Source organism: Lycorma delicatula, chromosome 1 (assembly GCF_047948215.1).
Source record: "Lycorma delicatula isolate Av1 chromosome 1, ASM4794821v1, whole genome shotgun sequence".
NCBI lineage: Eukaryota > Metazoa > Arthropoda > Insecta > Hemiptera > Fulgoridae > Lycorma > Lycorma delicatula.
The window spans coordinates 295,210,653-295,460,600 of NC_134455.1; the positions used below are offsets into that span (position 1 = coordinate 295,210,653).

General features: G+C 31.9%; 2 protein-coding genes across 8 annotated transcripts; both read right to left on the minus strand.

Annotated features, from left to right (window-relative positions):
- Nucleotides 1–17,592: 17,592 nt before the first annotated feature.
- On the minus strand, nt 17,593–171,247 carry capt (adenylyl cyclase-associated protein 1). Of its 7 annotated transcripts, none has more exons than XM_075379934.1 (11): nt 171,043–171,247; nt 82,100–82,172; nt 66,546–66,671; nt 57,671–57,824; nt 37,847–38,045; nt 33,082–33,167; nt 32,476–32,735; nt 29,853–30,022; nt 27,638–27,844; nt 20,778–20,921; nt 17,593–19,387 (listed from the first exon to the last, which is right to left on the minus strand). In XM_075379934.1, exons 4-11 carry the CDS (start codon nt 57,787–57,789, stop codon nt 19,304–19,306), a joined length of 1,269 nt encoding a protein of 422 aa, XP_075236049.1. In that variant the 5' UTR covers nt 57,790–57,824; nt 66,546–66,671; nt 82,100–82,172; nt 171,043–171,247; the 3' UTR covers nt 17,593–19,303. The 7 variants fall into 7 exon arrangements, with proteins under 7 accessions (XP_075236049.1, XP_075236039.1, XP_075236056.1 ...); XM_075379924.1 differs by lacking the exon at nt 171,043–171,247 and adding an exon at nt 86,611–86,760; XM_075379941.1 differs by lacking the exon at nt 82,100–82,172.
- A 6,600-nt stretch (nt 171,248–177,847) lies between these two features.
- Nucleotides 177,848–241,480, minus strand: LOC142333098 (alkaline phosphatase-like). Its single transcript, XM_075379989.1, has 9 exons — nt 241,354–241,480; nt 214,067–214,269; nt 209,175–209,367; nt 190,000–190,160; nt 185,016–185,226; nt 183,884–184,017; nt 180,882–181,092; nt 179,132–179,350; nt 177,848–178,047 (listed from the first exon to the last, which is right to left on the minus strand). Exons 1-9 carry the CDS (start codon nt 241,415–241,417, stop codon nt 177,863–177,865), a joined length of 1,581 nt encoding a protein of 526 aa, XP_075236104.1. The 5' UTR covers nt 241,418–241,480; the 3' UTR covers nt 177,848–177,862.
- Between the last annotated feature and the right edge of the window lie 8,468 nt (nt 241,481–249,948).

The window sequence follows — 249,948 nt, forward strand, 5'->3', positions numbered from 1 at the left end:
AAAAACATATCAAATTTCTGATAACCATAAAAAAGTAACACTAGTTGTTTTCACCTGATCAGTAGAAAATCTATGTGCTTTTTAATGCAAAATAGATTTGAATAACTGAGTGTAAGTGTAAAATTAAATTTTATACTACACGTAATGATATGGAGTGTTGAGTAACATGGGGCAACCGTACAATGAAAAGCACCTTACTCATTAAAACTTATCGTAAGTTAATTTCCAACGAAATAACATCATAAAGATAACATCTTTGTGAAATGATGTTATGCCCTTGTGTTTGTAAATTTAGTCAAGATGCAGGTATTGTGGGGTTGCCCAAAGTTAGTAATTAAGCTGTGGGTTTAACAAAACTAATTAGAAAAGAATTTAGAAGTACTTAACTTATCTTTCTCTCCAAATTCTTCCTGGTTTCCTACCCTTATGGCATTAATAATAACTTAATTTTATATGTGATAGTTTTTTAAAGTTTTGCTTATGTGTATGAAGTAACGAGTAGCGAATGTTATGTATTATTATAACTGTTCATTAGAGGTAGATTGATTAAGTGAAATTAAATTTCTACTTCTGTGTTATTTGGTTTATTTCTTCACTTGTGTTAATTAATTTAAGAAAGAAAGTTCTTAATCTCATCCATAAACTGTTGCCCAGTTGAAATGAAGCTTTTTACATATTCAAATTACAGTGTTCATATTGTACATATTGATTGCATATCCATATTACAGAATTTATAAGCACAGGTTCTTGGTAAAATTGTTTTGAGTAATATTTTACCTGTAATTGTGAGGATACATTTATAGAATATCTTTCACTTGCCAAAATTGGATGTTTTTCTATAGCTGTGGTTTTTGAATTTTTTATTTTTATTTTGCCTATGGAATATTTTAGTGAAATATATCTTGTTTATTCACCCACACCATATGCTGTATGCAAGTATATGGCCATCTAATTTAAAATTTTTGGGAAACTGTCATCAAGCATCACCTTAATTTATAATTTATTTCAAAACATACCTCTATGTACCTCATGTCGAATAATTTGGTTTAATACCTGGGTTGTGTTTAAATTATTCTAAATATTTGTTGTTTGCTGGTTCGTACAAATAAATAAAAGTCTTACCTTCAAATATAATATAAATTATTTTTATTATAATCTTGAACTTGTAAATCATACATATAAAACATTATTACACTAACAAACACAAGCTGACTCTTTGGATCGTGGAACAAGATTGAACTATTCTAGTGCGGAGCCAGCTTTTGTAGCATCGATAGAGCTGAGTGAATTGTTAGGAGCTGTGTGAATCATATGTAGTTGAGTGCAGTTGTCTGAAGGACTTTTAAAAATTAAAAACCATTCTTTAAATAAAATTTAAAGTACTTCATTTAAAAATGAGTCACAAAAAGTGAACATTTGGCAGGGATGTTATCCTGAGCTAATGAGTAACAAAAAAGAAATTTAGCACGGATACCAACCTTCATTTATATATTTAGTATGCCGAATGCAATCTTACTAATTGATTTTACACACCTGTGTGAAATAGTGTTTTCTGCAATGCCAACAATTAAAACCAAATATGGAAATAAATTTAGGTTGGAACCAGATTTTTGAATTACATTATCATCAGATAGCATCAAAGCAAATTTTTTAAATAATTTGATTTTTGACTGCACATGCATGCATGTGTACGCGTGCATATACACACACACACATCTAAAATTTCACTTGAAACCATTAAATATTGCTATTTATTTTATTTCCTATATTTCTTTGTAGCATTTGTTTTTTGTATAACGAATTGCTCTAAGTATCATGTTATATGTATTAACTTTTTGTAACCATGGGTGGTTAAACTGAAAATGCAGAATCCTGTGAAAATCAATTCTTTGAATTAATAATGATACGATTAACTTATCTAATTAATGTGTTACAGTGGTTTATATTTAATATTAAGATATATTAACACATTGGTCAGTATGTTAATGAATTATTTGAATCTTCAAAAAATTATATACATGTATGTTCGTAAAATAATATTGGGGTTTTAAATGGTTATAGCTTTGAAACAAAGCATTGTGGAGAGATGAACTGTATGGTAAATGAAGGAGAAACACTCTTAACTTTGTGTGCGAATGCACACAAACTTTAGAGGTTCCATTACACACATGTGCATTAGTCACCATGTTTGCGGTGCAGAGGAAGGTTCAATGTGTGTTGTAGTTTGAGTCAGTTGCACATGTTAGGTGTGAATACAATCAATCATATGTACAATGAAGACCCCCCTGCATGAAAATAAAATTTGGTGATGGGACACAAACAACTCAAAGAAACAGGCAGCCACCTGAAACAAATACGTACAGGACAGCCATCAGTGTCTCTGATGAAACTATTAAAACAGTGCGAATAAGTCTCTTGCGTAGCCTGAAGAAATCTGTGTGGAAGTTTTCTAGACATTTGGGCATATATATATATATATATTTTTTCAGATTATCTCCAACAATAACATTAAATAAAATTAATTTTAATTGTTAAAGTTTTTCAGGTACAAGGTGAAGTACCAACAATATAAACAATTAATAGTTTTATTACCTTATTCTTGAAAATATGTAATTTGAAATATACGATGTGAAAATACATCATGTATCATGATAGATATGGGGCAGAGATCTGATTTCTATTACTTTAAGTATTTATGGTGCATCATACGTGAATAGTCCAGTGGGAATTGAAGAAAGCTAATTTATAGAAACCATGTATGTGGTACATCCCATTTAATTTCAAAGAACACATGGTCGCTCCTACGTGATTTCTTCAGCAAGAAACTCAAAGAGGTGGAAAGGAACCAAATGAAAGAGAAAAAAAAAGGTTGCAGAAATGTTAAGATAGATTTAATTTGAATTTTTTTAATTTTATTCTCTTAATTCTGCCTTTATTTTTTGATACTGCTCTGAAAATCATCCTTTTATCACTTGTATGAGTCACACCTACTCAATTTTTCTTTTCATGGCATTACTTTACAACTCCTTATTATTTTTTATGCTAGTACTTTGAAAATTACCTTTCATATGTGTGTATTTAATTTCTTTATTTTGTTTCTGATATAATATTTGTGTATCCCAGTCTCTGTAGTGACAGTGATCTTTTTGGAAAATGGACAATTATCTTTTTGATTGTTAACTTAAAAAAAAGATAGTTAGCCAGATCAACCAGGTACAAATTGTTTCTAAACATTTCGGTTGTCTTCTTTAATGATAATGATTATTTGAATATTGTTAAGATCTTTACATTTCAATCTTAAACTTTTTCCATTGTAAATAAATGTGAAGTATGCTCAAATCACTAAATTTGAGCATATTTGTAAATTTACAATTTCTACTATTTGTAAATTTTACTACCTTTCTATTTGTAAATTTTACTACCTTTCAATTTCTCAAAACTACAAGCAACTTTCATGTAATATTAATTAATAAATGTATGCACAACATTTTTTTCAAGGTGTTCAGTAGATATTTTATTTTCTGATACCCTTGATTAGTTTTTTGTATAGAATTTTATAATTTTAGAATTATACTTACTTTATGAAATTTACATAATTTTGTTGAAATTTATATAGTTTGATGTGGATGGTTTATATTTTTATGGTGTGATTGATAAACTGGGTATCTCACAAAGAAACGGAAAAGATTTCAGGACATGTTCAGAAAGTAAAAATAAAGAAAAAAATATTCATACTAACACAGGCCTGGAAACACTTCAATTTCAAGATATAGCTTGTGAAAATTGAATTTCTCCTTGAAGGCTAAAATGAAGTCATTCTGAAAATATTGGAACTTTGTAAAGTCAGCCATCAAACTCTTTGATAAATTTGATGATTTCATATGATTTTTTACCTAAAGAATTGAATAAAACAGGTCCCCCAATTGGTATTATTGTTAAAAAAAATTTGTGTTGCAAGCACAATATTACTGGTTTCAAAGTGCAATAACTAGAATTAAATGTTTGATAAAAACACTGAAGTATTTAACAATGTCTCTGTTATTCAAATCTACCTTGCATTAAAAAGCATATAGATTTTCCGCCGATCAGATGGAAAGAAGTAGTATTACTTTTTTGTCATTATCAGTGATTTGATCTGTTCTTTTTTGTAACTTTCTGTTGTTTGTTATTCTTTTAACTTCAACGTATCTACTATATTACATTTTTGATAATCTGTTTTACATAACTACAATAGGAACATTAAAGAGGAAAGTATAGTGATCTTGTCAAAAAATGTGGTATTGGGATTTCTGTAAATCTTTACCTTTTAAGGTCCAACTAGTACATCTAGACCAGTGTTTCTCAACCTGGGGGTCGTGGTGATGTGAAAGGGAAGTCATGAAATCAGCCTATAAATTTACACATAAACAATAATGAAATAATTTTCTAAGAAAAAATCATTTATTATAAACATTTTAATAAATGAATGAGGTGGTTGCGTTAATTTTTATTTAAATGTTTCTCCATATTTGGATCTACGTAACGTAGAAACATACAAAAACAAATTGTTTTTAAGTGATAAAAAGCAATCCCTAAATTTAGATTTTAACATAAACATGGATGAAAAACCCTTTTCAAAAAAGGTAAGATGTGGAGAAAGGGATTAATATTTTCACTGCTCCTGTGACTAAATTTCCACACTCACTTTGACAAGTAAGCCAAAACATATCTAAATCGTCAGATGTGCATTGTAGTTTTTAATTTTATTGGGAGATATTTCAATGAGTTTCTCTAAATGGATTCAGTACCCATTTCTTTGAAAAATCATTTTTACCTTCCGGGTTATTCTCCACCAACTGAACTTTTAGCTCACACAAATGCATCATCATGTTTTCCAAACTATGGTAAATAACAGTGTCTTTTTCATCCAAATTTTTTTGAATATAAAGAGAAGTGAGTGGAAACATATCAAAATTTTAGCTTTGAAGATGAATAATCCAGATATCTTAATGAAAGTATGAACTTTGTCATTAATAAAATGTTTTTATCATGAATTTATAAAAATTCACATTCAAGTCAATTCATTTAAATGTCAAAATACTTTGGTTTGTAAGCCAACAGTAACATATAATCTTTATCCTGTAAAAATGTTGAGAATGGTATTTGTTTATCCTGGAAAAATATTACTAATTCATCTCACAATTCTAATAAGTGGGTTAACACTTTCCCCCATGATAACCTGTTACTGTTTATGGTGTGATTGATAAACTGGGTGTATAACAAAGAAATGGAAAAGATTTCAGGGCATGTTCAGAAAGTAAAAATAAAGAAAAAACATTCATACAAACACAAGCCTGAAAACACTTCAATATGTCTACTCAAAGCCATGGTAAAGGTCTACAAGCATATGCTAGCAGAAAGGTTAAGAGAAGAGATAAAGGACTCCAGGGGGGCTTTCTCCACAGCAACTTGAATTTATACATGATAAATCCACCCTTGATGCAATAAGCAGAGTGACTGAATGGGCTAAGGATCGGACAGTAGGAACCAGGAGAACAAGGGAAATTCCGCTGGTCATCCTATTAGATGTTCAAAATGCATTTGGAAGTCTTCCTTGGTGACTTCTTTTGTAAATCAGGAAGAGAGGCATTAGTGAATATTTGTTAGGTCTACCATCAATAACTACCTGTTTGACAAGACCATTAGCGTGGCTATGGAAGAGGGTGATGTTGAGTTTCGAATGGGTGGAGGGATCCCGCAGAGATGGGGCTGCTGGGCCCCATCCCTGGAACTTGGCAGGTGATGATATTTTGCGACAGGAACTCCCAGGGGACAATACTTTGATTACCTATGCAAATGATCTCTCCTTCTCACTGCGGGTCATATCGAGTTGGAGGTTGAGGCTTCTGCAAATGGAGCAATAAGGATTATCAGTAATTGGTTACAAGCAAGAGGCATGAAACTGGTCCCACACAAAACTTCAGCACTGGCGATGGTGGGTTGTCACAGAATCAGAGAGATCAGCATATGTGTTGACGGGCTCAGGGTGAACACCTCAAGTATGTAAAATACCTTGGGAGTTTACACTGACAAGGCATGCAATTTTAGAACACATGTAATGAAGGCTTCAAAAAAGGCTGAGAAGGTTATAGTTACTCTTGGAAAGGTTATGAGCAGTAGATGGGGACCTAGTCCCAGTAAAAGAAAGCTCATCCTTACGGCTGCTACTTCAGTCCTTTATAAGCGGATATCAAGAGAAACCAAAAAAAGTGGTCTCGCTGCACAGAAGAAAAGCTATCAAGATTGCGTCTGCATATAGAACAATCTCCACCCAGCAGTTGCGGTCACTGCAAGGGTTTCCCTAGTGTACCTCAGAGCAGTTCAGCTAAAAAGAACTTATACTGGAATGCAGAAGGAGGAGGGGGGATTCCATCATTGGCTCTTGTAGTGAAAGGTTGTGTTTTATTGTGCTCTGTGAATTGTCAGTTGTAACCAGTCCAGCCAGGTGTTCAACAGTTCTTCTACCTGCGTCGCCAGACAATGTGAGAAGGGTCTGCTAGGACATCAGACGGGCGGCCAGCTACCTGGACTACAGGCCAGTCACATTAAGAAAAGGATAATCCTTTTCTTAATTTTACTTTTATTCTATTCAATATTTCTAATAATGTAAAGTGAACACTTGTAGTCATTGTGAATACATTAAGTAAATAGCCTATTATTATAGGACTATTGTGCTACTTTTAAAATAATTTTATTTTTTAATTGATTTTCTTGTCAGTGATTTTATTTTACAGCAAGTGTAAATTAAGTTTAATTTTAATTTTAATTTTAAAATTTTTCTTCCTTATTTTCCTCAATGGAAGGAAAAATAAGGCCTCCTCCACCCCGTTCTCCCACCACGGAAATGTCCGACGGTGGAGAGGAAAGCGGGTCTGGCGCTAGGAAGCGCCAGAAACGCCGGGACTCCGCGCCTCCTATGGAGGCGGAGCCCGTAGCGGGCTGCAGCAAGGCTGCAGCAGCCGCCAACTCGCAGGCTGATGATGGGGCCCCATCACAGCCTGCTACCGTCAGGCGGGAGAAAATCCCGCCGATAATGCTGGACTGCCCGAAAGAGTGGCCAGCATTGGCGAGGGACATAAAGTCGAGGATTGGGGGGCGCCTGGTGGCTAAAAGCACCGGGCTCTCGATAAGGCTGCAGCTGGGCAGCGAGGCGGATTACCGGGCGGTGCAGAGTTTTCTGCACTCGAAGGGAATCGCCTTTCACTCCTTTCAGCTCCCGAAGGACAGGGAGCTGAAGGTGGTTATACGGGGGATCCCCTATGGGGCTGCCCCGGCGAAAGTAAGGGAGGAACTGACCTCCCTTGGCTATGAGGTGGTTTCGGTTAAGAAGCTCCTCACAAAGGACGGTCGGGAAACCCCGACCTGCCTAGTGGCCCTTAAGAGGACCCCTTTGGCCCGGGCCATTTATGACCTTGGCAGTATTTTTTACTGCAAGGTCGCAGTGACTGCATTTGTGTCACGAGGGGGGCCACCCCAGTGCCACAGATGCCAGAAATTTGGACACTCGTCCAATTACTGCCAGAGGGCCCAGCAATGCGTAAAGTGTGGTGGAAACCACGACACTTCTGCCTGCGTCAAGCCGCGTGAGGAACCAGCCTCATGCGTCAACTGTAAGGGGCCACATCCGGCCAATTACAGGGGCTGCCCCTATTATAAGGAGCAGACAAACAAAGTCAAGGGACTTAAAAAGCCCGCGACTTTGGACGGCCGCAGCTGGGCCCGTGTTGCCGGTGGGGGAAAAACAGTCCCCAAACCGGAGGTGCCGGCACCCGTGGCCAAAGCGGTCGTGAAAAAAGGGGAGGTACCCTCCCCAACACCCGCCAAGCCAAAACCGGCGGCAACCACCAAGAAGGTGGTGAAACAAAAGGCGGCGACAAAGCCGGCCCCGGCGAAGAAGGCCAAGCCTTCCTCGACGGGAAAGGCAAAGCCTGCTCCGGCTGGGAAGGCCAAGCAGGCTGTTAAAAACACCGCGGCCCCTGTGGCCCCGCGCCCCACCAAAAGGGCGGCCGCGCCAAAAGGCACCCCCAGCGGCAATCCGAAACCGGCTACCCCGTTGGAGACCACTGGCATGGACTTCCTGTCGCAGATGACAGTGAAGGATATCCTGCCAGATATCATGATGGTTTTGCCACGCCTGTTCTAGGCAAAATCTCTCAAGGACTGTATTCAGTCCTTAATAGAGTGCCTCATGGCTGTACTGTCCAGGTATGGTTAGGCCCACCCTCAGACTCTTGCAGTGGAACGCCAACTCAGTAGTAGGCCGGACGGAGGAACTATGCCGTCTGGCCGAGGATCTACTGATAGACGTGATACTGTTGTCTGAGACGTGCTTGAACCCAAACAAGCAACTGACCCTTCGGAACTATTTTACATATAGGACGGATAGGCCAGTTCGACCCGGATCTCGCACCTCTGGTGGAACTGCAGTTTTAGCCCACAGACGCCACATGCATACGCGCGTTGTTCTTCATACAAACGTGATGGAGCAAACGTGTGTGCATGTGGAGCATCTGGGCACGGTGTATCGGCTGGTTTCGGCTTATAGCAAGCCGAACGACGCGGTAACCGGCGCAGATCTGGATGCCGTGCTGGAAAATTGGGGTGGGCCCGTGATACTCATGGGCGACCTCAATGCCAAACACGTGTCATGGAACAGCATTCTGACAAATCCGAATGGCAGATTGCTGTACGAAAGGGCGAGAGCCCGCCGCTTGGTCGTCGTAGGCCCTGAGGTGCCCACGTTCGTCCATAGCTCAGGCAGATCTAGGCCTGACGTGCTGGATATCGCAGTCATGAAGGGGGGTACCCTCCCATTCATGATTGAAACGATAGAAGACCTCAGCTCGGACCATTCCCCTGTCCTGTTGGAACTAGGTCAGGCAGGGGGTGGCCGAGATCCCCCGCCTATACCCCGAAGGTCGGTCAGCTGGAGAAGGTTCTACAAGACCCTCCAGCGGGAGTACAGGCCGGTAAATCCTGAGCTCCTGAACACCCCGGAGGAAATCGACGACACTGTCGGGCGCGTCACGTCGTCAATGACCGAGGCCCTGGCAGGCAGCTCATCGGCCAAAACTCGAGCAGTTGTTCGAAACGACCTCTCTCCTCATATCTCCGAAGCCATAACGGAAAAACGACGACTGAGGAGGAGATATCGAATCAGCCTGTCCCCCGCTGATAAGCGGGCCTTTTATAATCAAACGGACAGGGTAAAACAACTGCTGACAAGCCATCGAGAGGATTCGTGGAACGAATACCTCGCCTCGGTCTCTGACGACATCTCCTCGGTGTTCAGGTTGAACAGGAGACTGCGAGAAGGGAAGAAGCCTCGCCATCCGGTTGTGGGGCAGCGAGGTTTTCTTGCATACTCGGAGGCGGAGAGGGCCGAGGTATTCGCCGATACCTTGGAGGAGCAGTTCACTCCAAACCCCCCTCCCTCCCCGAACGACGAGCACACAACCGAGGTGGAATCCTTTCTTGTAGATTATTTCTCACAGGTGGAGGACGCCCCTCTAGAGATTGACCAAGTCACTGAAGCGGAAGTTTCCGCAGCCATTAAGGCCACAAGCCCCGACAAGGCCCCCGGTGTCGACGGGATCAGCGCCCGTGCATTCCGGAACATACCGGCCTCCGTGATTACAGCAATTTCGGTGATATTCACGTCATTTTGTACGTTGGATATTTCCCGAATTGTTGGAAAACGGCCAAAGTCGTATGTTTACCCAAACCGGGGAAAAGTTTACTTTTCCCACGGAATTATAGGCCAATCTCCCTGTTACCGGTATTGTCTAAGTTGTTCGAGAGGATTTTTCTCGAAAAACTGAGGCGATACATGGAGGGAGAAGTGCGGCCCGAGCAATTTGGGTTCAGGGAGGGTCACTCAACCACCCTCCAACTGGTAAAAATAATAGACGACCTTGTCGGAGGCCTGAACAGGAAACGGGTGACTGCAGCCGTTTTTCTGGATGTGGCCAAGGCCTTTGACAAAGTTTGGCATAGCGGGCTGCTTTATAAGCTAGCGCGATCGGCGATCCCGTACCGCTATGTCAGACTGATGCGGTCATATCTGCTAGACCGACATTTTGTCGTGCGCGTAGGGGAAACGATTTCCTCTACCAGAGAAATAGCCGCTGGGGTTCCCCAAGGAGCAGTACTTTCCCCGTTCTTGTACACTTTGTACGTGAACGATATGCCGCTGTCGGAAGGGGTCAAAACGGCCCTTTACGCAGACGACACGGCATATTTCTACGAATCCGCAAATGTGGATTACGCGGTCCGGAGGCTCCAAAGGCAGCTGGACTTAGTGGAACCGTGGCTCGACATGTGGAGAATCAGGGTCAACGGTGAAAAATCGGTGGCCGTGATGTTCACATGCAAGACACGAAAACCGACCAGAGAGCTGGAAATCTCAGGGGAGAAAATCCCTTTTGAGAAAACAGTTAAGTACCTGGGGGTGGTGTTGGACAGGCGGCTTACCTTCGGCGAACATGTAAATTATGCGACCCGGAGGGCTAAGGCCGCCAGAGCCTCGCTATACCCAGTGCTGAACAGTGCCAGCCCGTACCCACTGGCAACTAAGCTCCTCATTTTTCGGCTGTACGTACTGCCGATTCTAACATATGCTTACCCGGCATGGGGGGCAGTGTTGAGCTCCTCGCTTCAAAAGAAGATCGAGGCCGTCCAAAACATCGCGTTGCGGACGATCTTTGGAGCTCCGTGGTTCGTCAGGAACGCCACTCTCCGATCTGATGCGAGATTTCAATCCGTGTCCGAGGTGAGGGTGGCGCAGGCGCGCAGACTGTTCGGGAGAGCGGCTGTGTCCGAACACAGTCATCTTCGGGACATCTGCCGAGAGGACCCAACTCCGACAGTTGTAAGGAAGCGGCCTCACGCCGTACTGGACGAACCACCGTGATGGTGCGCTGCGGTAGCCGAAAATCGACAAACCAGGCTTAGGGGCCTCCATATCGCATGAGCCATAAACGGAATAGTGCGTCAGACGCGTTTACGGGGTCGCGAGTGAAAAGTTTTCGCGAGTTATATAGTTTGAAGACGTCAAACACGGTAAGTCGCGCATAAAACAAAAACGCGGTCTAAATTTAAAAAAAACTTACAGTAAGACAAAATATCCCAGCAATTGCGACTCCTCCGGAAAAGGGGACGCATTGCTCCCTCCTTATAGCTAGTGCCCCGTTGTGGCGTATTCCTGCTAGCCTATTAAAGAGTTAGCACCGAAAGGACTTCAGTGGACGGTCTGAAGGGGAATTACGTCGGGAGGACAGGCTTTATAAGCCTAGCCTTCCGCGGTCGGCCCATGAAATGGGTTCGATAACGCTGGTTTAACAACGGATTGGAATGCAATTAAATCCGTCTTAAATTCACTAAAATAATAATAGACAAAACTTGAAAAATTAGATCCGAGATTAAAAAAAAAAATAACCCTTTTAAAAACAAGCCCGATTAGAATGATCCAGCAGCAAGGGACTCTGTCCAGGTTCTGCGATAAAGTAGGGAGTAATAGACTCCTGCCAACTTTGCATTCCATTCCATTCTAGAAGGAGGAGGCTACTGAATTGATGATTAGGGAATGGCAAGCGAGTTGGGAAGAATAAAAAAAGGGCTATGAACAAGATGCCTCATTCCACAGTTGCAGCCACGGTATACTAGGAACCACAGTGAGATTGGGTTCTTCCTGACCCAGATGTTATCAGATCATGGAGTGTTTAATTCATATTTACATTGATTTAAAAGGAGGGATTCACCCCTATGCATGTACTGTGGTGACTTGGATACATGTCAACACACATTCTATGTATGCCCATGATAGTTGAACATAAAGCAACAACTGGGACTTATAGGAATTACACCAGATAATACCATTAACTTCATGTTATGTGGGAAAGATGATTGGGCTGCAGTTGAGCAGCTTGCCTACTGTATTATCAAAAAGAAGGAAGCTGGGCTCTGAGAGTGGGGTGCAGACTAATATGGAATAATGGAGAGGATTGACGAGTCATGATGACTGTTTACTTGTCAAAGGACCTCTAACATCGAGGTGAAGAAACTGATTGGAGAGTAAGGGGAAGAGGGACAGCCCTCTGGGGAGTCACCATTTGTCTGTGCTTGCATAGGTAGGTGGTGGTGATGAAGCACAGGGACTCCCAAACCCCTGAATTCAAAGGCACCACCTTTTGGAGTCTAGTAATGCTTGACTGCAGGCCAGGCCCCAGGAGTGGAGGAATGGTGAGAAAGGAGTTTTAGTCGGTAGGGTGCAGGTATACATAGGCCTTTAATTACATCTAGCCAAACCTGTATGAGTCCGACACTCCCTCATTTATGGGGAGGAGTATGTAAATGTTATTTCTCCGACTCAAGAACAAAAAAAAAGTAAAGGCACCAGACGCACGCTTCGCATTAAAAACTGATGTTCTACAATCTCTTATGCCTCTTATTCTATGAGAGCACAACGTGTTCAAATGTATCATATGCACATTCGAACATGACGTTCCCACAGTGAATACTATGTGAGGATGCTGTCAATTTCATGTAGGTATATCCTATGCTTGCCGAAAATGGTAACCATGTGTGGGAAACAATGAATACTAAGTTAGATGACTACGATACGTACATTAGAAAGCACTTTTCTGAAAAATACGTACATAATATCCAAGTAGATTGATGTAATTAAAAAAACTGTGATGTTAGCATTCAATCAGAGATTAAGGAAGTGGAAAAGAAGAACAACGATTTCATGAATGACATTGAGTTACATGTATCGGAAAAAATAAAAAAACATGATATCAATAAGAAAAAGGCAAAGTCGATTAAGGAGAAAACAAGCGAGAAGAACTTACCTGAAGGTTCTGATATAAAAACCAAAGGTTTTGAAAAGAGCCAATGTTGGGGATATTTTCAATACGGTTAATGAACAGCGCTTCACAACTTGTATTAATAGACAGCGATGGTGTATAGGCTAGGCAAGATGAACTGAAAAACTATGAATAGGTTAAAAGGACATGGTATCGTATCATCGTTAAGCAATGTAGTGAATAAGGCTGTACATTATCTACCAGTAGAAGCTCACTTACCCAGCTCTCAGTACTGCAGTTCTTGCATTAAGCTGGAGAAGAAATTGAGAAAAGGTGATCTTTGCATAAATAAGTTGGACCATGCATGCAAAATTTTCTTTTTCTATTTAGCCTCCGGTGAAGCCTTGTATAGTCTCAGATCAACCATTCCTGACATGTGTGGTTAAATGAAACCCAACCACCAAAAAACACTGGTATCCACAACCTAGTACTCAAATCCAAATAAAAGTACCTACTACCTTTACTAGGATCTGAACCTTAGAACTTCTTGATTTGACATGCATGCAAACTGCACAACTAAAGAGAAATTTACAGTAAATAGAAAGATAGCACATCCAGAGTGAAAGCTGATAAAGCAGATCACTCAAAATTTTTATATTGCTTGTTCAGTTCCACTGAGCTTTAGTTTTAGTGTAGGTCTCATAGACTGTTGTGTCTTAACATTAAATGATTATCTTTAGCAGTTGCCACCGTTATAAAATCAGATTGTTGTTCTACTAGTGCTTGAAATGAGTCAGTAGGTTACCTCTCATAAATAGTACTGCATATCACTCCTTATTTGGTAATGTTTTGATACATTGTGTGACATGTTTTGTTATTAATTTTATCACCTGACGTGCAATAATGACAGACACCCACTCTCGTATCCTATATCACAAGACCACCCACAAACATGCTACAGTACTCGGTCTTGAGTATTGGCCAGAGACAAGTTCTGCAGCAACATCACTTGACCTTGAATTGTGCTACCATCAGATTTGGTCTTCACACCTAGACAGATTGACTGCCACAATGCCCACCCCATCTCTGACATCACATACCTGAGCTGGCCATTTCATCACCTTGAACTGGCCATCTACTAGCAAAAATGGAAATGCTGCAAACACAGCTTGACTCAGTGGTTACTAGTCTCAATCTGTTTCTCTAAACCAGGTCAAACAGCATTAAGATCACTTTGTGATCAGTTGGTAACAATTCAAATACAATAATGTAACTAATTTAATTATCTTATTAGGAAACATTTTGTATAGCTATTACAAATTGTTTGCAACATTTGTTTTCTACAGTCATTCAACTTATTTTAAAATTCTGTTAAAAAAATACACTAACTGCTTTATAAAAATGAGAAAAATATTTTAAAACTGTGTTAATTATTAATATTCTTTATAATAATACGATGGACAGAAAAGTTTTGTTTTATTACAATATTTAAAAATAACTGACTTTCATCATTTTATAAAAAAAGGTAGATTTTAACTTTTAAATGTTTTATTTTTTAAAAATATCTTTTAAATAAATAGATCAACTGTAAATTATACTATAATCACAAATAAAAAAAAAAATTAGGAATTTATTTTAGTGAATGTATAAGTATTTTCATGTTTTATTAACAGAAAAAAATATTAATAAAATATGTTACACATTACTTGTTAGTACCTTATTTTTACAATATACTATTAAAGAGGAATTTATGTACATGTGCTGTACAGTTGCCTACACTACAGCCAAAAAATCACTTTATGAGGTAGACCAAGCAACAGATGTATGGTGAAGCTTTACAGAGTTTTCTGTCTATCAGTTTTACCAAGAAATCAAGTCAATGCATAATCAAAAATACTGACTTAACAAGAAAAAGGAAAAAATTCCCACTCTTAGATTGAGAATGTAATTACAAGTCTCACATTCAATGTATTAAATGGAAAATACTGAGGATACATGCAACAATTACATTTTACACATGACCATGAAACAATTCAAAACATTAAAATATGGAAGACATAAAAAATGTTTTCCATATTTGGCTACAAAGTAAATTAACAGTTTATAAGCCTAGTAATATAATAAGCGTAGTTTATAAACCTAGAGATATAATACAATTTTCCTTACAAAAAAGCTGAGTGTGAAAGTAACTGGCTAAAATATACTTTTAAAAAAAAGGGGGCTGTAATAATCTAATTTTTTTTTTCAAAATAGCATTTATTCCTAACTTTGTAATCTTGTAAAGTGCAGTTTAGTACTTTTAATTACTAATATTTTTAATAATATCATATTTTTACTGACATCCTATTTATTAAAAAAAATAACACCCTTCAAATGACAACATTTCTTGTATAAGGACTTCATTACTTTGTTGTTCTGTCGCCAAACCACTTTTTGCAGTATCTTCATGGAGATTTTATGCTGAAAATAGGAACTTCTAGCTGAATTCAAAGTTAAACTTCTGAATTCAATAAATAATAGGATTTCCAAGCATCTTTGGAAAAAGTCACTGCTTAATGCAGTCAGGATTCCAGACTGGGCATATGGCATTCGCATTTTAGAAAACAACATTGTCAAAGAATGTTCCAAAACTACTTCAGAAACTCATCATAATTCCATCTTAGATGAAAGAACATTTTTTCTTACAGTTTTACAAACAAACTTAGGAACTTTTTTATGATAGTGCTTTGTTTTCTACATCATTAACTGTACATTTACATCTCACCACCTGTTACAATATTTAATTTAAAAAATATTTTTTCTGCTGAACTTAAATTTCTCTACTTGCAAAAATGTGTTTTTATTTATTGTGTAACTGGTGAAACACAAATTTTTATAAATCCCCATTCTTTCCATTTTGCAAACATGGATTTAATTGGTGTAATCATAGGTCCCATAATATTTTTTGATATACTTAGTTATGTCAAAATAGCAACCTATACAATTACCAGACAATTTTCTTGATAATAAAGATTAATAGAATGTTAGCCATCAACATTTTATTCTGTGTATATTATTTTCAGAGGTTATGTTAAGTAAATTAACAAGTTCTATATTTAGAACTATTTGCAGTTTGAGATTGATTGGATGGATTTTTTTATACAAAACATTGTTATTATTCAAACAGAATAAAAGGCATGGATTGCCTTTTGGAATGAAAAATTTCAGTTTGTTTTAAATTTAAAACCAAAACCATACGCTCTAAAAGTACAATAATACAATTATAGAAAGGAAAAAAAAATAAAAAATTTTATAAAAAAAAAAATACATCCACCTATTACTGGAAAAACTTTTCCAGTAATTCTATTCATGTTTGTAAAATATTTTTATTGGAAAATGTACCATTTCCCTGCATACCATTATTAAATAAGAGGTTTTTATAAAGAATTCTAAATTAGTCTATATTAGGCGATTTTTGGGGATACAGTAAATATTACAATTACAACGTAACCTACAGCTAAATGTTCAAAGCATTCTGGGTATGAAGCAGGGTTGAAGATATTTTCATGAATATTCTTTTTTATTTTTATTAAATATATATTATGTGAATACTAATTTAATTCATTTGTATTGCATAACATATATAATGTGAGGGATTACAGACTGAACAAGGAAGATAGGGAAATCTTAAGAGCTAGAATTTAGCAATAAAACTTGCTGAACTGCACTCAGCACTCCTTACTGTGATGTGTGGAGAATGAATGTAGCTTTGACTATTGAACATTTAGTCAACTTCTCAACCTTCGGTTTGTTCAGATTGTTACTGCCTGGAACAAGCTAAATGTCTTGCCCAGATCCCTGTACAACGTAATCATAAAAAATATGCAGAATGAAAACCTATATAAAAAAGAAATTTGAACTAGAAACTTTTGGATTGGGATGTTGCTTACCAATGTTGAAAATTAATAGGATTGACAAAGGAGCTTCTTTTTCTGACATAATAAAACTGAAGGAAAAGGACTAAAACTGTTAAAATTATTGAATTGTTTCATAACAGCAAACTTGGCACTGCAGTACTTCAAGAGAGTGTGCCAGAGAATGCATTCATACTTTCATCCTCCTTGTACAAGTTAATGACAGATGACATCTTTCTCATAACTTCTAAATAAATATATAAGAAGTTCTGAGTTATATGAAGAATATGACTGCAGCTGACTACACCCTTCTGTGAATATCTGGTTTCAATTTGGCAGATGTTATGAAACCAGTCTTGGTGTGCAAACTATGTAAAATTTCACTGCCAAAAAAGGGGGAGAACAGAGAAACATTATTTGTAAAATCTACACTATGATGGCAACACGCAGTCATTATTTATGTATGCTTCAAGAATGGAATTGAATGTGTTAATATAGTAATAAATTATCAAAAGTAGTAAATGGAATTTACTTATCTGTTAAATAGACAAGTGATAACTTTAATACTGATCAGATATTTGGAACAGCTGTTAGTAATACTGAAGAAGTAGCTTCAAATGTATAAAAACTTTACTTTAAATGAATCTGAATGCCTATTTAATAAGCGTATTGAGTTTGTTCACGTTCAGTTAACAGAAATGGACTGGTGACATTTTACGGCTAGACATGACACACATCTTAACATTAAAGCTGTTAATGATTTCTTTCTTCAATCTCAAAAAAAAACTTTTGTATATTATCACAATTCTTATGTTAAAAGATTGGTTAGAAGTGTTAAAATAAAACTCACAATATTAAATAATCTTTCAATACTTTATTATTTAATAGGATAATGTTTTTTTAATGCCAATGATATATGCAATGAAATAGAATGTTACATCATAACATGCTATGTATTATCTCCCACAAACGGAAGTCTTAAAATAATTCAATGAATATGTAATATCAAACATACTGTGTAAAATAATAATAATTAAAAAATCAATACTAGACACCGTATGGTATCAAAAATTCTTTGAATATAAAAATGCTACACAAACCAGCATACAATAGTCAAGCTTTATTTAAATAATAATATATAAATTACATGAAAATACTCATTAAAATTAATATACAGAATACCTAGGCCAAAATGAAATCAACTTCTTCCTAGTTGAAAAAATGTGGCTAAGTAAAAACGTTTAAGTTAAGCAAAGGAAAAATATAAAATTTTTAATATAACATATCTTTTTTATCCAAACTAACAAAATTAAGTAAAAAGTTTATAATACATTAAGTCAGAAAATACCTGTATATTAAGAGTAAAATTTATATTTTCCTTAAAAGGTCAAGTTCATTATTACTTATTACTCATTTTTTAAGATCTTTTTCATCATGAAGCACCCAATGCAAGACTAAAAAACTACATTAAACCCAAAATTAATGTACTTTTAACAGCATATAATACAATAATAAACACCACACTGCTCTTATGTCTTGGTTAGCTAGTTAAAACTGATGAATGGTTCAGTTTTTATATTACAGCAACAACTTTTTTAATTCCAATATTAGGAATACTGGAAAACCCACCACTAGCAAATTTTTCAATATAAAATCCATGATTTGGCATACTGAAAACTATATATACTGATGCAAAAAAAAAAATCTGATTTTTATAGCAGATATAGTGTACAGTTTTTATTCATCTTCAAATGTACCTGATTGAAGAACCCTTACATAAGGACTTATGAACAAAGAAGTAATAAATAAATATGAAATGACACAGTAAGGTAAATATAAAATTGACTTCATTATCATAAATAACCTAATTCTGTACGCAACTGTCATAAAGGCTAAAATGGCATCACAACTGAAAAAAACCTAAAAAAATATATTAGAAACATTATTCAGTCATACTAAAATTAAAATATAAAAAAGCCTTTTGCAATAAAATTTTTGATCATAAAAAATTTTGTAAGCATAATTTGTCAATAAATACCGTACAATTGAATAAAGATATTCTAAATTTGATGCAGTTGTAAACAGATAAATTCAAAAATTCTGAAAAGTGAGCATTATAATTTTTATGATATTATCTACAATTGCTATATTCAAATGTATCTCAATAATAATATATTTTAAAATTTGTTTTTATGTTAAGTTAAAATGTATGTAAAATGCTAGTGAATGATATAAGAAACAACATTGTAAAGTTCAGTATTAAATACTTATAACAATACAATAATTATAGTAGATATAACAATGCCATAATAAATATTACATTATAAAATGCACTTAAAAGAAGAAATAAATATATAATACTTTATAAACCTTAAAAGTAACAGATGAAATGTAAAACTGATTATTACTACTTAAGTTCATATGTTAGCCCACAGACACTGAAATCCATTTATTATAAGCCCTTATTATCAATGAATTATCTCTAGTTATAACACTGATGTTCCATTTTACCACTCATGACATGATGTAATAACAACAATATTAACCTATACAATCTTCATACATTTAGCCTTTGCTCTCAATAGCTACTGTAGTCAGTCCAGTTGGTTTCACAGTCGTCTTGAATTGTTCAGGCACAGGAAACTCAGCCTAAATAAAATATAATATACAATTATTTTTATCAACATACTAGTAGTTTTTTTTAATGATGGATGTAAATTCTGTTCTAAAAATTTTGCAGAAAACAAATTATAATTAGCTTTATCCTCAACAATAGCAAACATATAATTTTACTTAAAAGCAATATAAAACATTGTTAAATTTAATAATTTTCTAATTACAAATCTTTCCACTTTAAAAACTCTTTCCTCTGATAAAAATTAAAATTTTCAGCATACAGTATTTTTTATTCCTGAAGGGGAAATGTCACAATGGTTATTTTTTCGTAAGTTGCTATTTATTGTAAATAACAAGAAACTTCTTGCAAGAAGTGATAATTTTCCCACTTTTCTGTTCAGTTTTCTTTACAATGAAAGTTGAATTGGGCTCTTGTTAAATTCTCCACATTTTTGTTTTCAAGTTTATTGGCAATTTTAAAAAAATAACTTTCTAATAAAGGAATAATGAAGGGACAACCTTGGGACAATGGGATTTTTAATTTTTCAACAGAAATATGGTTTTCACATTTAATTTTCTTAATATTGCAAAACAGTTAAAATGATAAAGAGAATTGTTAAAAATTTTTGATAATCTCTACGCATAATAGATAAATATAAATATTTTTGTTAACACTGTTCAGGATAAGAAATATTTTTTTTAAAGAAGTAAACATTTATTTCTGAAACTGAATTTTCTCAAACTGGGCTTTTTTTATTTATTATTTAGAATACGTGAAATATTTAAAAATTATTTTTCTCTTTCATTTGGTTCCTTTCCACCTCTGAGTTTCTTGCTGAAGAAAGCACATGGGAGCGACCATGTGTTCTTTGAAATTAAATGGGACGTACCATATACATGGTTTCTATAAATTATCTTTCTTCAATTCCCACTGGACTGACTATTCATGTATGATGCACCATAAATACTGAAAGTAATAGAAATCAAATCTCTGCCCCATATCTATCATGGTATGATGTATATATTTACATCATATATTTCTAATCACATATTTTCAAGAATAAAGTAATAAAACTTATTAATTGTTTATATTTAGGTTATTAATACTTTCCAATTAATCCTAAGCAATATGCTCAATTATGAGTGAACTCATATGATTTTATTATTAGGTGGTACAGGGAAGTGTACAAATAAAAAGTTTTAAATATGCAAGTTGCTAGACAATTCTGAGAAAAATTTCTTGAGTTGTTTTTTGAAATGAGAATCAAATAATAGATTAAAAAATAAAAGTTATTCTAGCAATAAACACTCCTAAGAAAAAGTAAAGATACTAAATAAAATCACATAGAAATTTTTAAAAACAAAATTTATTTGTACATTCTATTTTAAAAGAAGCCAAAAAGTTAAAAATAACAATACTTACAAAGTCACCATTTGCTTTAGGAACAAGAACATTCATTTCTGATGATTTTGAGCTAATTATTTCAACTTCCAATGAATCTTTACTAAGATAAATCTGACATCCATCTGTTTTGTCTATTGAAATTGTTGGTACTTTACCTAGTACCTGAAAAATTTTAACAATTAAAATGAATTTTATTTAAAGTTATTGTTGGAAATAATCTGGAAAAAAAATATATATGCCCAAGTGTCTAGGAAACTTCCACACAGATTTCTTCAGGCTACGCAAGAGACTTATTCGCACTGTTTTAATAGTTTCATCAGAGACACTGATGGCTGTCCTGGACGTGTTTGTTTCAGTACGCTGCCTGTTTCTTTGAGTTGTTTGTGTCCCATCACCAAATTTTATTTTCATGCAGGGGGGTCTTCATTGTACATATGATTGTATTCACACCTAACATGTGCAACTGACTCGAACTACAACACACACTGAACCTTCCTCTGCACCGCAAACATGGTGACTAATGCACATGTGTAGCATGTGTGTAATGGAAACTCTTAAAGTTTCATCTCTCCACAATGCTTTGTTTCAAAGCTATAACCGTTTTTAAATGGTTATAGCTTTAAAACAAAGCAAACCCCGATATTATTTTATGAACATACATGTATATAATTTTTTGAAGATTTAAATAATTCATTAACATTCTGACCACTGTGTTAATATATCTTAATATTAAATATAAACCACTGAAACACAGTAATTAAATAAGTTAATCTCCATTATTAATTCCAAGAATTGATTTTCACAGGATTCTGGATCTTCAGTTTAACCACCCATGGCCACAAAAAGTTAATAGATATAACAGGATATTTAGAGCAATTCATTATAAAAAAAAAAACAAAAACAAATGCTACAAAGAAATATAGGAAATAAAACAAATAGCAATATTTAATGGTTTTCAAGTGAAATTTTAGAAAAAAAATTATAAAAGAATAAAAAATAGAAATATAATTTTACCAAAATAAAACAACAAAAACTAATACGAAAATTAATAATAGTTTTATCTAAAATAAAATAATAGAAAAATTATTAATGTATATGAAAAAATAAATATAAAAAACAGAAACCACAATCACATTATAAATTGTTAAAATAAAAATAATAGAGCAATTAAGAGGAATATAACAAAATTAAATACAATAACATTTATATAGAAAAATCAATAATCATTTTAAAAAAATGATTTACAGAACATTACACAGCATACAAAAATGAAAGAATAGGGTAAATTTAATTTATTTAATTACTGTGTTTTGGTGGTTTGTATAAATCACATTATATTAAATTTTAATAAAACAGTGATAAAAAAAATTTACTGAAAATTTGAGTTATAATTGCCTTATATTATGCCTTATGATGAAAATGCCTTATATTAGAATTTTAATTATTTACGAGGGTGTGCTGAAGTTTCCAGCCAGATAAAGAAAATAGTTTTTTTTGTTGGATTTTTTGTTTTTATTTTTAATCTCAAGAAAGACTAATACACTTTTCGTAACAGTGCTCTAATGCAGTTATACAAACTTAATAATGCAATTCATTGAGCTTCCCAAAATACCAAATTACAGCATCCTTGTTGCTCTCCAATCGTTGTCCACCAAGCCATTTCTTGAGATTAGGAAATAGGTGACAGTTTCTGGGTGCTAAATATGGCAAACAAGACAGTTGGGAAAGCAATTGGAACTTCAGTTCATTAAGTTTAGCCATTGCAACGATTGACAAATGTGCTGATGCACTTTCAAATTTCTTTTCACTAGATGTGGACATTTTCTTTTTACTTCATCACTCAGACGTCATAGTAAGTTTATGTAGTATTCACCATCAATTGTTTTACCCTTTTCAATGATAATTACTTTTGCGTCCCAGAAAAGTCACCAAAACCTTATTGACAAACAGAGTTCTTTTTTGCTTTTTGCCTTCTTTGGGGTTGGTTTAGTGGTCCTGTCCATCGTTCTGACTGACATTTACTTTCAGGAGTGTAATGATGGACCCAAGAATCAGCCACAGTTATTAATAAATGTAAAAATTCACTGATGTTACACTTGTACAGCAACCAAATTCTGACTAGAAACAGTATTCCATAGCAAGTTTTGCACGAGCGTTAGCAAACATGGCACCTATTTTGCACAGAACGCAAATAATTAAGCCATGCCCAAATAATTATGCAAAATATTACCTACATGTTAATTTGACATTTTAACAGTCTCAGCTACCTCATACTCTTTTAATCTGCCATCCTCCAGAATGATCATTTTGGGAGTTGTGACATCAACTGGCCATCTGGAGCATGGTTTTTCATCAGTGCTTTTGCAACCTTTTTTTAATTCAGAAATCCACTATTTTATCAATGAATAAACATGATTGAAAATAGTGTTTTAGTGTTGAGTTTATTTCTTGTTTGATCTCAAATGGAGTTAAATCTTTAAAATAGAAGTATTTTATAACAACATGTTTTTCTTTATTTTCATGAACATAACAAAGATGTCTTTTTCAGTAAGATGTCAAACCTAGACTAACAGAGCTACTACCCTGAAATTTGGTATACAAGCTATTTGAAGGATAGTACTATAGAATGTGAGCAAGAAACCTGCTGGTGCCACCTACATGTCAGGCCAGAAACTTCTCAGCCCACCCTCACCCTCATATAATGTAAATAATGACTTCTGTTCTATTTTATGCAGTTATTTGAATTTCATTTTGTTTAAATGCTGATAGTCTCTTAAAACATTTCTTCTTTATCCTTCTTATAATAATGTTCATCATCTAGTCTGTTTACTAAAAAAAAAAAACCATGAATACTTTTATTCTAAATGCAGCTTAAATTAAAATAAGGTCTGAATAATATGCAATACAATATGACACAATGACAAGTATTCTTGTCAAAATGTAATGATGTTCAAAGTATTATTCATCTATAATTTTGCTACCAATTTAGAAAGACAAGCTTCTTAGTTAAAAAGAAAGTAAAGTAAAGAAGCTAATCCCCTTACGCATGCAGAAATCATTGTCTTCCTGATACATCTGAAGGGAAAAACCATGGGTAATTAGAATCAGATACTAGCAGCAAATATAAAAATCGTTAAGATAACTTTTGCTGTAGTTTTAATTACAAAATTCAGAGATTAATCACTTAAAAATTATTAATAAAATTTGATTAGCATCAATTTTACCAATATTATATGAACTTTCTGAGTACATCTTAATTAAAGTATTAAATTTATTTAGTTTTAAAGGTTACATTAACGTGAAATACGATTATACTTTTTCTTACTATTTAGAATTTTAAAATAAGATCACCATATTTAAAATCTCAAAGATGATTTAACCGATTAACAGCCAATGGTGTGTAACAAACCTTTTCTTAACTTTTTTTCTTTTTAATTTGCCTGTGCTGTAATCACAAAAAAAATCATATGATTATACGTTTTTAATTAGTAAGTTTATTTGCATTTCAAGTTGCTGCATTTACGAGATCGTGTAACCCCTTCTGTATAAAGTATATAATGATGATCACAATATGCTTGTTAAAAATAATATTTATATTTTATTTGCTTATTTAAGTGTTGCTTTTATTTATCAGTTTATGAAAATTATTTACTTTGAAAACTGATAATGAATATTGGTTGTTAAAAATAATGGTGCAATTATGCACCTTTAGCTTATGGAGTGATGAATTACATGCTAGGCATGCAACATATGTTATTCTTACGTCACTAATAATAACTTTGCAATCCCGTGTTGTATTATTTTTATGTTTAAATTGTTTAATTTTTGTTTTGTCTACCATTTTACTATTTCTAAAGACGTCATTTATTTTATAAAAATGTTCAGGTTCTATGTTTGTTAAACAGAATTTACAATTTGGTGTTTTTTCTCATAATTTACCTACTGATGAATAAATGGTACCATATTTTGATATGTATTTAGTAAAAATGTTTACAAAGGGAAAACCTATTAGATTTGGATTTAAGCTTTGGTGTTTGTGTAGCTCAGATGAGTATTTGTACAAATTTATTCCATACAGAGGTGCAAACAAAGAAAAATCTGAATGTGGTCTTCAGTCACAAGTAGTACAAAATTTGTTAAATGTTGTACCAAGCCTAATAAGCATAAAATTTTTTTGACAATTTCTTCTGTTTAATTTGCTTAACAGAAGGATATTTTGTGACTGGCACTGTCAGAGAAAATAGGTTTCTTAATTGCCCATTGAAAAAGTAAATTTCAGAGTTGTTAGATGGAATGATTATGCAATGGTGACAGTTTCCAGTAACCAAAATGGTGTATATCCACTATTAAATATAAGATACAGCCTAAAAGGAAGAAAAGACACCGTGATTGTTCAGCCATTAATTATAGCAGCATATACTAAAAGTGTGGATTGTGTTGATTCCTATGACAATGGAATTGGAAATTACAAAATTCAAGTGCATGGAAAAAAATGGCAGTGGTCAATGTGTATAATACGAGGGTTATTTTTTTTCAAGGTCTGATCGGTCATGAAATTAAAATCACAGTGAAAATAAAAAAATTTAAATGTAACAAGTACTTATATAGTTACGCTATTTCTCTACATAGTCGCCACTCCGATTTAGACATCTGTCGTAGAGTGGTACCAACTTTCCAATACCCTCGTCATAGAACGAAGCCGCCTGTGTTTTCAGCCATGTTTCTACGCTGGTCTGCAGCTTGATGTCTGTGCCAAAAGCTGGTCTGCAGCTTGATGTCTGTGCCAAAATGTTGTCCTTCTAGCCAGCATTTCATGTGAGCAAAGAGGTGAAAATCGGATGGAGCCAAGTCCAGGCTATATTATGGGTGATCAAACACTTCCCAACGAAAATGCTGTAGGAGCTTCTTTGTTACAGCTGCAGTGTGCGGCCGAGCATTGTCATGGAGAAAGACAATGCTTGATGACAACATTCATCTCCGCTTATTCTGAATTGCCCTTCGTAGATGTTGAAGAGTCATGCAGTATGAGGCTGCAGTGATGGTTGTGCCACGTTCCATGAATTCCACCAAGAGAACTCCATTCCGGTCCCAGAACACAGTAGCCATACACTTTCTGTTGGAGAAGGTTCACTTGAACTTCTTTGGTTTACTGGGAGAATGAGAATACATAGACTGTTTGGATTGTTCTTTTGTTTCTTCAGTTTTGAAATGGACCCGTGTCTCGTCCCCTGTGGCAATTTTGTTCAAAAAATCTTCTCCTTCATTGAGGTAGCGCTGGAGAAACGTTACGGAGGCTTCCATTCTCATTGTTTTGTGATGGTCGGACAGCATCTTGGGAACCCATCTTGCACACAGTTTGCGGTACTGAAGTCTCTCACCCACAATGGTGTATGGTGTACAGAGCTGACCTTGAAATTTCAGGAAACGAATCGCTCAATACAGAAATTGTGAACCGACGATTTTCTCGAATTGCCTCATCCACTCCCTCAACGAGATCATCGGTTGACACTCGCTTCCTTCCCTGACCGCCTGCATCATGAACATCTGTAGGTCCTGCTTTAAAGTTCCTGCACCATTGTCACACTTTGCTGTCACTCATCGAAGTTTTACCATACACATTACTTATTGGTCTATGAATTTCAGCTGCATTACACCCCTCAGCCTGAAGAAATTCAATTACCACACACAATTCACACTTGGCAGGAGATGCTATTGTTGTAGACCATGTTTAATTGCTAGCTGCGTATTCAGAACTAAACGAAGTGACGTGGCATGATTGAAGGCCATACTAGAGATGCTGCGCAATACATATACCAAAGGTTCATCCGATTTTTGCGCGAGTTTTTATTTCGCGACCGATCGAACCTTGAAAAAAAATAACCCTCGTATATGCATGTCTAATGCATTCTATTACATTAGACAGCAATCTAATGTAATAGAATGCTGTCTATTCTATAATGGTAAATTCATGGAAAATATAGACTTGCAATAACACTAAAGTCAGTCAATCAGTCAAATAGATTTTAGGTTCTCTTGTATTATCACTGAAAGAATGAAGAAATAAAAATACCACAAAGCATCACCCAGAAGAAAAAAGTAAAGATAATTTTCCTTCACCACCAATATAGCAACCAAGGGCCATCTCTCAGAAAACAATTAGCCAGGAGATGTTTGTAGAGATCAAATAGGGTACACATTTCAGAGAATGTGAAAAAAGCTAAACAAAGATGTAATCTATGAAAAAAACCATACAATGTTTTTGTGTATAAAAAATGTAATGTGCACACACATTCAAAATCTTTTTAAGAATTTCATTTACAGCAAAGAAATTAAATAATTTTTTTTATACAAAAACAAAATTAAAATAGTTTATTTGTAACTGTATTACGTTTGGTTCAACAAATTGTTCATATGACTTATATTCTTCAGAAAATAACATTTTTTGCATGCTTTTTGCCAAACATGTGTGAAACCATTTTTTTCCTGAGTGATAACTGATTTTTTTTGTCGATATAAAAATATTTCCAGCTTTATATACTTAATAATAAATGAAATTTATTATAAAAAGGGTTTATTTAGAATAAAAATTGTGTATCTTACATGTCTGGCAGTTAATGGATTAGTCTTGAAAATTAAAAAGTAAATTTTGGTAAGTAATCTTTGTAAAACATTATTGTGCACGTGGATACAGCTACCAATTTCTATTATTTTAGCACTGAACTCTTCTTTAACTGACAATCAAATATGGTCATGATTCCATAGAGAGATTTCAGTAAAGTAGAATAAAAAAAGTGAATTTATACAATCCAAAAAATAAATAAAATGTTTATAAAATAAACAAAACAGCTGATTTTAAGCCATTTAAAAAAATTGTTTACCTGCATTTGAACAGATTGACAGTTGACAAATTCAATTGATGATACTAAGGAGTCGAAAACAACTGCAGATTTTTTACATGAGTCAAGAAAAACAGAATTTAATTTTCCTTTTACAGTAAGAGTAGACTCTGTACAGCCATACATATAAACAACATTGTTCATTTCTGCCTCATCAATAATTAGATTCTGATTTTTATGTTGATGTTCCTAAACAAAAAATTATAAAAATGTTACATCAAAAGAATACAAAACAAATTAAAATGTTAGTAACAACCCAACAGTTAACAAATTCATGACCAGCTTTTACAATAATATCAAGTAAAACAAAATCTTCAAGTGTAACACTAAATAAGCTTCCCATTACAGGTACTTCGAGTAGTACTTTTAATTTAAGAACATATGAGAATAAACATTTAGATGAAGAAAACCTTAACAAGAAAAGCATGTTTGTTTTAACCCACTGTTCTATTTCATATAAATACATTTTAAAAGTTATCAGAACCATCCATCTGATTTTAAATTATGTCAAAAACTACAAATCCTGACAATTAAACATTTTTTAACTACATATATATTTCATTTTTTACACACAGACAGAAAACTACTAGTCCTTGATGTATGGCATTATGATTATCATTACTTATGTATTTATTGTTAACTGTCATTATACATTTTTTGTATATGTTTTTAACTTGATTCATTAATGACAAACCAAATGAGATTGTGTCAGGAGTAACCAGGCATAAAATAGGCATAAACTATCATATAATGTATATAAAAGAGGTTAAGTCACTTTAGTTAGTTATTTGTTGATGGTACGATTTAACTTAACACTTATCTGTGATGAATTTAGAACCTTCTTGAAAAGAGAACTAATCCCAATGTTTATTGTTCTCGCTACTTGTGATCTATTTCTGTGACCTTAAGTCCATTTCTATATTAATATAACAGAAAGCATTATAAACACCATACTCCCTCACACACATTTTTTTTTACTTTCCTGACATCATAGCTCCTAGATCTATGCTGCAAAAAGGAAATTATGTGGTAGTCAAAAAATGGGGTGCAGGTTTTTCATTTCTCTAAGTTGTTAGAGAATTTCTCTTATTGTTTCAAAAAACAATAAATGGGGGTTAATATTCATACACGGTAAAGATACATATGTATGTGTATTGGCATGTATGAACATTAATAACTTTTGACTAGATAAACAGATTTTGATTATGTTTGGCACAGGGATTCTTGTATATGAAGCAATTTGTTGATAAAAGTTTGGTGGTCATTATCTCCAACGGATGGGGTTGAGTTTCTTTGGGGTCAATTCTCAAAATTTTGTAAACAACCTCACTTTATATAAAGCTCGGAACTTATGTACATGCTCATCTTACCATTTAAAAAATATTTTGCCTCTTATTCTTCACATTCCTCGAAAATCGAAAAAAGCTTTTTTTTTATTGTATATCATTTAACCAAATTTATTTTATGTTTTCCTATGCATATTAATGGTGCAAGCGGACAAAAAAAATACTCTGGGACAATATTATATGGGGTGAAAAAGCCAATAAAATTTTAAAAATATTCATTCACAATTTTTTAAACATAACTGTATATCTACCGAAAAACAAAAAAACAAAATGGGAGAATTTCATTCTTGTTCCCTCAAAGTCAAACTTCTCTGTGAAAATTCTAGCATAGTGCCAGATTTTCTATTTATACATTCCCCTTTATTAAAATGCAAATTTATTTAATAAAAAATATCTTGAAAAAGCTTATTTTACTTTAAAAAAATCTGAAACTTTTATTTAGTATCTTTTGTGGTACTATTAAACTCAGAAAATTCCAGGTCTAGATTTAGATGAATCAATCTACAAATGGCTATTATTTTTTTAATAAAAGTTGACAGAGGGTATATGTTAAAGTGGGTAATAATTAAAAAAATAGTTACTTACAACTGAACAGTATGAATAAACGGTTGAACATTGTATGCATAAAGTAGAGTTATTTTCACTCCCAGGTCTGCTGGCATGCAATGGATAAAGATAACTAAAAATTCATACTTATTCTATGGGATAATTAAAAAAAAAATTTGGTGCTTAATTCAGCAATAAGCAAACTAGTAACATTTTGGCATTTTCAGTAAAATTGAAGATTACAACTATACAATATCATATCTGTTCCAGGCTTTAACTAAAATTAACAAAACATTAGTACTTACAACAAGCCACTTCTTTCCATCCCTAGCAAAAACAGGTGGTTTATTTGCAGGAGGTTTAACAAGAGCTGTTGTAGGGGCTCCTGTAGATGCAGGAGCTTTAAATGGAGCTGGACCAGACCTGAGCCCAGGGTTTTTATGTGTTTGCATATCAGCAGTAACCTTCTTCAAATCTGATATGAAATTAAAACAAACAATATTTTTATTATTAATAATAATTCTCAAAAATAAGCAAAAGATTAGATTTAATATTTATTTATGTAAGACGACTGGTTATTCTTTGTTTTCTCAAAAAAAATAAAAAATAAACATTTTGAACCAAGTACTTCATAATAAATTGGTTATTCAGTTAAACTTACAAGTAATGGTTCAAAATTCAGTTTTCTTTTACACACATGTGCATTTAAATATCAGACATGGTAAACTGTGCACTGTAACATTTTTTTTTTTAATTTCAGTAATCAAAACTGAAAAATAATAATTTATTAATTTAAAAAAAAATGTTACAATTGCAGACGTAATGTTGAAATTTTTTCACAACAATTTTTATACTTTACTCTACCTTATTCCAGTTTCTTCTGGATCACTAAAACTACCTTATGCAGAAATATATATTTATTTTTAGTTTTGTTTAACCTCTAGGACCACCGTTAGATAATGCTTCAGAGGATGAGATGAACAATTTGCAGCGTGTGTGAAAATGCCATGCCTGACTGGTATTCAAAACTGGGACCTCCGGATGAAAAACCGAGATACTACCACTTTCACCACGGAGGCCAGCTATGCAGAAATATTACGTTGACTAATCTTCACATGTCCATTATTTTTTTTAACTTTTTATTATTGAGGCTATGACCTAAATATAATATGACGTTTTGTTAAAAACATATCTAATATTATTGTCAAATTTTTGTACCACCACTTTCATGTTTGTTGATGATGTCAATGTCTTTGTAAAATCAGGAATGAAGGCAATTTTGATGCTGTGAAGTTTATAGATAGTGCAATCCCAATAGCATAATTTTTATTAGAGCAAAATGTAAAATTTTTAACATATACATTTCAAAATAATCCATTATCAGACACTTACTGTATCAATCATTATAATCTTAAATGAGAACATAGACCTAGAATTGCATTTAATAAGCATTTGGCATTTAAAACATACATCACTACAAGTGAGTATTAATATAACTAATCTCCTGAATTATTCCTTCTACTCTACCCTTATTTTGTGGTTGGGAGGTAGTGATTTTCTAAAAAAAAAATACGCACCTAATCAAAATCAGCTACTGTTTTAAGTATCTTGGAATATGTTGTATAGAATCCTTTTTATACTTTATAAGTTTGAAAGAATCCAAAATAAAGTCTTTGAGAAATACTTTCTACAGGATTAAACACTCAACTGTAATTAATATTTATTTTTTAAGGGATACGAGATGGCAGCTTTATGTATTGTGATTCCATATTATTTAGCTATTATTTGCTAATTAACAGCAGTACAGATTGGCAAAGTAGGTTGTACAATAACTTTTACAATGGTCTTGATATTTTCAATACGTTACAAAATTCACAAAAAGATGATTTTGTGCACATTCCACTTATTTACTTGTTTCATCCTTTCCTTAATTAATTAAGTTGCTACCTCGAACTACTTTTTACAATAATGTTTTACTGCAAAGTTGCTTTAATCCAACCTATTTCATTTATTGTTGTTATCTTCCACTTTTGTCAATTTTTTGGTATTTTTTATTTAAAATATTAATAGTAAATTATTTATTATAAGTCATATTCTAAATTCAATGAATTAATTAATCAAGTTGAGTGAGTATCTGCATGCTTTCATCCAATGTAAATAAATAAAATGTATTAAGCGTTAGCAATACTTAGAAGAGCAGTAAAACAAAACTTTTAACAAAGTTTTTAATAACCAATAACCTTTCTCTTAGAAATACATTAGAAAGTAATGCTGAAAACTAAAACGAAAATTTAGAATAGTATCGGATTGTTATAATACCATCAAATAAAAAACTAATAAAAATAAAACTATTGTATAGCTTTTCTAAATTTTATCTTAAAACTATGAGTTACAACAAAAATATAAACATTTATTCTGCCAACATACAAAGCGAACTGGCCATGCCTAATCTTACTTTATGGCAGTGAAGTGTGGGTTTTGCAGATTTGGAATGAGTCATGTATTAAGGCTGCTGAGATGAGATTTTTGAGTGTGGTCAAAGGATGTACTTGAGTAGACCTAATAAGGAATCAGGAAATAAGAAGACAGCTAAGTGTGATGCCACTATTTGGGTACATTAAAGGAATATCGCAAAAGATGGGGGTGACCATTTTTTTTGCGTATGCCGCTTTGTTGACTTCCTTCTCAAGTATGGAGATACAAACCGAGGGGAAGAAGAGATATAGGATGCCCAAGAAAGCGATGAATGCCAGAACAGGCCAATGACCATAATCCATGATGGATGATGACAAAACAAACTGTTAAAATCCAGCCAACTTTTACTTTGGTACTTGTTCATTGCTTTTATAAAGAAGGTAGGTTGTGGATTTAAATCCATCGGATTTGGCAGTTTTTATATAAAAAAAATTATAATTAAAACATACTCACTTCTAGTTATGTTTTCTCCTTGATTAATTTCAGCAAATAATGCAGATCTATCATTAGCAGAATCATCAAGTGTAAGGTCACCAAGTTGTGGAAGCACTGGTGGTGGAGGTGGACAACCTGGTGGTGGTGGTGGAGGGGCACCACCACCGCTTTTTGTTCCAGACCAAACTAGACCAGTTGTGTGATGTTGTTTGATGTATTTTTGTAACTCTGATAACGTCTCTACCCAAGCCTTTGCCCAATCAACATGTTTCTGATCCCTATAATTGAAATAAAAGAATGAAAAATAAATTAATGTTATTTAAAATACACCAAAAATATTAATCTGTTAGTCATTAATAGCCCATTCCATTTAATTAAATCTTAAATGATTTTTTAAATACTAAATAAACTGAAATGAAACCAAAACATTAAATAATGATAAAAAATTGATAACCAATATCATACGTTGATTAATTATAAAATCAACAGGCAACTAAAAAAAATATCAGTTATTCAAGATCATAATAATCTTAAATAATTAAAAATAATTACAATCAAAGATCAGATCACAATAGATAATTTATCCACAATCTTTACAAGATAATTAAGTTTTTAAGTACTCACTTCTGCTTCCAATCCTTTAAAACTCTATTCGTATAAAATTGGCCAGCATCATTCATTTCCTTCACATGTGGTGCTGGTGCTGGACTCTAAAATAAAAATCAAACAACATATGATCAGAAATAAAAGTTGTGTTAAAGAAGAACAATAAATAAATTTTTTTTTTATAAAAAAAAAAAGAAGTCAGCAGCTTAAGTAATACATTAATTTATATTTTTACTAAGATGCAGTAAAAAAATTAACGTGGATCTTTACTTTAAAGTTCTTTTACAGTAGCAGTACTGAATGATAACGATTTAAACAAAATATTAACGATTAATTAAAAAAAGCCATTTTTTTATCGAATTAAGAATAAATAAATCCTTTCTAATATTACATCTCCAAAGTGAACTTGCATCAAATATCTTGTCTGAATGATTCTGCCAACACATGTGACATTATCAAATTATTCCTACAAATCAAATTTTAAGTGTATATTTTTCCAGTCATTTTACTACTTTTCCAATGCCCTTTTTATCTATCAATGATTAAAATAATTCTTACTTATTGGAAAATCATATTTAGAAACCCTAGATATTAAAAAAAAATTAAATAGTAATTTTTTCATTATAATAGAACATGTGTTAAATAAATAATTATAATTTTATAATTTATAATCTTTTTCTATTTTCCTGTGTACATTGCAATCTGTTCAAGTAGTGAACAATAAACAACCCATGGCCCAATGAAATGATGATATGTATCGCATGTAAATTACTTGTAGACCCAGGACAACCATTCCTGAGATGTATATTTAATTGAACCTCAACCAACAAAGTACAGCATATCCACTGTCTAGTATTCAAATTCATAAAAACCAACTAGGTTTGAGTAGGATTTACAAATGTGGATAAAAACTTATCCACATAATAGGTTAAATATCCTTAATATTTAACCTAACAAAAATTTACATGCGTTATAAATTTAAAGCCAAATTTTAAAACAAAAATCAAATTTAAAAAAAAATATATAAAAGGAACCTTAAAACCACAAATATAAACAATTAATAAAACAAAATACACTCAAAAAAGGATCTCCTCCCTTAAGCAAAATTATAACTTTGAAGTTACCCCTAACTGAAGTTAAAATAAAAAAATTATAGCCCAAAATAGATGAAAACAAACTTAAAAGCTAATAATTCGAAGGTAAAAAAAATTAAGATAAGGTTACCCCTAACATTATCATAGTTTTATACAAGAAAAATATAATGATTCAAAATAGACAAAACAAACTTAAATGCTAACAATTCAAAGCTACAAAAACTTAAGATAAAGCTACCCCTAACATTATCATAATTTTATATATAAAAAAAAACAGTGGTTCAAAATAGATGAAAACAAACTTAAATGCTAATATAATAATTGATCTTGATTTTTAAAAATGACATTACTATAATAATAAATTTGTTTTTAAAGAACCAAAAATTATGTTAACAAAGTTAAACAATAAAACATGAGCTAATAATAATGCATTATAGGAGCTTAATGCTAAATCTATGTTGAAAAATGAAAAAAATCCTTTAATTAAAATTGAAAAATTTTTCAAAAATGGTGGGCGATAGAAAGATTCTAAGTTAATATTCATTTTAAACATAAAAAAAAAACAGATTAAAATCATGTATCACATATTAGGATGTTATTCGTGTTTTTATTATTATGCAATTCAATCATTTTAAGCTCTATTTGTATCTTATGATAAAATAATTTCCTTTTTATTGAAAAACAATAATCAAAATTATGAATTCTTTTCTTTTACATTTTTATGTAAATATTTATTTCTACAAGGGTATTCATAAAGTAAGGGCGGGCCGTCAGTTTATATTTAAATATAAGTGGGTCTGAACACAGTTTCACGGTTGCAGGGCCATCTATTGGCTATTTACAAAGCAACTGCAGTTGTTGTTTTTAGTAATCATTTACCTGCTGGTGAATGCAGATCGCAATGTCCGTGATAGTAGTTTCTCCCACCAGTTGTGAAGTACACGCTGTGACTAATTTTTGTGTGCAAAAGGATCTTCAACTGCTGAATTTCATTGGGAGTTATGCCTAATGTATGGACCTACAGTAATGAGTGAAGAAAATGTTAGACAATGGTGTTGAGATTTTAAAAGTGGCCACACCAAATGTGCATGATGAAGAACGGAGTGGCAGGCCCAGTATTCAGACTGACGAAATCGTTGAACAATGAACCGAAAACTGCGATGTGATCAGTGACTGACATTAGTGGTCTGTCTGATGAATTTCCACATGTTGGACGCACCTCTATGTACATGAATGTCACAGAAATGCTCAAATATCACAAACTGCGTGCAAAGGTGGGTACCGAAAATGCTCACCAACGAACACAAAGAGCAGAGAATGTGCAATGGACGAGCATTTTTGAATCACTATCAACAAGATGGAGATGATTTGTTTTCCCACACTGTTAAAGAGTCCACTCTTAACGAAACCACAAGATGTGGATATCCTACAGCAACACAGAATCAAAACAACAGTCAATGCAGTGGCGCCATTCAAGTTCCTCAAAACCGTAAAGGTTTATGCAATCTCTATGCTAGAGTTGAAAAATGTTGACTACTGTTTTTTTGGGATGAAAAGGGCGTTTTGGTTAATTTCATGGTACGTGGATCAACAATTACAGCTGACATGTTCTGCAAAATGGTCACCAAATGAGATGTGCAATCCAAAATTGACGATGCGGGAAATTGTCGTCTGGCATAATCCTCCTTCATGACAATGTTCATCCTTATACCACTGCCTTAACCAAGAAGATTGAAGATTTTCATTGGGAACTTTTGGCCACCTTCCATAGTCCTGACCTTGCAACTAGCAACTACTTCCTCTTCTTGCATTTGAAAAAGTGGCTTAGTGGACAGTGATTTGAAAACATCGAGGAACTCAAGACTCCTGTTGTCAACTGATTCAATTCCTAGACAGCGAAATTCATTGCAAAGGGGGGTTAAAAAAAACTGGTGCAGTGTTATGAAAAGTGCTTAGAACTGAATGGCAATTATGTGGAAAAGTGAAGCAGATATGTAGTAAACTAAAACTACAAGTAAAAACCTTTTCTCATGAGTTAATTTTTTTTAATGACCAAATGGTCCTTACTACATGAATATGTCTCGTAATTTTATGATACATAGTTAAAGAAATGAACATAATAAAAATCTGATGTGGACATCACATGACTTCCTTGTATGCCTAATTAATTAATCTCTCTCTATATATATATATATATATATATATCTGTATTTTTTACAATCAAAAACCAACTTGAACAACCCAAGTACAGAATTACAAAGTAAATGAAATGACACTTACGTTATTTTTCTTTTCTTTATTCCAATAGCACTTTCGCGGATCATCAGTTGTATATAAATTAAATAAAATTACATAACATATTTTTTTTTTATATATATTTAAATATGACATCAATTAAGAATTAAAAATTAATATTAACTTTAAAAATAAAATAATTAGGAGATTTATACCATGTAACCCACCAGCCAATGTTACATTACTGAGTGGATAATTTGTATAGTGTAATAGATAATTTGTATGGGTGTAATTTATATAAATAATTTGAAATTATTTATATAAATTCTGATTATATCTATTTTTATCTAAAAACATGCTACCATCTGTTGCTGATTTTATAATAGCGTCATCTTCATACCTGTCTGAAAGTTGATCAAGTTAGAAATTTTTTTGTACTTATATATACAAAATCTCTCCAAACTTTTATTATTATTTAAATTTAATTTTTTGATTTTCACTGTTTCCAAATTTGTTCGAATATCAGATAAAGAATGTTTCAATTTACCATTACTATAATTTCTAATGTGTTCTAAAAATTTAATTTAGGTTTAAAAGACCTATTAGGTTTACCTATATATAATTATATATATATATATATATATATATATATATATATATATATATATATATGGTCAGAATCATTGCATTTTATTTTATAAATTACACATGAATTATATATGTCAGTGTGACTGTTATTTTTTAAATATTTTTTTATTATATGATTGTTTGTCTTGAATGCCTGTTTAAATTTACTTTTATCATAAATATTAGTTATATTTCCAACTACATTATCAGTGTATAAATATTTTAAATATACACTGTCAATTTTTATTATAACTTATTTTAAAATTAATTTTTTTTTTTTTTTTTATAAAATATACAGAAATCAAAAAACTTAATTAATAAAATTGTTTACTTTCTTAGCTTTTAGTAGTTTTTAATAAACAGATATATTTTTCTCAAGTGAGAAATCTTAATATTCTGCAGAAATTTTAGTTTAAAATGCAATAACTGCAATGGGAGGAAAGAATCATAGGAGGAGAAGTTCAGCTCTCCATCTACGATATTACTACATATTAAATCTCTACCTCTACAAGGATATTAAATATGATTGTAGGCAAACATTCTTTAATTTTCTCATTCTATATGAAGTCCAAAAATAAATAATAATTAAAACAAAATTTGGTGTTACTGATTATTCTTAATACTTCATTTAAAGAAGGTTTACATAGAAAAATGCTGATTAACACTGTTTTTTCACAAAAAATATTTCTCATATTTTTACTACTTAACAAAAATCAAAACATACACATACATAATAATTATAAAAAATATGTACGCTAATAAAAAGCCTGTAATACAAGTTATTAAATTTCATCTAAGAAATAAATTTTTTTAAGTACGGGACATACCACAGTCACCCAACCAAGAGCAGGTATACTTTCACTAACTGCACTAAGGTGGTTAAAATGAGGCGAGGCACGGTTTTTTTCTCTAAGATCTTGTATGGCTTGAATCTTCTGTGAAGTTGGCTGCAACAACTGCATCTCTTCTGACTTAGAAGAGGGAGCTGCTCTACTAGCAGCTAACTGAATATATTGTAATTGTGTTCTGTAAAAAATACAAGAAAGTAATGTTTAATTTTATTATGATAATGTCAAATAATATTAATTTAGAGATGCATAATTTTCCATTATATAAATATAATCATATAAGTTATAATTTTTAGATACATATTGTTATTCTATCTTTTAATAAAATAAAAAAATAAAATGATATTAATATGACAATGTCTAGAACAAAGGGATTGCGGTGATATATATAGTTCAACAGTATTCAAAACTTTAGGCAACTATCTTAATTCATTAGTGCTCTGATGTACAATAAATTATTTCTGGCAATAGCAAACCTAAAAGAGGAAAGGAAAAATTTTTCAAGTTGAACAGGTAATTCTGATGTTTTATTATTTTCTGATTTGAACAGAAATCTAATTTTCTATAGACTCTAATGAAATACTGTGCACTTTTAATACACACAAAAAGTTACATACAAATTCCAGTAATAATGTAAATTGTACTCTGTTTTAAAATAAAACTGCTATAGTATACAGACTGTGACTTCTCTGTGGGTAATACACTAAGTACAGGAAGTCCCTTTATAGTGTAATAAATCCAACTTAATCAGGCTCTACTACTGCCAACTTTCACCGCTGATATCACTGAGTGCTGCTGGAAAAGGTGGGCGAGAATAAGCTGTGGTAGGGGTCATCCGGTGTTTCATTCGTGTTGGGATGACCTTAGTTGTAGTTGAGTGTGGAACAATGGTGCATACAAGTGTGTTAACTGTTGAAGAGCATTTGGTAGCTTGTTTGTGGATGTATGAATGTCCAGACACTGGTAAAACATTGAACATTATGAATGACTTCTTTGTGAGTTTTGGTAATTCGTCAATAATCACGGAAAATGTTACTGACAAGGGACAGGAAGTGTTCTTGATGCATCACGCAGTAGGAGGCCAAGAACTCGAACTGAGGTGTGTACTGGTGTGGAGGCATCAATTCAACAATCACTGATTAAATCAACACGCAAACGTACTGCAGTTAGGCATTCCAAGATCGATAATGCAAGATTATATGAGGAAAGACTTGAAAGTTAAATGTTTTCATCCAGCCAAAGTTAATGAGTTGAGTGACAATGACCTTCATCAACATGTTTATACATGTCAGTTATTGCTTGAACGTTTTCCGAAAGCAAATGATAAAAAAAACATCATGTTCTCAGATGAGTGTGTGATTTATCTCATAATTGAAATGTTTTTTCTGGGTGAAAGACAATTCTCACTGTTTTAAGGAAACTGAACACCATCCGCCTCATGTTACAATTTGGGCTGGGATGACAGCTGAACATCACCTAAGCCCTTATTTTTTTGATGTTATAGTTAATCAACTTGGTTATCTGAGAATGGTCAAATAAGGGTAGCTTCCAGAATTAATGACAAAAAAGGATCGCTGATATCATTACGTTACAGTAAGACAGTGCTCCAGCACATTTTGTTTTGAACGTCCAATAACATCTCAATGAAATTTTTCTGAATCACTGGATTGGACATGAGTAAGAAGAGTTATCATCAGCTCCATTACCTTGGCCAGCAAGAAGCCCTGACCTCACCACAACTGACAATGCATTCTTGGGTTTTGTAAAAGAAGAGATCTGAAAACAAAGATATGTCAAGAACGAGCAGCTCCAAGATGCAGTTTGGTCAGCATGTAAAATGATCAACCCTGATATGCTGTTCTGGATGAACAACTGGACATGGAGATGCATACATCTGTGCTTTAAACATGGTGGAATCCATGCAGATGTTTTAGATCCACAAAAGGTAAGTTGTACCTAACCTAATAATCTCATAACTAGCGTAAAGGGACCTCCCATTCACTCTGTAGGAAGCCAACAATGTCTAGACTCCTACAAATTTGTCAAAATGAACTTCTTGAAAAATAAATATTTGAATTTTGTGACATTTAATTTAACTAGCAAACATACTTGGCGAAGTAAGGGATTTCAAATATCTATATCATCTTAGCGCTTAATTTAGCAATAAACCAAAAATTTTAAGTTAACAAAATTTATACAATTTCCTTCTTTTTTTTTACTGAGATTTCATTTTGTAAAAAGTTTATTTTAATTCCTATTAAAGAAATATTTTTTTTAATAGTACTATTTTTTATATTTTTTATTATTATTTATTTATTTTTAATAATTTTTTTGACAGTACTAGAAAAAACTACAGCCTATTTAAAAAAAATGCCACTTTTAAGTAACATAATAGCAAGAAACCTTATTTAAATAAAAATATGAAACAGGATGCATTACAATAATGTAAAGAGACTGTACTGTGAATGAGCTGTAACATTTTGTGGAGTGCGGTAATGTAATTATTACTTTCTGAAATCACAGCTCTAGAACTATGCTGCAAGAAGGAAAGTATGATATGCAGTAAAAAAAAATGGGGTACAGGTTTCTTTGCATTTCTTCGTTTTACTACCCAAGGACCCCAAGCAACAAAAACATGGAGGTAATGTTCATATGTATGTATGTGTGTTGGTGTGTTTTAAGCTTAACAACTTTTGATCAGATACATCAATTTGATGAAATTTTGTACAGAGACTCATGTATATGGGGCAATTTATTGGTAAAGTTTTGGTGTCAATTTTCTCAAAATTTTGCAAACATAACCCCACTTTATATTAAGATCATGCATGATCATATTAACATCATGCACGCTTATTTTACCATCTTTAAAAACCTTTACCCTAAAATTCCCCCATTCCCCAAAAATTGAAAAAGCTACCACATTATTAATGCATATTTTTTAAACCACTTTTTTTATGTCTTCCTAGACAGCACAGTAGTAATAGTAGGGCAAATGACCAAAAATATAGTTAAGGGACAATAATAGTGGTGGGGAAAAAATATCAATTTTTTGAATTTTTTAATACTTCTTTGGTTTATTTAAACATATAATGATAATTTTACAATTGAAGTTCATTATAGATTACCCCCATCCTAAAAAACTAAATCTTAGATAACTGTTTCATTTTTAAGAATAAATAACATATTCCAGGAAAGTATTACAATTTATTGTCAGCTTTTTTATCACATTTTTTTGCGATTGTAAAAGTGAAAATAAATAAAAGAATCCTTAACTATATACACATAGTTAAGCCAAAATGAGATCCACCTTCTTTTATTGAAAAAATTAAAAGTAAATTTTCTACAAAAATTGTTGCAAATTCTATTATGTCCTTAAGTTAAAAGTAAAAAATACTTGCTAAGATACATCTAAAGTGAGTAAATCACAATAAACTTGTTTCTCTGTGATTTGTTTTTACTATTTAAGTTCATCTCGTTTAATTCATCCTGAATGGTTAAATTTAAAATAATAAAGTAATAAAAGTGGGGAACACTTCTATCTGTAAATATTTTATAATAAAAGCTATAATATGTTTCAGCCATGGTTTTTTCCATAAAAGTTTCATTAAAACAGAGACTACTTTTGCTGCATGATTAACAGAATAGTAACTGATAAAAATGGTGATGATGGACTTGTTTGTAAAATTATTTTTAACTCATAGTATGTGAAAATACTGTACTGTGAGCAAAATGTATACCAAAATTTAATCTTACATGCATAAACTGAAATAAATAATGTAATTTTATTACACGTGGTCAAGGAGATGCCACATCTCTTTAACACAGTGATTATTTCATCTACCTTCAAAAACAGCTGTTTTTTTAATGTATGATTTAAATATCAATATTTAAAATTTTGTTAAACACAAGGTGGTAAAGGCTAACGATTTGATTAGCAAGGGGCCCTAAATTTCTCATCATTCTTTTTATTATTTATTCTGGTGGAGAAATTATGTTTTGAAAAAAAAATATTTTAAACATCATTCTATTTTGATATTGGCAGATCAAGGGAATTGGGTGCCTAAGGTTTCAGATATGTCAACAATGAGCACCAAGATGTTGTTTCTTCAGCATTTGAAATGATCACTCGTGACATGCTCTTGTGAATGAACCATACATGGAGGTGCATACAGCTGTGCTTTGAACATCGTCGAACCCACACAGACATTTTAGATCCTTTCTTTTTTCCTGTTTAGCCTCCGGTAACTACCGTTTAGATAATACTTCAGAGGATGAATGAGGATGATATGTATGAGTGTGAATGAAGTGTAGTCTTGTACATTCTCAGTTCGACCATACCTGAGATGTGTGGTTAATTGAAACCCAACCACCAAAGAACATCAGTATCCACGATCTAGTATTCAACTCCGTGTAAAAATAGCTGGCTTTACTAGGACTTGAACGCTGTAACTCTCGACTTCCAAATCAAGCTGATTTGGGAAGACGCGTTAACCACTAGACCAACCCGGTGGGTTAGACATTTTAGATCCATGGAAGGTAAACTGCACCTATCCTAATAATTTAATAACTATCGTAAACAAACTTCCCACCCACCCCGTAGCTAAAGGTGCAACAACACAAGAGAATTTTGAAATTATTCATATTATGAAATAAATAGTATTTTTAACAAAAATTAAGTAATATTATAATGAACGAAAAATGAATATAACAATATTTTTTTTATATTCTTACTGACTATTGACTATCTAAATACATTTAGTACAAAATAAATATTTATTTACTAGTAGAACAGATAAATTCACTGAAAACTAAGCTGTACAATCGCCTAAAAATATCCTCTGGAAAAAAAATTTGCAACATACTAGGGCTCTTTAGAAAGTTCTTGGTCTGGTAGAGAAAACATAAGATTTTCAGAATTTTATTTTTATTTTTCAACTTGCACTTTGATAGATTTAGACCAACAATTTTCAAACTTTGCAAAAATAAGTGATTGTCTCAGCTTTGACCTCATCATTTGAAATAAATCTTCTTCCAGCGAATCCTTTTTTTAGATTTGGAAACAGTACGCAATTGCTGGGACCCAAATATGGTGCATGTGTTTGTTAACTTTTTAAACCATAGGTAATGCAAATTTGCAGCAACAACCAGAAACACGTATACAGGCACATTATCTACTATCACATTTATATAAGTCTCAAGGAATTGTTCAATCAAACATGTTTTTGTTTGACTGTTAACAGACACAGCCACCCATCGAACGTAAAGCTTTTTCATACTCAAACATTGGGTAAGATGGAGTGGACAAGGTCTATCACAATGTTTGTGATGTCACCAAACTTTTTAACACCTTTAGTTGGCAATCAATCATTAAGGATTTTTATGGAGATTTTGTTTGTTTGTACCAGTTTTTGAGCATTCCAAACATTCATAAACTTGAATAGAAGTACTACATTTAAATTCAGGAGCCCACTTTAATATAGCCAAAAAACAATCAGGAAAAATCCTTTAAAGTGGAATCTAATTCTTTTTGTGTCTGCTAGAAATAATTTTTTTATAAAATACTACTTTATAACATCTTGAATGTCAATGTTATTCATTCTTCAAAAAGCGTCAAAACTTCTTTGGTTTAGTAGATTGCCACAAACAATGAACTAAATGCATATGTGTTTGTAGTAAGCTATCTAAAAATGCATAGTTGACAAACACCACAATCATTAGGTCATACTTGCACCATTCCTGTTGTCAAGTCAAGAACATTCTGAATGGTAATATGAAACTAGTTGTTTATTATTTTAAACATTAAAAATGGTGTTTATACATAATAGCGACTATCATAATGATGATGGTATCAGCATTCAACAACTGTTACTGAGTACCACAACTATATATACATTTTAGTTCTGTTATAGTATGTTTACTCACAATTCAGGACTCAGACAGAAGAGAGAGCAGAAAATTACAGGTTTAAAATATGAGTACTGAATGATGATTGTTAAGGAGGTATATTCTCATTTTTTATTTAAACATTTTTTTGTATTTTTTAATTTTTTTTTCTGAAGGTTTGTGGAAGAAAATTACAAAGTTAGTTACTGAAGATCAATGTTAAGACTACATTTAAATAGTGTATTAAAACATGATCTAGTTTTCTTTAACAAAGCAATGGACGAGGGAAATAAAAATTTACTATAAGCATAACAGAGTGAATTCTTTTATTTAATATAACAGATAAGAATCATTTGTAACAAAAGTAGGTATTGCAGATGGATATGCAATAATTATTATGAGAATAAGCTGGAAATTAACAAGTTAGAAGTTTGGAAAAAATGTTGATTGCAAACGTCACGCATTTAATAAAATACTTTCCATAAAACATTGAAGTTAAACAATCCTGGACTGGTTTCTCTCCTCCAATCTGTCAGCATACATTTGCAACTACCATGTCATTATACAAAAAAAGACTTGGGGTGGTTATTCCTGCATATTATGTAATACCTATTTAGTACTAATCATTAATCACTTTCATTCTTCTGAATATTCAGAATATCAAATCATATTGTAAAAGGACCAGTGTAGCAGACCAGGGTACAGATTCCTTCCCGTGTTTACAGATTAAGAAAGTATAAGAAAATAATAAAGGAATCCAGAAGGAACTAAAAAGGATCCTTTTCTAAGACTAACAGGACCGTTTAACAATCTGTTCTATGTTCGACAAGAAGGGTTACCAGACCGGAATAGGAATTTATGGGAAGATGTAAGGACGCAGATGATAAAATGATTGTGCTTCAACAATTAAGGAATGAGATGGGTAGAAGTTCTGCAGGCCAGGGGACATAAATACTGCTAGGACCAGCGGGAATTAAGCAATTAAGTGAGGCCATGTTCGGCGCAATAACAGTGAATAGTTCTACGAGTGTTTGACGTGATTGTGTGATAGCGTTATCAGCAAATGTTTAGTAACAAAAAGTGGAGCGTACGTCACAAGCATTCCACTCCAGACAGTGGTTGAATTCAGGAAGTTGTTCGGTGAGTTATTGATAATAGTAGTGAAAGTGACAGTATTAAATTCATTCATAAAGAGTATGGTAGTTTTATAGTAAAAAGCAAACGTAATAATATTTACAGAGAATGGAATTGTATGAACTTTAGGAATTGTATGAATGGTCTAATCTTACCTTGTTGTTAATGCAATATTAAGTATTAATATTAGCAGGCATTATAATGCTTGTAGTAAATTATTTGGTTTTTGGTATTTGGTATTTTGGTTTTCATAATTTAACTATCTTTAAACAAATCTTGTCCTTATTTGCATTACCATTTTGTCATACTCATTATTACTATTATTGTTGTTGTTATTACTATCATTATTATTATTTATTCTATTTTCTATGTTTTCAGAGTAATAAACTGTATTTAAGAAATCTAGTTTGTTACTGTCTCAATATCCTGGTCAAACCACAAACACGCAACAATATCCAAACTGAAAAGATAAGTGAATGAGTAATTGGGCAAGCTTACTTATTTTACTCTAAGTTTAAGATACCATTATTACCCTAATGTCTAGAACAGTATAAATAGTGCAATATCATGACTAAAAAAATTACTTAGATTTTTGTATTACACTATCTGCCCAAGTCTTTCTTACAGTGTAATGCATGTAAAACACTTGACAAACTAATATAGTCACAGCTGATTTCTCTAAAGATAACGATGTTCACTAAACCCCAGTCCCTGTGGTGGACTGAAACAGTAATTTGTGGAAGTGAATATCACCTTGCATTCTGGTAGATATGGAGTGCTGATGTGCAATGGTAATAATTTTGGTTCAGTGAGGAGAATGACAGGAAACCATTTTATTAACTTTCTCATACTGAATTTAATATAATAGTTATCCTGTTGCAAAGAAACTGCTAAGATACAATATAGCTAAAATTTTATCTGATTAACTTATCTTGATGAATGATAAATGAAATATACAATGAGCTTTGTTGTTATAAATAGTTAATCAGGCCATATGGCATCCAGTCATACTGAAGATTTACTGACTACCATAACGGCAACCCAATCCCTGGAAGACAAATGAACTATCTGCTCAGAGGTAGCCCCTCTGCGAGTTGACAAACACTTTCCTTTTCTTTTTCTTTCCTTATACTTTATTCCTTCTTATTTTGTCAAGTGCTGTGGTAGGTAGATGCCACCCGGACTGCATCCGAGGCAACATGCCTTCTGATAGCCGGCAGGGAAGCGGCTTCTTTACTGGAGTGTGTTTCTTAATAGAGTGCAAAAAACCTACATGCCTGTGAACTGAAAATTGCACAAAAAGCCAAGTTACTGGCTAAGGTGCTTACAGAGTAAAGCCTGTCCTTCTATTACTTCTTAATTGGTACTCTTACAATGAACACAGCAATACAACCTTGGGGTGGAATGCTTGTTATTCTTGAAAATGACTGTTTTATTCTCTGATTTATCTCATGTCAGTAAAGACAGGCAAAATATCAGTTTTATACTAACATGGAATAATTTATTTGATTTCAATGGAAGTTTGCTTATGTTTCTCAATTAAGTTAATTACTCCTCACCAAATTAATTCAAAGTAAAAATACTCTTAAAGGATGAATGGTTTAACAGAAAGGTTGCAAAAAGAATAAGAAGGAATCTATTTCCTACTACTACCATCCTTGGAGATATGAGAATACTACAATTTTCTATGAAACTTTTACACCTTAAAACTGACACTGTGATAGAATCAAATAATTAAAAAAGTCACAAATTTAAAACTTTTATAATCATTAATAAATATCAATGGTCAAATCTGGAACATGATTATGAAAAATCCTAATTTCGTAAAACTCATAATTTTTTGTGACATCACAACTTTCAAGACTCATGATAAATTACATATATAATAATTTGGTTCATCTAATTTGATTTTAACAAAAACCAGCTTACTGTATAAAATTAGGGTGATAAAATGTATAGCTTAATAAATAAAAAAAAAAGGGCATTAAGATTTAGTGCCCTACATAAACTAACATGGCAGTATTTTACAAAACCATAAACTTAATGAATTCCCCTCCCTTGTGGTCATAGTCTTGACTTCATACAGTCTTGTGTGCTCATAAGTTTTAATCAAATTAGTAGATGAGAATATATTATCAACGTAAAGTTTAACTTTCAAATTATGATTGATTGCACACCTGCTACAGTGTGTTGAATCTCATATAAGATTAAGCACACTGAATCATTGCTTCATTATCTTATTTTCATTTTACATTAAACAAGTTGTTGGAAGTTTAAAACATTATTCTCTTTTTTTAAATGCATTTTTCATTTTAACACATTTCGATTTTGGTTCCACTATTATTTAACTTACATTGTAAGAAAAAACATTGTAACAATAAAATTATAATGAATTAAAATTGTTAATACCTTAGATAAACTTAAATTCTTTCGTAAAAAGAACTATGCTATATTGAACTATGCTATATTTTTAAATTAAAAATATCTGATCCTTGTTTACTATTTTATTCCCAATGACCTATGAAACCATTTTCATTTTAATATTCTAATCAATAAACTTAATTTTAATTAATCACTTTTCAGTTGCCATTACACAAGCTTCACTTTCATAAAATCTTTAAATAACTTTCCTCTATGATGATACAATATTATTGGAAACTTAAGTACTGTTTTTTAGGTGCCAAAATCATAAAAGTTGTAAGACTGTAAGTATCATACAAGTCACAAGCCACTTCTGACATTCACACAATCATTTTCAAGTATAACCAATACGTCATTCCACACTCACTAAAGAAAGTAAGGAGTTAAGTAAATCCTTCATGTCTTTTTTATGAGTTGCACTATAACATATCAGCATGCCAGATCCATCATAATATATGTGCTATTTAGTTCTACAAGTGACACCTTTATTCTGTTAGGAATAATGAGCAAAGGTGGAGTTAGGTAATTCAGTTTAAAAATGGCCGCACCAATGTTATGATGAGGACCGCAGTGGTCAGCCTACCCTTGTCACTGATGAACTGATTATGAAAATCAACGATATTTGTGAAAATCGCTGCATTACAATTACGGAACTCTCACTTCATTTCTCCCAAATTCACAAAGTTTACTGCATGAAATTGTATCAGGGGAGTTTGATTATCTCACAAGTTTTGTGCAAGATGGGTGTCAAAAATCTAAGGTGGCACATTTTTCTACAGAGAATGAATTGAAAAGCTTGTGCATCATTATAAGTGCCTCAATTTAAATGGCAACTATGTAGAAAAATAGTTTAAAATTGTTCCTTTCAAATGTATATAATAAAATTTCTGTTTTTTATTTGGTTGGTTTTTTTTTAATTTCAAAAATGTAAGTTACTTTCTGGACAGCCCTAATATTAACCCACTGGGTTGGTCTAGTGGTGATGCGTCTTCACAAATCAGCTGAAATAGAAGTCGAGCGTTCCAGCTTAGTCCTAGTAAAGTCAGTTATTTTTACACAGATTTGAATACTAGGTCGTGGATACCGATGTTCTTTGGTGGTTGGGTTTAACTACACATCTCAGGAATGGTTGAACTGAGACTGTACAATACTACACTTCATTTACACTCATACATATCATCCTCTTAAGTATTTTCTGAATGGTAATTACTGGAGGCTTAACAGGAAAAAGAAAGAAGCCTTCGTACATTAATGAAATAAAATTTTAGAAACTTTTTATGATACAAAAGTCACATTTTATAGATTAAAAGTAATAATGACAATGATTTTTTTTTAATGAGAACAAGTTTTATTCATAAATAATGGAATTAGTGGAAAGTAAATAATTTTAATTAGCAATAGTAGTGTTGTACTATTATTATCATTATTATTATAACTATTATACTAATAAATACAGTACAGTAACAAATGTATTATAGATAAAAAAATTACTGATAAAATGTTTAAAAGTGTCTCAAAGCAGTGTTTATCCATTCCAGATGCGGGAAATAATATTCCTGTTGAGAATAAACATTCCTCAAGATGAATTCTGCTAAAATGAGACTGCTCAATAGACTCTTGATTTTCTAGAGATGTTTCTGCCTGTTGTACTAAAATTAAAATTTTTGGAAACGTAAGAGGCCAGCTTAACAAACAGATAACCACTAACTTGGCTTTAAATAAAACTAATAAACAAACTCCTGAACATCACTACACGTAGTCATCATCCTAATGAGCCAAAAAAAAGAACTGGTTACTCTGCTCTTTTTTTTTTATGGTAGCTTTCTAAATTATTTCAATTTGCACAATAGTTATTAAAAAATTAAGGGATATTGAAACAAGAAAGATAACAATTTATCCATATAGGAAATATCTTTATCAATCAGGGTAATTTACCACGTTCTTCATGACCAAACAGGAATTTATCACCACAATATTTAAGGTTTTAATTAAGTACCTTTTTTTTTTATTAGAAGCTTGAATTTGAACATAATGGTGGCTCTTCTATTAGAATAAGAACAGAACATCCAAAATTTATTGTAAAATATTCTTTGAAAATATTTGCCAAAATTATGATCAACTACAAATTAGTGAAAGTTTAATGAAATTCTGAGAAAAAATGAAACAGCCAAGAATTTTATAATAATAAAAATAACTAATAATGTTTTTTTGGCAAAATATAATTTCACGTAACTTGATATGCTTCAACAATTTGATAACGACTAAACAACTCACTTTCAAAATTACATGGCTGTTGTTCTTTCAGTCTTTTTACAGACATTTGTCATAATAATTACTGATGGCACTGCTATTCAACAAATGGTTATGGAAAATCCTTTAGTACATATTCTAATAATAAATTCTATTTCTAGTGACTTTGTAAACTTTATGTTATTAAATAATGGTTGATTCTGTTGTTATGTGTATCGCTTGTATGAGGTCTGTTCAGAAAATAACCAAACTTTATTTTATTTTTTATTTTTTAATCTTTATTATTAATTTTACAGATTATTGGTCCTTACCCCCTTCAAAGTACTTCCCTTGCTGTTCAGCTATCGAACGAGGAATAAACTTTGCCTTTGATGCATGTTCAATTTTTTAGTCAAAATTTCATGGCATGATCCAATTGAGATGCTAACCTATTCTGCAAGTTCTCTGAGAGTTAATTGGAGATTTGCACGCACTATATTGTTGATTTTCTGAATATGAGTATCATCAGTTGAAGTCAAAGGCCTTCCTGGTCGGAGTCATCTTCAACTGTATGAAGACCACTTTTAAATCATAAAAACATTCGTAACATTGCATATGACCCAGAGCATTATCACCATAAGGTTGTTTCAAAACGTTGTTTGAAACGTTTCTATGAAAGTTTTCCCCAGTTTCATGCAAAATTCTACATTGTATTGTTGCTTACAAAAATTGCATATTAAAAAAAATCTCTAACACTCTAACACATTGTACTTAAATAACAATAACATGAAAATTAAACGAGATATAACATAAACAATCCAAGAAAATGTGGTTACAGAGAAGGTTATGCAGAACATAGTGCTGCCAACTGCATGTCACTAAATATCTCCACTGGGGCATAATGTTCATAACTGAACAAAAATGTTCAGTTATTTTCTGAACAGAACTCATAAGTCCTTTGTAACTGCAGGGTACATCATTGACATTGTATTTGCATATTCAATTTGCCTTGTAAATAAATATTTTGTAATCTGATTAATAGATAACAACACAGAGGTTAATATTATTGTTCGATTTTGTTTTTTAGCAGCAAAGAAATTTATTCAAAAATATATAAAACAATGGACCAACGGTCATATGTTGATCCCATTTTAATTTAAACTAAGTAAATATTGGGATACATAATTAATGTTTATGGGTCCCTAAAAATGATCTGACAGATCATTTTTCTATCTTCTGGTTTTGACTTTCTGAAGGAAATGCAAGAGATTAATCTTATATGTAATATATGTAGTTATAACAAATATTTAATAATGATAACAAGCTTAGTATTTTATTAAGATGCATAAAAGCAAAGCACTATGGAGACCTTATGTTTTGTTCTTGAATTTGGACAACAAACCATATTAATATCGAATTGGTAGCAGAATAAGCCACAATTAAAAATGATTATAACAACATTATTTTGTATTATTTTACTGTATTTATTATAATAAAATCAATCACTAATCACTCTCATATCGACTCACATAAACTTAGTTTGATATTTAAGGAAAATGTTTGTTACATTTTTTTGTCTTGAGTAACACAATCCATAGTAGCGTGATCACGCTTGTTTCATGCTACTATTAAATAAAAGAAAGAAAATCATGCTGCACGATGAAACCTTCAATCAATTCACCACTAAAATCAGTGATTCCAATGTGCCAAAAAAGCAACTTGGAATTAACATCAGTGCCTATAAAGACTGGACAATTGCTTATCAATCTAAGGATCCTATCCCATCTTGCCAGATGTTCCTCATGGGATCCCTATACTGAGAGTACAAGCTGACCATTAATGACAAGCCTGACCACTAAATGATGTGTGTCAGAAGCCTATCGCACAGACACTGTCAAGCGACCTCCTACACAGGATAGTAGACATGCTATTATGTCCTACGTAAAACTTTTTCCAGCCATAAAAGCCTGGCAGATCATTAATCATATATGGGTGCTGCATGAAAATAACATTGAGGCTCCATCGCTCAACAATTTCACATAACTCAACTTAGACTAGATAAGCATCCTTGGTATTCAGTTGACCGGACTTAAACATCAAGCTATACTTTAATATAGCTCAACTGCCCAAAAGTAACAACTGCATTCTTTAATACCAACTGAGTGCTGATGACTCTTGTGCAACCTTTTGCAGTTCAGCTGGTTGGAGCCTGACTTTTGCAGACAATCATCACATTTGTGGCCTTCCTCGCCACAATGCACACAGACCAGTGTAAATTTACAAAATTTGGCTTTGTGGCCATATTTTCAACACTTAAAAACATCTGTCAACATCAAGGTATTCTTTGACCCGACAGGATCCAAAGTCAACAAATAATCTACTCTCAGATGTAAACCTCTGAATGAGACCAGCACTTACCTCAAAAACTCCATCTTATCTTTGGACATAATGCCTACCAGTCTTAAAGACCAGCCTACATTCCCGCCTAAAAGTGGCTTCATCCAAATTGGTGTTCTATTCCCTTATTAGGGACAGAACATCCCCGTCAGAAAGGCTGCAGTCAATATCATAAACAATGATGCAGGGCCTATGAACCCTTTTAGGGTCAACTTTTACATTCAAATGTTTGACGGCCAAAGATTCTGTTATCACCTGGATTGTCTCCCTGTTGTATGCAACCACAACTAATGCTTTGCTGGTCTCTCTAATGTTTCTAATTTTAAGCCCCTTTTGACTATTGTGAAGGACAACCTGAAGGTCCTTTTTCAATTCACTACTGGGTACAGTTGGGCCCTCTGCCTTATTAACAAAAATAACCTCAGGCTTTTTAGAAACTTGACTGGCTTCACGTCTTCCCCTGACTACTTCAGCATACCATTTAGGTTGTACTGAGGTCGGGACAGACTTTTAGATCACTGTGACCTTTTTGGGTTTGGAGGCAAGGTTCTCAAATCCTTCTACAAGTGCAGAGAACACTTCCTCAAACAATTTCAGGTGAGGCAAAAATCTATTCTTTGTAGCCGCACTGACACTCCTAGAATTTTCCAGAAAACTGAACAAGTTATCCAATTCGGTCATGGGCCAGCAGGGCAGAAATACCAGGTCTGCCCCTAGCCTGCACGAATTCATCAACTAAAAGGTTAACTTCCACCCAGGTGGATATCCCAACATCTGCCACCGAGCCTTTTCATCAGAGACTGAGGAGGTTTAAGGAAAAAGATCCGGCCTCCTCTTCTAGCCAGACTTCCTACCTACCTCTTGAGTATCTGTCATGGCCAGAGATACCCTGACCTGACAATCTACAAATAAAATGCTCACTGTCTTCCTTCTACTTAGAATCTTGGGCAAGCCCATAACTGTGACTACTACCTGTAGCAAGCCACGGGCAGCCAGAGACTACAGCCTGAACCACAAGGAAATGGCATCATCTAAAGCGGTGACAGGGAAACGTTTTTTGGTAGAGGACCAAAGAAAATATGCTAGGTGAGCCAAGAAAATTTATTAAAATAAGCACATATACAGCTATATTTTATATTTATCTTATGATATATTGTTATAAAACTTAATTAATGATTGAATGGCAATGTGACTACTTCTAAAATTTTTGTAAAATCTGGAGTAACAGGAATGTGCCGACTCACAGAAGTGAAGCTAAAGTAAGTGGCCTACTGTCAATCTGTTTCTAACACTACTTTTTCAAAGTTTCATGATAGAAAATATTGGTTTGCAGACATAGGATGATGATGGTGGTTATTTTCTGGGCATGAGAACTCAAATTTGGAAACTTGATCGACAAGGACTTGTAGAATTCTAATCTCGGGTCGTTGAGAAACAACTCCTACATTTCAGTGTTAGAATGCAACTTAATTAGGTCAGGCTGAAATTCTGGTTCACTGTGTCGCAGTCAAAATTAAATACAATACTGAAAATATCCAAGTCTTGTTCAATAGTTTTGAACTCTTGAAACCTGCATTCAACATTGTGGAGTCTACTCATGCTTTCATCATAGCTCACAAGTTTGTCTTCAATCACTGGGACTACTGTTTTTAGCTTTGGGAAGTGGGACAGGTCTTTCTTAACTAGCTGTTTGGCAAATAGAACTAGTTGCATTTTAAACCCTCCGAGATAACCCCAGATATTGAGGATAAATCGATTTCTTCCTTACAGCTTAACAACTTATTTACATGACACAGAAAATCTATGAAAATGCAAAGTCCGAAAACCATGTATTTTTTAATGTATTTTCCAGCATTTCACAACCTTCACAAACATGTTTTTCATACACGAATTAAATTATTTCCTCTTTCAGCTCCAAAACTCCCTTGAAGACACATCCTGCATTAAGCCACCTTATTTTAGTGTAGTAGAGTACATCAGTGTATTTAGACTGCATGACGTCAAAAAAATGTTGAAATTGTCTGTAAATGCTCAAGATTGAATAGTATTAACAAGTTTCATAATGACATCAAGCACATGTTTCATATCTAGAGCAGATTTACACAATGTCGATGTATGACAATGAAGAAATACAATTTTGTTCTCAGGGTATGCTTGGTTAAACATGGCAACAAAACCAGATTTTTTCCCAGACATATTAGATGATCCATCAGTCGTAATATTGCATATACTGATTATGGGTATCTTCAAAGTCAATAAGCCTTCTTGAAATTCATGAAAAATGTCTGACCCTCTTGACGTTCCCTTTAATGATCGCATGCATGCTAATTCTTCAGCAATACAAAAGTTATCATCAATACCTTTTATAAAAAGTAGCAACTTAGCAATATCATTTATGTCGGTATTCTCATCCATAATAATAGAACAGAATTTAAACTAATTCTTGATTCTAGTTGCAACAATAGGTATTTATCTATTGTTTCGATTCTAGAAGGAATTGTTTTTTAAGACAAACTGATAGTCTCATAATCCTTTCTTTTGTCAGGACACAGAATATCTCAAACTTGGAGCACACAATGTTTCACAAACTCCCCGTCAGAAAGAACTTTGTTACTTTTAGCAATATTGTATGTTACCACATAACTAACATGTGTAGCTGCTTTTTGAGAACTATTTTGTTTTTTTAATATTTTGCTGACCTGAGAGCTTTTTACATTTTTTCTGCTTTTTATTTTCTTCCATCTTCAGTCATGGCTTCATAACTGGCAATGTTATGCTTAGATGTAAAGTGCCGAGAAATGTTAAATTCTTTGTAGATGGCCAGTTTCATTACAAATAAGGCAAAATGGTTTACCCTTAAAAGTTGTGAAAAACTATTTCCAAATCCATTCATCTTTAAAAACACAGCACTGTGAATCAACTTTACGTTCTTTTAGTTGCCATTTGGCAAATCAGAAATGTCTCACAAATACTCACTACAAAATAGTAAACAATAATAAACAACAAGAGTACATAAGATCAGATTGAGAACTACTGCATAATTAGCCACTGAATTTGACTGACTGAGAGTATTAGTTCGTTAGGCGGTGGCTGGAGTGGTGGGAATAACACGAGTCAGTCTGTTGAGCACTACCCACTGGGTTGGTCTAGTGGTTTACATGTCTTTGCAAATCAGCTGATTTCGAAGTTGAGTGTTCCAATGTTCAAATCCTCGTAAAGACAGTTACTTATATATGGATTTAAATACTAAATCGTTGATACCGGTGTTCTTTGGTGGTTGGGTTTAATTAACCACATACCTAAGATAAGGTCTACCTGAGACTGTACAAGACTACACTTCACTTACAATCCATATTATCCTCTGAAGGCTAAACAGGAGAAAAAAAGTCTGTTGAGCACTGCTGTTGTGAACACTCTGAAGCAGTTCTGTGACCTACTGCTGTCTGCTACCCTGTGTGCAGTATACAGATACAGAAAGAATACGATGTGATGTACGATGTGAAATGCATGTACGCGTTTGGTTGAAAGATCTGATCAGAATGTAGTAAAAAGTGTGTGCAGGTGGCCATTCAGAACTGTGTCACGGGCCGGATTAGATCAGCCTGGGAGGAGGCAGCCACATCTGGCCCACAGCTCATACTTTGCCCATCACTGATCTAAAGCATCCTAGACAGGCTTCTTCAATTTCCTTTTTGTTCTACTTCCAATCACAGATGGTTGTTTCTACAACACCAAACTTATAAGAAATTTTTTTATTGATTCTCCAGCACTTAATCTTTTTATTGCTTATAATTTTTTATCTATTAACAGCACCAACCATGTATGTTTTGCATCAGTAATATCTTTGTTACAACTAGCCGTTATAAGAATAACCTCAACACAGTACATACAAATAAACAACACAACACATTACAGATACTAGACTGTATTACAGTACAGCAGATAAACAAGATAGACCGATCTTTACGCATAAAGTAGATAACAGTAACTAAAGAAAATTTATTCTTCTGCTTTAATGTCACACGCTGTAAATACATATGCAATACTAGTTACTACGCAACAGTAATTACATATAATAAATAATCTTCAGTAATAGGTAATAATAAAATTCATACATGGAGTAAACAGCATCTTGGTTAATTTTTTTTTTAGTTTTAAAGTACTTCAGACTTTTTTTACCCGAGGCTAATTATGAATTTAATGAATGATTTATAACATAGTGAAAATATGTCATGCCTCAGCAGGATTCGAACCTGCAATTTCTGGATGAAAGGCCAAGAAGCTACTCGACCATGGTCAACAGTCACCTTAAGAGAGAAACCTTAGTTAATGGAGGTCTTACTATATTAAAAAATTGTAATTATGTTTCACCTGACTCAACAGTGAATACTGTACAATATTTAGCGACTCATATAAGAATTAATTACATAGCTTAATCATTTGCCTTAAATTTTATCATTATAAAAATAACAATGTCACAGACACATACCATTAAAAAGAAATTGTTGTATGTAAGTGACAAGAACATAACATTCACTTATGGCAACAACATAAATTTTAACCATGCTGTTTCAATTAGTCAGAATACTTTCACATTTTTTTAATTATAGAAATGGATTTTAATTGATACTCCTTTAACGGACAAACTGTATGTACCCTTTTATAAGATATAAATGGGAAAGTGGTGACTTTTAGTACAAGAAAGATGAATCCCCAATTCATCTAGTTTTAGAATGCAATGTGTGTTTAAATGACATGACTAACGTATTGATACTATAAAATAAATTTAAATAAAAATCTAAAAAAGTAACTTTATAACTATCCTAATTTAACAATTTTGTTTTAAAGCCAATGGTAAAAACTTTAGATAAAAATTTACTTGTTTCTCATCAAATGTTTTGGGAAAATCCAAGTTTATTGGCAATTAGAGTATAGCATATAAATTCAGTTTTGATTGAATTATGACTACAATTCTAGAACCAAAAGGACTTATTTTAATTATTTGGTATAAATTTACAAAACTAGTAACACAGGAGTTTGCTTTAATACAAAATACAATTAAAAACTACATAAGTTACATCTCGAATATAAAGTAAAAATTAAAATCCCAAATTAACATATTATCTCTAACAAATGTAGTACCTCAAAAAAATTAAAAATTACAACTGGGGCCAGTTCCACAAAATTTATAAATTGTAAAATCATTTATCTCTCATTTAATAAGATTCAATTAATTTTATGAGGCCTGTTAATCTATAAAAAAGGAAGTAATTGTAAACACAAAGTATGGTTAAAGCAAAAGCAAAAGTACATATTATAGTAACAAAACTAGACTCTATTAGCTAACTTATCCTGATCCATGACCTGACAGGATTTAAAAGTGTACACTGAAATAAAGGAGTATTGAGAGGCAGATCTAAATGTGCAATACAAAAATAGATGTTTTTAAAATTAACAAACAAGTTGTAAAATCATCATAGTTGCAGACAAATTAAATTATAATTCTACTCCGTATTTTTCCGCTGAACCTGAAAGTTTAATTTTTTTATAAATGTATATAATAATGCATAATAATGGAATAATATATTATTTAAATAAATCAAACTGTAATTTCAATTTATATATGAAAATATGATAAGACATTACTGAATCATGCACATAGAGTTTTCTTAAAATATAAAGTAACATAAATATTAACACACAAATATTAAGTAAACAAAAGGAAATTGTGATACTTACTGGAATGCCTCTCTAACAAGTTTTGCATGTAATGCAACATCACCTCCAATCTGACTGGAAAGACTAAGGTAAGAACTAAGAGGGCCTTGTATAATATTATTGTAAGCTGCAACACTCATTGCAATTGATTTATGTTCTGGAGAAAATGACACTTCTGGAAAAAATTTAATATAGAAAGCAATATATTAATATTATTGTAAAAATTAAACACAATTACCAAAATTATTTTTTTTTACATCTCTAATAAGAAAAACAAGTTATCTCTAACAACATGTTAGAGATAACATAATTTCCAGTAATATATTCAATCCAATTTTACACATTTACATAATTAGACATTTCTTTAGACAGTGATGAAAGTACACAACAGTCATTAAATAACCATCCAAATGTAAACTAACAAATTCTATTGCTGCTCTTTTTTTAACAAATAAGATTTAATAAATCTTTTAATTAATAAATGATATATTAAAAAACAATTTACACACAGACAACAGAAAAAATTCAAGTAAAATTAACAAAACACTGTATTTTTCTTCTTTTTTTTTTTGTTAAAATTAAAGTAGTATTAAAACTAACTGCCATGCTGAAAACAAAATATTATAATTTACCTTAATTTGTAAATACTGTTCCTATTCAAATGCATACTACCATTAAGATATTTATTCTATTTTGAACAATACACATGGGATACACAGTCACAAGATAAATTAAAATTAATATACACAGTATGTGTAATTTATTTAATATTGTTGTGTCATTTACTTCACTTTGTGATTATCCTTGGATTGCTTGTGTTGTTCGATGACTTCAGAAGAATACAATACAAAAAAAGAAAATTTTTGAGTGGATTAACAATCTATGGAATAAAATAAATTTGTTCTTTTAGAAAAAACAAACAATGAGTTAGAACAAAATAATGAAATAATGAATAGATGGATTTACTGATGCAAGATAAATTCAGACTGAAAATTTAGTAAATTATGGTAATGCAAATGACAAATGGAAGAAGATAGATATCAAAAGCAGTCTAGTAAAAACAAAAAGCTTTATTAAAAAAAGAAGTCCGTTATTATCAAATCAAGATCTAAGGATTATGAAGAAACCATAGAAAATGTTTATTTGAAGCGCAGAATTCTATAATGCATAAACACAGACAACAGAAAAGTGCTATGAAATATGGTGTTACACGATGTTAAAAATTAGGTGGGTTGATAAAATCAAAACTAATAGAAAAGATAAACATGAGAAGAGAAATCTGCAGCAAGCTCTTGCAGAGAGACATTTATACTATTATGTACAGAAGAAGAGGGTTTTTTGCTTGTTCGGGATAAACAAAATACTATCTGATCAATCGCAACCAAATTTTTACCCATGTTTCTTGCATAACTGAGAAGGTTTTAGATATATTTCATCTTGTAAAAAAAAAATACACACACACACATATATATATATATGTGTGTGTGGAGATTTATTGGCTGAATCACAAACTTTAATGAATTGAATTAATGAACTGTGAATGCCTATCTCTGTGTGAGCTGGGTTTGAACTGCATGATTATGAATATCTAAAAACTAATTTCTAAAATTTTTAAAATTCAAAAATAAAAGTATTTTTTTTAAAATGGATTTTTGTAATTTTTTTGAAGCACTTATTCTCTTAGTTTCTTAGTAACAGATAAAGAAGTCAACCGGATTTTTGGCGAGTGTAATCTTTATGTCAATAAAACAAACTCTATTTCTTTGAAATTCAACTTGGAAAGGGTAAGTAGAAATGTCAAAAATATTTTGAACAATGATTGTAAATTTTCCAAATCCTATAATAAAAGAGATATTCAGTAAATATGGGCTTGCAAATACTCTTCAGATATATATTTAAAAACCATTTTTTAATTTTATTTAATTCCAATTTTTTTTAAGAGGTGTGAAGGTATACAGCGCTGTGGCTCAACCAACACAGCCACTGCCACCATTACTATATGTATGACTGGCTACACTTGTCTCTGGTTCCTTGACTAAAAAACATACAATAAAAAGATTGACTGCTATGGGAAATGTAAGTAACCATCCATATAGAGCTGGCGGACTGCGACAGGAAGCTAATATTAAGATAAAAATATTAATGTAAAATTTATCATGCGATAAAAGAGATTAACTAGTATGTGGGAAGTAGAAAATATGTTAAAAGGTTAAAAGGTTAAAAGACCACAAAACACAAACAGATGAAGAAAAAGAAGCTGTTATTTGATATTGAATTGAATAAAATTCAAATTAAATAATATTTCAATTAAAACTGTAATATTTATCAACACAACAATCATCTGAATTACTGATTTATTAATTGAAAAACCTTTCCATTTCCAAGTCTTAAAAACTGGATGCACATATTCCAGAAGTAAATATGGTACATATTTATGATTTATTTTATGAAATATATTTATATTTATGATTTATCAAAAAGAATACTTTACTGCTGTAAATCGGTAAGAGCAAATAATATGTAAAAAATGAAAATGTTACTTGTTTAAATAAAAAATTCTGTAGTATTGAAGGTACAAAAAGAAGAGTAATATCCACTACAGTTTATGTACAACAATAATTATAATGATCGACATTCATTCATACATTAATTCAATGTAAAAAATATTTCATTTGAAATTTTTTCAGTTAAATTTAAAAAAAATTTTTTTTTTAGTCTACATCTTTAAATTTTCATTCTTCAATTACTGAAAAGGCGGACATAAATGGTTAAATGTTTCAAAAAACAGGTACTCTAATGAGTACTACAACATAACTTTGCAACTAAAAGTACTTGATGTTTTTACAAGTAGCAAGTGTAACCTCTATTTTCTGTTTAATGAACCAAACAAAATGAAACTACCTCATTAAAATTAACAATTAAAATTTCATCAAGATAGAAATGTTATCTTTCAATACATAAATAGTGTTTTAATATAACTAAATTCACAAGCAAAATGAATAATTAGATTTCATAACAGTATATCCCGAAATATTAATTTATTATGCTAATACTAAAATAACAATTTTTACATAGGGAGGAAAATAAACGGTTAAATAAAAATTTAACAAAATTCAAGCTCAAAAATATCATCAAGATAACCTTATATAAAGGAAAGAAAATAAATAAAATGTTGACATTAAACTGGTAAGTAGTAAACTCAGATACGTGAATAAATTTTTACATTATAATTAACCAAATATAAACTGATTAACTACACATCTATATAAATAAAAATATAAATGTTCTTTGTTAAAAATCTTAAATCTCTGAAAGTTCTTAACCGATCGCTTTGAAATTTTGGCATAACGTCGCATTCCAATATGCACGTGTTTTTATACACCTAAGATGTCACACCTATGATAAGTAAAAACATGCTTTTTTTGAAAAACACCGTTATCTGTCGGATGTTAAAGCAACACACGCCTATACTAAATATTTTACAATTCCATTTTAATGTTTCCGATATGGTGTCTGCTATAGACTAAAAAACTACTGGACCATTTTGAGAATAAACAACTACTGGAAATTGGGAAAGGGAAAGGTTAAATTTTGTGAAGTTCCATAATGTTCATTTTGTTAATGTTTTATCAAATTTTCAATTGTGTTCATTTAATCTATATATAATATATATACATACATATATACTCAAATCTAGCTAAAGCGAAGCATTGACGGGTCTGCTAGTAAATAAAATAAAATAGAAAAACAGAAAAATTTAGAAATTTGCTAGTTTTATCATATTTTACACATAATCAATTAATAAAAAAAAATTTGGTTTTTCCAATAGAAATTAATTTTATGAAAAGTTTTTATTATTGATTGAATTGACACTTGACAATCTGACATTCTCGGCAGTTTGTTTTGTTTACTGCTAACTTAACAATAACATTTAAAAAAACAATTCCATAAGAAAATCACTGTAATTTTTCATGTAGAACAAAGCACATTTATTAGCAGAGAAAACTGGCCAAGAGACTGAATACCTGGAAAACTGCCAAAAGGCACAGTATACTGCATAACTGAACAACCATATTGACACATAAAGTCATCATAATCTTCCTACTAATTTATTTCACAGAGGAATGTTACAAAAAAAAGGAAAATTGTTCATAAAAATGAAGGATAATTCAATTCTTTTTTAAAAATAAATGGTTCTGTGTTTTAATTTCCTGGTGGATAAAATTTATAACACAGGAAAACTATTATCAATACACAAAATATGCTTCCACTTGGATTGTAATATTCTCAACATCTTGAGATCTCAGGAGTAGAAAAAAAAAAAAACTAAAACGTTTTGGTTACAGAAATTATTATACGGGTGTATGCATGTATATTAGCTTCATTTAACCTTATATAATCTCAGAAGTAATCTCTGGTTTACCAATAATAAGTTGAGTGGATGAAGATGATAAGGGGATGCTGTATCTCAAAAACAGGTAAACTTAAGCATGCAAGCTTTTTGTCTATCAAAAAATGAATAATCAGAAAGACAATTAAAAATTTCATATGTGCACCCATACCCATAATTTTTGACTGTAATAATCTGATGACTATCTAAATTTGATGCTATAAGGGTGAAACAGATATCAACAACGATAAGCAAAAAAATAAACAAAAAAATTTTAAAAAGTAACTTTTATTCAAATAATCAAAACAATCTCAGTTGAAATGTTTTCACCCAATGAACATCTACAGAAAAATAAAAATTAAACAAACACAACAGTTTAGGTACTTCAATACGATGTTAAATTTGTAGATGTCATTTGCAGTACGTGTTATATTATGTTAAGAAATCACTTTTGTACTGAAATATGATGCTAAGAAAACAAAAAAGAAAAGCTAGAGTGGGATTTGAAATGAGAACATGGAAAAGACTGGGAAGAAATCTGATGTGGGCACACTATGAGTTCCTTGTACACGTACTTAATTACATAAACACAGCTTTTTAAAATAAAAAGTACATAAACTTTTATTTCATTAATAACTTCTGATATTTTTTCATATTTTTTTTTATTACTACTGAATTATTATTTATCCTAATTTTTTTTACTATCACTTATTAATATATCAATATATTTAAATTTTTAAAAAATTTAAAAAAAGGAGATGAAGTCTGATTCGAACCGATGTGCCTTCCCCTTCTACGATACAAATATTTCATTTGGCTATAACTATGGCACCAATTAAAATCAGTACCACTTATGATATATTGTTGATGGCTTATTACTGCAATTAAGACAAGTCCAAAATCCAAATTTTTTGGATTTTGAGCATTTTTGGTTCAATCGATTGCAATCACAAAGGGAGGTGCACAACTAGATGTTACAAAGTCCTAAATCCAAAATTTCAACATTCTACGGCTAATCGTTTTTGAGTTATGTAAGATACATATGTACAGAAGTCACGTCGAAACTAGTCAAAATGGATTCAGTGATGGTCAAAATGGATATTTCCATTGAAATCCAACATTTTTCACAATACTTCCTTTACTTTGTACAAGAGTAAAAATTAAATGGATGGAATGAAAAATAGAAAAGCAGCTAAGATATATCGAAAGAGTAGAAGAGTTAATTAAAACAGCACTAGAAAGGAGAATGAAGAGAGGCTGGAAAAAGTAAAACATTACAGCTGACTTAAAGACCCCACTGAGTTGGTCTAATGGTTAAACTTATCATCGCCAATCACCTTGATTTCAAAGTCGAGAGTTCTAAGGTTCAAATTCTAGTAAAGACAGTTACTTTTGCACGAATACTATATCAAGGATAGCGGTGTCCTTTGCTGGGTGGGTTTCAATTAATCACACATCTCAGGAATGGTTGACCTGAGACTGTACAAAATTACACTTCATTTACATTCATACATATCATCCATTGAAGTAATACCTTACGGCAGTTCTAGAGGCTAAACAGAAAAAGAGTTGACCTAAGAAGAAATGGGATAGTATGAGAAACTTCAAAATTTATTTTATGACAATTATCATATGATAACAATATTATACTGTACCTTGAGTTACACTGCACAGAGTTAAATATGCAAAGTGTAAATATAATAAGTTGAGAGTAGAAGAGGTGAACTTGTTTTTACCTGATTTGGATAGAGTGATAGAGGGCAAATTTAAAAAAAAAAACTGAAAACTATAAAAATATACATTCAGCATATGTAAAGCCACTACAATTACTTCTAGTTTAAACAGTTGTATAAAAAAAAAATCAGACTGTTGTTTTTAGTCCCTCTTTTTTTTTCATTCTTTAAACAGACTGCTGGCAGAATTTGGTAGATTACATGGTAGGCACTTCATATACAAACTTTGTTTTTTGTTAATATTATTTTCAATTTTCCAGTTATCACAATTTATATTTTTTTAAAAAAGATCCTTATTCAGCATGTCCAAAATGAATCATCCGATTTGAATTGTTTATATTTTTAAAAATAGTGAATATAAAAACATACCAAGTCATAGGTGCTCAATATGCCCCCCTTGGGGGATACATGGCATACACCCACAGTAGTATAACTTTTCTCACAGTTTAGCAAGCGTTTCTCTTTCACTGCTGTCAAGCCTGCTGTTATGTGGTTCCACAGTTTGACTGCTGTAGCTGGAACGGGAGGCACATAAATGGAATGTTTTACAAAACCCCACGCATAAAAATAGCACAAACTGAGGTCTGGTGATCTTGGAGGACAATGATGTACCCAGTCCATCATTGAGGAATCCTATCATTCAAAACTTCTTGAATGTACAAACTCCAGTTAGGTGAAGCTCCGTCCTGCTGGAAAATGAAACTCGAGAGTTCTATCTTACTAACAGTACTTTGCTCAACCAAAACGGATTAAAAGCTAAATTGTTGTGAAATTTTAAAATAGTACGATTATTTTACAGACATGCCGTATAATACATATGTTTGAGGTTTTACAGCCTTATCCATACATATTTATTCCTGAATAAGTAAATGTGCTCAGAATTTACTCTAACAGGAGAATAAACTCCAGTAGTGTCGATATTATATAAGATGGTAGCCTTAACCCACCGGGATGGTCTAGCGGTAAACACGTCTTCCCAAATCAGCTGATTTGAAAGTCGAGAGTTCCAGCATTCAAATCCTACTAAAGCCAGTTATTTTTACACGGATTTGAATACTGGATCATGAATACAAGTGTTCTTTGGTGGTTGGGTTTCAATTAACCACACATTTTGGGAATGGTTGAACTGAGACTGTTCAAGATACATTTCATTTATAATTATACATATCATCATCTGAAATATTATCTGAACGGTAATTACCAGAGGCTGAACAGGAAAAAGAAAGACAGAAAAGATGGTAGCCTTAGAAATTATTTTTTTACAATTTATTTCAGTCCAACCTTCAGCTTTAATGACTTATGTCAGTAAATCTTTTTTTACTTATGCATACATTTATAGATGTTTTCCTTTCTTTCTGAATGGTAAAAACTTCTATCTGTAAGAGAATTTTTTATTTAACAAAACTGTGATGAATTATTTAGCTGTTTATTGTATTAACCATATATGTATATTGTATGGACCATTTATTCATCTTGTTCACATACATCTGCAAACCACTTTTTTTTATTGCAGATTCAACATGATTGTAACAACATGATATGTAACAAAATAATTTTACTACAGACATAACTTTACATTTTATTTTCATAGGCATTCAGTAATTAACAATTTTCACAAACAAATTAGACAATTTTTTTTAAAAGGGCTTAGGTTCTTGATCAGCTCAGATGACATTTTATGACTATTTTCTTCACATTCCTTAATCCTTTTTCCTAGAGAAATCAATCTCTTGCTGAATTTATCATTCCAAGTTTATTTAAACAACATTTTCTATATTTATTTGTTTTTAATTACTTAATAAAATCCAAATGTAATCAAATAATATATTTTAAAATGATTAAATATACCTATATTTAAACTTATAATTGATTAAAGAGTATTAGTTTATATGTTCCACCCACACAAAGTATTTATTTTTAGCCTTTCTAAATTTTTTTTAATAGCGCCTATAAACAAAACACACTTTAACATGATACCAGACTTCCATCTTAATGTATCATTAACTGAAAAACTGCCAAAAATATTTTAGAGTAAAATCTTTACTTCATTTCAGTAAGGTTGAGATAATATTGGCAAGTTCTATTATTTGGTTGTATGCTATAATTCCATATTTTTAATTCTTTTATTTTTAGATGCTGAATAAAATGCTAAATGCACACTGCTCATTTAATTTATATAAATAAGATGTTATAAGCTATACGTGTACATTAAATCAGCACAGTCTAACATACGAGTACTTATACACTGAAGAATAACTTCTAATTCTTTAAACTTCAGAAGTAAATTAATGAACAGAAACTAACAATAAACATTCAAAAGGAGATTTATTTCATAATATAAATTCATTCAAATTAAGGTATTTCATATTCTAAATTATTCAAATTTTGATTAAAAAATTATGGAAATTCAGAATGTAGGTGGTTAATAAAATCCAATACCTTCAAGCTTAAAAAAGTTTTACTTCTGTAAAATGAACAGTTTGAAAATTGATTCATTCAAATTATTTAACATGAAAAATGTGAAAAATAGTAATTATCACTAAAAGGAGATTTAAATTTTTTTTTAAACTGAATTTTTTAGCTAATTAAATGTTTAAAGAATAAAAGTTACAAGAAATAAATAAGTAATAGATGATTCATCAAATATCAACAGAGTTTTACGGGCAGGAAGTCAACCATAAAATCCCTTAACTTTAAAATCTAATAAAACAAATAGACTATAATAATAATAATAATAATAATGAACAGAATTATTGAAGAATAGTTTTCTTACGAATAGCTGTGGTTTGTTTATCAGAAGGAGTAGGTACAGTCTTTTCTAAACGAGATGTGATGTTCTCTAATCGTGACAATATTGTATTGAGCTCAACAACAGGTGATGAACCGCAATCACAAGGTCCTAAAATATTAAAAACAATAAAAAACATTATTATCATTATACCAGTACCACAATTTAATAATTAAAAACTTACACAACTAAAAAACAAATTTTTTGAGAATGTATTAAAAAATTTTATTATAAAATAATTCATATGAAAATAAGTTTAATAAAAATTTCAGAATTTATTTGATCATAACATCAATATTTGTATGTATGTTAATCCATAGTAGATTCTGATGAAAGAGGGAGACTACAGTGTGTGATTCAAGATTTAATATTTTACATAGGTGAAAAAACAACTATTTTACATTATACAATCAGACATTTTATGTTGATATAGTACATATTATTATACATGGGAATTAAACATTAAAAATTCAATAATATAAAATGTGTTTACAAGTACACATTTAAAAGTATTGCTATGAGCAAGTCTTTCAATAAGGGAACTCACAGTTACTCATGATGATATCTCACAGTTAAAATTTTCATATTTCATATTTCTGCTAGGTTAATTGAGTGATATTTTCTATTCTTCCTAGCACTGTCACCACATTCGTAGTTGATGCCTTTTGGAGTACCTCCATTACCAAAGCTACCTTTAGCACTCAAATCATAAGAATGATCACTTTATCTCTGACAATCATAAGGGATCATTTTATAAAAGTGCCTAAAGCAGTTCTAGGAGTTGAGATACACCAAAAAGCATAAACTATGAATGTTACAGAGACAATGCTAGGAAGGGGAAAAATAACACTCACATCAATTCACAGTTAACATCATGATCAGTGATAATGTGCTTTTTAACATACATCACTGAGTGCTAAAACAGTAAGATAAGAGTAAACTTGCAAGCAACATATTACATTAAACAAATAACTGATTTTCTTCATTAAGTGAAACTGGTAAAATACTTCATTAGATTTTTGTTTGTTAATAAATGGAATGACTAAATTCACTAAAAAACTGTTGTTTTACATTCAAAAAAATCTCTCCAAGATAAATATATTTATCACGTACAATTACATCACAAGCAGAAAACAAAAATATGCATTAAAAAAACCTTGAAAAGCAATGCGATTAAAATATCTCTTAATTTCTGAAGTGGAACTAGCAATAATAGATTAAGACTACAGGTAAGGGATAGCTACGACCCTTTGTCTAGTGTATGTAACAAATGAAACCTTATTTTATTTAATGGAAAATTAGATGTTGAATGATCTATATCATTTACCGTACACTTTTTATTTGGAATATCACCTAACCCTAACTTACTGACCAGTAATAAACAAATATGTGACTATACTTAGACACTAACTGTTTGAACTGTTTACCCGGCATATGGACAACACCAAAAAAAATTCCTACAACTCACATAACTTTTAATTCATCTTGCACAACACACTTATCAATCTGTTTAAAAAAAAGAAACCAAGAGTAAAGAAAGTGTTTAGCTCGACTGGGGCAAGGTCAAAGATACAGCCATAATTATATTATTTTGGTTATTTTTATGAAAATGAAAATTCTAGGATCAGGAGGTTTTTACTTTGACATCAGTTTTTTTTTCTTTTTTGAGAAAATATTTTATCCTACTTTTTGCTTAACATACTTTTTTCTGTTTGGTCTCCAGAACTATCGTATGTAAGGTATTACTTCAGAGGATGATATGTATGAATGTAAATGAAGTCTTTGTACAGCCTCAGGTTGACTGTTCCTGAGATGTGTGGTTTATTGAAACCCAGCCACCAAAGAACATTGGTATCCACAATCTATTTAAAATCTGTATAAAAGTAACTGCCTTTACTAAGATTTGAATGCCTTGAACTCTCGATTTGAAATCAGCTGATTTGCAATGATGAGTTAACCACTAGACCAGCCCGGTGGGCTTTGCCTGACATACCTTTCTTTCTTTTTCCTGTTTAGCCTCCGGTAACTACCGTTTAGATAATTCTTCAGAGGATGAATGAGGATGATATGTATGAGTGTAAATGAAGTGTAGTCTTGTACATTCTCAGTTCGACCATTCCTGAGATGTGTGGTTAATTGAAACCCTACCACCAAAGAACAGCGGTATCCACGATCTAGTATTCAAATCCGTGTAAAAATAACTGGCTTTACTAGGACTTGAACGCTGTAACTCTCGACTTCCAAATCAGCTGATCTGGGAAGACGCGTTAACCACTAGACCAACCTGGTGGGTTGTGCCTGACATACCTACTTTGATAATTCTTTACTATTATGCCCAGGAAATTCTTCTTGTGGTAATGTAGAGGTTTCTTCTAAATAATTTGGGTGAAACATTTTTGAAATAAAAATCATTTCCTAATCTTGAAAAAAATACATAAGATTATTTCAAAATATGTTTTTATTTGTTTGTCACGACTATCACTTAGTATTCTATTGTTATGAGACAAAATTTCTGTGAATGGCATTTTTGCATAAGGTCTAATGTAGTATATGTAGGCTAGTATAATTCTTTGTCAACCCCACACACCTAATCATTAGGTAATAAAAATTAAAAAGAAAAAATTTTAGTTAAAAATACTTGAAAACATTAAAGCAATCAATATTTTCTCATTTTTTTAAATTTTAAAATTATTAAGTCTCAACCAAATTTAAAAAGCCAAACTCTATGGAAGAGGTATTTTATGCATTTTTTATTTCAATAAGTTACAACATATTAATAAGTAAGAAATCAACAAACAGATAATCAATTACTTGAGAAACTTTCAAAAATATTTTACAACTTACTTTTTTGTTGAAAATTCTCGTAATTATTAAATAATATAAAAAAGCATTACGATTTATACATTAGAGTATTCAAATTATATAGATAATAAGAATTCAATTATATTATTTCATTAAATAATAGCTCTGAAGTGTAACTAATCTGGTTTGAAAACCTTTTTTTTTGATTACATTTTTCAATTGGGCAAAATTCCAAAGGTCCACTACTTACTTTTTTAAATCTACTATCACTCACCAGACTAAGCCAATTGTTTTTATACGGGTTTTACAAAAATCAATGGAACCATTTTTGGAGTTCCAAACCAAAAATGTTTCCACTGATTTTTGTAAAACTGGTATAAAAACAACTGTCTTAATCTGTTGAGTGATACAGGATTAAAAAACATAACTGGTGGATTTTTGGAATTTTGCCCAATTGAAAAATGTAATCACTGTAGTTACAAACCATAGTTACGTATCCTGGTCAGACATGTCATTTTCAGACACTACTTGTCATTCATCTCATCCTCTGAAGCAATACCTAACAGTGTTCCTGGAGGTTAAAAAAAAAACAACCATAGTTATGTGCTTGAATATTATTACTGAATACATTTCTTTCCTCCTTCAGTCAGAAAAAAATTTAAATACTATAAATTAAAAGGGTTATTCATTATAAATGTTCAACTCAAGAAGTATAAAAGAGGAAACTGGCGCTCTCACCACCTGGACTAAAACATATTAGTAACTACTCAACTTAATGATTTTGTTTAAAAAAAAGTATTCATAAAACAAAAGATTTAACTTTTCCTTTAAAAGAAAGCATAATAAATCACATTAATACAGACAATCTAGATTTAATAATAAAATGGTCACATTCAAAAAAATAACATGGGATACCTGGTTCCTTGTTCACATTATTATACCATCAAAAACATGAATCTGACAAGTGATAATGCAATTAGAATTACAATCTATCACCACTGAAAGTCCGTGCAGAGTAGAGTACAGATTTTGTACTTGTCTGAACTGCTGCTCTGATGAAGAACATTGTCAAATGACAGTACTTTTTGCTAATGAAACTGAAAATACCAGCAATTTTAATGGAATCTTCCTTTCCTTCAGAATCATTGTTCTATAACTGAAATTATGGACTCAAAGTTACATTCTAATGTAGATGTGCTAATTAGATGATTCCATTAAATTAGTATGTCATTTTGGTTACATATTTGGGCAAATTCAAATATAGTGAATAAAAAAACAATTTCTTTTTTTTTTTAATTATCATTTTGAATGATCTCTTTAGACTGGATCAACTGATTTTTATAAAATGTTATATGATGACTTTTCAATATGGATCACTGATGTCATTTAATTTAGGTTAAAACTGTATGAGAAGTTGGGGAAATAAAGACACCATGAGTCCTTTATCTCAAAATTTTACTTTATTTACAAATAATTACAAATAACGATGGTTATTTTTTCAAGGTCCGATCGGTCACAAAATTAAAACCACAGTGAAAATAATAAAAATATTTATTTGTAACAAGTACTTACATAGTTACGCTATTTCTCTACATAGTCGCCACTCTGAGTTAGACATTTGTCGTAACGTGGTACCAACTTTCCAATATCCTCATCATAGAATGAAGCCGCCTGTGTTTTCAGCCATGTTTCTATGCTGGTCTGCAGCTCGATGTCTGTGCCAAAATGTTGTCCTCCTAGCCAGCGTTTCATGTGAGCAAAGAAGTGAAAATCGGATGGAGCCAAGTCCGGGCTGCATGGTGGGTGATCAAACACTTCCCAATGAAAACCCTGCAGGAGCTTCTTTGTTATAGCTGCAGTGTACGGCCAAGCATTGTCATGGAGAAAGACAATGCCTGATGGCAACATTCCTCTCCGCTTATTCTGAATTGCCCTTCGTAGACGTTGAAGAATCACGCAGTATGAAGCTGCAGTGATGGTCGTGCCACGTTCCATGAATTCCACCAAGAGAACTCCATTCCACTCCCAGAACACAGTAGCCATACATTTTCTGTTGGAGAAGGTTCGCTTGAACTTCTTTGTTTTACTGGGAGAATGAGAATACATAGACTGTTTGGATTGTTCTTTTGTTTCTTCAGTTTCGAAATGGACCCATGTCCCGTCTCCTGTGACAATTTTGTTCAAAAAATCTTCTCCTTCATTGTGGCAACGCTGGAGAAACGTTAGGGAGAAGTCCATTCTCATTGTTTTGTGATGGTCGGACAGCACCTTGGGAACCCATCTCGCACACAGTTTTCGGTACTGAAGTCTCTCACTCATAATGGTGTACAGAGCTGACCTTGAAATTTCAGGAAACGAATCACTCAATACAGAAATTGTGAACTGACGATTTTCTCGAATTGCCTCATCCACTTGCTCAACAAGATCATCGGTTGACACTCGCTTCCTTCCCTGATCGCCTGAATCATGAACATCTGTAGGTCCTGCTTTAAAGTTCCTGCACCATTGTACGCACCTCACACTTAGCGGGAGATGCTATTGTTGTAGACATGTTTACGTGCTAGTTGCGTGTTCAGAACTAAACGAAGTGACGCAGCGTGATTGAAGGCCATACTAGAGATGCTGCGTAATACATATGCGCAAAGGTTCATCCGATTTTTGCGCTGGTTTTTATTTCGCGGCCGATAGGACCTTGAAAAATAACCCTCGTAGAACAATTAAAATCCCACAACTAGAAAAATAGGCAAAATAAAACAGGGATTAATTATTTTTTACATAAAATTTGGCTTTTATATTATAATAAAAAAAGGATAAAAATATGAATAAAAATGTTAAAAACAAAACTAGGATGTAATTCCTACAAGTTTTCTATAAATAAATTGAACTCCTAAAAATAATACAGAAAAGAAGGATGAAACCAAACATTTTCAAGAGGTTAGACATGTATAAATTCTGAAATTCTTTTCAAGGTTTTTCTTTCATCGTAAAGTACAATAACATTCAATCCTAGCATACAAGAACTGATATTTTTCAATAATTTACAGATATTATCTTAAGATTTTTCACTTGATATTTTGGTAAGTGCGCAATCAATAAATTCATTTAAATGTAAACTTTAAAACTTGTTTGTTTTCACGTTAATTACAATTAATTTGAAATTAATTTTAGCAGACAAGATTTATTTTATTGATTAGAAATTTCTTTTTTATACCAATTAGATCGGAAAACATCATTGTTTTAATCATTTACTCAGATAGTAAGAGTAATCATTTCATAATACATACATCATACTAAGCTGCTAACTGTAGTTTAAGCCTTGAATAAACAATAATAAATCACTTTAGTTGTAAGGTGATGTACAATTTTCAGCAGAAATTCAAAATCAAAAAGCTTGTGTAACTGAAGTACAAAGTAAAATGAATGAGCTAATTGTTAACGCACTGATGAACTCATAACTAATTATGCATACTTTAAGTTTTGGAATGCATCATGTAAATTAAAAATACAAAAGTGTATTAATAATCATTTAGCACCTTCTTTAATAATAATTACTGATGTAACAGATTTTATTTAAATATCACGATGTAATGTTACAGAGTGTTAAATGCTTTAGTTACACAGTTTTATGGACGGATATGGATAAATATTTCCAAGTAGCTACCAATTTTTATAACATTAAAGTTTTGAAGTATAATAACAGTGTGTATGTCTTATTTCTGAATTTCTAAATCCTGTGTTATACAGCATTAATTGAAATTGGGGTTATGAATTAATTACATTTTTTTTATAATGACAAGTTGAGAAAAATTACATAAATTTAATGTTCAAAAAAAATTAAAAAAATTTTATGAATAAAATAAACTAAAATTATTTCAAAATTTGCAAAGCGTAATAAGAAAATTATTGTTGTTTAATATTTAATACAAATTTTTGTAGACGTTTTATTTCGTTATTTTATTCTTTTCTATTTTATGTTTATTGAAAATATTTTCAATAAAATTGTTTGAAAACAATTTTTTGTAAAAAAAAAAAAAAAAAAAAAAAAAAAAAAAAAAAAAAAAAAATAGAAATCGTGAGAAGTCAGCTAGCTACTTGTTAAAAATAATTAAGCGATTAACAGAAATGTTTTCTGAATTAAAACGTTTGTTACAGAGTATGAACTACACCTCCCTGCAATGTATATTACATTTTTAACAAAGCATTTCAATTACTGTTCTTAAACATTCAATAAAAAAATACTTTGAATATCAGAGAATCATCATACAATGGGATAACCATACAAACTTTCCATAAGAATAAAAAATAAAACTTTTATCTACATTTGGATAAAACTGATATTCTTTTTGAAACCAATTAATAAAATATTTGAAGACAAATATTACAAATATATTACTATGTATTTTACAACAATGTTTTTTTCCATAATTAAGCACTTGATGCTTTGGAAACAAAAAAAGAAAAGAAAATTGTTATATAATGAAATAAAATTAACAAGATAAATCAGATCTGATAATACAAAATTTAGTTCTACACATCATTTCTTCTTAACAAGGTGTGAACAAGGGTAATCTCCAGTAACAGGCCTTTACAAGAAAATAGTAGTTATTAAGAACTGAATGCTGCGTGTAAATAGTGTGCCATTAAATATAATGTGGCAACAAGCATCATTCACTGCACTCCTTACCAATTTCTTATTAATGATCTTTTTTTAGACCAAATTCTACAATCACCTTCAATAAATGCATCATTAAATCTAAAAGGTATATTTAATGCTTTAAATTCAGCTGGAAAAACTGTTATTTTTTTATTTTAAGCTCCTTTTTTAAGCCAAGGTAGTTCACTTATTAGGTAAACTAACTGAACTGATACACAGAAAATCATAGGCTCAACTACAAGCTCTCTGGTTTGGAAATTTTTATCAATGACAATTAACCTCTTTAACAACAAAGAACAAAAAGCTTTTATAGGGAGGGATAAACACTTACTTTAATAATGTTAATTAGCTGTACTACATAACATCCAATACGGAAAATGTTTTAATTAATTAACGACTTTTTCGAATAATTAACGACTTTTAATTAATTAACGAGTATAAAAGATGTTACTGTTGTTACAACGCGGAGTAAAAACATACGTAAATATGTTGGCCCCTGTATGGACACTAACAGTAACCGTTTTGGACATTTGTTCAGAAACTTTAACAAAAAAAATTTTTTTTTTTTTAATAAAAAAGTTATAAAGTTTTTTTGTAAACAAAAATTAAACATTTTTAGCGACATTTCGTTTGAAAAAAAACTTCATTTTACACTTTAGATCTGCTGTTTTAATATTTTATTCAACTGATTAACTCCGTCAGAATTTCATGTTGTGCAAAATAAATAAACTTAAATGGGAAAAAGTGAAACGGTCGAAGTTCAGCTTATAAATCTCTTAACCTTTCGTCTGTGCAGTAGGTATTATTTACTTATTCAGTCACTCACTACCAGAAAAGCAACAAACATGCGCGTAGAAGCTTACTAACACATATTCTTCCTCGGTCAGACGTCCGTATGATACGGTATTTTGATATAAGGCTAGCTACTTTATTCCTACTAATACTAGGGTTTAGGCAGAGATAACGCTATTTCCTTGAATCCTTTACAAAATATATCGAAACGACAGCAGCGAGTAGAGAAAAAATATGAATAAATTGGCTTCCTATCTGGCAACGAATAATGGTATCTTACAATAAGTGAACACGATTTTAATGGAATAAGTAGTCGGATAGAAAACGTAATAATATATACCATACATAAATATGTATAAAAGAAAACACAAATATATTTAAATGCAAGATTTTATATAAAATTATGAAAGTATAGGGAAAAGAAAAAAAAACATGATTTCCGATGGATAATCTAACCCGAAAAATTATACGGGCTTCACGTTAACACTAAACGAGTAAAGTTTAAATCAATTTTTTTAATATTATACAATTGTTCCAATGTTAATCACTGGAATACACGAACAGTCTGATATTACATCACGAAAATTATAATTTTTTAAATGTAAAAATCAATAATCAAATAGTATTGATAAATTCATAATTACACGTTTTTCTTCCACTTTTTCTACAACCAATTCTCAAAAATTCTCTATCGATTCAATAAAGTTACAGAACGACGTAAAAATCTATTTAATTATTTATGTCTGTTAATATTTTCGATATTATTTTTAATAACAAAAAATTACAAAATGTTTAACTTAATCTACCGTCCATTACTTCTTTTTCTATAGATAGTATTCAAGTGTCATCACGTGATCAACAAGAATAACCTGAAACTTTCCGATTTCATGAAAATCGGTGAAGTCAGTATATTACAGAGCCATAAACAGTTCTTTAAAATGAAATGTGACAAGACCAATTTGAGGAGATATTTCGAGTAGAATTACTTCTGGCTACTGATAATAGATCGACTGACTTTCAGCAACAGATAAGTTTTTTTTTGTGAAAAATTCTTCCTTCAAAATTGATAATATGCTACTTGAATTTTTGAAATTAAAAACTCAAAAATGTGAAGTGGTAAATGAATTTAGATGTGACGCCAGTTAACAATTATCCGTATAAATTAGAGCACACAAATTCAGCAGTCGGACTTCCCAAGTTTCAAAAACAAACCAACAGCAAGAGTACGAATAGGTTAAAGGTTAATAGAACAAACGAGTAATTTTAGGCAGATAAATAAATCTAATTACAGAACAGTTCAATACAATGGAAAAAAATTAATTTATTAAAAACATATGCAAATATGTTAAGAAAAGAAGTATTTGGACTGTAGCAATTTGTAAACTGGTAATGTGAAGCTTCAGAAAATAGAAACTGAAGATGAAAACTATGAAGGATAAACGGAAAAATAAGCGTATTAAATTAAATTGGACAAAAATAGGAAAATACTATAAAAAAAAAAAAAAAAAAAAAAAAAATATATATATATATATATATATATAAATAAAACCTGTTAACTAGCAGAAGTACTTAAATGAAAGAAGAATAAAGGTATGAAGGTGAAGTGTAAAAATAGATGACGTTCGGTTGACATTAGATGAAACCTGTTAACATGATACAACACCAATCATAATGATGAATACGGTATTAATAATGTACTAGTAGTATTACTACGCTCCTGCCATACTATAATTTATTTCATTTAAATTGATACCGATCTGCGTGAACTGTAAGTTACACTTGCACTAATAGCTTATCGTATCCTGCTGTTTTCTACTAAGAACTTATAGATGCCGCACTACTCTCAAAGATCTATTTATAATTTATTTTACGACAGATACATATACAATTCAGTGTCCGCAGGGATTTCATCGTATTTGTGCGTGCCTGTGCTATCCGGTCCGTAATTAACTGCTAATAATTAAACTATTTTTTAACCGACCATTTTTATCATTTATTACAGTGTTCATTAAGTTATTTCCAGAACTACCTGTTGGGATACAAATATTTTTTTTTTATCTGTATGCTTAAGTACAACAGATACTTCAACAAAATAAAATTAATCGATTTAAAGTTACAGGAATAGATAGATTGCAGTTATCACTTGATGTATGTACGTCCTACTTATCAACTAATAGTAAATAGTTTCATAGAGTAGTTATCTCTATGAAATTGTGAAGGATATACTTAGTGGAAACAGGAAGTTGAAGTATTCATCGACATCCCATATAACACATGAACAATGACTATATCGACGTTCATAAGATACGGGTTCCTATGCTTAACATATGTTTTAATTTTTAATTTAAACGGCTCATTTACACCATTCATAAATCGGATTTAATTTCAAATAACCACAAATAAAAATTTATTTCAGCGGAACATCGCAGTAGTTTATGACACCATAAAAAAAATTTATAATTATACACTTTTTGTTCAATACAACGCGATTACATTTATAATAGACAATAACAGTATATAGTATGCAAATGACTCAGTTTATATACGATACCTGTTAACATGATGCGGAAAGATTATAAGATTAGCATTTATATTGAATCATATTTTCTTAGAATCCTTACAATACAATATAAAAATAAAATCACAATTCTGTACAGTATTCCTTTAAAATCATGATTTAAATTTACTCTTATTCCGCCTTTCTACCGTAACATTAAATTTCTAAACAGAAGTTTGAGAAATACAATTTTTTAATACATTATTTCAGTTAAGTGTAGGTGAATTTATTTTAATAAATAAATTGTAATAATATTATGTAATGCTAGTTTTAAAGTTTTTATAATTTGTTTTGTGTCAGTCATTTGACTGGTTTGATGTACTTCTCCACAAGTTACTATTCTACCTTAATCTCAAAAAATTAAAATACAACACAATCCTACATCTTCATAACCCATTTTATAAATTTTAATATTTTTTCTTTCTTTATTGTTTTTACCGTATACTTCCTAATAAAAAAATACTCACTAACCCGCTTAACGAAACCACTGCATATGGCGCACAACCTTGTTTTAACTAGATACTGTTATAAACTTCTCTCTTTTTCAATTAGTATTCTATTCAAATCGCGTAATTTTCAACATCGGATAACAATAAATATTTTAAAAGTCCTTTCTCCTTTGGTTTTCCTTGTTACTCTATTGGCAGTTTTTGCTGCTTTAAAGCGCTACACACCGTACAAACATTTTAAGAATTTATTTTTAATTCGTTATGTTTTATACTAGTAGATTTCTTTTCTAATGAAAGTTTTCCCGGCTTTGTAGGTCACATTCGATATATTCTTTACTTCGTCCATTATTTGTAATTTTAATAAATTACAAAACTCTGCAACTTTTGCTATAATGTACGTTCAATTTTCTTAATGCTTACTTAATTCATCATTAATTGATTTCATATATTATTCAATTTTTTTAAAATGACAAAGCTTTAAGGGTTTCGAGTTCGATATTATTAAAGAGTAGGACGTTTTTAAACCTTACAATTAAGAAAGGAGAGGAAGGCAACAAATTGTTGATACATAAAAAATTATATGATGGGTTAATTTTGCAAAATGAATACAAAATGTTCAGTTATTCGTATTAAAAAATAATTATTTATATTTAACAAACTGGTTTACTCTAAAAGGTCTTCAGTTTAATTTACGGCTAAACTAAAAAACTTTAACAAAATCAAACCGGGTTTTATCGACAACTTTGACAGGGGAATGTCAATAACTTTTACATTAATCAAATAATGAATACAAAGGAGAAACATTGTTACGCAGTTTTGCGGAAGAAGACCGACCTTTCTTTATTTTGTTTCCTTTTGCCCCGTTCAAACACATACCTACACTTCAAGATCCTCAAACTAGGTAACGCTACTTGAATACGCCGAAAAATATTGCTAACAATAGATACCTCAGTTAAAAAGTCAACGTTCCAACTTGCAACATCATAACGAACCACGCTTCTACCTTGCCCAGCTCAAAATATTTCGATCTTAAATTGAGCGTAACTCAAGAATGACTCAACCAATCTTCAAAAAAATTTTACACACACAGCTTCAGATGCACTTACAGCATATCTAAATTTCAATGAAATTGATCTAGTAGTTTTGGAGATTTTCGAGCCAAAAACTTTATACATAGGTCTACATATATATATATATAAACAATATATATATATATATATAACTTAAATTTATATTTTAACCAAACTGTTTGCAAGGAACAAGCGAAGTTACTATACATGCTGGTAGACAAAGTGTTTTTATAAAATTGTTTTAACTAAGTGGAAACCTAGCTCCGCTATTGAAGATTATCATTACTACATGGAATTTTCCCATTTTTTCAAAATAAGTTTATGAAAAATTAAAGACCAATTTGCTACCAAGTACCATAGTAGTATTACACAATGCTACCTACAACAATGCTAATGATCCGTAAGCACCGAAACCAAACGTCACGGAAGAACATACATTAAATTGGCTAAATACCAAAATAATATTCAATCTTCTCATAATTCTACAACTATACTGGTTTACGAACAATTACCTAGAAACAGTTCTTATGTTATTTTAGTTGAGGTTAAAAATTGAACAACAGAATCGAATTTTTTTTATGAAGTTATTTACATCTTTAAAACAGTCTTACGATCTGAATTAGAGTAATTGAAAACATAAAATAAATCTGTATAAAATTGGAGATCGAAAAAAAAATGCGTTCTCAATCACGAGATTATAAGTAATTATATAACGTATTCATTCAGAACATAACTCTATGAATGCATGACTTTTTTATTTACGTGCTGAAATAGAAATAATACACAATATTAACTTATTTAAATTCACACTAAATAAATAACACATCAAAATATCATCATACACCGGAAAATTAATATATTATTTTTGGTTAGTAAACGACCAAAAACTATAATTAAACGATATACTTATTTATATATTTATTTATCACAGCATAAATTAACAAAGCAAAATAAAAAAATTCAACAAAAATATAATTCAGCTTCGTGCACAATATACAGCGCAGTCATCAAAACACATTCACTTACTAAGAATCTAAATCTATTGAGTTTTCCAACTTCTTGGATGAATTCCATACCGCTGACACACACGCACACATATTACAACATCTATGCTAAATTTAGTCACCACTACACTCTCAATTCAGTACATTCTTCACTTTCTGCAGTTCACTGTGTCATAAAATTAAGAATGAAATAACATTACATTTTGTTATGTGCGAGCCTTAAATAAAGTAAATTACACTGCAATATGTATTACTTAATTTAATAAACTACACAATTCAATTAAAAAATATTACATTTAACCTCATTTTACATAACTTCTTCAACTCTGACCTTAACAAATGAATGTTAATCATTATATAGTGGAAGCAATAATTAATTATCTTGTATGTGTATATATAAATATATTTAAACAACGAAAATCATATTGTCTAATAAATTAATATACACTTTACTATACCTCAAATTCTGGAATATTTCTGAAGAAATATTCTCCAGAAAAGCTAAAATTTAAGTGCACGTGACAGTATTTTTGTTAAAAATTTATTCTTTCCATATTAACTCATAACAGGTTTTACAATCCTAGTCCAGTCCAGACTCAAGGCTATCTATAATGATTGAAACAGTGCCTTTAACTGGACCCACTAAACAAAATATATCATTACGGTCTTGAAAATGGATCTTGTAAAAAATGAAATAAAATTAAAAACCAAGAGACCAGCTAATAATTTCCCAACCGAGAGAGTTAAGCGAGGTTCAAATTTATGGGCGATTAGAAACCGTAATATTTATTAAATTAAATAGGGTTTTGTTTTTGTAAAATCCTATATTTGCAATATAAATTAATAAACAGATATAAAATTAAAAACGAGCAAAAATTTTTTAAGAAATACTAGATAGAAATCAATTTTACTACCTGTTCGTACACCACAATCTCGAATTATAAACGATCATTAGTTAACTCTTTAGGGAATTTACTGAGGTGTTGCTTTACTTTGTCTGACCAGTCTTTCTTATGGCTGTAATGCACGTTAAAAACCCATTCACAAGAAGAAATACTCAGGGTTGCTTTCTGACAATAATGATGATCGTTATAAAACCACTGATTAACAGAAAAAGGTACCTTTTATACGGCAGAATATTGCATGAATTTTAAAAATTGCATTAACTTAAAAATTAAAAAGTTATATATGCTCTTAATGTAATAATACAATATTTGTTACAACAGCAGAGTAAAATTCATCTGCGGTGTCGTATACTTTCATAAAGAACAGCCGGTAACAAATTTTTTCCAAAAAAATATAATATCTTCTTACCCATTTTTTAAGATATAAAAACTTAAGCTTAATTTTTATTTCCTTGTACGAAGTAAAGTACTGTGATCGTGAAAAATTTCGGTTTTCAGATTTCAACGAAAATATCCATTTTGAATAGTTTTGGCGTGATGTCTGTACGCGTATACGTATGTGTATGTTATGTACGTATGTACCTCGCATAATTAAAAAACGATTAGCCGTAGGGTGCAAAAATTTTAGATTTAGGACTGTTAACATCTAGTTGTGCACCTCCTCTTTTGATTGCAATCGACAAGTGTCCAAAAAAATCCAAAACCCCAAAAAATTTGGATTTTTGACTTTTTCTTAACTGCTGTAACAACCCCTCATTGAGAGCTTTTCAACTATATATCATAAATGGTACTTATTCTCACTGGTTCCCGAGTTATAGCCAAATAAAATTTTAATTAATGAAATATTTGTATCTTAGAAGACAGATCGGTTCGAATCAGACTTCATCTACTTTTTTTTAAATCTAAATATATTGATTTATTAATAATTATTAACCTCTCATTGTAAACAAATTTACGATTAATAATTCAATAACAAACAAAAAAAAAAAATATATATATATATATATATGAAAAAATATCATAAGTTTTTAATGAAATAAAATTTTATGTACTTTTCATTTTAAAAAGATGTGTAAATGTAATTTAATAGGCGTACAAAAACGTCAAATGTCAAAATCAGATTTTTTTAATACTTATAAAGCAAGACCGGTCTATCCGATAAAAATTTCTGATAAATCGGTTTTAAAAGAAGTCTGAAAAAACCTAGCACCCATAATTCTGACGTAAAATAAGTTAATCGCTAAAGCGTTATTTGAGAAAAAGCATTAAATTCACACAGGCAAGAGACTAATAAAAAACTAATTACCTCTGAGGTTTGCAGGGCCAATCGGCCTAAGAGCTCAATAATTTCCGGGTTGAATTTTATTCCTAGACCGTCCCTGTAAATTAAAACGTACCATAAAAATTACTAAAAAATTGTCCCTAAACTTTTCTCAAAAATATTAGAGTTAAGGTTATTTTTCCAGTTACTGAAAATAAGAAATATTCAGAATAAGATGCCTACAGGATATAACAACACCCCGAGAAAAGTGATGTAATTGAAATAATAGTAAGCAGGTTAAAGGATTTGTAACTGATATTGTAATTACCATTCAAAACGTAAGCGAAAATCAAGAAAACGTATCACGAATAACCGATTAAAAAACAGAACCGACCTATGTGAAATCAAAAACCGCATTTTAAATCTTCAAGGTCTAATAAGGTCACGAGTAACTAATCCGGAAAGTGCAGAAATTAATTTAATCGAAAAAAAATATGTGTTTTAATTAAAAACACATATATATACAATTACAATTTAAAATTATATCCCAAGACTACAAATCGAAAGCCCAGTTTCTAGAGTTACGTTATAAGGACGCAATTGGCGATAATTTCAATTTCTTAAAAATAAAGTGAATAGTTTACATAGACATTTTTTTTTTGTCTTAGTCATTTGACTGGTTTGAATCCTCCAAGATTCCCTATCTAGTACTAGTCGTTTCATTTCGTATATCCCTAACATCCTACATCCTGAACAATTTGTTTTACATATTCCAAACGTTGCCTGCCTGCACAATTTTTTCCTTCTACCTGTCCCTCCAATATTATAAAGACATTATGAAAACTAATGAAAAACAGAGGATCCCACTCACAAACAGAAAAACAAACGCGATTTATTAATGTTCAACTTCTGAATTCTGGTTGGAGGGCACCCTCCCACATCTTATCGTTCGTTGGACCAAATATTGCCTAAGTTGTATCAAACTTGATAATATATTGAAGATGACGATAAATAAATTCACAATCTTATTACGATATTCTGCAAAGAATAAAATATTCTACAATTAAAGGGGAAAAAGATGTAGAGTACAAAAATATGTTGAGGTTGAAATATTATTAAATAGAAAGAGATGGAGAATAGTATCAAACCAGTCAACTGAAAGTCTCCTAAAAAAAAAACATACATTACATTTTAAAATATTAGTTTTCAATAAATATAAAAACTACGTCGCCCGTCACACTATAATATTTATTTATCTATTTTGTAAAAAAAAAAGTTATTTTATATTTAATTTAAACACAAATAATTTAAATTAATCATCTGAATCCGAACAATATTTTTTCCTGGAATTTAACTGGCACCGGTGTATCCTAAAAACTAAGATTCTTAGAATAAAGATAACTAATTTAATCTATCTGTGTGTGTGTGTGTGTGCGTGTAACTAAATTTGGCTCCACGATAGCGAGAAAACAAATACTCATTCCTATAAAGTCTGGAATATAACTTGAAAGCCAATGAGCTTATTTTATATACATATATATATTTAAAATATACAAGAAAACAACAATAAAATTATAAATTTCATTATTAAAGAAGACCTATCATGTTTCCCATTACAAATAAAATCAAATTCTTATAAATACAATCTGTACCTATAAAGCAATTTTGTCCTGACTGACTGATTAACGAACGCCCAGCAAAAACTACAGAAGATAAATTGATGAAAATTTGTATACACGTTCTTTTTACGGTGTAAGTTAAGAAGTTTTTGAAATACCGAGTTAGAAGGGATTCTGGGGTAACAATGAAATTAGCTATATATATTTTTTTTTTAATTTCGGCAGTAAATGAAAATATCAACTTGATTTTTTTGTGTGTGTATCTTCATTTTAATAACTAGACTTAAATCTAGACTTTTTGAAATTCCAAGTTTAAAGGGTTAAAATTAATTTTGAATTTTTTGAAACAAGACTAATTATTATTTTTTTTTTTTAATTTTTCATTAACAAATAAAGATATCAACTTGATTTTTGATGTGTGTAATTTTCATGTAAATATCTAAAAACCAATTTCTAAATGTTTCGAAATTCGAATTTGATAGAGTGAAGAAAGATAAAAAAAATTTGAAGGAATGCCAATTTTTCCCATTTCCAACTATACTAAACGAAATATTTTTCGGAAACGGAGTATTTCCGAGTCTAGTGGACTCGGAAATACTCTTTAAATAAATATCTAAAATCCATTTTCGGTGTTTTTTGAATTTCTATTTTTTAAGGAATGCAACGGTGTACAGCGCAGCGGCTAAACCAACACAGCTACTGCCTCTGTTACGGGACTGGCTGTACCTTTCTCCGGTTACTTGACTAAAAAACAAAAATAATTAAAATCCTTTTTTTTAAATGAGAAACAAAGTACGGTGGTCACCTGCTAGTGGTGTTTGTCGAGTAACGGTAAGAACCGGGCAAAATACATTTTTACCCCTTTCGAAGTACGGGTAACCAGTTACAACAAATATTTTTAAGATGGAGGCCGATTGTTTTGAAACCCACCTTCTTAGATCACTCAAAGTTTCGGGTTCTGTACTGACCAAACATTTGCTCTGAAGAAAACAATACACTGATATTTTTACTTCCTTGTACGAAGTTAAGTTGTGACCGCGAAAAATTTCGGTTCCCAGATTCCAATGGAAATATCCATTTTTACCATCTCTGAATTCATTTCGACTAGTTTCGACGTGACGTCTGTACGTACGTATGTATCTCGCGTAACTCAAAAACGATTAGCCGTAGAATGTTGAAATTTTGGAACATCTTCTTTTGTAACATCTAGCTGTGCACCTCCCCTTTTGATTGCAATCTACTGAACCTAAAGTGTCCATAAAATGCCATAAATTTTGAACTTTTTCTTAACTGCAGTTATAAGCTTACACTGAGATCTTTTCAACGATATCATAAAAGGTACTTATTTTCATTGGTTTCAGAGTTAGAGCTAAATTAAATAAAAATTTGGGTCTTAGGGGAAGGCACATCGGTTCGAATCAGACTTCATCTCCTTTTTTAACTTTTTTTTTTAAATTTAAGTATACTGATTTATTAATAATTATTAACCTCGCATTGTAAAAAGGTTTTCGATGAATAATAAGTCAATAAAAAATATAGCAGAAGTTTTTAATAAAATAAAACTTCATGTACTTTTCATTTTAAAAAGATGTATAAATGTAATTTAATAAGGGTACAAGGAAGTCATGTGTTGTCCACATCAGATTTTTTATAAATTGAATTGGCTTTGATTTTTATTTCACTTTTTTTTAACCTCCCGGGCCACGTAGGTATTACTTCAGAGAATGAGATGAATGACAATTTTTGTAGCGTATGAAAATGCCATGCCTGACCGAGATTCGAAATCGGGACCTCCGGATGAAAGGCCGAGACGCTATCACTCGCACCACAAAGGCCGGCTTTTAATTTTTTTTATCATTATTATTCTCACGAGCATGAGTTTAATGAACACAGTAGAGTCCAGGGGGCAGGGCGCACTGGCTAGACAGGAAGGTTGAGGGAAGCGAGCCATGACCGGCTAAATATCCCCGGACCGCGACGGGAAATGCTAGTAAACATATAGCATAGTCGAAGCCGCAAGCGGGATGATATATATATATCAACCCTACTGATTATATATATATATATAAATATATAATCCTACGAATTTTACTGAAAATCTTAAATATCCTTATACGTATTTAAAATACTTAGTATTTTTTAATAATTACTCTGATTACGGATATCGCGAGCGAAGCCGCGACGGGAAACGCTACTTATAATTAAAATTCTTTAATTGCAAAAAATTATATGTTCTGAACGTTTTATTAGTAAACAATTTTTCCTCAAATATTTACTGTAATATAATGTTAGTAAAATTCGATAAATTAAAGAATATACAGTGATTTTAATTAAATAATAGTTGCTAATTGGCTTATAGTGTCTTAAATTTAATAACATATATCGGCGATTAAAAATACTATGAGTCAATCGTTTAAAAATCTTTTTTTTTCTTTTTTTATCAAATGACGCAAATAAATAATTACCTACACAAAACTCCAGCAATTATTTAATTAAAAGAAAAATATTCATGACATAAAGCGCTAATACATTGATACCAATCAATATCATTTTCTGCTTCATGCAACTGTACACGGGTTGATTATATAAGCAGTGAACCTTGTAGGATATGATGATGCAAACAAACGACAGTGAAGAATTTAAGGATACGTGATAGAGATACAAGCGTGGTCTCATGCGTCTGCAAATGCTACAGAGTACATTTTTTAAATTAATTACGAACAACGGTTTATTACCTTCCTTGTTATCGATATACAAAAGTAATGTAATTCTGTTATTTAAATAAATGACTCATGTTAGTTATAATTCAAAATATTAAAAGTATGGTCTAAAAATAAAACTAATAACAAAAACAAAATTTTAAAATTGAGAAAAATAAATTCCCAAATAAAATTTCAAATATTTAAAACTACAATAACTATATGAAGAAAAGGTTACCTGTTTTTGTTTTCAAATATGATCAATTAAAAGAAGTGAATTGAATATAATAAAAAATAAACTTAATATACGAAGCGGCAAGTCAAATATGAAACGACCGCGACTAGTCTAAAGATAATACTAGCAGAACAAGCCAGCTACTCGACGCCTACAATCTGTGACTAACCAAACACATCATCACCACTCCCCACTACCATTAAACCATTACGTCAACTGTAAGATATGAAATATTTCTTTAGGCTAATAATAATAATGTTATTAATATTCAAACAATAATTAATCAGAATATTCTAAGGTATTTTTCTCTTCTTTCACGAACAAATGAGATAAAAAAACAACTATACATAAACAATTAAAGATCGACAGAAAGTTTGTCTATAATCGTAATCGGAACACATCTCCGGAAAAAATCTAAGAAAATAATACGATGCAACGAAGTTTCTATCAAGGTTAGAGTGACCTCATTCCGAAAGTTTCGTAAAGGTTGGGTAGGTCGTCATTCTAATCCGATCGAATGTGAAAAGTGACAGTCAAACTAACCCATAGATATTTCATAACATTTAGACAAGAATTTCAAAAATATTCTTCAACTTTGTTAATTTATTTAAATTCCACCTGCTACTAATAAAAGCTGGCAGTAAATTCAAACGAAAACACACACTGGTAGGTGTGTGTTTTCTCGAATCAAAAGCCAAGAAAACAATTTCAGCACAAATAAATCAAAGAGCAAAAACATACTCTAAATCTGTAAACCGTTCGGTACACTTAAGATACCTTCTTAAAATAAAAGTAATCATAGAAACATAATTTTGATGGATACTACTCGTAGAAATAATCGCTTCAGGGAAGGCTGAAGCGATTATTTCTACGAGTAGTATCAGTCACAGCTAAGTTATCAGTCACAGGTAGAAGGAAGACTATGGATTCATTCTGTACGTCGTCCATTTTTTGCCGGAAAGGCAAAACATTAACCGCTACGCTATGAATACTATGAACCGGTAGGAATACTTCCTACCTCATACGGGTGGGTTAAAACTAAAATATTAACCCAGATTTATTTAAAATTTTATAAGATCTATTCATGTCGATCGTACATGAATCCAAAATATTTTTGGATGGATAAACTTTCAAACTGCAATCCACATGAAATAATCGGTTATGTACGTTGTAAATGCGCGACATACAGAAAATACATATCTACTACAATAAATTTTAAGAATTTAATTTAAGATGGAGTAAATTTATCATTCTTATTAAGTAATTTATTTAGAAATGAAAAAGGTATAATACCTTTTTTAACCTAGAAATATACTGTGAAGATCTGTAAATTCCAGCTATTTTAAAAGAAGAAAAAAATTTAATTTACCATATAAACTTTCTTTATATATTTTAATAATAATTACAAAGTACAAAATGAAACAGGACTTTCTGACACTGACACTGGTTAACAGGATATTGCGGCGAACCACAACATCGGAGCCGATAAGACAGATAAATAAATATCACAACCGTTACAATCAAAAAATAAATACGATTACGTTGTTGGATCATCGGCAAATAAAAATAACTCGCGTAAATAATTACAGTACGATTTATTTACAGAAAATAAATAATTCATCTACAATAGCAAACATAATTGTTTTAATCTTTGACGGAGATTAATAGTCTACAATTAAATCAATTAAATACCTATTACCTTTATTAAAACCGGTATTCTCTCGTGAATTTAAAATATAAGAATGACGTTCACAAGAAAGAAGCTATTAAAAAATACCTTTCGGCACGGCGGAAGTAGATTTCACCGGTGCTAAGTAGGCGATTAAAAAGATTTCCACCTTAAAGTTAAGAAAAATTTCAAATTTACTCCACACGACAATGGTTACATGTGTAAAAAAATTTCACATGTTTAACATACGACAAGCCCCATCTAACAATTCCAATAACATTTTGGTCATCCCTTGTCGTAAAGGTTGGTCATATCAAAACTTGTTTCAAACAAACGTTTTAGGTAATGCTTAGAGGACTAACGACCACTTTAAATCGATTCGATATTATGCCTTTTAAGGAGGGTATGAATTTTTTTTGTCTTCAACCCCATTTTTTCCACATCCTGAACCAATGATTGGTGATATCAAAAAACTTTACTCAGATAGGCCCTTATCCAAAGAATAGTATGAACTTTAAATGGATTCGATATTTTACTTGATAAGAAAGTAATAGCGATATTTTTTCGAAAGAGCCCCTCAATTTCCAACTCCATGGTTCGATTTTGCCCTTATAAATGTATATACTATTTATAAACTTTTGAACTGACAGTGGTTTTGGGCTCAGGGAATGTGAAACGCGAAGATATGTCGAAACTTTCCGGAAGTCGAATCATGGTATCCATTACAATAGGTTTCTTATGAAATCTACCTAAAACACCCATTACAACGGGACGCATTATTGTGAAAAAAATTTAAATGTTATTAAATTTAAAAAATGTTATTAAATCCACACCGGTGTTCTACTCGTATATCAAACCCTCTACGTCACACTACACATCTTCAGTCTAAAATTCTGAAAAATTTCCAATCCCTTCCTTTTAGAGTTCAGCAATCACTGTATTTGGTTACCGATGTAACCACTATTATAATTATACAACCACTGGCACCATACTGGTTCGTTAAGATAAATCGATAAAAATCTTTCAGCAGAAACCTCCGCTGCTACTGGTCAGTAGATGTAAAATTTACCATGATAATTAAAACTTTTAGGAAGCGTTAATTCATTTCTAAACACCTATAGGATTGTAGCTTTCTTTTTTAAATATTTTCTATTTACATAACTAAAGCATGACAGCGGTTTGGTGAATTTTTCTTTCTTAGATATTTGTACTGAACAGTTACACCGATATTTCCTAAATATTTATCAAACGATATATCGTCGCTGGTAGGTGAAACCTCTTACGTGTTAAAAAACATTTACAGAAGTAAAAAAAAAAACCATAATGTTAATAATGTAACTCAATATACAATGCTTGTAAGTGTGCTTTTTGTGGAGCTGTAAACATTTTACATCTTGAATTACGTTTCTGACTATTATGAACTTCTCAAAATTATAAATCCGCAAATTAATTTTTTTGTCACATAGAAGTTTCTGTGTGTATCCTGAATGTGGTATAGGAGATAGTATTTATTAAGATACGATTGATATCTGAATACAAATTACTATTTTCAATTTATTTAAAATAAACCAGAAACACACTAATAAACATTAAAAAAGATAAAAAAAAAAAGATTTAAATACGTTATATAAATCATGTGGAACAGATAAGTATGCTGCTTCATACATAGAAAGGGAACTGGCCCAGCATTTATCTAGATCATTGATTCGCAAATTTTTTCGCACTGCCAATAATGAGAATCAACAATTTTCTAGCGTCCCTAAATTTTTTAAACTTACAATCTGTTAAAAATAATAATTGCAATTGCTGTTTTTAAGATGAGTTCTTAAAAACAGCAAGAAATAGGATATGCCATGTTTAATGGCATTATCCTATTTCTGAGTTGAAACTTATATTTTAAATGAAAGCAATTAAAACGCATATTTAATCATATTTGCAAGTATTTTTATTAAAACTGCTTTCAAAAAAATTAAAATTGTATCTATATAGTTATATAACAATAATAGTGATAGCATATTCAGTATAACAGTACAATAATTAAAACAAAGCTTTCAATTGAAAAATTACACTTACACTAATGTGAGGGACGTATTACACTTACATAGAAAGATGTAGGCTTAGAGTCTAAGCCTCTTGGTTGCAAAGTTAAAGTAGTTTGAATAAATCATTTTTATCATAAAATATAGGTGTCCCTTTAATTTTTTGCACTAGTGTATTAGGTATTTAATTTTAGATTGAAATATCACGTAAACATAATTTTTGCCATTTTTTTAATCAGCCATCGCCTTCCTAGACCGTCTGAACGCCCCCAAATTTCTGTGGACCTACTACCGCCCCCTGAGCCCTCCAGCGCCCACAAGGGTCACTTTGAAAATAAATGATCTAAATAAATCGAAAGTCCGTGGTAAATCCTTGATCACAGCAGCATCACACAATACACAAGTAATTACAAGATAAAAATTAGATGTAAATTATGCTTTTAATATTACATAATTTTATAGAAGTTTGCCAATTTTCGTTTTCTCCAATAAGAAAAATATTTCGTTTCCTAGTAATAAATACAAAGTACAGTATTTGCAAATACTTCTTATTTATTTCTTTTCTAGGTGTAAATAAATACGTATTTATTTATTTTTTAATTTAAAGCAGATATTTCATTACATAAGTTCGAAGCTAACGGATAGAAGGAACACGGTGAAGAAATATTTTTAGCGAATGAAAAATATCAAGCACGACCGGGATTAAACTCGAGATTTTTCAAGATGTAAGGTTGAGACTTTTCCGAGATCGGCATTTAATTAGCCTGTTAATCCTGGATCTTTAATTTTACGAGTATATTATCGAATATTCTATAAAATTATTTATGAGTTTTTTCAATAGAACGTTTAATTTTAATCTTATACCAAAATTTGGGGAAAATTCCTATATCTGAGATACAAATTTCTACGAAAAACACAGGCAAACAAAGCATTTTCCCACGTACAAACCTTTTTCCCATAATCCCTTTTAAAATTAAAGTGATCGTAAAGTAAAACCCTTTTTCTTCATGTAAGTACAGGCGGCGCAACCAATCTTGATGCTTGGTGTTACGGCAGCAACAGCCGCACTTTGAATCATTTTACTATTCTTACAGCATAATATTTACTTCATTACGTAACAGCGAATGGGCCTTCGTAAGATGTATGTAGTGTTAATTAATATTGGATCGCAGAACACATTTTTTTTTTAAATTTTAATCACCTCAATGTATAGCTAATATTTTTAACATTTTTAAATTTAATTTGATTTAACTAATTAATATATATATATATATATATATATATATATATATATATATATATATATACACGCACATACAGGTGACCAAATTGCACAGTACCTATTGAAAGATGATTCTGTAGCCAAAAATTAAAAAAAAGTTCATATAAACATAGATCAAAAAACGGTTCGTTAGCGAGTTTCTATTTGCGAAACATTTAGCCCTGCTTTCTGCTCCCTTTGTGAAATTAAACCATACTAAAATTCTTAGAATATAAATCCAGGGGTAAATTTGATGCTTCCTTAGGGTTTTTGAACTAAGAGATTTAAAAAAGGTGTTTCCAGAGCTATCTCACTTAGGTTAAAAAAAAAAAAAAAAAAAAAGGTAAAACAGAAAAGGTTTTGTCGGAAAATACATCTTTTTTTACTGGTAAACTAACAAAAGCAACAAACACAAACCCGTAAACAGCTAAAAATTTCTAGTTACGTCTGTAAAGAATTTTATTCTTGAGAAAATTGATGTAAATAACGTCCATTAAACACAAAACACACGAACTGGATCGGAAAAGTGATAACACTGTTTCTTGGAATGATTCTATGAAAGGTGACTCATTTCCTGAGTATAATACTTGGCTTGTCCGTATTTATTTTTACAATAAATAAATTCAAGATAGATTATAAACTATGTTTAAGGATGTCAGACGATTATAACGTTACTTAATTTATGATTTAGAGTTTGTAAATCTCTACGGACGTAATTATCATACTTGTTGATAATAAGCCTACATTTCTACAACATTAAAAATATATTATAATTTTTTTTAGGGTAAAATACTTTATTAAAATTAAAATACTTTAAATTAAATACTTTAGTAAAATACTTTATGGTAAAATCATTTATTAAGTACAGTAAAATCTCCTTATTTGCGGGGGGAGGGGTTAGAGATAGTAAAAATGCCCCGAATATAGAACGGAACTAATACTAAGAATGGTTAGGTTCTATGTAAAATGAAAAAAAATCATACGTAAATACGCATGATTTTAAAATAAAATCGCTATTAAATACAGACGGCAACATTAATTATAAGCACTGGTTTAGTACAGTACATAGGTAATAACATAAAAAATATTTAACAAAATACAGTATTATATTTCCTAATTTACTCGTAAACACTTACCGAACTGTTGGATTTAAAAACTCACTACAGTATGCACAGTATCTACTGTATTAGAAAACGTTATTACATGTTCAAATGGTACTCGGTAATCGCCTTAAATGTCAAGAAAACAGTACTACGTACACTAAAACTAAAATTACTGTAAAGGAAATTTACAAAACTAACCTACAGTATTTTGGATTGAGTCTACAAAAAATTGTAATTTTTACTCGTCTCGGTCTTGTTTTTAAATCCGTGTGAAGTTCTGTGTATTCTTGCATGATATCTTCAATTTTGCGCTTAAAAGATTAAGCTTCTATTCAAAGATGGATCAGCATGTACAAAAAAGAATGGATAAGGTCACGGAATAGTTTAATGCCTTCGATAAGCGTTTTGACATTGAACTGCTTTCCAGGGATCGTATCTTCTACTTCTTCATTAAAAATTTGCGCCATTAAAAATTTTAATATTTTTATTTTTTAATATCACTACATAATGTAATGTAAGCGAATATTTAGAATTTTTGCCGTGAATATACGAGGGTAAGTCAAAAAGTAAAGGGAAATGTTGATTTCCTTCCCAATCACATGTATGGCAGCAATGATTGTTCTAATATAACCCATAACCTCTATCAGCTGTTTATTGAATGTACTGTTTCACTGTTAGCTATTTCTGATTGGGTTTACAAGTCTGTTTAAAATGAGTGCTCGTTTGTCTGGTTACACCAAGGAAGAAATGTGAGCAGTGATACGTTTCCTCAGTTCAGAAAGAGTGAAGCCAGCAGAGATTATTCGTCGAATCCAGCAGCAATATGGGAAGAGTTGTTTGAGTGGAAGCAAAATCTACGAATGAATTTATCGTTTAAAAATAGTAGGATTTCTCTCTGTGATGAACAGCGGAAGGGAGGCCTTCCATTTCAAAGACTAACGACAATATTGAAGCGGTTAAACAAATGATTCTCAGTAAAAATCGTCGAATTACAGTTGATGACATTGCAAGTGAGTTGAATATAAGCCGTGGCTCAGCATTTTCAATCATCCATGACTCTTAAAACTTTCGAAAAGTCGTGTCGCTGGGTTCCATGTCAATTGACAAATCCACAAAGAGAATCGTTTGAAAATTTCCTGGAAGCTTTTGAAACGTTACGAAGATGAAGGAGACTCATTTCTTAGGTGAATAATAACCGTTGATGAGACACTGATCCATTACTTTGAACCCGACAGTAAGCGACAAAATTTAGTAAGGAAACATCTTTCCGCAACCAAAAAGTTCAAAACTCTGATGTCTGCAGGAAAGGTGATGATGATATTCTGGAATATGGCAGATTCACTTTTGGTTTGCTTCACACCTAAAGGTTAATCAGTAAACACAGACAACTACTGGGAGATACACCGTTTACTGAAGAAAAAATCCAAGTCCAAAAGACGTGGTAAACTTTCTAAAGGCGTGGTTTTGCTTCAGAATAACGGTCCACTTAATATGGCCAAAAAAATAGTCATTTGCCTTCAAGATCTCGGTTTTCAGCTGCTGGACCACCCTTCATACAGTCCGGACCTGACTACAAGCAATTTTCATCTTTTTAGCCCACTAAAAGAAGAGTTGCGAGGAAATCATTATCGATCTGATGAGGAGGAAATAGAAGCGGTGAAAAATTTTCTGTTCACCAGACCGAAAACTTTCTTCCAGGAAGGAATTCAAAAGCTCGTTAAAAAATTGACTAAGTGCATAGTAGTAGGAGAGGATTATGTTGGAAAATAATGCACGTATCTCTTATGTAAATACAAATAAACATATTGATTTTTTGAATTTCACTTTACTTTTTGACTTGGCCTCGTAGAAAAGAAATCACAAAATGCTGCACCGCGAATAAGGAGATTTCACTGTAATATAAACAGCAGAATCAGAGAATATTTAAAAATAATTATAATTGCCATCCAGTAACACAAAAAATAAGTTCTATTTACAAGAAAACAATTAGCTACTGCGCGTGAAAACTAAATTGCATGTTTTCTGTTTGGAAAAGCACCGTACTATGCATCGTAGTCCAAGTTTCACGATTCATTGCGGCATCTATTAGTTACCGGCAAATGTAAAATCATAAGTATATAAAATAGATACAAACGGGTATATTTGTACTAACAATAAAAAAACCACCTAGAAATATGTTTTAGTATATATACCTGTTTTAGGATCAGGTATAGTTAATATAATAATATTAACTTAATTTTATTCATGTCAAATAAATTCATTTGTAACTTGCAGGTATTACGTTATGTAGAAGTAGCAGTAATAATAAAATAATGATTATGATGTTGTCAACAACAACATCTAGTAAAATAACTGTCCTTGGCCATAAATAAAACAAAACCGAATGAACGTTTTACGTTAATTAAGTTCACTATACCAGAACAAATTGTTTTATCAGTGCCGTAGGATACAACAGCTGTTCCTAACATCCTACCAGTAATATTAAATTCTTTATTTTAATGTATCTAGCCAGTTCTATTACATTATAACATAATAACGTTCAACATTTTATTATTATTATTATTATTACTGTTATAACTAATCAATGCAATACAACAAAAAAAATAATAATAAATATGGCATAACATTTTTAAATTTCATTCGAATGGGTTTTTTAAATTTTTTGAGATATGATTTTTAGGGTAATAAATAATGAATAGGAAAGCGATGTTTGAATGATAATTTTTACTTTTCCGGTTTTAATTCTAAAGCGAAATTATAAGGAAAAATGTAGCCGATCAGCCAAAATGTTGAGTATCGAAGTTTTTGCAAAGTCGACGTTTCAAGATCCCTTTCGTCCAAAAAAAAAGCAAAACTAATTATACGAAATTTCTTGAAGATGTATGTATGTGTTGGCCTGATTTTACTTAATAAAGGCCAACAAAATACAAATAATTTCATCATGGATTTATTGATCTCCAGACGTTTTGAACATAAATTCTTTGAAAACTGCTCAAAAAATGTCTATATATTGGGCATTGATGGAATTAACCTTTAAATAAAATTTAAAAAAGGGGAGGGGTAGTTTACGCCATTTTTATTTTTTTCTTACTGTTTGTACAGTGGTCGCAGAAAATTGAGCTTTAGTATGATGAAATTACTTATACTTTAAAGTTTTAAGTCAATCAGATTTAGGGTTGAGAATATTAAATATTATTTCTAAATAAATTTTGCCACATTCTCGAAAATCTGTTAGTAAGTTTAAATTTGACTAGATATATATATCCCAATTTTGGCCTGGTTGTTTTTCGGAAAAGGAGTATCACGGTAATTATTTTTTTTTTTTGCCTTTAAAAAATTGTACTGTTGAGTCAATTTGATGAAGTAAATAATTACTGCAATAAACTTTTTGGGTTAAAAAACAAGAATGGGGCCCGTACTTAAAATATAAATATTTTAACTTTAATTTTCAATACTGAAAATTCGGCTGTATGTAATATTAATGTGGACGATGTAGAAACATTTTTTAACCTTTAATAAAGGGGGTCCATGGGACCCACTTAAGAAGTTAAACGTTTTTATAATCTCTCAGACTTTTATCTGTTTTATTTTTTTTAACTGAGACTTATTAAAAATGTTATGCGAGGCAGCTGTCGAGCAAGGGGATCCAAATTATTTTTTTACTAAAATTTTGATTTTTTTTTAGCAACTATAGTACAGTTTAATTTTAATTATGAAAACATTATTCGGTTAGAGGGTCATCAGAGACACCCAAAACGTTTTACTATGAATTTATTTCTTAATTGTATTTTGAATATTATGTAATGTTTAAGGTAAAAAAGTAAAAATTATCGGTTTGATCTCTTTCGTAATTGTACTCGTAATACTGCAAATTGAAGTCATTAATATTTATAAACCTATGGCGTATATGAAATAAAAATCTGTCAAGGAAAAAGCCGCGAGTTTTGCAACTCTTTACCAACTATTTTAGGAGCCAATAAGGTCTTTTTTATTTTTTTATTCCATTTTTCTGTATTTTCCTAAGCTTACAAGCTTTATTTACTATATTTATTATCGCTTTCAATTATGAAAAAAAAATTATCATAATACAGTAAAACATAATTTTCTTCTAGTCCCCAAAAAATGTCATACAAATTAATATAATATATGCGAGCACCTTCAAAAATAGAAATGAAATTCAAGAAAAATCTGTTGTGAGAAGAAAATTTTATCAAGATGCGTTGGGAGAAAGTACTCCTCAAAGACAGTAAAAAATACAAATAATTTCATTATCAAAGAGTGTATTCCACGCAAAACGCCTTTTATACAACAAAACGAAGCTACGGTAATGTTGAAGGAATTTTACTTATCTAGAAAAGGTAAAGTTAATAGCAAGGATATTTTGGAATGCCACATATTTACTCGATGGTTTTGAACCTCAATGTTTAATACTTGGTCACCCGCTAACATTAGTTTAAAAAACAGATGCCATCCTCTCACATTTAGAACAGGAAATATTTTTGCCATCGTTTACGGTGGAAAACTTTACATAACACACGTTCGACGAACGCACATTAAGGATTCTAAAAAGTTATTAATAATGAAATGTTTGGCACTCATTGATATTATTATTATTATTACAATTAATTTTGTTTGATTTTGTGTTACCGTGCGTAATGCGAAGAATAACCTCATTAATATGACGTTAAGATGCAGAAAAAAGAAAATAACATTGGCTAAGGCGGTTGTAGTTCTACATACAGAAGATAAACGTAAAAACGTAACAATTGTAAAAAAATATATATGATGCGGTTAAGACTGTAATCAATAACATTTGATATAAGAATAGGTACTTTTGGAGAAAACCCGTTTTGAATGGAGGAGGTTCAACGTTTTGATCGATGTAGATCAAGGTAATGCATTGAAAACACCGAACCTAAAAGCGAGATTGTGACAACAGAAAGTGTAAAAATGAAATATAAAGATAAGTAAAATATTTGTATTGAATTTATCAACCTTTGGCTACTCAAAATATGAATGAGGTGCTGAAATCGTGCACAATAATTTGCTCAAAGACATAAGTGAAATAAAACGAAACATAAATTTCACGTTTCTGTAATCCCAATTGTTCTTTCAAAAAAACTAAATGCCACGGATAGTATCTGCACACATATTATTATTGTACCTGCATACTATCTACCCCAAAAGCCAGGGCCATGAAACAACACAGTTAAATAATCGTAAACGCGGGAAAAAGACCGAATAGAAGCGTGTAACCGAGAATTTATAAAATATTTGTGTCGGACGCAGGATACATTTATTCCACTCACCCAGCTTCAAACAGCAACTAATAAATAGGCGTCGGTACACCACTACTATAAATTATGCAGTACACTGGCAATGTAAACGTGTATTCGTCCTTTGGTGCTCAGTATAATAATGCGTACCGCGGAAGGGGGATTACTTTACCGTCTAGATAGCGCTATAGCTCTAGAAGGAAAAGTATTGTAATCGGTCCAATTTGGGAATATGAGGTTTTCACCGGATCTTGACGTTTTGATACCTAAGGATCCAAAAAACCGGATGGAAACTTTCCGGATATTAATGTTCGTACGTAAGTTTATGTGTTCTGTATTAGCCTCAATATCACCTTATATCTCCAGAACTACAGAACCGATTTTGACCAAATTTGGTCAGGTTACTTCTATATAAGGGGCATTGATACCATTAAATTTTCAACTTAATAGGTCAAGGGAATGTGGCCGTAGAGCAAGGTCACCCCTCAGTATCACGATATTTCACCTAATTAAGATCACATTTTTCTTAGGTGCATTTGTTAACAATTAAAAATTAACAATATTTGCGACAAGGTTTTGTAAAATCGCACCCCCGCTCCAAAAATACTCTAAACTACTATATAGAGACGTCACAGGTGAGCGGTAGAATTACATGAATAATATTTAAAGTGTAAAAAACGTAAATCGGTATGGCAGAAGTACAGTCGGTATGACTCGAACTAGATCGTCCGGTGGACTCGGTACTTGGTGCGTTAAGCGCGGCTATACCAGCTACCGACCGTACAAGCGAAATTTGTTCCGTGTAAGTTGTGAGATTAAATTATTTTAGTCAGTGCCGACCATCGCCGCTAATACCGCCACATCGGTATGCGAGCGAGCGATTTAGTTACAATCACTGAATTAAATAAGTAAAAAAATATTATATTTAAATAAAATAATAAATATTTTAAATTAAGTTGTATGTGTATGTGTGTGTAAGCCGTGCATAAAAAACAACCCACAGCTGTAGAACCTTCCAAGAACGCGGCTTTAGCTGCGTGACGGGAAAGTCCTACAACTGTGTTGTCAGCTTTTTTTTGTTTACAATGACACAGTATAAATGCAGTTATATATTCGGTTCTTTTCTTATACGAATTTATACACACTTAAGAACGGATTAAAATGTCGTGCCGTGATAAAGTTACTTTTTTTTAAGCAGATGTTAAAAATATAACAGCAATAAAAACAATGTGTTTGTCGAGTGTTAACAGCCAACCTACTTTTCATCGATGTCTAGCGCCACCAAGCAGGTCATCAACCGTTTTCTGGCTCACCTCCACTCCACGCTATAACTGCTCACACGATCAAACTTGTAAACGTAAAAATCGCTTGTATTATAAAGTTTATCATTAAAAATATTACATCACAATGACGTTAAATCATTAGCATCCATAAAAGTCATCATGTTTACAATTTACACTTTACAATTTAGAAGTAAAGGTGCACTTCAGCAGCACTACAACACTGAATAAGTATTTGTTTTAAAATTATATTTTACTGTTCAACCTATTAAACGTTTTTAGGTGAATAATAAAAAATAAAAAGGGAAAATAAGCTTTTATTTTAATATTAAAAGTACCAGAATTTAATGAATTATTGTAGTAACCTCACGAGATTTTAACCTACAGGATAAAATGTTATAATCAATTTGTTACTGTAATATTTTCATGATTAACGTTCTGGACAGTGGCGGCTCGCGTACAGGCACTGTGGAACTGCAGCACCCCTATATTCACTTGATACTATCGATGACATTTAATATAATGAGTCCTTTTGTCTTTATTTTTTCTTTATACTTGTGCAATATATAATCCTTAAGCTGATGTCAGTGTCAGTAGCTATCCCCCAGTTTATGAAAAGAATACAAAAAGCTTTGTATGGAACTGTACGCTTTACAGTTCCAGCGTTGTGGTGTTTGGATGTTCTGCGTATGCGCACATAGGAAACTCCACGCGAAGCTGCGAGGAAGAGAGAGAGAGAGAGAGCACTGTCGCTCCTGCAGTGCCGATCCTGGCGTGCTGGTGGAAGGTAGTCTTTTTTTTACTCCGTCTATGTATGGAACGTTCCTTGTTTGTTCCCTTTTCTAGTTTAGTCGGTGGAAGTAATATGAAAGTGGTTTAGTTGGTTTTTCAGTAGTGATCAGAAGATGGCGGAAGGCAAGAGCTCTTTGATTGCCAAATCTTTCCAAAAACACGCTGAAATGGCGAAAGAGAAGGTAATTAGTAAAAAGTAATTACGTATTTGTTTCCGTGCGCATATAAATTTAAATTAAGTACCATCGGACTATAGTGTTTTAAGCGGACATTTTATTAAGTTAATAATGTATTGACATTTTTTTATTTATTCGGTTAAACCGAATACGGTTTTTAAGCACATTGTGCTTTAAACCTTGAACCACATTCTTGTATGCGATAGAATTAATTATTATCCTGCTTCCAGCTATTTTATTTGATTCATTTTTTCGATTATTTTATTTTATAAAAAAACTTAAACCACGGCCTTGAAAAGGCACAGGAAAAAATTTTCTGGAGCAGCATCTCCACTAATTTTAACTACGAGCCGCCATTGGTTCTGGATTACAAATTGTTTTCAGTTTTAACTGTGGTCGCAGTCCCTTCCAATTATCCGTTCATAACCAGGTTTATTGTTTTTACTTAATAATACTGTATAAAATTTGTGATGAATTAATAAAATACGTTAACAGGTCATTATTATATCCATGAATGAACATTATTATTTCAGTCATCTGATCCTACCACAGTCAATTCTGACAAACATTATTTTATTTACTGTATTTAGTCGAAAGTAGCCACAATATGACTTTCTGATCCAGTTTAGCGAGCTACTACTACATGTATGTCTTTATTTTTTAATGTCAAGAAAATATGTATAAAAATATACTTATTGAGTCGATTAAACTACTCATCTTTAATTCGTAAAATTTATATGAAACATAAAATATCGCATTTATCTATTTTATCAATGAAAAAAGAAAAAAACTGTTTCTGAACAGGAAAATTAAAATTATAATGAAGATGTAATTCATCACAGAACAGAATAAAAATAACCGTAATTTCATAGAGTGGTTTATCGAAACGTTACATTTAACTAGAAGTATAAAAAGATTTCTCGAAATTTAAGAAAATCGGAAACAAAGCTTGAAAAAGGCAGAGGAGGAAGCTACTAATCAGAAAACCCCGTATAAACTGATAAAAGAATTGAATAGATTCAATTAATAAATTAGATAATCTGAATAGAAAAGATAGATAATCTGAATAGAAAAGATAAGACATGTATAAGAAAAAAACTTTTGAACTCAAAGAACTAACAACAAAAATAAATAATCGAAATTGGAGAAAATAGCAACTGATATGATAAAACTTCAGTGGACACAAGGATACAATAAATTAACCGTTTGTTCCTGAATACACTCGAAATTCCAACTCCTCGAAACCAGTCTCTTAAGTTCTTCGGAGCAACCATCGTCTTTTTGCTGAAGAAAATTAACCATCCAAACTACGACAACGGCGCCATTAAACGTCATCCGTGAACAAAGTACCATAGAAGCAACAATACTCAGAGCTTAGGGAAAGAGAACTGAATCAGAATCAGTTTCTACGTCTCCTCGAGTCTTATTTAACCGAGTGGTGTTCCATAGAAAATTGCATCGGAGATCATGATTCTACGCAAATTCTTTTTCAGTTTCAAATTCTCCAAGTCCAATCAAATCAAGTTCAAAAAAAAATTATATGGTGGATTTGATTAGCTGAGACAGAAATGCGTATAAGTAATAGAATGCAATCGCTTTCACACCGCGGATGAATTGATATTTTTAAATAAAAATATAATTAATATTCCGCATCGGTGCGGGAGATTTACAGTAATAAAATGATTGATTAGTTAGGCATATACGCAAATATACTTTCCATCTGAAATGATCACCACCGGATTTTCCGCACGAGGCAATGATGAGGAAAGAGGAAGAACTAGAGGCATTACGAGGTAGAAATCAAAGACGATGATTTTATAAGGGATTGGTTTAGAACGATATATCAGCCAAAGATGAAGGATAACGGACAGATCGTCGATGATAATGATAGAGTCTTAGAGAGATGGACCAAGTACTTTGAGGAGGTTTTTAATGGGAAGGAAAATGATGTTGTGAAGGAAAAACGTAATAACAGCCGTATCGCGATGAGCGACCGTAACAGAAGAGAAGGAGTGGGAGTGTATGGACTTGAGCCGGGTGGGGACGGTAACAGCAAGTTAAACAATAATATGGTTATATCGGATCCTACCAGAGAGGGATTCACAAATATTTTATTACAAAGACTTACTTCGTCTGTGGAAGCAGTTCTCGATGATTATCAGTGTGATTTTAGAAGGTGATGGAGTAAGGCGGACCAGGTCTTCACGATACGGTAAATGGTGTGAAAATGTGGGGAATATGATACTGACCTGCATTACTCTTTATTAACTAAAAAGGGGTCTTTGATAATGTATCAAGGAGCAAGGTAATAGAGGAGCTTGAAAGATTTGGTACACCATTCAAAATTTGTTAAACTGGTCATGATTACCCTTGATAAAACATATTCAAGGATGAAGACGGGTAATTCTGTGGGAAGGCATTTTGCGATTAGGTCCGGAGCGAGACAGAGGACGCATTATCAACTCTGTAGCACTTCTGGACGCGGTAAGGAGTATGGTGGGAGATAGGACAATCATAACAGATTTTTTTCAGGAGTGTGCATATGCGGATGATATAGTTATTATGACAAGGACGATACCGGCATTCAGTTTGCTGGTGAGGGTGGTAGAGATGTGGGACTTAGATTAATGAAGCTAAAACTAACTATGAAAATATCGCCATCAGCAAGTAGAAGACATGTAAGAGATATAGAAATAGGAAATTATATTTTCAAGGATGTTGAGTATGGTGTATCTGGTTGTGGCGAGGTTGGGTGTGCTGATATGAAGTTTAGTTATTTTAAGTAGTGGATAACTGGATGAGATAAACGGATATGGCGGATAACAGTACTTTTTATTTTAGTATGAAGTTATTTAAGTCAAACTTTTTATCAAGAGCAACTAAGATGAAACTACATGAAAGTCTGGTAAGACCTGTGGTACGTTATGTTTTTGAAACGTGGCTGTTGACGGTGAATTACGCATCGAAGCTTAGAGTTTTTGAAAGCGAGATAATGAGAAGAATCACTGGACCGGTCTGTTAAAATGGAGAGTGAGAAATAATGCTGAGATTAATGACTTACTGGAAAATGAAGATATTGTAAGATTCGTCAGATCGGGAAGAATTAGATGGGTAGGTCATGTGGCAAGAATGGAAGAGGAAAGGATGGCAAGGAAAACAATTTACAACAGAAGACCACCGAATAGATGGACAGATAATGTGGAGCGTGAATTGAGGACGCTTGGCTTTTCAATTAGAGAAGACAGGCAGAGGATCGAGATAGATGGCGGGGCAATATTCGGGAAGTCAGGGGTCACATCGGCCTGTAGTGCCGAGGAGTAAGTAAAATTTTAGAAATTACTATTCTCTGCAATTATCAGTAGAGCCCTAATACAGTAATAAATTATACTCGAAATACTGCCGATGAGACATTTTCATGCATAACTTTCTTTCATCGTCCACGTCAATGCTAAATAAACAATTACTTTTTTCCAATTCCACTTGATCTATATTTTAATTACAACATACATGTCTTTCTTATTCTCGGCTACGAAAATGAATGTAACGATACTTTAATAATAATAAAAAAAAAAAAAATCACCTGAAAATTTCATCGATTAAAAAATATTAGAAAACTAATGGATTGTTAGTCCAAAACGTCCTCATTAAACTAGGACAATAAAAAATCCTGTTGTCTTTATATTTAAAGGATTTTATAAATAATATTAGCCTACAAAAATCCAATAGAAATACAAATAAATAATACGCTGCATAGACAGCTTATACCATCTTCACGAAATTTAAAAAAGTAATTTTTTGAGAAAAAAGTGATAACGAACGCTTCCGTTAAAAAAAGAAGGTATAAATGTCTTACAGGAATAAAACAGTATCACTCCAGAAAAATAATTTGTTTTATCAAGAAATTTGCAAGAGTTGAAACTTTTTTCTTACAAAACCGTTTTTCCCTTAAGGTAATTCAGTTCTTTTAAAAAAATGTTGAAGGAAAATAATGAAGTAGAGTAACACATTTACGAAACGTTTACAATAAAAATAAATTATTAAAAATTTCTTTAAATGTAAAGTTCTAGTACACTAGCGCGTTCGTTTAATGATAAAAGAGTAACGCTGTAGAATATTAAACAAAAAACCTACAGGAAAAGTAAAGAAATATTTTACTCCCATGACCTACGAGTTGAACACTTTTTCATACAGTTAGAATGCTCTGCTCCTGAATATTTTATTTTGAATTCTACAACAGTAAAATTACAAGAGAATGAGGTAGACACACAATACACCCGAAGGACATAGAAAGAAAGATGTGAAATTTTAACACAAATCCTGCACGCAACAAACATGCTACTATACACAAGAAGAAACACTAATTCATTCGGAGTAATTAATAAAACGAAAGAAATTTACTTCATCAACTGAACAAAATGTACATAAAGTATTTAGATAACTTATCCTCCATAAAATTTCAGAAAATATTTTCATAAAAGGTGAACAATTTTAAGAGAATATTATAATTATAAAATAAAGGGAAAAAAATAAAAAATACTTAGCGTAAAAACCAATCACGAATAATTATTTTAATTATTTTTATTTTTCTCAACTGAATCTTCAAGAAATATAATCTCAATGATAAGTAGACGGATGTATATTTTTTTTACCTTTTATAACCCAGGTGTCTTCTTCCATTAGCCAGACGTTATCACTTGATAGAGATCTGGCCGAATGGTTTTCTAATTAAGTTAGATATCTCCAGACTCCAAATGACTTCGGTAATGTTTAAGGGATTTTCTTAAGGAAGCCTGAGCCACAGTTGGCTCTTTAGAATTTTGAGAAAAAATTATTTTGCTACAACTTAATATTTTAGCTTATATATCCAAATTAATTGATCACTGACGTGGTGCTTCCATCCCGGGTAAAGATACTCCAATCTTCCGAGGAATTAGAGCAGAAAATGGATGCCTTCTGTCTGGAGGAATTCGAGATATTCCGCAGAGTAGGGTCATTTATCATTGATTCACGGATCTTCCCTTAACGCTGATAATTCTTGAAGGTTGAATTTGGGGATCGGATTGTGGTAAACTCCTTTCCCCCGTGGTTTTCTACAGGTTTCTGCTTGACGCCCATTGGATTAGTGTTGTGAGATCTCTTTGGTGTATGAACGGATTGATGGAGATGGATCTCTCTGAGGACCTATAAGCGAACTCTTGTTTTCTCTTTAGTGCTGTAAAAAGAGTCCTATATGCTGCTAAGGTACTTAAAGGTATGTACCTATATGCTGCTAAGGTACGGGTAAATTCAAACTTATTAATACCTCTATTACAATGAATTACGATACTTATTACAATATTAATTAGCAATTATTTTTCCTTGTCCTAAACCAATTTCAGCTTTTTACAACCAGGTTACTGGCTATTAAACATTCTTAAGATAACAGCTATTTCAGTCAGGAGAAACTGATAATAAGAAATGAAAGTCTGATTTCATATTTGTTTGGTTTAATAAACATTTAAAAATCTGAAAACAAGTAGTAGTACTTTCTTGGCTTTAGTTATTTATTTGTATATAATAGAAAAATAATTATTCATGAAAAATTAATCTACGATTCCTTTTATGGGGTGGGGTTAATTTATGATTTTTTTAAAATTTATCATTATACGTTAAATAAACCTAAAATGTTTTAAGAGTTCAAAAATTCGGTACTGTTTTATTTTTCTGCACCTCCAAAATCACTTTCCAAGGAGTTTTTTTGATTTTTCTATGTTTACTATATTAAGTGGAAGAGACTACATGAAATTCCACTACAAAATGAACAACCAATAAAAAATTACCTAAGAGTTCTTTTTTTAAGGGTGGGGGTGAATTACGATGAAATTTTATTGCAATATTATTATTAAATTTTATTATTTAACCGTTTTATATTATTAACAGTTTAAATAACCCAACGAATTTTGAAAATTTCAAAATATTGATATTTTTTAACTTTGATCAGGTTCCCCACCACCAATATTGACCCCAAACATTTTTTTTTTTTGAGTCACTTGCACTACTACTTGCCTAGCAAGACATAAAAAAAAAATCAGTTACAAAATAAGCAATAAATAAAATAGCTTTTTCGATTTTTGGGGAACGGGGGGAATTTTGAGGCAATTTAAAAAAAAAAAAGGTAAGTTAAGCATCTACGCATGTACTGAATTTAATATAAAGTGGGGCTATGTTTGCAAAATCTAGAGAAAATAATCCTAAAAAAAACCATAACCTCCTCGAGATATTGACCCCCAACATTTTACCAAGAAATTGCCCCATACACACGAGTCTAGTACCAAAACTTCATTAAAATTGGTTTATCCAGCTAAGCTTCAAACGCCAACGCAAGCACATACGTACGGACGAACATTATCCCCAACCTTTTTCTTGTTTTTGGGATCCCTTGGTCATGAAACGTCAAGAAATGCAAAAAACAAACCCACATCCTATTTTCTGACTGACTGACACCCCTTACCTTCATTTTTTCAGCATAGCTCTAGAGCTAAGATGCCAGGAAAGTAAAAATGAGTTAGAATACGTCGCTTATAAAGGTAGTTAATTGTAAATAAAAATGCGACAAAATTATTCCAAATTTCTTCAAGCGACTTTGAACCCCCCTCCCCACATTTTTGACCTCTTTTTTTCAACATACATTTTACCTATCCCCCGACCACCAAAAATAGCCGTGTGGGGTTCAAACTACACGTTTTTGATACCTCGACAAGGAGTAGGCAGACGTTATCTATCTAGCCGTGGGATGGAAAATTGTCCGTTCAAACTTACGAGGAAGTTGGAGAGGTCGCCAGTTTACGACCTGCGGGTGGCGTCGTCCGACGAGGAGGATGGCTATGTCAGCGGCCTACAGTTTCTTGTCTCCAGCTAGAGGAAATGGCTGAAGTTTTGCATCAAAATCTTGATCGCAGTACTAAAAAAGTGATAAACCTACTGAACTCGGACCTTAAGATCTTGGCATATGAGTTCAGGGAGCTTTGTGCGATGTCTCCACCAACAGGCTGACTGAGTCTCCTCATGTCTTCACCACCGACTCAGACTGAGCCATACCGGATTCGGAGATACGGAACAAGCTGGATCGTAAAGTGAATTATGAGGAACTACTATTACTGGCTACTCGACGATGGCCCGCTACGACTGCAACCGAAATCATTAAGCAGCCCGGTTACTTTGATGATTCAGTAAACATGGTGGATCTGGCGAATCGGTCTGGTGAGGGAACAACTAATAGGCGCCCCCTGACATCTGGCCTGGCATCTTCAAAGCTCCGAGAACGTAAGGCAAAGCGGTGACAGGTAAGGGACAAAATAGAAAGATCGATTATTGTGGGGAAAGAATCGGCTGTTGCGGGAGGAGCGGTTTACACCACTTTTTATGACTCCAAAGAGGATAACACGGTAATGTCGACTGACATCCTTAGAGCATATAAGCTGATAATTCAGTTTTTTACCTACGCGGCGATAAAAATGGATACTCTGCCAGGAGAATACTGGCTTATTTAGGTAAGGGCAGAGATAGGCCTATCGGAGTAAATCTGATAAAACCTGAGAGGGTGGTACCGAGTGGCATAAAGGCCTCCGTTACAGTGAAGTACTAGGCGCGGGGTTCGCGCTTCCGCGAGCTCGGTTAGCTAGTTCAGAGGGATACGATGTTGGAGATTCAAGATGCCCGGACGAGGCCAACAGCGAAGGCAATCACAACTCATCAAGAGTACGTGGATGACAAAGGTAGGTACAGTTACAAAATAAAGGAATGTAAGAGAAAATCTTGGAAGAATCTGAAGGCGGATGTAGACAATGATCCATGGTGAAGAGGGTATAGAGTGGTCACTAAGCGGTTCAATCGCTCCTTACCTGTACTCCCGGATGAGAAGGTGCGGGCTTGTGTGACGGCCCTGTTTCCGGTATCCCCGGCCCGGGTGCGGGATGTGGTGGCAGTCGAGGAAATAGAGTCCTTCCGAATGGAGGAATCACTGATGGCTGGGCGGCGAATGAAAGTGAGAAAGAGTCCAGGGCCGGATGATCTGCCTGTAAAAGTGATAAGGATTATGCTGGAGGTGGTTCAGTAGCGGTGAATGAGGTAATGAACGCCATTTCGATGAGCAGGCAAATACCTCCCTCTTGGAAGGAGACAAGATTAATCCTAATACGAAAGCCATAAACATCTGATGAACCAGAGTCATATAGAACCATTTCATTAACCAATAATTTCTGTAAATTATTAGAGAGAATGCTAGCAAGACGCATTGTGGAGGATGTTGAATCAACTGGAGGATTCCACGAAAACTAATTTGGCTTTTGGGAAAAGAAATCTACTGTGGATGTGGCGAGGGTCATCATTGGGCTGAACGGGCGGCAGCCGGCACTTGAGGACGAGGCAAATCCCGATGCTGGTCACACTCAACGTTAGAAATGATTTTAATTCCCTCAGATGGGATTCAATATTCACTATAGTAGGACGGATCCGAGGTTCCCTACAGAGCCTCCACCAGGATTATCTGACCGACAGATTCTCACTATTTATATTAGGAAAAAGAAGACTACGATTTAAGGTCACCAGCGGAGTCCCGCAGGGGTCTGTGCTGGGTCCCTGGTGATGGAACCTGGTGTATGGTGGGTGCTCAGTGCGGATTTCCCTGCGAAGGTCACCGTTGTAGCATTTGCCGACAACCTCAACGTGTTGGTCATGGCGAGGTCATAAACAATACGCAGGAAAACGACGTAATATGCAGGAAACTATTGGTAGGATACAGGACTGGCTGGAGGAGAAGGGCCTTAGATTGCGTCCCAAAAAATAGGACTAGTGACACCGACAGGAAGGAGGAGGCCTCCACAAATAGATCTACGAGTGGGGGAATACCGAGTGGACTTCCGGAATGCGATCAAATACCTCGGTTCTGAATGGAGACCCGGAGTCTTTTGCAAAGCATATCAGAGAGGTGTGTCTACGTGCACAGCGAATGGTGAAAGGACTCGGCAGGTTAATGGGGAGTGTTACGGGGCCACGTACCTCCAAATGCTGGCTATATGCTCATGTCGTGGAATCGGTACTCTTGTATGGCATCCAGTGTGGGATAGAGCACTGGAGGTTGGGCGCAGTCGTCGCCAGTTAGAGAGGGTGCAGCGCCGCATCGCTCTGCGGGTGGCGGCTGCGTACTACTCCGTTTCGACGGAAGCAGCGATGGTGAAGGCCAGTATTGTTTCACTAAGCAGCTAGTAGACTACCGAAAACGGATATTCGACGGAGAGGAAAGGAAAAAATCTACTTAGATGATGATGGCGGACTGGCTATTAAAATGGGACGCCTCCGACAAGGGTCGACGGATCCTATGACTTATTCCGTGCGTTGACCCGTGGTACGGGAGGAGATTCGGGGAGGTGAGTTATTGGCTTTCCCAGTTAAGTACTTTTATAAAAGACGACGGGCTGACGACGACGGATGCCCATACTGTGGCGAGGTGAACTCCCCAGAACATGTTATTTTTGAGTGCAGAAGATGGGATAACGAACGTCAGGCGTGCGAAACGATGGTGGGTCCAATACAAGTGGAGAACACAGTCAGCAAGATGCTGGAGAATGAGCAACGGTTCTCCACGATTTCCAGTTTCATCGCAGGAGTGATCCAGTAGAATTTGGGAATGAGGAGATGATGAACTGACTATCCCAAAAGCTCTGCATGCAGGTGAAGAACCGGAGAGCGAAGGGGTGAAGGTTAAAAAATTTCGTCAATGAAATTTAAATTAAAAGATGCTTTGATTAAAAACTTCATGGAAAAACAAAACACCTAAAAATTGAGTTTTTCTACAACACATTAATACTATGAAAAAGCGAACGAATTCCCCGGTACAGTTAGTTAATGTACTCGTAAAACCAATAAACCGCGACTGTCATGATTAGCACTCAAAAACGCTACACTCTCAGAACATACATCAAGTATAAATAATAACAAACGTTCTAACTATAGCGAATGGATTCTTTTTTCTCTTTTTTAATCAATACCTATATGCCGCATATTATGAAAAGAGCACAAATAACCGAAATAAAAAAAATAAAAATAACCTACCTAACAGTTACGGCACTACCGTTAGGTGCTGCTTCAGAGGATGAGATGATTGATTTGTAGCGTGTGAAAATGCCATGCCTGACCGGGATTCGAATCCGGGACCTCCGGATGAAAGGCCGAGACGCTACCACTCGCGCCGGAGGCCGGCTACCTATTAGTCACTTAAAGAAATATTACTCCATTAAGAAAGTTAAAAGTAAACAATAATAATTATTAATCAAATTTTTAATCCGACTTATAGAATAATTTCTACAAATTATAATGATAATTCAAATAAACAGTGGGCAGATATACTAAAAATAATTTGACAAAAGAAACATTTTCCAGTTGGAAGGGCCAACAAAACACGTAAAATTTCTTAAACTTTAAATTAATGTTTATTCTTCATTAGTGAAATTACCAGACGTAAGCGGTATTATAAGATTATTTAGGCCTTTACCGTTAGGTAAACATTATTTGTGAAAGTACTTAAGGAGATTAATTGTAATTCAGATAAAAAATTTCTATAACTTGCAATGCAAGTTATTTTTTTAAGATAAAGAATAAAATAAACTTCAATAAAACCGATCTCAAAAATAAGTATTCAAATCTTTCTTAAATTTCGACTTTCTGTAATCGGTTCCACATTAAAGATTAATATGCAATGTGAGGTTAAGTGTTTGTTTTAATTGATACCGATTTCAAAAAGAAATAACTGAATTATTGTAATTTTATTATTTATTTTATTTTTGAAGGATTAAAAATCATCGCCTTTATAAAATAACAAAGTTGTAATAAATGCATTTAGCAAGAAATTTATGTTATCATAAAAATAAAAAAAGGAATACAGAAAAGCTACCGTGAGCTAAGCCATTCTGGAATGTCAGAAAATGTATTAATTACTGTTTCTCTAAATACTTTCTTAAGTTCTTCTTATTGAGAAAATCCTTAGACTATAAGAACTCCTTCTGCCGTAATGATTTTATAGATAAATCACTAGTGGCCCCCGTCACGGCTTTGCACGTACTGGAAAATTTGCCGAAAATCTCCAACAACGCAAAAAGTTATATCTTCCATCAACTTAACACACGACCTAAGGTCTCCGAGGGCGGTCAACCGCTTCAACAGGAGCTCGAATAATCGTGACGCATTCATCTCAAACGGTAAGTTTTGTATCTTGGAAGATTTTATTAGGAGCACTATTTCTACGTTAGAGCAAACGACTCTTGTTTTACATAAAACATTTAACGGCAATTTAAAAGTTGAATAAGCCACCTACCACCAGAGAGGAGCGTCGCAGTTATGCCTGACGATGCTACACCGACAGCCAAGCTACTTGTCCATCGAACATATCCGAGAAGTAGGTTAATCAAAAAGGTTATTATTTACAGTTTTAATAAATAAATTTTCATCTTAATGTAGCCTATGACATTCCGAATTACATAATGAAGCTGCTGTTAAAATATGATAGCAATTAGTTCAGTGGTTCTTGAGATTTTTATAAACATTCAAACAAACAAACGTTTTGTCTTTATTAATAGAGATATTACGCTACAACAATCTAACATTGTAATATTAATAATACAGAAAAAAGACAAGTCAGCGTGACCATGTAGTTTTATTTAACTTATCGCTAGAAACTTTACAAAACGTTAATATCGTAACGACTAAAGCAACAACAAATTTAATGGCAGAAGCGAAAAAATAATGGAAATATTTTCAATGATATTGAGAAAGGATGCAAGAGTACCACAACTTTGTAAAAATTGCAGACTTCAAATAAAAAAGTTAATTTTTTAGGCTATTTGTCAAATATAATTTTTTTTAATGCATTAATGAATTTATATTTTTTGTGAAAAATTTAAAAATTACAAATACAAGGGAATAGCTTCTAACAAAAAATTCGATAGGAAGTAGTGAAATCCTAACTAAAAAAAAATATCAATATCCTAAGTCGCTGAAAGTTACCGAAGAATGCAGCAAATAGTTTTTTTTATGTTTCAATTATATTTTACGTAATTTACACAAAACAAAACTAAAATCTTAACACAAAAATGTAATTGTTTAAAAAAAGGTGCTTAACAACTTCTTAATGTAGAAAAAAATTGTTTTTTTCTATTACTGTGCGCGCGCACAATAATAGAAAAGAAATAACATTTTTGCTAAATTTAAATCGTAAAAGAACTAGACCATCATTCTTAAATAAACGCAAAACTGTATTTAGTTACAGTCCTTCCAGTACATGAACTTTTAAAACAGCAATTTAAGCGGTTTTAATACTAGGGGTTTTTGCATACATTGCCTTTTAATATTACAATTTTTATATAAATAAACAACAATAAATTACCTATTTTCTAGAATTCTGGAAGTAAATAAAACACAAACACGTCGATCAATCGATATATGTGACTCTAACCGAAGTACAAGTATATTTTAATAAAACAAAGTTGGCGTAAACATCAATTCACCGCTTCACGAACGACACCCGAGAGGGCAGGACACAAAATGCGATAGTCAATAATTGTGTATACAGTGCCCACCGATCGTTACGGTGTGTAAATAATTTTTTTAATATGCTTGTAGGTCAATAATGTAGTACATTCAATACATTCAACGGGATAATTATATCAAGGGCTTTTGAGTATCAGACCGATAATCACCGACTGAATCACACAAATCATGCGATACATTAGCAAACACCTAAATACATGTACATGAATTTACGTGTAATTTACCAGATGTTATATTTTTGCCGGTGAGTTTAATGTAATTTTATGCTGCTTGATAACTCAATTCATAATTGTAACAAAAAATCCAAATAATCTTCCGTGTGAAATTTCAAATTTCACTTTAAGATTATTTACAAAAAACTGACACTACACCAAGAAAAAGGTCTCTTTTCTTAACTACTTCTTGCGTGATCTGATTTTACGCCAGTTTGAATATAAGCGTATAAAAAATATAAAATTTATCCATCCTATTTAAACAACTAGTTTTTTTTCGGTTCTGGCTTAATCTTATTGGACGTTTTTGGATCAGTAGTTTCTCAATTATCAACTATTTTCCCACCAATAGTCGACCGTTTGTCAGGCACATATATTTTTTAATTAAAACATAATAATAAATCTGTTTTGTTTTTGTAAATCACATTAAAGTCAATCATTATTACGTCAGACACACAGAAACATTAGGAATAAAAATGGAATTATCTTGCCTCAAATACGGGCAATTACCAATAACTCACGCTTGTAAATTACGCAATAGGAATGTCTTTTAAGCAACAAGTCTGACTGAACAAAGAATAGATAAATAAAAAAAAAATTTAAATATATTTTTACAGTGTAATGTAAATTAATTACTTTACAAGTTAATTTTAACCAAACAAAGTGAAGTCCTATCTCAATAAATTAGCATATTGTGTGTTAGTAAAGCAGTTATGATTTACACGCTGTTCTGATTTTTATGAAATTTTGCTGAAATTTTCCTAGCAGCGACATATGTGTAAGAAAGATTATTAATAAAATTTCCAGTTTCAAAATAGCAGCTGCTATTTTTCTTAGTCAGGCGCGTATAAGTGTTGAAGTAGAAGGAAGCTTTCCGTCGCCAAGCCATTAATTAATACATTACCTCCTCAACATTCCACATCCCGTATACTATTCTCAATCAGTATCTCTTTTTTTCAGTAGCTTAACCATTTTCTTGTTGGAAATCTGACGAAGAAAATAAAGCACGGGAATAGAGGAGCGTGTACTACTCGACAATAGTCGGTCGTGATGCACGGCGATCAGTATTTAATACATAGACAATGCACAAAGATTACTTTTGATACAAACTAAAAGCCCGGTTACGATCGACAATGCTGTTTTCAACTTTATTTTAGTTATAAGATTATTAATTCAATTTCTTTGCAGAGATTTTTTTTTTAAGTTAAGTACAAAATAGGTACAACCGTTCTGACCGGTTCTTAGCCTGGAAGTACACTTGATATTCGAATTTATGTCAAATGATTAACTTTTTTCGTGAATTAGGCTTTTAGCGACTTATTTTGTGGCCGTTTGATACGGATATCCAAAAGCAAGGACCACTTTCGTGTCGGCCTCCGTGGCGCGAGTGGTAGCGTCTCGGCCTTTCATCCGGACAGGCATGGTATTTTCACACTCTACAAATCATTAATCTCATCCTCTGAAGCAATACCTAACGGTGGACTCGGAAAAAAAGACCACTTTCATGCGGTCTGATTTTTATAATCTAAATTATATTTTTTATATTAAAATAAAAAGTAAGCCACACTTTAAATTAAAACAAATTTTACGTAAAAGGGCAATTTTTTATATCTCCCAAAAAGCATGATGATGGTGTTTCATCATCAGTGCACCCTTGTTTAAAACGAAATTTATTTACAGCGTTACTAAGAAAAAAGTAATTCTAGATTACTACACCCAAATAGTTACAGGTTACTATAACATTACAGTACGTACTTTTCATTAATAGTAAAAGTTTAATCCGTCAAAATTAAGTTAATATTTTAACCGAAACGTAAAAAAGTTTTTTAACACCAAATTCGTTTAAGTATTTATTGCTTTTATTAATTTAATGTATGAAATAAAACACAAGGAAATTTGCCGCATTATATTACCCTTTCAATTTAAAATTTCTTTTAATTGTCTAGTGCTTTAATTTAAATTTACTTCATATTTTTCATTTTAAACATACAGAAATTTATTGTGTTATAAAAGATTAATCTCCACAAACAAATGTTACATAATATGTTTATTTATCTTTTATTTCGTATTAAATAAGCTTTAATCATAATAAAAAAAAAATTTTCACTTTTTTAAGCGACTTCCTTGAAAGATACTACTATTTACTCAAATTCTAGATTTTTTTATTTATTAGTGTAGAATAAATTGCTGCTTTATGCTACCATGTTTTTTTAACCTCCGGGATATATTACCTATTGCACGACATATTGCTTAAGAGGATAAGATGAATGACAAGTAGGGTGTGAGAATGCCACACCCGACCGGGATTCGAACCCGGGACTTCGGGGTGAAAGGACCATGTTTTTATTTACACATGTTGAATTCACTTTTACTGTAATGATTTAGTTATATCGTTTTTTCATTTATTTATTTATTTACGTGATGATAAAACATTTAAAAAATATATTTCATTTTATAAAATGATCTAAAATTAAAAATTACTGATCAAACGAAAAAATATAAACATAAAATGTATATATATATATATATATATATATACATTTTAAACTCATTAAATTTAGGGAAAGCAATAAATAATTATAAAATTGCGAAATAGATTTAATAAATAATAGGTTTAAGAAGAATAAGTTTACAAACTATTTTCTTTCAACAATACAACTTGCACAAGGAAAATTATTTAGAACTATAAATTCCGTTTTACTTTCTTCTCCTTTTTTTAATAAAATGAAAAGAAAATGTACACGATGAAAATATTTACACCATCTTATTAAATGTATTTTGTTGCAAAATGATATTTAAAAATGTTTTCCGCAACATTACAATATTTAAGAAAGTGGAATACTGGAATAGGACGTGGAAAATAACCGTAAAATATAATATCAGTCTTGTCTGTAAAACTACATTAAATAAATTCGTGAAGAAATAAATAAAAATATATAAAATTAAATGAATTTTTTAATACTAATGTTACATAACAAAGCTGCAACAACAGACGCCTACTTAGTTATCGCATAACTTTTAAGGTTTTTACATGGTAATCAACTCTAATAGCAGTAAAACGCCCGGATATAAACTATTATACCTTAAAGCCACAATTTTTCACCATTATACAACGCAATTTCAATAACAAATTATGTTAGGTAGAGCCATAAAAGCGTAACATCTTTTTTTGCAAAATGAAAGGATCAAGACAAACAATAAAATTTCCATTTTATTATTAACCTAACAACCATCATAATCAGAATAATGTTTTATTTGCAATAATACGTATTTAAAAAGTGTTTAAATGAAAATAGAACTATAATATAAAGAGAACAATAAAATGTCAGCATATTTATATAAATAATAATTACGCAAAATTTTTCAAAAAAAAACAGAATTCTTCCTCTTTTGAGAGAACCCCTAAAAATAGAGAATAAACTATTAAATTTGAACGTGTAATAACAATCTTTCAAAATATTTTTATAGGTCTTACTAATTATGTGTCCATGTAGATGACGGCCGTGGTTACTAGAAACCGGCCCACCATTAATAAAGTGTAAAATATACCTGACAGAAACGAGAATAACAATTACAGTAAATAAAAAAAAAACAAGTACACAAAGATACATGCTGCTCGGTCGATAAAAGCTTCACAAAATATTTTACCTATTTGGTAGAGTTTAACTACCGTGGATTCGAAGCGAACTCTGAAGATGAAAATCACCATCAAGATAAGAAACAAGCAGGAAGAACCAGCATTTTATAACAACACAAAACTTTTTAAAAACAAGATTTATCTAGAGCGGCAAAATTTAAAATGAATGAAAGTTTGGCGAGATCAGTTTTGATACAATAGGTTCAGAATTCGCATACCAACTACGGTATATAAAGAAAACCTGAGATCGCAACTAATCGCAATTTTTAATTTTGTTTTACGGAACAATCTTTTTACGCAGCTAAAATAAAAAATATTCTGTATTTTATTTTTTATATAATTATCTACGGTTACAATCTTTTAATATAAAAGCATAAACTGAAAATGAATTCTATCTAATATAAAAGGAATAAAATTAAAAGTATATTCAATTACGCAAATACAACCTCTCTCTCTCTCTCTCTCTTCCTGTTTAGCCTCCGGTAACTACCGTTTAGATAATTCTTCAGAGGATGAATGAGGATGATATGTATGAGTGTAATGAAGTGTAGTCTTGTACATTTTCAGTTCGACCATTCCTGAGATGTGTGGTTAATTGAAACCCAACCACCAAAGAACACCGGAATCCACGATCTAGTATTACTAGACTAGCTTTACTAGGACTTGAATGCAAATACAACCTAGTACACATAAACATGAATAATTGATATAAATTATCTTCTTCAATTAGTACAAAATTAAGTACAAAAATCAAAAAGTACAATTAAGTACAAAAGATTTTTATTTTAAATCGATTTTAAAATTGTTTTAAATTTACTTTGTACATTAAAAAAAAAAAAGCAATTGCAGCATTTGGTATAAGCAAGACTTGTACATAAAAAATATGTATCATTAAAAACTACCGTTCCTCTTTTTACAATTCAGTTAAAAAATATCAAAATCGTAAATTTGAATAAGTTCTAAGATTAACAGCTTCAAAGTTTTCTTTAACATCTTTTTTAGGAATCAGCTGTAGCTACTAGCCAGATTAATTTGAAGAAGTAATTTATTCCCGACTTCGTTTAATCGCTTTTGGTTAGTTTTTTTTTAAAGAAAATTATTACATATACAGTAATAATTTTATTGTTTCAAATCGCTTAGGAAATTCTAAGAATAATATAAATTTCAACGTCAAAAATTAAGCATTGCCGTAATTCACCGGAGGCAACCAATTTTTATTTACTCACCGATACAGAAACTGACTGAAATTCCGTTAACGTTGTTGGTTTTAACTTAAAAAAATATTATCGACACCATATTCTTTTCATAGTTCTACAACGAAAGCACAAGTGCCGCAGGTAGATCAGAAAATTCACTTTACTTATTTATTATTCAATGTACTTTGGAACAGTGTAATTTTCATTTTTTTTAACTTAAAAAAAATAACAGAAAAGAATCACACACGGAGTTTCTGGAAAAAGTAATATCACAAACTTATATACTTACATTAATATTTGATATGTTCAAGAAAATAGCCCAACATTTCAAAATATTTTCCATTATCTTTTCCCAAATAATAGCTATTTTAATCAGCAATGATCATTTAAAAAAATATATAACGATAATATAATGTTCAGGTAGATGGATTGGTTTTGACTATAAATTAGAAAATGTGTAAACAAATAACAAATTTCCGGACGCTACTTGAAAAATTCAAAATTCTATTACAGTAAACGTCGCAGTGAGAAAACTACTGCAATGATTACATAACATGAAAACGTAACTATTATTCTAAACTTTCAGTCAATGGACCCAATAAGCCAATTTTTCGCAAAAATTACTCTACATTTCGTCTATTATATTAGTAATAATGAAATATATTTAATCTCATCTACAAATATAACTGCAGCCGCGACGTAATATCGGTTGTTTACAATATAATAAACACACAAAACGGATACGTAACAATATTTTCATTTCTAAAAATAACCACTCCTGACAGAAATAGCTATTACTTGAAAAAAAAATGGTGAATAACCGGAAGGCAGTTTACTTGTCAATTGTTTATAAACAAAGAGAAAAAGTAGATACAGATGATACTTTTTGGCATTTAACACAGGCGTATAATGAATTAAGTTTAGTACTAAAAAAAAAATGTTCAAATTTTTATTCAGGTTTTCTTTCCTATTTATTAATTGAAACGAGTTCTAACTATCCAACTTGAGATGGGTAAAACTACAGCGCAACTAGTTTATTTACAAACTGATACAAGATTAAATTATTAGATGTGACAAAAACGAAGTATATTTAAGATTATAATCTAACCAACCTATTGTAAATACCACGTAAAACTAAAACTAAATTCTTTCAACATGAATTCTACGATTTTTTACTCGATTTACTAATCAAGTTTTTTTTTTAATCAACAGACTCGTTTTTGTAATTTTGCGTGGCGAATGAAATTGGTCATGTTTATTTTTCGTGATGATAGGACACTAGAGATACCACATTTTGAATTTCCCAATCGCAACGTCGAGTCTTAAAAAATGTTATGTCAATTTATTAAACTGCCCTTATAATAATCCTGAATTTAAAAAAATTAAGTCCCGCATTTTTTCTTGGAAATTATGAACAAAGCTTATGAAATTTACCACACAGTTTATCATGATCTCTAGCAATAGATTTAGTTGCGCATAAAAACTTGGTACAAATGGCTGAACAATTTTACAGTTTTAGATTAAAAAAAACGATCTCCTATATGGTATATGTGAAATAGTATTCCTATATTCTAGTAACGGTGAATCAGATAACAAATACGCTTTTATACTTGGCCGTTTAAAACTTCAAAAGACACTTTAAAAAAAGTGTTTAATTTAAGATCTCGACAAAATTGAACTGAAAAGTGAATCAAATGCGCTGTTCACACACACGTAATCTCTTATAACAATAGATTGTTTCAAAAGGATTTACTCTTAAAATTGGTTAACTGTAATCCTAGAGCACAGGATGTGTAAACAGTAACACGTAACGGCCATCCATTAATGGATGGAACATGACTCGTACTTCCCATTAGCAATATCTTCTTCTAATGGAAATTTTTATAAAATACAATTAAGCTAATATAAGAAAATTTAATACCATATACGTATTTTATTCGCTAAACACACAAGTTTCAGTCAATAAAGTTTCAAGTTTCAGTCGATAAACAACCGACTTGAAGCCTGAAATGTAGGCAACGTAGCTCCATCTCCATTTAGCTGAACAATCTAATTAAATTCAACTCCTTTGAGGAAATTTCTCCGTTGACATAAATAAATTGAGACTGAAATCTTATTTACATTATTCATCAACAGTTTACAAAAGTTAGCAGAAACAATAAATTTAATACTCAATACATTATGAAAGATGATAAATTGTTTTAAAAAAAAACTGTAACATTAATCGAACGAAGGAAAGACGCGTGTAAAGAGATATAAAATTAATAGTCTTAAAATGGTTTTTATATGCAATAAGAGTAATTGAATATACTTTTGCCATGAACCTAGCTTCACAATAACTTTATAAAAAAATATATCGAAGGCAGGTTCATTCCATTTCTTTAGTGAACCTCCCTTCAATGAAGTGTTCCCAGACACTTTTCTGTTAATACAAAAAATTAAATTTCATTACTAAAAAAAAATACATATCCAAAATAATGAAGCATAATTAAAAACAAACTTTAAAAAACAATAATGAAACGGATAAAACTATCTAAAAAGTAGAAATATATAATTACTTTAGATTATTTAATATCAATTCTTTAAATTTTCTTATATATTCTTTAAACTTTTATATATTAAGAGCGGTCAACAATTATGAAAAAAAGAAGTTAAAAAGAAACATAAAGGAGAGAAACCTGCGTTTTGATAAACATCAAGAAAGAAATGCAGAATAACGACGCAGTCTACTATCGAACATGACCTAAGACTCACTGAAATGTGGATGTATATATATTATTCCATTCTAATTTTTCCTTCTTGAATTTTTGTTTAAAAATACTTTGAATATTAGAAAAACGTAAGGTTTTTATATCACTAGTTTATACAACATCAAAAATACGTAATATTAAAAAATACACTCAAATCATCTATATATAATTAACGTAATTTCTCGTTTCCATCTAAATTATCTGAAAAAATTTGGATCACTAGAGTTACTTTCTCCAGAAAAAAAACATTTTTTCTTTTAAAAATAATGTGTTCGGATTAATTTTGTCGCCACTGTATCTCAATCCCAGTCTGAGCTTTTTATACAGCGACAAGATGGGGGAAAAAAGTTCCCGTGTAAGACTACAGGCAAGCCGCTCTAATATAATCATAAAAATACCAAGGAAGCAGTGACACGGAGCGGGTCCCACATCCTCAGAAACACGAATGCAATGTGTGTCAATAATTAGTGAAAATAATAGAAGGTAATGAGATATCTACTCAGAGAGGAAACCACGAAATGAGATAAACAACCTTACCCAAAGGAGTTCTACATACAACTTCAGGCAGTGGATATCCTTCCACCTACAAATCCATGAAGATCGAATACCTTTATCAGAAAAAGGGAGTATTAAATTAAGCAATCAACGATTTTATATAAACTAGGTTAAATATGTTCTAAAAAAAGTTGTATTTTCTTTAGATACTAAAACCACCTGCGGCAAAAGTAGAGGCTTCCTTAAGGAAAATTCTCACCCATCCGCAGAACTGGCGGGATATGCGGACGTATCCAGTTGAACTACCCAAGCCGGTCAACAAGATCCTACCGACGTGTGAAGGAGCGATAAGGAAAAATTATGTTAACTATTAAGCAGTTAATAAAACATACGTTTAAAATTTACGAATTAACGAATTGCAAACAGATGTAAAGTAAACTTAGGTTAATTTTATCTTTGCAGACATTTCATTAATAAAATGAAACTGAACAGTGATTGGAGAATATAATAAACCCACCTTTGAGAGCGTTTTACTGATATTATGAAAGCCTCTAACTTTAAACTCATAGGCAGAGATATAAGGCTACAGTAGCATCATAAAAAAAGCTTGTCTTAAAACTATTATACGGCCAAGCTAAGAAATCGGCCAAGGAGTTTCGTGTATGAAATTTGCTAGCAAAGGTTAGTTTGGGCTTAATATATCCAGGGGGAGGGGTAAAGGGTTTCGTTTGTGGCCAATTTTCTCTAAACTTTGCAAATATAACTCCACTTTATATTAGGCTCAGTACATGCGTGTACTGAGCCTAATATAAATATAAAAATGGTAGCTTATCTCAGCTACCATTTATAAAAAAAAAACCATTGCCCCAAAATTATTTCCTTCCCGAAAAATCGGCTATCTTTTTATTTATTGCATATTTTTAACCACATTTTTTTAATGTATTCTTAAGCATAGTAGTAGTGCAAAAGGAAATACTTTGGGGGCAATATTGGGACGGAAGAGCCGATCAACGTTTAAAAATATTTTTTAGTTTATTTAAATTTTTAATAATGATATTACAATAAAATTTCATCATAATTCACCTAAACCTCCAAAAAAGGTAATTTTTTATTGGTAATACATTTTTCAGTGAACGTTTTTTTCTTAGTTTCTTCCATGTAACATAGTAGAACTCGACAAATAAAAAAAAAAACCTTGGAAGATGATTTTGAGGGTGAGGAGCAGAAAAAAGTAAAACATATAATTTCTTTTTTAATATTTTAAACTTTTTTCATGTATCATTACTTTTTCACTATATAAGAATAAATAACTTATCTCAGTAAAACATAACCAACTTTGTTGTCAGCTTACTTTTTAACCAACAACCTAGTTCCCCTAAGGTTAAAAAGGCCTTATTTTCATAAATCTTTTTCCATCTTGTTGTTAATTAAAATTATAAACTAATGAAAGTTCCTTAATAGTGTTAAAACACACGTTTTTGGACAACACTTTTTTTTAACATTTTGGAAGCGAAAGTTAATTTTTTTAATGCCCGCAATATTGAAACGGCAAAAAATATTTAAGAACTTAAAGGACAAATAAACCTCTACTCTTATCCATAATTAAATACAAATACTTTTTTATATTTCCTTTTAATGAAATAAAGTTGAGAATTCACTTTCGGGAAAAAAGCTTAAAATAAGATTTTAACTCGCAACAACGCAGAAACAGATTTTTAATACCGTATAAAACACTATTTTTTCCAACAGGTGGTTTTTAAGGTGTGGCCCATTAAATACAAGCATATTATTTCGTGATCGAATACTGTATTACAAAATATTATAATAAATTTATTCGTAACTGATAATGCAAAGAGTCAATAATACAACAGTAAGATTTGCATAAACTATTCAATAATACTGTGTAGAATAACATGAAAGTACGTAATACGAATAATAAAAAAAAAAAATAGCACAACCAATAAACTTTCCGGTACAATTTAAATTAAAACTTTTTAACATTTTCACTAATAAACAAAGCCAAACAAGGTACAACGAACTGAACATTACTTCTTCAATTACAAAATTTAAATTAAATAGTTCTTTAAAAAAACTATTATGCAACACTATTAGTGACGTAATACAGGCAGTCCGTAGCAACTGTCATTCATAATATAATGAAGGCCTAAAAATAATAATCGTTACACAATCAGATAGGCATCTTAATACTTAAATCAGAGAAATACTCTTATTTAACCTTTCAACATATAAATTTAACAAGTTATTTAGTAAATGAATTTCATAATTAAAAAAAATTAAGGCCAATTATAAATCTATAAATTTGTAGACGTGTGCACGTGCATACTAATAGAAAATCTTATAAATAAAACAGATCCAGAAAAATCATTAATTATTACAGTTTTATAAGTTACCAGCAAAGTAAAACAATCGAAAATAATTAAAAAATTAATAAACAATAATTAATCATTTTTGTAATTTACTTAACAAGGCTTTCAATATAATCAGTATTAAACTTTCTGATACCAATTTATCCATCGATCACACTTAACAGCAGATTACATAACCAATCTTTTAAAAATCAAAATCTACATAAAAATATTTGAACCCAAACAATAAATAAATTTGATTGATTTAAAACAACCTAATAAGTACAAAAGCTCAAATACCCGCATGCCTATAAAACGATATCTATGAACGAATATACAGTAATTGTGCAGAGCTAGCGTTTGTAGATGGTAAAATTAAAATTTAACGGTTAAAGGTTCAAAATACGTGTACAATGGATTTTCAGCGACCTGACACGAATCAGAAAATCATTTTTTTTTTTTTAATTACAGACATTTCTAAGAATAAAAGGTCCTATGCCGTGTTTAATAAGGAATCTGAGAAAGGCTTTTCCAGTTATTCATGAAATTATGGCCTATATAAATTTCACAACATCCGTACATTCGATTTTCTACTTCGTTCACTGTAAGTACTGTAAGCACCGTCGATGCCGGTGTACTTTGGTGGTTGGGTTTCAATTAACTACACATTTCAGGAATGGTCAACCTGAGACTGCACAAGATTAAACTTCATTTACATTCATACATTTCATCCTCATTCATCCTCTGAAGTAATACCTTTACGGTGGTTTCGGAGACTAAACAGAAAAAAATTAAAAAAGCTATTGCCGTTCCTCAGAAGCTTTATTATTGGTTTTATAATTGCAAACATACTGGAGCAGATCGCCAAAACAAAGTAATGAACCACTTTCTGTACGAAACATCGCTAATAATATTAAATAGGCCTACAATGTAACTACTCAGTAAAAAAAGGAATAGAGCGAAAAATAATAAATAAAAAATAATAATAAAAAATACAGCGAATATATATATATATATATACAGCGAAAAATGTATAAAATATAGTTTCAAATATTAAAAAAAATAGAATAAGAATATTAACACGAAATTTAAGTGAAATAATAAAATAATTTTAATATCATTATGTCCTGATAATTACGCAAGTAAATTTCGGCAGTAAAATACGGGTGTGATAGTAGAGCAGATGCCACTATAGACCTGCTGACCTCTTGTGGCATGCCGAACCCTAACTGCGGCTCAATAACTGAAAGCTACACACGATTTTAATCTTTCTTCTAATCATTTTATCGTAAGAAACAAAGATTAAAGAAATTAATGTTAGTTGATAATTTAAACTAAAAAAAACTGTTACTTGAGTGGCTTTCTACGCGTAACTTTATGTTCAAAAACAAATCAAAATAACTTTTTCAATGTAAAAATAAGGACATGGTAGTTATGGGGAAAATTTTGAAAAAACCGCTTAATTAATTGCCAAAAAAACTATCTTTTCTTATTAACTTTTCTCGATTTAGGGTTTTTTTTAAACCAATAATTTTCTTTCTACTGTCAGCCATTTTTCGAGTAACGATTATTTCAAAAAAGCTGGTTATTTAAAAAAATTAAATAAACACAATGATATGAAAGAAAAAGATTTATACTTTCGAAGAATTTCCTGACTGAAACATACATAACATGAAAATTGGACACTAATCAGGAAATGGTTCAAAAACGTTCAAATGTTTCAAAAACGACAATGATTTAAGAGGAAGAATAATACGGAATGTGGTTCAACAGGAACATTTTAAAAATTGTTTTTGAGGGTTTTACTAAGGGTTAAATTAAAATTCTAGCCCAAATATTCAAATAAATTTTTTGATATCGAATTTAAAAAATAATGAACTAATCATAACAGCAGATATGATAAAGAAATAAAATTAGATCCGACTAACGACTTTAAGTCGAATTATCAAGCTGATAACTCATCGGCAAAAATGAAACGATCTAGTACTTTAGAAGTACGAGTTCAGCAAGTCTTACCGACCCAGCTGTGCTTATTTTAAAAGATTTTTCTCTTTAAAATGTAGAACAAAAATCTCCATATTTGTTTATCTTAGAGAGGTTGCATTAAATGTCTTGTTTGTGTAATATCAAAAGGTGTAATGAAATTATGAAAACAATTGAATGAGAAAATGGAAAATCTCATCTCTGGACAGGACATACTGTAGAACATCATCAGGTTACTCCTCTACTATCTCAATGTATAAAAAGGAGATAAAAATCAAAATTACAAAAAGCTTCCTAGAAAGTAAAGGAATCGAACAAATCCCAGGCTCCGTTCATTCACTTATTACTTAAAAAAAAACATAGTAACACAAAATTTCTCGTTATAATAAGAAAAACAAATCTAATACATAATGCTAAGAATGTTATAAAACATGTAGTTAGGAAAACCTTTAATATGATGTTATTTTAATGGTCCAAGAATAGAAATCGAGGATATAATAATACAATATTTGACAGGGAGAATGATACAATAGAAATCGGAGATCTGGGCAGTAAGGAAGATGAAAATAGATTCAAAGTTATTGAAATATCGCCTTAAAGAAAAAAAATCCGTTAGCAAGTTACACTTAATAAAGTTGAATAACGTTTAATCGTATCATAACAATTCAATAGAATACGTTGAATAAAATGAAAATTTAATCATTTTTATAACACAAAATTTATAATATGTAAGCAAGGATGTTCAATTTATAATTCTTTTTAAAAACATAATTTCAATAAAAAAATACTAAGCAACCTCTGAAATAATAAATTCACCAATACTACAATTCTACCTCCAAGTTATTTAAAATGATGTAGATTAAAAACAAAACAAAATTTCTTATCTTAAAGTACATATATTGCTTAACCACACTGATTATGTTTACATAATCAAGGAAAAACACATTATTTTAAATCATTTATCGTTTTTAAGGAAAAAACGAAATATGGTATTACACTTTATACAAAAACGTAAGGGAAAGTAATGTATTGTGATAACATTTTGGGCATCCGGTTTTTTTTTTATTCATTTCATGACGTTTGGAATGAAGATCCTCTCGGGTTAAAAAAAAAAAGAAGGAATTGTGTAAATATGGATAGTGTTGTGGGCGATTATTTTGCTTAAATACTTTGTGAAACGAGTAAATATATAGTTGTGTTATTTGTTATGGCGACTCTTATTAATGGAAGGACGTCGGTACTAATAAATATACATGGAAATCGGACAAGAATATAATGTAATTCCCATTTAACCCGTGGTTAGACTAAATACAAAAAAGTATCGCAACGACGTCGACAACCTTTTGTACTGTTATATTCAAAATAAATTAAATTTACAAAGGTAAATTATAAAACGCAATCAATTTTCACGAAACCAAATATGATTGCTTAAACCTCGACTGTCTAATGAATAAAAAAAAGAACTACCAATTATACACAGCAGTAGTGAACCGGTTTTTTCAAACTTTTTGGACAACACACAATTAACAAGTATTTACATCCCCAGTTTTCTAAGAAATGGAAAACCTTGGACGGAGAAAAGATCCACTGATTCTTAAAACTGCCAATACAAAGAAATATAACAAAACCTTTTTCATACAGCCACTCTGAAGATAAATATAATAAAACATTTGACCATCAAGAACGTAAGTATTAAAGATGTATCAGTATTTTGATACATCATCAAAATACTGATGATGACAATATATTGATCATTGATAAATGATGTAATACCAACAAAAATATACAAAACCGGCAATTTTACAACTTTCCGCTTAGTTTATAACGGAGAGAAAGTGTTTGACAATAAAAAACGACTCTACCGTTTTGTAATATTCAACTTTTGGAGGCACATGAATTGAAAAAATACTAAATAACGATTACGACATTCTACATGCATATCACAAATTGTGTTGAATTCAATTTGTTTTTTAACTCAGAACGATTTAATCTACGATCAAAAAATTTGCTGAAAATTGATTTTATTAAAATCTTTGAAAAACTGAATGGATAGAAGAGGTACCACGATAGGGTTTTAACTTCAAAAAAAAAACTCGGGCGAGTTTTTGAACTTAAAAAAAAAAAGATTGTCATATTGAAGATAATTATACCGAATAAAGTTTAAAACAATTTTTTTTAAAGCCCCTCAAAATATGTGATTTTTATATATTTTTCAGATTTATGCTCTTTTTTAAACCTTTCGTTGAAGCAATCAAAACTGTATCATACAAAAAAAAAAAAATAATAATATAGGTCTTTGAAATTTGAAGTTAAATAAGAGTGTTGAAAATTAGGTGGGTTGATAAAACTGTCAAAAATGAACAGAAGAGAAATAAATACGTAGAAAAATTCATATAAATAGGCCAAATAGATTGATAAGCCATATATTAGGATTGTAAAGGCAGACAACTGTTAAAATATAAAATACGAGATAACCGAGGATGTAATAATTATAATGAGGTTAAAAGATCAGTACACAACTCAAAGGAATGCAAAAAGCATCAAACCAATAAAATTACTGATGTTTAAAATACAAAACTTTTATTCACTGTACGGGGCATTTATAAGGGTTATTTTTATAGAAAGTCAGGCATTCTCAATTTTGAAAACGGGATTTTTTAAACTTTTTCTAGCGTTTTACTGTTTTAGTCTAGCACCTTGAATTTTCTGACTCTGATTCATTTCGAACAAAAATCGAAAAAAATTGAGTTCTCTAATTTGCCGGCCTCTGTGGCGCGAGTAGTAGCGTCTCGGCCTTTAATCCGGAGGTCCCGGGTTCGAATTCCGGTCAGGCATGGCATTTTCACGCACGCTACCAATCATTCATCTCATCCTCTGGATACCTAACGGTGGTCCCGGAGGTTAAAAAAAGTATGTATGAGTTCTCTAATCTTATTAGAGGGTTAAAAAGTAACATTTTTTTTTTTTTTGTTTTTTTGTTATAGATGAGTCTGATAAATGCCATTTACGCACAGTAACATAAAAACACCGAACTATAAGCAAGATTTCTGTAAATTATTATAACTATTTAAATTCTAAAATATTTTTTTTTGTATATAATTATTATTACTTCTAAATGCAATACAGAGGATTTTTCTGTCGATTATTACAGACTGTGTATCTAATGCACTGTTTCCCATAGAAAAGGGTACATTAATCTGTTGCTTTACAGTATCTGTTATAGATTTATTTATGAGTGTAACGCATGTAAAATTCATGACGTCTTAATGGCACTAATCAAGAGTTGCTTTTCGAGAATAATCACGTTCATTTTACAGTCTGTCTCTCAATTCAACAGTGGGAAGAAGTGACTAATAGGGCTAAATATCTCCTGCAATTCAGAGTATATTTGATTTTGTAAATAAGAAAATTGTGCTGCTACTACAGCTACTTTACTACAAACTATTTTACAGTGTTACAACTACTTTACTTCTCAACTTACTACGTACGGCATAGGAATCTTGTTATTCTTGAGAATAGCTACGTCATTTTTCAGAAAAGACTTGCCTCGTTTTAGCGTCATTTACAATCACAACGACTTTGGCGCGTAGCATACATACGGAAAAAATAGCTTTTAACCTTTTATCACAGTAGAGAATCGATTTAACAACTGATTTTAAATTTAATCTTTATCCAAATAAACAAAAATATTGTAATAAAACAATATTGAATTGATAGCAGACCTGAATAACGGATTCCTGCCAACTGGAGAAAGTAGTAGAAAATATAATAATGGGAGAAATCCAGAAAGGGGCTATAAGAAACCCTTTTAGTAAAGGTAACAGGTCCGTTTAACAATCATCTTTAGTAATACTGCCCACTGACGCACAATAAACAAATTTTTGTCCCGTGAGAAAAGTTAGCCCCACGGTTTGGAATTACATGAGAAAATGTGAGGGCTCGGTCGATCATTCTCACGCTTCGAGTTGGTTCCGGTCCGGCGGGTAAAGAGGCTAGGAGTACAAATACTCCGGGGAAGACCAGTTAAAAATCAGTTCAGCGAGGTGATTCTGCGATGTGAGTTCTGCGAATCACTCCGCAAGAGTATTCTGCGAAGGAGCGAATTTCAAAGTGAACTAAATTGGCGCAATGAAGATGACAACACAAATAATGGTTCGGTGAATTACTGTAAAAATGTTAAGTGAAACAAATAATGCACTAAATTTCATTCATAAACTCTTAGCGTAGTTTTATTTCTGAACAACAAAGGTATTTGCAGTAAAAGAACTTTATACTTGTCTTATTTATTTTATTATTGTTGTTAGGTCATGTAATGTCTTTTTTCAATGGGACTGAATTCTGGTTTTCATTATTTATCTACCTGTGAGTAAATCCTGACGACTACTTTAAATTCTACTTTGTATGCAATCTCTGTTTATTACTATTAATTGACATTTAATATTATTATTGTTTACTGTTGCCATTATTGTAATTATTCTAATTATTACTGTGAGATGGTTTTTTTTATAGTCTGTTATTATTATTATTACTACGATTAATATCGGTTTATTTACTTTATTTGCTATTTTTCATTATTTATTTTATTATTGATTTGTCTCTTTTTTATCCTGATCGAACCGCGAATACGCAACAATAGTAATAAAAACTCATACAAAAACAAATGAAATTTCTTAGGAATTCAACTAGTAAAACTAAAAGGAACAGAGTGAGAATGAAAAGCTCAGAGAAAAGTTGGTTATGCGTACTTTAATAGAAGGAGTAACTTGTAAAATTAAGTTTAGATGGTTTGGATGGACACATCTAATGGAGGAGTGGGAAACATTACGGAAAAAAGAGAAGGAAACTCGGGTTTAGAACAAAAGGGCAACCACGGAAAAGATGATGGATTTAATAAAAAAAAGTGAGTAGATGTGACAAAAAAAAGATTGAGTATTCATTTTTTTAGGTCACATCTAAATATAGATGATTCAAGCATAGGAGATAACGTAAAATGAAATCCTGCATTTAAATAGAAAATCAAGAAGGTACAAACAATGCCGTTAGTGGTGTTTTTTAATCGATATTTAATGTTACGACCGAAAATTCTCCACAAGATTGAATTTGTATTAATATTTGTAACATCTGATTTTTTTTTGTAATTCTACTGTGATAAGGAAATACATAAGATCATAAAAATCATAATAATTTTAAAATTACTTAAATTTTAAAAGCTCTACAAAAATTTCGAGAAAATTAAAAATAACTGTAGTCAGTTTTTCTCATTTCAATTTGCTTGGAATGAAATTAATATTACAATAATTACATGTTTTATTAATATTTGTTTATAAGTCGCCATAAAAAAATAATAATAATAATAGCCGAACTACGTTATAAGAATCTGGTTTTTCAACAGTACATAAATCTAATTCCTAAAGTAAATTTGAACTTTCAGCTACGATAGTCACACGACCAAAATAGAATTCCTCTTCCACATCTCCAGTTTAATCAACAGAGCTTCACTTCAACGAATGATAAACAAAAAAAATATATTACCAGAGAAACGTGAATTATGTATTACTAACAAATGTAAATACATAAAAACGGTACAAAACAAATAACATGAAATTGCACAGAATAAAAAAAAAAACGTAGCTATATGAAAAGAAATTAAATCAGCGAAACTAAATATTTGTCATGAGTAGGTTATAAGCTGATACATCAAATTAACAAGTTCTTTCATATTCGAGAGTAAAACATTGGACAATTACGTAAATAAAATACCCAAGTTAGCTTATAAACTCAATGTAACTTATTTTATTGCGCGTGAACTATGTTCATAAATTAAAGTAAGCACAGTTTTTTAACCCTAAGTTACATGTAATTTTAATAAAGACACAAACTATCGATTAAAAACGTTTGGAAAATTAAATCTACTGGTCAATAAACCCAAGAAAATATCTGGTTTTCTAAGCAGAGATGCTAAGTGGCATTCAGGAATTTCTTGATTCGATTCTCCAGTTATATTTCACTCTTTTATCAATATTTTTTTATCTACTAGTGTTTAGAATTCGTACGTTTTAGTTGTAAATTATACAACATATTTATCAAAACTTTTCGTTATTTATCGATAATGTTAACAACTGAAAATTTTAATGCGTTTTTATAACATTTTTACCATCAGGCATGAAGCGTCACGAAACATATTCTACCCAGAATTTTTCACCAAATAGACGTTTGAATTAAACCGTACTAAAACACAGAAGCCTCGATCTTAAATAAAACTGAATCGGAGATTGGAAAGTATTCATTTTTAACGCTCATTATTCGACTATTATGATTGTTCATCAGGGAATGCAGAGGAAATTAAATCTCATCCATAAAATAAACACAAATCATTACGTCAAACACACTTCATTAAAGGATTTTTTTTAAAGAAATCAGTAAAAATTGTTTACGCCCTAGTTCATTCAACTGATGAACAAATCAATATTAACAAGGTAAAGATATAGTTTTTAACGTTATAATTCCTTTGAAATCACTTTACGACAGATTTTCTACGCACGTGAGTTAAACCACCGCGCGGGTTGATGGTCGACCCTTTTGATTCTGTAATTCAACACCTAAAGAATAAATAAATATATCAACAATATATCAAAACGTAAAGTCACTGACTTAAGGGGAAATATAAACTGAGGAAATTTCAGCATCTCATCTTCCAATGTTTTATATCTAAATAATGTGTCTTTCAAAATGTTTAAAGAATTTTATTAGAAATAAACTTCTGCGATAACACACACTCGTAGTTAAAAAACGACATTACTAACAAAAAGCACAATGGAAAATAACACTAATGCAGGATAAGGTTATTTCAACCGCTACGTGTGACGCTAACACGGGTAAAAAATTTTGTAAAGTACAGTAATGAGAAGTGTACCCACACCTAATTCATATAACTTCACACTAACAGCTGTCATTTTTGAAACAACCGTAAACTAAGTAGGGTAATTCTTTTAATAAAGAAGCTTTTTTAGCTTATTTTCATTATCCATCTGCCGCACCTCCACCCGATCTCTAAATGTTAAAAAATAAAAGTTTAACAATCCAGCACGTCTTATTTCAGAGTAAAAATGTCACTGCAACTTGCAACTTATACTCTTATAATTTTTTTTTTAAAATTAGATCCACGTTATTACATTACTACAACAGATGCTAATTTCATATCGGAAATGAATATTTTAGAATCAAACATGCACTCGAGCGAAGGTAATTTCGATTAAAAATGTTAGCACCTGCTTTATTTCACTTTTTAATACTCTCATATGACAAATTAATTCTTTCTTCACTATGAATACAAAATAGTAAATCATTTATTCAACAACTGAGCTTCTTGGTTTCTGATAAGTGCAATGCCGCTTTGAACTTAAAAAACAAATAATTCGTAGTAACAAAAGTAATCATTAAAGAAAAAGCAAAAGAAACTCGAAAAACTACAATTATCGTTATCTTAAAGAGTTATGCTCGTTGGTTGGAAAAAAAGACAACATAATTTCTTCAGCCAACAATATTATTTTAAAACTATTATTTATTTAACAATTATTTCAATTAACATTATTTCTTCAACATTATTTTTATAAAAGAAGTAAAGTGTATTTTTCACATAATCCCGCTTAAAAGCTATAAAACCTAGGGCACGAAACAGTCTTGGCGGGGATCCAAATCTGAATTCATAACGGTTTTTTTAATGATGAATTGGTCAGGACTTCTTTTACACGAAGCGTTGAAAAGATTATGTTTTAATGGTTTTTTAATAATTTATATACACAGTACGTATAATTCCATTTTTACATCGATCAAAGTATTTTCATGTAATACCTAACAAACAAAAAATTCATCGTTTATTTTTTTGTTCAAACATTTTTAGTAAACGATTCAATAAATTAAAAATCATTTACACAAACTCGCACTTCAAATCATTTACACTGCGCTTCGACGTATCATTATGGGCTTCCCAATGCAGCGAGAGTAGGCAAACGGAATAAAATCGAATCGTAGCTTTAAAAGAACGAATCGTTCTTTTACTAAGTCCTTTTCGCAACAGCTGTCACGCTGATAGACAACAAGCTATACTGCAGCTATTCAAAATTTTACTGTGAGACGCGGCACCAAATTAACCTTGTTCAAGTAACGACATTCTATCTGTAAAACAAACTAAAACATTCAATCAGTGCGCCCAACCCGATTCGCAAACGGAGAAACTACGTAGACAGCAACTGATTTTTCTTCAGGACGGACCCGATTCAGGCTTCAGCGTGGGATTTGCATACGGCCAATCCTACAGGGGTGCAGTCACCCACTTCCATTAGTATCAAAGATTGAGACAAAGATAACACAGTGTAAGTTTTAGCATCATCACGATGAAGTCGGGAACTTACAGCCACCAGTGGTACAATACGTGAGCTGAAAGTTTGCCCCTCCCCAATTCTGTGTTTAGTGTACTAGTCGTTGTAATAGTCTGTTGTGTTTGCATTTTTTATACAAATGTGTCATGTTATTGGTAATCGGATGTCATCCGGTTAGACAGTACAACAAACCCCCCGCTCACCGGTTCCGCCTAAGCCAGCCGACAGTTCGGTTGACAAAGACAGGGGCAAACTTTCAGCTTACTTACTGCAGAAGCTACCAGAAAGCTCTGGTTACCGGTCGCACATGATCAACAGACGGTCGGTACACTGGCTAACTGCCCAAGTTGGCTGATAAAAAGAATAATATTCTCAATTTTCTTCCAATCGATATAACATATTACCATCCCCGGATACAGTTATTAAAAATCCAAAAGGCCGTTATCTTTTAATGGGACCACAAAAATTGTTTAAATATATTTTTAAATATTAATATAAAAAGTATGTACTTCCAAGAACAAATGAAGCTTCACCAAAGCCGATTCTGCAAAATCATACAACATAAACACAAATAATAAAACGTAACATTTTCAAAGGTTCATTTTAAAGTTCTGCCAATTGTACTATCTTTTTATACATTCACTTCTAAAACCAACAAATTTAGTTATATTTTAGAGGGCTGAACTTCAGATAACTACAATAAACAATGGTCACGTTATGTTAATTATATGTATGACAGCTCGTCTTACAAGTATGTAACGGGATGAAACGCTGTCTTGTTTGTAAAAAAATGGAGAAAAATAACTGCGAAGAGACAACAATATAAAACATTGTAAGACAATAACTAAACGACCGGTTAGTTCACTTTTACATCCCTGAAAAATAAAATTAGACCTCCAAACATAGTTCTTATCGCACCCGATAACAATTTTTTTATTATAATTTTTGTACAATTCAAATTTAATGCAAAAAAAATATTTTTTTTTTATTTACTCTTGCAAAACGATCTTTTGTATAATTTATATACAACTATAAAATACATTAAAAAAAAACCCGTTTAACTAACATAAATTAACATTTTTCGGTATAAAGTCAGAAAATAATAAGAATGATATTAATGTGTATTATTTATTACGACAAAAATGGTGAGTAAAAATTCAGATTTCCCAGCGGAAAAAATTCATTTTCACAGAAAGGTAACAAAACTGGTTTCATTTTAAATGTTCCTACTTTTTTAAACAAAAAATAACACAAAACACATTTAACATAGACATTAACAACAATAAAAAAATAACAATATTAATAATAACAATATAAAAAATGTAAACAGATTAAGATAAACCATAAGTTGAATGCAATATGTAATGTACTATAATAACAATAGTCAACAAAAGAGAACTGTTTTCGTGTATCTGAAATCTTACATTGTGATTTTAACTAATTTTAGGGTGCTGAATTTAAAACTGTTATCAGAATTTATGTAATATGCCACGTTTTTTTATACACAAGATTTATTTACCAAAAAATGCATAATCACTGTGGTATCAATATTTAAAATATTTAACACACCGGATGGTCTAGTCGCAAACTCGTCTTCGTAAATCAGCTAAAATAAAAACGAGAAAAATCATTTTTGTATAATAAAGAATTGATAACAATATAGCTAATAACTCTGTGAAACACAACGCACAGTATAGACAAGTGAAGCTAGACTGAAAAAGATTTGAAGTTCTGTAGTAAACAATAATAGATGTCATCCTACAGACATGTTTGTACGTGTCTACTTCTCATTATACATCTTGACCCCGACGGAAAAGGAAGACACCCGCCACGTGATGGATCCAATCGCCACACCACCCCTTCCGTACCTAGCCTTTAGGGGCTTTACCGGAGATCGTCTTCAACAAGCCTCAAGACATTTTGCAGTCTTGGCCTCAATCAAGACGGCACCGATGCAAATGTCATGTGTGACATTCCCGTCGGTGTACTAAACCTAAACGGTTCAAACAGACATTACGCTTCAAGTCTTAAACAAAACCATACCGACTGAGCTGACTACCAGCTACCCGATGGAAGAACGAGTCAGTTCAGCCCGCAACACCGAACGCTAAACGCAGAAATCTAAAACACAAAACGCTGAAAATTATAAACAGAAACAACAGCCTAACAAAAACCTAAAACACTAACAACAGTACACAAAACAAAACAATCAAAAGATACTAACCTAAAACACAAAAACACAAAACCACGTTAATAAACCGGAAAAACCACCAATAAACTCCCAACAGCAAACTATTAACTATTAAACAAAATAACTAATCAAACAAATAACTGTCCTAAATTTAATACAAAAAACAGAAACACAAGAAATCTAACCAAACATCTGTCCAACACGTGGAAGTGAAACAAAAACAGAATTGACAAAAATTAAACATTAAATAAAAACAACAAAAACATAAACAAATAACCCAACAAAACCAAACATATCACCAACCACAACTATACTACGTTAACAAATTACCAATGTAAACCAACACCCAACTACAAAAATAAATAACCAACAAAAATCCTGACTGTAATCCTACACCTAACATGAAACAAAAAAAAAAAACAACATACAACATTAATGGAATAACTATGTATTGTAACTATTTCCGTTAACTAATGTAATTTATAAACAAATTAACAACTGTATTATGAAGGAAATTAGAATTTATTCATTCAACTAAAGAATTCAATGTAGATAAGAAATATCAGTAACGGAATTCCAGAAACTGATAAGAAATGCAACAGATCGTTGATAAATTTATTGATCGGTTTTACTTTACTAAAACTTTTAAAAATTCAAATATTAAAGACAGAATTGAAAATAACCACTGGTAAAAATTAACACAAATAATAAAAAAAATTCATTTTTAAAAACAAAGCGGTCAAGCAAAATCATCGCAATATGTTACTCACGTAAAATTCATATCACAATAAAAAAATAACGCACTAGAGGAAAAAGGTTGCAGCTAATTAAGAATATCAGCTTCATGGATCTAATGACTCTGTATATGGATCAATTTCGAGAAACAATACTTAAAACGTGTTACTACAAAATGAAACAAAGTAAGCAAATTTTATAAGTTTAATTAAAAGTGAATCAAACTTCACCCGAGTCTCTCTGTCTTGCTCCTAGAAATGAAATGCACATCATCAAATTTCTTCGAGGAAACATAGTTGAAGTCTATATCAAACTTCAGCACAGTAGGGGGTCGGTGAAATTACATCCGGAACAGCATACGTAAAATCGGATATGCTGTTGATACGTCGTTAAGTAATAGAGGGGTATAAAGACAGGCTGAATGATATAATTGGGTAGACTGAGACGGACATTTCATTCCTACATTATATACATTCTGTTGGAGTTGCACGAATTGCCTTCCGCACACAAGTCACGATGGAGTAGTAACGTTTTATTTTTGTCCTACACCGGAGGTGGGATAATCTGACAATCTTCAATGTATTAATAAAACTGTAAAAATTATTTTTCGTATATTGTTCCGTCACTAGAACAGCTATCCAGATTTTTAAGAAATATATATCAAACTATACGTCTTATTAGGTTTACCATTTTCTGTAAACAAGACATAATTTTTCATTATAATTTCCATAATGACATAATTTATGTTCACCAATCGTAAACGTAAAAATCATAATTTTTTTAATTGAAAAATCAAAACAATTAAAACTTATAAGTGAATATCAAACAAAATTAGGTTCTTGAAAAGCAATATAATACAAATTATAGATGTAAATAGTTATAAACAAAATTGTCTAAAACTTAAACGTGAAAACACTTTATCAATTCTTTCATAAATTTCGACATTCTGAAGTTGGCATTAAAGTAAAAATAATCCAACCCTTAAATTGGCGCCGAATATAAATAAGATTCATTTTTACTATTTTAGAGCCTTATATATTTTTAAAGTATGTTCTAGTAAGAAAAAATAAAAGTTTATTTTTATTTGGAAAGACCTACACAGAACACTAACATATAGAAGAAACGTTTTTCTGCGTTTGCAAGAAACGCAGTGAGAAAAAATAATATTCAAAAAATGTAGAGAAATGAAATAACGTTAAGGTTTTCTGGAAAACGTACAATTTTTTAACCAGATGTTTTCAAATTAATTTTCTTGAACTATCACGTGAAAATACTTTGAATATTAGAATGATTTCACTCTTATATCATTAAACTATAGAAATCCTGCACTACGGACTGCTGACGATAAAATAAATGTCTTCTGATCGTCTACGCGGGCTATGTAATTTTTCATTTAAAAAAATCCACTTAAGTTATCCATTATAAAAATTTACAACGGGACAACCAGGAATTTCCGCTTGAAATCGGTCATGTGGTGAGAAGTAAGGCTTACACACAAAAGAAAAAAAAATTAAATACGGGCAGAATTGAGACCATTTCTTTCACGAAGTCGTTTAATAAAAACAACTTTTCTTAAACATACACACACGCGCGCGCGACCAACTGTGGTCTAGTGGTTAAACTTGTCATCGCAAAATCAGCTGGTATTCTAAGGTTCGAGTCCTTGCAAATGTAGTTGCTTTTATTTAGATTTGAATGCTAGACTGCGAATACCGGTGTTCTATGGTGGTGGAATTTCAATTAACCACACGTCTCAGGAGCGGTCGACCTGAGTTTGTTCTAGAATACATGTTTACTGGTATATTTACACATACACTGCACTACATCTGCAGCTACGTCAGGGCTGGCAAGCCGGTGGCAGTAATTGCTTTTGCCTATACACATACCCAGACCCGACACTAGCTGGAAAACTGGTTTATTTAAACATAAGTTTTGATTTTAAATGTGTTCGTAATATTTTAGTTATTAAGGTTAAAAGAAAATAGCATAACTATTTTTACGTATTTTACTATTTTACGTATCGTAAAAATATTTCTAACCAAGAGAAGCGGCACCTTTTCCGACACGTAATGTAAATGTATATGTAACAACACTCAGCCTAAATTTTAATTATGGCTAAGACAAACTCATACAGCGAATTTCAGTAAAAGAAAAAAGTTTGGCCGTTCAGTAATGTAGCTCTAAAAGGTAAATTTAATTTATTAAAAACAAATCTAACTTAATCTTTTAATTTTGGTAAAATCAGTTGATAAAAATTAACTGCTGAACACAATATATAAATAAATTATATATATATATATATAAATTAGCGATACACTAAAATTATTATACACTAGCCGGTCAGGGCTCGCTTCGCTCACTGAACGTCTTGCCAGGAGGCTCTGCCACCTGGACCCCCAGAGACTCCCCGAGGATACGGAGCCTACAAAACGGCCGCAGCTCACCATTCCCGTATTATATTTATATTTTTTAAATATAATACGGAAACGGTATTTTTTTTTCAAGAAACAACAACAATGTTTTTTTTTTCAAGAAACAACACAAAAAGAATTCTATGAATTATAACAGATTAATAAAATTAGTAAACTAATTTCATTCACTAATGCAATTTAATTTATTTCAAGTTTCATTCTATTCAAAACTTTATTATTGAAATCTGTGTACAACAGGTATACGTCATTCTTTCTTCTGCTACCTAACATTCCCAGAGTTTTATTTTACATAAAAAGAATAACAGGCCGATTACAATAACAGGCCGAAGAATAGCTTTTAAGGCATGATATTATAATGATAATAATTTAATAATTTTTCATCTGGATGCGTTATTGCATAGAGTTAAACGCATACTTACGTACAAACCAGAACAAAAAATATTTGAAAACAAAACCAACTCAACGTGTTACGTAAATAAATTGAAAACTTCAGTTAAATAAATTATTTTTAAAAAAAACTGACTGACGTCAAGATAACGCTAACGTTTTCAATGGTTTTGCAAAAGATTTTTGTGAAAGTTCAAATAAAAGTAAATATTTACATTTAAGCTTCGGGATACGAATTATTAATTAATTATTACTGCATATATAATTAAACTGATAAGTTAATACGAACGGTACGTACTCCGAAATAGATATTACACATAAACTGCTGAAAAATACGCATCTTAAAAATACATAGTAGTATCAAGATTTTTTAAAATTACAATTAAAAGGTGAAACCTGAAATTAAAATTTTATTAAAATCGAATAACGTTTTAAAATAAATAACAGCGAGTAATGACATATATGTATATAAACAAATTATATTAACCTGCAATTGAGGGCCCAAGAGGATCGAACCGCACACGATGTTCAGTAGCAGCCTGAGCAGCGACCAGAAGATCAGAGAAAAATCGGTGCCTCCGGAGCGCCAACTCGTCTCTTCCGACAGGAGTTACTGGAGGTTCAGCCGTCCCGCCGCCTTCATGTGCCGTATCCTCATCGTCTTCCTGCGAAACCCAACGCGGAATAGCCGCTAAACCGGGAGTAGAATTACGTTTGCTGGGATGCGGTGTGGCCATGTTAGCGGTGCGAGGTGTAATCGGGAATACTTCGTTATCATCGTCTTCGTCATCATCATTTTTAATAATCGGTATGGTAGAAGTCGTATCGACAATAAGACCCGGGTTTTTCGCCGCACTGGAGACCACTTCCGATTTTGTTTTTTGATCGTCATCTTTTTTCGGTAGTTCGTCTACCTGTTTTTCTTTCTTTCCTTCTTCTTGTATATCGTTTCCTTTAACGACCGCGCCCTTCTCTTTATCCTCATCGTGTTCTTTTTCGATGTCAACACTGCTGTCACTTACCTTTTTCGGTTTACCACAACCACAGCAATTCTTAAACATAGCACGACACTCAGCTGCTCTCCATGACCGACTGTAAGGTATAGCGGAGCGGTGGTCCAGCCCTCTCCCGGACACGGCGCGCTCTGTGTCCCAGCCGCGTGAACTACTGCACTGTTGCCAGATCGATCTCTCTCTTGCCTTCTACACCGATACATCTCCCGCATATACGCAACAACCGACCAATCAAATCGTTGTCTGTTTCGAAATTAATAAATAAAATATATAAATATTACAAGAAATGCGACTGTAATATATATATCCGCTTAATACTGAAATATCACCCGATAAACTACTCCGTGAATTAGTTATGTATTTAAAAAATACAGAAAATTTTAACAACTTCAAGGACATAAAACTTGTACTCAAAAAGAATAATAATTTTACTAGAATCTAACAATATAATTTGAACACTTTAACTACACTCTAATCAAATACAATCAAAGTTTAATTTAATAATCGATCGCTTACGCTTTAAAAGGTTAATAATTTACACGATTGAAGATTAATCATCTAATTAAAAACATGTTTCACATGAAAAATATTCTCTAGCACTAACCGTCGAGAGATTTATAATAAAATACAACACAGATAGTAGTTAAAAAATAGTAAATAAAATAAATATTAAATAAAGTAATCGGAAAATAAAATAAACTCTATATACCGTATTACTTAAACTTACTGAGTGCAGTTAAAACAGACCGTCAGTTTATGTTACTTAACAAATAAAATGCTTTAAAAAAATCGTAAGAAAGATAAAATTAAAAATAAACAGAGATTTTCAACTTTTTTTTTTTATTTGAAAGAAAACGTCAAAATATCAATAAATACCTATACACAAAAGTATTTATTAAACAAAAGAACCACTATTTCCGCAGCACCTCCAACATTCAGCATTACTACAGTATCGTATGGTTCTAGGCTCGCTGAATTCTGCTCAAGCGAACCACATCGCATGGAGCATTAAAGAGCAATTAAAAGTACACCGTTCGGTGTACTTCCGCACAAGCTGTACGAAACAAAATAATGTTTGCATTTTCTTTTTCATGAAATGTATCGAGCAAAAGTCATTGATTTTTTTAAAAATAACTTCATCCACAATAAACACAAAGATGACAAACATGCATTTTAAAACAAATAAGAAATAAGAAAATTGCACGAAAAAGTACATATTACAACCGAACTTAAAGAGCACGACTCTTAAGAATTTGAGTATTTTATTATTTTTTATTCTAAGTTTTCTAACCAATTTTCTTGAATTTCGGCACAAAAATATTTTGAATATCGAAAAATTACATCGAGTTAAATAATACTGCGCTACAACAATACTAAATAAGCAATTATGGGGACAAAAAATATATATCTTTAAATACTCTATTTAGGCAATAAAATCATTAATTCAAGAAATCTTCCGGAAACGTATCTGGAAAATACGGGACCACTAGAGGAACCTCCTCTACAAAATAAAAAGGGAAGCATCGAACGATTTATTTTGTGAAAAGTAAAATTTGAACATACATAAAAAAATAAAACACAAATCTAATTTAAGATTCTCAAATATTTTTAAAATATAAATTAAAAAATAAGTCTCTTTGTATTCTACAAACAAAAGTAGCAAAAATTATTTTAAAACAGTAATTATAAAATCCAATAAAATAATCTGGAACTCTACCTCCTCTGATGTCGTAGTAAATCGGATCACTGTATACGAAATGGATCGCATATTTGTAAAGAGCGTAACCGGGAAGGTTGCATACGAAATGGCATTCATTCTATACAATCAAGGAAACGTAAGTATTAAAATATAACTATTTCGACAGGCATCGAATTATCAACTTCCTGTACGGGAAAGCTAGCGCTAAACATCTCCCCACTCCCGACACAATCAAAAAAATTGGTAAAACAACTAGGCCGAAATAAAACACGAAAGGACCTTAAATTTTGCAGAATAATGATAAAAGTCAATATATTAACAAATATTAACTACTGCATATTTTACAGAAATATTTTGGCAATGTTACAGGCGGAAGATACATATATATATATATTTGGTGAAAAAGGTCTTTTTCTTCACAGAAACAGGACAAAACTGTAAACGCCATTCACATTTACATCTTTCTGAACAAGTAAAAGACGCTTTATAAAGGATCATCGAAAAACGTTACAGCAATTTGAAAAAATCGTTAACTCAGACTACTAGAAATATTCGAACGAGTATGGTTTTTTTAAAAATTCACAAATTCAAAACGTTTTTCACATACCTTAAAATGTAAAAACTTGTGTTTCGATATGAGCTCCGTTGGTCGCTCTACAATCATCCAGCCGATAATCGACTTCTGCCCAGGTCTGCTGGATCATCGCAGGCGTAACTGAGGCAATGGCAGGCAGCGGTGATCCGTTGTCTTAAATGTTGTACATCCCTGATTTTTTCACTGCAGAGAATGCTTTTAACGTACCACCAGAGAAAAGTCTAGGGGTTGTCAAATCTGAGCTTCTCGGAGGCCAAAGCACAGGACCGGCCAAACCGATCCAACGATTAGGGAATCTTTCATTGAGAACGCCTAGGCTAAACTGTGGGGCGCACCATTTTGTTCAAACATTACAGTAACGTTACTTTTTTGTTCAACTTGGTCAACTTGCAGGAAAACTTACATGTCTAAATAAACATTCCCTATGATAATAGGCTCTTGGCCCATACGCTCAACGCACGTTATGCGCATCGGCTCAAGGTCACGTCTAAAAAAATCTTGATGATATCCCGATTGTTTTCCAGTTGCAATACTTTTTCTCAATTACGCAGGGAGATATATTTTTTTATTGTTGTAAACTTTTCGATGACCCGTATAATAAATATACATAAATAACCAGCGGCACTTAATTGCACATCCAGTATTTAAATATAAAAGTTATACGAACAGCGCACTGCACCCTAGATTAGGACATTTTATAACAGACAAACTGCGCAACGATTACCTCAGTTAAGTAAATAATAATGTAGGCAATATTGTAATAATACAAAAACACCAATCAAAATATAGATTAACGCAAATTTATTAAATATTAAATTATAAGAATACAAATGATACAATTTTACTTATAAAATTGAATACACAAATTTAAGTTGTGCCTTTAAAATTATTCTTTATTAAAATTCCCTAAACATTTCATGTTTTAATCGGGCACTGCAAACGATTCACTAGTTTTCAAAACTAGTAAACTTCCCAATGACCAAAATGAATAGTACGTTATTTCGTGCACTTTTTCCAAAAATTGTCTCCATGACACTCATTCAGCGAAACAACACCTTACAACAACAAATTGAAAAATATTATCGAAATTATAAATGCTGATGACAAACAAGGAATGAGATATCCGGCCACTAGGAATTTCCATTATTAAAATATTCTTCTTGTAAAATATATTTTCAGGTATTCACGGGTTAATGGACCGATAGTAGATTTGATGTGCTATTCGTGTATTTATCTTCAGGTGCATCCAGCAGCAGAAGGCAAAAGGAATTAAGAAAGTGCGCAGTTCGTGAGCACCCAATAGAACGCGAACAGGCTTTAATTTTTCCATTTTACTATTGTTTGAAATTGTCAGTAACAAAATCGCAACAGTTTAAACTGAGATGCCTTCATTCATTAGCCTGACTGTTATTAATTACAGTTATATTCTTTTTACATTGTACACACTTGTAAGTTTTAACCTAAGTCATTTTGAAATTTACAACTACAATAGTTATAGATTCTCAAAATTATAAGTCTCAGCTTATAAAGTCTCCAAGACGTTACTCATATTTAACAATATTCAAATATGCAAAGCAAAAATAAATAAATAGATAAAAAACGGTGTAAATGTAAAACAATATAAATGACAGGTTAATTTTATGCGATACTAAAGACAAGTACACAAAAATCCCTGTAGAAGAAATATTACACGTAATGTATATTCTAACTACAGCCGATCGATTAACTATACCTACTTCTTTTTTTATGAAGATGAGAAATTAACTTTGTAGTATGAAGAAATCATACGTATAAAGAAGTCATCTCTGACCGGCATTCAAATACACAAGGTTCCAGATGAAAGTCGAAGATGTTTTACTCTTCCAAGTAAGACCGCAGAAAAACTATGCTACTCTCAATTACTTACAATAATCTTCATAACTTATTTTCAAATTAAATAATTAAAAATATGTACTTTTTCAAAAAGTATAAACTAGTTTAAATAACATAAACCTGAATATACCATAAACAACTACGCAAATATACAAGAATCAGATGTACGTAAACATTTGTGAAAGCGCTACTCAAACTTTAAGCCAGCGTAAGCGAGGTATCTCTTAAGAACGGTAGGTAAAATTCGATTCAAAACTTTTTCCATAAAAATAATGGAGAAATAACGAACACCGAAATAACTTCTTTCAAACTTTTAAGAAAGTTTATATGAGCACCTTTTATAAAAGGTTTTAGTCGTCGACACAATAGAAACACAAACAAAACTTACTTAATTTTTAGTAAATAAATTTAATTAAATCCTTATTTAAAGATTACTACGTCAATAAGTCACTAAGTATTCCATGAAAGGCTTAGATGAAAAACTCATCTGAAAACGGTTCATGGCAGAAGATAAATCATCACTTCAAAGATATGTAACTGTGAATAAGAAAGTTTTTGAACTTTGACCCTAATGACACTTGATAATTAATCATTAAAGTTGAAGTTAACGTAAATGTTAATTTATCATTATAATCTTAACAAGAAATACATTCGTGAATAAAATAGAAATAGAAATAAAATTCGTATATCAACGTAAGGATAACACCCTTTAAATTATTATAAAATTATTAAAGATTCGCTTTCAAATTACTCGGAAAATGTTTTCTGAATATATCTTGTACAGATAGCTAATTATGCAGCACGTTCATCAGCCACTTATCGGTGTCACTGATGTTAATGGCACCTGCAATAAAGTACAGGATGTTCAACTTAAAATAGGCCCCCACAAATTTTACTTTAATCTATAAATAATAGTTTATTGGTAAACACTTAAATAACAATTTGCAGATGATGAAAATTATGTCCATCCATTCATTTCTATGCACTTGTCAACATGTTTGACTATGTTTCTGAATACTCGTTGACTGTCGATTTCCTGGATGGCCTGGGTAATGTTTGTCTTCAATTCCTTCAGGGTGTTGGATTGATGCTATAAACAATTTCTTTTGACTAACCCCACAGAAAGAACCTAATCAGATCAGGAGACCTTGGTAGCCACAATCCTTTAGAAATGATTCCTCCATCGAAAACTTCCTGTAGCATCTTTATAGTAGAGCGAACCGTATGAAAAGTCGCGCTTGATTTCAGTTCCTTTCCATACTTTGTTTACTCAGTATTGTTTGAGACTGACGTTGTTGTTTTTTTAAGGATAGTAATACACCGATGGGAATGTCACATGTGGCATTCGCATCGGTAGCATCCTGACTGAGGCAAGAACAAGGCTGAGGGAAGCCTTTATATTTTTGAAATTACTTAAAAGTCTTAACAGTTCACTGAAACATTAAACTTTATATATTTAGGTGTATTTTTCACTAGACATGACTTTTTTCAGAAATGGTATGTTTGTTTTTTAATTACATCATAAAATTCACAACAAGAAAGTTCTGAATTAATTTTAACATTTAGCAGATGTTTAACAGTAGATACTGAAAGTCTACCCCTTTCTACAGACCAAATGTTCCCCGTAATTGAAAAAACTCTCTCAACTGGAACAGATGTCCCAGGCAGACATCGCAAACTCAACCGTTTTAGAAATATTGCAACATGAAATATCAGTAATTTGAAACACCTTAAAAATTGTTTTCCACTTCTCTTCAATAGTATCTGGAACTTTTTCAAAGCTTGAACCACAACCTACCCTTTGATTTTGAATTACGTAGTTCAACAATGTACGTTCATCAAATAGATCATCAGTATTTATGCAATCTTTTATAATTTCATTAACAACTTGTTCACTCTCTTCTAAATCAGATCAGGCTATTTCAGTTCTCAATAAAAAAGCCCCCCCATTTCCACCACAATGGTCCGATGTTACCCATTAACGAACTCGACCGAAATTTTGGGTCGCTGTATTTTATGGATAAATTTGAAAGTGATTGGCGCAAAATTACAGTAGTTATCGTGTACAAAAGAAAGTGAAATATATATTATATAAAACTGTATATCTTCGACATATATAAATATATATATATATATATAAAAATAATATATATAAAAAAATTGAAAATTTCGACAAATCTTCACGTCACAACGTGAAACCAGGACTGTCCGGGCTAATCTCGGACGTATAATAAGCCTACATAATAAGGGCTAGGTACGGAGGGGGTGGCGTGGCGACCGCAACTGTCACATGGTGGGTGTCTTCCTCTACTGGGTCAGGATGCCCTGTAGCAACCAGCAGTTACGCTAATCCTCTTGCAGTAACACTATGAACTGTTGGATAATTCATTGGTAAACAGCAGCATCCAGTTTATGAAAAAATAAAAAAAAAACGAAATTCACGCCTTAAAACCGCACACCATAGAAAATGTCCGAATTTTCAGTACCCCAAATCCGGTAGTTCTGAATAACTACTTGCTTCTTGAGAAAAAGTAAGTACAAGTATTCAAATTGTCTAACGATTCCTTGCCTTTCTTAATTAATATATATTACTACCATTTATATATTTGTTTAAAAATAAACACTTGGATAACTGTTGATTCTCTGAATTAATGGCTGCGGATTTTGAAGAAATATTTTCTTTAATTAAGGAGTATCAGTTTAAAAAAATCTTGAAATAACTGGTATAAACGTTCATTTTTTAAAGGTCAGGCCTATACTAGAATACTAGATCGTGGATACCGGTGTTCTTTGGTGGTTGGGTTTCAATTAACCACACATCTCAGGAATGGTCGAACTGAGAATGTACAAGACTAACACTTCATTTACACTCATACATATCATCCTCATTCATCCTCTGAAGAATTATCTAAACGGTAGTTACCGGAGGCTAAACAGGAAAAAGAAAGAAAGAAAGAAAGAAAAGGCCTATCAGCCCACCGGGTTGGTCTAGTGGTTAACTCGTCATCGCAAATCAGCTGATTTCGAAGTCGAGAGTTCTAAGGTTCAAATCCTAGTAAAGGCAGTTACTTTTATACGGATTTGAATACTAGATTGTTCTTTGGTGGTTGGGTTTCAACAAATACACTTCTCAGAAGTGGTCGACCTGAGACTGTACAAGACTACAATTCATTCACATAATCCTCATTCATCCTCTAAAGTAATACCTTACGGTGGTTCCAGAGGCTAAACAGAAAAAGAAAGAAGCCTATTACAATTTTTAATTATCCTAAAATTTCCTGCTGTAGAAATATAAATACGAGATACTTTTATAAAGTACGCGTATATTAAAATATAGTTGCGCTGTTTTTAAATCAAACTTTTTCAATTTGATTTGCGTTTGGTTTTGGTTAAAATTGTTATCCCGGGTTTAGTGAAACTGATGAGAAGTCAAATTATACACAGGCTCTACAACTACTAAAGAAGATATTAAAAAATTCAAAATGTTCTAATGTTTAAAATTTTGTAAATGTAGTTTGAAAAAATGCTTTTATTTTTTTTGGTTAAATCTATTTTAGATTTTTTCATTTGAGTTGTATCCCGGAAAATTAACGAAATAGGAATTCTATTTGTGTAAAATGTAAAATAATTGCAGAATTCACTTCTACCAAGAGTAATTGCTTTTCATATGAAGTGCCTTTTTATTGTATTTCTTGCATAATAAACGAGGGTTATTTTTTTTCAAGGTCCGATCGGTCGCGAAATAAAAAACCCATGCAAAAAACGAATGAACCATTGCGCATATGTGTTGCGCAGCGTCTCTAGTATGGCCTTCAATCACGCCGCGTCACTTCGTTTAGTTCTGAACACGCAGCTAGCCAGTAAACATGTCTACAACAATAGCATCTCCCGCCAAGTGTGAAGTGCGTGCGGTAATTCGATTTATTCAGGCTGAGGGGTGCAATGCAGCTGACATTCATCGGCGAATAAGTAATGTGTACGGTGAAACTTCAATGAGTGACAGCAAAGTGGGACAATGGTGCAGGAACTTTAAAACAGGACGTAAAGGTGTTCATGATGCAGGCGGTCAGGGAAGGAAGCGAGTGTCAACCGATGATCTCGTTGAGCGAGTGGGTGAGGTATTCGTGAAAAACGTCGGTTCACAATTTCTGTATTGAGCGATTCGTTTCCTGAAATTTCAAGGTCAGCTCTCTACACCATTGTGAGTGAGACTTCAGTACCGCAAACTGTGTGCGAGATGGGTTCCCAAGATGCTGTCCGACCATCACAAAACAATGTGAGTAGACGCCTCCCTAACGTTTCTCCAGAGCTACCACAATGAAGGAGAAGATCTTTGAACAAAATTGTCAGAGGGGACGAGACATGGGTCCATTTCGAAACTGAAGAAACAAAAGGACAATCCAAACAGTGGATGCATTCTCATTCTCCCAGTAAACCAAAGAAGTTCACGCGAACCTTCTCCAACAGAAAGCGTATGGCTACTGTGTTCTGGGACCGGAATGGAGTTCTCTTGGTGGAATTCATGGAACGTGGCACGACCATCACTGCAGCCTCATACTGCATGATTCTTCAATGTCTACGAAGGGCAATTCAGAATAAGCGGAGAGGAATGTTGTCATCAGGCATTGTCTTTTTCCATGACAATGCTCGGCCGCACACTGCAGCTGTAACAAAGAAGCTCCTGCAGCGTTTTCGTGGTATGGTGAGGATCACCCACCATACATCTCGATTCCCCCTCGAGGGGAGAAGATTCCACCTCGTAGCGTGTCAGGTCGCTACACCGAGAAGATTCGGTTCCCTCGGCGGGGGCTAGGGACGGCTTTGTCGGGCCTGGTCGGGGGGGGGGGGGGGGCTTGAGGCAGGCACATTAAAACAAAAGATCCAACCGGGGGGCTGACGTGCCGTGCCGGACGTACAGCCGGCGAGTGGGGAGGCCTCCTTTGAGTTTAAAGGACACTTTCCCGGGCTGCGCAGACTTGAATGGATACCCGGCCCGGGAAAAAAAAAGGCATTGTCTTTTTCCATGACAACTGAGTTATTTCTGTTTTTTATAGTGGACATTTCGTGCAAGTTAATACAGGAGAGTGACGTCACTGTAATTAACGTAAATAAGGACTTGGAAAATTTTCACTAATAACAGTAGGTATACTGAATTTAGTGTTTACAGAATTTTATAGGGGTAACTTTAAACGTTCATATCTTGTTACCCGTTGGTCGTAGACCAAAACTGTTCAGGATCTATACGAATTGGGTCATTTCCTATCGATTGACCCCCCCTTATTATTTTTTATTTTGGGGGGACCGTTTTGACCCCCCTTATTTTTGACCGCCGCGTTGGTCCTGGTTCAAAACCGTTCAGGATCTATACGAATTGGGTCATTCCCGATTGATTGACCCCCTAATTTTTTTCGATTTTGGGGGACACTGCCCCCGGTTATTTTTGGTTACCCCACATGTGGGGTATTAAATTAAAGGGAATTACTTGGATAACAGAACTGCTACATAGTTGTGGCGGATAAAGCAGAACAAAGTTATGCTAGTGGACAGGGATCCTCAGGCCTTCCGCCGCTGAAACCGACTGATCCCAAGGGCAAAAAACGAAATAGACAATCCTCCTCTGAAGAAGAGGTCTACACTGGTGGCTTATAGGAGGTTACTCTTCGACTAGGACAGACAAGCGATGATGCGTTACAAACAACATCTGGGGAAAAACATGTTAAATTATATGTATGACCAGCGTAAATAATTAAGAGAAATATACACTGCTTTAAAACATCTGCAGGAGACTACGACTACTCCAGAGACCAGTTCGCAATATACACAGACTGATATGACCCCTGGTGCAGATCAGGAAGACATATTAAGTCTTGAACTAACTGATGAGGAACTTCTGGATATGACCGCTAAGAGATGGTCTGCCTGGACAATGTCTAAAGCCAAATTAATTACCTTGCCTGCAGAGGGCGTTACAGATACCTATCAATTTATTGATATCATTAAGTCCAAAAAGGCAATGGCAGAGGGCAAGAAGCCTGGAATGATAGCTGTAGACACTTCTGTCATTATGGATGACGAATACGATACTCAGACCAATAAGTATACTGTTTTCTACGACTCGACAGAGGGCGACAGGGCTGCTGCTGGGTGTATACTAGGCGCGGTCAAGAAGATCTTACTAAGGGCCCCTAATGCGGCGTTCGTTCTGCCAAGTGGTCCTATTGGTGTCAGGATTAAGAAGATGGTTATCTATCTGTTCAGCACTAGTGAGACGCCTGCATTGATGGTAGCGCCGAAATAGACTGAAGAGAGTAGGACGCGTTCTAGATCCGCTTCTGCTCGGCGTTCAACACCTCCTGTGGAGGGCAGCAAAGTGGTGGTTGTCCGGTCACAGGGCAAGTCGTATGCTGATCTACTCCGGACTGTAAAGGATAAGATCTTTAAAGACGAGGCAGGGGAAATCCTGTCCCTTCGCAAGGGTAGAGATGAAGACTTGGAAGTCAGAATTAAAGATGCTAAAGATGCGGCTCAGTTTACCGCAACATTGAGAGACAGGGCTTCTGACCTTCAAGTGGATTTTCGTACTAAGGGCGACCGACGCGCAGTGGTACATGTTAAAGACATGGAAGAGAATACCACAGCGCAAGAATTAAGCGAGGCTATTACGGCTATTATTGGAGACACTGAGTCTTTCAGAATTACCTCATTACAGCAGGCTTATGGAAATACTCGAAATGCGACAGTAATAACCAATTAGAGGGCTGCAACTAAGTTAATTTCCAGTAGAATTAAGGTCGGCTGGATTCATTGCCGGGCTTATATCAGGACTGATAATATGAGGTGTCAAATATGCTGGGCCGCTGATCACACGAGTACGGTATGTAAGGACCCGGATACAACTGCGGTCAGAAAGGCCTGAGACTGCAAGGAGGCCACTAAATGCCTTGATTGCAACGGCACGGACCATCGCACGGGAGGAGCGCAGTGTGGACTACCTAAATAATGGCTAAAATAATACTATCTAATGCCAACAGGAGCATTCTTTCCCACGATCTAGTGGGGGAGACTGCGAACGATATTGAGGTTGACTTTATAGTCACCACAGAGCCCACCTGAGAACGGCAGCCAGAGGTGATTGGTGGGCTGATGCGGTTGGGGATGTTGCTATCAGTAATGTCTCCGGCCGTCTTGCCTGGCACCTACTTCATAGAGGTGAGGGAATTCTGGCAGTAGCACTCCCGGACTTTGTCCTTATAGCCGGTTATGTAAGTCCAAATATTAATATCGGGGACTTTGCGCAGTACATCAACGATTTGCAGCGAGTCATACAGCGGGCACCTAGTAGACCTATACTCTTAGGCGACTTTAATTGTTTGTCCATTTTAACTGGCAGCTCTTATACCAATGCAAGGGGACGAATCTTCATTGACATGATGATGACCACAGGGCTGATCTGCCTGAATGACCGCACTTATACCTACGAGGCAAGAGGCCATAGATCAGTGCTGGATCTTACGCTGGTGGACGGCAGATGGAATCCTTCCGTCTTTAGTTGGAGCGTTCTTGAATCTGAAACCGGAAGCGATCACCTAGCAACTTTGCTTATTATGGAAGGCGCAAGACCTTCAACATCAGCCACTGCACGATTTAGATTTAGTCCAAGACAAGTTGAGGTGGTGGTTAACAAGATTGCCAGGACCCTATCTGATGGAAGAATAGTAACGCCGCAAGTCCTTCAAGAATCAATTATTACAGAACTGTCTAGAGTCCCGCAGTTTGGAGGGGGTCGTCACCCAGTATACTGGTGGACGTCTGAAATTGCAGATCAGCGAAGAATGTTACAATTTTGGCGTAGGAAAAAGCAAAGGCTGCGGCCCGCTGGCGGTGCGCCCCCAGGCGAAGGAAAGATTTGTCCAAGCTAGGCGTACTTTGAATCATCTAATAAAGACTAGTAAAAGAAACTGTTGGAAACAGCTGTGTGCTGACTTGGATACAGACCCGTGGGGTCGGGCATACAAAATAGTAATGAAGGGACTAGGACGCCGCTTGCCTGTCCTAGTTACAGAAACGGCCAGACTCCATCTTCATAGCCTCTTCCCTGTTCAAGACGAGGGACATACGGACATAATAGACTGTGAAGCTAAACGCTTTACACAAAACGAGGTCGCTATTGCCGTTTCTGGTCGGAATGATAAAAAAAGTCCGGGTCCGGATAGAATCCCGGCTGCCCTCCTCAAAGGATTAATGAAGATAATCCCCTGGGAAATCACTGACGTGGCCAATTATGGAGTACAAAAGAAGACTTTCCCCGCATGCTGGAAGGAGTCACGGACTATTTTCCTGCCTAAGAAGTCCGGCAATCAAAAAATCATTAGCTATCGGCCGTTGAATCTCATCAATAATATGGGAAAGGTTGCCGAGCGCTTGGTATCGAACAGACTTATCCAATAATTAGAGTCCAAAGACGGGCTTCATGATAACCAATTTGGGTTCAGGAAACATAGATCCACGCTGCAAGCTCTGGAAAAAATTACCAACTGGGTAATCTGTCTGTCAGATCTGGTACGTGGCGTACCAGAAGAATCCCGTTGCTTATTCTGTTAGATATCAAAAATGCCTTTGGATCGGTCCGATGGGATACGGTTATAGCAGCTCTCACGGACAAACAGATTAGTTCCTATATCAAAAGACAAGTACGAGAATATCTGACTGATAGGTGGACTTTGGTCGAGGCGCTCGAAGGTAAATTTAAATATCAGCTTCATGGAGGAGTGCCGCAGGGGTCTGTGTTAGGCCCCTTGCTTTGGCTAATAGTAATTGATGGAATACTCAGACTGAGATTACCTGAAGGCTCGGAAATAGTTGCTTATGCCGATGATTTGGCTATATTAATTGAAGCCAAAACTAACGTGACCTTGAAGTTACCGGTAATGAAGTGCTAACATTGGTTAATAACTGGCTCTTGGACCGAGAACTATCTTTGTCTTTAGATAAATGTCACTATATTTTTCTGGCTGGAAGAAGGCGACTCAGAGACCTAAATCTCCGCGTGGGCGATCGCAGACTAGACCGTGTGGCAGTAACAAAATATCTTGGTGTCATTATAGATCCAGCTCTAAAGTTTAGTCCTCATCTCGGACAGAAATGTAAAGAGGTCGAGAATAGCGCAAAGGCTTTAACAAGATTGTTGGCTGGACATGAAGCTCCACGTGCATTTAGGCGGCGGGTCATTGCCTCAACTTTAACCTCTGTATTATTGTATGCTGCACCTATATGGGAAAAAGCACTCTGTGTTGCAAAAAATGTCGTAAGACTTAGAACTCTGCATAGGCAAGCTCTTATAAACATCACTTCTGCATACCGCACTATCTCTTACGATGCGGCTTGTGTATTATCATCGGTTCCCCCTATCGACCTCTTAGTTAAAGAGCGATCACTTAGGTATCGTGGCATGCCAAAACAAGAAGCCCAAGCCAACATCAGGCGCATATGGCAGGACAGATGGAATCTTTCCACTAAAGCTACCTAGACCAGGAGATTGATACTCGACTTGGGCATCTGGCTTGATAGAGGACATGGGGAGGTTGGTTATTATCTTACTCAAATACTTTCTGGGCATGGTAGCTTCGAATATTATTTCCATCGATTCGGTAGAAGACCAGCACCTATTTGCATGTTCTGCCAGGATTCGGATATTGCTGAACATACTCTGTTCCACTGTAATAGATGGACTATACATAGACGACGTGCAAGGCTGCAAGAATTAAATCCGGAGAATCTGCTTCTTTTTCTCTTGCGATCCGCTGACAATTGGAACAAAATGGAGGAGTTTGCCAAGATAGTGCTAAAGGCTAAAGATGATGTAGCCCTTTTAAGAGGCCATTGAGGCCCCGTGGTAACTTAGTAGTTTAATATTTTCTTTAAGGCAAGCAGCTATGAGAAGAAGATCATTCCTTCGTTTGGGGATCATAACAACTGGGTAATGAAAAGACCGAGACCCGGTTCCCTCGGCGGGGGCTAGGGACGGCTTTGTCGGGCCTGGTTCTCTGTCCGGGGGGCTTGAGGCAGGCACATTAAAACAAAAGATCCAATCGGGGGGGCTGACCTGCCTTACCGGACGTACAGCCGGCGGATGGGGAGGCCTCCTTTGAGTTTAAAGGACACTTTCCCGGGCTACGCACACTTGAATGGATACCCGGCCCGGGGAAGTAGGGAAAAAAAGGCATTGTCTTTTTCCATGACAATGCTCGGCCGCACACTGCAGCTGTAACAAAAAAGCTCCTGCAGCGTTTTCGTTGTATGGTGGGGATCACCCACCATACATCTCGATTCCCCCCCGAGGGGAGAAGATTCCGCCTCGTAGCGTGTCAGGTCGCTACACCAGCCCTTCCGTTCCTAGCCAGCAATGGCTTTAACGGAGGACATCTTCTCTCCCTCAAACTGATCACATACCACAGCGTTCAGTTCAGACCCCGTAGAGATGCCACCGATGCAGATGCCCAAAGGGACGTCTGCATCGGTAAATTCACCCCGAGATAGTCACCCACCATACAGCCCGAACTTGGCTCCATCCGATGTTCACCTCTTTGCTCACATGAAACGCTGGCTAGGAGGACTACATTTTGGCACAGACATCCAGCTGCAGACCAGCGTAGAAACATGGCTGAAAACACAGGCGGCTCCGTTCTATGACGAAAGTATTGGAAAGTTGGTACCACGCTTCGACAAATGTCTAAATCGGAGTGGCGACTATGTAGAGAAATAGCATAACTATGTAAGTACTTGTTACAAATAAAAAAATTTTTATTTTCACTGTGGTTTTAATTTCGTGACCGATCGGACCTTAAAAAAAAATAATAACCCTCGTATTTACATTTACTCAAATTCGATTTTTTTCCTTTTTTAGGAGTGCGTAAATATTACCTGGAATTTTACCCCTAGCTGTAAGATAAATTCTAGATTGGAACCGTGCGGGAAAATCCTGTTCAGTACTTCACTTAAAATTCTGATTGATAGCTATCTAAATCATAAGAATTATTAAACTCTGGGAAACAAATTTGACTTAAAATAGTATTAGGAAGTTCGGGAACGTGTGGAAAAATTTTTAAGCGACGAATGGTAGCATACCCGTACAATATTTTCAGGAAATGTTACAGCATTGTTTTCAAAATCAGAGACAAAGTAGTAAAATCAGATAAAATATTTTTAAAAACAGCTTCTACGGGTACACAGATTAAACTGTAATGACTTGCATCACACTACATTGGTGGACTGGACACATTCACACGTAAATACAAGGTTTACATACAACAAATCACTTCATTATATCACACCACAATCAGATATATGAACCATAACATATAAATTTTATATATAGTGGTAAAAAAATCTACAACTCGATACGGTTCAGTATATGATTAATTCAAAAAAATAGTAAACTTAATATAAACAAGGTGCATTAAGCGAACTAAACAAAGATTAAATACATTACTTGACAACTTACTAAAGGGTTTCCTAACACTTTAGGAAACCCTTTCAACAGAATGTTCAACTTAAAAGAGGCCTCATCACTCAGTAGTTTACATTAAATGCTCATTTTATTTATTGCCTGCAGATTTCAGTATTGCCAGTTTGTGTCGAGCATTGGCTTTTGAACAATGTTGCCAAATCGTGTGTTGTTTGTTAAAATGCGGTTAACTGTTGAAGAATGTGTATTTGTGATGGAAATATATTTAGAGATGAAATCTCATGTTGTGTGTCGGCGAAAGTTAGGAAAAATTTGATAAGGAAACACCGGTTAAGTTTTATTCAGAAGTTAGTTAAAAGATTTCGTGAAACAGGTTTGGTGTTAAGACTAGAAACGTGCCCGACACAGATCAGTTTTAACGACACAGGTCGTACAGGACATTAAAGCGGCAGTTATAAGATCTTTTCGTAAATCTTTGCGGAGATTAAACCGGGAAAACAACATTTCACTAGGTTTGGCCCACACTGCTGTATGAAGAATGCAGAAATGTTATACGTATCGAATGCAGGTTTTCCATGAGCTAATGTTGATTATACTAAAATGATTCACTACCGTCAATGGTTCAAGAACTTCATTAGAGGCAACATTTTTGATCATGTTTTTTTATAGATGAAGCGTGTTTTCAGCTTGGTGAGAACGTTAATAGCTAACAGCTGTTTTAATTACTGTAAAAATTGTACGTACCTCTCAAACTTAACGTAAGATGACAACAAAAGGAAAAGTTGGTACATAAAATATATTTTACAAGGTTTTTAAAATTAAAACAACTTGAAAAAAGTATACAAATTGGTAAATAATATTATTTGAACTTCTGATTCAGCACAAAAGTAAAACCAACTTACTACCTCTTAATTTGAGATGGAGCTGAAAAAACCGAATATTTACGGCATAATTGAACTTGTTTATAACCGCCCAATCTTTTAGTACGATATTTAAAGTAGTTTTATTAATTTTTTAAAGTTTATTTTCTCTCAAATTTTATAGTATCATTTTCATATATAGGCCTACAAAAATAGTTTAAATAAATAAAACAAACAGAAAACTGATTCACGATAAAAATATCAAATGGAATACTAAGGTACGACGTAAAGCGATTGCTACACAGGCGAGACTAAGACTGAATTACGAGACTAGATATCATTTATAACCCGAATTTTCTGATTAATTTTCATGAATTTTATCAAAAAAGTACTTTACTTATTAGAATAGTTTTTTTTTTAATTTATTAAAAATAAACTAACTTCAATTATATCAACGATTTATAAATCTAATACATAAGTTGTTAGAGAATCTGACATACAAATTAGATTTATAAATCTAATTTATAAGTTGTAGTTAAAGAATCTAATTAATTGATATAACTTCGGAAGTATCCGAATATTAAAGTAACTTTGTTGGCGAACAAGGGACGCAAGCATGTTAAATCTTAATCACCTAGATAGATTGCATTGTTAATTAGAACACGTTAAAACGGTATAGTACAATATGACCGGTTCGGTGCTTCGTTCAGACCCGAACTGTCAACCTCTAGTACGCGATGGCAAGAAGCGCTAAAACCTTTATCAATCTACGTTCCTTCTCGGTTAAATTTTAATCTACATGAATAATATTTAAAGATAAAAATATCGTAAATGAAAAACTAATGATACATTTTTTGCGCTAAAATGAACGGTAATTCTTTTAAAAAACACCATTACACTCAAATATGAGTATTTTTAAATTATAAATTCCCGTCTTACGGATGGTCAATAAATTATTGTGAACTTCCAACATAATTTGATTTCTGTTTATGTTTATAGTTTTTAGTCTTATTTCGCCAGCATAAAACTCTTTTACTAAACATTGAATTTTAGAAATCGATAAAGAAATAAGTTTAACAATCGATTTCACATTATGTAGCTGAATATAACATAGGTGAAGCACTAGTAGTAAACATCTGTATTCACTGGCGAGCAATGAAAATCGCTGACTTGTACTAATCTGCTTACAAAAAATAAGCCAATTCTCTCAGAAAATTAGTTTACCAAATTTATTTATTCATAGCAATAAGTCTACGACATATATTCTCTACTCCTTTACAGTTATGAAAATTTTGAAGACGTAAAATATACATTAAATAAAAATATTGACGAATCGTAGGAGTTAGAGGACACAGTACCCATTAACTAATATAACACCATCAAAAATACAACTTTAAGACTGAATAACAGCTGATAAAAACAGTTCACGTTGAAGACGTTGCCAGGATGTTAAATATACATAGGATGTTAAATATACTTAAATATTAATATTCCCTTGGAATAGTATTTAAGATTTCTTGCGTTACATAGGAATTACAATATCTTATCGGATCCTAACTGTATAATATATGTTTAAAAATAACTTCTATATAAATTATGAATCTAACGAACAAATAGACTAAACATTTGTGTGAGGAGTTCCAAAACCAAATAAATATATTTTTTGGATATCTCTTTTCCGGATACAGGTTTTGAATTTAAAACCACGTTCCGTGTCAACTAAAAACAGACTATGTTGAAATAGATAGGAAAGTATTATGACAGCCCTTTAGAGTAAACAGTACCGGTCAAGATCCACTCATCCAAAAATCAAAAACATTTAGGACCAGAACGGTAACAAGTCCCACTGTTTATAAACGGTAAAAGTTTAACCGAGAGCATGCCTACTTAATTAATCTGCACTAAACAAAAGTTGTTTGACTAGTATCTTCTAAGATCTTGTAAAAAATCTAATCGCCACACTAAATAATAAACAAAGCTGATAACAACCTACAAGTTACGAGTTGGAACAAACATTTTTATTTGTATATTAGACGGGGTTTAGGAATTAAGTTTACTTTAACCGTAAATTTCATCCGTAGTCACGTCAACTATTAGACTAATTGTTCAGCTACTGAGAAGGAAATCAAATCTCAGGGTCGATCGACGAGTAGAATCCTCCTCCAACAGCTAACGCAAAGAATGTTGTCGCGTGTTCGCGGCTCGATCAAGATAGTGAGAGATTGACAATTGAAAATGTTTATATAATTACAATTTATTAGTTAAAGTACATAGGTAAAACAAGACAAATCAATAATAATGACAATAATAATAATAAGCGAGAATAATAAACAACTGACAATAATAATTAGAATGACAACAATAAATAAACAAATAATGATCGTAGTAATCACAACAACAACAATATTAATAATAAATGTCAATAATAATAATAAAAAACAGTGATGACATACAAAATAGAACTTAAAGTAATCACCAGGATTTATTTACAGGTAGTTAAATATTACTGAAAATCAGATTACAGTCCCATTAACAAGATCTTTTAGTTTTGTAATAACAGCAATAGTACAATGAGTGGATAAGACAAGTATAAAGTTCTTTAGTGCAAATTCCTTTGCTGTTCACAAATAAAAACTACCCTAACAATTTATGAATGAAATATAGTACATTATCTCTTTCACTTATAGTCTAACAGTAACCCACCGAGCCATTTCTTGTTTTCATGTACTGGAATTACTTGTAACGTCACCGTAATCGCGCCGAACTTAGTTCGCCAGAAATTCGCTTCTTCACTGACCTCCTCGCAGACTCACATCATAACCTATCTCTTCGACTGATTTCGCAGAACTAATTTCAACTGGTCTTCCCCGGAGTATTTATACTTCTATCCTCTTTATCTACCGGAAGGGACCCAACTCGAAGCGTGAGAACGATCGACCGAGCTCTTTCGTGCCCATGCATTCCTAATTTGGGTCCGGTATCTCTTCTCACGAAAGAACTTATGTTTTAGGTGTGTCAGTGGGCAATATTACAAAAGACGATTAAACGGAACTGTTACCTTTACTAAAAGGATTTCTTTTAGCCCCTTTCTGGATTCCTCCCATTATTATATTTTCTACTACTTTTTCTAAATTGGCAGGAATCCGTTACTCAGGTCCGCTATACATGTCTTATTACAATATATATATATAACTCGACTGATTTCGGTATCCTCAACATGAAGTATCTAGTAGAGTCAGATCTAGAACCTCGGAATGGATAACGGGAAAGAGATCAATATAGAAACAATCACCCTCGGAGATCGTAGGAGCCCATACCGTACACACTTCAGAAGATCGAGGTATTTTCCAGATAGGAGAGGCAAAGTAGTGATAAATGATTCTGCGTCGATCAACTTGAGTATGCTGAAACAAAAATTTATATTCCTAATCAAAGAGCCATCCAAGAACAGATGCAGGATTTCTAAAGAAATAACCTCGCCCGTGCCTGAAATTCTGTGGTGCATTAAAGGAATCCGACTGAAAAATACACCGTTCAGACCTACATTGGACAGAAATGGAACAAATGGGATAAAAAAAAATGAGTTTTACTGCAGTCTTTGGAACTAGAAGGCACTGCGAGGTAGAAAGAATTCTATGTACATGTGTATTGTTAAGTACCTTAACCCGACAGTTTTAAGCGACCAAACCTTAGTTGAAAATCTCTTCCGAAAATAACACAGACATTCTCAAGAAAAAGCAGCATCCCAGATAGTTACTAAAGAAAGTGAGACTTAAAGTGACTACCAATGTTTTTTTTCACCGAGCCAAACACATCAATAGGTCAAGGCCACCGAAATACAGGTGAAGATGCAGAGTAAAGTAATACTTCACATCTGATATTTATCTAATATTTTACTCTGTTGTACACAGAGACGGCTATATATTGAACATCATAACTCTTAAAGGAAGCAAATATCATCAGTTCCTTTTATACATCAGGCGCATTACATGTGTCGCATCTACAAAACGATTGACAAAATTTAGTACGTACGTGAAAATGCCGACGATATTTTACAGTTAATTTTTCAAAGACGAATATTTTAGCATTTCTCCATCGATCGATTAGCCTACAATCATAGAAATGGCGCTTCTATCTTCTGACAACACTGGATGAAATAATTTTGTCTTTGCTTGTTTAAAATGTTCCGGAATCTTTCACTGCTTTTCAACCACGTTTTTTTGAGTCAAAGATAGGAATTCATCTATTAACACATGTCACTAGATTTCTTAATTGATTAAGAACCTAGTATGTGACCTGCAGTAGCCGCTCTAATCATTGTCTCAGTGCTGTTTGCTTTCTCGCTGTTTTAGTAAAAAGAGATAGTGATCAGTGTTTAGAGAAACTGACTCCTGTGCTTGGAGGACTGTCCTCAACGTAAAATATTTACGTGATACCGAGAATCTGAAAGAGGAAATTTTTTTCTTGAGGACGCTCTAAGATCAGGTCGATCGTCTTCGTCTTGTCCGTCTGAGAGAAACATTGCAGCAGTACGAAAATGGTTAAGACAGGCAGGCGTGTGACCTACCACAGAATAGAAGTATCCTTGGGCATTAATGTATCTACAATTCGTGCTATTCTGCTAGATTAGCTTCAAGTTAGAAAACATTATACCCTAAGTTATGCAACACCTTTGGGTATCGCATAACTTGACCGACGACAGATGACACGTCGTGTTTCATAGTGTCGTGAAAAAGTATGAAAATGAGAAATCATCCTACGTGAATAGTATAGTGACAGGTGACGAAACTTGACTATAGTATTATGAAGCCTTGAAGTTAAGGCTCAGAACAAGGTGTGTGTTCGAAGATAAGCAGACCCCTGTTCCTGTTCGAAAATCCAGATTGGTGGCCGTATTATTTAGTATGAGAGGAATTTTAAAGCGAGCTGTGTTGGAAACTCAGAAGACAGTTACAAGAAGTACCTATACCGAAGAATGCCTGCCTAAAGGTGTCGAAGCTCTCAAGAAGCTGAGCCCAAACTCAAGGATGGATATGTGGTTTCTTCACCATGATAATGCTCCAGCGCACCGCTCTAAAGTTTACTCTGAGTATTTAGCCAGCAATGAAATAAAATTGTTAAAGCACCCTCCCTACAGTCCTGACCTCGCTCCATGTGAGTTCGTGCTGCACGATGGTAAGAACAGACTGAAGGGAGGCATTTTACGAGCGATGATAAGGGCTTGGAATGATGAGTATTCTCAGATCTCCGACAAACATGGTAGGGTTTCACTGGAGACTCTTTTCGAAGGATGGAGAATTTATAATGAATGTGTGGTGAAAACTATTTTGAAAAACTATAAAAAATTAAACGGTATTGCAAAACCTTCTTACTGCCCTTCTTAAAATCGTTTAATCTCTCCACGCTTCAAAAGCCAATGAAAAATAACATTTTTCCTTTACTTACAAAGTTTCAACATTTTTTAAGTTCCAACTGAAAATACTGAACCGGAACGCGAATAAATATTAAGCGCAACTACTGTATACCGATTAAGCAATTTTTCGGCGAACACAAAAACGAATCATTTAAGTTCTACGGAATACATAACCCAGAAATACAGCGCTCTACTATTCAAAAAGGAAAAAAGTACGTCTTTTACTTATTTTTACAACTGCAATAGCTTTAAGAAAACCATGTTTAACTATGCATTTCGGATAAACCACAACTCGGAAAACCCGAAATCGAATAATCAGGGTTCTATACAGTATTTTAATTCAAACGATTTTTATACAAAAAAAAAATGCAATTGCAATCTTACAAATAAAACTTTTCTATCTGTTTTAATTAAAGTAAAATGGTTTTGCCCACTAATATTCCTGTCCTCGGAGGTATTGTACCAATTCTTTTTTTACAATAATTAACAGTTCTACATCGTAAATTCAAAACTATAGTTATTTAAAAAAACTGGCGGGTAATTAAATCATCAATTTTAAAACATCAATCGAATACTTACTACTTTGCAACAGCGTAACGCACGGATATAAATCATTACCGAATAATAAAAATATTAGGGATTGTGTTTAAACATGTACTAAATAAATTTAGAAGTATTTTATTGCAATGTGACGCATTCACGAAACATCTGATTTCCTTATTAAAACACGCCAGCAACAAATTGCATAACTTCAATCATTTTAGCTTTGTATCTTTATAACAGATGAATTTCTACTTATTGAAAAACAATAACCAAAATAAAAAAATAAGAATACAAAGTTACAGGCATAATTTTAATAAACCAAGTTGTAATTTTCTAGGAAGGGGGTGAACATTTTTGGTTAATTTTTTTTTTTAATAAATATTAAAGAGTATCATAAAAATAAGATTTTCACATTTTAAATGCAATGGGTAACTTGCGAAATGAATTTAAATTCAAAATATATTATTTTTCATTTTTAAATATTTAAATAATTTTTTTTTCCACAGACCTTTGGACCATGGGCAAAATGTTTCTTCTATTTTGAAGGCCTATTGATGTAGAAAATGTAGATGCAATGAACTCCCATTAACTCCTTTTCTGAACCAAGATGTAACTAAAGATTAGAAACATATATAGTCATTTTTTGGAAGGGGGATGAATATTAAATAAAATTTTTGGTAATTTGTGATTTTGATAAAAAGAACTTTCAACTTTTATAAGAAAAATCTTTGCTTTAGTGTCCCAATAAAGACTTCATATTTTATATCGGTCAAAATACCCACACCCCTTACTCCATTTTTTGCAAAAAAATTAATAATTCTTTTCCCCGAAAATAGTACCTGTCAACGAAGTTTGAAAAAACCGATCATCGGGGTCCAGGGTTAAAAGACCAAATACAGATCAACATACATCTCAGTTAAGTATGTCGGATTCACTACTACAAACGTCCGTCTGACAAAATTGATTTTTTTGACAGCATTGAAGTAAAAGTTTTTTCCGCAAATATTTTTAATTTATTTTTGTTAATGCCTTATTTCCTTAAAGCAGAAAACTTAAAAAAAAACAATTTTGGGATTTTTTTCCAATCTATATACTCTTCCGTTATAGTTATAGCAGCATACATCGCTACAGCCGGGAAACAAATAAAATTATACAGATTTGAAAACTAACAAATTTTTCAATTTTCAAATCTATAAATATGTTCAAAACAATATTCTCAATATTTTTTATTTCTCGGTAAAAAATGAAGATATCAATTTGATTTTTGGCGTATAATCTTAATGTGAATATCTAAAAACCAATTTCTAGATTTTTCGAAATTCGACCTTGAAAGGCGGTGATAAATAAAAAAAAAGTTGAACAATGATAGCAAATTTTCCCAATTTCCGAACTATACTAAACGAGATATTCACTAGATTTATATTTGTAAAAACTCTTCAGGTAAATATCTAAACATTATTCTCACGTTTTTTTTAAATTTAGATTTTTTTAAGAGGTGCGGCGGCTCAACCAACAAAGCCACGGTTATTGTATGTGAGACGCGACTGGCTGCATTGCCTCCGGTTAGTTACTAAAAAACATAAAATAAAAAAACTTTACCGTGACGGAAAACGGAAGTAATGATATAGCTCGGGCGAAGCCGCGCGCGGCTGGGATGCTAGTATATATATGTATATATATATATATATATATATATATATATATATATATACATAAAATTTACGAAAAGTAAATTACCGATTTTTTTCGTGCTGTAATAAAAATATAAACTCACATATTTCTCGCAGTTTGAATTAGGTTATACTAAAATAATTTAAGAAAAAAGGTGTTTTTTATAAGGAAATTGTTAAATCGGTTTTTTAACACAAAATTCAGTTTTATTTCCCTTTAAACTAAACCTGAATTTTTTTTCTAAACTATATTAAACAGCAATTTTCCACAATGAGTATACAAATTAAAAGAAAAAACTTTAAAACCGGAAAGATGTATTTATTCTACATGCCATAATCTTGCAAAAATAAAGAAAATGAAATAGCGTAAAGTTTTTACCTTTCGTTCAAGTACATCCAAAACTACTTTAATCAGAAGCAGATTAACAATGAATGGCAAGCAATGCAATACTTTTAAATTTAAGTATTATAAATGATAATCTATTTTTTTTTTAAATATATCAATGGATTCGATTATAATTACAAATAATAAATATTGTAAACTTATGTGAACGATAAGAGAATGCTTAGAATGACTAAAAAAGGTAACATACCTGATTATTTCAGCTATTTAACAAGCAATGTATAATGCTACATTGTATTAAAACATCGCGACCAAATAAGGAAGTTGAAACTCACCTGACGAGTGATATCAACAGTTATGTGGTGCTGCACACGTAAATACAGTATCTACACGCAAAGTTCTCTCACTAGTGCGAAGTAAAACCACAGCGAAGCAGAACGATAAATAAACCGCAACAGAAAGAAAAATATACCGACGATATTAAAATAAAAGGTTAATAAAAGAAATTATTATTTAATAAAGAACAGTTATTCTTCTCATTACACTATTTGAAAAATTAAAAAACCACCCACACCGTGTTAAAATATGGGTAAAAAAAAACATGTGTCTTACTTTAAAAGAAATAATAATGGATGTACAACATTGATTACGTTTGTTAATATCCATATGTTATCTTTATTAGTAAATATTAATTACTCTAAAATTAAATGAAAAAATTGATCGTGGATCCTTATTATTTTCAGTCGTTGTAACAATGTTTTACGCTGCTGATACTATAACTTATTACAAAACTACACACGCACTCATTCACAACGTTTATAATCCTTGTTGAATGTAATTCTAGTTTGCATAATTTTTTATTTAAACAAAATGTCTTAAGTATGTATTGACCAGATCAAGGGCCAAAAATTCCCGCTCTAGCAACCAACCGGTAAAAGAGCTGCCTGTACTACGGTTTAAATAAAATGGAGGACAACAAAAGAATTCGGTTTGTAAAGAACATTATCCGCTGGTCAGTTGAAAGTTCGCTAAATTCTGGCCAAAGCAGAAAGCAATCCTACTATTCATAGAAATATAGATAACTGCCATCCCTTACACAAACCGTAAAAGAACGTACGCTTTTATTTTACGGGAGTACTGCACCCTCCGACAGACTGACGTTCCTTTCAGTTCTTTACAAAAACCGTTTCATTTCTCAAAACTTATTTTTTATTATAAAAATCCTATTATTTAAAACATAGCCGGAATAAAAGGGCGTGAATTTTTTAACGGTGATTAATAAAGATATAAACAAGACAAAACGTAAAATTGATAGTTTTCCGAAAGAGTTCTAAAATCACACACGATTTTCAAAGTGTCATTGTCTTAGGAAACTGTAAATCCCTCTTTGACTAGTTCATCATTAATTCTTCTACTTTCCGAATAGTTAAAACTGAAATTTAAATTAGTTAACTCCTAAGGGAAGTCTTAAAATAAGTAAACAAAGATTATTTTCAATAACAATCCTTAAGTGGTTATACTACGAAAGGGTGCCCGGAACAAAAGAATTGGAAACAAAACTTGATGGGGATGTTCCCCTTAGGTAGTAAGATACAAAAGATATATAGGTTTCTCACACCCCTAAAGCGGTTAAACGGATTCAAACCGATTTTAAAAACCACGGTCATTCACTTCAATTAAGATACAAATATTGTTTAAAAACACTTTAATAATATTGCTCAAGTTAAGGCATTTTCCTTATAGCCCTTCATATAATCAGTTAACAGATTTGAATATCAGACCAGAATGATTATATTTCAATTAATAATAAGTGAAGGGATATGATAATAAAGTTATTAATCGTTACTTGAAAGGCTGGTTATTTAATATAATACTGCATTAAAACAGTACACAATTTCAAAGTAATATTTTAATGCTGAGTACTACGTACAAAAAAAAATAGTATGATCAGACAAGATTCAGCGTAGTGGATTAAACTGTGTTTATTAATGTAAACTTAAAATTTAACTGGACTGTTAACATTACTGTTCATATTATATTAGAACGGTAGCACAAATGATTTGTATGATCTTTATGTATATAAAACACAAAAATAATTAAAACTTTTCGTGAAAGAAACTTCATATAATGGGGATGTTAAAATTGGAATAATTTTGTTTAAATGGATCTTATGTATTTAGGAATCATAGTAGTTATAAAAAATTAATTATTTTCCAACAACTCTTAAACCTAAGGTCTAAGAAAAATTATGAATTTTGAGAGAAGCTCACTCTTTCGAAGGTACTTTTAAAAATGATCCGATACCTTAAACTACTTTTTCTAAAACTTAAGGCTTACAAAAAAAGTAGAAGCTATGTTAAAAAAGAAGACCGTTCCTTAAAACTAACTTCCTAACACTTCTGTGGTTAAAGTTAATACAGAAAATGTATAACACAGAATATCACTTCTCAGACACTTCAAAAATATTGAAGTGTTTTTTCTAAAAAAAAACTAAGAATGAAAAATTATAATATTACATTATTACTTTATGTACCTCTTCCTTCGATGGAAATCTAACATTCTTATTATTTTTCATAATTTAAACATTTTACATAGGGTCAAATTGGGAGTACAATTACTTTTTAAAACAGTTTTTGTATAACTGGAATCAGCATACCATGCCTCTTTAATATTGTAAAGAGATATGTTGCTCAACACATTTAACATAAAGAATTTAGTTTTATCATTACTACTTAACTCTTGCCTTTGAATCACATTCTCAAATGGTCTATGTTAAAGGAAAGTGCCTCAGTGGTTTGATCCAAGAAAAAATAGTATTCAAAATTTTTTTTTATCACATCCATTTAAAAAAAAACCAACTTTGTGAATATTTTGTCATCTGTAGAGGTTTCCAATAAATGCTGCAGTTTTATTTTTAAATTAGATACAGATTTTCAATAAAAAGGTCTGAATCCTGATTTCATTAACCATCAACTTCAATTTCTAAAACACTCCTTTTGCATTGAAATTTTAAGATAAAAATACTAGTAATGAAGATTTATTTTAATTTCTACTGAAAAGTTGCCATTCAAATTTTTAAGGAATAATCACTAATTATTCCTGTCTGAAGAGACTACTGATGAAATTCTGTGTTTATTTAAAAAAAAGTTATACCCTCAGAAATTAGAAATGTTAATTTTTTTGAAAATCAGTATCTCATTTTTAAAACTAGTGAAATTATAGTTTTTCCAGAAAATAGTGGTAGAAAAAGTTGTAACTGATATTTATCTTGTATTAGAATTACTGCACTCAAAATTGACAAAAAGTGTTTTTTCCTGATTTACCACAACTAAGATCACATGCAAAAAAATACATAAATAATACTTATTTTTCCTCAAGTTGGATATACAATGCAAAAACTTTAAACATTTATAACAACAAAAACTAATATTTTACAAATGAAAAGTGTAACTTAATTTAAGATCCAGTGTTTTCTTTATGAGAAATCTATTACAAAATAAAACACATTACATCCTTGTATGGTACCGTTAATCCAAACAACAAATGCCAAAAACTGATGACTTACACAATCTGTTTCACAATTTATTTAACAATTCTATCACAATTTATTTGAAACATCTATTCACAATTACAAAAAAATAAATAAATAAATGAGAATTTATTTTTCATCACACATGACAGTGTGACTAATTCCCAAACACTATTCAATCAACTTTAAATAAGAAATGAATTTTATACATGGGTTTATAACTAATAATTTTACACAGATCATAAAACTTAATAATCACAAAAATCCTAAAACTAAAGAAACTTAAAAAGTAATTACCACCAATTGTTATGTACCTGTACTGACAGTGTTATAAATGCTAGTTTCATAACAAATTACACCTGATATGTACAATGTTGAAATAATTAAAATTCTTTAGAACTCTAGGCAATTGAGAATAAGGCTTACTAGAAGACGCCCTTCTTTGAATAAAACATAAAAACTAAAAGAATTATTGGAATAGTTGTTTATGCAATAGATTGCACAATCATCACAGAAATATTCAATTATGTATAGAAACCAAAAACAAGACCCAACTTTGCTGATAATTTTTTAAGCATTCTCTGTACAGTTCTAACTTCAAATGGAATGAATACCACCAATTCATCCATCTAAAGGACGGCAAGTAGAGAAGCACATTGTAAATGGTGAGTTGTTGCAAGTAACCAGTTAGTAAAAAACAAATAAATATGTTGCAGCACGGTTATTAAAATTTATTTTTAAAAAATAAGAAAGTTCTAAAAAAACGTTTTGGGGAAAATGTTAAGTAAAATCTAAAACTAAGCTGCATTCCAATTGTTAATCAATCATTATTAGATCACACATGCTCAGATAGAGAGAGGGACAGGGGGAAGAGAGAGTGTGTGGAAAAATAAATTTTACAATTGAGTGAAAAATAAAAAAATTTAACTGACAAATATACAACACTTTACAAACACAACAAAATTTCAACAGTTTTTAGAAAGATTACATAATAGGCTATACCAACTATTTTAATTTTTGGCAATCCTAATTGGGCACATAAATTTAAAAAAATCATCTAAACCTTCAACTAAGGTGGAGTCGTTTTTAAGCTACAATTAAGTTTTTCTAAAATTAGTTATTTGAACTTTTTAATATTATTCTAAAATCACTGTTGAAATAGCTTGTTTACTTTTTTTTTAAACATGCTTGTTCATAATTTTTTTAAATTTTTATTTATTTTCATATACAAATATTATTTCCTCCTTGTCTAATTTTCAATGGCCACCTGCCTTCAATTGTATGTAAAATGTTTTTTTAAATTATTTTGAGTATTTTATTGTTTTCTATTTATTCTGTTAAAAAGAGACATGCAGTGAACTTCTGTAACAGCGGCATCTTGAAATAAGCCACTAAATGTGGTAATGGCTTAATTGTTTGGCTGGTAGATACATTAAATTCACTTCTTGGAATAATGAAGCTACCAAGATAGAAAGCATAAATGGTTTATTTTTTACCAAATTATCTTAATGATTTTTTAATTTATACATCAACAGATGTATAAATTAAAAATGTTTAATGTTTATTTATTATTAATAATTAAACATAAAAAAATAACATTCTTATACCAACAAAAAGTTGTTCTATTCACTGATAGTACACAAAATAAAAAAATAATATAAACATCCTTACTGGTTACATAATTAAGTAAATGTAGTAACTGATATAAACAAAACATATTAATTTAAATATAAAAAAGTTATTATAGCCTACCACAAGTGGCATAGCGTATTACCACTTTGAGTGTAGGTATAATATTAATAAGTATATTTAAATCAACAATCCCCTACAGAGTACAAGCAGCATATACTCCTCATTTCTTTGTAACAGAAAAGGGTAAATTAATTTGCTGCTTTACATTATATATTCCAGTCTTTCTTGCAATTTTTAAAAATATAAACCCTCTGAAAAATCAAGAAGCACAGCAGGTAATTCTTTCTTTAAATTGTCACATAATCAATACAAACAGTAATAATATAAACTTGTGATTAAAAAATCAATAATTTGCTAATTTATGCATAGAATACTTTTAAACTACGAAAAAATGGGCGTGTTGAGAGGATTCAATCACTTTTTTCGTACGCGAACTCGATTAAACCCCAACAAAATTAGCAAAAGAAAATATCTAATTCTGCTTAAGATCGATTATTCTTTAAAGAAATGTGGGTTTTAATCGTTAAATTTTAACACAAATATTATTTTTTAGGGTAAAATTATTCAATTCTAGCAAAATACTTAAGCAACTAAAAAATGTGCGCAACCCTCTCCACCACCGAAAACAATATATGCAAAGATACTTATACACAAAACCTATGATAACCAACTTAAAACAGACAAAAATACGTCATACTTACAGAGTTTATAATCCTAAGAAATACAATGATTAAAGAAGAGGTTAAAAGAACAAGTGATTACAATACGTACATCCTTAACCTACAAAGTACTTCAACAAACTCACCTACTGTGCTGAATAAATTGTCAGTTGCTAATACAACCAACCTTTCACTTCGCAGCTGTAAATGATATGTTAATTAATTCTGAATAATACAAAACGATTGCTAATATATCACTTATTATGAAAATTTTACTACTAAAACATTCACGTAACGAATATAAAAAACCATTAAAACACCACACACAAGTTAAAATAACAATCGCACTTGTAGTACCGGCTGACAAGCTACGATGATGACTCATTCACAGTAATCTAAAGTCATTCAAGAAATTTCCCTTTTTGTATAATAATCCCAACTTGAACTTAGATATTTTTTTTAAAGCAAGAGTCCTTGAAAATTCTTCAATGAATCAAAATTTCTTCAAACTGTTTAAAGGGTTTTAATTTAACATTTAACAAATGTAGTAAATAAATTGCGATACTGGAAGAAAATTGTTTCTTTGATATCCACTGCATTTTTTTCATTAACAGAGAGATTATTTCCTTAATAGTTTTATAATAGTGGAATAAAAATAATTTGTTTAAACTTTTAGGACAAAAGTCTTACCTCATAAAATGATTCTCGAACTGAAAGAGGGCGTGGCTCTCAACATGGCAACGTCGGGTTGCATTCGGCGGGCTTTAGTTTTGTTTTTAATGAATGATACGATGTTCTCTTGTAAAATTATTCTGTTTGTTGCATCTAACTTGGCTGATGTCACATAATTTGTTGCATTAATCACATAAATATTCATTTGTTGTAAAATAAACAAAATTATCCCTGCAAGGTAGCAAAAATGATGTAATAATTGAATAAATTGCTCCAGTAGTCAAAGACATTTTGCATTGATTACAGTAAATAACTCGATTTTTATGAAGTAGGCAAAAAATGTCATACTTGCTTAAGTATTTAAAAAACTATAACTGTGATTAGCAACATCTCAAATTCAAACTGAAGTTCTATGTTAAATAATTTAAACTGTACTTCCAATGACCTGCTACAGAGCCTTGATTTTCTTCATGATGCCTTTTTTTTTAACATCTGTCCAATGGCTGACTCCTCCCATTTTTCATGCTAACTGATCTCATTCATGTTCCATTCAATATTATCTTTATATGCTGTCTTAGCCAACTTGTCAGAGTAGTCTTGGTCATACATATGTACATAATTTTCATTGAATTGTCTTCTATTACATCTCCTTTTCGATCTTATATGCATTAATAATTACACTTATAATCAACTGCTGGATTTATCTCTCTTAACTTAGATTAATTTGAAGTTACCTCTCACCATCCAATATCTTAAGCACAACCACTGAATGCAATTTCTGGGTTCTATCTAGGTTTGCCTGGCTTGGGTTAAATATACATGTATAATTTGAAATCTCAAAGCAAGGTGTTAGTAGCTTGGGCTTATACAGCCATCCTTCTTTGTTTATCTTAATGGACAAACAACCATCTCAATCTGTGGTTCACTAAGATGCAGATTCAGTTTCTACTTCTGACCTCAGAATTCTAACTCCAGTTTTTAAAAAGTGAGATTTATGAACCAATGTTCTAACACTTCATTTAAAGCTATTAGAAGAGTGTGATCCTAAAAAAAATCATGGATAGCATTTAATCGTAATTTAAATTAGAAAATAAATTAGAATTAAATTAGTAATTCTAATTAGATTCATATTTAAATTAGAACCATACTGTTCCTTCTTTTATTGTTGTAACTCCTACTTTTTTTGTTGTAATTGTTGTAACAGCAGCTTTTTTTCCTAACCTAACCTAACCGCAAAGGTTCATCCGATTTTAGCATGGGTTTTTATTTCGCGACCGATCAGACCTTGAAAAAATAACCCTCGTATTAGTGCAGTACTGTATCTTGTAGTAACCCACCGGGTTGGTCTAGTGATGAGTGCATCTTCGCAAATCAGCTGATTTCAAAGTCAAAAGTTCCAATGCTCAAATCTTAGTAAAGGCAGTTACTTTTATATAGATTTGAATACTAAATTATGGACACCAGTGTTCTTTGGTGGTTGGGTTTTAATTAACCACACATATCAGAAATGGTTGACCTGAGACTGTACTAGACTACACGTCACTTACACTCATACATATCTTCATTCATCCTCTGAAGTAATACCTGATGATGATTCATGGAGGCTAAACAGGAAAAAAGTACTGCATCTAGTGGCTAGCCACAAGAATGTTTTAAAATTTTAATTATTGAACACACATATTTTATATATGTCATGACTTTCGTATTTTAATGTGTAATTTGAAGTTTTTAATCAACTGATGATGAGGAATTCCTCAAAAGCACTATTGTTACATAAAGGAAAATAATAAAAATGACAAAATAAGGTAAGAGCTCTTATTTGTTTCTGTACTGTGAAGGATTGCTGAATTTTATATTGCTTTTGAATTAATTAGTACAGAGGAAGATATGGACAACAAAACAATTAATTTTACTAAATTAATTTAAAAAAATTATATATATAAAATAAACTTTAAAATATTACATAGATTGTGTTAGTAGAATTGTTCTTGTTTCAACTTATCACATTTATTGCAATCACTACCATAACAATAAAAACAATCTAAAGTTTAAACATTAAAGATGGTAAAATAAACCCCTATAAGCACTCTGTAATTGTTAAAGTATTATTATGCATTAGCTTTTGTAGTGGCATTATGATGGATGACTATCTGACTTTCTATTGTTCATAACAGATTAGTTGTTAACAGTTGAATACAATGAAACATAATTTACAGAAAATGTTATGGGACAATCTTAATGACAACAATAATATGATGACAGGTTTTATGATGATAGGTTTTAGCCATTTTTGCATCACATGTTTCTATCTGGCACTTGACATATGTGTATCACATGTACACATTATTGTCAATAGTTATTAAATACTGTTATGATGCTTAATTACAAATCCATTCGCATGTACATATTATAATTAGCTTTTATATAAAAACTTTTTGAGAATTTATAACATTTATCTTATGTTTACTTCTGTTATTTATTTATCTTTGCTGTAATTTATGTTTGCATACAAGAAGTGAACAGTAAACTAATCTTAAATTAATAATTGGGTTGGGTTGGTTAAGTTGACAGATTTTTTTATGATGGATAAGTTTTCTGGTATCTAGTACAGGTTTCTTGAATCAGAATCTGTAAGCATCAACCTGCTTACAGGATGCAGAACCTGTTGCATTTCTTGTTTACGTAATGAATTGACCTACTTATCTAAGATGACCCCTTTATATCATCTCTTTTTTTTGTTATAAAAAAGGGGTTTCTTAAGTAAATGTCTAATATCCTCTTTATTTATTATTTTCCAGTATTTTATGACATACAAATATCGGATATTAACAAATAGTATTTCTAGTGACAATATAAAAAAAATCTGATGTGGACACAACATGACTTCCTTGTATACCTACTAAATTGCATATACATATTTTTGCTGCACTTCATTTAAACTGATTTCATTTGAAAGTGAGATAGGATTCTTCAATTCTTTAATAAAGTGGACAGTTACATAATTGCATTTTTGTGGACATCACACTGCATCACATTTTTTTGTGGTGTTCATATCAGCATTTTATATTAGTTAATAATTAATTTTTTTTTCACGTCACTCAAGTAGTTATGTGGTGTAAGTGAGAATATGTCCGATCTGTAAACATGCACACATCAGTTCGAATCTGACTTCATATACATACATATTTTTTTTTAACTTTTTTTTAATTTAAATATATTGATTGATTGAGTAATTAACTCAGCGTCAAATAATGGGCAGGCAGGAGTAGGTTTCGTGATGAACAAGAAGATAGGGAGGAGAGTGGAGTATTTCAAGACGCATAGCGATAGAATCATTGTGATAAGGATAAAATCAAAACCTAAACCGACAACGATTGTTAACGTCTATATGCCTACAAGCGCCCATGATGATGATGAGGTAGAGTGTGTATACGAAGAGATTGATGAAGCAATTAAACATGTAAAAGGAGATGATAATTTAATAATAGTTGGAGATTTTAATGCAAGCATTGGAAAAGGCAAGGAAGGAAATATAGTGGGTGAATACAGGCTGGGCAAAAGGAATGAAAGAGGGGACCGACTTATAGAGTTTTGCACGAAGTATAATTTAGTAATTGCCAACACCAAATTTAAAACCATAATAGAAGAATATACACTTGGAAAAAGCCAGGCGATACTGCAAGGTATCAGATAGATTATATCATGGTTAAGGAAAGATTTAGAAATCAACTCATTGACTGCAAAACTTACCCTGGAGTAGACATTGATAGCGACCATAATTTGGTGATAATGAAATGCAGATTGGGGTTTAAAAACCTGAAGAAAAGGTGTCAGATGAATCGGTGGAATTTAGAGAAGCTTGAGGAAGAGGAGGTAAAGAAGATTTTTGAGGAGGACATCGCAAGAGGTCTGAGTAAAAAAGATAAGGTAGAAAATGTAGAAGAAGAATGGGAGAATGTTAAAAAGGAAATTCTTAAATCAGCAGAAGCAAACTTAGGCGGACTAAAGAGAACTGGTAGAAAACCTTGGGTTTCAGACGATATATTGCAGCTGATGGATGAACGTAGAAAATATAAGAATGATAGTGATGAAGAAAGTAAAAGGAACTATCGACAATTAACAAATGCTATACTGGTGAAAGAAGAGTGGATTAAAGAAAAGTGTTCAGAAGTGGAAAGAGAAATGAACATTGGTAAAATAGACGGAGCATACAGGAAAGATAAGGAAAATTTTGGAGTACATAAATTAAAATCTAATAATGTGTTAAACAAAGATGGTACACCAATATATAATACGAAAGGTAAAGTCGATATATGGGTGGAATATATTGAAGAGTTATACGGAGGAAATGAATTAGAAAATGGTGTTATAGAGGAAGAAGAGGAAGTTGAGGAGGATGAAATGGGAGAAACAATACTGAGATCTGAATTTACGAGAGCATTAAAAGATTTAAATGGCAGAAAGACTCCTGGAATAGACGGAATACCTGTAGAATTACTGCGCAGTGCAGGTAAGGAAGCGATTGATAGATTATACAAACTGGTGTGTAATATTTATGAAAAAGGGGAATTTCCGTCAGACTTCAAAAAAAGTGTTATAGTAATGATACCAAAGAAAGCAGGGGTAGATAAATGTGAAGAATACAGAACAATTAGTTTAACTAGTCATGCATCAAAAATCTTAACTAGAATTCTATACAGAAGAATTGAGAGGAGAGTGGAGGAAGTGTTAGGAGAAGACCAATTTGGTTTCAGGAAAAGTATAGGGACAAGGGAAGCAATTTTAGGCCTCAGATTAATAGTAGAAGGAAGATTAAAGAAAAACAAACCAACATACTTGGCGTTTATAGACCTAGAAAAGGCTTCCGATAACGTAGACTGGAATAAAATGTTCAGCATTTAAAAAAAATTAGGGTTCAAATACAGAGATAGAAGAACAATTGCTAATATGTACAGGAACCAAACAGCAACAGTAACAATTGAAGAACATAAGAAAGAAGCCGTAATAAGAAAGGGAGTCCGACAAGGATGTTCCTTATCTCCGTTACTTTTTAATCTTTACATGGAACTAGCAGTTAATGATGTTAAAGAACAATTTAGATTCGGAGTAACAGTACAAGGTGAAAAGATAAAGATGCTACGATTTGCTGATGATATAGTAATTCTAGCCGAGAGTAAAAAGGATTTAGAAGAAACAATGAACGGCATAGATGAAGTCCTACGCAAGAACTATCGCATGAAAATAAACAAGAACAAAACAAAAGTAATGAAATGTAGTAGAAATAACAAAGATGGACCACTGAATGTGAAAATAGGAGGAGAAAAGATTATGGAGGTAGAAGAATTTTGTTATTTGGGAAGTAGAATTACTAAATATGGACGAAGCAGGAGCGATATAAAATGCCGAATAGCACAAGCTAAACGAGCCTTCAGTAAGAAATATAATTTGTTTACATCAAAAATTAACTTAAATGTCAGGAAAAGATTTTTGAAAGTGTATGTTTGGAGTGTCGCTTTATATGGAAGTGAAACTTGGACAATCAGAGTATCTGAGAAGAAAAGATTAGAAGCTTTTGAAATGTGGTGCTATAGGAGAATGTTAAAAATCAGATGGGTGGATAAAGTAACAAATGAAGAGGTATTGCGGCAAATAGATGAAGAAAGAAGCATTTGGAAAAATATAGTTAAAAGAAGAGACAGACTTATAGGCCACATACTAAGGCATCCTGGAATAGTCGCTTTAATATTGGAAGGACAGGTAGAAGGGAAAAATTGTGTAGGCAGGCCACGTTTGGAATATGTAAAACAAATTGTTAGGGATGTAGGATGTAGAGGGTATACTGAAATGAAACTACTAGCACTAGATAGGGAATCATGGAGAGCTGCATCAAACCAGTCAAATGACTGAAGACAAAAAAAAATATTGATTTCATAAAATGTTATTTCACTAATAACTTTCACTTTTTTCATATTTTTTTCATATTAAGTTGGATAAACCGATGTGCCTTCCCCTTGTTGATTGCATTGTCAGTTCAGTCGATTGCAATCAAAAGTGGATTTGCACAACTAGATGTTACAACAATCCTAAATCCGAAATTTCAACATTCTATGACTAATTGTTTTTGAGTTATGCGAGATACGTATGTACCACAGACATCAGCTGAAACTAGTGAAAGTGGATATTTACATTGAAATCTGAAAACCAAAATGTTTCAAGATTGGAATACTTCCTCTACTTCGTACAAGGAAGTAAAAATAGTAAATATGAAATTAATTAATTTAATAAATAAATTTATTATAATAACAACCATAGTTTTTGATGATTAATTAGTGATAAGGTAATAAAAATTTCCACAAAAAGTGTTGATATGTGTACAGAAGATGATCCAGACTTGTATGGTCCAATTTTAGCTGCATATGCCATTACGTATGCCACATAGTTCTGTTCATGAACACTGTGAAACAGATGGGCCATGGGTCCTAAAACAAAATTTCATAAAATATACAAAAAAGAAATACACAAAAAATGTATATACTACATTATTTTTATAAATATACATACATTAAATTTATTTATTTTAAGGTTATTACATACATTTAAACCCAATTTTTATAATTGGTAAAAGATGTCAAGTCTGCCAGGATTCAAATCCAGAATCTTCGGCATGAAAGATAGAGATGCTACCACTCTTCCATAGAGATTATAAATTTCAAATACCGAATTTCATTGTTATTAAAATATTTTAATTTATAAAAACTTTTACTGTACATTTATAAAAGCAGAATATCCTAATCCATTAAAAACAAAAAAATAAAAAGTAATGGATCAGTAAAAATTGGAAAAGATGTTCTTTTTTATAAATCCTTTCAAGAATCAGCGAGTCCATAGCGCAATTGACATCATTAATAGTTTAAGGGTGGAGAAGGGGAGATCTTTTTTTTTTAAATTATCTCCAATAATTATTTAATTACAAAACGTCAAGAAAACTGTTTTAAAACTTATAAATACTATTTTAATTTCATTTTTGTCTTGTCACAGTAAAATAAAAATTGACTGAGATATAATTTTGAAATAAACCCCCTTTTGCAGAAAACTGTTCACAATTCAGTTTAAGTTTCTTATTTAAAATTACTCACAGTAAAGTTAACAGGTTTTATGTTAGTTTTAATTTGATCCCTATTCAACATAAATATTATTTCATTTATGTCTACTCCTTTTGGATCAATTATTGACTTAATTAAAGTAGCCCTGGTTATCACATTTCATTTATTTCTGTTAAGTTTGTTTACATTTCCAAGCCATAAGTTAAAAAAAATGTGATGTAAATATATAAATATATTTTTACAGCATAATGAGCTGAAAAAAAAAACAGATAGATATTGCAGTGAACAGATAGAGATTCAATCTAAATTCAATAATGTAACTCCATACCAAAACTAAAAACAATCTAATAATCACATTTATCTACTTTAAAAAAGGCTTATGACTAAATTGATAGAACTGCTGAATTCATACTTATTAATAAGTAGAGATATCCAAATAATATTATACCCTAGTACCCACCCTTAGCATACACAACAACATCACTACCACCATGTTTAACTTCATCTGTGAGAACTGGAGCCTGTACTGAATAGTCATAATCTGTTGTATCAGTGCTTTCAGGGTTGGTTCTAACTACTTTCCCATCTTTTGCTGTGTACTGGTAGTTGTTTGGTCCTCCTGTTCCATAAGTTAATGTTGTATATGGTTCTCCATCCATTGGAGATTTCTGAGCTACTCCTGTAATAAAGCACATAAGTAAATCTGTTAGTATGTCATTAATGTAGATAATTTTTTTTTTATGATTAGACAAACAGGTCATGCAATTGTGTTTAATAATTATTATAAAAAAAAATTTTTGTAACAGTTCACATTACAATTAGTATACATTATTATAACAGTAATAAGTTGTATACACTTTACTGAAGCAACAATTAATATTTACTGAATAAAAATATTGTAGCTTTTCTTTTTTAAGATCTTTTTGCAGCTATACTCTAACACATTTTAGTTAGAAGACATTTGTCTGAAATAAAATAATTTTTTTTTTAATTTTCTGCTACTCTTTCTTAGAACTTCCTCTAGATGAAGAGGAGCAGGAATAAAAATGTACTGATAGAACATTTTTAATATGTATTTATCACTCTATTAAAAAAAAAGGAAAATCATACGTCAGAAGGATCTGGATTATAAATCTAAAAAGTGAGTCAACAGAATTCTTACAAAAAGTGTTTACTGTTTTTTTTTATTAATACTTAATCCCAAATTAATTGTCTGAACTGGGTTTTACAAGATATTGTCAATTCCTAGTGTATGAGTTTATTTCAATACTTCCCTGTAGATTTATCACTTGGGATTTTCTTTAAAGCGCACATATTACATTTTCTTACGGCAAATATTATCACAGTTGGGTGTAAAAACAGCTAACTAAAATTCATCACACACAAACAAGAAATCTAATTCACCATTCAAATAAAAAACAGATAACCTAACAATTCTATAATTTTGACAAAAGAATAAACCTAATTAATACACTGCACTCAAAATTTTGAAATTAAATTCATAACGAAGGCTAAAATTAGTCTTTGCTGCATAAAAAAATACATTCACTTTATAAAAATTATCTGTCAATTAAAAACAACAAAAACTCACATATGTATGCGCTCATGCACATATGTGCGCACACACATACATCCATATATATATACATATATATATATATATATATATATATACACACACACACACACACACATTAAGAAGCGACCTACTTCACAAAACTTTGATAATTATTAAATAATTTATTTGTAGATTCCACTAATATAAAATATTGTGTTCTACAAAACATTCAATTGTAATTATAACTCTAAACATTACAAGATAAACATATAGATGCAAGAAGAAGAAGAAGAAGAAGAGGAAAAAAGCCAATACATGAAAATTTAAGTACTATCTTTAATTAAATTAATTCTTAGTCAAAATTTAATATGAACAGGCAGTCATGAAAGAGTGCATAATATTAGATAATTGATTCATTTAGGTAGATTTTTAAGTTTAGTTAAATTTATTTAAATGTAAATGTATTTAATGTAAATAGTAGGTTTATAAATATTGAATCATTTAAAATTTTCACTTTATGTTGAGTCATTCTTTCTTAATTTCCTTTATTCAGACAAAATTTTTACATTGCTATGCTTTTAAACAATATTTTTGAAATAAGCTTAATCTTAATTAGATATAAATAACAAGTTAAACATTAAAAAAATTATACCCAAAATATTGTTTGCACGATCTGGATTTCCATTTATTATAAGACCATGATCATGATCTGCTGTCACAATGACTAGTGTCTTTTCTAAAATATTATTTTCACTAAGCCAGTTCATTGTCCAGTTGATTGCTAGGTCAAATGCAAGTGTCTCATCTAAAGCTTTGCGAGCATGTCCTCGATGATGTGCAAAATCTATCAACCCACCTTCAACCTAAAATAAAAATTTTTTTATCATTCCTGAACTAAAGAAGAATGACAGTATTGTTTATTTTTTTTATATTATTTCTTTACCTTTACAATTATTAGAGCTTACCAGAGTGTGTGTGTGTGTGTGTGTGTGTGTGTGTGTGTGTGTGTGTGTGTGTGTGTGTGTGTGTGTGTGTGTGTGTGTAATATTAATACAGGTTTCACTTTCTTTGGCTGTTATAATACATAAAAAAGGTGTAAGTATTGTTAGTGACCAATAAATAAGATCCCAAAAATATTAAAATCATGGTTACAACATTTTGTAATTTACATGCACATATTCAAGAGGGTGTAGATATTTACTTGCAACTTACATCCCAGAAATGGTTTACCTTACATCAAAATTAGGGTTTAGTAGTTTTTTAGGGGGATTATCTATTTAGTTTTTGAAAAATATGATGAAGGGAGTTATTGAGGGTCTCTGTATCTTCAAGAAGGTTTGAACTCTATGAGATATGAAATATTTTATTCATGTCTATTAAAAAAGTTTTATTCATATGAGCTTGTAAAAATTAGTATGACAAGGAATATAATTCATTTGACAAACTCCTGAAACACATTTTTATAAAATCATTCATCCTTCATTTTAAAAAGTTTGAGTTTTACAAATTTGTCTAACTTTTGACTGCTTCAACCCATTGTCTAAAATCCTTTTTTCTTTAAGTTTAAAACTATTTCTTTAAATTAGTGACAATCAGTTTTTCAACCTTCTCTATAGAATAAGCAGTAATTTCATATTTATTTAAGAATTCTATTGACCATTGCAATAAAATAAAATAACATTAAACACTGTAAACAAATAAAAAAATATTGTAATTACATAAACTAAGATAGATAGTCTCTGCCCCAATTATTTGACTTCTACAGTAAGATAAAACATTAAAAAACAATTTACACTGCATAGGATTCGTACTTATATCAAAATCATATCAATTTAATTTTTAATATTTGATAAATAATTTAACAGTAGTAAATAAATTACCATAAGTTAATTTATTAATATACTATTAGTAACTTAACAAAAATATTTTTTTTTTTAAATTACTGCAGGAAGAAGCAACTTTTTCATGCTCCTTAATACTTATCCATAGAAAAAAAATTAAATAAATAAATGCTTAATTAAATGTAGGAAATGATAATAGAACTAACTAAAAATTAACAAACAAAAATCTTAAGAATATTCAGTGTAAAAAAAAATATAAATAATTAAAAAATTAAAATACATGTTACTGTACAGAAAATCTGTGGCTGCATAATTCATAAAGCATTTTACTGGTTACAAAATTGAAGATTATTTTTTAGATTTCAGTGAGGTTCAGCAACTATACAACCAATCCATTGGTTACTTGTCAATATCATTCAAATTATAACAATACTATAAAAAACTGATTTTTGTTGAAATGTTTAATTACCTTTTGATTTAACAAATTACATAAATTACACAAACATCTTATAAAGCAAATAATAACTTAATTTCTTAAATAAACAAAAACAACATTAACTTTGACAGATATGAAATAAACTGCAATATATGTAACATAAATATATTATCCAAACAACAAAGTCTAATAATATTAGAATACAATAGTATTTAAAGAATATGTAAAAAATACAGATTTCTACTTACAGACTAAATATAGCAACAAATGTATTAAAAAAAAGGAAATATTAGGAAAAATTACATTTTGAGAAACTATTACATCATAAAAATAATAATAAACTATTAATATTTTGAACAAATGTACAGGTAGTACAATTAGCTCACACTAACACATATGGACAAATGTTCAATACACACCCACACACACATACGCGCGCGCACAACCAAACTGAGCAAATAGAAATAATAGTACATAATCAAATCAACAAAGGTAGTGGCAAAAGTTAGTGTTAATGGCAAAATTAATTCTCTGTTTGGCAGACAAATAGATGTTTTATGCTCTTACGTCTGCATTTCCTCTATAATACCAATACTGGAAATTTTATGAATTTCCATACTTGCTGGTTACTGTAACTTTCAAATTATTATTACATTTGTTATCGTCACAGTATTACATGTGGATTGTATAATTTGAATACAAAAATATGAAACTACGAAACATAAGTATTTAATGTGTTTTAAGTATTTAATATGTATTGTGTTTTGTAAACACAAAAATTTTTAACTTTTACTTTTAATTCTTATTACTATAATGCAATTATTTACTAATCTGTTTAAGATAAAAATAAATCAAATGATATTTTATCAATGTAATTAATGTATTATTATTATTTATCATTAATGTAAAAGGCAAATCAGAGAAAAATGAGAAGAATTCAAAAGGAGAACAAAGAATGGACTATTTAAAAGTAGCAGCAGAAAATGGCAAAGGTTAAGATTGATTGTACCAAGGAATATCAGACATTTACTGTTACCACAGAAACAACAACCAAGTATGTCATTGGTGTTTTTATTAACAATATAATGGTAATATTGTTCAGGATAATAGAAACTGTTGCAAGTTTGAATCAGTTGAATCATTTGAGTTTTCAGTTAGTTAATTACAGTTATTACTGGCTACTGTAGAATTCATTACTAGAGCAACTGATTAATTACTAATCAAATACATCTCGCTGATTCAAAGTAAGTGACTAACTCATCATGTGTAATTCATGAAATCTCATTTTATGGAAAAATAATTATTTAATCTATTTATACAAATAATAATTCACTTAATCATAAAAAATATCTGTAAAAAGTAATTTTATCTACATACCATTAACACAAATCCATTTTCTCCATTATTTAGTACTTTCAATGCTGCAGCAGTCATTTGTTGCAAAGATGGCATTCCAGATGGTGATTTATCTCTTATATAATCCATATTTAAATGACTATTAGAAAAAATTCCTACACAAAATTAATTAAAAAGTAAGTAACAACAGAGTTATTCTAATATTTTAAAGTTAATTGAAAATAGAGAAGAATGAAGATCAAAGTAGTGAATTATTCATGAAGTTAATCAAATTAAATTATTTTTCTGTCATACAATAAATTAATAAATAAGATATACAAAATATCTATTAAATAATATATGAAATCTATTTCTTAGATGAATAAGCAAATGAGAATACTTCTAATGAAATAAAAGCTTCAACAAAATCCATCAAATCTGAAATATACATGAAACTTTGAAAAAAGTAATATATAGCATACAACATACAAATATATGTGGTCTATGATAAATTTTTAAATTCAATTTTATAATACAGAAAACTGAATATTTTTGAATTTGATAATAAACCAAACTTTTCCTTTGAATTGGAAAATAATCAAATGATTAACTTTTATAAATGCAGCACAATCTAACTAATCAACCAAACAATAATAACCAATCTACACAAGTCTCAAGACTACAGTACATTGAGATTTGCCCTACCCAAGGTCACAAAAAGCAGAAACATTGTAGCAATTAAATCATGATTCATAGATACAAATATAATAGTACAATTAAAATAACTGAAATCATATGAATTTAGAAATATAACACGTAAATCATATTCATAAACAAAATAGCTTCAACAAAAAATTTATAAGCATATACATAGAAAATTAATTAAAAAAATAAAATAAAGTGGGACAAGACTGCAAGGGAAAAAATAATAAAGATTTTTAAATATACTATATGGTTTAAAATATGTGTACAATAATAAAACTTTGTAAGAAGGATGTGCAAGCATAATAAAGAATTAAGTTAGATTTAAAAGCGATACTTTAAAGCATACAATATTTAAAACATATTAATAATAATTTGTATTTACAAAATAAATGGTGACCAGTGTGAATACATTTACACAAAAAGAATACCGATATGTATATATTTTAAGATAGAAAATGAATATATTTACCTAATACATACTCCTTATTTTTATCTAGGCTTTCCAATTCTGCTGTATTCATTACAACATCATAACCAACTCCTCTATTCTGTTTTTCCTTCTTCCAATCCTCAATCAAATTTCTGCCATCTACTCTATAGCATGCCCATCTATCAATTGGGTCTTTATCAGCTGCAGTGGAGTTACTTACAAGCGTTTGTCTTCCACCACCCATGATAATCTATAATAAAAATTACACAAAAACCATTTATTAATTAATTATATTTTCTAATAACCTACTCTTTTACCAACAGAATATTTTCCCCAAGAAGAAAGAGTATATCATTGGAAAATAGAAGAGCAGCTTGTTATTCCAATTCAGTCGTGTAATCAAAATCAAGGTTCTTTAAGCCTAGTTAATGCTCGCTGTGCTCATAGTTTTTGTGAGTATTGCTGTATCAATAACCAGTTGGTAGGCAACTTCAGAATAATTGAAGAGAATACTGCTTGTTTTCAGGAATCATTCCTCAATCTAATCTTTCAAATACATCTTTTCACTATGATAATACCTACAGTATGGCTTCACAATGTACAGGAAGGTATAACACTGGATAACATTCTGTTGAAAATGGTGAACAAATTTACATCTTTAGGAGTGGATTTAATGAGAGATGGAAGGATTAACCAGAAAATAATGAAGAGGTTAGGGAAGGGAGGAAGATTTCACCAGAGTGTCAGACACAATATATAGGTACTGCATAAAGCTACAATGATTACACTGATAAACACAATTTTTATTTCCTAACACAGATACATTATTTTAATCTGTTTTTTGATTCTGAAAACGAATATGATCTCAGAATTTTTCCATCACCCACCATTTTTGAAAAATTTCTAAATTTTAATTAAAGAACTTTTTCATTTTTCAACATATAGATAGCATTTTAAGCTCCTATACTGTATTTTGTTAGCTCATTTGTTATTGTTTAACTTTGTAAACATAATTTGTAAGCTATAAATAAACAATACTAGACAAAGGTTAAATCATATCATAGTCACATATTATGAATCCATATCTAATACTGAAGAATGAGCCTTCATGGACAAGATTAATCATGTCTGTGCAGGTCAAAACATGTAGCTGAAAGGAATGAGATAATTTTGTTCAATCTTATTGCTGTCTTAAGTTTGTTAACAGCTCAGTGTCATAATGCTTGAAAATTGTGTAAATGATATGGATACCTTTTGTTATATATATGGTGAGTTTACCTTAAAATCAAATAGAAAAAACATTACACCTTTAATTAAAGAAGTATATCATTTGTCCAAGTATAGTTTAAAAGTCGTTTTTCTACACAACGGTAACCAATATCCTTTGATATCAATCGTTTATGATATTAATTTGAAAGAGACATACAAAGTGATGAGAGATGTTCTTGAAAAAATAAATTATAAAAAACATTGTTAGAACACATGTGGTGATTTGAAAGTTATAGCTATATTGTTAGGCATGCAGTTAGGCTATACTAAGTACATGTGTTTTCTTTGCAAATTGGACAGCCGAGCTAGGAATAAACATAATGTTATCAAAGAGTGGAAGAAATGTGACAACTTAACTCCAAATGGAAAAAATATTATTCATGAGCCCTTAGTTGAACCCAAAAAAAATATTTTTACCTCCTCTCCCTATAAAACTAGGGCTAATGAAAAATTTTGCAAAAGCAATGAAGGAAAGTCCCGGATTTTTGTTATCAGGCAGAAATTTCCGAATGTAAGTGAAGGAAAAATTAAACAAGGAGTATTTGTTGATCCTCAAATAAGAGAGTTGGTCAAAGATGATGTTAAATAATGTAGAAAGTGCAGCTCGGGCTTCATTTAAAGATGTTTGCAAAAACTTTCTTGGCAAACAAAAATCTGACAATCACCACAATGTTGTTAAACAACTTCTTACTTCATACAGAGTTATAGGATGAAATATATCTTTGAAAACACATTTCCTCCACTCACATCTGGATTTCTTCCTGGACAACCTCGGAGACAGACGTAAGTGACAAACATGGTGAACATTTCCACCAAGATATTTCAGTGATGGAAAGCCGCTATAAAGGGAAATGGAATACTAACATGCTAACTGATTACTGTTGGACATTAATTCGGATGTGCCTGAGGCTATTTATGAAAGAAAAGCATCAGCAAAATCATTCTAACACAGGTATGGCCATGCAAAATTGTAAATGTTACAGATTTTAACTATACTTTTCCTAATTTTTTTTGAAGCATAATTTATTTAAAACTAAGGGTGATAGAAAGATTGTATTTACAGATCTGTAATGTATGGGGAAACATTTCAAGAAATGTTATCACATTCAGAGAAACATTAAAACATTTTTTTTTGTCTATCAGTGTTATGTAATGGGTTTTTTATTCTGATGGTGATGTATTCATCAGAAATTTGGACGATGAATGAGAAAGAGTGGAATAGGTTGCAAGCATTTGAAATGAAGTTCTTATAAAATGAAGACAAGGTTGGGTAAGATAAAAAAAATCACAATCTAAGAAGACTTGAATACAGGCAGCTTGAGAAATAAGGTAGAACAGAATAAGTTGAGATGGCTGGGTCATGTAAGCGTGTTGAAGGATAACAGAATTCCAAAGATTATGGAAAATTTGAAGGAATCAGGGAAAAGGCCAAGAAGTAGGCTGAGGAGAAGATGAAGAGATAAGATTAGGTTGGACTTAGAGAGAAGAGTAATATCCTAGGATAAGGTAGTAAGTAAACAACAGTGGGAAGAACAGTGTAAATGGAAAGGGAATAATAGGTAATGGTAAATTCCTAGACCCACAATAAAGTGGAAAGGGGCAGATATATATGTATGGGTTCTCAATATGCTTTTTAAAGGCTTACTAGCCTTTACTTGTAAGATCCAAATACTTCATTAATTAAAATTGTATTTGTCTATAACGCTGGAACCAATGAAAATAAATTCAACTTATTACTGCAGTTAAGAAAAAGTCCAAAATTCAAATTTTTTGGAAATTTTTAGCCTTTGTTTTAAAATTGTGTAAAAGGAAATAAACATGTATAAAATGAAAATTTATTCAGAGACTTGATAAAATCCTAAAAGAACAAAATCAACATTTTTTACTTACTTCAACCTAAATTGCCAGAGTTCAAGCTTGATCTATTCATTTAAAAATTAAATCCATTCTTCTTGTTTTGAAAAAAAAGAATCAAATAGAATAGCTGGAAGCAGGATAATAATCAAATTCTACACTTAATTACATTCAAGAATATAGTACACAGTTTTTAAGCACAGCATACATGGAGTAAAGCAAACTACCTTCCACCAGCATGCCAGGGTCGGCACTGCGGAAGCGACAGTGCTCTCTCTCTCCCTCGCAGCCTTGTGTGCAGCTTCCTATGTGTGCATGCACACAACAGCCAAACGCCACAGCACTGGAACTGTGAAGCGCACAATTCCATACAAAGATGTTTTGTATCTTTTTCATAAACTGGGAAATGGCTATTGACGTTAAGCTTAAGCTTATTATATATTGTACAAGTATGAAGAAAAAATTAAAGAAAAAAGGAGTCATTATATTAAATGTAATCAATAATAACAAGTGGAAATAAGGAGTGCTGCAGTTCCACAGTGCTTATACAGAGCTACCAATGAACACAGATGTAGGACTTTCCTGTAACGCAGCTTTTTTCTGATGCATGGCTTACACAAACATACATCCACAACTTAATTAAAAATACGTCAGTGCTACACTAGCACTCTTTGTGGTGACAAAGGGTACTATTGATGCAGTACACCCACTTAGCCACTAGTTTAGAGAATTTTTTGGGGTGGAGTGCGTTTTTGCATAAATTAAAAAAAATATATATTATTATTTTAATTGTTAACAAATGTGTCGAAGAAAAATAAGACCTTAATTAGGCGAAATCTCAAGATACCAAGGATGACCTTCCTCAACAGCCTCCCTTTACCTCTTACTAGCCCCTTTACCTTTAAATTAAAAAATTTAATGGCATTATTACCCTATATACAGAAGTAATCTGACCAAGTTCGGTCAAAGTCAATCCAGTAGTTCTGGAGATATACGGTGATTTAAACATCTGGAAAATTTCCATCTGTTTTTTGGATTCCTTAGGTGTCAAAACATCAAGATCCAGTGAAAACCACATATGCCCAAATTTTACTGATTACAATAATTTCCCTCCTACAGCTATAGCTCTGCTATAGCACTAGATGGGAAAGTAAAATTAACCAGTGCAAAATATAATCTTAGGAATTTGAAAGATTTTTAAAAAAAATTATTTGTTTTACAAGCCATTACAAAAATGAAACTTGATTAGAAAGCTCAAAAGAAATTAAGAAAGATATTGAAGTGTGTAGTTAAAAAAAGTTGAAATTAGGTAAATTGACAAAGTGAAACAAGTGGGTTGAGATTTACTGGAGAACAGGATGTTTATGAAAGTATTTTTTTTTAGACTAAAGATGTGGTTAAGGGATCATACATTAAGGGTTTTGGATTAATATATTGAGTAAAAACTGTAAAGGAAGACACAGATTACTAAATATAACAGATAAGTGAAAGAGTATGATGAAAAAAGTACTGAAGTTATGACAGACATATAGTCAAAATAAAAAGGAATTGAAGAAGTGCAGCAAATCAATCAAATGACTGATAAAAAAAAATTATTAATATATAATATAGAAGCAAATATTATACATGAATATATAATTTACATATCTATAAATAAAAATACATTAATATAGTGGTAATGTGTTACACATGTTCCTGATCACTTATAATTCCACAACATATTGGATTCAGATAGTTTTCTCTAACATGAAAACCACACCACTTTTAACCAGTATTGAAAAAGCATGAGGCAGGCAGAGGGTGATTGTGAGTGATTGGAGTTACTTAGATTTTCACTCTCCTTATATTGTTGATTACCTAAAAAAATATACTATGTAAACTTAAAAATAATACAAATTACATTAAAATTTTTCCCAGGGTCATCCTCAATAAGTTGACGACCTATATCTTTACATGCTTCATTTTTAGGAATATTTGCTTCACATTCCCAATTTCTTTCTGGACTGTAAGCATAAGCAGCTGCTGGAGTTGCATGAGTTACTCTTGTAGTCGTGACAATGCCTAAAGTAAAAATAAGACATAAATTCAGTTTTATTAAAAAATAAACCCAGTTTTTTTTTGTAATTATTACAACAAAAAAAAAACTTGCATAAATTATATTTAAATTTTATTTCTTGTGGGAGAAACTTGACTCTGACTGTAAATGATCATGGTAAGTGTTTCAAAAACATAACTTAAGAAGAAAAAATATATTGTAGATTCCTTTAATAATTAATAGAAAATAGAAAAGTAGCCATTTAGTTGGTCTAATATCAAATTGCATAGCACTGAAGAAACAAGAAAGATTGCTTCAATCAGAAAACTGAATTTATCAACATAGATATATCTTTGACATTATCAGATTATCACAGTGCTTATATTTAAATATATGCTTAATTAAATAAAATGCGTAAAGAAATTTCATTTTGCTCTAAAAAATTATACAATTTGTTTGGCATATGAAAGAGTAAGAGGCAAGTTTGAAAATGGTGTGTTTGAAACAAGTGCCTTTCTGATAAATGAAAGAGTTAAAAACTAATTATACCAAATAAGGCAGAGGACATTGGCAAACAGCAAGGTGACAGTTAATAATAATAATAGGTAACAGATAACGAATAATTAGCTTGCAGTCTTTCTGCAATGTAATTGAAAGGATTACCATTATTCCTATATTAATCCTAAGAATAACTTTACCATGATACTTTTAAACATTTTTGAAAATCATATGATAATTCCAGTTGCAGCTCTTCTAACTCCACAATTTTTTATTTTTTTCAGGAGTGTGTCAATCTCATGACGAACAAACATACTTAGGATATACTCCTTTCTCCTTAAACCTTCAATGATAACCTCAAGAGTATTTCATTCATATCTATAATGCTTTTACTCTTAACTGCAGCCAAACTAGTATTTACTGTTCAATTATCCCTGGCCAAAAATATTTCATGACTTTTTTTTAACTAGCTGACCTGGCAATGCTTTGCTATTGCTAGATTTGGGTGTATAAATAGATTAAATTAACACAATTGAAAGTTTGATAAAACATTAAAAACTGAACATTACTGGACTTCACAAAATTTAACCCTTTCACTTTTCTCTGTTTCACTGTTCCCTTATTCCCTATTTATTTCCAAATTTTCCCATTTCCCCATTTCCTGCTTTCCCAATTTTCCTTTTCTCCTCTTTTCCCTTTCCATGTCCCATTTATCCTTTTTTCCTCCCCCTTTTTATTTCCCTTTTCCCATTTTCCCGCACGTTAATCGGTCCAGTAGTTTTTTAGTCTACAGCGGACTCACATACAAACATTGCCTTTTATACATATAGAAGAAGAAAGTCTGTATGCATATTTGTTTGTTTCGTAAATATCTCGACACCGGCGCCACCTAGCGGATATAGTTTTTGCAAAAATGATTCTTTTCACGTAACTAATATATATTCTTAATATGATACAAATCGGACCATAAATGCAATTTTTCCAAACATCGCAACCCCAGCGCCTTCATTTTTTAATGACTATTTTTTTTCCATGTACGTAACACATATTTTTAATATGAGCCAAATCGGAATATAAATACAATTTTTTTAAATATCAACACCCCAGCGCCACTTTTTTTTCCTGTTTAGCCCCTGGGAATCACCTTCTGGTATTACTTCAGAGGGTGAATGAGGATGATATATATGAGTGTAGTCTTGTACAGTCTCAGGTCGACCATTTCTGAAATGTGTGATTAATTGAAATTAAATCCGTATAAAAGTAACTTCCTTTACTAGGATTTAAACCTTGCAACTCTCGACTTCGAAATAAGCTGATTTGCGTAGACGCGTTAACCACTAGACAAACCCGGTGGAATAATAGACCCCAGCGCCAACTAGCGGATCCCATTTTTTGCAAAAATATTTCTTTTCACGTAAAAAATATATTTTTTGAATATGAGCCAAATCGGACCATAAATACAATTTTTCAAAATATTTGGACTCCAGTGACACCTAGCGGGTCCAAACTAATTCGGAAACCTTCGCGGGCGTGCGCACAACTCACCAAATTTCATCGCAATCGGATAAATGATATAGGACCGCATTGGGGACAAACAAACATTCATTTTTATATATTTATATATTAGATTAAAGTGTAAGGAATTGTACTTATTGGCTGAATTTTTTATTTAAAAAAAAATTCATGTTCATTTTCAGTATTTTTATTCTGGAATCGTTTGAAATGAATTTAAAACGTTTTATGAAACGTTGTTAAGACTTAAGCAAATTTACACTTTCCAGAACTATTCCTTTATTTAATCACATATTATCTATAAACCTGTTATGAATATGGCCAAAAAATCATTAAAAAATAATTATTAACAACATTTAATTTTTTTTCCTCATATAAATTATGTAAACAAATATTATCTACTACAACAAAATCACATTAGAGTTGATATACATTTTAACTAATTTATAAATTATTGAGGGTGATAAATGTGTTACATCATTTAATTAACATATTTTTCTAAGTCGCAATTATAAGGCCCTAAATAAGTACTGGGATAACTTTGGGACAATCTTTCTAATTTTTTTATTACTCCTGTCAACACTTATTAAGCTAAATTGCTGAACTATTGTATTATATAGTGTTCAACTTAAAAGAGGCCTCATCAATCAGTAGTTTATATTAAATGCATATATTGGTATGAGGGTAAGTTAATGTGGAAGATGTTGGTACAACTGGAACTGGAGTTGGGAAGACTGTTTATTGCCTGCACATTTAAATATTGCCAGTCTGTGTCGAGAACTGGCTTTTGAACAGAGTTGTATAATCATGCATTATATTTAGAGATTTCATGACAAATGTGTATTCATGATGAAAACTTATTTAGAGATGAAATCTCATATTGTGCGTCAGTGAAAGTTAGGGAGAAATTTAAAAAGGAAGCATCGGTGAAAAGTTTTATTCAGAAAATAGTTAAAAAATTTCATAAAACCGGTTTGGTGTTTTACCAGTCTATGGTAAACAATTTCCAACTTGAAACTGAACATCAACATGAATCCTAAATAATAATTTTCAAAAATCATAATAGAAACCTTATCATAAACATAATAATTAGATAAATTAATAAACTATGCACAAAGAATCTAGTAAGTTAATTAATCAAACTCAATCTAACCAAAGGAACTGAAAAAAAATTATCTTCTTGACGCCGCTACAATCAGATTCAAATGAAAAATATATAGGAATCCAACCAAGACCCATTTAATGTTAAAACAAATTAAAAATCTGTCTCTTCTGAGAATCATCATCATATAAAAACATTTGGTGGTAATGATGCTCATCTTTCATATCATGTTTCTTTGTTGTTTATTTGCAAAAAGTGTCTATTAATATAGCTATAAATGATAAAAGTTGATAATAAATTTCATTCTAACGACTTATTAAAAACTAAAATTGTAAATTTATTTGTTAAACCAATAAAAATTTTAAATCCATGAATTCAACCATATAAGATGTTCTGAACTATTATAAAATGAATAGTTCAAAATATTGTGCAATTGTATTTTCTGTAGTTTTAACAAAAATTTATTTTTATAAAAAAGTTTGTTAATTTACCCAACCTCTGAGAAAGTATTGAAAGTTATTCAATGCTAGAAATTTAATGATCTATAAAAAAACTCATAATTTAAACAAAAATAAAATCTGTTTCAAATCAATAGGTTAATGCAATAAATATTAGAAAAATGATGTAATGTATGAATTTTATTTACTTATTTTTTTGTTAAATTTATTAGTTTTAGAAAGGCTTTTCTTTTTCCTGTTTAGCCTCCGGTAACTACCGTTTAGATAATACTTCAGAGGATGAATGAGGATGATATGTATGAGTGTGAATGAAGTGTATTCTTGTACATTCTCAGTTCGACAATACCTGAGATGTGTGGTTAATTGAAACCCAACCACCAAAGAACACCGGTATCCACGATCTAGTATTAAAGTCCGTGTAAAAATATCTGGCTTTACTAGGACTTGAACGCTGGAACTCTTGACTTCCAAATCAGCTGATTTGGGAAGACGCGTTCACCACTAGACCAACCCGGTGGGTTAGTTTTAGAAAGGCTACAAACTCAAAAGATAACTGTACCCCTACCATATCAAATTTAATGACTACTCAAATCATTTCTGAGTTGTAAAGAAAACAGAAGTAAACAGATATTTATAGACTTATTCATATAATCATAATTTATATTTTTAGAATCAGGGACTTCAAAATGTTTAAAATGCACAAACACCAGAGTGGGTTGTGTTTTATCTAGTGCTAATATGCTCTTGTGGAAAGGTTGTAAACTATTATGCAAACTTAATTAATACATCTATTTACTAATGTATTGTATACATTCAAGAAGTATTGATATTGTGTGACTATAGTGTGGTAAAATGAACATTCTACTGAGTGTTAAGTTTAATGTTAAATTATGTACATCAGGTTTAACACATATTGTTTTCTTTAACAGAAATTCATTTTATATGAATACTCTTCTAGCCAACTGATTGTGCATTGTATGAGTTATCACAGCCCTAAACAAGCTAACCTAACCAATGCACAAACTGAACCTTCTGTTGCGGGGTTCACATCTCGATTGACTACAATACTGCTGACTACAACTGCATTGTGAGTCTGCTTTGCCTGCACATGCGTATTCTGCTGACCTGGAAAGTATAAAGAACAAATCTTGAAGATATTTCATGTCGTAGGTTGAGCCTACGAAGTGGCAGTATTTGGATAATAGTAACTGTGTTACTACTACCTAATTATTAAACCACAAATATTTTATCCACTAACAGAATGTTGTAAGACAAAAAAATTTAGTTCTGAATTACTTTTTTGTCCAGCATATAATTCTGTTCAAAATTTCAATAAAAGTTGATTAAATTTTGACTGAAATTTTTTGATAAAATAAATCTTGAGCAGATGATTCAGTAAAAAGCTGTTTTGTAAAACAAAGAGACCCTAAATCAAGTGATGAATGCAATTAAATATATTGCACTAATTAACAGTTTAAATGATACGTTTAATGGCAACATTCTCGGTAAAATACTTACAGAAATTACATATTTCTCAACATAGTACAACAAAACAACACAACATAAAACTATATAACATCATCTGATTACTATCATTAAATTCTAGATTATTTCCAAATTTTTTTTTTTTGTCTTCAGTCATTTGACTGGTTTGATGCAGCTCTCCAAGATTCCCTATCTAGTGCTAGTCATTTCATTTCAGTATACCCTCTACATCCTACATCCCTAACAATTTGTTTTACATATTCCAAACGTGGCCTGCCTACACAATTTTTCCCTTCTACCTGTCCTTCCAGTATTAAAGCGACTATTCCAGGTTGCCTTAGTATGTGGCCTATAAGTCTGTCTCTTCTTTTAACTATATTTTTCCAAATGCTTCTTTCTTCATCTATTTGCCGCAAAACCTCTTCATTTGTCACTTTATCCACCCATCTGATTTTTAGCATTCTCCTATAGCACCACATTTCAAAAGCTTCTAATCTTTTCCTCTCAGATAATCCGATTGTCAAAGCTTCACTTCCATATAAAGCGACACTCCAAACATATACTTTCAAATTTTTTCCTGACATTTAAATTAATTTTTGATGTTAACAAATTATATTTCTGACTGAAGGCTCGTTTAGCTTGTGCTAGTCGGCATTTTATATCGCTCCTGCTTCGTCCATCTTTAGTAATTCTACCTCCCAAATAACAAAATTCTTCTACCTCCATAATCTTTTCTCCTGCTATTTTCACATTCAGTGGTCCATCTTTGTTATTTCTACTACATTTCATTACTTTTGTTTTGTTCTTGTTTATTTTCATGCGATAGTTCCAAATTAACAAAAATCAAATCATAAAAAACATGGTACATAACACTGGCTTAAAATGAAGTATTGTATTGAATGAATGATTGTAATGAGATTAGCTCAATTTTTTTTCTTTATATATAAGCCAGACTGATGTAGCAGCTGAGCAGAAGGTGTGCACTTCTTATACAGCTTGCTATATATTATTAATAATAATAATACACAAAATATTAGCCCCTTGCTAACATAATTTTTTTAAAAACTATTAAATTCTTTTATGAATTAATAATGTCATTTAACAATCAATGACAAAAACAGTTAATTAATTTAAAATAATATTCTACCAAATATACTGTATATGAAATGTGCAGTAACATGAACTGTATTCAATATAATATTACATGATTATTATTATTATTATTATTATTATTATTATTTTTTAAAAAATTAGAACAATTCTTATATTAAATATACAAAATTTATATTTCCTTTAAATTATATTGTTACAATAAAGAATACTTTAATAAGGTTTTATTTTACGGCCTTTACACAAATAGTTGAAATGTAATTGTAACGAATTACAAAAATAACTTATCCTTATACATATTATCTGCTTATAGCCTAATTTACATTAACAACAAAACTTAATTGTACTCAAACTTGTGTAAATAAATAATTATATTTGTGATTACTATAGTCATAAGCACTTTAGCAGTAGTAAGTATTTCAATATCTCTATAAGTTGGTGTTACAAATTCTTGATCTGCTCGGGAGAATAACATTAACAGTAATTAAAAAAAAAAAAAAATAGTACTCTTTATAGAGTTTGCAAACATTTTAAATTACATTTCACATTGACTTTAGATTCCCTCTCAACTCATTCCTCTTGGCTGGCTTGAGATAATTCAATGTGACAGGAATATAATGATTTTAATATTTCTAAAGAGCAATGCTAAAATAATGCAATTATTTCATTCTTAGTAGGAAATGAAATTATGTGTACCTACAAATTTCACTATAGTATTTTTCATTTTTAAATGTATAACTTAAAAATTATCATTAAATTTTTATGATTCAAACAGACTCATAAATAACCTACATTCCTTCACTTTTAGTATGAAAAAACAGACCTATTTGTTTTCATTATACATCTAATACACCATTCCTTATAACTCACATGAAAACTGAGCAAACTAACACAGAATTTTTCTGATTATGTTATAACAATTTCTTTTCAAATCATACCAACAAAAATTATAAATAATTGAGCATCTATAATGAGTATAGTAAATTTAATAAATTTGAAGCATGTAAGGCACAAGAAGCATTAATAAGAAATTTAGACAACTGGTATTTTTGTATTGTATAGTCATTATCATGTTGAACAATGTGTCATTTTAAGGACCGAATGTCATTTGCACTGTCAATGTCATTTGCTGCCAAGAATTCCGTTGTACAATAGTATATTCTACTCAGTAAAGAAGGACTGGAAACTGAATTACTTTACTCCCATTTTTGTCAAGTATCTCTATTCTACATAACACGATATTGATAATTTTAAAAATAATTTATATCTTGCACCAGATTGCCTATGAAATTTTAGGGAAAGTTAAAATAAAATAGATGATTAAATGTTTATAAAAAACAAGTAGCAGTATTTGGATAATAGTAACTATGTTACTACTACCTAATTATTAAACTGTAAATATTTTATCCACAAACAGAATGTTATGACAAAAAAAAAATTTAGTTCTGAATAACTTTTTTGTCCAGCATATAATTCTGTTCAAAATTTTAATAAAAGTTGATTAAATTTTGACTAAAAATTTTTGATAAAATGAATCTTGAGCAAATGATTCAGTAAAAAGCTGTTTTGTAAAACAAAGACACCCTGAATGAAATGTCAACAAAAAAAGTTTTACTAATGCAATAAACAAATGTATTCCTATGATTTGGGTGTTTCAAAATTTGGTTTAAATGGATGTAACAATTTTTTTTAATATAAATTTAAAAAACTATTATTGTCAGGAAGCTTCTTTACTCCCGTATCATATTACATTATTCTTTTAATATTTTTAACAAAAGCATTTATTCCTATCACAATTAAAATTAATATCCCCTGCAATTTCCAGTGCAATCAGTTCCACTACCATTGTCTTGTGTGAGCAAAAATAAATCAATAAGTGTAGATAATGGCTTAATTATATCAGTTTTATTTTTAAATGCAAAAATAATGAAAAGACCAAACAAACAATGAATAAACAGAATTCAAATTATATATGTAGATACTTGATTATATACAATGTCCGGGCTAAAGGAATAAAAAATAATGGCCAAATTTGAAAGCACAGTTACAGAGTGTCGGGTTGAAGGTTTCCAAAAGTAATAGCCTACATTTAGAAAGTATGTCGTCGTAACCGCTTAATCGTAGGGTCAACTGATGGCACGAAATATTTTCAAGATTTGTTCTTTATACTTTCAAGGTCAGCGGGATACGCATGTGCAGGCAAAGCAGACTCACAATGCAGATGTAGTCAATCGAGATGTGAATCCCGTAACAGAAGGTTCAGTTTGTGTTATTTCAGACAGTTACGCGTGTACAAACTGAATGGAATATCGATCTCCTACATCCAAATCTATTCGTCAGTGGGATACGATTTTAAGAGGGACTGGAGCTTAGTATCACAATCTGAAAACATCCAAAAATTTCTGTTAGTGAAGAGACTGTGGATCGTGTACGCGATGCATTCACTGCCAGTCCTGTAAAGTCAATTAGGCGGGATAATTCCTTGTTCCACTGTTCACGACATAGTTCATAAATGGCTCCGTTTGCGAATTCAAGTCACAACTCCATCACATTAAATGATCACCCCCCCCCCTACGATATCAGTTTGCTGCATAAGTAATGCACCATGTTGAAAACAATCCTAATTGTCTTAACACTTTGTTATTTAGTAATGAGGCAACCTTCCATTCATACGAGAAAGTTAACAGACATAACTGTCGAATTTGGGGTCTGAAAACCCCTATACAGTAATAGGAAATAAAAGGGACTATGACTGCATTGTGCGAGTCGACTTGCCTGCACATGCGTATTCTGCTGACCTTGAGATTATCAGAACAAATCTTGGAGATATTTCCTGTCGTCGATTGAGCCTACGATTAACAGATTACGACGACCCTACTTTCTAAATATAGGCTATTAATTTTGGAAACCTTCAACCCGACACTCTGTACTTGTGTTTTCAAATTATAGATTAAATTTAAACTGAAATCTTTAGACTTTCGTTTCTCTGAAGGAAGCCAAGTGATATTGTATGGAGTGGGTGGGAAGCCCCTTTACAGTGTAGTAATTCCAGCTTAATCGGGCTCCACTGCTGTCAATTCTCACCGCTGATATTGCTCACTGCTGCTCAAAAAGGTGGGGAGGATAAGCCGTGGTGGGGATCGTCCGGTGTGTTCATTCGTGGTGGGATGACCTTAGTCGTAGTCAAGTGGGGAACAGTGGCAGATACGAGTGCGTTCACTGTCGAAGAGTGTTTTGTTAGCTTGTGTGTGGGTCCACGAATGTCCACGCACTGGTAAAACATTGGAGAACATTATGAATGATTTCTTTGTGTGTTTTGGGAAATTGTCACAATCATGGCAAACATTGTTGACATGAGAGAATATGCCATTTGCAACGGAAAGCGTTTTTGATACGCCATACAGTGGGAGGCTGAGCAGAATCGCTGGATCAGGCGTGGTTCAGAAGAGTTACCGGCTCCACTGCCTTGGCCAGCAAGAAGCCCTGACCTCACCACACCTGACAACACCTTGCGGTTCTGTAAAATAAGAGATTCGAAAACACAGATACATCAATAATGAATAGCTCCAAGACACTGTTCTGTCAGTATTTGTAATGATCACCACTGATATCCTGGTGTGGATGAACAACCAAACATGGAGATGCATGCATCTGTACTTTGAACATGGTGAAATTCACTCAGACGTTTTCACACAAGACGATTCACACAAGGTAAGTTGCATCAGTCCTAATAACTTCATAACTAGTGTAACGTGACTTCTTGCCCACTCCATAGGAAGCCTAGTCTTACAATGTCTTCACTTGGCGAAAACTCCCAGAAATTTGTCAAAAAGAACTTTTTGACAAATAAAAATTTGAATTTTGTGACATTCAATTTAAGTAGCACACAAATTTGGGGAAGCAAGGGATCTCAAACATCTTCGTCATCTTGGCTCTTAATTTAAACTCAAAATTTTTAAGTTAAAAAAGTTGATACAATTTTCTTTTTTTATCTTTTTTCACTGCGTTTTCATTTTGTAAAAAGTTTATCTTAATTCCTATTAAAGAATATATATTTTTTTAAATTTGATAGTACTAGAAAAAACCCCTGCCTACATGAAAAAATATCATTTTTAAGTATCATAAAAATAAGAAAACTTGTTTAATAAAAATATGAAACAGGATGTACAATAATAATGTAGAGACTATAACTATGAATGAGCTGGGACATTTTGTGGAATGTGGAAATGTAGATTATTTTTATTTTCCTGGAAATACAGCTGTAGAGCTGTATTTCAATGCAAGAAGGAAAGTATGGTAATTGGTGAAAAAATGGTGTATGGGTTTCCTTTCATTTTTTGAGTTTCATGACCCAAGGACCCCAAAAAACAAAAACGTGGGGGTAATGTTCATACGTATGTATGTGTGCTGGTGTGTAAAAAAAAAAAAAAAAAAAAAAAAAAAAAAAAATAAACTAATAACTTTTGATTGTATACATTAATTTGACGAAATTTTTTTACAGAGATTTATGTATATGGGACAATTTGACAAACTTTTGGGATCGATATCTCCAGGGGGTGGGGTAGATAGTTTTTTTTTTGAGTAATTTTCGCAAAATTTTGCAAACATAACCCCACTTTATATTAAAATCAGTATTTGCATGCATGCTTATTTTACTGTCTTTAAAAAAGTTTGTCCCAAAATTCTCTCATTCCTCAAAAATTAGAAAAGCTGCCATACTATTTATTGCATATTTTTAACCCAATTTTTTTTTTATTTCTTTCTTAACATCATTGTAGTAATAGTAGTACAATGTCCAAAAATATACTCTAGGAACAATAATGGTAGTGGAGGAAGCAATCAATGTTTTAAAATATCAATTTTTTAAATTTTTTATAACTTTGTTTATTTAAACATATAATGATAATTTTACAGTAGAATTTCATCATAGATTACTCTGACCCCAAAAATAAAATTAATCTTATGTAACTTTTTTCATGTATCATTTATAAGAATAAATAACCTATGCCAGGAAGGTATGACAACTTTGTTGTTAGCTTATTTGCCTTAAGTTTATCTTGTATTTTTTGTGATTTTAAAAGTGAAAATAAATAAATGAATCCTTAAAACTGGTAAGGTTTGAATACAAAAAGAAGATATGTACACGTATGGGCTACAATGGGGTCACCCTCCTTTTATTGAAAAATAAATGTTTCTTACAAAAATTATTATAAACTCTTAAGTTACAAGAGAAAAATACTTGCTAAGATGCACCAAAAGTGAGTAAATCACAGTAAACTTGTTTCTCTAAGCAGATGGAAGGAAATCCATTTACAATTTTAAAATATAATTAATTATGTGATTCGTTTTTGCCATTTAAGTTCATTTCTTTTAATTAATCCTGAATGATTAAATTTGAAATAATAAAGTTGTAAAGGTGGGGGGAACATTCCTCTCTGTAAATATTTTATAATAAAAGCTACAATATATTTCAGTCATGTTTTTTCCATGAAAGTTTCATTAAAACAGGAAACAGGTTGCATGATTAATGTAATGTCAGCTGATAAAATTGAAGATAATGGGCTTGTTTGCATAATTATTTCTAACTGCTAGTATGTGAAAATACTGTATTATGAGCAAAATGTAAACTAAAATTCAATCTTATGTGTGTATATTGTAATAAATAATGTAATTTTATTACATCTATTCAAGGAGGGGCAACATCTCTTTAACAAAGTTGATAATTTCATCTACCTTCAAAAACAGCTGTTTTTTTAAATATGATTTAAATATCACAATATTAAAATTTTTATTATACAAAAGGAGTTTGAGGCTAAATAGTTGGTTAGCAGGAGGTCAAAAATGTCTCATCATTCTGCTTTTTATTTATTCTGGAAGGGAAATTATGTTTTGAAAAAAAAATAATTTAAATATCATTCTATTTTGATATTTGCTGATGAAGGGAGTTGGGTCCTAGGGTTTCTGAATAAGCAAGGAAGGGACTTAAATTTCATGATGTCAAGTTTACTAAAGGTCACTAGAAGTAGAAGGTTTTTTGATTTCTATGAATCTTTGGGATATTGATAGGGAATTATATAATGTATATACGTCTGATTAAAAACGTTTTAAGCATAGGTCCACCATAAAATGTGTTCTGATTCTTTGTGACTGGGGAAGAGGATTATCACCAGGTTTACTAAGGATATGAATTCATGTTATCTCTCTGAGATTAATATCCCTTTATTAACTTAAGGAAGATATTAATTATTTGACATTTTTTCAAAATGTATATCTTTAGGGCTTAGTAAACATTTAATGGTGTCAGAGATGTTCACTTCCAATGCCTTCAAGCCTTTATAGCACTCATGATAAGAAAACTTAAATATTATAATATTTAAACTGTTCCTTTTCAAATATTGTTCATCTAAGAGCCAATTAAAACTCAATGTTAGCATAGAATCCAAGCCTCCCTTCTCCTTCAGGTACCATTGATTCATTGGTGTTCTTTAAATTAAAAAAAATTAAATATTGCTTTATTTGAGGATAAATTATTCTGGAGACATATGCATTTAATATGAATACTGGACACACTCATTGATAATACCTCAAATCACCAAGCCAACTACACTCAGCTTTTAAAATTCATTCATTCACAGATTACTCAACATAACCATGTCACCAGATCATTACATAGAAGAGTTAACGTTGTAAAACCAGACAATCAAATCAAACACTTTATCACACTTTCTTTACATACTCACAAAATATTTGAAAAAGTGGCAGACAACATGAAAAAGCAGGACTCAGATTTCAGTAGAAATAATAAACAAGAGATAAATATTAAAAAATACAACTGCCCAAAAAAAAAACATTGCTGACAAACACTGCTCTTAATATAGGATAATTACTAACTAATATAGGATAATTAAAAAAAACATGGGTGACAATTTTGTATATAGTATAATTTTTCTCAGACAGCACATATAGACAGCATATGTCTATAATAGACAGCATATGACACTCCTGGTAACTTAAGGATTCCAATGCGGGGTAATATATCTAAATCGGTTCAGCCATTGAGCTGCTATGGTAGAACAAACATACATACATATACCCTAAATACATTACACTTCTTTTTGGGCAGTTATGTAGTATAACACAATTCATCAAACAAATGGAGGTCTCAGTAAAACATAAATTCTATTGCTCCTTATACAAAAAGTCCAACAAAAGAGACAACAGTTTCAAAAAGAGCTGACAACACAGTTGTTTCTGATGCACAGCTTACACACCAACTTAATTTAAAATATTTTTCATTTTATTTAAATATAATATTTTTTTGTTTATTTAATTCAATGATTCTAACCAAAGTACATGCACATATCATATTTAATTAGCGTGGGTGTGGTGGTACTAGTGGTGATGGCCGGCACTAACTAAACTAATGTAATCTCACAACTTACATAGAACAAATTTCACTTGTATGATCTGTAGAGTGGTGCAGTCACAAGGCTTAACACACCAGATGCTGAGTAAACCAGAAGCTCAAGTATGAGACCATTCAGATCGAGTTACTTTTTTACACTTTAAATATTATTAATTTATTTAATTCTACCGCTCACCTGTGACATCACAACACATTCCAACCCCCATAGGGGAAAGACAACCACCTTGTGACGTTACCGGTCGCCACACCACCCCCTTCGTTCCAAGCCCTGAGGGGCTTTACCGGAGGTCGTCTTTAGACCCTCTAACTGATTACACCTCACAGTCATCAGCCAGGCCTCGGTCGGGATGCCACTGATATAAATGTCTTCTTTTTTTTTTTTGGTTGTTTGTGGGTGAGAAACGCTTGGGCGTTATCATCGCCCGGTAGTTATTATTAAAATGGTAATATAACTCCAAAATAATAAGCTATACAAGGTGTAAACGTAATATTAATCATATAATAAAAATTTACTAAAACAAACCAAGAAGGCAAAATAAAACCCAAAACTAATATCACAGACAAAGTTGATAAAATATGAAAGATAAAATAATACAATAAAGAAAGTATAAAAACTTACCTAACTCTGATGGGTTGTGCAAAAATCCCCACCCCGGATAGTAAAATTAAACACATAGAACTAAAAAATCAAATCGAAAATAAAGGTTAAAATTATTAAAAAACTTTCCTTACAGAAAAACATATATAAGAATAGTAAATCCTTTGCAGTAACCCAGTACTATGCAAAAAGAGAAACATTCGCTCCAAAACCCTGCCATCATTGCCCAAGACATCACGAATGCTGCTGGGTATACTAAACTGACGACGCAACGCCGCATAACATACGCAGTCCACGAGAATGTGGTGCACAGTCATGCGGCAGTTGCATCGTATGCACAGGGGTGGGTCTCCTCCTGACATTAGATATTCGTGTGTGATCCTCGTATGCCCCAACCGTAACCGGCAGAGGACCACTTCCTCACGACGAGAGTTCCTGCAAGAGGAGCTCCACGGCAACACAGAGTCTTTAATCCGTCGAAGTTTACTATCGACGGCAGCCGTCCAGCCACTTTGCTACCTTGCTCGCAGTGATTGTTTTATATGATTAATAAAATCAAAGGTAGTAACTCTGGTGGTGAAAGGAGGCTGAATACACGCATCTTTCGCAGCAGAATCTGCCCTCTCATTACCAAGAATCCCAACGTGGCTAGGGATCCAGCAAAAACCTACCCCCTTGTTTCGTTTTTCTAACTCAGCGATTTTATCATAAATGACAACGACGACAGGATGTCCGGAATAAAGGTTTTCCAACGCCTGGAAAGCACTGTACGAGTCACTGCAAATAAGAATGTTCCTATATTTAGGGCCAACGATACATAGAGCCCTATCCACAGCGAGTAGTTCCGCGGTGAACACACTCGTAACACCGGGTAGGCCAAACATATAAGTCTGTTCATTGAAAACAAAAGCACAACCAACGTTACCGTCATGCTTCGACCCATCAGCGTATACCACCACGTATGGGTTCGACTTGGTGAGGAGAAACTGGAACACCTGCTGGTAAACAATAGGTGACGTTGATTGTTTATCATACGTTGTAAGATCAAACGTAAAATTTACATGGTTTATTCTCCACGGGGGATTCGAGCACGGACATGATGGAAAGAACGAGGGAGTGCCAACATTCATATGCTGCAGCAGACGTCGTGTACGGACACCCTTCCTCAAATTAGGATTCTTAAGAACTGGGTCAAAAGCTGGGTGATTCGGCTGTCCGCTGAGACGGGCAAAATAAGATAACAAAAGCTGGTCTCGTCTATCCCAAAGTGATGGCTCGCCACTGTCTACAAGTAAGCTTGCGATAGGGCTCGATCTAAACGCACCCGTCGCAAGCCGAAGAAAAGAATGATGCACACCGTCCAGCATCTTAAGTACGGTTCGACGAGCTGAAGAATAGGCGACACAACCATAATCCAAACGGGAACGAACAAGGGAGTAGTAAAAACGTAACATACACGACCGATCGGCCCCCCAGTTGGTGTTACTTAGGACCCGCATCATATCCAAAAGTTTGGAACACTTTCTCCTCAAATCCCTCATATGTGTGACCCAAGTAAGACGGCTATCAGAAAGTAAATCCAGAAACCTGACGTAAGTAGAGACAGCAATAAGTTCCCTGTTCAGAAAAACCCGCGGATTAGAAGGGTTCCGTAGCCAAGAAAAGACTACACATTTCGTCTTGTCGGGTGAAAATGTGAAACCAGTAGTCCCTGACTAAGCCTCAAGGCGAAACATAGTATTCTGCATCAGTCGCTCCGCAGTGGGTGTAGAGCGGCTCGCAACTAAATAAAAAAAATCATCAACGAAAAGACAACAAGAGACAGGAGCCTGTACACAATTGGTAATGCTGTTTATGGCCACAGAAAACAAGGTGGCACTTAATAAACTACCTTGCGGTACCCCATTTTCTGAGACGACACTGTCTGAAAGTGAATCGTCTACACAAACACGAAACGTCCGGTGATTCAAGAATCCCCGGATAAAAGCAAGCATGTTGCCAGTGATCCCCCACCTCCTAAGGGTGTTAAGAATGCCACGTCGTCAGGCCATGTCGTACGCCTTTTTTTATATCGATAAAGATAGCAACGAGGTGTTGGCGGTTCAGGAAAGAGTTTTGTATGGCTGTCTCCATCGACACCAAATGGTCAATGGACGATCTCCCATGTCGGAAACCACACTGTTCCGAAGAAAGAAAGCCATGTTTCTCTAAGTACCACGCAAGCCTGCGGTTCACCATCCTCTCCATTACTTTACACAACACGCTTGTTAAAGAAATAGGGCGGTAGCTTAAGGGATCGGTTTTCTCTTTGCCAGGCTTTAGTACTGGTATAATAAATGCCTCCGACCAGTCGGGCGGAAAGACTTGTCCGGAGAATAAACCATTGTAAATACTCAAAAGATGTAGTGCTGAGTCAGGAAGGTGCGAAAGCATACAAAGGCGAACGTTGTCCGGTCCAGGGGAAGTGTCACGTGAGTTCGTAAGTGCGTGCAACAATTCTTTAAGTAAGAATGGAGTGTTCAATTCATCCGTGCTTTGTACCTCTGAAAGTCGTAACTATATGACGAGGTGAGAGACACCGAACGGAAAGATTTCGCTAAAGTATTTGCTACAGCCGAAGATGACGTAAGGAGTTCCCCCTCATCGACGAGACCGAGAATAGATTGCCCTGGCGACCTGAAAATTGCATGGATTTTTCTCCACACAGTAGACGTGGGAGTAGTACGTGAGATGGAGTTCACATACTTCGTCCATGAATTCCTCTTAGCGGTCAAGAAGACCCGACGGCACACTGCCCTAGCCCTGCGGTACATATCTAGATGTTCAGTTGTAAGTCTATTATTGAATTTGCGTAGTGCTCGCCGTCGATTCCGAATAGCACACTTGCAATCATCACTCCACCACGGAACGGAAGGACGTTTAGGATTACCCGATGTTTGTGGGACATATCTGCTGGCAGTTTCAAGTATTTTGGACGTAAAAGAGAAAAGTTGCTCAAGGATGTCCGCACCGACGTCACACTGCGATTGGAAGGCCATACGATATCCATCCCAGTTCGCCTTTTCGACAATCCACCTCCGTGGCCTTCTCCGAACCTCGTGGTCCACACCGAAACGAAGAACAATTGGTTTATGGTCGCTGCCATGAAAATCATCACAAACAGACCAATCAAAACGAGGGCCGGCGAGTAAAGCAAATGTCTCGGCAGACATTTGCATCAGTAAATACATATCAAATTTCGCCTTCACGTAAGCCTCAAACAGACATCTTCACATCCAACCTAACATGATTCCCTCAAACTAACTAACCGAAACCGCGGAAGCGCGAACCCCGTGCCTAGTACAGATTTGACAACACCGTTCGTGACTGTGAATGCCTCAGAAAACGAACGAGTTTAAAGTTAAATGAGTGCTACACTCATACCAATCAAAATTATGTTTTACCCAACATAGAAATTCAGACCTACACCCAAATAAGTCGACCAGTTTAGGTCACCTAACAAGGGGAATGCAACCTCATTCCGGTCGACGCAGGAGCCGGGGACAAACCCCTCACCACCGCCCGGTCCCATCATGGTGTCTCGCGTGGCATTACCAAGTCACGATCAGGACGGCCACCGACGAAGGGAAGCCACACCTCCGGTCGAACGGGTACCATACCTCGCCAGCGCAGCCACCCCCACCAGATGGAGCTCCAAATACAATCACAAAAAATACCAATATAACGATGCTAATGTGCTTACCTCCAACCAATCCAATGCTTAAGCCGGAACCCTAGCTACCCGGGATCCTACCACGATCTTGTACCTCGATTAAACTCCCTCTCAGACCTACACATCGCAAGGGCGCGAAGAAAACCAACCACTATAGACCATTCCTCGCGGGACATCCAGTTGATATGGAGTTCCAGAAAGGAATATACTCTCGAGTTCCTTAACAGCTCGTGAACGTTCGACCTCGTACCGGGGACAGACGTAGAGGACGTGGTTCACTGTATCATCATTTTGATTACACTGTAAATGTTAATTTCTAGACTTGAATGCTTGAGTAAGCAATAACTTCAGTTGAAACCGCAGTACAACAGCAGCACTAATGGAAGATGATTACCATGATAATTTGAAAAACTTTTGTTATAAAAAGAAATACAAGGAATTCAATTTTGAATTCCCAAATTCAAAATTGTAATATCAAACAAAATACTACAAACAATATTTTTTTTTTAAATTCAATAATTCAGTTTAATTTTTATAATAAACATAATTTTGTCTACCAATTGTCATAGGTTACAAAACATAAATTTCAAAGCAAATCTTATCAGTTTTCTTCTTTTTTTTTGTTGTTGGAAGAAATTACAATAAAAAAGTAATGTACTGGTGGTTATTTCTTCAAATTACTGACATGAATTTCAAAAGTCTGTAAGTACTGGCGCATGTGATACAAATATTTATCGCACTTGAACACACTCAGATTTATTTAATTAAAAAAAAGTGTTTCTTTCTAAATGTGTCAAAATGTGGGCCCAAAAGATCCTTAGTTTACTGCCTTGTGGGCACATAGTTGCTGGATGGCTACTGTTTTCAGGTGATAAAGATACTCCTTTTCTTTAGTTTGTTTAATTTGGGAAAATTTCCTCACACTTAAAAAGTTATTTATTTTTACGTTTTTTTTCTTTTTTTAGCAAAATTTATTTTACCTTTATATAGTTTCAAAAATATCAAAAATGAATTACTAACAAATTATTTTAATGATTACTACATCTTACTTTCATTCTTTATTAATATAAATAAAAAGTATACAAAGTCTGTATAAGAAGTATTTTAAATATTCTGATTTAAAGAAATGTTTAACATACCAGTCTTTTTACCCGCATTTTGAGCCCACAGTATAAAATTGTCCAAATGATTCTTTTTATCCAAACTTGCTTTACAATCCTTATTTTTTACTGTAGCTTGTATACCAACAGAATGATAGTTTGTTTTTACACCAGAAAATAAAGCTGTAGCTGAACCAGCAGAATCTGGTACTTGTTTATCAACAGCATAGGTCTGAAAATAAATTTTTGTATGATATAAAAATTTTAAGTTAAAAAAATGCAAATTTTTTTGTGTATGAGATAACCTATATAATGAATTATACGTTTCAAAATAACACATGGAGATTTTCTACTTAGGATTCACAGATTTAAAATACCTAAGTTCATTTCCTACTATATATATATATATATTTCATATGTTTTCAATGCATATAAATCAGTATTTTCAAAACAATAAATCACATTTGTGTATGCTCCTCCATTGTTTGTACACAGTTTTATCAGACACAAAGTGAATCAAGGGATCACAGACAAAACAACATTCTATGACAGCAACTCCTCAGCACTCCTTAGTTGCAAATACAAGATTTTTTTTTATCATTCCTCAAAGGGAGTTGTCACAGATTAAGTCTTTTTTTTTATCCTCAAGGATCACCGTTAGGTACTGCTTCAGAGGATGAGATGAATGATATGTAGCAAGTGAAAATGCCATGCCTGATCGGGATTCGAGCCCGGGACCTTCGGATGAAAGGCCAGGCCAAGACAATACACTCGCACCACGGAGGCCGGCTGTTAAGTCTGGCCACTGAATTTTGGAGTCCCTACAAATCCACCACCATTTAAAACATCCCTTACTGACTGAGGGTAATGAGCTGGAGTTGAGCCTTGCAGGAGAATGGTAGTTAATTCCAAATCAATCAATCAAAACTGAAAAATAAAATAATTTTCAAGCATGTTAAGGTTTGAAAGGCTCTTTGCAAAATGATTTAAGCTCTTTCAAAATGGTGTGATTTCCTTAAAGCCATGTCCCAGTCAAAAAAATTAATTAACACAAGCAGGTTAAGTTTTAAACCAATGATCTTTTTTCATTATTTTCTATAATGAAAAGTGTTGAACAGGGAATATTAAACACTCCAAATTTTGGAGTGTTTCTTGTGATGGTGCTTCCTTACCAAAACGCTGAATGAATCTGTCTTTTATATTCTCATTAGCATTTCTACACTCATGCATCCAAACACTAACAGCAAAAATTTCTTCAACTGAATATTTGTTTGTGTCAGCCATCTTAACTCATCACTGCAGAACTCAACATTCTCATTGAACACATGATTATAATTTCAACCTTCCAACAAACCTGGGACTTTGTTGAAAACCAAACCTGTTTGTTTTATCATGAAAAAGGACTTTGTTGTCACTTTCCAGATAGTGGCCAGACAACTGGCATATATATATATATAAAATACATTTAAAAAATCTGTAAATACTGTTAGATATTTTAATGGTTTTGGTTCTAAAATTGTGTAGTGTATGTAATTCTAATAGTGCATAGATATGCACAGTTGATAGTTAAATTTGGCAAATTACAGTTAATTTAATACAGTACAATATAATTTTTAATTTCATCACTGAGTAAATCGCAAAGTAGAAATTTTAGTTTACACTTCTTAATTTAGAATTGCTTTTTTTATTATTTATTAGATTAGGTCTTTAAAGTAATGTATTTTAGGGAATGGTAAACTGATTGTCATTCTTGTCCCTTTCATGTTATATTTTTTTGTCAAGAGTTTATTTATATTTGAATGACTGATTGTAAAAAAATCAAAAAATCTTACTTTTACATACATTTCATTGCATTTGTTAAAAATAATAATTTAGTTTACATATTTAATTTTAATTCAATACATAAATATTAATTTAATTTATTAATGTTGACTCTCGCCAGTTGATCTTCATAAATGGATGTTAGAACAAAAGTTTTCTTCATAATTTATTTTAAAATTGTTTTTTAAGTTTATTCATATCATGTGAACTTATGAAGCTGTTAAAAAAACAAAATTCATTAATTTTATTATTATCTCCAAAATGAGAGGAATGATTTAAATCAAAATCACTGGAGTTTCAGCATCAATAAACGTACAATTGAACAGACATGCTTAGTTAAAAACATTAATAACTGGGCTGAAACATGTCAAAATAAATATAAGCTTCTTTATTTTTTTAATGGTTATTTGTATTAAACTTAACTATGTTAGAAAGGATTAATAGGTCTTTACTCCATGAGCAACTCAGACCCAGGTTAAGTTGATCTTCTTGTACAGACACTGATTATAAGTCCCTGAACAGTTAAAAGGCACAGCAATCTTCATCAAATCATATAAATATCAACAATGTAGTAACACAAAGAGCTACTCTGATCATTAACACAGATATAAGGGGCATTTAGCAAAAAAAACCTGCAGAAAACCCCCATCAAAGTATCTTAAATATAATGCAACTAATACTCTTCTGTATTACTGTGCAAATGCTTTATGCTTAAATGCAGAAGAGCAACCTGAGGGAACTCTTTCATATGTCTACCTTGCCCAGGCTATGGTCATCCTAGCTAAACTCCAGAATTATGCATGGTGTGTGTTGGAAGGCAATAAAAAATGTTTTAATTGTTCAGCCAGATATTCATGTAGGGTATTTCTAATAGTATAATCTAACCTTGCCTCATGCTCTGAGGAAACAATACCTCCTTTATCTTTAGAATGAGACAGCAATAGAAATAAAATTTTTACCTAGACATTTTCTTGGAATTATCATGTTAAATATATGTTATTTAATCAATCTTAGTCCTGAAGCGAGTGCAAGTTTTCATGACTAATTTACATATGGATGGAAGTGTGTTAAATTTTTAGTTTAAAAAATGCAGACCAAAAATATTAGAAAATGCTACTGTATAGTTATTTTTATTGATAATAATTAAATATGTAACAAGTTTACTTTTGTGTAATTTTCTATTTCTCTGTAACAAATTAATATATATTTGTGACCCACAACTAGTACATAAAACCAGTCTGCAGAGACTTTGGTAGATTCAATATCACAAGCAGATGTCCTGATACTGTAAGGTTTTGTCTGATTTTAGACTTACTTTCAGTAAGCTAATAATTTTTTAAATAAACAGAGATACTGTTTGGTCGAAAGTTTCCCTTTCAATCAAACAGTATCCCAAACAAGATACAATGTATATATATAGTGCGACAATAAAGTAATGAGACTGATTTTTCTTTGCAAGATGTGGCAACCCTGCACCTTGCGTAGGCACACCATCTTTGACCGTGGTCTATATGCTACTTCTAGTCCAAGCGGCATATTGATGCAACTGCTCAGTCGTGAGTTGTGGTGTAATAAGTGAACACGTATTTGTGTCTCTCGTCACAGAAATGAAACCGCAAAATATTGCGCAACGGTATGCCATTTCTTTTTGCGTTAAATTGGGTGAAAACGCGACGACAACTTATGGTAAGCTTCAGAAGGCTTTTGGAGAGGACGTTATGTCAAGAGCTCAAGTTTTTCGGTGGCATAAAATTTTTAGTGAAGGCAGAACGAATGTTGAAGATGAAGACCGCAGTGGACGACCATCAACCTCACGGACAGATGTCAACTTGACCAGGGTGCATGAAATCTCTACGATCTGATCGAAGATTATCCGTGAAAATGATTGCAGAAGAACTCAACATCAATCGAGAAACGGTTCGTCTAATATTAACTGACGATCTTGGTATGAGATGGATTTGTTCAAAAATGGTCCCCAAAAATCTCACACAACAGCGAGAAACACGGAAAAATGTGGCAGCCGATCTGTTAGAGCAAACTGAAATCAGTCCAGATTTGTTGAGCCGTGTTATCACTAGTGATGAAGGTTGGTTTTTTCAATACGATCCAGAGACAAAACGCTAAAGTTCGCAATGGTGCTCAAAGGGATCACCCAAACCAAAAAAAGCTCGCATGTCAAAGTCAAAAGTGATATGCATGCTTGTGTGCTTCTTCGATTCAAGGGAATTGTTCATAAAGAGTGGGTGCCTCCTGGACAAACAGTTAACCAATATTTCTACAGAGAAATTTTAGAAAGACTTCGTAAACGAGTTCTTCGTGTCCGTGCCAACATTGCTGATAATTGGATTCTGCATCACGATAATGCGCCATCCCATACTGCTCTGTCAGTACAGAAATTTTTAACCTCAAAACAAATTTCAGGATTACCACAGCCACCTTATTCACCAGATATCACTCCGAGCGACTTTTTTCTATTTCCAAGAGTCAAAATGGCGGTCAAGGGACATCATTTTCAAACAACACAAGATGTCCAAAAAGCTGTGACGAGGGTCTGGAGGATATTACAGAAGATGAGTTCCAGAAATGTTACCATCAATGGCAGAAGCGCTGGAATAAGTGTGTGCAATCAGAGGGGAACTAATTTGAAGGAGACAACACTAAACATGACTAAAACGGTAAGCAACATTTTTTTCACATCAGTCTCATTACTTTATTGTCGCACCTCGTACATCACAATTTAAACTAAACTGACTTGAAGAGGAGAGTTTCTGGTAGGCCTGCATAAAAGTAATATATGATAATCAATCATGAGTAATATATGATTCAATCATGACCTCATGATATAATAAGCTTTTTTTAAACAGGGAATCCCCACTACACCATGCTAATGTTGTAAGAGTTGGTCTTATTACAGTTTTGAATTTTTTACTGTATCATAGTATTTTCAGTTCCTTCAGAACTTTGTGGAAAAAGACATTTAAAAGTATTGCTCTCATAACTGAATGAAACAATATTGAGATTAAAATAATAAATTAACAATTTTCAAATAACTATATATATATATATATATATACAGCTTAAAATATATGAGGCAATAAAATAAAACTTACCTTGAGTAAACCGACATGTGGGAAATTATCAAAAGTGAGCTTGCTTTGTTCTCCTCCTTTATAGATCCTTGCTGCAGTAATGGTATTTATACCCATGCCATCACCAATAAACAAAATAATATTTTCTGCATTTCCAAGATTCCATTTAACTTTAAGAGCATTTTCAAGTTCTTCTTTAGCTACAGATCTCCAAAATTCTTTATCTGAAATTTTGTAAGAATATAATGAAATAAACATAACATAAAACAAACCTTGGTAGCCCTTTAAATTAATAACAGAAAAAATTAAATTAATTTTTAGTCATTGCAAAACAACATTTTTAATATCTTTTTATTTCCTTGCACGAAGTAACGGAGGTATTATAATCGCGAAAAATTTAGGTTTTCAAATTTCAACGGCAATTATCCATTTTGACCATCCCTGAGTCCATTTTGACTAGTTTCGGCGTGACGTCTGTACGTACGTATCTCGCGTAACTCAAAAACGATTAGCCGTAGAATGTTGAAATTTTGTATTTAGGACTGTTGTAACATGTAGTTGTGCACCCCCTCTTTTGATTGCAATCGACTGGGCCAAAAAAGCCCAAAACCGAAAACATTTGGATTTTGGGCTTTTTCTTAAATGCAGTAATAAGCCCTCGTTGAGAGCTTTTCAACGATATATCATAAGTGGTTCTTATTTTCATTGGTTCCATAGTTATAGACAAATAAAAATTTAATTAATGAAATATTTATATGTTACATGGGGAAGGCACATCGGTTCGAATCCGACTTCATATACATATATTTTTTTTTAAATTTAAATATATTGATTTATTAATAATTAATAACCTCTGATTGTAACAAATTTTTAACAATAAATAATAATTCAATAATAACAATAAAAAAATGAGAAGTTATTATTAAAATAAAATGTTATATACTTTTCATTTTATTTCAAAAATTTTTACAATCAGAGGTTAATAATTATTAACAAATCAATATATTTAAATAAAAAGAAAAGTTAAAAAACATGAGTATGAAGTCGAATTCGAACCGATGTAGGCATGATTATGGATCCGACACTTTCTCACTTACACTACATGTCTACTTGAGCGACATGAAACAAAATTAAAAATAACAAAATTATATAAATGCTAGGACATTTTTTAAAACAAAATTATATAAATGCTAGGAAATTTTTAGGGTCATTTTCTGTGAGTATAATAGAATATTGCGTGTTAGTATTTTGTGAAGACACGTAAACAGTGTTATATTCACACACGCAATATGGTTGTAATTGGTGTCCGGAAGCCCATGCCTTCCCCTACTTAGCTATAGTAAAATGGATCTTAGGTGCCTGATTTAAATTTTTATAAAAAAGGTCACTATAGTTATTTTCTTTCAAAATTAGAAATAATCTGCTTACGATAAATAATTTCTTTTTAAACATTAAGCACCATGATCTTAGTATATTAGAATAATTTTATTTCCAAAGCCTATCTTGTTTTACCTTTTACGCACTCTCAAACGATTAGCCGTAGAATATTGAAATTTTGTATTTAGAACTGTTATAACATCTAACTGTGCATCTCTTTTTTTTATTGCAATCGACAGGGCAATCGATATAGAATAACTGACTGTTATGTTGGTAATACCCATGTATATTATATCTGATTATTTAATATTAATTGGAAATTATAATTTAGAATCGTATTATTTTTGGATTTTCTTAGCAAAATCTAAAAATTGTAATTTATTTTTAAAAAATTCATTTTATTTAATTATTTGACGGAACAATAAAATACAATGTTATGTTGGTACTAATTGTACATTTTTGAATTGTATTCAATTTAAAGTTTATTGTTGAAAATTATTTTATTAATTACCAATGGCATTTAAATTCAAATAATATATATTATTTTTAATATTATTATTACATTTATAAGAATGATTTGTAAATTATTAATTTGAAATCACTTACTCTATCCTTCAAATTTCTATTTCTATTTAATAAAAATGTAAGTATCTTCAATATGACATCTTTTTCTTTTTGTTATGGATAAGTGATTCTGGTCATAGAAAAAGTATAGTACACAACTCGACTTGTAACACATATTACACACTCATGAAAATAAGTAACTTTTTTCACTTGTGTGTAATAAGTCTTATTACGTAACATACTATTCAAGATCGTATTATTCGTATCTTTGTGCTGAATCAGCAACAGTGGGGGCCGTAGTTAAAATTAGTGGAGGTGCTGCTCCAGAAAATTTTTAGCCTTTGTTTTAAAATTGTGTAAAAAGAAACAAACATGTATAAAAAGGAAATTTATTCAGAAACTTGATAAAATCCTAAAAAATCAAAATCAAACATTTTTTACTTACTTTAACCTAGATTGTTACAACCCAGGCTTGATCTATTCATTTAAAAATGAAATCCATTCTTCTAGTTTTGAAAAAAAAATTAATCAAATAGAATAGCTGGAAGCAGGATAACAATCGAATTCTACAATTTATCACATTCAAGAATATGGTACACGGTTTTTAAGCACAACTGGCGCGGAGAAAAAACTACCTTCCACCAGCACGCCAAGGTCAGCACTGCGGGAGAGACAGTGCTCTCTTCCTTGCAGCCTCGCGTGCAGCTTCTTATGTGCGCATGCGCACAACAATCAAACACCACGTCACTGGAACTGTGAAGCACACAGTCCCATACAAAGATTTTTGTATCTTTTTCAGAAACTAGGAAATGGCTATTAACACTAAGCTACAGGATTTATATTGTACAAGTATAAAGAAAGAATTAAAGAAAAAAGGACTCATTGTATTAAATGTTATCGATAATATCAAGTGGAAATAAGGACTACTGCAGTTCCACAGTGCCTATACACGAGCCGCTATTGTATGCTGATTAACAAAATTTTCAGATTTCTGGTTTATCGTATAAATAAAAGTTATTAATAATTAAACTATTACATTAAACTACTCCTGTATTCTGGTTAAATAAAGTTTAATCATTATAAGTTTAAATGAAATGCAGCAAAAAATGTGTATATGTAATTTAATAGGCATACAAGGAAGTTATCTGATCTGTTCACATCAGATTCTTTATAATCATATTGTACTGACTTTAGAAAAATAGAAACTAAATAGCAAAACCGTATTTGTGTTTTTTTATCCTATTTTAGAGTACTTCTATTTCATGAAAAAAAAATTATTTCCAACTAAAAAGAGACAAATTTTGTTATATATGTTTTATTAAGAAACATGAAAATTTTGTTTAATTATAAAAATTATCTCATTCATGAAGAAATAATTCATGAAATAGGGTGTTAGTAAAAGTAAGCTTGTAAAAAAAGATTATCAGAAAGGAGGAGGTGATGGAATATTAAAAGGTAATGTCCAATTTAGTCATGTTTGAAAATGATATAATAAGAAAGTTTACTTTGCCACTGGCTAGCTGAGTCTTAAGCTCACTGGAAATGTTTATTGTGGCATATTCAAATAATCGCACTTATTTGTACTCCAGTAAAACAATGTTTTTCCTCTCTAATAAAAATTAATTTTTATTTCTAGTTGCATAACAAAAATTGAGATTTTTAAAACATGATAAAAAGTTGTAGATAATGTTTCTCCTTTCTCTCTCTCTTTCTATCCTTGCTTTGAAACAGTTAGAAGTTCTTAAAAAAATAAAATTAATCTAACTTTCTTTGAATGTTATTTTTATTGAAATCATTAATTCTATCCAGCAGTTCCTTTTTAAATTTTTTCTCATCTTGATGGGGTATATTTTTCCTTGAGATTAACATTTTTTTCAATCTGTCTTCAATACTAGTATTAGTAACACCTTTACTGTCATATTTAATATATTTTTGGTAGCACCATCATATTTTCTAAATCTTTTATTATGACAATACTTGAATTATAATTGAAAAAAGCTTCTTTTTCTTTAACCGGTTACTACACTAATATTAAGAACACACAGCCTAATTGAACCGTAGTGTAATAAAAATAAACTGTAGTTTTCACTTCACTAATTTATTTTTCCAGAATTAAACTAATAAATTTCTCCCATGTAAATTCTCTTTCGTTACATGGGAGAAAGAGAGAGAGAACTAACATCTGAATAAAATAGAAAAACAACCAGTGTGGGAGCTTTCAAAATAAAATGGTGAACAGTTTGTATACTATAAATAAATTTATGGATTGGCGATTAATTAAAATTTATCTGCTATGAGCTTAAATTTTTACAAGCCGATTCTTCATTTTTCTTAATGTTATAATTATATATATTTTTTTAAATAGAAGAATTACTGATTATTTATTACAAGCAGGACTGATGCTAATCACTTAGCCATACTATGCTTCACTCTTATGCCATCCTTTACGTATCGTAAATGATCAAAAATGTTAATGATACATGAATTTAGGTGCCATGGAATTTAAAAACTGTCAGTTTTAAAATTTCATTTTAATTTAATCTATAGCAAACTTATTACTTTGCTAATTTTTTTAAATTTATTGGTATTTTTTTTTACATTTGCAACTATGATAAACAAGTAACACTGATATACAAAATAAAACTTTTTAATTTTTTATCTAAGTATGATAGCTTTCTCTGCATTGTCTTTTGCATAGATAACAGATCTTAAATAGAGTCTTTCTATTACCATCAGTAAAGGTTTATAAAAGTTAATATAACTAGTGTTATGGGATGTCATATATTTATATTAAATCTTATTAGTAGATGCTCTGCTATTGTAGGTAACCTCAGGTACATCTCAAATTAAAACCCAACAGTAATCAGCTGACATATTAACACTCCATTTATCTTTGTAATAGTTTTCCAATACTGAAATATCTTGGTAGAAATGTTCACCTTGTTCATCACTACTGCCCGGGTTTTGATGGGAAAATATCCAGATGTAAATGCAGGAAATTAAGTTTTAGTGACACATTACATTCAATAGCTCTGTATTAATATATCATTTCATTTACAATATCCTGGTATTTTTGATTTATTGACATTCAGAAAATTTTCCAAGAGTATTTAAATAATGTCCAAGCAGAGATGTTTCATTCTTACCAGTTCCCTTAATTGTGGGTCAACAAAAATCCTTTCTAATTTTTGCTTCCCTTACTTTTAGGAATTACCAATATTCTTTTGTACAAGAATCCTTGACTGTCTTCTTCATAGCTTTTAAACATTTTTTTAATTTAACGTTTGATATGATGGGATATTAAAAATGATTTTTCTTGTTTAACAAGAAGCTCATGAATAGTGTTTTTTTCTACTGGGGGTTAAGTTCTCGTGTTTCTTCTGCTGTTTTACTACATAATGTGATCCCTAGCTTGGCTATTCTGTTTACAAATAAAACAACAGTATTTTGAATATCCTAACTGTATATCTAACAAAAGAGCTATTACTTTTAAATCTCTACACATGTTCCAATTATGTTTTTATAATTTACATTTTCATTAACAGTTTAGTTTTAAGGTATACTTGGAGGAAACAATGAAAACATGGCACTTCTTAGGTTCATCATCTTGCCCTAATTATAACATAAGTTCATCAATATTTGTATAGTAAAGTAAGTAATTTTCTTTAGCAAAGTATTGAGAAAAACTGTTCTGTCAGCTTTGACAGTCCAAGATTTTTGTATTTTTTAAAAGTAAATTCCAATCTTGCAATCTTGAGCCTAAAAGTTCAGCTTGATTTTTTGATAAGTTAAAATCCCTTACGGTCATTTAGTTCACCTTATGATGTAAAATGTGGCTCGCTGGATTTAATTCAAAGTCAGAATCATGTTTGTCTTCTTCCATAATATCCATTTCATCACTGTTTTCAGTGACAAACAAGTGTTTAGGAACCTTGGGAACTGGAATTGATTCATTGTAAGGTACAGGTCTGAGAGCAGATGGCAATGGAGGATAGAGTTAAATGTCTTAGAAATGTAAATCAACAGATAACTTATCTTTTAACAGATAAGTTAAACAGAAATAACAATCAGTTAAGTGGTCTATTGATAGAACAATCATGCCAAACCATAGGGGTAGCAAATGCAACGCCTTTTGTTTGCCTTTTAGCCATCCTCTTAAGTTGACCGCACTGCTACTACATGTAATATGAGGAGTCCATGACTTATCATGAATTTTGCAGTAAGTCACAATTTATAAGCTCAATTATAATTTACTTTTTATTTTATTTTTTATAACCTTTTTTAATTAGTAGTGGAACGTTTTTCTTACAAGATTTTACATTGAACTCAGCACATATGGAACAAAAACTGTCTGAATCATTTACACATTTACAAGGCATTCTGAGACTTCGTTGTTCACTCAATATAGTTATCACACTGACTAAGATTATACTACTAAAAACAGTACGCTAACAAAGCCAACAAGCTTTGTATTGTTTTGAACTGTATAGACATGATGAATCTTGTTTATGTACGCTTCAACAGAAAGATATGATATCATATATAATGTTTGTGTTATGTCTTAAGTTTTTGTTTCATGGTTAACAACCGATTGAATAGAGTTGAAAATATATACTGACCATATAAATATAAATTAATCATATAAAATAAAAAAACATTCAAACAAATTAAATTTCAATTAAATTAATTTCTTTTTAAATTAAATTTCAAAATTTATATTTTGGAATTTTTCAAGATATAGGACGATGGAAAAAGTTCTTACTAAAGATTAATTTTCTGCATAAAAATCAGATTGATATCACATGTCACGGCAGACTGGTATCAGGTTTGGATATTACATGTTAAGAATCAAAAGTGTTTATCAGTGTTATTTAATTCCTTGTTTCTATAAATCTAGATGGCTTTTTTTTAAAGAAAGTCATTTCTTATGTAGTTTTCATTAGCTTACATGAATTTTATAAACACAATAATTTAATACTTTGTTTCTATTAAATTTAAATGATAAAACTTTTCTCTTTCTAGTGCATACAAAATGTTTTACATTTTAAATATGTGTAATTAGAAAAAAAAATACTTTAACCGTTTTTGTATCACTTTCTTATTTGAATAAAATTATTCAATTAAAAAATGAGTTAGTTTGTAACTGAAATTTTGTGATTAGTCACAGCATAACCTAAAGTATATAAACTATTATAATTTTCTGTCATTAATAAAATTATTGAATTAAATGATAAATTTTTAACAACGAATAACAAAGTAGGCAAAAAAAGACAAGATAAAAGTAATAATGAAGAAAAAGACGCGAGACAAAAAAAAACGAAGAGTTAAAAGAACACATGAACAGAGTGAACACAACGCGACAGTAGAATACAATATTCAAGTGCTTATAAGAAACACAAACTCCAAATTCAAAATAGCAATGCAACGATAGATTAGAACGGTGATGGTTTGTGTTACTCACAAATAAGACTAGCAGAAACATCAGACCAACGAAAAGCTAGACTGGAACGTGATCATGTAGAAAGAATGAACGTTCTGTAAAATTCAATTAAGATAGACTGTTTGGGGAAGAAGTTTTCAGAAAAAAACTAATCCGCTGACACGGACACCGAATCCGCTGAATGCTCACCGAATAGGGATCGAGAAAATCAACGTAGCACATGAGCATATAAGCAGGTAAACACTCTCTCTTCTTCCCTCAACCAACTTCGAGTATATACGTTTGAAATTGAATAGATTTGAATCAACTAATTTTCTACTGGGTACAATTTATTCGTGAAAAGTTTTGCATGAATATGTATGCCAGTTTTTAGCTCGCTTGCTTATCGGAAAGTAAGTTATAGCAAAGTTTGGGAAGACAAGAAGTGAGTCGAATAAAAGCATATAAAAATACTAAATAAAACAGTCAAAAAAAAAAAAGAAAGAATATGTAATAAGAGACTCTTCATATTAGCTACGAGACTTTTATTATCTCAAAGGTTTAAAATAATAAGTGCTACAAAAACGATTATGAATTTGAAGGGCAAAATCTTTAATGTTTATGGAATAAAAACAGCTTAAATATATGTTTGGCTGTACTCGATAAATGACAAAAAATATTTTGAAGAACGTAATAAAATAAATTTCTGTATTATTTGTGATTACTGTAATAATCTTAATACTCTACATTGTACAATAAAACAGGTAATGATAACATTATACAAAATTCATTCTTAACAGTACTGTATTAATTTATATGAATATTCTATTATAATGTAATATTAATTTTTATAACAATTACGTTTAATACAATAATTTGAATAATTATTTTTTTTTATTAACTTTATTAATTTATTTTTATTGTATTCTATTTTATGTGATTTATTACTTTTTGAATGAGCATTTTTAATATTTTGATCATTCATTATAAATAACAATAATTATTAATATATTAGTAGCCTAACGTTCATTTTGGTCCTGACAGTTCGGTATATATATATATATATACCCACCGGGTTGGTCTAGTGGTTAACGCGTCTTCCCAAATCAGCTGATTTGGAAGTCGAGAGTTACAGCGTTCAAGTCCTAGTAAAGCCAGTTATTTTTACACGGATTTGAATACTAGATCGTGGATACCGGTGTTCTTTGGTGGTTGGGTTTCAATTAACCACACATCTCAGGAATGGTCGAATTGAGAATGTACAAGACTACACTTCATTTACACTCATACATATCATCTTCATTCATCCTCTGAAGAATTGTCTAAACGGTAGTTACCGAGGCTAAACAGAAAAAAAAATAAAAAATATATATATATACATACCGAATACACCCTTGTATCATGCACACCATTTTGTCCAAAATGACGGTTCCAAAAATAGTTCGCGTGTCTTACATGGAATTTAAAGTTTCATTTTGATGAAACTTATATATACATTAATCAGTCTACAACAGAATTTTAATATAAAATGCTTTGTTTTGACTAAAAAACTAAAATGATTTAGTTAAAACAAAAAATTTGACTATGAGTATTTACCGGAAGTAGAAAATTAAATTCTTATCTATGAAATGGGGCTAGACTTAACGGAACTGTCCTTTGAATTTTTCTCACACATCGGCTATTCTTAATTCGCACGAAAACATTTTATTCGATCGTTTTATGATCAGTTTTCAGTGCGATAACTACCGTTCAGTACGTAAAGATTCAGTGAAGTTACAGAATGAGTGAAAAAAGAGACTGCGTTCATTCAATGCTGCAGAACAGTTACGTGTTATTGCTTATGCAAAGGGCATGGAAATCATAGTACAGACAGAACACTTTTTATGTAACACAGACCAGAATTCGTGAGTGGCAAAAAAAAAAGAAAATTAATTTCTCGTAACCAATAAAAACAGGAGAGCATTTCGTAGGAAAACCGCGAAATATCCAGAAATACACTTAATTTGAATTATTCACACGATATAACATTGTATTAGTTAGGTTTTCTGATGTATTTTGAGAAAGAAAAAGTATTTTCGCTCAATATCCAAGGATGTTTTAATATAAGAAAACTTAAAATATCTTCTTTTTTAATACATTTAGCTCTAACACTATTACGGTGTTATATATATAGATTATCCCTTTATTTGAATTATTGAAATTTACGAGCACTTATTAAAATTCAAATACTTAAAATCAGAATTAGAGAACAGGTATTTTATTAGTTATGTATAAATAATCATTATTTTAAAATAAAACAACAAAAATGTATTACATAATATTACAAAAATATAATTTTGTACATTATGTAACATACATTACAATTAGGTAAAAATAATAATTAGGTACCACGAAAGGAAAAATTGTTTTTGGAGCGCCATCCGATCAAATTAGACAATTGTTAATTAAAGCAGTGAAAAATGGTTGTAGATTGATTAACTTCAGGTAAAAATTAATTAATTACCAATTAAAAAAGAATGGAAATTACATTCGATATATTTCATAATTTCTCATTCTTTGACGGTAGAAACCTTGCTTTCCTTCTAACTAAAGTAAACTTCTTACATACCATCTATTTCATGTTATTACTTGTACTTTAAAAAGATTGAATTTATTAAAAATACATATATTTACATTTTCAAGTTTTCGTAACACTGTCCAAGCCTAAAATTCAGCTAATGTCTATTAAAACACATTATCTATTACATAATCATAATTAAAGAGAAATTATGACAGTTTCGGAAAAAAGTATTCCGTACTTTCATAAATAATTAGCCAATCTTTTATCATCCTGACAAACAGATTCTTATTACCGCATACATTTTTATAAAATTATGTAAACAAGTTAAATACTTTATTTATTTATTAACACTCATACCTACAAAATTATGGTTAATTACAGTTGGTGAATGAGATATGATGAATATTGTAGCGTGAAAGATGCCAATTTAATTAGGATTTGAACCAAGAATTTTTTATATGAAAGGCAGAAACGCTACTACTTGATATCACTTATTATCTGTGGCTGTAGCTTAGGCAACATAGAATTACCCTTATTTATCAACTGGAAATGTAGAAGACACTTTATTAATTAATTACTAAATGACTTTAAAAGATTTATTATTCAACTATTGTAATTTGTTATTGTAGGGTCATTCATTTACGTGTTCATACTGTAATTGGACAAATTTAATAATAAAATAAACTGACTGTTTAAAAAATAAAAACTGATTTCGAAAAAATCCGCAGTAAAAGTTAAAAATTAATAATTTTACAACTGTTCCATAAACCTTTGACTATTTAAAGTAGGCGCCAAATTAAGGGCCAGAAAATTATTTGAACCGCCTTAAAAATTAGAAATTTAAAGACCTGAGAAAGATTTTTTTTAATTTTTAGTGTGGGATTTTTAAGTTTGTTAATAATAAAAGCTGAGGTAACCTATTTGTAAATTTTTATTTAGATTAGAATTATTCCCTGTATAATAAAACGAGTTGTTATCGAAGAAAAATGTTTGTTTCTTGCAAACGGCAAGAAACAAACATTTGATACTTATGCATAATTAAAAATAAGAAAAGGCGCGATGGGAAACGGGAAAAATATCGAGCGTAAGCTAGGTCTTAGGAATTTTTAAATCCGTATGATATTTTCACTTAAATGATTCTTCCATTTCTCTTGAAATGTCGCTATAAAAATCTAATAACGACGATAACAATAAAATTAGGAAATTTTCCAATCTTTTATGCAGGTAATGTAATTTTTAATCATTTAAAAATTTGAATAAGTTCTTCAGAATAGCTCGTGGAGAGTTTCCAATAAATATAAAGCTTTTAAATTTTATCTACATCTCTCCAAATATTTCTGCCTATATCCGGAAATTATTAACCCCTAAAACAGTTTCCATTGTTGAATACCATACTACACCTCCTCGCTGTGCACTCCATTACGTTTAGATGCCTTTCCCTCTGAAAAATGTCATTCCTAAGTGCGCAAATAGATTTTATGGCTTTCAAGAAAGTGTTCTGAAAGTGACCTAATTGTAGCAGAAGCCCTCCTAAAACTACCTGTGTATTATATACTCTTAGTTATATTAAAATCCATAATAAAAACTGTTTTCGAACAACTTTTCTTTGGTAAAAATTATTTATTTAGCCGATAAATCACTTAATGTTTCTTTTTAAAAATAAATATTACACTACCAAAATCCTCGAAACAAGTCCTAATAACAAGTCAAAATTTTAACCAAACTAAACCGACTGTGGCTAACCCGCTCCTTTTGAAACTTAGATTTTCGCCTGGTTCCGCAATTTTTCTTACCGACCTCTATTTTTCTGTTCTCAAAGATATTGCGCAATCGGAATCTTTTTCTGTTCTGACAAGTGTTCCTTCCAATATTTACTTCTGATATTCCAACTCCGAAAAACCGTTGTCTTGTAAATTGATGGAATTGTTTTATTCTCTTGTCCGGAGAAGCAGAACGATGTTTCATTCAATTTACATCACTTTATCAAATTTGGAAAATGGTGCATTAAAATTAGCCACATTAAAAGAAAACACGTGAACTTTACCCTAAGATGGTAGAGTTACCGACCAGTTTTCACGTTTGGCTCTGTAATCCCATTGATTACAAAGTTCCTTACCTTAAGCTACATATAAGTGTACAGAAACAAAACTTCAGCTTCTAGGTAATAGACGAAAATAGCATTTCTCATCACTCGCAGGCCGGTGTTAAAATTAAAAGCATACAATACTATCCTCCGTCTTTTGGTATATTACCACGAAGTGCTTTATAAAGACCTGCTAATCCCTACAACGACACGATTTTTCCTCCACTTCGAACAAAAAATCTCCAACCGGGGATAACCACCTGAAACGTGATTTAGATGCCTGTTTTCCAGGTAAACATTCTGAGACTATTAAGAAATAAATGGAAATTATTAAATAAGTAATAATTTAGAAACCGTAAACAACAATATTGATAAATAATAAAGAAAACTATTTTATCATCTGTATTCGGTCATAATATAAATAAATGAATATAAAATAAAAACCCATTAGACAAATAATGAAATAAATTAGACAACGAAATAAAAACAAAACGCAATTAGGAAAAAAACAGTATAATACAAGACGGTAGGCCTCAATGCGGCGATGTTAACTTGATAACCACAGCTTAAAATAACGTTTCCAAATTACACATAACACGAGCCGACGCGCGCGCGCATATCACACACCTTGGCGCAGGAACACGACCTGCATTACATTTCATACTCATATGAGAGTACAAGTCGTAGTATGTATATAAGAAGGGCATATTTCCATGCCCTCCTTACTTACAATATCAATATTATTCCGATCTTTCCCTCCAAGTATATCAATGAGTTAGTCCTGTGTAAAGACAAGAAATGGAAAAAAAAGATGTCCTAAACTTAATTTTTTTTTTCCGCGGGACTCGCATTGTTGAGTATTAATAATTAATTCATTCATCTCATCAAATTTCACTTCTTTTAACATTTCATCGATTTTAATAGTTGTTTTTTAAAATGCTATAAAGAAAGACTACTAATAAACTTACAAAGTAACTCCCAAAGAAACTTCCTCTATAAAATAACAAATAAAAATCATCAAAGTCGGTAAATTCGGTGCATAAAAGGCTTGAGCAAGACAAAGGAAAAATGTATAGGGATCGAACTGAAAACCTTCTGCTTTTTCTTTTGAATATGTTTAAGAAAAATCAAGTTTATCATTATGGTACTATGAATAAGAAATTTCAGGTAAAATTTGTGGAATTTTTATTATTAATACGTATGCAACTTTAGCCGTCACGCAACAATTTCAATTTCCTTCTAATAGAGACCTATTTTATATTTTAAATTTTGAAATTATTACTAAGACAGGTGTTGGTGTCTTTGAACAGGGTTACCATACAGGTTTCTAACTGCCATGCTTCTCGTAAGCTAAAAAAAAAATAATTTTTATTATTTTTTTTTCATTTAAAATTCTACTTTGTTATAAGTTGTATTACAGCTGAACAAAATTTTATTTTTTATTTTATTTTTAGAAATCAAATATTATTATTTATGAAATTAAATTTCCTATACAAAAATGAACAGAGCATTTACAGAATATAAATACTGTTGTAGAATTTTACAGATAATAAAGAGTCTAATTAAAATTTTATTGGGTTGATCATTAAAAAAAGGAATTTCTTTATATAATACAATAGTAGATTGTCCAGTATTACTATAAATCATGACTGTTGAAGAATTATCTCATAATAAATCTGTTTTAAAATTACTAACTTTTTTTTACGAATAGCTTTATAAAAGTTTTTATAAGCTGAGAATAATTATAAACAGTTATTTATGGAAAGCCAGTGTTATCAAAGCATATATTTATTTATATAAACAGTCCAAGAATGAATAATGTCAAAATCCTAATTTACACTCGTAACGAAAATAAAAAGTACTTTTTAAATAAAAATGGAGATGTATATTGCTCTTTTAGAGCAGTGTATATTATTTTTTCTTCTAGCCTTACTCATTATAAAAATGGACCCGTTTCAATAATTATTAAATTGCTTTTAGTAACGGAAGTCACACTGGTAGTTCCGTAATTAACTTCTTCCATCAAGTAGTTTCGCAGAGAAAGTAAGTTTCCGCGTAGTTAAGTTTAGTGTTTTAAAATTGTTTAAACAATTACATTGTCACTTAAACAATTTGAAGTTATTTCTTTGTCTTTAGTCGTCAATATTAGTTTTTTTTTTTTTGGAGGGGGAAAACGTATTAGCGTTATCATCGTCCGAACAAACACAATACAATATTACAAAAGAAAACATATTTCAGTAATCATTAAATAGTCGAATACAGATGCTCAGCTTTAAGAAAAAAAGGAGATATTCTATAGCAACATCGTATTGTTTCCTAGAATATCTTGGATGTTGGCTCCAACTTAAATTTACTCCTCAATGTCGCTTAACACACACATAAGGATGTGGTGTTTCGTTAGTTGGCAATCGCAGCGAACTCTATCAAGCAGGTGCATCAGTCTGATTCATTAGGTGTCCATGTGTAAGATTAGTACGCCCTATTCGTAAACGGCAAATAATAACCTCCTCTCTACGGTTACTGAGAATGAAGAGCTCCATGGCAGCACAGTATCCTTGATGTATCGGAGCTTATTGTTTATTGTATACGGAGGATATAAACAACGATAGGCTGGGAAAATAGAAAGTGTGTCACCTTGCCACCTTCCTCGAACGGTGTGTTAAATAGAATTAATAAAATAGGTAGTAGTAACATGAGTGGTGAAAGACGGTTGGCTACATGCGACTTTAGCAGCGGAATACGTACGTTCTTTACCCGTCATTCCCGCATGGCTAGGGATCTAGCAGAAACTCACGCAAATGAGTTTCTGCTAGATCCCTACAAATCTTCTAAAGCTTGGCGTGCTCTACACAATTCACTACAAATGAGGATGTGACGGTTTTTTTAATGATATTCAAAGCCTTCTTGATGCAGTACAGTTTAGCTTTGTGGACACTTATATAATACCAGGTAGACCGAAAAATTAATGAGGAAATTGCAGGAGGGAGTTACCGGAGTGAAGGTTGTCCTGCGTAAAAGAGAGCGAATACAGAAAATTGCGTAAAAGATATAGAGGGTCTTACAACAAAAGAGGAGGTAGCTAGAGCGGTAGCGGAGGTAATCGAGTTGGATGACGAGAGGAAGCAGGCCATCACGATGCGGCCTGCTCATTCAAGTACGCAGGTGACTTCTCTGACGGTTTCTAGTGGAGAGGTTGAAAAGATAATTCGGAGAGGGAGTCTCCGGATCGGGCTGGTGTCTTGCCGTGTGGACCTGGTCGTGGAGCAGGAGCGGTGCTACCGCTGCTGGGATTTGGGTCATAAGGCGGCATCTTGTAAGGGGCCAGACAGGACCAAGAAATGTTTCCAGTGCGACAAGGATGGACACATCAAGGCTAGTTGCCGCGAAAGAGTTGGTTGTAGAAGATGTGGTGAGGAGGGCCATTACGAACGTAGCGGACAGTGTGTGCTACAAATTAAAGATACAGCTTAATGTAAATAGGAGTAAACGCTCCCATGACCTCCTATGGGCTATTACCAGGGAGGTTGCGGGAGACGTTATGGTGGTTGCTGAGCCAAATTGGGCTGTGATTTCGGAGGCTAGCTGGACCAGGGATACTGAAGATAGTGAGGCGATAATGGTGGTGAGGCTGGGACTGGCTATTACCCGACAGGGTCGCGGTGATGCCTTTGTGTGGGTTTGCGTTGAGGGGTGGTGGTTTTTAGTTGCTATGTCTCCCCTAACAGCGGCATGGATCGCTACCGTAAGTTTTTGAATGACTTGGCAGCGGCTGTGAGGGTACACACAGGTGCATTAGTTGCGTTTGGGGACTTTAATGCTAAGAGCCCGGAGTTAGTGGGTGGGATCCTAAATCAGCGTGAGTGGCTCCTGTCTGAGTTGATGGCTTTGTCGAGTATGGTGTGCCTCAACGGATTGGAGTTACCTACCTTTTCAAGAGGATCAATGGAATCAGTCCTCGACCTGGCGTTCGTTACGGACGTGATGGCGGGCGCTGGGCGATGGCGGGTTCTAGAGGAGGAGACTCTCAGCGAACACCGATGTACTGAGGTAGTAATTGGATATAGAAAGATATGTCAAGAAAGACGAGCTGGGCCATGGATGTTTGAGCTCTCACATTTTCAGCGATTACAGATGGCGTTTACAGAGTAAGTTGATAGCAGCTGGTCCCATCTGTCCCAAACTGATGGCTCACCACAATCAACACATATTTTTGTGAGAGATGCCTGTCGGAAGATGAGAAAAAGCATGATGTAAAGCATCCAGCATCTTAAATATGTTATGATGCGCTGAACAGTAGGCGATGCAACTATAATCCAAACGGTATCAAACTAAAGAATAATAATGCAACACAGATGATCGGTTGGCTCCCCAACTGCGTTGCTAAGGTTTCATAGCATATCTAGAATTTTTAAACATCTCACTTTTAACTGTTTTATATGGTTGATCTATGTAAGCCGACTATCAAAAAACAAACCTGAAAATTTAACTTCAGGAAAGATAGCAATTGGCTCTCAATTGAGAAGGACTTTTGGAATAAAAGACTCTCATAGGCGAGAAAAGACTATACATTTTGCTTTCTCACATGAGAACATGAAGCCTTGAAACAAGCTTCAAGGCATGATATAGTATTGTGCAGGAGTCTCTCAGGTGTGGGCGTTGAACAGGTTGCAATATATATAGAAAAATCCTCAACAAATAGAGAACATGAAAATAAGTGGCTGCTCACATTTAGTGATACTGTTGATGGCTATAGTAAACAAAGTAGTACTTAATGCACTTCCTTGAGACACTCCAATCTCCAAGGTAACGCTACTCAACACAGAAAGTTTGGTCATTTAAGAAACCTCTAATAAAGGCAAGCACATTGTCCCTGACTCTCTATTCTTTAAGGGTGTTTAGAATAACATATCGCCTGGCCATGTCGTATGCCCTCCTGATGTCAAACAAAATAGCTAAGAGTTGCTGGCAAAGCAGAAAAGCATTTTGGATAACTGTTTCCAGTGATACCAGATGGTCAAAGGAAGATGGTCTTTGGTAGAAACTACATTGTTCTGGAAATATCAGGGCATGTTTTTCCAAATACCGTGTAAGCCTGCAGTTCACCATTCTCTCCATCATTTTGCATGAGTTTTTTAATGCATGTAACAACTCGTTGAATGTAAAGGAGCTAACCAAATCACCAACTTTAAACAGTACTATTTCCATCTGAATCTTATATCTCCAAAATTCATTAGTATATGATGAATTTACAGACACCAAATGAAAAAATCTGCCAGGTTAGTTGTGAATGCATAAGATGACTTAAGAAGTTCTCCATCAATAAACACGAGGATAGACTATTTCTGAGGTCTGCAAACTTTACAAAGCTTCCTCCATACCGTAGGTGTGAAAGTAGTGCATAAGATGTCTACATAATTCCTCCATGATTTTCTCCTAGCATCTATGAATACACAAGATATACTGCTCTAGCCTTATGATACAAATTGAGATATTCATTTGTAAGTCTGTGGTTAAATTTACACAGCGCCTGCCATCGTTTCCTAATAGTGTTCTGGTAATCATCATTCCACCTGGGAGTAGAGGGACATCTTTGTTTTCCTGATGTTTGTGAAATGTATCTACTAGCATTCTAAAGTATGAGGGAGGTAAAAGGGGTAAGTTGATTTAGGGCGTCACCACTATCATCATACTGTAATGGGAAGGTTTTATGGTAACTACTCAAATTTGCTTTTTCAAGAATCCATCTCCATGGTCTTTTGGTCAGCATCAAAAGCAATAATAATTGGTTTACGGTCACTGCCGTAAACATCATCACAAACAGACCAATTAAGATGAGGGAGTAAACACGGTGAGTTTAAGTGAGAATAAGGAGAGATCCTATTCTTACATTAAATAATACTCATAAATAATTATAAGTAATATTTATAAATTTATGTGTAGTTGTGTGTGTATAATTTTTGAACTTCATAAACCTGGATATAGAAGGAATTATGAAATAAAATGAATAGATGAACAAGAGTTTTGGTCAGGAAGTTATAAGTGATTAAAGAAATAATAATGAATAAGAATATAGCACAAAAAGAGTATTTTATTACAAGGAAACAAAGTGAAAGAATAATTTAAGTCAGATTAAAATTTAAGTCATAGATTCAAAGTCCAAGCCTAGGAATAGTGGATTATTTATGTACCAATATCTCTTCAGCACGACAAAGTATCAGTTGATACTGACACAAACGTTCATGATTCATCATTCAGGAGGCAGAGCTCCAAGTCTTGTCTCACTCTGTTTATATTTCCTTGAGGATAATAGATTGTTTAGTCCCATGAAATATGGTGAGCAATAAAGTAGATGTAGTCATCTACTTTATGTCATCAGAAGTAGGGACTACATCTGATGACATTCTGATATTGAAATACACTCAGGCAAAACTTCAAAAAAATAAAATTTAAGTTTGGCTTGACATTAAATCTTTTTCACCAGTCACTGAATAAGAATTCAATGATTTATTAAGTGCAAAACAAGTAAGAGGTTTGTGATTATAAAAATAAAATTAAAAAACCAAAAAGTTGGATAACTTATGGTAAAAGTACATTATATTTAGAAGATAGTCGCACTTCTTACTTAATAATATGATTTATGTGACTTGTTACATAATACCTTTTTCTGTAAGCAAATCCTTTTTAAATTAAAAATGTTAATTTATCCATTAATTTAACATAAAATTTTGGCTTACAAGAAAGTGCCTTAATATACTTCCAATGCCATTATAAATAAATATCTAACTATTTAAAAAATCTTTTCATTGATTTATCAAAAATACAATCAACAAGGTTTATTTACAGATAAAATATATTAATCTATTGATGAATTTTTAAACAACATTAATTAAACAACTAAAAAAAACCTGTTCAACATGTACATTAATATGTGCTCAAATAATTTTCATTAAAGTCTTCTGAATTGCAACATATTATGTAGTTATTTTTATACCTATTTTTATACAAATGCATTTCATGCATTTGTCATAACATTATTTAATGAGTTATTTATTTAACTTTTATAATTGATAGTGTATTCTGTGATCTCTGATCAAGGTTCTCTTTCATCTATCTAGCAAATGCTGAGGCAGTTATTTTTTTCATGAAGTAGCATATCTACCTATTTCTGATGTGATTTGTGTAATGCATTATTAAGTGCTGATGTAATTATGTTATTTGTACAAAATGCTGAGAAAACTAGTGGTGAACTCATCATCGTAAATCAGCTGATTTCAAAGTCAAGAGTTCTAAGGTTCAAATCCTAGTAAAGCCAGTTACTTTTATATACAGCTTTGAATACTAGATCGTGGATACCAGTGTTGTTTGGTGATTTAAAACCCAACCACCATGTCCACCATTAACCACACATGTCAGGAATGATCGACCTGAAATTGTACAAGATTACAATTTATACATTCACATATATCATCCTCATTTATACAGAGTGTCCCATATAAAACGCAACCCAACCTTATATTGGTAGGTATTGAAATAATAAAAAGGCATGTGTAAATGTAATTTTTATTATTACCATGCATTACCTTACATTTAGAGTAAATGTTGGAAGTGGCCGCCATCTTCTTGAATACAAGCTTCAATTCTTTTTACAGCTTTTCTTGCAACTTTTTTCAAAGTTTGTGGCTAGATATTTAATACAGGTTGTTCAATATTGACTTTCAATTGTTCAAGTGTTCGTGGTTTGTTGCTATAGGCTTTTTCTTTGAGGTAACCCCATAGAAAAAAATCCGCCGCAGTCAAATCTGGAGGTCTTGGTGGCCACAAGCTTCGACCGATAACACGATTACGAAAGAATTCATTCCTCAACGAAATCAGAAGTTGAACCTGCGTAGTGCGATGTCGCACCGTCATGTTGTAGCCAGCAGTATTTGTTTTCCTCTTCCAAGAGTGCAATGAACTGAAATAAAATATCCTGATATCGTTCTGCATTAATGGTGTACACGAAAAAAATAGGACCGATTATTTTCTTCCGCGAAATCGTGCACCACACGCCCAACTTCTGCGGGTGTAATTGTTTTTCGTGATAAACGTGGGAATTTTCAGCACTCCAAATTCTACTGTTTTGGCTGTTTACGTAGCCATCCAAATGAAACCGTGCTTCATCTGTGAAAAATAACGAATCCATAACATTAATACCCTCACGCAGAAATCCACGGAACCGTTGACAATATTGTAGCCGTTTTTCTTGGTCGGGCTCAAGAAATTGATTAACCATTTGAATGCGATAAGGTCGTAATTGTAATTGTTTGGTCGCCCGATGAACAGTTGATTTAGACAAATTAATTTCAGCAGACAAACGTCGGATCGATTTATTTGGCGAGGCGAGTAATCGGTCTTTGATTTCAGTGACTGTATCTGTATTCAACACTGACGTAGATCTTTTGTGTTCCTTGTTATTAACAGAACCAGTCTCTCTAAATTTTGCAACTAACCTTAATACTGATGTTTTGTTAGGAGCTGGTTTATCTGGGTACTTATGGCGAAACAAATCTTGCACTGCAACCACTGATTTCGTACTGAAGTACGACTCAACAATGAAAACACCATCTTGTCTCTAGCAATACACTGGACGTTATGATTGCATTGTTGTTACTATCGGTAGTGTTCTTCTGCGTCGACGCGATGTTCAGATGTTGGACGAGTCCATTTCAGTAACGAGTAGGGAGTAAGCTTGACTTTTGAAATTTCATGGATGAGTGATTGATGATTGATGGGTTGCATTTTATATGGGACACCCTGTACTTTGAAATAATACCTTATAGTGGTTCCAGAGGCTAAACATAAAATGAAAGAAGCTATTTTTTCATGAAGTAGCAAAAAATCGACCTATTTCTGACATGATGTGTATAATGCATTATTATGTATCGATAAGAATAATTATTGTTATTATTTATTTTTGTCACGAAAATTATTTCTAGTTTTTTGAATCTGATTGAATAGTTTTTTGAGTCTGTTGCAAAAAACTCTTTTCAGGCGTAAAGTTTTATTGGTGGTTTACATGATACAAAACCAAAAAATCTAAGCAAATTTATTAATAAGGTATAAAACTAACCTTTAAAAATAATACTTATATATAATTATTTATAATTTTATATATATAATATTTTTTAACTTCATTAAAGCTGGATACATTAGACATTATGAAGTAAAATGAATAGATGAACAAGGGATTTTGGTCAGAAGGAGATTAAAGAAATAATGATGAGTAAGAATATAGGACAAAGAGAGTATTTTATTAAAGTGAGAGAATAATTTAAGTCAGGATAGATTCAAAGTCCAAGCCTATAAGAATAATGCATATTTATAAGCCAATCTCTTTAGCAGAAGACAATAAAAAGTATATATGAAGATACAGATAAACTAATAAAATATGTAAAAGAAAATGACAATTTGGTCGATAATATGGGAAATTGGAATACCGTAATAAAAGAAGAAAGAGAAGGGAAGATAATTGGAGAGTATGAGATAGGTAAAAAAAAAACTATAAAAGAAGTATATATGAAATAGGGATGCACAGAAGATAATACATATATTGTATTAGGATCAAGCAGGGGTTTCGGAACCAAGATCATAAGATACCAGGTCTGAACAAAAAATCTCTGCCAAAAGATATAGAATTATTCCATTAATAATGCTATTAACAACCCTATTTTAATTAGTTTTATAAACGTATTTTGTATAATGAAAATAGTCTAAATAAAGAGTGAATAATGTTTTCCTCAACATTTAATATGGATGTTAATAAATTCATGTTACAATGTTCATATACTAATATAAACTGTAAAGTTTCTTGGTGTATGTATGAATTTCTCTTGAGCTGAACATATCATTACATAGTTATGTAATGTTTTGAATAAGATAAAATTTACCACAAAATAAGTTTGTCATTTCAAGAGTTATACTTTTCCATTCAGGTGATACATTCATACTTAACACTCAGGGTTGTACTATATTCTATAAAATGAATAGATTGCTTTTTTAGAAAAGAAAATATTAAGATATACTTGACAATAAGAAAAAAGATTCTTGTAGGGATATTTTTAGAGAATATTAAAAAATGATTATACTATGTTCTGTTCTTATAATCATCATATTAGTTGAAACAGTTCAAAAAATTGTTGGTCAACAGCTTATTACTGGGAAATAAAATGAAAATCTGTTTATTATGTAAATAAATCATCAACAGAATAAAAAATCAGTTTATTCTTTTACACAATAAATTACTATCATGTACAAAGTAAGTAACCAGAAGATTGTTTTCCGGACTGTTAAATATTAGTATTTAATAGATGAAGTGTTATATTCCATAAAATAATAATATAATATTATTTTTAAATAGCGAAAAATTGTTATTTATTTTAATCTGATTAATAATTGATAATTTTTTTTTGTTAAATTATAATTTCAGTTTTTTTATACTTTTACTATTATTATTAATATAATTAACTGTTATCTAATTATTTTGTTTATTATTGTATTCTGTATGTTTATATTAATATATAAATATACACACATATATATATTGTAATTATAGTGTATGTATTTAACAACATGAGTTTCATACTAATTAGAATAAATTCATTTTATAATCATATTTATATTTTACAGGTACTGCATTAATCACTTTATCTGTTTTGTCTTTGATGTTTTCTGTAATTGTTAGTTATAAGTGCTACCTTTGCATTTATAATTCTAAATTGTGATTATTATTGTAATACTTAAGTATTATTATGATATTTATTGAAATAAAAACTGTCTACATCATTATATTTGTAACTTTTTTGGTCTAATTTCATCATTATTCATTTTGTTATTTTAGCTATATTATTTTGTACATTTGAGATCCATAGCATGCAATTCTGTAAATCCTTTGTTATTTTTTTTAATTTTTCTGTTACATCAACAAATTAATCTCATTAAATCCATCATCTCCTTCACTTCATCATCATAATTAAAACGCATATATAAATACATTCCTGCAGTTGTAATAAGTTAATTCTGAATATTATACTTTGTCCTTAGAAACCTACTCCACTTCCAACTTTGACCTTCAATTCAATGTAAGAACTCTTCTGTTTACAAATTGAAAAGCTTATATACCTTGGAACAGATTACACACATTGTTTTAACTCCTTTTTGAATTGGTGCTTCTCGTTTTTTATCTTCTAGTCTTGTAACTGCCAACTGATTCTTGTATAAACTGTAAATAACTTTTCTTCTTCTATATTTAAGAATGATTTTTCTATAAATGCCATTTGGATTATAATGTTCTTCATAAGGCTGCCTTCTGAAATTAATTTGAACCTTTCAAACACATGTACCTTCATCTAATAATACACCTCCAATAAAGTTCCATTTATCTTTCTACTAATTAGCATAGTAGAAAGATAAATTTTAGTATTTTAATTTAATTTTATATTTGGAATCTTTAGTATTTTTTGTTCACGTGTTAAATTAACACTGTGATAATTCTCAAATTTATCTGCTACACCTTACTTTGATTGGGTAACAATCACACTTACTTTTTTTTAAATCTGAGTGTAGTTCCTCAGTCATAAAACTTTTGCATACTATTCTGTAAAGCTCATTTGGTCCTACTTCTCCCAGTCTGCACAGTAATTCAAATAGTTTATCAATTCATTAGGCTTTATACTTGTTTAAATCTTTAAAAGAGCTCTATCAAACCTAGATCATGGTTTAGAGTCGTGAAATTATGACCAGTTTTCCCTTCTCTAGTACTTTACCCTTCTTTATAGAGCCCTTCTGCTTGTTAGTTCTTTCATTTCTCATTAACAATGCTCTTCTACTTGCATGTGCAATGTCAACACTGTATATACCTATCTATCTGCACGTTGTAATGATGACAGTTTGCCATCATTTCAAGAATATTTTCTTTTACTTTTGTTTATGTTACATGTATGATTTCAATAATCATATTTTTCCCCACCTTACTGCATTTCTCATTCCTTTAATGCTTAAACTTTGTGTTAATCTAATTTCTTATATGAGTAGTACAATATATCAATAATATTTTTTTTCCATCATCATATTTTTACTTTCAGCATTCATCCATTAGTTAGTGTGTATGTTTATTATAACTTCCTACTTTCTTCTCTCCTACCAGAATTATTTATTTTTTTTATTTTTCCCTTTTTTCTATTATTATCTATATTTAAATATTCCCTTTTCAATTAGAATGTGTTTTTAGGGCTTTCATGTTTTTATTGCTTCAGTACTTTTTATTAGGCAAAAATAATTATTTATTTATTAATTTTTTTTCTTTTTAGTATCTTTTCCTCTTCAGCTAATTGTAAGATATAATTTAATTTTGTTATTACACAACTGCTCAGAAATAAGAGGAGTATAATATATTTAGGGTGTATGTTTATATGTATGCATGCATGCATGCTTGTTCCAATGTAACAGCTCAACAGCTGAACCGATTTAGATGTATGACCTCGCATTAGAATCCTTACATTACCGAGAATGCCATAAGCTATTTAAATATCTATGTATGTATATATATATATATATAAAAATTATATAAATATATATGTGTATGTAGTATCAGAGATTTGCCGGTTTAGCACAACTAAGTCTCTATCACTGTCTGAGGTAGATTTGAACTGAATGATTCGAATCATCTCAAAAATTTATGTTAAATAAAATTAAAATAAATAAATTTAAAAAATTTCTGTTTAATAATAATGGGGGCTTCCTGTAGGGGACTGCGTGTGAGGTTAGAGTGGTCACCATCAACTAGTAACAAACAGGGTGCTCCTGGGGCACCGTTCTAGGAGGTACAATAGGGTGCTCTTATAATATCTCTGCAAACAATCATTCGACTTTTAAAATTCAAACGGGGTATTTGTTAGTATAATACAAAATCACGATGGAACCAAAGCAGAACAAAAATAGTAATTTTTTTTTTGGCAGTCGTGTTTTTTAATATTTATCTCTTGTTATTTTTGAGTACAATTTAAAATTAATTATTCAAACTTGAAGATTTCTGTTCTGAGGTAGAGATGCTCTGATGTAGGCCTTCCAACGCCGACGACTTTAATGTAAGGAGAATATGGGAAGAAATGGATCTTCTCAAGAGATTGTTGGACATGTTTCCAAACAATAATCTCTGCATCTTGCTTGAGAATGTGAAGCATGGACCAGCTGTGAGAAATTTCCTTCGGTTGTAAAGCTGGAGCAAGTTCATACAATTTGTCTTTTTTTCTGTTTAGCCTCTGGAATCACCATAGGTATTACTTCAGAAGATGAATGAGGATGATATATATGAATGTAAATGTAATATAAATGTAAATCGTCCGATTTGTCTGTAGTTACATATCCTGTCAGTTCAATTCCGTATTGGGTGAGGTAATACTGGGAGATGGATTCACTGTCATCAATTCAAAAAAATGAAGGCAATGAAGGGTTTCTAAGCCACGTAAAATCTTATTTCTTGGCAACAGCGATGTGAAAGATTTGGGCGGTCTAATCATTTATACAGATTGGATTACCAGGTAACTTCAGTGATAATAACAGAGGGGGGGTAAAGATCTCCTTTTGTACTTCATGAGGCAGAGGAACTACCTACGGATTTTATTTCGGGAAACCATGTTGTCATCATCAATGGTAAGAATTCCATCATAGGCTACTGGTGTAGCTCGCTGTGTTGCTGCAAACATTGCTGAAGAGTGTTATACACCCCTTCTCAAAAATTACAAGTAATCATCCCCGATATTACACTTTTAAAATATTTCTACTGTGCATCAGAAACATTGAGAAAATATTCGAATTTATTCGTTTGTATTAATGTACTGGTGACGATGAAAGTAATCAAAGTCAAAAATTTAAAGGGAATTAATTTATCAGTTATTTCAGATCATATTTTTATTAAAAATGTGATGTGAGATCTAAGAAGCTGTAAAAATTGAACCGTTGGGTAGTTATTGATGGTGCTAAAATATAATGTAAAATGTAAATTTTTTGGAGTAATACAAGAATTATGTAATTATTTTTAAAATAATAAGCTATAAAAAAAAAAAAAAAAAAAAAAACATTTACATGTTTTGAATTTAAAACTTCTTTCTACTACTGAAGGGGTAGTAGAATAAAGTTCTTACAAAGTAGAACAGAATCAATAAAAAAACCACTTAAAATCAAAGAAATTCCCAGGCACTTTCTTAAATCACGGAAGATCGTACCATAGATATTGACCCCACAGTTCAGGCAGACAATTTAGTTTAAAAAATCTGTTCCTTTAAATTTCTTTTTGCTCGGTTAATTTTTGGTACGAGATTTATTAAGAGGGGTAATTCTATTCAGGCTATCAGGCAAAACAAAAAATAAATGATAAAACGTTATGATCCAATCTTTGTAATTTTATTTCTACTTTTTTCGTGAAGGCGTTAATTAGAACGCCGCCTTTTCTATTCATTCCGCCTCTATTTAAAATATTTTTTTTTAGGACTGCGCTACTGTGTGATTTTATATTTGGATTCTGTTACTTCTTTTTGCTCAGTAAAAAATAGACCCTTATTTTATATTGTTAATATATTTTATCTCTGAAGAGTCCTAATTACGTTAAAATTACCTTGTACGGGCAACGCGTATCATTTTACTATCCTATACCAAGAGTTTTCTTCCTCTTTACAAATAAAATTCTTCAAAAGTAGGATTTTGGATCTTATTTTAAAGGAATTGCCGTGAAACGTTTTCATATATTTTTTATCGGTTTAGGTTCGGAAACCCCTCTATAAACGGTTTAAAGTAATTCTCTGTACAAAATTCTGATTGTCTCTTAATCAACCGGTTAGTTATTTGTTTAATTCCCTTACATAATAAAAATTATCAGACCGTATGTACTTTTTACTAAAATAAGACGATAACGTTTATTTATCTGTATTTTTCAATACCTTTCTGTTCTAAAACATGTTTTAAACATTTTAATATATCATACAAATACAAAATAATTAGGGGTGTTAACGGTTTTGTAACTTAAAACATTAATCTGATGCTCGGGAAAAAATAAAATATCACTCGTGCTCTCACAGGCACAAACAACTGATATGGTTGCTTTCTTTTAAATAATTACCTACAAGCTTAATTTGCAGCCGGTTTTCACTTAACAAAAATATTGTAGCTATTGTAAATAAATGAACAGCCTTTATAAAGGTCAGTTGTGTTTAATACAGCTTTTCTATTACCAAGTGACAATAGCAAAAGTTAAATTCAAAAATATGCATAGTTACCTTCTAATGTGGAGCCTACCGTTATAAAAAATAATACGGTTACTGTAATTACTTGACCTAACATACTGAATACGGTGTTGATCTACAACGTACTGTAATCGGTTCCATTAATGCCGCCCAACTGACAATGATGCTGTGGTTCAGCTTGCAGCGATTGCGCACTTCCTATGCGCAACACTGAAAGCACGTGTTAATGTTACTTACAAGAATGTACTAAAAGAAGTTCATAGTTAAAATGCCTTTTACTTTTTATTTTTGTATTTCTTCTCACTCTAACCCCTGGATTGGGGCTACATTAACTTTTTCTTTTACTGAAATTATTAATTAAAGGGCTGGACGCATAAAATCCATTACATAGGTAGTGGAAGAGGTTATTGCACCCGTCTTCTAAGAATCAAATTTTATTTTAGAATATAAAAGAAATATTTGGCATTAATTATGAAAGGTTCTGATTAAATTAAAAAAATAAATGTAATTAAAAAACATCACTTTTGCAACGAACAGAATCAGGTTATATCGCAATGTCATTGAGTCACTCAGGGACGACTGAAAAAGTTTTTTCTCAAAACTTTTTATACAATTTGGTTTAGTTGACGTTGCACAAGTTAAATCATAGACAAAAATATTTAAAAACCTAATAAAGAAAAATATTACGAAATACTTAAGTGAATTACTAATGAAATTAATTTTTTGAAAACAGATATATTAATCAGTCTCTTCTGTAGTTTTTAATTACATTTCACTTAATAGATAGTTTACTGGCTTCGTACCTTCTTTTTATAATTCATTAGAACTGACTTGTCTAATATGGCCAGTTAATTTCAAAAACATAAACAATACTGTGCTAAAAAATAAATGTATTTTTTATCTTAGACTTACATTGACTGTAGTTGTTTTTAAACTGAAAGGTCAATTAAGCCAGTTGTCAAGTATAAAAGGATGATTTGTTGATATAAATTTATTATAATACGACCTCCATTGCAACAAATAATTAAAAATTATTCCAAGAAGAGTAAATATAATTCTGTAAGCATGAACAGTGATTGTTTTAAAATTACGGTTATAAAGAGAGAAACAAGCATAAACGTTTTACAGATAATTGTCTAATTGATTTTGTTCATTGATATTTTCTAAAATCAAAATAATATTGTATTGGTTTAAAATTATATACAAAATTTTTCTGTCTGTGTAATTTCCAGACTGTTTGGTTTTTATAAAAGTCAAATTTCTTAAATACTTCATGTTCGGTTGATAAAACTTAAAAACATTTTCTCAGAATTAAGTTTTCTACAAATTTTGTTGCAAATTTTTATTTGTTTATTGTTATTTGTTTGTTATTGTTTATTTTTATTTGTTTCTTCAAAACAAGTAATATTGTGCTTTACGATTCAAAATGTTTTTACAGTCATACCAGTTGGGGGAACTGTTTTATTCAGTTATTTAGATAAAAAACATATGAAAACGTCAAATTTATCCGAGTTTGATGGCTGACATTACAAAGTTTCAAGAATTTCAGTGTGACTTCATTTTACCCTTCACGAAAAAATCAAATTTTCACAAGCTATAACTCAAAAATGAAGCATTTCTATGTTTCTATGAATGTTTTTTCATTATTTTCACATATAGAACATGTCCTGAGATTCTTTTCAGTTCATCGTGAGACACCCTGTTTATACATTTATCAATCATACTATAAAAATATAAACCACCTACATCAAACTTTAAAAATGTTAACAAAATTTTACAAAAAAAAATGTATAATTATAAAATTTCATACAGAAAAAGTAATCAAAGGTATCAGAAAATAAAATCTCTATGAAATACATTGAAAAAAAGTTGTGCTTACATATGTATAGTTATATTTAAATTAAAATTGTTACATTCTTAATAGTCGGTCATCAAGAAATAAAAAATCATTTATACGCCAATAAGACTGTAACGTCATGACTGTAACTGTAACGTGATGACGAAACAGTTCTATTTTTATTTCTTGATGACCAACTATTATGAACATAACAATTTTAATTTAAATATAACTATACATATGACATATGAATTTTGAATTAACATCTTATAAGAAATTCCTGATGATGGAGTAGCAAATCCAAAAGTACTTGGAAATATATTTTTAAATTGTTGGTAAGTGGAATTTTAATTTATACAATTTAATACGTTTTTGAAACTTTTTGTATGAAATGCAACAAAGTAAAACAGCAAATGTAAAACAATGGTTTTGTTTGGAATCATTCCAGAAAATAAAAGACTCTACAACAATTGAGTGGGGTACAGGATTTCCTAGACTACCATTTATTACATATATCATAACAGAGAACCAGCTTTATGCAGCTGGTAATGATTGAAAAATTAATCAAAACTGTAGAACAGTATAAGGGAATAATTGGTTTAAGAGAATTTCATTTCGCATCTGAATCAATTATTATTCAATAGGATCATAACATTTATCAAGTATCTGTATCCCACGAAGTGAAAATTAAATATTTATGTGAAAGTGAATATAATAACTGGTCAAGTGTAAATCCTCAAAGATGCACAAAAAGCCACTCTGTAGTATCAAAGTGACTAATATACCATTTCATCATTTGGAATTACAGGACCATATTCCTTTGAGGAATGATGACAGGAGTGCAGTTATGGTAACTTCACAACACTGTGTTAACATGTTAGAAAATTCCATCAGCATGAAATAACCTTTCTTTTTCCTGTTTAGCCTCCGGTAACTACTGTTTAGATAATTCTTCAGAGGATGAATGAGGATGATATGTATGAGTGTAAATGAAGTGTTAGTCTTGTACATTCTCAGTTCGACCATTCCTGAGATGTGTGGTTAATTGAAACCCAACCACCAAAGAACACCGGTATCCACGATCTAGTATTCAAATCCATGTAAATATATCTGGCTTTACTAGGACTTGAATGCTGTAACTCTCGACTTCCAAATCAGCTGATTTGGGAAGACGCGTTAACCACTAGACCAACCCGGTGGGTTAGCATGAAATAACCTGTCATCCTGTTATTCAAAACATGTTATTGAAACAAGATGGTGCTAAGTGCCATATTTAAAGGGCCAGACTTTTGTATGAAAATTGTTACCTAATCATGTCATCTTAAAAACGAGGGACATTCTGTGGCTCTCAGGATCACCAAATGTGTCTGGATGTGAATTTTTTCCATTGGGAATAGTTGAAATCATACGTTTTTCAAACACCACCAACATTACAACCTCCAGGACCTTAATGAATGAATTTGAGAAGAGGTTGCTCAAATGCATTGAAGAATTGGTTGCTCAAGTAACTTATGCACAATACTGTGAATGAGTGTGAAATAGAATTGTGATCATCTTCGAGATGTAATTAAAACATTTTCTAATAATAAATTTTCATCTCATATATAATAAAGTATTCATTTTATGTATAAAGAAATGAAGAAATATGTTTTACTTATTTATAAAATATTTATATTTTAATCACTTGATTTACTGTCACATTCTGTGTTATTCTTAATATGTTTATATGCTTTTTATATTTCTTTCTTTAAATTACTTAAAATTTGATAATTTTTTACCAAAATTTTAAAGCTTTATTTCCTGAGAAAGCATTATATGAATAGCCATAAATAAGTTTAATAATTAAAGAATTCTTTTCAAGGTAAAACATTCCACAATATAGACTTTAATATTCAGTGGAGGAATTTCATAAACCTATGGTTTAAACTAAACCTACAACAAAGAAATCTTTCAAGATATGAATCAAGGAGATCTGCAACAAGATATGGCTTCATACAGATGAAAACACAAATGTATTTTTTCCAAACAATATTCAAAACTACAAAATCTATTTTCTGACAACAATTTTACTTTCTCACACACACATATATATATAAAACTATTAAATGAGAAAATATAATAAGTTAATGAAAGGTAACATGGAATACATCTTAAAATTTTTAACTGACCATACATCAGATTAAATTTTAAGTTGAATGTAAAGTTTAGTTTGTTTGAATTTTTGCTTTACTACTACAATTTTGCAAAACAAATTAAAGCTTGTTTTTTCTCAACTTCTTTGTACTGTCTTTATTTTTGTAATGTATTTTAATAAGTATACCATAATTTTCACGTTTATTTTTACCTCTTACTATTTTTACAAAATTTGAAAAATAATTACCATTTATTTTTCTAATATAATTTCTGAACATCAGTTCATAGAATTTTGAAGAATGGTTTTAGTATGTTTATTGTGCAAAATACTGATATTTGTTAAAAAAAATAAAAGGCTCTATGGATTTGCTGCTCTATTTACCCATGGAACATAATTTTGAGAAGATAGGCTGTTTGAGAAAGCAGGAAGATTCATACAGAAGTATCCAGTATTAATTCAAGTATTTAAGTTTCTAGGCAGCCTGCTAGTGAATCTCTAACAGACTTTCAATAAACAGAAAGAACTAGAGATAGCCAAGATAGCCAGTTCAACAGTAGAAGAACCTTCTCAAGGTATTTAGTCATGAATTTGGAAAGGAAAAACCCCCTGTTTTATGATACAATGACGAGTACAGATTATCCAAATCATGTTATATCAGTGTAAATCCTTTTAAAATTATTTTTAAATGGAAGCTATGACCATACTCTAATACAAAAACCTGGATTAAGAATGAACATGCAGTTGGCATATGCCATTTAACAGGTAAGCTAATTTATTATTTCTCTACCAAATATATTAGGTTTTGTGTCCTATGAAATGTTAAATTAAAATGCTTGCTGTTTCTGTAATTTTATTCGATATATATAACATCTGTTATTGTGACCTAGTAGGAAAACTAAAGGCTAAACAACTTTCATTAATTCCACCCATATACTCCTGACTGACTTATCTATGTTTCTTTCATTAGAGAGCTCAATGAAGGAATGATTTTTGGTTCCTGAACCAGGACAAAGGTCGGATGGTTGGCTATGGTGCAAATGACTATTAAGGGTTGTTGGCGTTAATGAATGGTAACCAAAGACATAAGTATTTCTTGAAATTCTAATTTCTTGTGTTAAATGTGCAGAATGAACCTAATGACCAAGATAACAAATTTTGTCTTAATATACATTTTTTTTTTTAATATGCAAGTCAAATTTGTAGAATATAATTTATAAAGTAGTAGTGAAGTAAGATACTTGGGTAAATTCTCTATTTAGCAACTAATCTGTCTGTCATGGACAAATCTTATTAGATACAACTTCATTATTATATCCGCAGGACGGATGGTGTCTGAATAGCAAGGAAAACAAACTGGTGTATTTCTGGACATTGAAGTTGAACTTTTGGCAATACCTTTAATGCAAATGTAAGCAGCTGACTTGACAATATTTAAGAGGTCATGTCCCAATTCCACAGCAACAGAGTAAAAGTAAACCTGTTTGGAGAATCACCAAAGATCTTCCATCAAGAGGGAATTCTTATAGGAAATTTATTCTGTACACACTTCTGTGATACCTTGAGTGGGTGGACTGCTGGCTGATCTGTACTGGGAAGGATGCTACAAACAGATTTATGCTAATAGTCTTTCAGCACTTCAGCAGTGACATTTTTATTTATACTGCCTCATATTTAATGCTTGAGCATAATCCATGGTTGATACATGAGGGGATTGGTAGATCTCAGGCTAGTAAAAGAATTTAGAAGCTGAGGTTTAGCTGAGATTCAATGTCTGGGGAAGCTATGGATTAATCCCAAACAACGAACTGATCTAGAAGCTTTTCTTGAAATTATTAGATGAAGTATTAACAATTAACGCTAAAATAAAGAAGACCTAGGTATTAACAATTAAAGCTAGGTATTAACAATTAATGGTATGTGACCACTTGTTAGGTAGAGATTAAAAACAGATATATTTTATGAGTTGGAAACTGTATGTGTTTATTAAGAGAAAGGATCCAGAGCCTCTCCTGGTGTAATGAAACAAAACATATTCAATTTAAAGAATTATTGTTGTTATAATTAAGGAAGAAATTGATATGTTTCAAACACAACTTTTTATGCATTCCCAGAAAATCTAGACAATCCAATATTGGATCTTTAAGTAGTGTCAAAACCTTCCAGTCAAGCTGCAAATGTCATTTTCAGAAGACAGGCTACAGAAGAATGTAGACACAAGGTCTTCACATTTCAATATTTTGCAGTCAGAATACTGAGAAGTGATGGTAAACCTGACAAAGAATATCATCCCAGAATGAACTTATAGAATAAGGATGCCTTTTCAGTGATGAAAAATAGAATTCTGCTCAAAATTCTCAGCTCAACCAAATCAAGTGTTCAATGGGACTTTCAAGATATATAAACTGGCAAACTTGTCAAACTTTACTGGGAATTTATGAAAAACTGTAGGTGCTTTACGCACACACCTAAAAAACTATGATCAAACCACAATCAAATCAACGCTTCAGCTAAGTTCTGTACCCAACATGGAATACATCCTCCTTCTTTCCAGAATAATAAAGCTGATTATTGAGATATTAATTCACTTTCTGTCTAGTAGATCTTGGTGTTTAGTGGGTTAATGAGTGTATAAAGATTTGCTACCTTGCCACTCTTTCCAACTGATACTTTAAAATTGTCTTGGCAGCATACTTTAGAATGGTGTAAATTTTGGCTTTTAAACCAAAGTTGTACATAAAAATATTTGAAAAATTTAAACAATTTTAAAACAAATTTAAAAATATAATGTTTTTATGTATTATACAAATACATTATGCATGAGAAATGCTTTAAAAAAATTGATAAATAATTATGAGTACATCAATGAAAACAATAAAAATACACATTAAAATCATCTAATAAATGAATGTATTATAAAAACTAATGTAGTTTATTTAAAATCAATTTAAACTGAGCAATTGGAATTGAGTTTAAAGAAATAATTCAAAATCAAACTAAAGAGAAAGTACTAATTAAAAAGACCTCACAATATACATTAAATTGTTTTAAGAAAGACATATCATTAATAATTTAAAATAATAAAATAAAGAATTCAAAGTTGGTATTTTAATACATCTATATATTTGAAATTTGCTGCCTACAAAACCTGAAACAGAATAATGTACAAGATACACTAAGTGAAGTGGGAACATTTAACTCCTGTATTTAAATATTTTTTTTTATTTTAACAAGAATGGTAAGTGCATAGGTTGGATAGAAATCGAGCAATTATTCAAAATTTAAGGAGTGCCCTGCGCAGAGCCTTAATTGTATATACTGGTGTTTTTAAAACAACCTCCTACGAGGCTACTACTGAGTTGGGAAAGGCTCTCCCAATCAATTTAGTGGTGAAAGTTTGGGCAGCCATGTGGAAATTGCGAAGAGGCAGGGTGACTGAGGTATTTGGGATGCAATTTCGAGCCATACCAGTACCAGAATGGAACAGTTATATTAATGCACCGGTTCTAAATTTCAAACAGTTGCCCATCTCCCACCTTCGAAGGAGGCTTTACAGCCTTGCAATGGAAGCATGGCAGCAAGAATTGCACGCCATGGGAAAGTCCTTATATAGATTTATACAGGATCTGGGGGGATGGTATGCCTCTCCTTCATTTTTAAGGGCAATGGGAGCCCGAGTGCTCTCCAACCATGTTAATTTGAATCAATATCTGTTTTGGTTCCGCCTGGCAGCTGATGAGCTGTGCATCTGCGGGGAGGTCCAGTCAAATGAGCATATCATGTTTGACTGCCCTGCTCTTGCAGGGGGGGGGGAGCACAGACCGGGCCACCCTGGAACTTAAAGGTTAAGGGGAAAATTGGTCACTCATAAACGGCGAGTCAGTGTGACGAGAGCCACATTGTCAGACCGTGTGGGAGTTCCTTGATGAGGTTGCGTTGTTCAACCGACATCGGTAGATTAGGGTAAAGTATAATGACTCCTACCGTACTACTATGGGAAGCTAATCCAGAGATAATGGCTGGCCACCAGCCAGATAAAGTTCCAAGTGCTTTAAATGGTGGACAGGTACTAGCTTGACAGGAAATTACTGTCTTTTTAATATAATAACAAGGGGTGCGCCTCCCTGGCTTAGTTTTATTGTATGACAAGTGAGTGGTTGGGACACGTAAGCAGGTGGTGTATGGCACCCACTTAGTTTGCTCACGCTGTTAGGTAAGCTCACTAGAAGCTATTAGATTATTGGTCGCTAAACTGTTTTTGAGGCACAGTAGCCATTTTTGGCACGGACATTTGGTCATGTGCTCTAGGGTGACCGAATGGGGTGGAGATGGAAGAAATGCCAGTTAACCAATCTAACAAGAATGGTTTTTCAGTTTTCTGTTCAATAAGATATGCCATTTTATTTTTAAAAATAATGCTTGACAGGTAGGCACCATTACGGTCTACCGCACTCTATAGTCTTAACTGAAAACTTTTCATTACTCACCATAACATGGCTTGTGTAATGCGTACAATTTCTTCTTGAATTTTTAATTTTAGTTATGCTACTGTTTCCAACTGTTCAACATACAACTTAGTCTTTGAGAAACCCAAAAGAAAAAAGTTACATGTGGGCAAATCAGGAAATCTAGCTAACCAAACAATGTCCTCATTTTTGGA

Excerpts from the sequence above, each read along its gene's own strand:
- capt (XM_075379917.1), bottom strand. The coding sequence starts at position 140,605 with ATGTTTAAGAATTGCTGTGGTTGTGGTAAACCGAAAAAGGTAAGTGAC. Across the intron at positions 66,672-140,031 it reads TCTTGGGCCCTCAATTGCAG|GACCTTGTGATTGCGGTTCA; the intron begins GTTAATATAATT and ends TTAATATTTTAG. Across the intron at positions 30,023-32,475 it reads AGGAGAAAACATAACTAGAA|ATTTGAAGAAGGTTACTGCT; the intron begins GTGAGTATGTTT and ends ATTTCATATCAG.
- LOC142333098 (XM_075379989.1), bottom strand. The coding sequence starts at position 241,417 with ATGTTAGGTCAAGTAATTACAGTAACCGTATTATTTTTTATAACGGTA. Across the intron at positions 190,161-209,174 it reads AAATGCGGGTAAAAAGACTG|GCATTGTCACGACTACAAGA; the intron begins GTATGTTAAACA and ends TTTTTACTTTAG. Across the intron at positions 181,093-183,883 it reads AAAATGGATTTGTGTTAATG|GTTGAAGGTGGGTTGATAGA; the intron begins GTATGTAGATAA and ends TTTTTATTTTAG.